General features: G+C 39.8%; 4 protein-coding genes and 4 long non-coding RNA genes across 11 annotated transcripts; 4 read left to right on the plus strand and 4 right to left on the minus strand.

Annotated features, from left to right (window-relative positions):
- Positions 1–4,775: 4,775 nt before the first annotated feature.
- LOC127535395 (uncharacterized) lies at positions 4,776–7,036 on the minus strand. Its single transcript, XR_007944242.1, has 3 exons — positions 5,661–7,036; positions 5,342–5,563; positions 4,776–4,886 (listed from the first exon to the last, which is right to left on the minus strand). It is a non-coding gene; the product is annotated as an uncharacterized LOC127535395 (long non-coding RNA).
- A 3,260-nt stretch (positions 7,037–10,296) lies between these two features.
- Positions 10,297–11,013, plus strand: ucn3l (urocortin 3, like). The gene is given in 6 exon segments (XM_051956929.1): positions 10,297–10,429; positions 10,432–10,496; positions 10,498–10,713; positions 10,715–10,780; positions 10,782–10,832; positions 10,834–11,013. Coding segments are annotated over 6 exon segments (507 nt in total). The 5' UTR covers positions 10,297–10,377; the 3' UTR covers positions 10,891–11,013.
- Positions 11,014–15,223: 4,210 nt separating this feature from the next.
- copg2 (COPI coat complex subunit gamma 2) lies at positions 15,224–23,987 on the plus strand. The gene is made up of 24 exons (XM_022221283.2): positions 15,224–15,380; positions 16,074–16,126; positions 16,218–16,298; positions 16,414–16,485; positions 17,006–17,085; positions 17,307–17,382; positions 17,551–17,643; positions 17,795–17,881; positions 18,038–18,195; positions 18,318–18,451; positions 18,608–18,675; positions 18,994–19,182; positions 19,618–19,713; positions 19,999–20,242; positions 20,373–20,448; positions 20,672–20,775; positions 20,872–20,997; positions 21,098–21,166; positions 21,273–21,454; positions 21,765–21,894; positions 22,002–22,099; positions 22,211–22,349; positions 22,614–22,712; positions 23,616–23,987. The coding sequence occupies exons 1-24, from the start codon at positions 15,344–15,346 to the stop codon at positions 23,744–23,746; spliced, it is 2,622 nt and encodes an 873-aa protein (XP_022076975.1). The 5' UTR covers positions 15,224–15,343; the 3' UTR covers positions 23,747–23,987.
- Positions 23,988–24,074: 87 nt separating this feature from the next.
- mest (mesoderm specific transcript) lies at positions 24,075–52,451 on the minus strand. The gene is made up of 12 exons (XM_051950171.1): positions 52,308–52,451; positions 51,914–52,103; positions 37,367–37,446; positions 37,172–37,249; positions 34,426–34,562; positions 33,881–33,939; positions 26,087–26,127; positions 25,869–25,939; positions 25,686–25,787; positions 25,530–25,606; positions 25,009–25,072; positions 24,075–24,596 (listed from the first exon to the last, which is right to left on the minus strand). The coding sequence occupies exons 2-12, from the start codon at positions 52,065–52,067 to the stop codon at positions 24,479–24,481; spliced, it is 981 nt and encodes a 326-aa protein (XP_051806131.1). The 5' UTR covers positions 52,068–52,103; positions 52,308–52,451; the 3' UTR covers positions 24,075–24,478.
- Positions 52,452–55,006: 2,555 nt separating this feature from the next.
- On the minus strand, positions 55,007–91,880 carry atp2b1a (ATPase plasma membrane Ca2+ transporting 1a). 3 transcript variants are annotated; one of them, XM_022216811.2, is made up of 22 exons: positions 91,749–91,880; positions 81,512–81,988; positions 74,095–74,292; positions 73,539–73,796; positions 73,244–73,369; positions 71,438–71,599; positions 70,930–70,968; positions 68,761–68,916; positions 68,295–68,509; positions 67,762–68,004; positions 67,405–67,646; positions 66,544–66,781; positions 65,357–65,536; positions 65,184–65,271; positions 64,952–65,058; positions 64,509–64,700; positions 63,772–63,985; positions 63,445–63,656; positions 63,207–63,314; positions 61,623–61,811; positions 60,909–60,998; positions 55,007–58,232 (listed from the first exon to the last, which is right to left on the minus strand). In XM_022216811.2, exons 2-22 carry the CDS (start codon positions 81,702–81,704, stop codon positions 57,840–57,842), a joined length of 3,843 nt encoding a protein of 1,280 aa, XP_022072503.1. In that variant the 5' UTR covers positions 81,705–81,988; positions 91,749–91,880; the 3' UTR covers positions 55,007–57,839. The 3 variants fall into 3 exon arrangements, with proteins under 3 accessions (XP_022072503.1, XP_022072504.1, XP_022072505.1); XM_022216813.2 differs by having other exon boundaries at positions 58,071–58,232; positions 60,820–60,998; XM_022216812.2 differs by lacking the exon at positions 60,909–60,998.
- LOC127537020 (uncharacterized) lies at positions 73,280–158,935 on the plus strand. 2 transcript variants are annotated; one of them, XR_007946309.1, is made up of 4 exons: positions 73,286–73,388; positions 106,096–106,386; positions 111,400–111,496; positions 151,207–158,935. It is a non-coding gene; the product is annotated as an uncharacterized LOC127537020 (long non-coding RNA). The 2 variants fall into 2 exon arrangements; XR_007946323.1 differs by lacking the exon at positions 106,096–106,386 and having other exon boundaries at positions 73,280–73,388.
- A 12,365-nt stretch (positions 158,936–171,300) lies between these two features.
- LOC127537052 (uncharacterized) lies at positions 171,301–186,432 on the plus strand. The gene is made up of 2 exons (XR_007946446.1): positions 171,301–171,349; positions 184,761–186,432. It is a non-coding gene; the product is annotated as an uncharacterized LOC127537052 (long non-coding RNA).
- A 49,646-nt stretch (positions 186,433–236,078) lies between these two features.
- Positions 236,079–237,599, minus strand: LOC110967872 (uncharacterized). The gene is made up of 2 exons (XR_002596839.2): positions 236,672–237,599; positions 236,079–236,552 (listed from the first exon to the last, which is right to left on the minus strand). It is a non-coding gene; the product is annotated as an uncharacterized LOC110967872 (long non-coding RNA).
- Between the last annotated feature and the right edge of the window lie 25,273 nt (positions 237,600–262,872).

Consider the following 262,872-nt stretch of genomic DNA (forward strand, 5'->3'; position numbering starts at 1 on the left):
TCAGCACAAATAGCTAAACTTTTCAGGCATGACCCCCGGACAGCAGTTGTTTTGTTTCAAATAATCACAAGTTTGCAAAGAAATGCATGGAGAAGAAAGTACCTGCAATATACTTGAACCAACTATCCTGTATTGTCTGCGTATTCCACCTATGGATATGTGGACCGACCTGGAGTGTCAAGAAGCACAAGGTGTCAAGTGCTCAGGGACGAGGATAAGGGTAAAGACGGTTGAAAGCCCAGGTGTCAAGATTTAGCTGAGAAATACCTGAAGACGGATTTTTCAAAGGTTTTATGGACAGATGAAATGCGAGTGACTCTCCATGGAACAGATGGACGGCCCCCGGCTGGATCAAGGATGGACACGGGGCAGCAGGTGGCAGCGAGGTGTAGGAGGGTTACTGGGCTGCTGTCAGGAAGAAAGAGCAGGTCGGACCTTTCAGGGTGAAGATGGACTGAAAATCAATTCCTAAACCTGCAGGTAGTTTCTGAGATATATTTTTCAAGCGGGGTACAGAGAGAAGTCTGCCAACACTTTAAAAGGCCGTGATCTTCATGCAGGACAACATCACATGCATCACTGCTTTAGTTCAGCAAGGCATCAAAGATGACTGAAAAATGACCTTCACCCTCCTCCTTACCTGCCTTAAATCTAATTGTGAACTTGTGTGCCTCATGGCTGTTAAATCATAGATTATTATATTGGTCACCAGAATACTTCTGAGGGTCCATTTTGTTGTTGTCATTTCGTGTCACTTATTGTTACACTTAGGTTAAAAATTGACATAAACTAATGAGGTGAGAAAATCCCTTTTCTAATTTAGCTGGTATAGTAAGTCGCACAATTTATGCGGTACTTGAGAAAGGACAAACCTCCCTTTGCATGGTTAACATCAGGTTTGAGGTTTAATAACATATCTTATTGACTGACGCACTGTGTCTGTCCAGCAATCGAAAGTAATCCAGAGGAGTACAATACTAGTAATTGTGCATGCAGTGTTAGAGTTGCTGTTGTTACCGGGGTCATCAGCATCGCCACATAAAAGCAGCCAGAACGTTAAAGAAGGGTCAGCTGTATCAAACAAATCACAGCATCATGAAGCTCATTAGAGAAACAGCTCCAGGCAGAAATCGCCTTCTGCATCCCAAATTATTGTCATTCTTGCTCCAGGTAAATAAAGCAGACGACTAATCAAAGCAGGCCGTCATTGCTGGTGTCAATGTCAGCTTGGTTATTTATAAGTTCCAATCATTAGATGTGTAACGGTGATATTTAGCTCTTTCTTTGTTCAAAAATAATGACTGCGTTCAGAACACAGTGGGCCACAGTCAATAATAATCACTTTAATTTGAAAACTTCAAAAGAGTTGATTGAAAACTGCCACTTGTTACCAGCCTCTGCAGTGTGTTTAACCGGCCTTGCTGTTACAAGAAAGTTATTGCACAACAGCACAAAAAGAAAGATGTGAAGTGTCAATTTAGCACATTCTTATATCAGCTAATCTCACTGGAGAATTATTTTCTTTCTTTCTTCTGCTTGCACTTCAGTCAGTCCAAACAAACACCGAACCCTGACACACTAGACTCACATGTGTGAGTGCGGAAGGTCAAAGGCTCAAAACTCTCCATAAAAAAAGAAATAACATTTAGTGAAATTGCTTTCTTTAACCCAGGGGTGTCAAACAAATTTTTGTTCAGGGGCCGTATATAGCCCAATTTGATCTAAAGTGGGCCGGACTAGTAAAATCACAGCATCATGACCTATAAATAACAACAACTTCCCTGTATTTTAGTGCAAAAAAAAGTTCTGAAAATGTTCATATTGATGGAATTATCTTTTACAGAACATTATGAACAAACTAAACTTTCTTAGGAAAAATAAGTTCAATTTCAGCAACATTATGCCTCAGTTTATCATTTACACATTACAACTTATAGATCAGTGTTCTTACAAATGCACTAAACATTTAGTCACCAGTACCTGAAACTGAATGATATAGTATTTTACTTCATGAACAAAATGATGAAAGTCAGACAAAAAACAAGACAAAAAGAGATGCAAAATGCCAAAAAATGAGATACAAAACGACCAAAAATGAGACAACCGCCATTAAATAAAACAAAATACAGACAAAAAATGGACAAATGACAAAAACGGGACAAAAAATTACACAAGACACAAGCGAGACCAAGAATGATAAAAGCGAGAAACAAAACGACAAACAAGTAGACGAAAAACACAAAAAACACAAAGCAACACAAATGATACACAAAACGCAAAATGACAAAAAATAAGACAAATAACGTGACCAAAAGGAAACGCAAAATAGCAAAAAATAAGAAGCAAAACAACAAAAAACATCAGACAAGCAAAAGTATGCTAGATGACTCATCATGAACAAAACAAGCAGTCAAAGCCACGGCTGAGCTTTGCAGATTTGTAGAGACTAAAAATAGGAATAGTAAAAAATATCTAGTATTTGGCGGTATTATTTTTCAGTGTATTAGTAACATCTAAATATGTCCAGTCCGGGATTTTTTTTAATTCATGGGGGAAATAAATACCAAAACATTTATTTTTTCCTTTTTTTTAAACAATCAATAGCATTATGACAGTGCCATGCTACACAAAAGACATTTCTGAGTTTTCTCGACTTCTAGACACGGTTTCCATAGAGGGGCAGGATTTTATGTAACAGAGACAAGTGAGTCCACAGTGAGTAAAAATAAGACAGGAGCAAAAAAAAAAAAAACAGCCAGAGACTGCTTGGAGTTCAAAGGTTTAGGATAAGAAGTGATTATTTTTGTTCAAAAATAATTATATAACTTTTGATATACAGATATGTGATTTTTTTTTCAGGGTTTTTGCAAGCAGTTATTTACACACTTCCAGAAGTTATTAAAAAACATTATCATTCATTTTGAGCCGTGTTTCTGGTAAATGTCACCAATCTTCACTCTGTTTTTGCTCTTTTGAAGTCATGCTTGCATTAGCCGGTTCATGCTCGGCTGTCAAATCATGTGAATGCAGGTTTACTGTATAGACTTTACAGCCCCTAACCTGCTCTGTAAGTTGTTTTGGTGTTGCTGATGATGCATGTTTATGAATGGGGGAATACCCCGCAGAATCACCCGTCTGAAAAATCAAATCAACCATTTGCTATAAAGGGTAAATTCCTTGATGTAAGTGTGTCTGTCTGAACTGGATGTTTGATGTTGTTTGATCAGACCAGATGAAAAGAAATCAGAACAGCCAACTTTGTAGAATAAAGATGGGGGGGGAGTGCTCTTTTAATATTTTTTTCTTTCATCCCTAACTTCAATGTTAGCAGGGATTCTGTGTTTGTAGTTTCTAGTTTGTGTAAAGAGCTTAAAAAGTCTATGAATGGAGGCTCCAGGATGAGTCTCTGGGACTCATTAAGTGCTGTGAAAGTGGGTCTTTCTTGGTCATTGATGGTTGAATTCACTGAAATGTAAAAGTTCTAATTGGTTTGTTTCTGGCTTCAGATTCTGATGAGGGAGGGACGGTGCAGTGGGGACGACGGAGGAAAAGGAGGATATTGGAACAAACTGCGCTCGGCTGGTGTCAGTGAGCGGCCAAGACAAGAGTTTCTTCTCATCTGGTTCCCTCTCCTCCTCTTTTCCTGCTCTGTATATCAGAACTCATGTTTTTGTGTTCAGTGTTTCTGTCTCTCTGTATGTTTCCACATCATCTATGAGTAATGAGTTTTGAAATTATTAGTGCGTGAAGTGGAAGAAAAAGAGAAGACAGATAAACCAGAGCTTATATAAACATGTTTGGCTAATTCTGTCCTAGATTTTTAGACTGTTATTTATCAATATAAATTATGTAGAACAACATAGAATCTGAAAAGAAATGAAGCTACTGAATACACTGTGTGTTTGTGGCAGAAAAGATAAATTGAAGTCATTCCTCAGCAAATTAAGGTTGTACTCCAGCATTTTGTTACAATCACTTCCTGGGAGTTAGATGTGATCAGGTTGTTGACAGGTGTTTAGAATGACAAAGTAAAATATTAGAAATACTAGGAAAATATTATATATTATTTTCCTTTATATAGTTTTAGTTTATCATATATGTTATAAAACAATAGTATAATATTAGAAAAAAATAGGTTATATCAAAAGTTTCCAGGAACTTATTTACCTGTTCTTCTTGTTAGTTACTGAACAGAACTTTGAAACTTGTGGTTACAAAATAAAACCACATTGGTGAAAGGACTGCTTCACAGTTTTTCAGGTTTACACAGGCTGTCTTCAAAAAAAGACAAATAAATACATAAACTAATGAATAATAATGAGTAATGAACTGAAATAATAATTATTGTTGTTGTTGTTGTTTGAGATAAATTTCGGGTTGATACAGAACCTCAGATTTCAATGTGTAGAAAATGATCCTGAAAGTGGATCACTGGGCATTTTTTAAAAAGAGTTTACCTCAGAAAGTATTTGATGTATCAAGCTAACATCTCTATAAATATTTATATTTTCTGCTTTAAAAGTTTCTTTCAAATTAGTGATTAGAACAGAAATTGTTCTGAAAATTTCATGATTTGAGATGTAGTGACCCATAGATATTTTTTTAGTGTCTAAAATATGATTAAAAACATGTTCTCTAATATCACAGAGAATCTAACACTCTAAGCTTTGGAAAATCCAGTGAATCTACAGCATAACCTGTTTCTCAAACACCTCACATGTCTTTTCAGTAACAGATCGCTGCCTGGAGCCGATGTCAGAAGGAACCTGTTCAGATTTCGTTCTCCTCTGGTATTTTCACATCCGAACGGGGGAATGCAGACCGTTTGTGTTCGGAGGCTGCGGAGGAAACCAAAACCGATTCTCCTCCAGACAGGAGTGTCTGAGCTGGTGTGGGATGGAGAGCAGAGGTGGGATGTCCCAGTCAGACCACAGAGGAAGTACACCATCTAACAGTTAGTCCAGGGACTGATACATGCTGCTCTGAACAGGATTTTACTTTAAAATGTGATTGTGAGGATCCTGTAGATGCAAAAGTGGCCACTAAGTAAAGATCTGTCCATTTTTTATAATGATAAACTTCCACAGCCTCAAACATGATTTTTGTACATAACTTTTGTATTACAATTATTTATATTTTGTTTATTGACTTGTTTTTTTGGGGGGAAAAAAGTGATAAAAATCTGAATGTGAATCATCAAAACATTTCAATATGTGATTGTTTTACATTTGTTTCGTTTTTTTACAGTTTTTGAATGTCAAGAGTGTGACACTACTGACAGATTAAATCCGTCTCTACATTTGTGATTTGTTCCCTCTCAGTCTCTTTATGTAACGCTCACCTTTCTTATGTTTTGTCAATCGCCCTACATCCTGTGTGCTGCAAAAATAAGGCGCTGATTGCATGCTGCCTCCTCCTCGGCTACATATGTTCCTCTGGGGGGGGTGTTGTGGGTCAGGCTGGGAGCCAGATGAGGTGCCAACAGGGGCCCAGTGTGAGAGATCACGCAGGGCCTGTTTTAGAGGACTCTCCATCAGACCGGCCCAGCAGTGGCGGGGGATTCCTGCGTGGGTGTAGATATGGGGACAACACACACTCAGTTTTTTTTCTGGCAGTGCAACTCTCAAAAATACACGACTCCACTGAGACTCTGAACTTACCGTGAGTTGATGTTTTGAAGAGGATATCACAGTGTTTGTTTTTGGTTGGAGCTGAATGCTCACGTCAGCGGTTCTCTCGTAATTTCACTGATCTTCCGGTTGATTCCTAAAATTAGTCACATTGACAGACAAGTTTTTCGCAAACAAGCCCTCGGAGGCTTCCCTCATATTAGTCACGATTCTGTACTGCACTGTTCTCCCACGAGGAGGATAGATTTAAAGATTTAAACAACACTTCCATTTGAGCTGTCAGATCCTTTGTAGAAACACTTTCTAATTCATCCTGAAGCCCCTGACAGCTTGGTTAAATATATCTCTAAAATACTAGATACTCATCACTAAATATGCACAAAGTTTTTCCTAAGAAATCAGCATATACAGCATGTCCTTGGTGGGTTTTTGTTCTACTTTTCTACCGGTTTCTGCCATGATAGTGTTCTCTACATTAATATTCTCTGAGTTGCATTCATTTTTCTCCAGTCCTATAGTTTGACTGGTGCACTGTGGTTGATTTACTACATTCTTCAGTACATTTACTTCTTACTTTTTGTTGATTTAGCTGAGGGACTGAGTGGATGCACTATTAAGTGCCTCAGAAATTCGACAGTGGTATAAAGCATATGAAATTCTCAAATAGAATAGAAGACTAGAAGAGAATAGATCTTTGTCACTGTTACAGAAAACAATAAAAATCAGTTTAGCACTCTCCATACAGCAGCATTAAAAAATAAACTATATAAGGCAATATTAACACACACTAAAAAATATATACAATGGAAATATAAGAGCAAAATATACAGTTCAAGGCAAGTACACCGTTAACACAGCTGTAGCTCATGATGCAAATAATAGTGATTATTAATGAATGAAGTCTCATGAACAGATTTTGTTAGTTGTTGCTTCCTCTTATGTGTAATTTTAGCACTTTCTATCAGTTTAATGTCATGGACAACAGACTAGTGGCATTACAGGCCTGAATTCAAATTTTGGTTTTACAAAAAATGCATGAAAGCCCAACAAATCTGAGGATTCCCTGGATCCTCTAACAAGCTTTACTGTCATGCACTGTAGCCCAACAAGCACACATAATGTTTGGTAAGCATTGTTAGCAGTTTAAGACACTTAAGGTCAACATTTTGGAGGGAACACTATTAAATGAAGTTGAATTTCAGTGAAACACTGAGGTTTTCAGTGATGTCAACAACCAAGCTTCATTTCAAGTAGACTTCAAAAGTTTGGCATGCAAAAGCTGAGTAAACTTGATTCACTAGCTCTGTTTAGATCCAGTTTGATCAGATTTGCTGGAAACAAACAAACAACCCCACAACTGTCATCACATTTTGATTCACGTTACTAAGTTCTGATGCAGAGAAATGCAGAAATGTGTCATTTGAAATAACTGACTTTCTAACTTTGCAGAGATAAAGGTGCTCACATCGAGTCACATTACTGAGAAGAAGCTGCTTGAGAAGGTCAGGACGTTATAATTTATAAACGGTGGAAGTATCTCTACATTTGGGTAGATGTTCTTTCACTTGTTGATAATGAAATGCAACAGACATTCTCTGTAAAATTTAGGCCTCAGTACAAATAAGAATGTACCATGTGGTCAAAGCAGAAGCTGAGTAAAAGTCCCACAGACAGAGGAGCTCCTAACTCAAGTAAATGACGGCAATATAATCCAGCAGGAGTTTAATAAACATGGGATTTTTCCATTGAAGTTGAACAGAGGCGTGTAATTCCATTTCAGAGATCAGCTGCAGAGGAAGCAGGAGTGGGAGGACATCTCACTGCAACAGTGTGTCACAGCATATGATTACTCCAGCTATGCAGACCTACATTCACATTAATGAAGTTGCTCATTAGAGCTTGACCCGACACCCACTGATCCTCTCTCTGCCTCCACGCTCTTTCTTCATTCTGACATTGTAATGTGCATCGCTGCAGGTGGTTTCTGTGGTGTGTGTCACATGTGCATGTGTTTTAATTAAAAACCCAATGTTTCTCCCCGTATCTCAGATGTCTTCCTTCTTTTGAAATATTAATACCATAGATCCAGCATAGGAATAATGCACAGTGGGTTGTCTTTATATGTTGTCTCATTCACTTGTTTGAGACCTTTTCCCTGAGCTTCTCTACATCAACAGGTTTACACATCTGTTGAGAGAACTCATTGAACTTTGGAGCAGAACAAAGTTCACACACACTTATAAAGACCATGTATATCATAGAAGTCCTGAGTTGTCAGTGACTCTTGTAACTCTGAATTTCTACAATAGAATCATTAAATGCATGCGTCTTTGTCACAAAGTTTTTTTTTATTTTTTTTTATAAAGGTTCTTTCATAGATTTATTATAGATCTTCTGGTTGTGTCAAAAATACCCATACAGCAACTTAAATTAACGGTTTTTGGTTATGTAGAAAGTTTCGTTAATCTTTTTTTTTTTAGTGACATGGCCTCCTAACTTCTCATTAAAGATTATGATTGACTACAGCTGGTGACTCATCTGCGCCACTTTAAATAGGGCCCATTTTATCCTGTCATTAGACAGAATCACAACACTACAGTGGGAAAGTCTGAGAGCTCAGCAAGATCTGATTTATTGACTGAACATAGAAGAAAAGCACCTGAAGCCATTTCAAAGCAGCTAAGATCCAAAATCATCTGGGCAACAATTGCTTTTAAGTATAAAGTGCATGATACAGTTGTGTCGCTGCCACAACCAGGAAGAAAACACAAACTATCACCTGCTGCTGAGAAATTATTGGTCATGATGGTCAAAAGTCAACAAAATACACAATTGCTTTTTTTTTTTTTAACAAATGTAGAAGGCTTACAGTTATTGGAAACTCAAGATTGCCTTGAAAAACTTCAACTTTAATTCTTGACCGTCTACAGTTTATCTCACATATTTTCCATGCCCTGTATTGAAATAATTCAGTAATATGTGTTAAAGAGACTATATGGAACCATTTCAGCAGTTTTAAATGGCCTTCACATTGGATTTGCTTCACAGAAAATCAAATTTTTAATGGTTTATTTTTTAAATACAGTGACACTGATTTATGCTTGCCACAGTAGCTGAAATACAAGAGAAGCATAATTAATTAAAACCAATACATTTCGCTTTATTTATACACTTTCTGCCTTGTATGAAGGGGCTTATGATTAGTAACTCATGACTTAAAATATGCTGTTCATTTTTTTGTCAGTGCTTTTTATAGATGCATTACTATCCTTGAGTGATAACTTGGTTTGGGTTTTACTATGAAGCTTGCTTTGTTTTAATTGCAAATGCTTCAGTTCATCAAGGTTCTTCCACAGACCTCATGACCTCCTTTGCTTGTTGATGAGGCCTGCAGAGCATCTCCACCAAAATCAAACTTCTACTTCCGACTCTGTATGTGTCCATCCCTTTTCTTTGCGGGTTGCCTTCAGGTTTAGTAGTCTGATGTTCTAAGAGCTTGAGCAGAAGGTGAGTGGACTTTTGATTCTTGTAGAAAGGTGGAAAATCTTCTACAAGAACCAGAAAAAGTCCAGTTAGGACCACTGTGGTCTGGATAACTGACAATCTACACTGACTGTTCTGATTTAATTTTAACCAAGACAGACTGAACTTATTTGGATTTGGATTTCTCTCTTTCTTTTGAATTCAAAGCACCTTAGATGAACTTCTATTGCATCCACCACTGACTTAAGGCTACAGATTCATTAATTTGGTTGCTCTTGGCTTAATTTCAAATATAATCCCAATTATTTAAATCATGGCTCACCCTTTTCTGTGGCTTTGACTGTGGAAATGCAGAATCCCCTGAGCTTTTACTGACCTATTAATGTGTATTATTGCAGAATTGAATGGCTCATTAAAAAGTGAAAATAGGATTATATTTGACTGTTCATCCAAAACGCCAATATATTCTTTAATTCACTAGAGAAAGAGAAAAGCAATAAATCTAAGCCGGTGAGAAGCAGCCATTGTGCGGATGGGAGCTGTCCGTGGTGCTGAACGAGTTCAGATTTGGATGGAAAAACACGTTTCATGTGCATGTGAACAGACGAAAAATTCTGCAGGTTCTCACAAAAACAATAGTTTTTCTTAGTCGTGATGCCTCCTATCCTACATCAGGAGGTCACAACTTGTTAAAGTCCTTTCTTACCTCTACATCACTACATCTCAGCCAATGGGAAGGCTCACAGCAGAACCCAAACGCCACCCAGGATGACGTGTTTGCTGGCGTAGATGTTGCAGTTTGATGGTTGCTACTAAATGAATGCAGTGGGATGGAGAGCTGGACACACTGCTGGTCAGACGGAGCGCACTGCTGACTCCAGACGAGTCTCAGTTTACCCGGATTTCTTATCAGGGAGGATTTTCTGCTAGTTGGCTTTTCTTTACCTTCTCTCATTGTATTCTCTCCTCGAGTGGTAAGTTGCATGAAAAATTGCCATGCATTGTGCTTGATGTATTTTCATTAAAGTTGTGCAAACACTTTTGGAGACACAAGCAGAACTTGCTCTGAGGTCAATAGAGTTTAAAATCAAATTTACACTCTTAAACTCATCTTTTAACCCTGATTTCAGTTCATTATATACTTGATTAAAAGAAAGAGGCCTAAATCTTAAAGTTCTCTTCATTCCAGCCACTAATTTTGACGTTAATAGTAATATTTGTAATGAAATGTAGTTGATATTTGTGTTGGTCCCAGAGGAACAGCATGCTGTCGTCCCTGAAGACCCTGCTGCTGCTCTCGGTCCTGTGCGCACCGACTCCAGCTTGTGCCTGCGCCTCTACAGAGCACGCTCCGACCTCCTCTGCGACGACCAGCTGGCTGTCCGGGCTCCGGAGTGAGGAGACGGATCCCGGTTACTCCCCAGTGGACGGATGGGGCTCCCTGCTGCAGTCCCGAGGAGTATCTCTCCCTTCATCCTCCTCCTCCTCCTCCTCCTCCTCCTCTTCCGCTGAGTCAGTCGGGAAAAAAAGGACTTCAAACCCCGCAAACTACCGCTTCATGAGCCGGAGCCAAGCTCAGGGGCAGATGCTCCGCAACAGCAGCCAAAGGGGACCGTCGGAGCAGACTGACGCTGTCCGTGGACGTCCCGACCAACATCATGAACGTCCCTGTTCGACGTGGCAAAAGGCCAGAACCTGCGCGCAAGGCGGCGAGAGAACAGCGCGTCTCTGCGCGCAGATTGGACGCGAAAATGAACCCTGGACAACTTTACTTTGACAGACAGCCATGAGCAGTGCTGGTATCGCTCTAAAATGTAATGAATCACTTTTTCTTTTAAGAGTAAACATTTATTTAATTTCCACAGAAGAGCGGTGTTCTGTTCAGAATGTCCAAAAATTCGGCTATGCAGTGATTCATTGCTGTCATGTAAGACGTCAATGTTCCCTTAATTTCTCAAACTAATTGGAAGTAAACAAACATAAGATAATGATTTTTGTTTAAAACTCAGCTTCAAACTCCTAGAAAATGCAAAATTTGGCTGATAAATGATATAAACTGAGACAAAACATTGGCTTGGTCATGATGTTAACAGCAGACTGACCATCTTAAAATAGATATCTATTCTTTATTCCACTTTCATTGAAGCTTATTTAATTTGCTAGTTGCCATTTTGCCTCTGTGGTGAGTTAATCCACTAATTCCATAGTAATAGTATCTTAAATCAAGACAGAATAAGGTCAAAAGCAAAACAAGCATAAAATTAATTCAATTTATATTATCAAAAATGCTAGTAAAAATAAGATTTGGGATGGATTTATTTCACCCCTTGGCAGCTTCTTAATAATCTGGAAAAAAAAATGTAATCTAAATAATTTACTGTTTTAATTTTATTTTATATATTTCCATTTTTAGTTATTATTATAGTGGAGGTGGTTTACTTTTAAAGCAGGAATAATTAAAATCTAGCCCTTAGATTTTCTGTTCAGTTTAATTTTAATGAGATTTGTTCGTCCCAGCTCATCATATTGAAATTAGTGGACCAAACTGGAAGAACAAAGCAGTCATGATTCTTAGGTGGTTTTGCATCATCCAGATATCCTCTGAAATGTTTTTGCTGCCCTGTTTCACATTCATAGCACAGGATTTCACACCATGACTCATTTCAGGATTTGGTTTTCTCTTTGCTGCTTCCCTTTTTCATTTATTAAAGTTTTTTTTTCTTCTCACCAGTTCACGTGGGAGCCTATAATGATTCCAGATTCAACACTGAGAGTGGAAGAAAAAATCAACAACTCGACACTGACAATGAAATACTGTACAAATCATCTGCAAGATCACAGTAAAATGCAAAATGCAATGGGAATGTATGTGTTCATCAGATGTCTCTTATTTTATACTCAAATAAAGGATTATTTTTCCCTCAATAAAGGCACATGTAACTACAGACACTGGCTTCTTTATATGCAACATTTAAACAATGACATCTATGAAATATTTGTGGAAATGATCCTTACTTCCAGGATTTTAACACCCACAAAACTAGACTGACTGATTCTTATCATACATCTATCTGTGTCACTGTTTCACATAAAGCCAAAATACACTTGAGGCATCCACTGCGAGGTGTCAATTTAGAATGTTATTACATATTTCAACACCAGGGGGCACTAAAACGATATTTTTCATTCACAAAATGTCCCATTTTGGACAATCCTAATCACCAATAATTAATAACCAAATATAATTGAAACAGAATTCTCTGGGGTTTAAACAAAGCAATTATTCACCGACACTGTGTTTCATACCAGCATTATTTTTACAATTAAATTTATACACAGATTTTAATTGCATCTATTTATTTATCGTTGCCCAGCTGAGGTCAGGAAATGTCACTGATCAGTATTTTTAGTCACTTGATATATTTATTCCAATAATATACAAAAGCCTGAAGAAAGTAGAGTTCACCTGCCTCATGTAAGACTCAAGAGAACAAAACAATGGCGACACATTGTGGTCATTTGGGATAACTACACTCAGGTTGTGAATCTGAAAATGCACAGGTCACTCTGCTTGTATATCAACGTGAAAATAAAAGTTCTATTTTATATGTATTTTTACTATTGTTGTGATTCAGGCCAATACAGTTCTGTTATAAATGTGTACATTGCAATGTGTGTCAAACTAATTTCATCATGGTTAATGAGTAAGTATGTCAGAGTGTTCTAAAAGAAGAAGGGATACACATGCATTAGAGAGGGAATTAATAATATGGCAATAATATAATGATAATGTTAGTAATTAATCAGTAGTGCAGAGATAGCATAATTATTAGTTATCAATAGTGGAGGAACAATATAGTGATTAGTAGCAAATCACAAATAAATGGTTTCATTCAGTTTCGTCGTTCAGATTACAAATCCCAACACAATGCTAAAGCATGACATAAACTGAATTAAATTTAAAAAACAATAATCTGAAAGATTAATGGGGAGCATTGCAGTAGTGATTAGTTTTATGAACTTCCAAAACATATTGTAGCACTGAGCGGCGACTTAAGGCAGGAATAATGAGAGATCTTGTAGTTCAACACACCAGGCTTATTGTCGTCAGCACAATAAGCACTCCAGAACTCGCATGTACCAGCTCGCAGGCTGAGGTCACTTCTCCCACTAACCCCATTTATAAATGAGGCTCCATGGGCCTTATTTATAAAACATTGCAACTTCACAAACAAGAATACAGAATGTGTCTGACCAAAAACCTCTAAAGACTCACTACAGCCAAGATAAAGACACAACTCAGCTGCACCACATCCACTAATCACTGCACACATTAGCACCGTGAGCCAACTGTGGCTAAAGAACCACATTTACCAAGACAACTATCCAGTACAAAGCCCTAAACACCAAGAAACACATTAAAGAGGATTTTACTGCTGGAAGCTGCAAGCCAACACCTAAAGAACAAACTAAAGCAATGGAGCCAAACCCGGTTCAATGAAGAGAAGCAGAGGAAATGTTTGACTGCAGCCGAATAAAGCAGAAGACACTGAGCTGCTCAGGTGTTCCTGATAACACCAAGCAGCCACCTGGACAGCCAATAGGAACACAGCTTACTGGAAGTCCAGGGGACTGGCTTAGTGAAGGAAATTTAGTTTAAAGTTGAAGCAGAAAGTTAACAAAGAAAGTTGAAAATATTCTTCTGATACCTGAAATCTGAGTTTTCACACAAAGAACTCCTGAACATGTCAAACTGGTTCCATCCATAGTAGAACCATCACTATAAAAATGTCATAGTATGGTGTGTTGCTCAATAAACATTACCACCGCTGTCTCGGGTCGCCGAGGAGTGACACAAAACAGAACAAACGCTGGTTTCCAGGGGGTTAGGCGGCTATTTATTTGAAAGAGTAAGTTTACAACAACACAACATGTGAGCAGAAAAATCACAAAGTCTGTCTTTAGTTCAGCTGAAAATATTAGTTTTTGTCTTTTTTATTGACCAAACTTTTCAGGAAGTAGATGAAGAATAATTAAAGCTCTCATGTAGAAGTCCAACTTATTTTGGATCCTTGTGGAGAGTTTAGTATTAGTTTGTAAAGCTGTTGAGTTTTTAGAGTCACATGGATTGTTTTGACATTTAATAGAGTTTAGTGTCTGATTGTAATTCTGTTCAGTGAATGGATAATTTCAGTTAAGAAGATATGTTTTATTTTTGCTTAAGCACTTTTTGTTGTTTAGTTGGCTGATGTGGTCAACTTGAAGCTGCTGAGTGTGTGCATTAAAATCCTCCAAGACAAATGTTACAAAGTGGTTGCTGGAGTTATTTCAATTATGCATATATTTATGGAAAATACTGAAATGTGTTATGCACATCTAGCCACAGAACTTTCATCCATATTTTACATGAAGAACTATTTTCAATATTGCCTGCCCTTGCTCTGGTTTTTTTTTTCAGATTTGTTTTTAGCTCAGTGTTTTTTATTATTATTATTATCCCTTAATGTTATCTCTATAATAACATTTTAACAGGCAAAATGCTCTTAAATTACAACAGCATGCAGGAAATAGGATCAATAATTTTCCAAATTAGACCCCGTCAGCATCCCATACAAACCAAATCTCACTCTAACTGCTCACAAGTTGGCAGCCCTGGTGCTGCTTTCTTTTTCATCTGCCTTCGTAGGACAAAAAGGCTTTGGAGCGCCTCCGTCCTCGCTTCCACTGTGATCAGTCGCTCATCAGTTTCGTTCCAACTCAGGTTCCCATGACTTAGTTGAAACTGAATAAGCCTCTTGCATGAGAGGGTAAACATCTTACAAACTGTTTGTTTGTTTGTTTGTTTGTTTTTAACTGAAGCTCTTTGACGGAATGATTTTACTTGAGTAAAAGCACTGCTGAGCCTTACTTTCCTGCACCAGCCATTTCAGCTGGCTTTAAATAATAATCATAGAAAATAAAAATAAATTGTTGTTGGTCCTAATAATGGTTTTGCAGTCATCAGTCACAGTGAATGAGATTTGTAATAAATGATCACAGACTATGTTGTACAGTGGCCATGCCAGTGGCGCCCTCTCCTGCTCACTGCGCAGAATCGGTTTGACGTCAGTTCCGTCGACGTGGACGCTGCAACAGGCAGTCAGTTTTCGTTTTGGCTACGTGGAAGTAGCATTTTCGGTCCGAGGCTGAGAGCATCTTAAGCCCTCATCCTTCTGCTGCACTCCTTCAAAATGATTAAAAAATTTGACAAGAAAGACGAGGAGTCTGGTAAGAGCAGAGACTTACTATTTTCAGTAATGACAGCGTTTGAAAAACTACGCTTTTTGACTGGACTGAAATTTTTGGACGCTCCCGACGCTATCGCTAGCTAGTGCTATCCTGTTAGCTGACTAGCTAAAGTTAATGCTCTCCTGTCTGAACATGACCATCAATTTTGCACGAACATTTGGGAACATGTAGTTGTTTATTTCTCTAGTAACTAAATGCGTTGCAGTTGCATTCCAATTGTTAGTTAATATATATTGTTGACACAGGAACACCACTTCGGTTTCCCCAGTTTAGCGTTAGCTCCTTGTTAGCGTTGCTAGCTAAGCAGTGTCAGCTGCATATTGTCATGTCTGATGTTAGTTTTGCTCAAAACAGCTGTGTTCTTGTAGAAGATGATATCGCTGGTATATAATATGTGTATATGTGTGTATATATAGATGGATAAAGCTGACAGGAGTAGTTCATTTAATGGAGAATTTATAAGTAGTGAATAATTAGTAATTGACAGCTAACCGCAATGAATCGTTGCAGCTCTAATGTGTGCTTGTTTGGTTTTGTTTACTTATTGATATATTAGGATGCGACGTTGTGAACTCTTCCTGCTATGTTTGTTTTTCAGTTTTTTGGCTGTGAATGAGTTTCAAAGAATAATAAGACAAAGTTTAACAAGTTAATTTTTATTTTGATGTTTAGGAAGTGGGTCAAACCCTTTCCAGCACCTGGAGAAAAGTGCTGTGTTGCAAGAGGTAATGTTTGTTCTTGATATTGTTGAAATCATTTGCACGAGCCAAAACATTATATTTACTATGTACTGAAATGCATTCTTCTTGTTGACAGGCACGTATCTTCAATGAGACCCCCATCAACCCCAGAAGATGCCTTCACATTCTCACCAAGATTATCTACCTCCTCAACCAGGTGAACATTGTTTAACACAGAATATTGTCTTTTTTTTTTCTTAGTGTGTTGAGTTGGTTCCCATCCACCTATCCTAACGTCTTAACTTTCTGTCTCTCTCTCATGTCTTATTTAGGGGGAGCATTTTGGGACCACAGAGGCCACGGAGGCTTTCTTTGCAATGACCAGGCTCTTTCAGTCCAATGATGTAAGATATCACCCTTTGAATTAACTGGAGCCGTCCATTTGCATCTGTGTGTGCAGACTGATGCTGACATTAAAAGTGGACAGCAGATGCACATGCTGTTTTGTTCATACTACAAAGAATATACATCATCCTGCTGTACAGATGGTTGCATTGTTTCTCATTTTAAACACAGCAATACACACAGAGACCTTGTAGATGTTTCAGATTGGCTGCCTGTGTCTTTTTACAAAATATGCCAGCTCGTTACAGATTGGGCTACATCACTGTGTCAATGGTTATTCCCGAGGCACAAAGCACAGGTTTTCTTGGGAGTTTGAAACTACCTACTGTGTTTAAGCACCATCAATGGAAAACATGTACAAACCAAAGCACCCCTGGCAGCAGCTACTTCAAATACAACTCTTTTAAATTAATGAGGAAATAAAAAGGTGTTTGTACTGGAGAATTTAATTTTAGGTAGTACATGTAGTGTTATTGTAGAATATAAGTTTACACTGTTTCCTTTTTTTTTTTTTTTTAGCAAACCCTGAGGAGGATGTGCTACCTGACTATCAAAGAGATGGCTAACATCTCTGAGGATGTCATCATTGTCACTAGCAGGTTTGTTTTAAGCCAATAAAAATGCAGGTCTCTTTACTGAGTTGAATGACTTCTAAAACTGCTTGCATCTGTTGTTTTTAAGCAAATGTTTTCATCCAGTAACATGCATTAAGCAACCGATCTGGATGTTTAAAAAAGAAAGCAAAAACTGTCCCACTATTTTATGAAGTCTGTTAAAAACAAGGTCTGTTAACTCTCAATTCTTTCATGGTGTTTTATAGCTTGACCAAAGACATGACTGGGAAGGAGGATGTTTACAGAGGACCTGCCATCAGAGCCCTGTGCAGGATTACAGATGTAAGCGCTCCTCTTTATTGTGTTCTTTTGTCATATTATCCCATCTCTTCTTTCATCTTGTCATCCTCTGCAGGAAAGGAAATGACACACTATGCATTCTTATTGCAACTATTTTTTTTCTAGCTAAGAAACTGAAACAGCTTTATTAATTGTCTGTCTTCTCCGCAGACCACCATGCTGCAGGCCATTGAGAGATACATGAAGCAGGCGATTGTTGACAAGGTGCCCAGTGTGTCCAGTTCAGCTCTGGTCTCCTCACTGGTATGAAATGGCGCTCTTTGTTATTTCAGTATTAAATAAAGCTTTGGATTTTTGGTTTGGATTACATGTTTTCTTTCTCTGGTGTATTGTTTTCCCACTTGTTTCATGTCAAATTGGTTCATTTTAAGACCCAATGTTATTGCTGTTTCAGCACATGGTGAAGATGAGCTACGATGTGGTGAAGCGTTGGGTGAATGAAGCTCAGGAGGCTGCGTCCAGTGACAACATCATGGTCCAGGTAGGGGGAAAAAAACCACTCAAAGATTTGGCTAATTTGTGTTGTTTTGTACCATTTACTGTGTGCCTAGTTTTGGCCACATCACTAAAGTATAACAGAGCATTTAAGAGGCATTCATGAATTATATTTGGTTGTCTGGTGTGTCTCGTCCTCTAGTACCACGCCCTCGGCCTGTTGTATCACCTCAGGAAAAATGACCGGCTTGCCGTAACTAAGATGCTCAACAAGTTCACCAAGTCTGGTCTCAAGTCTCCCTTCGCCTACTGCATGCTGATCCGGATCGCCAGCAAACTGCTGGATGAGACTGAGGGAGGGTGAGTAGATATTATGGGTACCTGCACATTCCAGCTGATTCCCTCCTAATAAGTCAGTTGTTGTCTTGGGGAAATATCGAACACACTGCACAGACATGTTGTAATGCATTTTATCTTTCCAGTCATGACAGCCCCTTGTTTGACTTCATCGAGAGCTGCCTGAGGAACAAGAATGAGATGGTGGTGTACGAGGCTGCTTCTGCTATTGTCCATATGCCCAACTGTACTGCCAGGGAGCTGGCCCCCGCTGTGTCAGGTGACTAGTTTCATTCTCAGCTTTAAATCTTTAACTCTTTAATTACTTTCAGCATCAGTTGATGAGCTGTACTAACAGAAGTCGTTGATATTTAACTGCTCTTTGTCTCTTATCACTTACCTGAGAATCTAATTGTAAATGTTTGTCTTCTTGCAGTGCTGCAGCTGTTCTGCAGCTCTCCTAAAGCAGCCTTGAGATACGCTGCAGTCAGGACCCTCAATAAGGTACAGCACTTCTGCCATACTCAACATGGCTTTGTTTATAATTGATGAGCACAAAACATGTTAGATGAGCTAAAAAGGCATCGTGCTGAATTATTTGGAAGTATTAATGCAATATCATACAAGAGTAGTCTGAGATCCTTGTATTATTTCTGATATAGATACTTTATTATTTTCATGTTAAATACATAAGGTGTAACAAAGAGTGCTTAGCGGTCATTTATTTATTTTACTTCTAATGATAAGACACTGTTATTTCGTTCAAATGAAGTAAAAGATATGCCATGATACTACACTGTTAAACTCCCTTGTGTCCACCAGGTGGCCATGAAGCATCCTTCAGCCGTGACTGCCTGCAACTTGGACCTGGAGAACCTGATCACCGATTCCAACCGCAGCATCGCTACACTGGCCATCACCACTCTGCTGAAGACCGGCAGTGAGAGCAGCGTGGATCGACTCATGAAACAGATCTCCTCTTTTGTCTCTGAGATCTCGGACGAGTTCAAGGTCAGACACTTTAATTCTAGCTTAGTTTTATCCTGAATTAGATCCTAAAATTCTAAAAGAGAAAATAAAAACCCTGAGTTATCTGTAGTTGAGTCTATCATCTGATGTTCATGGAGAGTAATGGGTCCAAATAGATGTATTTTTTTTAATAGGGCTGAAAATGTGTCTTGTTTTAAATCTGAAAAAAAAAACAGCAAAACACACAGAACTTGCAAACACATCTAAACCATCTGGGAATGTCGTATTATCACTGCAGTATGTTTATTTAATGGTAATGACTGAGATGTTTCTGTCCCCAAGGATTTCAGCTTCGTCTGGCCAAAAAAGATTAATTTCTCAGATGACTTTCGCTGCTTTGGCCCCCTTTTTAAATCCTGTTGTGTTTGTTCTACTTTCTGTCGTCCTGAATCTGTCTGTGATGCGTGTTTATTTCAGGTGGTGGTGGTGCAGGCCATCAGCGCTCTGTGTCAGAAGTATCCCAGGAAGCACAGCGTCATGATGAACTTCCTGTCCAACATGCTCAGAGATGATGTAAGTTGATTATTAGCAGACCACTGACTGTACGTCACACCTCACAGAATACATATTATAACCTCAGCTGACAGTTTGAGACAAGTGGTAGTTTCCAGAATGCTTTAATCTGGTTTGTACACGCTGACATATGACATAGAAACACTTTGTTACAGTAGATTGAAGTGTGTTCAGCTAAAGATAAAAGAAAAACTGTAACAGATAGTGGTTGATTCATTAATTGTAGTTGTTTCACATTAAATCTGATCATAAATCTCACAGCATCCGTCTCTTCTGTCACTGCAGGGTGGTTTTGAGTACAAGCGGGCCATCGTGGACTGCATTATCAGCATCATTGAGGAGAACCCCGAGAGCAAAGAGACCGGCTTGGCTCACCTGTGCGAGTTCATCGAGGACTGCGAACACACGGTTCTCGCCACTAAGATCCTGCACCTGCTGGGCAAAGAGGGTCCACGCACCCCACAGCCCTCCAAGTACATCCGCTTCATTTTCAACCGAGTGGTGCTGGAAAGCGAGGCTGTTCGTGCAGGTGAGACATTTTTTTATCTGGTTTGTTATTTATTAGGTAGCTACATACCACATAGTTTACTTAGGAGTAGTCTTGTTTTTTCAGGAGATCTTTTAACCACTTAAGCATCTGTTTCTTCCTCCACCTTCAGCTGCTGTCAGTGCTTTGGCTAAATTCGGAGCTCAGAATGATGATCTGCTGCCGAGTGTCCTGGTTCTAATGCAGAGGTATTTATTTACTGTCTGCTTAGTTTTTTGTGTAACTAAATGTTCTTGCATTTTTATCTGGAGAGAACACACTTGATAAACTTTTTTGTGTCGCATCAGTCGCCTGTTAAACTCTGAAGCCATGCATTTTTCCAAAATAAGAACATTTGAACACATCGAGAGGCATGACTGCAATGAGAATATTGTTGATGAAAATGTGCATCAAATGTGTGTGTTGTTGCAGGTGTATGATGGACAGCGATGATGAGGTACGTGACAGAGCGACTTTCTACATGAACGTGCTGCAGCAGAAGCAGAAGGCTCTGAATGCTGCCTACATCTTCAACGGTAAAGTTAAACTCAGGATGCCTGCAGTGGTGGAAGGGTTTTGATCTGATGTCAAAAAATGTCACCTGTTCAACGCATTTTCTGTGTTGCTTTCAGGACTGTCCGTTTCCATTCCCGGTCTGGAAAAGTCCCTCCACCAGTACACGTTGGAGCCCTCAGAGAAACCTTTTGACATGAAGAGCGTACCTCTGGCAACCACTCCCATCACAGAGCCCAAAACCGGTACAGCTGCTCACTAACCTGCTCAGGGTTCCTTAGCTGAGAAAATATCCTGTTTATGTATCAGAGACCTAATCAGAAATGTTTTTTTTTCCCCTTTCAGAAATCGCCCCCGTTGCTACCAGCAAACTGCCAGAGAAGTTGGCCCGATCACGCCAGGACATTTATCAGGGTGAGAATGTGGATGATTGGCCTCGACCCTGTTGTTCACCTACGCTGTGTGTTTAGATGTAATTAATAGAAGGCTTTGTTTTCCTCTTCCTCCGATCATGCAACAGAACAACTAGCGGCCATCCCAGAGTTCCAGAGTCTCGGCCCGCTCTTCAAGTCTTCTGAACCGGTGCAGCTGACGGAGGCCGAGACGGAATATGTCGTTCGCTGCGTCAAACACACCTTCGCCAGACACATGGTGTTCCAGTTCGACTGCACGAACACGCTGAACGACCAGCTGCTGCAGAAGGTGCCGAGATTTTTACGAATTTGTTACATGTTCATTTGTGGTGTTTTGTGATGATTTGATACATGCACTACCATTTAAAAGTTTGGGGTCACTTAGAAATGTCCTTATTGTTGAAAGAAAATCTTTTTTTTTCAATGAAGATAACATTAAATTAATCAGAAATACAGTCTAGACATTGTTAATGTGGTAAATGACTATTGTAGCTGGAAACGGCAGATTTATTTATTTTTTTGTAGGTGTTTTAGGATTTCAAGCAGCAGTGTTTAAACTAAACCACAGATGTAAATGTATATGTGGCTATGTGCTTTAGGTGGTGGTACAGATGGAGCCATCAGAGGCATACGAGGTGATACACTACATCCCCGCCCCCAGCCTCCCCTACAGTCAGCCTGGTTCCTGCTACAGCTTGGTCCGCCTGCCTGACGACGACCCCACCGCTGGTAGGAATAGCAGTGAGAGCACATGCTGGATTTAGATGGATGAATTCATGCAGGTTCAATATACTGTATGCAAGAAAATGTTGTTGACGTGCATCATCTGTTTGCAGTGTCTTGTACATTCAGCTGCACAATGAAGTATCTCGTGAGAGACTGTGACCCCAACACAGGAGAGCCTGACGATGACGGCTATGACGATGAATATGTGGTACGTAATCACGTTGGGAAAGTGTGAACAGCAGAAGTGAGTGCACTTCATTTTTTATCTAACTAATTCTCTTTCTTCTCCACCTTCTTCTCCCTCCCTGCTGTGCTCTAGTTGGAGGATCTGGAGGTGACAGTAGCAGACCACATCCAGAAGATTTTGAAACCAAACTTTGGAGCAGCGTGGGATGAAGTAGGAGATGAGTTTGAAAAGGAAGAGACCTTTGCCCTGGCATCTGTCCGAACTCTAGACGGTACGCACAATGAGAACTTCAGACTAGAATAACAGTCACGTACTTGAAAATTTGAAGATTGAGGTCAAAGTCTAAACGTTTTAGTCTTTCTGTTTCTTTAATATTAAAATACTTGCAGGTTTTCTTACAAAACAGTGTTAAATTTTCAGCTTTCAAAAGTAGTTTGCATACTGAACTCAAGGGTGATGTTTGTGTGTGTGTGCTAGCTAAGCAGTGTTATTTTTGGTTTATGCATTAACTGACTTCTCTGCTTTTCATGTACAGAGGCGGTGGGTAACATCATCAGCTTCCTGGGAATGCAGCCATGTGAACGCTCCGATAAAGTTCCCGAAAACAAGAACTCGCACGTCCTCTTCCTTGCTGGTAGGTGTCAGATTTCTTGAAATGTAACAGACTGGTCTTTGAAATCTTAAATACAAATTCTGTATTTGTATTTTCCTTTTTGGTTGCAGTATGAAGTCCTATATCTTAATAGAAACTATGGCTAGAAGTAGAATTCTGGAATGTGTTTTCTGCAGTATTACACGGTTATAATGTCTGAAGTCATTCAAAAAGGGACAAAAAGTCGAATTTCTTTGATTACTTATAGCTCAGAGGTGTTACCACTTTTGGAAAAAAAACGGTGCATCTACATACTATAGATGTTTACCCACTACACCAGCATTTTTAATTTGTTTCCTTTCTATGAACTTTTCTCATGACACTGTTGGTCCCACCTGAGCCACTAATCACTTCCTGGTTGTGCTGAGTAGCACAGAATTTTTAGTTTTTGCAGAATCTTGTTACAACAAATGCTTTATTTTTTGTGAGATTTAAACTAAGACATAGGTGTTTCAATGAAATATTACCATTTTAAGCTTTGAATTGTTTTGTTTTTCACGATAGAATGTCACATACAAATTGGTTTTTCATGCACTGTTGGAAATGTTGAAAATTCAACAGTTTTTACAGCTTCTTGCTTTGATAAATGGTGTAATTTTGACCTTTTTTAATTAGAGTTTCTACATTCCTTTCAAACCTGCTGCCATTTTTAGGGATTACAGGACTACTGCTTTGAAATTCAGTCTGATATCAAGATAAATTTGCTTCAGTTTTAACAAAATGTAAAAGGCTTTGACACCAAATGCCAAAATTACAATACAGCAGATCTATATTAGGTTGCTTATGGTCTGAAATAAGAAGTTATTCTGTCAGTGGCTTTCTCTGAAACACTATAAATTTTAACTCTGTAGTCTTTTAACTTAGTTTTTCTGACCTTCCCCTCAGGTGTGTTTCGTGGAGGTCACGACGTTCTGGTTCGTGCTCGCCTGGCGCTGGCTGACGGCGTCACCATGCAGGTGACGGTTCGCAGCAGTGAAGAGACGGTTGTTGACGTCATCCTCGCCTCCGTGGGCTAAACTTTTCATCCTACAGCTTTGTGCCAACCACAGCTTTCATTTCTGCACAACAAACTGAAGCTTCGAAGATTAAACATATACTGCTACTGCGGTTATTACGTTGACGACAACAAATGTTTCATTACTTCTAGACTGTAAACTAAAAATGATTTCTTCTCTGTCTTTATATTGTCCGCAGACCTCATGTTTCTTTGAAAAATTCTGTCAAATCTACAATAAATTCTGACTGTCAAAGAACTTATCTCATTTGTTGTAATCAGGTTAAGACAGTGTTTTTTTGTTTTTTTTTTTACAAAACTAATTTTATTTGAAGAAAAATTGACAATTAGTTTTAAGTCACTGACATCAAGAGAAATGTAGAAAATTATATCAAAAGTCATTAAGAATGCAGCTGATTGATTAAACAAAACAGAAAATGCAGGGAATTAAAACGATGTCCCACAGATTGTTGAACGATCACAACTTAGCATTAGTTAACTTCAAGGTTTGCATAAATTATCTTGATTCTAGCTGACATTTTACTTCTTCCATGTCAATAAATGACATTTCAGGAATTGGTGCTGGTCAATTAGCTGATTAAATCTCAAACTCATGCAGCATTTCTCCTGGTCACAATCCTCGGGACACGACTTCACACCAACATGTGACCATTTCTCACTTTGGTACTTTTGGAATACTTTGAAAACGTCTGACTTTCACTCTTGAACATGAAACCTGCGTTTAGAAATCCCTTCAGAAAGAGTGAATAAAATTAAAGTATGCGTTCAGGAAGCCGGTGGGATCTTCCAGCTGAGGGTAGTGACTGATGTGTTCGTCCAAAATGGTGATGGTGGACCGCTGAACCAGCTGCCTGCAGGAACAACACACGGTTTTTAAAAATAAGCAAGAATATGAGGCACAAAGGACACTAAACGCTGCTGAGAATTTGAACAAGAAGAAAAGATTAGGGATGTCATGTTGATGCTGGCTTAAAACTAGTTTATAGCTGGATTTTTTGTACTTTTTTCCTCCTAATGTCAACGTGAGAAGAGCAAACTGAAATCAGATTAGAATTTAACAGCTGCTTAAGCTTCAAACAGCTTAAATCAAGTAGACAACAACAAAAAAGTTCAGGCGATGGATAAAGTCTAATTCTGTTTTTTTGCTGACAAATTTGCCTTCATTAGCATTCAAGAACTGCACCGAAGCTAGATTTACATGGATGATGTGTGTTGTCCTGATTATCCGAACGGGGCTTAGGAATTAGAGGAAGGGGCACTCACTGGTAAAGACGGATGAACTGGGGATGAGGGTTGACGGGGTCCAGAGGTCCGTAGATGATGTGCACTGAAATATAAGGAAGGGGGAAGAGGGTTAGTGAGGGAAAGACAGATGGAGGAGCACTGAGAAATGGAGGAGAGAGACAGAAGGAGGATAACAAGAGTAAAGCTCCCTTTAACACTTGCAAAGAACACTGTGTAATAAGAAAACAAACAACAGGCGAAGATATTTCAGTTTGTACCAAAGTGGTGGAGCCACCTGGGTTTGGCGCAGATATAATAGGATGCCACTTTATTTTCAAATCATCCAGTTCCTCGATCTGATTCAGGAGCTAAGAAACTTTGACTGAAGCCTTCTTTTTCCATTCCATTCCCCATCCTGAGCTCTGGATCGCTGGTAAACTTCATGCTCGTTCCTCACAGGCTAAGCAGCTTAGCATCAGACCGAGGCTGCTTCGTTAATGCACTTTAAGGACACACAAAAGCCCCCCTCCTCTATCACCAGGATGTCTGATGCAACTCACGTGGGACGAATGTGGAAGTGAGCGCTCCAACCCATCGCTCTCTGTGTTTTGATCTCTGGTTGATGAACTGGAGGATACTGAGAAAGAGGCAAAAAACTAAATCAGATATCAGCGAACAGAGAGGAGTAATGGAGGAGAGCGAGAGATAGCACTTACCTGTCCAAAACTAAGTTGCCATCATTGTAGCGTAAACCCGTCCACATGTCCCAGAACTCTGCATCAGTGGGCTGTGTGTACGGACCGAACACTTCTCCGATCCTACCAGTCAGAAAGCAAAATCAATACATCACGGAAATGCACACAGTAGCACAAACGGGCATAAATCTCAGGCTCTCTTACCCCTTTTGGAAGATCACATAGTTGGAGAGACGTGTGAGAATGGGAGCCAGAAAACTCGAGTCCTTGAGAAGCTTTAGGGAAGAAAACAAAAAAAAAAAACATGTCTGGGAAATTTTTTTAGCAGAAAACAACAAGACAAACTTCAGTCTTAGCCTCTTAAAATGTTAGATCTTTCCACATGAGCTGAAGAGTAGGAAGCAAAAACTACAATGGCTCACCGTCTGCAGCAACCGTGGGTAGTGTGTTTCTGGGAATATTCCTGTTGGAAATAAAACAGTCCAATGTGATGTACTAAGATACTTTAGCTAAGTAAAATCACAAATACACACGGTGAAAATATTCGATTACAGTTAAAAATCCTGCATGTGAAATCTTTATGAAGTAAATGTTAGTTTAAGCAGCACAAAGTATTAAAAGTAAAGGTGGTCAGTGTGCTGTAAAAAATTTCCGACAAAATATAAATGATGATTTTGGATTAATATGACTGCAGCATGTTACATTTAAGATAATTTTACCTCCTTTATACAGTGTTAGGCAGTTGAATTGGCAGAAATGCATATTTTCTATAAGACGATCATACGGTTGTAGCCATGTTATCTTGTGAGAACCACATATCTCTAAAAGGATCCCACTGCTTGCTTTTGTGACAACCAATATCAAGACTTTTAAAAAACAAGAGAAGAGGAACGGAGAGCAGGAAAAGCCTGCAGGAAAGGGTCATGAGCTGGAATCAAATCTGGATCTCTGACACACTCCTGTTTATGAGTCGTCCTCTCAACCACTTGATCGACCTGGGCACCTTTTTTCCCTTGTTGGACGACATATTAACTATGACATTTTTTTTGTCATATTTTGGACAACATACTAAACTATGATATTTTTTGTCATATTGAGGACGATATACTAAACTGACATTTTTTCCACGTTTTGGACGACATACTAAACTATGACGTTTTTTCCACTTTTTGGATGACGTACTATGACATTTTTTGTCATATTTTAGATGACATACTAAACTATGACGTTTTTTTACCATATTTTGGATGACATACGAAACTACGACGTTTATTCCACTTTTTGGACGACATACTAAACTATGACTTTTTTACCATATTTTGGACGACATACTAAACTATGACGTTTTTTTTTTACCATATTTTGGATGACGTACTAAACTATGACATTTTTTGTCATATTTTAGATGACATACTAAACTGTGAGGTTTTTATTTTACCATATTTTGGACGACATACTAAACTATGACGTTTTTTACCATATTTTGGACGACATACTAAACTATGACGTTTTTTACCATATTTTGGACAACATACTAAACTATGATGTTTTTTCCACTTTTTGGACGACATACTAAACTATGACTTTTTTTATCATATTTTGGACGACATACTAAACTATGACTTTGTAACCATATTTTGGACGACATACTAAACTATGACTTTGTAACCATATTTTGGACGACATACTAAACTATGATGTTTTTTCCACTTTTTGGACGACATACTAAACTATGACTTTTTTTATCATATTTTGGACGACATACTAAACTACTACGTTTTTTCCACTTTTAGGACGACATACTAAACTATGACGTTTTTTCCACTTTTAGGACGACATACTAAACTATGACGTTTTTTCCACTTTTTGGACGGCATACTAAACTATGATGTTTTTTTCCACTTTTTGGACGACATACTAAACTATGACGTTTTTTCCACTTTTTGGACGGCATACTAAACTATGATGTTTTTTACCATATTTTGGACGACATACTAAACTATGACGTTTTTTACCATATTTTGGACGGCATACTAAACTATGACGTTTTTTACCATATTTTGGACGGCATACTAAACTATGACGTTTTTTACCATATTTTGGACGGCATACTAAACTATGACCTTTTTTTGTCATATTTGGGACAACATACTAAATTATGACATTTTTGTCACATTTTTGACACACTGAACTATTACGTTTCTGTCACATTTTGGACCACATACTAAACTATGACGTTCTTTTGTCTAATTTTAGACGACATACTAAATGTTGAGCTGAATCACATGTCAGGGGACTGAAAACTACCTTCCCACCAGTAGCAGAAAAGAGGTGCTGATCAGTGATCACTGATCTTGAACACCTGGGAAAAACTGGGGGAAGCTGTCATCACTGATATAAAGCACCTAGGAAGGACTGAAGAGAACTCAGTCATTCAAACAGCTTTCAGAGGAGAGAGAAGTAAGGAAAAGAACAAAGGAGATCCAAGTCCACTCATGGATTCAGCCCAAAGATGCTAATGGTTAGTTGAATGTTTGTTTGCTTTCATGGTGTTTAAAATCTTTCTTGATATGGTCAAGTTTATGTAAACTGCTGTTGTATTGGTGAATCATAGCATTTGCTTATTTGATTTTATGTTAAGAGTTTGAATTAAGATGTTTCATTTTCAGTTTAAAGTAAAAAATAGAATATATATATATATATGTGTGTGTGTGTTCTGATAAATGTTAAATTTCTAAACTTATTAAAATGTTGATTTATTTATTTTATTATTATTTTTTTTCCTGTCTTTAAAGGTTTACAACCTATTGCTATTGAAATATTGTAACCAACCAACTAAAAGGAAAATAAAAAGTTTAAGTTGGAATACTGAATTCAGTTGTCCTCGCATCCTTTCAAATGAATAAGAGGTGGACTTGACACTAAACTATGTTTTTGTCAAATTTTAGATGACATACTAAACTATGATGCTTTATTCCACATTTTGGACAACATACTAAACTGACTTTTTTTTTTTTTTTTTTTTGTCAAGTTTTAGGCGATATATTAAACTATGACTTTTTTAACCACAGTTCGGATCACATACTAAATTGATGTTTCTTTCAAAAAAACATTTTAGGCCGGTTTATGACTTATCGGTCATAAGCTGGAATCGAACCCACGTCTCTGAGACAGTCCTGTTAACAGATCACCTTCTCAACCAGTTGAGCTATCTGGACACATTTGTTCTGTTTGTTAGACGACATATTAAACTCTGACATTTTTTTTTTCCACATTTTGGATGACATACTAAACTATGACGTTATTTTTCGACTTTTTGGACCACATACTAAATTGACGTTTTTTTCAAAAAAACACTTTGGGCCAGTTGGTGGGTTTTAACAGTCATAAGCTGGAATCACACCTGCGTCTCTGGGACAGTCCTGTTAACAGATCACCTTCTCAATCAGTTGAGCTATCTGGACACATTTGTTCTGTTTGGACGACATACTATGACAATTTTTTCACATTTTGGACGACATACTAAACTATGACGTTTTGGACGACATACTATGACATTTTATACCATATTTTGGACGACATACTAAACTACGACGTTTTTTGTCACATTTTGGACGACATACTATACTATGACATTTTATACTATATTTTGGACGACATACTAAACTACGACGTTTTTTGTCACATTTTGGACGACATACTATACTATGACATTTTATACCATATTTTGGACGACATACTAAACTAGGACGTTTTTTCCACGTTTTGGACGACATACTAAACTATGACGTTTTTTCCACGTTTTGGACGACATACTAAACTATGACGTTTTTTCCACATTTTGGATGACATACTAAACTACGACGTTTTTTGTCACATTTTGGACGACATACTAAACTATGACATTTTATACCATATTTTGGACGACATACTAAACTATGACGTTTTTTCCACGTTTTGGACGACATACTAAACTATGACGTTTTTTCCACGTTTTGGACGACATACTAAACTATGACGTTTTTTCCATATTTTGGATGACATACTAAACTACGACGTTTTTTGTCACATTTTGGACGACATACTAAACTATGACGTTTTTTGTCACATTTTGGACGACATACTAAACTATGACGTTTTTTGTCACATTTTGGACGACATACTAAACTATGACGTTTTTTCCCACATTTTGGACGACATACTAAACTATGACGTTTTTTGTCACATTTTGGACGACATACTAAACTATGACATTTTTTACCACATTTTGGACGACATACTAAACTATGACGTTTTTTCCATATTTTGGATGACATACTAAACTATGACTTTTTTTCCACGTTTTGGATGACATACTAAAGTATGATTTTTGTTTTTTTTACCGTATTTTGGACAACATACTAAGCTATGACGTTTTTTCCACGTTTTGGATGACATACTAAACTATGACGTTTTTTCCATATTTTGGACGACATACTAAACTATGACATTTTTTACCACATTTTGGACGACATACTAAACTATGATGTTTTTTCCATATTTTGGATGACATACTAAACTATGACTTTTTTTCCCACGTTTTGGATGACATACTAAAGTATGATTTTTTTTTTTTTTTTTTACCGTATTTTGGACAACATACTAAGCTATGATGTTTTTTCCACGTTTTGGACGACATACTAAACTATGACGTTTTTTCCACTTTTGGACGGCATACTAAACTATGATGTTTTTTACCATATTTTGGACGACATACTAAACTATGACGTTTTTTACCATATTTTGGACGACATACTAAACTATGACATTTTTTTTTTAACCACATTTTGGACGACATACTAAACTATGACATTTTTACCACATTTTGGACGACATACTAAACTATGACGTTATTTTTCGACTTTTTGGACCACATACTAAATTGACGTTTTTTTAAAAAAAAACACTTTGGGCCAGTTGGTGGGTTTTAACAGTCATAAGCTGGAATCACACCTGCGTCTCTGGGACAGTCCTGTTAACAGATCACCTTCTCAATCAGTTGAGCTATCTGGACACATTTGTTCTGTTTGTTGGACGACATACTATGACAATTTTTTCACATTTTGGATGACATACTAAACTATGACGTTTTGGACGACATACTAAACTATGACGTTTTTTCCATATTTTGGATGACATACTAAACTACGACGTTTTTTGTCACATTTTGGACGACATACTATACTATGACATTTTATACCATATTTTGGACGACATACTAAACTATGACGTTTTTTCCACGTTTTGGACGACATACTAAACTATGACGTTTTATCCACGTTTTGGACGACATACTAAACTATGACGTTTTTTACCACATTTTGGACGACATACTAAACTATGACGTTTTTTCCATATTTTGGATGACATACTAAACTACGACGTTTTTTGTCACATTTTGGACGACATACTAAACTATGACATTTTATACCATATTTTGGACGACATACTAAACTATGACGTTTTTTCCACGTTTTGGACGACATACTAAACTATGACGTTTTTTCCATATTTTGGACGACATACTAAACTATGACGTTTTTTGTCACATTTTGGACGACATACTAAACTATGACGTTTTTTACCACATTTTGGACGACATACTAAACTATGATGTTTTTTCCATATTTTGGATGACATACTAAACTATGACTTTTTTCCCACGTTTTGGATGACATACTAAAGTATGATTTTTTTTTTTTTTTTTTACCGTATTTTGGACAACATACTAAGCTATGATGTTTTTTCCACGTTTTGGACGACATACTAAACTATGACGTTTTTTCCATATTTTGGACGACATACTAAACTATGACATTTTTTTCCATATTTTGGACGACATACTAAACTATGACTTTTTTTTAACCATATTTTGGACGACATACTAAACTATGACATTTTTTTTTAACCACATTTTGGACGACATACTAAACTATGACATTTTTACCACATTTTGGATGACATACTAAACTATGACGTTATTTTTCGACTTTTTGGACCACATACTAAATTGACGTTTTTTTAAAAAAAAACACTTTGGGCCAGTTGGTGGGTTTTAACAGTCATAAGCTGGAATCACACCTGCGTCTCTGGGACAGTCCTGTTAACAGATCACCTTCTCAATCAGTTGAGCTATCTGGACACATTTGTTCTGTTTGTTGGACGACATACTATGACAATTTTTTCACATTTTGGATGACATACTAAACTATGACGTTTTGGACGACATACTAAACTATGACGTTTTTTCCATATTTTGGATGACATACTAAACTACGACGTTTTTTGTCACATTTTGGACGACATACTATACTATGACATTTTATACCATATTTTGGACGACATACTAAACTATGACGTTTTTTCCACGTTTTGGACGACATACTAAACTATGACGTTTTATCCACGTTTTGGACGACATACTAAACTATGACGTTTTTTACCACATTTTGGACGACATACTAAACTATGACGTTTTTTCCATATTTTGGATGACATACTAAACTACGACGTTTTTTGTCACATTTTGGACGACATACTAAACTATGACATTTTATACCATATTTTGGACGACATACTAAACTATGACGTTTTTTCCACGTTTTGGACGACATACTAAACTATGACGTTTTTTCCATATTTTGGACGACATACTAAACTATGACGTTTTTTGTCACATTTTGGACGACATACTAAACTATGACGTTTTTTACCACATTTTGGACGACATACTAAACTATGATGTTTTTTCCATATTTTGGATGACATACTAAACTATGACTTTTTTTCCCACGTTTTGGATGACATACTAAAGTATGATTTTTTTTTTTTTTTTTTTTTTTTTTACCGTATTTTGGACAACATACTAAGCTATGACGTTTTTTCCACGTTTTGGACGACATACTAAACTATGACGTTTTTTCCATATTTTGGACGACATACTAAACTATGACATTTTTTTCCATATTTTGGACGACATACTAAACTGACATTTTTTACCATATTTTGGACGACATACTAAACTATGACATTTTTTTTTATCCATATTTTGGACGACATACTAAACTATGACATTTTTACCACATTTTGGACGACATACTAAACTATGATGTTTTTTCCATATTTTGGATGACATACTAAACTATGACTTTTTTTTCCACGTTTTGGACAACATACTAAACTATGATGTTTTTTTTTTACCATATTTTGGACGACATACTAAACTATGACATTTTTTTCCACGTTTTGGACGACATACTAAACTATGACTTTTTTTTTTACCATATTTTGGAAGGCATACTAAACTATGACATTTTTTTTCCATTTTTTGGACGACATACGAAACTATGACATTTTTTTCCCACATTTTGGACGACATACTAAACTTTGACGTTTCAGTGATATTTTGGACGACATACTAAACTATGACATTTTTTTCCATATTTTGGACGACATACTGACCTATGACGTTTCAGTGATATTTTGGATGACATACTAAACTGACAATTTTGTCACATTTTGGATGACATTCTATGACATTTTTTAAAAGTTATTTTTTAGGCCCATTTTTTGGTTTTATTTAGTTGGTAAGTAGAGAGGAAGACAGGCAAGACCTGCGGTAAAGGGCTATGAGCTGAAATCAAACCTGTGCCTGACACAGTCCTGTTTGAGTCACCCTCTGAACCAGTTGAGCTACCTGGGCACCTTTTTTCACTTGTTGTACAACATACTAAACTATGACATTTTTGTCATATTTTGGACCACATACTAAATTCTGACTTTTTTTTCCACATTTTGGACGACATACTAAACTATGATGCTTTAATGAAAACCTTAAAAAAAAGCCATGAATCCAGACTATAAGCTGTGTCACTGAGAAAATTTAATGAGGTGGTCCTTGCATCAATTCTGACTTCCCCTAAAAATTTCATCCAAATCCGTTAGTCCATTTTTGTGTAATGTTGCACATACACGGACAGACAGACGGACAGACAGACGCCGACCATCACATAACTTCGCCTTGGCGGTGTAATAACAACATGTAACAGACACACTGCTTCTGGGAAAGAGTAAGCATCAAGTTTTGGAATAAAACATTCTTGATTCTTTTTCGACTTCTGACAATCACAAAACACTCTGAGTTACAACATGCTGAAAGAAAACAGAGTGTACTGTACCTCCATTAGAAAGACAAAGACTGTTAAAAGTCAGGTGACCTGTGCGATTTTGATCACTCCTAGATCAATATCAGGACAGAGAAAAAAAACAAAGAGGGAGAGATAGTTAGCTGTTTATATTTTAATCCTGTTTTGACAACTTGCACAGAGCTACAGACTAACATTTCTACTGGTAGCACTGGTGCTACCAAATTTTTTGGTTGGTTGCACCAGCAAATGATTTGGTCGTACTAACTTCTATCTGTTTATTTTGGTTCAGCATTGCAAAGGAAAAAATTCCATGAAAATGTCATGAAACTTTCAGGATAATTCCCAGTAAATATTTTATAACATTTTATAACATTTACCGTGGACGGAGCCACAGAAGTAATAAAAGTAATACTTGACTACCACTATGGTTAATGCAGTAGCTGCCTGTGCTGGCTGAAGCAACATCAAAACAGCCTGATGACCATCATTTGCTCGCACAAATGCGACCACTTGAAATTTTAACTTCAATTTTAAAATGGATGCAAATGCATGAAAAACATCAGCACACAAATCACCTGTAGAGCAGCTCCAGAGCTACAGTGTCTCCATAGTCATGAGACACCACATTGACTCGCTGGTTGCTCAGACCCAGATGGGCCACCAGAGCCTCCACCACACTGGCCTGCTCAAAGATGGAGTATCTGTGGGGCCGCTGGGATGTTAATGACAGAGGAGATCATGAATTATTGAACAGAAGCAAAGAATTATGCAGGAATTATAACAAAAAATCATGTTTTCATGATATAATCTATTGATTTCAATCCACAATGTCAAATTAATTTTTCTACAAGACATTTATACACAGATTTTCTGATATTCTGTGTAAAATGTACTTACACACGTGGACAAAATTGTTGGTACTCCTCAGTTAAAGAAGGAAAAACCCACAATTCTCACTGAAATCACTTGAAACTCACAAAAGTAACAATAAATAAAAATTTATTGAAAATTAAATAATCAAAAACAGCCATTACTTTTGAATTGTTGATTAACATAATTATTTAAAAAAACAAACTAATGAAACAGGCCTGGACAAAAATGATGGTACCTCTATAAAAGATTGAAAACTATTTGACCAGAGTGACATGATTAACTCAGGTGTGTCATTTAATTGACATCACAGGTGTTTCCAAACTCATAATCAGTCAGTCTGCCTATTTAAAGGGAGACAAGTAGTCACCCTGCTATTTGGTGAAAAGGTGTGTACCACACTGAACATGGACAACAGAAAGCGAAGGAGAGAATTGTCCCAGCACATCCGAAAAAAAATTATAGACAAACATCTTAAAGGTAAAGGCTATAAGACCATCTCTAAACAGCTTGAAGTTCCTGTGACAACAGTGGCTCATATTATTCAGAAGTTCAAGACCCACGGGACAGTAGCCAACCTCCCTGGACGTGGCCGCAAGAGGAAAATTGATGACAAATTGAAGAGACGGATCGTTCGAATTGTATCCAAAGAGCCCAGAGCAACCTCCAAAGAAATTAAAGGTGAACTCCAAGGCCAAGGTACATCAGTGTCAGATTGCACCATTCGTCGTTGTTTGAGCCAAAGTGGACTTCATGGGAGACGACCAAGGAGGACACCACTGCTGAAAAAACTCATAAAAAAGCCAGACTGGAATTTGCAAAAATGCATGTTGACAAGCCACAAAGCTTCTGGGAGAATGTCCTTTGGACAGATGAGACCAAACTGGAGCTTTTTGGTAAGGCACATCAACTCTATGTTCATAGACTCAAAAAGCAAGCATACGAAGAAAAGAACACTGTCCCTACGGTGAAACATGGAGGAGGCTCAGTAATGTTTTGGGGCTGCTTTGCTGCATCTGGCACAGGGTGTCTTGAAAGTGTGCAAAGTACGATGAAATCTGAAGACTATCAAGGCATTCTGGAGAGAAATGTGCTGCCTAGTGTCAGAAAGCTTGGTCTCAGTCGCAGGTCATGGGTCTTCCAACAGGACAACGATCCAAAACACACAGCCAAAAACACCCAAGAATGGCTGAGAGAAAAGCGTTGGACTATTCTAAAGTGGCCTTCTATGAGCCCAGATCTGAATCCCATTGAACATATGTGGAAGGAGCTGAAACATGCCATTTGGAGAAGACACCCATCAAACCTGAGACAACTGGAGCTGTTTGCTCATGAGGAGTGGGCCAAAATACCTGTTGACAGCTGCAGAATGCTCATTGACAAATACAGAAATCGTTTAATTGCAGCGATTGCCTCAAAAGGTTGTGCAACAAAATATTAAGTTATGGGTACCATCATTTTTGTCCAGCCCTATTTCATTAGTTTGTTTTTTTTAAATAATTATGTTAATCAACAATTCAAAAGTGATGGCTGATTTTGATTATTTAATTTTCAATAAATTTTTATTTATTGTTACTTTTGTGAGTTTCAAGTGATTTCAGTGAGAATTGTGGGTTTTTCCTTCTTTAACTGAGGAGTACCAACAATTTTGTCCACGTGTGTACATTGCATTTAAAAGCTTGGGGTAACAAGACAATTTCATGTTTCCCATGAAAACTCACACTTTTATTCATGTGCTAACATAATTGCACAAGGGTTTTCTAATCATCAATTAGCCTTTCAACACCATTAGCTAACACAATGTAGCATCAGAACACAGGAGTGACGGTAGCTAGAAATGTTCCTCTGTACTCCTATGGAGATATTCTATTAAAAATTAGCTGTTTCCAGCTAGAATAGTCATTTACCACATTAACAATGTGACTGGATTTTTCTTCATTGGAAAAACAATGCTTTTCTTTCAAAAATAATGATATTTCTAAGTGACTCCAAAGTTTTGAATGGAAGTGTATGTATGTGATAACAACATACCAGTGTACATATAAACAGAAAGCATAATTTGTGAAAACTCTCACAATATATTGTGCAGCCTGACTTAGAGGAACACTGCATAAGGGACAGACAGTGTAAACACTAACATGGTTCTCTCTATTCTTTATCATCTATCAAAAGGAAGAATTCTGCAGTTAGAGCAAAGGACATGCAATTGTTTGCCAACAGCCTCTTTGTCCTTCTGAGCACAGACTGCTCATATAAAGATTAAAAAGGACTTTTGTTCTTTCTGCCCTATGGCTTCAATGGTGATCTAATCAGGCACAGAGGTTAGACATGGTTTGGTAACTGTTCAGATCACTCATATGGTGATCTAAATACGATGGGCAAAAAGGTTACCATACTGTGCTCTACTTGTAGAATGATCCATACATTTTTGGTTCAAAGTCTTTTACTCACCGGCTTGTCACTGAAGCCAAAACCGAGGAAGTCCAGTGCGATGACTCGATGGAAGCGCTGTGTGAGAGGATCCCAGATCTGTATGAGGAGGAAATAAACACCCATTTAGACTATACTTAGAACAGAAATGCCACAAAGAGTCTACTTTCCCTGTTTTGTTTCATTGTTAAGTCATTAAAGGTGTGCAATGTGTACCTTGCTCCAGTCGTAGCTGGAAGTGGGGAAGCCGTGGAGCAGAATGACGACATCTGAGCTCCCTAAAGCACCATAAGAGTCTGGTTTGAGGGAAAAAAGAGGGACATGATGAACACTGAAACAGATCCATTTAAAAAAAAATTTGTGGCACAAATCCAAGATATTTGTACTTCTGCTTTGAAGTACAAATGAGTCTGCTGGAACTGAAGACAGTGTTGAACACAGGAAACGGTGGAGACATCACAGCTCTGACTGTCTGTCACTGGCACGGTGCTTTGACAACAGCAGTGGTGGTAGAAGAAGTATTGAGATCCTTTACTTCAGTAGAAGTACCTACATCAATGTAAAAGTACTCCATTACTAGAAAAAGTCCTGAAATCGAAAGCTAACTGAAGTAAACGTACATAAATAGTATCAGTAAAACAAACTTAAAGAATCAATCAAAAAAGCATATACTCTGCAATAAAACGGTCCCTGTCAGTGTTTCAATGCCGCATGTTGCATTTTACTGCAAGAAATTATAGTTTGAGCTCATTTTTAACTACTTTATATACTGTTGGCTACTTAAAACTGCTACTTGGGTAAGAGTATGTAAGTATTAGCATCAAAATTTAGTTAAAGTAGTGCTGAAGTATCAGTGTGTCAGCAGCACGGCTGTAGTGTTTGAGTGTGGGAGATAGTGAGGGCTCCAGATGGTATTAAAAGGAGGAATGGGACACATTATTATAACAGCACACATTGCTTGGAAGCAACACATCAGCATTAAAAAAAAGTGAATTTTAACTTGTGCTTCATTTGTAGTTTGACTAGCTGTTCAGCTGATCACAAGTTTGAGACTTTACTTTCATGTTTATGCATTTTAACTGCCAAAAGTCAGGAAAGCCTAGCCTAGCCATGCTAGACCCATGCTCTGAAGACGCAAGGGTCTAGGCACGCTCGACAGGGAGGGAGGGGGGCTAAAAGGTTGTCTATCAAATCACTCTGCAGCAATTGGGTAGGTATACAACCAATCAGCGCAACAAATAGGCTCCTAGAGCGCCAGAAATCAGAGGATGAGGTAGTTCGGTGAAGCCTTATTTATACAGTCAATGGGTGAAGCTCAAGTATATTACAGACATGTTAACAGAAAGATTATTCAGAGTTGGTGCTAATGGAGCTCAACGACTGTTGTCGTTTTTGTTATCGACCCTGGCAGAGAATTAAATTCGTTGCCGTGGGTTGTCTAGCGCGGCTAGGCTAGTTGTTTCCGGTTGTTTCTGTCAGAATTGTCGCGCCTCTGTCGTCACTTAGTTACGCCCACCTTCTGACTCCACACTTCATGGTGATTCGTTCGGCCAGTTTTAGGAGCATCCAACCTCGAGGCTTACCGAGGGTAACTAGACCCACCCTGGCAGATAATTAAATTAGTTGCCGTGGGTTGTCTAGCGCGACTAGGCTAAGTAAAGCCATGAGCATGAACAACTCGACAAAAGTACAATAACTAATCACAACAATGAGCAGCTAGATGCTTACGGATTTCTCCCTTGCACCATCCATGTTTGGTTTGTGTGGAATTTGAGGGGGCAGGACAACCCTGTTTATATAACACCGAATTTCTTATGAACTACCGTAAAGTCTCCCTGGAAAGTCTGCAGATATGCAGGGTAGCATGAGAGCACATCATAGCAGAGAAAATTTCACATCAGGACCTTCATGCACTTGATTCACTCCAGTGTGGCGTTTGGCTTTAGACCACACTGCATTTTGTAAGACACAAAAGGCCGAAAAATCCTTAAAACTATTGGTTTAATCTTTTAACTATGTGGTGTTTTTTAAAAGCTTGTTATATTATTCATTGTGTAAAAACTTAATTTTAAAAGGAACTACTTGAGCAAAAACATAAACGCAGCATGCAGCATTTTATTAAATTCTATCCCTTCTTTTTGACATGAGGAATAAGTATTTGCTGTCCACACACACCACAAACCAAGTTTTAGTTTTAATTAGATTTGGTGCTTTATTCTGTGTTATGCTCTTTTATTTTTACATATTCTCTCTTGTTGTATTTTAAATTTTAGCTGCCTAGTTCTTTGGTGTGAGGTCTTTTTTCATTTTTAAGTTTTTGGGATATTTATTTTCTAACTTTTAACCTTCAGCCTTATTCTTTATTTTTTAAACTGCCTAGTTCACTTCTTTGATACACATGCTAATCTAGCTAATTATTAATTTTCAATTGGCATTTTTACTATATATTTTATCTGACTACTCTACCTTGACCCCTTATGTCTTGCTCGATTGTCTGTGTTTGCTTGTTTTGACACTACCCGAATCACTGTCCTTTAAAGAAAAACCTGACTAGAGTGTAGATTAACTAAATGGTTAAAAATGTCTGACTAGTTGAACAGCTCATAAATGTTTGTGCACAAGTGGATAAATTGAACCTCTTCCAAACCAGAACAATAGAAATTTGAGTTTTAACTTTTGCTCTAAGTCAGAATCGAGGATTATTTGCATGCTGGGTTTATATTTTCGTTGACTGTAAGTCTGTCAAACAAAAATCTGACAGAGGAGCAGAAAACACAATAGTTCCCTCTGACATGCAGAGTGGAAGCACAAAAGTAGCATAAAATTGAAATATTCAAGCGAAGTAGCTCAACGCTGAGTTAACACACATTCCTCGTGCTGGAAGTCAATCCATCCATCCATTCTCTATACACCGCTTTATCCTTACTAGGGTTGCGGAGGGTGCTGGAGCCTATCCCAGCTGACTCGGGTGAAGGCAGGGGACACCCTGGACAGGTCGCCAGTCTGTCGCAGGGCTACATATACAGACACACAATCACACTCACATTCATACCAACAGGCAATTTAGAATAATCAATTAACCTCAGCATATTTTTGGACTGTGGGAGGAAGCTGGAGTACCCGGAGAAAGCCCACGCATGCACAGGGAGAACATGTAAACTCCATGCAGAAAGATCCCAGGCCCAGGCTGGGAGTTGAAATGGGGATCTTCTTGCTGTAAGGCAAAAGTGCTAACCACTACAGCACTGTGCAGCCCGAAGTCAATCAAGCGTTACAGTTTTGCCTGTGTATTTGTTTAGGAGTATTTTTGATAAGTTCAAGTTGTTTTACCTCATTTGGAATTAAAAACGTGTATCTGGCACTCGCATATATTTAAATGTATGACTTTAACATTTCTTTAATTTGAGCTGATTTATTATAGGCTCTTTTTGTATTTTATTGGTTGTGCAGATTTACACTCACTGGCCATTTCAATAGTTACACCTTGCTAGTAAAAGGTTTGACTCCCTTTTGCCTTCAGACTGCTTTAATTCTTCATTACATACTTTCAACAAGGTGCTGGAAACATTCCATGTTGGTCCATAGTGACATGATAGCATCACATAGTTGCTTTGTCGGCTGCACATCCATGATGCCAATCTCCCGTTCTACCACATTCTAAAGGTGCTCTATCAGATTGAGATCTGTTGATTGTGGAGGCCTCTGGAGTACAGTCAACTCACTGTCATGGTCAAAAAACAGTTTCAGATGATACGAGCTTTATGACATGGTGCATTTTCCTGCTGAATGTAGCCGTCAGAAAATGGTCCACTGCTGTCATAAAGAGATGGACATGGAGAGCAACAATACTCACAGGCTGTGGCCTTGATGCTCAATTGGCACTAAGGGGCCCAAAGTGTGTCAATAAAATATCCCCCACACCATTACACCACCACCACTAGCGTGAACTTTTGATACAAGGCAGAATGGATCCATGCTTTCATGATGTTTACACCAAATTCTGACCATCTGAATGTCTCAGCTGAAATGGAGACTCATCACACCAGGCAACATTTTTCCAATCTTCTATTGTCCAATTTTTCTGAACCTATGAGAACTGTAGCCGCGGTTTCCTGTTCTTAGCTGACAGGAGTGGCACCTGGTGTGGTCTTCTGCTGCTGTTTACTCATCTTCTTCAAGGTTCGATGTGTTGTGCGTTCAGAAATAATATTCTGCATTCCTTGGGTGTACCCAGTTGTTATTTGAGTTACTGTTGCCTTTCTATCATCTCCAACCAGTCTGTGCATTCTCCTCTGACCTCTCACATCAACAACATCAAGATATTTTGATCCACACAACTGCCGCTCGCTGGATATTTTCTCTTTTTCAGACCATTCTTTGTAAACCCTAGAGATGGTTGTGCATGAAAATCCCAGTTTCTAAAATACTTAGACCAGCCCTCAAAACCACGCCACACTCAGAATCACTTAAATCCCATTTCTTCACCATTCTGATGCTTGGTTTGAACTTCAGCAAGCTGTCTTGACCACGTCTACATGCCTAAATGCACAGAGTTGTGGCTATGTGACTGGCTGATTAGCTATTCGTGATAACAAACAACTGAACAGGTGACCTGATAAACTGGCCGGTGAGTGTAGACCCCAAGTGGGATGTTTGCCATCTTATGTTGTACTTGTCTTTTATGTTGTACAACTCTAAAATACTGTTCAATACAGAGCGTTTGTATAATGCAGGGCTGCCAACTTGGGAGCAGATCTTAGAGTGAGATTTGGTTTGTGTGGGATGCTGACAGGGGGTCTAATTTTGAAAATTATTGATCCTATTTCCTGCATTCTGGTGTAATTTAAGAGCATTTTTGCCTGTTAAAATCTTATTATAGAGATAACATTAATAATAAAAAAAACATTGAGCTTAAAAAAATCTGGAAAAAAACAGAGCAAGGGCAGGCAGTATTGAAAATGGTTCTTCATGTAAAATATGGATGAAAGTTCTGTGGCTGGATGTGCATAACACATTTCAGTATTTTCCATAAATATATAACTCCAGCAACCATTTTGTAACATTTGTCTTGGGGGATTTTAATGCACACACTCAGCAGCTTCAAGTTGACCACATCACCCAACTAAACAATAAAAAGTGCTTAAGCAAAAATAAAACATATCTTCTTAACTGAAATTATCCATTCACTGAACAGAATTACAATCAGACACTAAACTCTCTATTAAATGTCAAAACAATCCATGTGACTCTAAAAACTCAACAGCTTTACAAACTCTAAGATTAAACTCTCCACAAGGATCCAAAATAAGTTGGGCTTCTACATGAGAGCTTTAATTATTCTTCATCTACTTCCTGAAAAGTTTGGTCAATAAAAAAGACAAAAACTAATATTTTAAGCTGAACTAAAGACAGACTTTGTGACTTTCCTGCTCACAGGTTGTGTTGTTGTAAACTTACTCTTTCAAATAAATAGCCGCCTAACCCCCTGGAAACCAGTGTTGGTCTTGTTTTTGTGTCACTCCTCGGCAACCCGAGACAGCCGGTGGTAATGTTTATTGAGCAACACACCATACTATGACGTTTTTACAGTGCTGGTTCTACTCTGAAACCAGTTTGACATGTTCAGGTGTTCTATGTGTGAAAACTCAGAGATTTCAGGTATAGAAGGTGGTTTTCAACTTTCTTTGTTAACTTTCTGCTTCAACTTTAAACTAAATTTCCTTCACTAAGCCATCCCCCTGGACTTCCAGTAAGCTGTGTTCCTATTGGCTGTCCAGGTGGCTGCTTGATGTTATCAGGAACACCTGAGCAGCTCAGTGTCTTCCTGCTTTATGTCTGCAGTCAAACATTTCCTTTGCTTCTCTTCATTGAACCAGGTTTGGCTCCATTGCTTTAGTTTGTTCTTTAGGCATTGGCTTGCAGCTTCCAGCAGTAAAATCCTCTTTAATGTGTTTCTTGGTGTTTTAGGGCTTTGTACTGGATAGTTGTCTTGGTAAATGTGGTTCTTTTGCCACAGTTGGCTTACGGTGCTAATGTGTGCAGTGATTAGTGGATGTGGTGCAGCTGAGTTGTGTCTTTATCTTGGCTGTAGTGAGTCTTTAGAGGTTTTTGGTCAGACACATTCTGTATTCTTGTTTGTGAACCAGTGTTGGTTGTCCAGAAGGTAAGAGTTCCTGTCCTGATTCTCTGTTTAAAGAGGTTCTCTGGTAGGTTGCAAGAGACTTTTGTGTTTGGGTTGTGCTAGTTTGGTTTTTGTATGGTTTCATTTGGATGACTATCTTGTGGTCCCTCCATGTGGTTTAGTGAGTTTTTCTGTAACAGTTCTACAAAGCAACCTGCAGCAGAAGAGACTTTGAGAGTTTTTAGGAAGTTCTGGAGACCAGACTTTGGAGCAGCAGAAACATCTGTTAGCAGTTTGAACAGGAGAAGGTGAGCTTCAGAGTAGAAATGAGAAGGAAACCTTTTTGACCAGTGTGGTGAGGGCCTGTACAAAGAGTTTGAGCAGGTTGTGAACAGTCTGTAGTTCTTTGGTCTGAAAGCACCAGAAGAGTCGACTCACTAAAGGAGAAAACAGGAGACCTTGTTGGTTCTTCTGTCGCTCTGCAGTCTGTAGTTTCCTTAAACTGAATATCAAGTTTCTATTTTAAGTGATTTACAGTGTGAGCACAAGAAGACTCCCTCCATCCCCTGGACACATTTTATTATCATGTTAAATATTTTTTTGAAAAATGTTTGATTTTTAATCATAGTTTTAGCATAGCTTTTCTCTTTGCTTTAGTTTTGTGATCTGTGTGAAAGGTTCTAAACAAATAAAGTTGAATTGATAAACTGAATAACTGACTAAATCATAATTGTGACAACAGAAGTATTTTTATTGTGATTTAAGGGTTTGTTTCATTTTTAAGGTGAGGGTTAAAGGGGAACTTTGTTTTTTTTTTTTTTTTTTTCAACCTGGGGTCTGTTTTCATGTCATTTCATACATGTGAGTGATGGAGAAATTCATTTTCGACGTAGCTCCAGTGTTTAGGCAGGCAGCTTGGCAGCTTCGCAGCTCAGCTAGCGAAAAGTATGGGGCAATTTGGGACGCAAGAAAGCAAATCTCGTTCCGAAATCGCGCGATAGCTCGCGCCAAAATACCGGTGGGGGAAAACAGCTGTTCCAAAATCTCGCGAACGAGTTCCCCTTTAAAGTCTTGACAGAAAAAGTTTAAAGAAATAAACTACATTCAAAAAGCAAAGGAAAAAACATTTATTACAATAAAACTTTTAAAAAGAAAATTAAACATTAAATACAATTAAATTATTTTAAACAGACAAAACATAAAATTTGATAAGATACAAAACAGGTAATTTTAAATTAACATTTTTAAACAAAAATATTAAACATTAAAGATGAAATATTTTACATAATTAAACATTAAAAAATACAATTAAGAAGAATATTAAACATTTTTAAAAAATACAAAACATTTAATTAGATTATTAAACCTTTAAAAAGACCAAACATTTAATTAAAAAAATTAAATGTTTAATGAGAAAATTAAATCTTAAAGACAAAACTTTAAAAAGGAATTAAGCAGAAAATACAATGAAGCATTTAAAAAGAAAAATGAACATTAAAAGGTTGTAAAACATTTAAAAAGAAAAACCTTAAAGATTTAATCGGAAAATTAAACATTGGGAAAGAAAAGGAAATTTTTCAAACAACCTGATAAAACATTTGAAAAAATAAACATTAAAAAGACAAAACATTTCAAAATCAAATCAGACATTAGAAAAGAATAAAAGGTGAGAAAAGAGCAAAACTAAACATTTAAGAAGAATCAAACTAAAGACAAAACATTTGAAAAGACACCAGTTAGACTTTAGAAGACCAAATTAAACAGAGGAGACAATAAAATGATCAAAAAGAGCAAAAACAGATAAAGGTCTAAAAGTGTTTTCTATCCTGAAATGAAAACATTAAGTTGTTTCTTCAAACAGTTCCTCTTTCTATGTTCATGGTTTGACTGTGGACAGATTTATGAAGAACTCATTTCAGAAAACTGCTTTCCAGATAAAGTCTATTAGTAGTTGAAGGCATTTATCAAACTAATGTTACCTTCTGATCTCCACAAACGTTACTGTTCAGTGATGATAATCAAAATTTGTTAAGGATTTCTAAAGAACCCAAAGGTGAAGGTCTGAGAAGAACTCAGATGGATGGTCTAAATGTGAAATTAAGACTCATGGTCACAAGTTTTAAGGCTTCTGCTAACCAGAAAGTTCAAACTAACAGAGAGGTACTGAGAAACTTTTAAAACTTCAGTCCTCAGACTGTCTGAAGATTCAAACTAACAGAGTACTACTCAAGAACTTCCAAGATATCAGTCCTTGGACTGTCTGAAAGGTAAACCTAACATAGATGTACTGTGGGACTTAGGAAATTTCAGTCCTCAGACTGTGTGAAAGCTCAAACTAACAGGGAACTACTCAGGAACTTCAAAGAAATCAGTCCTTGGACTGTGTGAAAGTTAAATCTAACAGAGATCTACTGTGGGACTTAGAAAATTTCAGCCCTCAGACTGTGTGAAAGCTCAGGTCCTGAGGACTTGGGAGGTCTCAAGGCTTTAGAAAGTGTTGGATCTGAGGGTTCAACCCTCCAGCACAAAGGCTGAAGTCCAACCTCCTGAGAAAAACGCTCGAGACGAGACTCGAGTTAAAAAAAAACTCGAAAATTGCAAAAAATAGATGATAAATGCGCAAAAAAAAGAAGAATTAGTATCTGAGCAAGTAGCTCAGGGGGTAAGAAGAGAGACTACCAAGCAGAAGGTAGTAGGTTCAAGACTCACCACTGGTATTTTTCTTTCTTTGTCTAAGTTTTTCAAAAAAATTAAGAAGGGTCTGGTCTTGAACCGGTGACTTGCAGCTCCATAGGCAAATCCTTAACTCACTGAGCTACAGATCACATAAAAAAAACATAATTTCGTCGTCCCTTTGACATCGTAGTTTCCAAGTGACCACATGGGTGGAGCCAAGGCGGAGTCTGGGTGGAGTCTGGGTGGAGTCAGGGCGGAGAGTAGGAAGGGAGGTGGGTGGCGGCCTCCCCTCTCAACCCCCTCACCTCCCCCCACTGTCCCCCTCTACTCCCCCACCGCCCACCACACCTTCCCCCGCCCGACGAGTTTTTCGAAAGTCCGAGTCTTGACGGGTTTCCCGAGTTTCCACCAGGTCGGAGGCAGAAGAACTTGTCATGAAGAGGTGTTGAAGTCGGCGAGGATGGAGTGACTTTTAACAGCGACTAGAAAAGCAGGTTTTTAACCACCATCCCTAAAATCCATGGAGCCGGCTCCAGAGAAATGAAGGAAGGTCAACTTTTATCAACCTCCATCCAGATGTTCAACTTGATATCTTTACTTTGAGATTTTTAGTACCACAAACCTTTAGTGTCACACTTTATTACCATTTATTAGGACTTTAATGGAATCCACCAGCAAATTTAGTTTGTGTTGAGAAACTTTATTCTTCTCATCGTGGGACTGCAGGATTTAAAACTTTTCCTTCTATCTGACCTCATGTTTATTAGTTTTAGTGGAGAAAGTTATTTTAGTTGTTAATTAGTCTCTTGAAAACCAAATAATAAATTGGATTAGTCAAGAGGTTTAAATTTCTTACTTTTTCATATCTTAAATATGACAAAAAATATAAAAATAAAGCGTCTTGAGACAATTTGACGTTATATAAATAAAATTTAATTAAAATTGTATGTATCTTGTAATGTTGTAGAAATTCAGCCATATATGTTGGAAAACACATTTTCTTTGTCCATTAATCTGTTGATTGTTTTCTCCAGTAATTCATTTCTTGTTTTGGTTTATAAAATGTCAAACCAAAATATATTCACTTTACTGTCATTAAAACCAAAAAGATTTACATTCATGATGCAGGAATCAGGCAGTTTTTCACCTTTGATCTTAGTTTAGTCAGAAAGATACACTATATTGCCAGAAGTATTCGCTCTCCTGCCTTGACTCACATATGAACGTAAGTGACATTAGTGATTCCTAATCCATAGGGTTCAATATGATGTCGGTCCACCCTTTGCACCTAAAACAGCTTCAACTCTTCTGGGAAGGCTGTCCACAAGGTTTAGGAGTGTGTTTTCAGGAATCTTTGACCATTCTTCCAGAAGCGCATTTGTGAGGTCACACACTGATGTTGGATGAGAAGGCCGAGCACTCAGTCTCCGCTCTAATTCATCCCAAAGGTGTTCTGTCAGATTGAGGTCAGGGCTCTGTGCAGGCCAGTCAAGTTCATCCAGACCAGACTCTGTCATCCATGTCTTTATGGACCTTGCTTTGTGCACTGGTGCACAGTCATGTTGGAAGAGGAAGGGGCCAGCTCCATACTGTTCCCACAAAGTTGGGAGCACGGAATTGTCCAAAATGTCTTGGTATACTGAAGCATTCAGAGTTCCTTACACTGGAACTAAGGGGCCAAGCCCAGCTCCTGAAAAACAACCCCACACCATAATCCCCCCTCCACCAAACTTTACACTTGGCACAATGCAGTCCGACAAGTATGGTTCTCCTGGCAACCGTCAAACCCAGACTTCTCCATCGGATTGCCAGATGGAGAAGCGCGATTGGTCACTCCAGAGAACGCGTCTCCTCTGCTCTAGAGTCCAGTGGCGGCATGCTTTACACCACTGCATCCCACGCTTTGCATTGCACTTGATGTATGGCTTGGATGCAGCTGCTCGGCCATGGAAACCCATTCCATGAAACTCTCTGTGCACTGTTCTTGATCTAATCTGAAGGCCATATGAAGTTTGAAGGTCTGTAGCGACTGACTCTGCAGAAAGTTGGCCACCTCTTGGCACTATGCGCCTCAGCATCCGCTGACCCTGCTCCATCAGTTTACGTGGCCGACCACTTGGTGGCTGAGTAGCTGTCGTTCCCACACACTTCCACTTTCTTATAACACAGCTGACAGTTGATTGTGGAATATTTAGGAGCGAGGAAATGTCACGACTGGATTTGTTGCACAGGTTGCATCCTATCACAGTTCCACGCTGTAATTCACTGAGCTCCTGAGAGTGACTCATTCTTTCACTGTTTGTAAAAGCAGTCCGCATGCTTAGGTGCTTGATTTTATACACCTGTGACCATGGAAGTGATTGGAACACCTGATTCTGATTATTTGGATGGGGGGCAAATACTTTTGGCAATATAGTGCAGTTGATAATGTGTGAATTGTTGCAGCTTGTGAGCCATAGAAGGTTTTAATCTTTGGGGCAGTGTCAAAAAACATTTAGAAACTAACAACTAAACACTCAAGGTTTTGAACATCATTAAATGGAAATCCAACTTTTGCATTGACAATGTCTAATTAAAGGAAATTTATTTCCAACGTAAGTGTGTGATATTCATCCTCTGGAGCTTCTCTTCACATCGTCTTCCACCTGGACTGGTTTGGGGCAACAAACATTTGAAAAAAATGCACTTTAACATCAATGAATGACACTGAAGTTTAATCTCTACATAAATGAGACTGAGTCTGGATGTGCTGATCTATCATTAACTCCTAAGCTTAGGGAAAGTTCAAACAAAAGAAGACAGTTCAGATAAGACTTGAGAATAAGCTTATTTTGAACAAACATCTCAGACGTTGAGCTTCAGCACTTCTAGCAAGATATTTTAACAACAAGCATCTCAACAGATCCAGAAGTTGGAGAGAGTTAGCTTCAGCTGAGCCAAAGAACATGTGGGACGCTAACCTAGCAAACATTTCAGACATTTCTCTGTCAATTCTGAGAAATAATTTCCTATTTAATGACAAAGCTACACATCTTAACTCAGTCTCATTAAAACAGACTCTAATTCAGTGTCATACGTTCATATTAAAGTGCAGTTACCCAAAATGTTTGTTGCATGAGCTCCAACAAAATCTGTCCAGGTAGAAGGCCACTTTGACAAACAGGAAGTGGAAGATTCCAAGCAGATTTATAGAAGGGGGAACCGAACTGTACCAAGTGTGGTCAAGTATATATAGGGATGTTTTGTGGGGTTTTAAGGCTGATAGTGATTATTAGGGAGACATTTGGAGGAGATATTCATTTGCAGTAAATGAAAGTATTTAAAATCTTGGAGTTGATGGCTTTTTTTCATACCAAAGGCTACAATATGATGTTTTCTAAGAGACACACTATGCTACTCTGTTTTTATTTTATTTAGTCTTTATTTATACAGGTAATCTCATTGAGACAGTGAGTGTCATTCTCAAGAGAGACCTGTCCTTAAATAACATTACAAAACAACATTGAGGCACTGACAAACAACACTAAGGGACATATACTAGACAATATAACTATACAATATAACACTGAGTTCCAAACAAACGGGGTCATGACAAAACACAACATAGACATTAAAATGGATGTGCAAAGCGCCGAGCAATGAAGTTGAAATTTAAAAACACTAAGAACAAGAACAAGTCCTAAAAGATAATTTTTCCATAGTGTTTAAAATACATTTGAAGTTCTCCAAGAGAATCAAGTGGGAAGGCTTCAGACTCTGCTGAAGTGAGTTCCCTGGGCTGCTGCACTCCTCTGTTGTTTTTTTTCTGGATTGTACTCAGCTGCATGCCTTCGTCCACCCGGCCTCCATTGACTTGTCCTGCCTGCCGTCTCTGGAGCTGAAGCTGGATTGGATCAGACCAAAGTACCGTCCAATCATGATGCCGGCTGCCTCTCAAAAGGCTCCTTCATCTGGCAGCACGTCTTCTGAGGGGAAGCTGAGCTTCAGCAGAACTTTGGAGATGTGTTCCAGTGGTTGGTGGATGTGTGGGGAGATAGAGAGGAACCTTTGAATTGTTCAGAAAGGAAAACAGGGAACCCATTGCTAGTTTTAGTTTAGGGTGCTACTGCAGTGTGTTATGGGGTTTTAAGAGGTGAACAGGAAGAGGTTTTTTTCATTTTGATGATCCTTTACTTTGTTCCTGGTTGGAATGCCCATAAATGTCAACATGAAGTTCACATTTAGTTCTGTTTATTTTTATTTTACTAACACCTATTTGGTTTTAACCCCCTCACATGCTGTGTTGTTGTAAACTTACTCTTTCAAATAAACACTCGTCTAATCCTCTGGAAACCAGCGTTTGGACTATTTTTGTGTTGCTCCTCACCTACTTCAGACAGCCGAGACAAAACAACATTTTGTGGACCAAAGGCTATACTATGACGTTTTTAGAGTGACATGCTATATTATAGGCTTTTTTCATTGACATATTACTGACATTTTTTTGTTTTTTTGGCAACATATAAGAATTTGAACAGCTTTAAAAATTACTATACTTTTACTTGTGCAATGAACTATCATTCTATGGCATTTTGTAGACCACATATTATACTCTGATGTTTTCTTGAACGACATACTACTTTGACAATATAATGCACTTTGACATTTTTTGAACCACATATCATACATGACAATTTTAGGCAACATCCTACCATTTTGTGCATTTTGAACCACATAATAATCTATGGTTTATGGTCTATCATTGGTGTCTATGGAGTGCACGGGGACTGTCTGCAAACTGCAAAACTGCTGCAACAGCGAAGGGAGACACAAATATTCAGTAACTTTACTCTGATACACTGTAGTGTCACCAAAATCCTATGCCATCTACTGATTCATATCTACGGTCCCATCTACTGATTCATATCTACGGTCCTATCTACTGATTCATATCTGTGCACACAAGTCTGGTCCGATGTAGTCTCCATGATGATGTTTCACGAGTACGTGAGAACACAAGTACAGACAGTTCTTGTACTGAGTACTGAGAAATGGGCATAGTCTTCTTACCTCAAAGTTACAAAGCTGCTCGTCTTCTCCTCCGGCATCAGAAAACATCTTCAAAGCTTCTTCAAATCCAAATTAAATACAATCAAAAGTTCAAACCTACGTCATTGGTGCATTCAGTTGCAGTCGGACAACGAAGTTGCATTCAGGAGCGCCGGAAATCGGAGTATCAGTAACGTAAATTTCCAACGCAAATTTCGGAAATGAATAATATAAAATTTTTCAGATCACAGGGGAGCAGTGGCCCCACGGAAAGCTGCCACTGCCCGGGCAGCGCTACACACAGGCTTTTAAACACAGGTGGTCAATCAGAGACAGCCAGCCAGACAGCTGCACAATGAACTGGGGAGCGTGTAGGACGGAAAATGCAGACCTGATTTTCACAAACCTGACGTTCTCTGGAGTAAAAACGTGAACTGGATTTCCCCAAAGGTTACATATTCCCATAACAGCAAAGTGGAATTGAAGAGTTTATTTGCAAAAACAGATTTAGAAATTTTCAGAAAATTAATTTTTTATTGTTTAATTGAGACAATAATAATAATAATAGTAACAATAATAATTTATTTTTTCTCTATTTTGTCATGTATTTTTCTAGAGTCAAATCCACTCAACTTCAGTTTGATTGATATTATCTCAGGTAAACAATCAAAATAAAAGTTTTCTGAAAATTTATTTTAAAAAATGGAGTTATCTGTTTTTGCAAATAAACTCTTCAATTTTTTTTTTAAATGTTTTTTTTTACCCGTGTGATATTTGGAGTGTGTCGTGAGAGCGTGTGAAGGGACTGAGTTGCGTGTGTCTCACTGTCAAAGCCTGAGAGTTGACAGCCCTGATCAAAGAACTCATCCTTTTTCGGCAGTCACATATTGAGTCTGTCTACGAACGTGTTTTGGTTAGGATTTAAAATATCGTGTCACCTCTGTAGAAGATGTTATTGCCTCTGAAGTGGAAGACCTCCCCGGCGTTGTGCCACTTCTGCAGGGCAGGTGAGAGCTGAGGCGGGGGGATGTGCAGGTAAACGGCCACCAGCGGGATGCAGATCAGACCCACATGGATCCACCACTCTCTCATGTTGAGCTCAGCGGCGGGGGAGTCGCATTCCTGCCTCTGTGAGACAACACAAGTCAAGAAGCACAATGCACAGACCTCTATTTAACAACACCGAAGTAAAGGCTAAGTTAACTGTTAAACAGTAAGATAGCTAAAAATGCTACAGATCTCATTACTAGCTGTAGCCGTCCATCGTATTGGTTCCGCGTTGTGTTTTCTTCATGAAACTCACACTGCAGTTGCTGTAGTTTGTGTACTTACAGAAAAATGCTGCGAGCTGTCACTAGCAGACCTTCGCCCTGTGTTTGGGATCCATTACTGCGGAGGAAATTCCCCTAGAGCGGAAAACAGCGACTGCTTGCGAAGAGGACGTGAATACGAAGACGTCGCACTCCGCTGCTACTTCCGCGCTCGTATAATGTATACCGCCACTGATTGGTTGTGGTGTTTGTTAAAGAAGAGCAAGTAACTCATTGTTTTATTACACGATCTTCGACGAGCTGACAGAAGACGGTAGGACCAGGGGTGTCCTGCCACCTGCCGGTCTGGAAGTGCAAATGGATTTTAACTAAAATAATTCAACATCGCATTATGCCCGTTTTTATTTATATGATCATTTTTGTTTTATTTCGCATGTTGTTTAATTTATCTTGCATTTATTTGTGAATAAATTTTTGATTACCTTTCCATTTTAATGAATTTCCTTTTTCGTCTGTGTTGTTCCAGAGTGATTTTAAATAGTCACATACTGTAATTGTGTGTGTGTGTGTGTGTGTGTGTGTGTGTGTGTGTGTGTGTGTGTGTGTGTGTGTGTGTGTGTGTGTGTGTGTGTGTGTGTGTGTGTGTGTGTAACCTGGAATGTAAACTAAAGATTATTAAGATGTAAAGGCGCTGACTCCTCTTGTGTTCTAGCCAAACCTGCTGGCTTGGGCTTTGGGAAAATGAGATTTGCTGTTACAATTTTCTGACATTTTATAGTGATTTAATGAATAATTTAGAAAATTACCTCCAGATTCAGGGTGAAAATAAATGTTAGCTGAAGCCCTTATTTCATCTAGTACAAAGCATCTGATACAGAGTGGGTTTATTGTTGGTAAAAGCCAAGGTATTTTACTCCTTAGCAGATTTAGGTTTTTGCAGTGGATTTACAGTACTGTGAAAAGACGAGTACATCCTGCCAATTCATCTGAAAATTTAATAGCTTTTGAAGCTGTGCCTTTTAAAAAACACAAGATATTTTTTAAAAAGTGACTAATAAAATTGCCATTTTGTTGCTATTTCCATGATATAAATAAATAAAAAACAGAGCAGCCTCATGGGGAAAGTAATTACAGCCCTACTCTGATCACACATTCAGATCTATAACATCAGAATTAGGAGTTTCAGATTAGGTGGAAATTACATCTTCAGGAAGGTCTGAAGATCTCACTAAAAAGTTGTGTGGAGGTTGGGATGCCTGTGACTCCGGCGACAGATTTAAACAGATCTTAAAGAGATTAAATGCTTGTTTGTTCAAATATAACAAAAAGACAGGTTCCTATCACTTTCCTCCACACACTGTCACTTTATTCGTTAAAACTGAAAAGTACGCTGTTGGATAAATATGTCAAGTAAAGAGTTTCAATGAGTTGTTAGTCTAGTAACACACTTCAAAGTTAAATGTTTTACAGAAAAACCAGAGTCTGCACACTGTTCATTGCTTCTGTTCACTTTATCAACAGTTCTATTAAAGACATCAGCACTTTCTCTTTGTATGTATATAAATTCAATGTCCCGTCAATATCCTTTTAGCTATTTTTAACTGTATGCTGAAATTGTTAGCCACTGTACCAAGAAGATAAAAGGAATTAATTTCTTAACTTTTCCTTTGTGTTGAATGTACAATAAAACATACACCCAAACATTATGCCATACACATTGCTGAACTGCTGCCCTAAAGCTGCATATTGTAAATAAGCTTTCCAAGCACATTTACCTGCTTCACGTCTGCACAGAGAAAGTTAGAGCTGGCCTGGCTGGAGGAGAGACAGCTGTGCCAAACATCCCCTACAAAGCATCCATTGTGCAATGTTCACTGGCAACCTGTGTGGAGGTAAAGTCCGACTCTGTATCTGCCTGATCGACAGCCAAACTGTCAAACTGGACGCCACTGAATACTGCATCTGTTGTGGAAAATATGTGACCAAGGATGGAAAAAACTTCCTCCAAGGACAACATCCTGGTGCACTTCAGACCCAGCAAAAACTATAAGACAAAAACTGGTTCACCCTGAGGATAAAACACCAAAACACAAGCAGGGCAATCCAATGCACAGGTGGGTGCACAGACCTCTATATAGAAGAGACTAAACACGGTTGTCTATGTTAAACTGACCATTTATCACGCACTTACAATGCCATAATGACATCCCTCTCTGGGCGGTTTCACCAACATCCACACCTTAATTTGGAGGTGAATATAAGCACCTGAAAGTTCACACCAGTCAGACAGAATGAGGAAGCAGCTTGGATGAGAGCTGAACCAAATATTTTCCACTGAAGCATGCTTTCAGGAAATTTTTTTAAATATTGAATGGTCAGAAAATCTCTAAAGAAAAACACAAAGCAGAGCAGTGACTCCTACTAAAGTAGAAGAAATTACTGTGTTGTGGCCGCAAAACCTGAATGTTAAAAGCTTCCCAGTTAAGTTAGTTTAGATAGCTGGAGAAAAATCTATCAAAAAAACAAAAACAAAGAAACGGGGATGGGATTTATTCAATACCAATTTAGCAGCCGTTCTTCAGCTACAATCTAATGGTAACATTTGGCAGTTATTCAGGTCTACAGAAAGCTGCTCTCTAGTGAGGAAATCCTCCTTTCTGCAAGATGTCTGCTTGTACACTCTGCACTCTCCACGTTTTAAAGTGCACAAGCTATCGGAAAACAAATACCGCACGACAAATGAAAACCATGGCCCTGCAGTTAGGCTAAATACATTTTTTATTTTTAAAAACCATACACATTACTCGACAAGTTTCAAATGTAAATCCAATCACGATATCCATTTAAAATGCTCAAGATAAACAGACATGAAGTACTTTTATTTCCAAATGTTAAAAGATAAAAAAATAATAATCCATAAAACAGATGGAAAAACATTCATTCCCATTACAGGAAGAAGCTACAGAACAAACTCCTCACATGGATTCCTCTTGCCTTTTTTTTTGTTTTTTTTTCAAATTTCTCACTTTGTATGCAATCCTAGCTGCTGTTTTGTCGTCTGTAAAACAAGGAAAACAAACCATTCCCTCAGTGGACGCTGCGATTTAACATCTCCGCCTCCCTCCCTGTCCACGGCCCGACAGGTGAAGTCGGCCAGGTGGTCTGCAGGAAGAATCTGCAGTTTATCCCGTGTGGTTGGCAAGCACCATCCCAAACGTTTAATTAAGTGTGTTAATATGCAAACTAAAAGAGGCCTGTTCTCTTTCACATCATTTGCACCCTGAGATGAAGATTCCAGAACAAAAACACATTTTTAGTGGCCAAAACCCTCCCCGTGTAGCGCGATTGGTGTCAAATCATCCAAAATTGGTTTAGTGCGATGAAAGGTATCATCAGTGTTGTCATAAAAATACAAAGGTACATTTTTTTTAAATTACGATTTGTATCAAAATTCTTTTCCCCCAAGGAACGCTATGAAATAAAGTACCCTGTGCAGATAGATACCAGTGTATGCCTAGTCTTTATTCTTGAAAAATGCACATGTCCAATTCTTTAGCGTTTCCAGTACATCAGGTGTCAAAAATATTTTACAAACAAACCAAATGCAGCAACATTTATTTAGAGTGAAAGGAGTCTTATGGACAGGGTTAAAGGGGGAAAAATGATTTCTCTTCCCCCTTGGTTTTTGATTTCTAAAATGCCAACAAACCTGAAATCGGAGGAGTAAAATGAAATTTTAGTGTGAGCTTAAAAGAGAATGAAATATGAAAATAATTCACTTGCTTTTTGACCAAGACAATGTTTTGCTATCTAAATACACAAAGTCTGAAGTTAAAAGGTTCTCTTCTTTATAGATTCCTTTTAAATTAAATACTCTTTCTATGCCTGAGTAAACAAATATCAGTATTGTACATTGGCAGGGGGCTAACGTTTTATGGAGAAAAACAAAAATAGAAATAAAATGCACCATTTTTCAACCAAAAAAAAAAAAGAAAAGATGACCAAGGTCCATATTTATCAAGCATCCAGAGAGAGGAAATCAGTCCTAACCAGCCCAAAATGTTAAGAATGAGGCTTATTTGGTCCTGTTTTTAGCTGGAGAAGTAATTTATCAGTAAGAAGTTTCCTGAAGGCGGTAAAATGATGGGACCAAGAACATCTAAATTATTATAGTAGCCAAGGCACATTCATGTTTCGTCTATATGAACGTCTTAGTGAAAAATAAATAGACGCACTGGTGTAGCAGCTCACAATACAGCGCTAGTTGGAACTAAAGTTGTAAAAATAAAAAAACAGAAAGACATTTTTAGCCTTAACATGCATAAATTAGCTCGTCATACACCCACAAGTGAAGCTGCGTCCTCTTTCCTGCATGAAATTATCTCCATCAACTACCACGAGAAGACATTTTATGGTTCCACAAATCTAAAAGGAGAACTTCTACTTCTTGCTGAGACTGTAGGAGGCTTCATAAGGACCTCATGCCTGACTCCTCGGAGGCAAAACTTTGTTTCCTCGTCCAACTTCCAGCACGACTCCTGGCGAGATGCTTGTTAAATACGGGCCTGGATAATTTCTAAACTCCCTTTAATGACTGAACCTTTCAACATGTGGAAATTCTTGAACACAACATAAGAGAATCCAGAACTCCAGAAGGTTTTGTGCACATGAAAACTATCGAAGAAATGGAAGAAGTAAATATTTATAGCAATGTTAGTGGACAGAGGCCCTAATTGTCTTTCCCGCCCCGTCGCCTGTGAAAACACCTCTTTCTGACGGACCTCTTTTCTATACAAGCCTTAGTGTTTATCGGTTTGGCTAGAAGGTTCTATATTTATCTACAAATATATAACAAATAAAACTTGCAGGCAAAAATAGTTAAGTTTCAATAGAAACACCCTTTTTTCCTGAAAATACAGCAGTATCTGAAATAATCCTCTCATTCATTCCTTAATTCTGTCCCAGTTTTCTGCATCATACATCAGGAAGCTCTTTCGCCTACAAACAGAAAAAAAAGTATCTACAAACTTTGTAAACAGACCTGCTTTTTTCCAAAAACATAAATAACTCAAAATATTAACAGCCGATGGAGCAGAAATAAGTTTTGAATGAGCAAGGGCCAAAGAGATAAATATACAACACCATTCAGATAAAAGAGAAGCTAAAGGTTCTTTCAAAATTCTTACAGACGATCTTCAAGCCAGGAGGAGGACCTCCCCTTCTCATTTAAAATAATAGTAATAATAATAATAGAATAAAAACAGGTCACTTTCAATTTGAGTTTATAATCACCCCTTGTTACCGAGAAAAACAAATGGAGGGAGGGGTGAAGACAGAGTCCTTGTGTTGCAGCGGGGTATTAATATGAACCAAAAAAAAATAAAAATAAAAGAAGACCAAAGAATCCACACCAAGCCATACATTCCTCTGAATGTTTCCTGTTCTTTTAGTCCAGCCCAAGCCGAGCTCACACAAGACTCCGCTCTCCGTCTAGCCCTTCGTCTCTCCTCTCCAAGTGTTCCTTCGTTTTGTCTGAGTTGAGCTCCTTGGTGGCGGGTAGAAAAGAGGTGGTGACGTGTGGAGCGGGATCAGATCAAAGGGAGGTCTCCAGGCTGTGTAGTGGGCTCCCCGGGGCCGAGGGGTTTCCTGATTTGGGGCCCTCTGGGAGGAGGTGGTTACTGCTCTCCACAGCGTTATTGTTCTGGTTTGGGGAGGGAGAGACCGGTGTGGTGGGGGCGGCGGTGGTGGCAGGCGAGGGCGAGGGTGAGGGCGGCGTGGGTGTAGCGTTGCGGGGGCTGGCGGAGTTGCGCTTGGTGGGAGCATCGTCCTCCGCGTCAGTGTCGTCTATGAGGGGGATATGGGGCTCAGAGTCCTCTATCCGAAACTCAGGGTGGGTCATGAAGTTGTGGATTGATGTTCGCGACTCGGGCTTCTCCAGCCCCTCATAGAGGGAGATGGAGCTGCGGAATGCATTCACCACCCGGATCTGGAGGGAGGGAGAAGGGACAGGGAGCGGGAAAGGCACATATTTAGTCACATTCGGTAATGATACTTGTGCATTTCTTCTGTTTCAACACCCGGATAACACCGCAGATAGAAACCGAGGGCGCAGGTTTTACTGGGTCAATAATAGGTGAGTTTAAGGGGCTTCAAAACCAAAAATGTGAGGACGAAACTCTCAGCGACACGTGCAGGTATGCAGTTATTTCTAGTAGTAACTTTACAACTAGTAACACTAACCACCTGATGCTTTGTTGTCCTCACCCATCACCGAAATTATGTTAGCAACAAAACCAGCTTCATTTATAAACAGGTGAAGCCAAAATTATTCAGAGGAATCCTTGTCTCTCTGTCTTACTAACTGCATGTTTCTCAAACTACATACTGACTGAAAATCTAATGACTGTTTCAATACCGGGGGAAAAGTAAAACATGCTAATGCACAAATGCTCAAACTAGAACCGAAGCGTAAGAGAGGTTTCAGGTTACAGAGATGTGAAAGTGTCTACGGAACCAGTTTAAATCGAGGGTTGGTTAAAACCAAAGTGTTTCTGAGAGACAGAATAAGTTGCACCTGGTGGAGACACATTTGACTGTGTGCTTGGAGAAAAACTAGTCTTGAAGTAAAGTAGTGGCTTCAGGAATGAGTCAGTGTCTCAGGGAGGGTACAAACCAGAGTCAAACCTGATGCAGTGTAGTTTTTTTTTGGTAAGTATAGTAGTAGTACTTCACAAAACACTTGGTAGAGGCCTGTCTCTGATTAATCAAAATGCAAGAAAAGGGGGACCAAAAAAACGAGAGGAATGTTGTTCTTTCTACAAGAACAGATCCAAAGAGAAAAAGGGGACAGAGGCTGGACACAAGAGTTCACTGTTTGTTGGACATGCTTAGGAAAGAGTGAGAAGAGAAGGAGAGAAAGAGACAGAGAGAGAGAGAGAGAGAGAGAGAGAGACAGAGAGAGAAACAGAGCAGAGAAAGACAGAACAACAAGAGACAGAAAGACAGGAAAGAAAGAGAGGGGTGGTCAGTTACAGCTTATGTTTGTGGAGTAAAAACAAAAAAGCTGCGGCAGCCAAGCATGTCTACAAGCTGGTATACATGTCAAAAACAGCACAAAGAGAGAAAACTCACAAACGAGACCAGAGACTTTGAACCCATGCAGAGCGCGGCGCTACCTTGTGTTTCAATGGTAGTAAACCTTTGAGTATAGCCCATGACACATTTCACAGAATCTAAAGAAGAATACGTGGGGAGTCAGTGGGATTCATTGTTTTCCGAGGCATTCTGGAAACACATTGCCATGTGGACACATTCTGCCAACCAACAAGTATTCACACAAACACAAAGAAACACTCTTTAAAGAGCACCTGGAAGGAAAAAGTTTAGAGGTTAGCAGGGAAGCACCCATCAGCCCATAAATGCCAGGTCCAGGAGACTTCACCTAAAACAGAGACCTAAAAATTACTGTAGCATCGCAATATTTTTCAATACGGTAGGGAAAAACAACATTGGAACTGCCATTAATGTGTCTGGGAAAGTCCCACATGTTTACATTCAAGAGCACAGTCATTTATTCCATTAAGCTCTGTCTGTGTGACATCTGTAAGACATTTAAAATCCACTGCTGGTCAGATGGTGTGTCTGGTGAGATCTAAAAGAGAGAAAGAGTCTTCATCAGCAGGCACAAAGTCCTTGTAAGGGCACAGCAAAGAGGAAGGCCTTTGGAAATACCACCATCAAATGATCCGCGTCCGACATAGCGATCTTCGGTAAAGGGACGAATGGCACGGCGTAAACGGCTGCCAGTCCTTAAAAAGCATGTACAGCTTTGCATCCGAACACACCAACAGACTGCACCGTATTAACTGCAGCATATTGTTACCATTGGAGCCTCTTCTGAGCTCTTAAAACACCCTGTTTTTCTTTGAGAACCGCCACAAAAAGCCACAGCTGGAAAAGAAAAGGTCATTATTGCACCACGGACTGACAAAGACATCCACTGACACGAGATTTTCTCACAGAGGTCCATGTCATGGCTTGTCTCTATCGTTTTTAGACCGTGATCATGGGCATATACTCAAAACATTTACCCGGCTAGGGACTAGAGAGCTGCTACAACGACCCATGAGTGCTACAGAGGCACACGGCAGACTGACGCAGCTGCAGACACACCTGGTGATTGTCAATCCAGAATATAGCGTTTTCTTAATCAAGTAGTCAATACACATCACCCCTCCCCCGCTGAGATAACAGTTAAACGTTCACATTTGTGAGACCAAAGCAGAAGCAGAACAGAAAACATGATGACACAGAGAAAACACCTTGACGCTAGAAGCGACCTGGTTACAGGGTACATATATATACAGCAGTGTTATCAAAGCAATATGGAAGATGTGGTTTTGGTGTCTTTTTTTTTTTTGAAGAATACAGTGGGGAACATTAGGAGAAGCATGAGAGAGTCAAAGTGTCAACGTTAGGTGAGAAGAAGAGTGGAGGAGGAAGATGTTAGAAGAGAAGAAGAAATTAAAAAAAAAGAAAAGTCTCATGCACTAGAGGAGAACACGCACTCACACCCCACAGTGGCAGAAGCGGTGTTGGCGGCAGTGGCAGTAGTGGTAGTAGTAGAAAAGGCTACATGTGTAGGGCTAGAAACATTGGTTACATCGTGCTGTTGTTGGCTGGAGTTGGAGGCCTGCCGCCTTAGAGCCCCCTGAAAGGAAGTTCCACTCTGGAACGCACTCACTACATCCATCTGCAAAGAATCAGACAGCGTGACAGGAGAAAGCCCAGAGGAAATAAAACACAACACAGCCAGAGGAGAGAGAAAAGAGAGAAAAAAAATAAAGAAAAGGCACCAGTAACCATAGAAAATGTCACTTTGAAATTGGCTTTAGGCATTGTAGTTAAAAGAAAGAGGAAAAGGGGGGTGGCTGGGTTTAAAGGCACTGATTGGAGGGAGCTGACTCCAAGGTCTGACCTCACTTTCACTCTTTTCTCTGCAGAATCCTTCCATACTTCCAGCTATCGCCATGCCAATAGTCTTTGAACAATCAGCTGCTCTATCGTGCTTTGTGTCCAATCCAATTCACTTGTTTCTCATCAGTACCTTCAAACTAGTCGGGTTTTAGCAGACAGATTCAGACTGAGTCAGAAATAGGCATAGGAATCTGCTTTAGCTCAGAAGCAGAACAGAAAAAGATGAGAGAAAGGGCTTTTTGTTTTTAGGGCACAAGCCATTCTTTAGGAGTGCCGAGAGAGAGGACAAAACAGATTTTAAGCTGGAGGAGCAATAGAGAGTTAAAGGGTTTATGGCTTTTGATTCCCTTCGTGTTGGTGCAGTGTGGCGTGACAAACGTGAAACTATGTTGGTTTTTACCTGAGTCTGGATGCGATTGAGGCCTCGGAACCAGAGGATCTGGCCTCGGCGCAGCTCCCGTTCAGCGTGGTCAATCTCATCCATGTCCTCCAGCTCCTCCAGCTCCTCATCCGGAATCTCCTCTTTCTGGGTGCCGTGGCCAGCTGTTTTCAAGAATTTTAAGCGGCTGGTGGGTATTGAGGAGATTACCTGGAGGACAAAAGAATGTATAAGAGCAACACCAATTTATGACAAAGTTCCCATCTTCAGTGTAGGTAGGTAGCTTTTCTTAATGACACAATTAACCATATTTGGGCACAGCACAGACATTAAGCATACAGTGATCCTAAAATAAGCTGTCCTGTCAAGTAGTAAATGTGAGGCATTCAGTGTGATGACATTTTGTTTGTTTTGAGGCCCCAAAATGAATGTTTTGCTCTTTAGTGAGTATAGTGACACCTTACAATTATCAGCAGTTCTGCGCATTATCACCACATCCGCAGAGCATTTTCTAATTGATCACAATGAAGTTAATGCTGAATGCACAATAAAACAGCTATAGAATAATGGCACCATCATTGAACAGATTGGTTCCTCTGAGCTCCACTGTCACTATACCATTCTGTCTGCTAGTGGGTCTGAAATTTCCAGGAAAAACGAGGCTAAATTTACAGTTAAAATAACAACTGGAGTAACCCTGGCAATTCTACTTGGCAAAAGAAGAGAGACTGTTTGCGGAGGAGGCAGAGAATCTGAAGAGAGATGGATGGAAACCAAAGTAAAACAAGAGTGAACCTCAGACAGAGATTCGCTTGATGGAGAGATCTCTGGGACTTCAGAGCAACAAAATCTGTCAACTTATTAAAGACCTCCTCTAGTGAAAATCAAAACATTATTTACCTTGTTAACATCTCCATATAGTGTTAATCATACGGGCCAAATACGCAGTCAATGCACCGGGTAAATCGGATTGGTTGTTTTACAAATATGAAAACATTGCAGTTTATCAAAAAAAGGCCTTTTAACCATGCCAATAACAGATCACGCATCAAATCAAATGACCTCCAGAAATGCTTTCCAAGTCGTGGACCAAATACATAACAAATACTCATTAAGAACAATCAGCAACAGCATCATTTCAAATTCCATTTTCTAACAAAAAGCATAACAAGGCAATTATTTTTCACATATAATACAACCAGAATAAATAAATTAATATGGTCAACATAAGTCAATTCTGAAATAAAAACTGAAACATGACACACAAATCATTACTTTAAAATTCCACATTTAAAGAATCATTCAAATAAAATTCAAAAATCATTGAAACTAAATAAGCAAGGGTAGAAATGCAGCTACTAGTGTCATTTACAGGAAAACAAAACATCAGTGTGAAATATATTTAAAACAGTGACCAAATATTCAGTTGTTGTCCAGATAGAAAATGTATATCCATCTCTTCACAGAAGTAGAACATACTGTTCTGTCAGAATTCTTTGCTACTGTGAGGCAAACACTACACTAACTCCAACACAGGGGGGCAGTGTCTTACTATATTTTTGCATGCAACCAAGTAGAAGGTGATGCTCGGCTGTATTGCCCTACCTGTCCCCATAGAAGGGAGCCAAAGCCTAAGAAAGTGCACCACAACCACTGGTCAATGGTCAGAGCCACGCAGCTGAATGGTTTCCCTCCGAACTGCACAATGACAATCTAGAAGAGCAGGGAGAGAGGCAGAGTTGGATTGCAGGTTGACGTCTTGGATCAAGGTTCGATGGTTAAAATGAGTTACCACCATATCAATAAAAAAAACTTGTGTTAGCCAGTAACTCGGTGTATTTACCTGGATAATGAAGGTACCAAAGACAATACTACAGAAGATAAGGTTGTTGAAGATGCCATCGAAGACGTTCCTTTCACCGTGGATCTTTCGGGCGTTGATCTCGTTGAAAAGTTGCATCATTACAAAGGTGTTGAAGACAATGGTGTAGTGTTCTGAGGGGGGTGCGTGGAGCGGTGCATTCCTGCCGCTGTCAATGTCAAACATTTTCTCTCCTACAGAGAAATCACAAATAAAGAGATGGACTCCCTCAGGACAAACACACAAATAAAGTCATAGCACACCACTGCAGTGTACACAGAGATCGTCAGATATAGAGGAGCTTCTTACCAGCAAAGAGCAGCGTAAAGATGATGATTAGCTGGTACACTCCCTGACCCAGGATGTTCTTCATCATAGTGCGAGAGATAAGAGGCTTGTTGCGGCCATATGGCTTCCGTAGCAGCAGGGCTTCTGTGGGGGGCTCTGTGGCCAGAGCTAGTGAGGCGAAGGTGTCCATGATCAGGTTGACCCATAACATCTGTACTGCCTTCAGTGGAGAGTCCTGGGGGCAGAGAGTGAGGCACCGAAGATTAGGTTATGCTTCCTCAACATGTCAAATATCATCAAGATTTCAGCACCCAGTAAAGAAATTTTAATCGGCACGAATTGGTATGTGGAAATCAAATTATTTTGCTGCTTGCTCTACAACCTAGTGCATTTTTATAAGCTTAGGCAGTGTGACAGCACTAAGGACTGTGTATTTTGATATGCACGTTAAGACTAATAGCAAGTGGAAAAATCGCTCAGAGCGGAATGACAGCCATTTGGTTTCAGTACACCTACAAATGCAGCCAAAAGATGAGGAGTTACGGTTACAGGACAGGATCTCTATGTAAATCAAGACAATCTGAGCTGAGAAATAAACAGAATATTAAAAACTCATATGCAACATTTTGGTAATCAAATGAGAGGAGTCTATTTAAAAGGTGCAGAACACATTTCAAGATTTTACAAATGATTATTTCTTCTATGTAGAAATCTGTGTTTCTTTTAAACAAAGACGCGCAGAATACGTTGGTGCTAACCTGTGTGATGCAGGCTCCTGTAAATGCTACAATGACAGCCACCACATTGACAGTTAGCTGAAACTGGAGGAACTTGGAGATGCTGTCGTACACGTTTCGTCCCCACATGACAGCTTTGACAATGCTGGAAAAGTTGTCGTCAGTCAGAATGATGTCGGACGCCTCCTTGGCGACATCTGTCCCAGCAATACCCTGGAGGCAAAAAGATGATTATCAAGGATCTGTCTGCATTCGGTCACGTGATATTTAACATTCACATGTTTCTGTGTGGCATCATTTCCCAGAAGTAACTGTTAGCAGACACTGTTTTGGCTTCTTTCTAGAGGACTGCCAGGTTGTCATGGAATATCGACCAGAGTGGGATGTTGAAGGTAAAAAATGAGCTGGATTATATTTATGACTGGACCTCTACTCTCGTTAAAGAACATAAACAGAAAACTCACCATGGCAAAGCCAACATCAGCTTTCTTCAAAGCAGGACCATCATTTGTACCATCTCCTGTCACTGCTACTACTTGTCTCTGCTCTATGACTGTACTGTCAATAATACCTAGAATGGAAAAACAGGAATATTTAAAGTGAAACCTCTAGAGCATGAAACAACAAACAATCTAGTGTCCCTAGATTGTTCACAGTACACATTCATTTTTATCCACAGCAGAAAAACAGAACTACCTTTTACTAAGGTGTGTTTGTCTGTGGGGGAAGAGCGAGCCAGTACTCGTAGTTTGGGCCAGATCTTGTCAATGCGCTCTTGTTCAATCTAGAAACATGAGACAAAACCCTAATAGAATCCCAACAGAACATTTTTAACAGTCTCTGAAGTATAGTATTTTGCTGTGGCCCACCTCTCCTTTTTCATTGCGTATCCTGCGATTGAACTCTTTTCCCTCCAAGCAGAGGAAGTCATCTCCGGGCTGTAGGATGCCACACTTGGTAGCGATGGCTCGGGCTGTGTTAATGTTGTCCCCAGTCACCATCCGTACTGTGATGCCAGCACGCTGGCATTTCCTGATAGCATCTGGGACCTAAAGGAAAAGCGGAAACACAAAGAAGGAGGAAATGATTGTTATTTTTGCATGTCACTAGGGACTTCAAAATGAGAGCCAGGCTCAAATAAAATCTTGTTTTTCAACATTTAATCAAATGATTCACTATTTGTGAAGTCATCGTGAGGAATATCAAACTCCACAGTTCTCACTTCTTTTACAAAGTGTCTCCCAAACCTCACGCATAGCTTCCAGCAAACAAGCTTGATGTCTAATTCACCTGTCCAGCACAAAATGGCAAGAAGCCAAAGTAAAGAGACAGCTGACCATTTTGCAAGCTAATGATCTGCTTCTCTTTCACACATTAATCTTCTTGTCTCGCTGTGGAACCACTTCCTCTAAATTATCAATATTATTACTCCAGTATTGGCATGCAGTGATGGCAAGCATCATTTAAAAATGGCTGACAATGCATCACTCAGTCTATTTCCTTCACTTAGAAACAGTGGAGGGAGCCCCATTAAGCTGTCAGCATAGTTCTGCAGAAGTGCTTGTCAAATGGTTAAAGAAGTTAGGAAATGGAAGCAGATATCGTGTCTCTCTCTTCTCTATGATGACTGCGTTTTCACTCCAGTGGTTAGACAGTATTATATAAACTGCTTCTTTTTGTGGGTAACCTATCTCAGGGTCATGGATGTTGTATGATGCATGAAAGTGATTAAGACAACTGTGCAGACCTATAAATCAAAAGGAGAACCCAGGGCTGCTTGATCTTGCAAACTGTGCAGCTAAAAAAACTGTCAAATGTCTCAGTTGTCCTGCTATGCGTTTATCCCTAGCACTGGATTTCCGGTTAACGTGTACCTTGAAGACAGTTTTGTAATGACCACTCACAGTGGCAAAATCGTGACTGATGTTCGTATTTACAGCATTTTTACAAGCAAATCCAGGAAGATGTATCCAACTGTGACACATGCAGCACAATTTTAGGGTCAATCTCGCTCCCTGGTTCAGTTGAGACAACAATTAGTGATGTAACCACTAACCTCTGGTCTCACAGGGTCTTCAATGCCCACGACGCAGATGCAAGTCAGTCCAGTGAGGATGTCATTTTCATTGTCCCAGTCAGGCTCACCGTCAGCGGCAGAGAAATCTCTGTATGCAAGGCAGATGGTCCTCAGGCCCTCCGAGGCCATGGGCTCGATCACTTTCTTAACCATGTCGTCTCTATCCCGTGGGCGGAACACCTTTGACTCACCATTTGCTGTCAGGATTTTATAGCACCTGGGAGGTGAAAAGAGGAGATATTAGAATATAAATGTAGAGAAAAGTGTAAAAAGAACAAAAGGAACAAGTGTAGGAGGGAGAAATACCAAAGGAAGAAAGTCATTAAGGGTGATGGAAGTTGAGAAACATGGATGAAGCAGGAGATAAGTATTGACTCGAAAATGTAAAAAGTCATTTAGATTAGATAAAGGAAGAGGAGAAGACAAAGCATTTGAATGGTGAGCTGCAGTAGTAAGAAGTCAGACTAAGTCCTCTGTGGGTTAAAAAGAAGCCTGCTTGGTTAAGAGGCTTACAGAGCTGTTACTGGCTCATTTTCTCAGCGTTTTTAAGTCGCAACGTAAGGGGCTTGGGTGGGATGCACTTGAACTTCTTAGCTGCTTAAGCCAGTACACATATCATTTACTGCAAAGTCAGGCCAGCTGGAACAAGTAAAAAACTACGGAATAACCTTTCATTGAGTAGAATAATCATGAGGACAAATTTAGTCATGCACACAAGTGCTTGTCTCTTCAGCATAAAATCTTAAGAGTAGCATTGTTATAATGATAAACCATGCTATCCAAAATATCCAACACAGGGCATGCAAAATGAGTTTTGAGTTTTAAAGACTGTTTTCTTACTTTTTTAAGAGAATTTCTGAGGCTCCTTTGCTGAACATACGGTAGCTGCCATCGGCCATCTTCAAGACAGTGCTCATAGATTTGCGGACTGAGTTGAAGGTGTAGACCTTGTAGAGTTTTTCCTCGGGGATCTCATTGCGGATAATCTGGTAGTCACGTTTTAAGTCAGTAGAAAAGCCAAGCAAGGCACATTCGGTCTTGTTACCCACCTGTCGTGGCAGACCCCCTTCTTTCTCTGGAGGCTGAAGGGGGGAAAAAAAGAAGGCATTTAGTCACTAATGTTAGCTCCTAAAGCCAAACACGGCAGTATTCATGCTCAACGTATTTTTAGTGCCGCATTGCTTTTCACAAACCTACCATGATCTTGGTAGTGTAGGCGCAGTTGACTGCAATGCCCAGAATCAGGATGTCTAAAGTGGAGGAGGGGATGTTCTCAGGTTCAGGGACTTTCTTGTAGTGCTTTTCAGCTAAGTAGGCTTGCACCACAGTCATGCGATTCATGGTGAGTGTACCAGTCTTGTCAGAACAGATGGCAGTCGCGTTGCCCATAGTCTCACAGGCGTCCAAGTGACGCACCAGGTTGTTATCTTTCATCATTTTCTGTAGAAAGATTTTAAAAAAATAACAGATTGACTATGCTGGAATTATCTGTGCTCAATGCATTTTTATCTTGGATGACAAAAGCATGTGTGCAGAGGCTGTATAGCAGAAATGAATAGCTCCTTGACTGAGTAAAGCCCTCTGTTGGGTAACAACATCAGCAAAGGGGATCACAGCTTGGCTTTAGGGTATCACTTAGCCAAATCTTAACGGCCTGGCATGCTAGTTTTAATAGGCTGAAGTGTAAGCTGGTCATTCCTGGCACGGGTAAGTTGGATAAGAGACTTTACCTTAACAGAGTAGGCCAAGGAGATTGTTACAGCGAGCGGCAGGCCTTCAGGAACAGCCACCACAAGAACAGTGACACCAATGATGAAGAACTTCACAAAGAACTGAATGTAAATGGGCGTGCAGTCCTTGACCCAGGGCAGATTCTGGATCCAGAAAGTGTCTACTACGAACAGCACCACCAGGATAATAACAGTGATGGCTGACATCACCAGTCCTGGAGGAATCAGCAAATGGGGGGAAAAGAAAGAAAGATGATGTTTAATTAACCAGAAGGAGACAATTTTCCAGTATATTACATACAATGAAAGTATTTGTGAGTATAGGGAACATCATAAAAATATGGAGATAAAGACTGTAAAATCCCACTGAAAAAAGGGATACAAGAATAGAAGCTCAGAAAGTGAGTATGTTTTATAATCTACAGCATTCAGCAGTGCCAGAATCAAGCGATTTTATCTGACTCACCTGCTTTTCCAATCTGTACCGCTAGTTTGGTCAGTTTTCCCTGCAGAACAGACTTTTCTTTCTTTGGCAGGTTGGCTTTCTTCTTCTCCTCTGCATCAGCTCCCTCATCACTGTTCAGAGGCTGCATTTCCATAGCAGCACCATCCTGTGCTTTAGCTGCAGCAAAGACAACAAATAAAGCTGGTAAATAAAACGGTCTGACAATTACAACAACGTCCCGGCCAGTACATTTATTTGTGTCAAGTAATGTGCACAAATATGACGTACATAACTCGATGTGGATACAAAGTAACACTGTGCAGATTTTAGGATGTATGAAAAGAGCATTTGGCTGAAATGAAACCAGGTGAGCAAATCTAAAAATAAGCTGCACAATGCAAAGAACATACAGGAGGTGTCATTTACAGTCAGATGCCACATAAAGCTCACCTAATTTGCCTATTTGTACACATTTGCAAGACCTGAAATAAAAACTCTATTCTCAACCTTACACCCGCGAAAAAATAAATTATTTTATTTTGCATCTCACTCTTGAACAAGAAACATTTTCAAGACTGAGAAGAACAAGCAAATCAATAACGAGTTAGGACTAGATTTTGCCCCATCTAACTCTGACCTGATTAAGCAGGTAACAAGTCACAGCACGTTGTTGCGGAGCAGAATGGCAAACCTGCCGTATGATAGGTATGCTAAAAGGATAAGACCATTGAAGACTGCATTTAAACATGACTGATTAAATGGAAAGTGATTTCCAAGAAGAAATGAGATGTCAAATGAGTCAAAACTTCAGCTTTGTTTCTTCCCTTTTATCCACGGAACTTGGGAAATGTCACTCTAATTATGTTTGCAGTGATTCTACTGCACGGTAATTAGTTGAAAGATTTGAAAATGTAATTACCGTACTCACACCTAGAGGTTTAAAGAACAGGTTAACGAAATGGATATCTTTCTTCCTCCCGTGACAGCAACCACAGCAGTCGTTGCCAGTTAAATTCCCATAAATCTCTTTCATCTTTCCCTCAACATCCCACAGGACCACCCTCCCTCCCCGGAAGACCTAACGGGAATCCCAAACCCACATCTAACCAGGTAACCTTGGAGACGCAAAGCCTCTAATGGCAAGAGGAGGAGGAAAGGCGGCAGACAGGCCAGCAGGGGCTGGTCTCTGTTGTGTCACTCACCATGATAAAATCATTAGCTGTGCTGAAGCTACAAGATAACTCACACTGTTTTATTTTATTATCTTGGAATATTTTAGTTTTGTGCAATGTATGTAGTATTTTTTTTACGCAGAGACAGCCCTTGTCTAATTAGGATAGGCTAAAGGTTAGATTGTGGTGCTATGCTCTGTACAGAAGCATGATATTGTGAGTGAATGTATATAGCAGGAACACTGGGCTATTGCAGCTGCTGTGGACTGCGGCTTGCTCTGCACTTACATGCTCGGTGTAATCTCAGTCTAAAGGATTACTGTTGATTCCTGGCAGGCAGAGGGAATCTGTGCACCAGGGACCAGTGCCAGGGTTGTGGTCACAAACCCAAACACTACTGATCATAGTGTCCCAGCAGGACTACAAGCTAGGCTAGCTGGCTGAGTTACCACTCAACTGCCTTTATCATCATTGTCGTCAGCCTGAAACTGCAACGGGGCAAGTCTTCCAGTTGGACACTGAATATTTCAGTTTGGGCCATCAATAGAAATAATAATTGTGGGGGCCGGAGGGAGAGTCAGAGAGAGAGATGGGTGGGAAAGCAGATGTTCTGGCCCCAGAATTGTTGCATGGCTTTAATCTCCTCATCACTAATCGCTATAACTGGATTCAGTAGCACCTGCTGCTCAAAGCGCAATGTGCCAGGGAAGGACGAGAAAAGAGGAGAGAGAGACAGAAGGGAGGGCCAGACAGTACAATGGATAGCCAAGAACAGCCCGTACCAAGTATACACCGACATGGGGTCATGTAAAAATATGCAACTCCTCATTACGTGCATAAAACCAATGTAGCCAATTATTAACAGACTGAGGCTTGAACATAGACGCAGCTCTGTTAAACGGGCAGGGAGACACTGACAAATCTAAAGGCTAATACCTGCAGGTAGGTGCTAAGCTGCGAGACAATTATACATGGTTGTGTGTGTGTCAGCGTGTGCGTGTGTGGGCAGGTAACGCACCTTTTTTACGATTTTCCACAGATCCGTCTTGCTTTTTGTCTGTGAAAAAATGGAGCATGGAGTCAGCAGTAGTAAGTGTAAAACTGTTAGGCAGAGTACAAATCCTGAATTACACATGAAGCAATAATTTATATATGGTACAAAAATGTTCTCTTCATATTAATCCAATCATTCTCACCGTTATAATTTTCAGATTTAAACAAGCAGAACTTAAAAATATTCGCAGCAACATTAAGTCGAAAAATTTAATCAGCCACTGAACGACAAATTATTCAAGATAAAACGCAGTAAAAACAGTGTTCTTAGTGTGCATACAACTCTAAACTACACCTTTCTGCTTTCAAAAGTCTCTAGGAGATGATGAAATCTGTCTGTGCAGCACAAAAATGGTAGGAAATAAAAAATGTCTGTGCAAACATGTCCACCTGTGTGTGTGTGTTTGTATGCTGGGCTCGGTGCTCAGTACTAATAAAAATAGCTTGGTCAACACGTAGCGGAGCGCACTAACTTTTTCTCTGTTTCTTCTTCTCCTCCTTTTCCTTTTTCTTCTCCTCTTCGTCGTCGTCGTCATCTTCGCCACCCCCGAGTAAAGTGAAGATAATTCCAGTTTGAGAGTTGACACCCACTGCAGTGACCACCATTTTCCCTGAGCCTTCCATTACATGGGTGCCTTTGAGCGGAGAAGGGAAACAAAATCTCAGTAAACGAAGCGGGGGAAAAAAAAAAGGTAAAAATGCTCAAACTAAACGACATTTGCAACGCTTCGCTATATTTAGAGCTTCTACAATGTTTCTCTTTAGACACTGGCAGTAGCTTTATCCTTAACCAAATATATTTTTCTATCCTTATTTGTTGCTCTGACTTTCCTGTGTTGGTTCAGATGACAATGCTCGGCTAGATTCCTCTGCTGAGAAGGTGGTTTAGCCAAGCTTTCAAGTGGTATATTCAGCTTTACACAAGAAAGGAGAAAATAGCGGCAGGTTTTCAAACACAGGCAACAAATACAAAAGAGTGATGCACTGGAAAGCGAAGAAAATGAAACGCAGTCACTAATGCACATACTCTCCCAACCCTTAATCAACAGCCTTTAATCAAACAGTAAGTCAGTCTGGGCGAATTAATGGAATCATGAGAGGCTACAACAGGGTCGCATCTCTGGCTCCGCATTCCTCTCAAGACACAGAAAGATACAGAAAAAAGCAAATAACCAAACAGAACACAGGCTAAAATAAGAGAGAGCCACAAAACCAGAGGCTGAGACGAGAGCGGAAAGCATTTTAAAATTCTCTCGTGCTTTTGTTAATTAGAAGATGCTTTTATTTCATCGTCAGAGTGATGGCAGAAGGGACATAGACTGTGCTCAGGGAAATCAAAAAGCAGTGGTGTAGCAGTGTATACAAAAACACACACACACAACACTCCTCTGTCTTGGAGGCGTGCCAGTGGAGAGCCAGATGAACTAAACAAAAAGCGTTTCTCTGCTCACTTTTTTCTGGGGAACTGAGTACAACAGTAAAGAGAACGCTGTCTGACAGCACAAACACAATGTTGAAAGGTCTTTGTGAACGCAGAATGGACTCTTTACACAGAAAACAGGAACTATTTACATCTGAGGAATGTTGGATGACTGATAACCGATTACTCTGTGCAGCGGGAAAGGGACATCGATTTACTTTCGATTACATAGTGACTATTCCTTAGAAGTAAATGTGTGCTATCACTAGAACCAGAGCTGCATACTAAACTGAAGACTCCATAAAATCAAATTGATTTAATTTGCAGTTTAACAGGCTAATTTCTGAATAATTAAAACATACTTAGGCAATTGCAGTCAGTGGTTTAATTAGTTCTTTATAGATTTAAGTAAAATCTTTGGCATTTCATACTATTATTAAATTAAATATTATAAGAGTTTTGCTTATATGGTAGAATGATCGACATGATTATATACCAAATAAAATCCATTTTAACCACTGTCACTTTCCACATTCACCTTAGTGTGCATGTGATCAAATTGTATAAAAGTGTGTAACATTTTATTTCATTTTGATGTGATCAAACTGCACAAGGGTTATCTGTCATTTGATTTTCATACAGTTTGAACACAGATAAAACTAGTCTTTGAGGATAAAGTGTATTATATATTTCAATACTTCAGTGTCAGAAGTATTACTGATCATCTCTTAAATGGCATGTTAATTTGTCTGACAAAATCAGTCATGTTATCAATCACATCATCTTTCAAAAGAGGCACCAAATAATGAAGAGAAAACCATTCAAAAATAAAACAAAAACAAATGAGGTTTTATGTTACCTGATAACAGCATTGGATCTTTTTCTTGTGTTTTCTTGACATGGTCCGACTCCCCCGTGAGCGAGCTCTCATCGATCTTCAGATCATTGCCCTGGATGAGGACTCCGTCAGCAGGCAAGAGGTCACCTGAAAAGCACACAAACAGGTCTTGAATTTGTTGTGGAACAACACTGTAATAGCAATTTCAGTTTTAATTAATCTTGAATAGCACAACATCTAAACATTCTTAACTGACATATCTATGTTTATCCACCACAGACACAGCTATGTTTAATTAAATCAGAAACATTCTTACCATATTTTATTTGTGCAATGTCGCCGACCACAATCTCAGCCACAGGAATTTGGATAACTTGTCCTCCACGGACAACAGTAAATTTCTGTTCCTGCTCAATGCGACTCTGGAGGCCCCTAAACTGCTTCTCTTTACTCCAGTCATTGAACGCTGTCACCAGCACCACACAGATAACTGATAGAAGGATGGCGGCACCCTCGATCCAACCCGCCTCTGCCTCATTTTCATCCTCCGCGCCACCAGCAGCTTTTCCACAGTCTGGAGAGGAATGAGGGCAAATGTTGTTATTAAAAAAAAGCTCATTAACAAATAGATTTCCCTAACTTATTCCATCACCTCTTCTCTCAGGCACATTGAAATGCACAGAGGAAAAACATTATGACAGGAGAGCATGACATCAGATTCATCATTAAATAAAATGACTTAATAAATGAGGCAGAGACAAGCAACTGATGAACATTTGTTAAGACTCCAAACAGAACTATGATAATATTCATTACTCAGAACACGAGTTGTAAAATGAAGATGAATAGGATTATAATGAAATGTTGCTTACGATCTCTTTCGGCATCTGGAGGTTTATAAAAAGAAAGGCCTAGTGAAACTATGGCTGCCACTTCTAGGATAATCAGCGTGACATCCTGTAGCGCCTCCCACACTAACTGTAAGAAAGTTTTGGGCTTTTTGGGCGGTATAAAATTTTGCCCAAACACTGTTTTCCGCTTCTCAATGTCTGCAGGCTGTCCACTTAGACCTGTGTGGGGAGAGACAGAAAAAAAAAAAACAGCATTTAATTCATTAAATCAATCTTAAAAATTAAACTTAAACTAGAAATACCAAATATTCCCATCACAAAATGAAGTCTTAATTGTGCACAATGTGAGCACAGATGGACGAGCCGCCGCGGGCATTTAGTTCACAGGAGGAGAGCTTGTCTCACTGAAGTAAGACTCAGTGAGCTGCACTCTCTTCACCAGGCCTCCATCAGCATCACTTCCAAAAGGAATCAGCATTTCTGACAGGACACTGTGGAGGACACAATGCTGGACAACAATGACACACATTCTGTGGGCATGTCAAATATTTTCACCTCTTTCAGGCATGCCAGAGAATGTGAGAGCAGAGGTCAAATCTAATCCCACAACGGGCCTTTTTTCAACACAATGACCAACTGACTGGAGGTTGAATCAGCTTTAGACTCACAGGTGCCTATTGCATGCACACTACTGTCCTGCTATAGAGTCATCTCTCTGACACACCGCATGTCTGGATGGCCTGAGACCCATTCATCCATGTCCACCGAGAGCAGTTTGCAGCATTCAAATGCCTCCACATTCAAGGCACGGTCATATATTCAAAAGGGCCTTCGCACATTTGATGATGCATGACAGTTTTTCAGTCTTATTCATGCTGACTGCGTGTGGGTGACTGTGCAGACTGGGTGGAGGTCTGCGTGTGTGTGTATGCATGCTGCCCAGATGAGGTGGAGTGGTATTGGGGGGCCAGAGAGGAGTGACTGTGTGAAACTGCTACTAACGGGCAGACGGGAGTGGGGGGTGAGGGGGCAAAAGGCTATGAAAGAGTGGAGATACCGACGACTAAGCGGAAGCTGCACCGTGAATAGCAGTGTCTTAATAGGGAAAAAAGATCAGTAGGGTCAGCGTATGGACAAAAAGACAGGATGAATGGACAGACGGACACACACGTGCACAGAAACTAGAGGAACATGACACCACATTTGGAGTCGGTGCAGTCACAACAGCACAAAGAGTGAGATGCATTGTCGAAACAGTGGAGCCTGTGCTCATATTTGAGTTAAATCTGAGAAATGGAACCAAATTCCGTTATGTCAAAGCAAAGTGAGACAGATGAGACTGCAACAGCTTCATAAAGTACTGCCTGCTGGAAAAATCTAATAATTAGTAGAATATGTCTATTTATCAGGAGAGTAATGCCTTCTTCTTTTTCATTAGAATGCTGTGCAATCTGAAAGCACCGACATTACAATTCAATCGATCCCACCCGACTGCTCAACTGTGTAACTGAAGACGGCAAAAACAAATACTAAAAATAAAGCTTTCCTATAAGTAAACGTGCTCACAAATGACTGTATATTGTTTCATTTCTGTCCATGAATATGGTTTTTTAGGTAACCATTAACCATGATCTCCAATAAATCAGCAATAGCATAAAACCGTAATAGCAGGGCTGTAACTAATGAGATTTTCACTGTTAATAAATCTCATTAGTAGATTTAGACTATTTGGTTAGAATAAAGATTTAGCCCAAAGTTATTGCATTATGTGTACCCAACACATTGAAGGTTGTTTTTTCAAATTTTCTGCCAACTGGCTCCCTGCTTTGAGCTCTAAATAATGAGATATTTCAGTTAAATAAAATGATCAGCCCAGTCAAGATAAACTGCAATGTCCTTGCGGATTCTTATTTTAATAACATTAACACTGCATGTGCCTGTAATTAAATTACATCAGTGACAAAAGCTTTCCTCTGAAACAAATTGGTCAAATATATTCCTAAAATAAGAAGTGATCATGTAAGCAGACTGCCACTATCACAGGCTTACGTCCAATTTGATTAAAACATGGCTTTTCTGTTCCATGCTCCTAATTTATGCTCATGTCTCACTCAAATCAAGATGATAAGACTTGTGTAAAGAAGAAAACAATCCCGTATCGCTATTTACACGGCTAATTGAGATTACAGTGCAACACTACCACATACTTTTCTAAAAGCGAGGTGAGAAGAATGATGACTCACTGGCAGATCATATTTTAAAAAAAAAAGCCATGGGGTTTATCCAGCACGGCTGCCTGTTGCTGCTCCCTGGCTGTCTCTCACCATCTCCTTTAATTCTCTACGCCTCTAATTAAAACATGCTGACAGCTAATACTCCACTCAATTTTACACCACATTTTCCCTTTGTATTAGAGCAATAAATACAAGTGACAGAGGACGATCAAGGTGTTGTCCCTCTATTGAATACACAAACGGATAATAGGTTGGCCTTGGCCCCTCGCATCATTTTAGCATCCAGAGTGGATCTCAAGTCAAGCAGCTAATCATTAACCATTTAATTTGGATGCTTGTCCCCAGCTGACCCATCATGAGTACTGTCATTTTAGTCTCCAGTGAAGGGGTCAAGGCAAACCTTCACTCTGAGTCTGTCACAATTAAATGAAATAGGGGCACAGATTTCCTTTTACTGCCTTTTCCTAACTATGTGCAGACAGAGAAAGGCGAGCACACTGCATGGTGCAAGGAGACGCCTTTCACTGGCAAAACTTCACATAAAGTCTCACTTCCGTACATGTTCATGCACACAATAACCTAGTATGTAACACAATACAGAAAAGCAAAGGAATCCTGCACTTCAACAGGACCCTGGAACCAGGCTCTAAGAGGAGTGTTACTGCAATGACAGCGTTATATGGAAATCCAGTCTGCTTACATTTCTGCTCCATACACGACATGGCTAAATGACAAAAGTGTGTCAAAACATTTACAGTCGATAAAGAAAGAAGATACACAAACAGAATGCAGAGAATTTATATTGCGCTTTTCGTTTTGTCAGCTGCATCTGACAAACGGTTTACTTAACACTTTTGTGTATTACTAGTATTTTGGGTAAATGTCCTCAGTGTCAAAACAAACTGGAGTAAAAAGATGCAGAGATGCCGACATGTCCGAAAAGGTTAAGCATCAGTCTAGGTAGGCATGTTAATATGACATTATGCCCATCTGAGTCTCACTACGATAACTGGATTATAGGATTTCCATCACCTCTGCTCAAGTTATAGCACTGCTTTTATCATGTGAAGAGCACATTATTAAGTTTTAGATGAATGCAGCCAGCGGGTAGCAACTGATACATGGGGAGAACAGTTTTGGAAAATCTTTCCATAAGCAACTGTAAAAACAAAAAAAATGCGATGTCAAGAGAGTCAATCCAATAAATTGCATGTTGGGTCACTTCACAGGACCAAAAACATGTCACTTTTCCTGCAATTTAGGAAAATTGGTTCCTATGAAATACCAAAATGCAGATGCTTGCGAGAGCTCCCATTAGCAGTAATTTCCTCCATTTACAAGTGATCAAAGCGTTTTATGTGCTGTTGCACATAAACACGTTCTGTGCTAATGAGCAGGGCTTTGCTTAACAATCTGAACAATGGTGCTGGTCTTCCAAAAATAGTGTTTAAAAGGGTATTACCATTCAAAGTTCAATATAAAATACACACAATGAGCAGTAAAGTGTGTCAGAAATTCTGAGCGGACTACCCAAATAACACTTCACCTGCCCGTAGTGAGGAAACAGCACATCATACAGTTTACAAACAGGCACAGTGTCTACATAGACACTAAATAACTGCATTGTACTAGAGAATCTGATCAATTAGTAATTACTAGTGGTATAACTAACACAAATAAGGCTTTAACTGTTATCTAATTCACAGATTAGGGTTCTAAACATCAAACAATAAGAATTACAACAACCAACCACTCCCCTTCCTACCTTAATAACTAAGCACAAGGAATCACAAGAAACCAATTGTGCCCGCAAAGCAGTTTTCGAGCCAGAGATTACTATAAGTAGATCAGCATGCCTCCCCATTTCCCTCTACACAGCTCCGCCAATCTGACCATATGTGCCTATCTCCACACAAAACCCAGAGTCAGCATGTCATTGTGAATTCAGAGATGCAGACGAGATCTGTCAGCCCACTCGATCGCAAACAGTACACTATCATTTAACAGACTTTGAATGAGAGGGGTGTTGCGTCTGGAATGACAGATACAAAGAATCTGTCAGCTTTTATGAATTTAAGTCCAATTACGGAAGCCTCTCAGCCCACAGCCAATTGGATCGATAGGCTGGAACACAAATATTTGACTCCACTAAAACAGCAATGAACAGCGACTAACTGTGAAAGGGAGAAATAGGGGAATGCTGCCAATAATATTGATTTGAGGTGGCAGTTTGATAAGTCTCATTATGCAAAGGAAATAAAGGATTCCATTTGGAGAACAGAAATACTGCTGTGTGAGTAAGTCCAGCGGATAATATCGATACAAGGGTGTGATTTTGCCACCACAACCAATTACTTCCACTGGAAATTACTTACACTTCTATGTTCTCTTGAAAAGGAATTCCACATATCATGTTCCACATACAAAACACAGGCTTCTCGTTACAAATGTGTCATCTCAAGTCTAACCTAGCCCTGGTGACGTCCCTAATGTTACTTCTTCAGGCTTGACAAAGCTCCCACAAATACCACAGAGAACCGTATACAACTGTTCTCACTCGCCGAGTGGCACTCCCCATGACAAGTACATTGATTCTGATGTGTAAACATGGTGGAGTTCCCCTTTAAATGTTATTGATATTTAGAGATCTGACTATGCAGCTAAGGGGGAAAAAAAGAAAGGTGCTGAGAGGCTGACAGGAAACTTAACTGGAACTCACTTCATCAAAACAAAAAAAAAAAAAAAAACACCAGAAATAACAGCATGCCTGTACAGAGGAAGTAAACACCGATACAAGTAACACCGGGTCAATGGACAGAGCTACATGCACATCCCGTTGAATTTTTCTCTTCTATCTGTGATTATTGCCCTTCATCTTTTCATTCAGCAAATTACAGCACTTAGTTAACTGTCTTCAATTGTCAAATAGATAAATGTTTGAATAAGCTTCTGGCAGTGCTCACTGTCACAATTCAGCAGAATTGACTCTTTTTAAACTCATAGTATTGGCATGTATCAATATGACTGATAGTGAATTGAAATCTAACTGAATAGGGAGCTCTCTGGTGATATCTAACCTTACTGGTTAGTGACAAACAGCAATAGTACTGACACGATGAATGGCCATGCTTTTCAGCCTTTAGACTTAACATAGTCCCAACAGGAAAGTTCAGTCAAACTTCTCTGAATGAAAAAGAAAGAGCCTGGAAATATGGAGGATTAGCAAAGGATTGGCTTAAGAGGTTTCGAGAAATGGCCAACCAACTAATTAGAAATCCCTTTTCAATTGTCAGGCTCCTGTAATCTTAAATGATGGCTTAATTTCCCCAAGTTAATGACAAATGAGCTGACTGAAGCTCTAAGTATCAAAAACTCAGTGGCTGCATAGCAAGTGGAACGGCACCTGGTGCGAGAGGAAACAAAATGTGGACCGAGTCTAGCTTATCAATGCGATGTAGTTGAAAATAACGCAATTAAAAAGTAACACTTCTACAAATTGGGTTAAGGCTACCTTTACTTTGCTGGTTAGGCAGATAATTACCTCCGCCGGGAGGTTATGTAATCATCGGAGTTTGTCTGTTTGTCTGTTAACAGCATAACTCAAAAAAGTATGGGCGGATTTTCACCAAATTTTTACAGAATGTCCGGAAGAGCAAAAGCAACAATCGATTAGATTTTGGAGGTGATCCGGATCACCGTCTGGATCCAGGATTTTTTTGAAGGACTCTGTACAATTGAGCCTGGCGGAGGTCTGCGCTCTCCGAGTGCTTTTCTAGTTTAATTTGTCCCCATCTGAAATCTAGAAATAATTGCATTTCAGTCTTATCCCTCAGTCTGAAAATCTAAAGATGTTTAAAAGGACACTGCTGGCATGCTGAATTCTGCATGTCTGACACTGAATTTCCCTTCAGGGATGAATAAAGTGATTCTGATTCTGATTTCAAACAAGTTTAAAGTATTCTGTTAACTTATCTAATCCAATACTGTGTGAAATTTATTTGTGCTTTACAACAAAAAGTGTTGCAGAGCTAATGGGCCTTGCCTAACCGCATTCTTTAAGTAGTATAAAGTAGGCGGACTGAGCATTGGAGGTATAAAAATAAACTACAACACAACCAATGTTATTCATGCTACAAATATGACAGGACTCTACATTCACCAACTTGACACGACCGCGTGCATGTTTAGACATCTCACGCTCTCTCGGCAGCAAAATTCCTATTCAGCTCAGACGATGGCCTTTAAGCTTTCATAAAACTGAAGGCAGCAAACCTAACTGCATGGTGTACCACTCACCATCCTGTCAATAAATGAAAGGTCGAGAATTAAACAGTGAGCTAATGATTCTCGCTAAAATGAGAGATGCTTTCCACCGTCGTAAAGCTCGGTACTTGTCACGTTTCTTTCGATTTGATAAAGCCCCAAAAAAATATTTCCTTGCTTTCAGACACTGCACACAGAGGAGCGTTGCTGTTACAGTGAATATGTGGTGCCGTTTTAATCTGGGATCAAACTGAAAATCCCCTCCCATAAGAGTTCAGTCAAGGTCATACTGGCGATTATGCAGACTGTCTATAGAGCGACAAACCGAGAAAGAGTAGTAGAAAATTTGAAAAAAAGAGAGAGGTGCTGTCCCAAAACATCCAAGTGGGGCTCTACTGGAATTTCTTTCAAAATTCTTAGCCCTGCCCTACTGTGACGTTAAGAATTCAGTAACGAAAGAGTAGCAAAGAGGACCTACAAAAAGAGGAACTGACTTTCTTGCTGACATGTTCAAGTCACTACTTTCAAGCCTCACAGCCTCCTGTTTCGTCCGCCACACGTGGGACACTGACCTGCCTGCAGACTGGTACAGTGCCCAGACAAACAGCTGGTCTGTCTGAGGCCTACACACAGAGACACACACAGAGGGAGACAGAGGTGAAAAGGGAGAGAGGGAGGGACATATCCACAGGCCTTGAAATAGAGGAGGATTGGCCCAGGTCAGAGCCAGCCTGCCTGGCCACCTGTCTGGCATATGAGTTTTTCCAAGGAAGTGATGTCAAGGTATCCATAATGTGGATGACTTGGCCAATGACACGCTTCCTAAACTATGTGTGCACCACATTATCATTCCAACAGCACTCACTACTAGCACTGTTGTGAAAACATCTTGTAAATCAGCCGATTAAACACCAGTAGGCATAGTAAAAACTTTACTGTACCTTCTATAGGTGACGTTTTTAACCGGTTGCAGAGTCCTTGAATATCCCCATAAGTTTCCCCAATTTTGCTTATCGCCTCGGCGCCTCTCAGTTCCATTAAGGAGCGCAGTTCTTTGAGCGAGCAGCCAAACTCTCCATCGTGGTTGGCCTCCACCATGGAGTTCTTCACCCCACTGTACGAGTTGTTCGCCATTGTTGCTGCCTCCCCAGTCTATTGCAAAGCGCCGCTGCTTTGACTCGACAGCGGGGGTCAAGAAAAAGGTGTTGTCCTGGAAAAGCTTAAATCCTCAATAGTGCGAACGCAGTGATAGTTCCCATAAACAGCTGACAGGCCCTTCACAGGCAGCTGGAGTCATACGCCAGGTAGCAGGGTAGGGGTATCACAAAACAAGCCATTTCCCTTGGAGAGCTGAGTTCCTAGTCTTTCATGGTGACTGAGGATCACCCACAGAGCCGGAGATCACCATGCATGCAGATCTGAAAGAGAGAAGCAAACAGGGGGGGGGGGAAATGTCAGTAGTGACACCACCAAGTGCCATTTCATGTACAGCAGGGTTCTCATACATTTATTGATGTCCACCTCATGCTGAATGCCTCACATTTGGGAAAAACTATCAAGGAAAACTTTGCCTTAGGTTTATTGTGCATACTACTGCAACTCATTTTTGTGACAAATACAAAAGACATACATTCACTATGTGTGGATAAAGTTGCAGCTAAGAGGCAAAAAAGTAATGAGAAATGTTCAGTTTTCTGTTCTGTACTACCAAAACATTTTTAAATCTAGATTTTTCCATTTCCTTTGGTCTATATAGCACTGATACAGATTTCATCTTTTAATTTCTTTGAAATACCATCATCTGCTCATTGGTCAGCACAGATCATTTTTCTCATCAAGCTACCTTTGCTATGTACAATATAGAAATTATGATGTTAGAAACAAACTCTTCTGGCTTTGGACATCTAGCTTTTAATGTACCATGTTACACAATATGTGACCATACAAGTTCTCTTCCCTTTCTCCCATCACATAGCTATAATACACCAGCACAGACAGTTTTAGTTTATTTTTTTAAAATCTCATCTGCATAAAAGAAAAACTGGAAGCCCTTAGACAAAACCACTTAGCTGCTGAGACAAGTAGCAAAGTAATTAGCAGAACTGCCTACAGTCACTGCCAAGAGATTTTGATTAGCTGTACTTGAGTTGTAATAAAATAATAATTTTGTCATTTGGATAAAAGTCTTGTCAAGCAATGTGCGCTCTGCTTCCCGCACACAGTATGTGAACAGAGTGGAGCTTTGGCATTTAGTAATCACAGAGAATTTAAAGCTAGTCCTGTCTCCTCTGCTGTGTTCATCCATCGGCCGTCAATATAAACTCGACACGTTCTGCAGCTGCTTCACAGCGCAGCGTTAGAAGCATCTTCTCGTATTTTACACATGTTGGATTTAAATCAACTGACTGCTTTGGACTGCATCAAAATACATTTTAGTTGGTACCCTACTTATGGACAAGCCCTCTAAACCAGTGGTTCTCAACCCTGTTCCTCAGGACCCCATGTCCTGCATGTTTTAGATGCTTCCCTGCTCCAACACACCTGACTCAAATGATCAGCTCGTCATCAGCCTGATGACGAGCTGATCATTTGAGTCAGGTGTGTTGGAGCAGGGAAGCATCTAAAACATGCAGGACATGGGGTCCTGAGGAACAGGGTTGAGAACCATTGCTCTAAACAACAAGACTAATTTCTACCTTCTCAATAAAACCAAGTATCTTTTTAAAATTTAGCACTTAAAAGCACCTGTCTAAATATTTGGAGACTGACAACACTGATATTTAGTTGCTATAATTAATTATGCAGTGGATAGGGGAAATTACACAAACTCTAAACGGAACAGAAGCCCCTGAATAGTGGATTCAATTTAAAAATCCCTTCAGCTTCTGTAAAGAATTAGCTGTCCTAATAATTTTCAGTTTTCATGTGTTTTTTATTACTAACCACCATCTTGATCATGCATTGTTATCATTCATATGTTACGGATTTATATATATTTTTACAAATGTATTAATAATAATACCTCTACTGCAAATTGTGACTCCTAGGGGGAAAATGGTGACGATCTTGCTTTTTCAATTCCAAGTACAAAACATAAATCACTGCACGTCACAAGGTCAGCCTGTATGATAAAGCCCAGCTGTTTCCTCTTCTAATATGACCAGGTGTTAAGCATCACAGTGCCACCTTTTCATCTACAAAAATATACCACGGTTGCAGACTACATCAGTATCCAGCCATGTCAAACAACACGCAGTAATTTCTGACACTGAATAAGAAAATCAGAAATCAGAAAAGCAGCCACCAGCTTCCCTGCAGCGTAACTGGTGGGGTAGCGTAGTGAGCAAGGACCAACTGACTGATTACCTCAGGAAAAGCCTTCTGTTTAATCTAATTAAGACTATCTGTGGCATGAGGGAGCTCCATGGTGCTCTACATGGGAGAGTCCATTCTAATGAGAGGCTGCTGTCCATTCAGCTTTAATCAGCCTAACACAATGAGGCTGATTCATTCATGTCGGCCAGGTTGATAAGAATTTGTCTTGGAGCAGCTCAGACAAGCATGCAACATCACAAAATAAAGAGGCTTAAGCAAAGCAGGTGTCAACCTGTTTAAAGGAGGACATGATTTTGTGAATTTCTTAGAACCGCAAGGGATGGGACTGGATTTATTGCACATATTTAACAAGTCGGGCTTGATTTGTAGTCTGGAACAATTTTGTGAAACACTAAACTCATTTTGTACTTCTAGGTGGAAAGCCATGTCAGACTATAATCCGCACTGGGAACCTGCAGTCAGCCATCTGATCCATAAAGAAAGGCACCAGTGCACGCAGACAGGGACATTCAGCCTGAAAATAATGCTGCCGTTATCGCTCGGCTGGGGACGTTTTACTCACTTTCTTAACCTTTCATGTGAATTTAAACCACACTGAGGATTTAGAACTCCAAGCTAACATGTCAAAAGTCAAAATTATATCGGAATTTTAAACTGGAACGCAGATACAGGAAGAGAGAAGATGTAGCCTTTATTATTGCTCAGTGCGCAAATGAATGCTTGCAGCTTATTCCATTGAGATTCTTGGAAACTATTCTGTCACATGTTGAGATTCTATTTGGAGCCATCTGCCATGGAAAACGGGACAGAATTCATTATTTATGACACAGCATAGTTGAAGGGTCGGGCGTGCTGCTGAGGTGGGAGCGTTAGTGGAAATCCCTATTTTGGTAAAGAAATACACCTTTGTGTGTCTTGTCCTTTTCAAAGATTTCGGGTCTTTAACACATGTTGGCATTACCACTAGAAAACCAACAATGCTGAGATTTAATGACCACATACGTGATATTAACATGTGACACTGATATTGTCCATGTTGCTGTTTGAAGAAGCATAAAAACGCATATCTTTAGGTGGAAGTGCCAGGGAATAACAAGCCAATTTTCCAAAAATGCCAAGTGAAGAGGCATCTCTGCATCACGAGGTAAATCAATAGACTTCAAGGCAATGAACTGTAAGGTACATTTCTAATGCAACATACAAGTAGCAGATAATAAATATGAGAGAAATATAGTATGTATAGGGTAGTGGCTCTTCAGTCAGGATAAAAAAAGATGTTTAACTATTGCTGAATCCTACACCAAGCCTTTTAAATCATCTTTGTAACACACAATCAGTAGGAAGAAACAAGTCTGTTACCTTGTTGAATAAGGATGAGTAATATGTTATTCAAATATTATTCACATCAATCGACCAAGGTTTGAAATGAAGCTATCTCAAACATTCAAAGCTTTCAAATCAGCTGATGAGTTTATTAGCGTCTCGTAGTGAAATGAAATGCAATTTTCTTGGACATTCAAAAACTAACGAACAGATTCATCCATCAGTAATGCTATAAAAAGCTATTGCAGTTTACAAGTTTTGACACAGTTTGCACACACAGTCAGATGGATAGTCAAGGTTTTTGAGTTCTTCCTAGCACAGTTTGTCCTAAGAATTACAACAAAACGAGACAATTTCTGCAGTCTTGAATAAACTACTTACCATCTTGCACCTTACAGTAGCACGTAGCTTTTTAAATGTGTTAATGACCTCTAAGGGACTTATCTCAAATGGCAGGAATATTTCACTTGCTTTGGATGCTAAATGGGCAAAGAACACAAGCAGCAGCTTATAGTAATAGATAGAATTCTTTGCCTTCTCCGGTTCCAGATCTTCAGGTCTTACTCTAAGAACCCTCTCCGACATTCACACCCCCCAACCCCACGAGCAGCAACAACGCCACGATGAAGGAAGTGCCAACATTTGCTGCGCTGCGTCAGTTTCGGGTTGCGGAGCAGGTCACATGTCACAACAGTGGAAAATCATTGTGATTGGATCTCCAAGCCAACAGCTGGCATGGTATGGTTGAAGGACAGAGGCGGAGGTTAACCCTTTCCACACAACAGCCGCAAAGCCACAGCTCAGCACGGATGTGTACCGGCTTCACTCTCCCTCTACCCGAGCTATTTAAGGCTATTATCACACATTAGATGCACACTGAATCCTCCACCCAGAAGGCTGCGCCAAGTGGAAAGACAGGACAACAGTGGTGGGCATCTCATGACCATACTCATGTCTTTGTTTCCACGCTAAGGAAACCCTCTGGCAGTTTGAACACCTCTACGTGCCAACAACTTGATGCAAGTCAAGGATAGCAATTCTAGGGATCCCTCTGCAATGGAGCTGCCTAATGCGAGAGTTGGTATTTTTAGCTTCCCCCAGACTGCCCCCTCCCCCCACTGCTAGCCGTTGCTGAACTGGGTCAGGCCATGAAAATGTGGAGGGTACAAAGCAGAGACACCCAGCCATCCTTGTGTTGCATGGCGTGCAGCTGAGAGTGCTACTTCACTCCACAGACTAGAACCTCTACGCGGCTCGGAGACGCTGTCAGGCTGCCAGTTCCTGAGAACGCACAGTCAGAGGCGTCACCAGCAACTTACTTTTCCTGTCCAGCTCCTCTTACTTCATGTATGGAGAACATATCGTGGTCTCTAAAATGAAAGCAAAGTATAACCTTTTTCATCTAGATTTCAGGCTGTCAGTCAAGCAGGAATGAGACAGCTAATGTTGCGGTTGCTAAGTATCATAATTTATCAAAATCTGGCTTTTATAGGATATTTTTAAGACAGCTGCTTTATTGGACTAGGTTAGGAATTAATCTTAGCGTGCTTTCTGTCAGGTATTGCTGCAGAATTTTCATGGTACTGAAGAAAAAGGTTAATATTTTGTTGTTGCACCCTCAAAATCTTTTCTGATTCACTAACAAAAATGTGAAGCTGCATCACAATGCAGCTGAAGCAAATTTCAATCTGGAAATGGGGCATAATTAGGGCTCTTTGCATCCTACTAGAGTACACATAAATTCTAGGTTTTGATCCACAAAAAATATGTAAAAGTTGCACTGTGGCAGCATTTATACACCTTAAGAATGACCAGCAGGTTCCTACATACTGCTTTAAAATAATATTTTAAATATATGCAGATGAAAAACACCTGTCAAAAAACTAATTTTGATCTTGCATTCACAAGTGAAGGTGACTGACCTATTCTTTTAAAACGTGTTCTTGTTAAACTTGCTTAAATTCTCTGGGAATCAAGCTGGGCTTCAGGTGAAACAATACAGCAGGAGAGGGCGTCATCCGTTAATTACTTTCTGTTTTGAAAACCTTGAAGCATAAGAAAAGATGTCACATCGTGTTAATAGTGTTCCAGTGTTTCTTCAGATCATTGTAACTAATAATAAGCAATCACACAGTCACAAATGGTGAGTGGTCATATACTTTATCTCTGATTTGTTAAACAATTTCCAAGTAGTCCTGATTGCTGAAAGACTAATCTGTTTTTAAGGTGTAATTATGATTGATTTGTTTTTTCCTCACATCATTTAAAATTATGCTTTCTTTGGGAACCAAATGTACAATTAAGCATTTATCTACAAAATATCAATATTAAAAGTAAACGTTCCCCTTTTCATCTTAGTATTGGCAATAGAATTAACAGTACAGTTATTTTTTTAACTATGAAAAGATTTTTTCACCCTCAGACTCCAATCAAACACAATCATCAACACCCCCCTCTGCTGCATTCATATTTTTGGCATCAGTAATGTAACTGCGGGTCTAAGAACCGACTGTGGAAAAATGATTACATTTTCCCCTTCATAGATTAGAAGAACAGGAGGGATGGTTTTATTGAGCTGTTATACAAAGTCTCTCATGTCCGTAGCATAGAAAATATTCCAAAAAGACGCATCTTTCATGGAGCCACTTTGAAGATGAGAAGCTCTCCGTGTTCTTTGTTATGTGTGATTCTACGTAGCAGCTCAGCGGCCTGAGGTCCTGCCGCCCTGCCATTTTCTGCCACAGTCTGACCTTGCTGTCCCTGTCTTTTCACTTTTTGCATGCGGTATTCTTGACCTGAGCTTTAGACACCTTTCCCCTGTGAGAGAGAATGCAAGTTCCCATTTTTCTTCCAAATACTGTATCATAGCAAATTTCAGACTAGTGTTTCATGAATTAAAAATAAATGTACATTCACATAAGCTAGCTTGACTCCTCAGAAAGAGTTCAATATAACTACCTGTGCTTTCACCATCAGTGAAACAGCGTGACTGAGCCACTGCTGTAATGGCAGCGTCACCAGATCGCCCAAGACGACAACGTGTTCTAAAGAGAAAAGCTAGGAGGAGCAGATAATAATGTACATTTTCTTATTTAGTGTCATCGTTGAGATTGTAACATTATAAATATTAGAAAACTTCCCCTCATTTCGGACAGTCACTGTTTCACGGAAATAATTTTTAGGAGGCTTGCATGTGCAGTGATTGTGATTTCATGAGATAAACCAGTGTGACATTACTGTTCTCTCTGCACCGAGCTGATAAGTCTCAAATTTTTCACTAAAATGCTCCAATGACAGTTTGGATGCAAGGAGAAGATTGTAGCATTTGCTACAAGTGATACTGTCCAGCACAACAAGCAAGGCTCAACAATGAGACAACGCTGCAGGCTCGAAGTATGGTAGTATTTTAAATACATGGGGCATTTTTCAATAAAAGAACCATATACACAGACTGATAAGAAAGCTAAAGCTTCTGCTTGATAATAAAAAACAAAACAAAACGCAGTGTTCATCATGGCTTCTCAAGCCAGAAAGTCCACTAGATTTGAAGAGATGCCAAAGCTAATACAAATACCTGGCAGACTGACCTGTAGCATATTTAGACCTTCTGTCCAACTTGAGAATTGATCATGATACTTTGCAGTGTGTGCCTTGGAGGTGTTTAGTAGGTTGGATCAGAGTGTACAATTAGTTTTGCCAGTTTCGACAATTATAGCCCCTTTGATCCCCCACAACTATTAGGTTAAAGCTTATTAACTGTAGTCACACCTGTGTGGTTCATTTCAACTGCTTAGTTAAGTCATGAATGACTCAAAAAAACATGCAAACTAAAACCCTTGCCTGGAATAACCTTGGCCTTAGAATCCACACAGAACACAAAAGATAAGCAAACTTCCGTTATAAGTAAATAGTATCATAAATACATTGTACGTACTGGGACAAAACCAGACTAGCTTTCTATGTTGCTTTACATATGGCTCAATGTCACCTTAGATCATTGACCTACAGCGGCATGATCCCGAAAATAATGCAGCGTATTTGGCAATTGCAAACATTGGACTTACACACAGAGCTGAGGACAAACATTGCCAATTGTTAATTACTTTTTTTCTCAATGCTGCACTTGTAATTGCCCCCCAGTGCAGAGCATGACAATGTATTAAGCGAACTTGTCAAGCAGCTGTAAGGGGAACTCATCCGTGTTGAGTTAAGCAGAGACTTGACAAGAAATAACGGCCTGGAGGAAAGTATAGCATTACTTCACAGCGACTATCGCTCTGAGATTTCACAAACTCCTGTGTCATGAGAATCAAACTGCACTTATTTCAACAGCAAGCAACACGTTGGATTAATTGAAATCGCATACTCTCCGGCATGGCTAATGAACCTAATATGCACTGCACAAAGGGATAAAAAAAGCTCGAGCTGCAGTCTGGTAAGGTTGTCGGTCTACAAATGCAAGCAGAGAAAGCACAACCCAGCCGAGCCACACAGCCAAGGAGATCAAGTGATTTTGCCTCTGCGATATAACAATTTCCCACAACAATTTGGGAAACAAGAGCAACAACTATTTACTTTTATTATTTTGCCAGCAGCACAGTCAATAGTCAACCTTTATTTTTTTTTTTAAAAAAAAGGACAGCACATGAAGGAATAATAAAGGATATTTTTGTCATTCTTGAGTGACAGCAACAGTCCGAGTTCAAAGGGCTCAGACACAGTGAACAGATTATGTTACTGATGATTTAAGTGAATCATTAAACAAAATGAATTTCTATATGCTGAGCTGGGCAGCTAAAACGAAACCTCATTCGTGACTGAGCCTGGAAAACATTTTTCTAATGCAGTAAAAATTATAACATAGCTGAAACAGAAACCCAGCAACTACCATTACATGTAGCATTTACTCTGCAGCAAAGCATTCTGTCAATAATACTGGTCCATGAAATTGCTTAGCTTTCATTATATTATGCAATAAGTCTACAGATAAGTGCTCCATACCGAGGTGACTGCTGCAGCTTGAATCTCAGTCTATACACTTGAAGCTATCTGAACATAAATGTGCAAATATCTTTTTTTTTTTTAAATGACTACAATCCTCCTTGCGATCCACTGTGGGATCACAAGTCATTATACAAACACAGGAAGACACCGCTGGCGCTGCAGCAAGCCGGGTGCTATTTAATTGGATAAGGAGTGATCCCTTCAACTAGACACCAAAAGGTGCTCGGTGGCTGCACTCCACATCAACCTGGATACTTGCAGGTGATGTCCGCAAAACTATATCACACTGCCCATAGAGATTACACGTGTAATATTAATCGTCTTGCAAAGATTAAGAAACCGAAGGGAAAATTAAAGCGACGCGCAGCGTTCAAGGTCCTTGTGAATCGTCATAAAATTAGCGTTATTGCTTTAGCAGTGTTATAGATTTACTAATCATCCCTTTGTTTATTGTCTTAACACTGTCGTGACATTTAGGGTAGATATAACAGGTAGGTAACAACTGTGCTATCGTTGGGTTAAGTGCTTTAGGAGTCAGGATAGGCATCGATAAAAGGATAAACACAAATCGAAGTGGGAGCAGATTTCGACATAACACTGGCTAGTGATATTCGCCCTAATGGGTGTTTTAAGTTTGACAGCATGGGAGGAGGTTGTCGGTCGATAAAAACGCTTGCTAGTACGTGCATTAAAAACACATTTACTGAGTGTACAGTGCAGTGACAGGCAGCCCGGAGGACTTTCTGGGTGTCTCCGTGGGGCTCCCTGAGTTGAGTCGGACACTCGTAGAAGACGGGTCCGGAACGCCGTGCACTATCGCCTCGTTAGCTTACTGACATCTCACATAAATATCGTCACATAAAATGGGACGTTACAACGGACTAAAAGACAAGTCAGCGTGTAACTCTGGCATTCGCGTGTTAGAATGAAATATGGATAACTTTCTGGTAACGACGGGGAGCTCCATATCTTTAAGACAATGGCATTTTTATAAACAGGGAAGAGCCTCTAAACGTCTATCTGCTGCCCAGCGTTCAAAAACAACGTTCCCGGCTGGCTAGCGTGCAACTGTTAGCCAACTAGCTCCCATGCGTTAGCTCGAGCTGATTGTAAAGAGAGGGGAAAATTACACAAAACCTACTTCTAACACACTGTCAAGTCGAAAAACTTAGCCGGGAGCAACGCAGAAGCTTGAGTAAACTTAAAGAAAACCAAAGTGAATCTGGTAGCATCCCGTCTGATTAGCTACCTGGATTGGAAAGCGAGACGCCCAATGTCAGTATCTATGCAAGATATAGCTAACGATGTTAGCTTGGTATACAGCTAACTACCAAGGCAGCTACCCCACCAGTGGCTGGCCCTCGTTGATCACTGCACGCAAAAATGAAGACTTATACCGGTCGAGGTCGTTTTTTAAAAACATATGCAACGTCCAAAAAGACTTAGAAACAGCCCTCATCTTGTGGCATTTTGTCGCCCAAGCAGAGGAGGATAAAGAAGCATAAAAATACTTACTCCGTTCTCTGAAGAGCACCCCAGGTCCCTTTCTCTCTTTAACTCCCCCTCAGTCTCACCAAAGACTAGACTCTCTCCCCTGATCTGAGGTAAAATCCCGCCCACTGCGCTGTCACAACCACAAACAAAGTCTCCGGTCGAGCTGTCAAGATAGTTCCCATCCCACCGGAACGCAAGGCGTTCACTGGACCAGAGAGAGAATGGACATACCCTCATGTCTGTGCATTACTTTACCTGCTCTGTGCCTTAGATCATCACCAACCCTGCTGTTTTTACTGTCTAACATGGCTTTAAAGTCCCAACTGAACTCATATAACGCATTTTACTACTTCCACCCTCTATACTGTGACTGAAACAACTGAATTCATTCATATTTAATTACAAAAAGACACAATTTCTTTATATTTTATCCACATTCCAACAAGAAATCATGCCAGTTACAGTCTAGTTTTCAAATAAAAGAAACTATATTAAACATACCAAATAAAAACAGCCTAAACATCAGAAGTAGTACCATGTTGTTGCATTTAAATGTCACGCCTGATTACACATATTCTATTATAAGCTTCACAAAGACATACTTTGCCATGATTACAATCAGAAATACCTTATTGATACCCAAGGAGAAATTACTTATGCTACTGTTGCTCCTATTCAAAGTCAGGTATATAAACAGCAAAAAATATATAAACATACACTACACATTACTGAGTGTTAATTAGGAATGTAAATTATTTTAATTGCATGTTTTGACAGTTTGACCCAGATCAAAGCAAGTGGAAACATGGGTGACAATCTGTTTTTGGCACATCTGGAAATCAAGTGACACATGCCTTTAAAATGTCTAGAATAAAGGTTAAACAGCATTATGTTGCCACAAATAATGTGCCACATGTCTAAGAGGTGAATACAGTAGACTCATGTGACGGATCACAGCTGCTTTTTGTGCAACACAATACAAATTTATGCGTCATTGTCACTTCTCCGAGGTTCTGGGCATTACAGTGTAGCTGACAGTGTATTGGACACAACGTCAAACACAATCAGCCGCACAATAGTGTTTCCCCGTCGCTCTCAAGTCGAATCCGGCGAAGGCGGAAGTCGGTTGGGGTGAATCATCTCGCCTCGCCTCGCTCCCTTCTGTCACAACACCGCCGGGGCCATGTGATGCGCGTCAAAAGGAGGATGGGTATGGACCGCTGGTGTGGATTCCCATTGGCTTAGCCAGCATATCAGTCGCCTATGGAAACGGTTACGTCATGATCCCCTCGTATTCCCTCTTTGCTTCTGTGTCGCTTTATAATAACAGGATTATTCAACAGTTTCTCCCATCATCATATGATGCAGCCTGCAGGAAAAAAAAAAGTAACGCACCGAAACCTCCCTGCATCGTTTCTGCTATCTGGCTGCCTGAGCTCCACCTCGACACAACCAGGCTCTTCCCTCGGCGACTAATCAAACCTGACGTCATTCTTTCCATGACGTTTTTCTTCTTCTTCTTCTCTCTCCTCCGGATTCAATGCCTGTATTATTTGGATTCTTCAGTCCTGGCTGAGGAGTCACACAGTCGATAATCAGCCTCCTTACTGCCGAGGCCAACTGTCAGTGAAATGCAAAGTTGCAGCCCTGCATTAAAATGCATCTCAGCATTTACTAATCCATTACACTTATGCAAGGAAGTGAGCAGCACTTGCATCCAGGACTGAGCTCCACAATTGTGCAGCAAGAGTTGTAATGTTTTTTAAAAAAGTGGGTGCAAAGAAGTATGAAGTGCATGTGGGAAAAAAAAAAAAGCAGGTTAAAGCACTTTTTGCAGTTACATATCAATCATCTCAGCTCTGCACAAACCAGCTCAGGACGATAAACAGGCATTTGACATACGACTAATCTTTTATGACCCTAAGTTTTAAAAATGCACCAGTTTCTTGTAGATGATAAACAGAAAACAGCTTTGGTTAAGCTCAAACCTCAGTGTAATATCCTTGCTATCTTCACATAATGGGATTTATCATTAACACAACGGGCCAAAAGTGCACAGGAGCATCTACTGCTTCTGGTATGTAAACTAGGGGGAAAGTTGAACGTGTTTAGGCTTGTGAGCTGGAAAATGTGTCAAAATTTCTGAGTCAGGAAAAGAGATTTGGAAAGAAAGGGGAAGATAAGACGCAGGGAAAAAAACATGATTTATGTAAGTTGACTTGTGCAATCATTTGACCTTATGTCTGTGTGATTTGACTTTGTTGATTCAGTCGAAAGAAGAATGAGGAACAATCAGTCAAGATGTACAGTTAGATGACAGATAGATAGATAGATAGATAGATAGATAGATAGATAGATAGATAGATAGATAGATAGATAGATAGATAGATAGATAGATAGATAGATAGATAGATAGATAGATAGATAGATAGATAGATAGATCGATCACCCTCCATAATTATTGACACCTCTGGTTAAGATGTGTTCTTTAGCTTCTAATAAATTCAGTAATTTTCCTAAATAATATAGGACCACAATGAAAAAAAAGAGGAAAATCCAACCTTGAATTCAAGTGCATTATTCAATGGGGAAAAAAATCACACATTAAGAAATAATTCTTTTACATCAAATCATATGTGCCAACATTATTAGCACGACTAATACTTTGTACAACCCCCTTTTGCCAACAAAACAGCACCTAATCTTCTCCTATAATACATTTTTCAACTATTTTCAGTGTGAGAGTATGCTTCTGCAAAAAAAAAAAAATTAATTCATTTTAATCTTAACCAGGGGTGCCAATAATTATGGAGGGTGCTGTAGATAAATATGTCATCCGCCACACCTTTCACACTTCTTGAGCTGTCAATTTCCTGCTGTAGAACTTCAGTCACAGTGTCATTTAGATTCTAATGTTTTTTTCCTGTGCAACCAACAGCAACGGAGGCCTGAGCTGAGCAAATGTCGAGTAGCAAGCTTTCCTCCACAGGCCTTCAAACTTCACGGTGCCGAAGCAGAAACAAGGCCTATTTTTACATCCGCCATTTTTGCAGTTCACTGTCAGTGGTTTTGGTGGTTTCCTGAGTGGCAGCCTGCAGTGCGTTGTGTTGGGAAACCCGGAGCAGATGTCCCTCCAACATGACACTGATGCCGTCCATTTCTTACTCCCGCTCCCTCTCTCTATCTTTGTCTGTCAGTCCGTCAGTCTAGTGCATCCCTCCCTCTTTATCTTACTTTTCCAGATACTGCAGAAACCAGAGGACGCACTTCAGAAACTAATGGCAGGAATACAAACGTAGACGCGCAATGGTCATGGCTTTTGAGGCTCTGAATTGGTGATATCCAATGATGAGAGTAGATTATTTGTCTGCCACTGACATGCTGTTTGTTTAATTTGTGCAAAAACAGCAATTTAACAATATTAAACAAGTCAAGGGATCTTTAGAGGTGATTTTGTAGCGACTAGACTGAGCCAGGAGAGCTGTTTGCTCTTGTTGGCATTATCTGTGATACTTAAGCTAATCAGCTGCAGACAAATATGAGCCTGGTCCTCTCATCTCCCTCTTGACCTCAGTGTGAATAAGAACAAATCAGCACTAAAGCACTATGTGTAAGAATGTGAAGCGATTTACATGCATTAATTGCTTTTTTGTTGCCAATGTGTGAGTGGATTGTGATATAACCAAACAAAATGAGACCTTTCCTGACTGTCTGGGTCGTCTATAAGAGCTTGCGGACTGATTTCTAAGTAAAGGACTTGAATGTTCCAGGGAAATCCAAAGGATGTGACATTTGTGCCCACTCCTGAGCGCCTTGTCTGAATGCCTCTGTTCTGTGTGCAATACTGGATAGCATTAGTTCAGAAATGCCGTCACAAATGATGGGTTCTCAGCACAACAGAGACTATAAAACAAACTCTTTGTCAGCACAAAAACCAAAAAAAGGTTTTATCGAGTGAAGCCCTTCTGGTCAAATGGGAATGTTACCAGCGTTGGTGGAAGACAAGAGCCAACATTGAAAGGGCATTCAATTTATAGAGAGACGAAACTGGGAAAATACACAACACTAGTCAAACTACAATGTTGAATAGCCAGAACTTTCTTTAGCACTAGGGAATCCAATAAAATATGGTACACAGTCCTATACATCCACTACCATTCAAAAATTTGGGTCACTTAGAAATGTCCTTTTTTGAAAGAAAAGCATTTTTTTTCAATGAAGATAACATTACATTATTTAGAAAGACAGTCTAGGCATTGTTAATGTGGTAAATGACTATTCTAGCTGGAAATGGGCAATTTTTAATAAAATATCTACATAGGAGTACAGAGGAACATTTCCAGCAACCATCACTCCTGTGTTCTAATGCTACATTGTGTTAGCTAACGGTGTTGAAAGACTGATTGATGACTGGAGAACACTTGTGCAATTATGTTAGCACATGAATAAAAGTGTGAGTTTTCATGGAAAACATGACATTGTCTGAGTGATACTACACTTTTAAATGGTAGTGTATGTAGAGAGAGAGAGAGAAATAAATGAAAAAAACAACAAAGTGTTTTAGTAAGGTTTGGGGCCATAGTCAGAACAGCTTCAATGCACCTTGGCATTGATTCTCCAAGAAATCTACTGGAAAGATTCCCCAAAAGATCTCATTTGTTTATTGATGATGGTGGTGGACAGGACTATCTAATGTTGGTACAAAATCACCCATAGGTGTTGAACTGGGTTGAGATCCGGTGTCTGGTGAAGCGACAATACATGATTTGCATCATTTTCATCAAACTGTTGAGTGATCCCTCACTCTGAATGGATGGAAGCATCATCATCCTATATGACACCACCCCCACCACAACATAAATGTTCCATTGTAGAATAAAAGTTATCACTCTGAATAACTTTGTATCGGTTTGCAGATATCCTTCCTTCTAAAGGGACAATTGGACGCAAATTATGTCAACAAACCATAGGGGCAAGCGTTCAGGTTTTTCCTGTAGTTTGTAGTTAAAAGTCAAACTATAATACTGTGCAACTTTAGTCAACATGACGCCCTTCAATCACTTTAAGTCTCACAATTGTCACATCACTGCAGGACGCTGATTGCTTTTCATTTAAGAGCTGCCAGTGTCATTATTAACCATATCATACCTTAGAGAAGTATGTAAAATTAAATAACAACATAAGCATGAGATTCAAATGTACGCTTTAGGCATAAACCATTAGAAGACTTCATAAAAGTGTAAGTAAAAACTGAATTTTTCATGCCAAACTCATTCTGTGACATTATCCTCGCAGTCTGATGTTTGTAGTGTCTGTTCTAAAACTGACAGAAAATAAATTGGAATTCTGCTTTGTGTCATCGCTGCCTGTTTGTTCAGTTAACACTTAGGGATGGCAAAAGTGAGCAAGACAGTGAAGCTCAAAACGAAGGACCTTTAGTATAATATACACAGCAATCTGGGAGATGTTTGGTCTTTTGATTGGACAGTGAATTATTTACTCGTGTGAACTAAAAGAAAACAGAAAATGTGTATCTGCATGGGGAGCCAGAAAGCAAACCACTGCAGAAAAAGCTTTCTTCAAATGATCCTGTTTCTTAATTCATGAGGAAATTACATCTCAGCAAATACTCAGAGAGTCATGTTGAGTTTTTAAATTGGATAGACCAATCATTTTCCCCACAGCTGTTGTCTGAGTCTTGCTGTTGACTCAGTTTCTCGGTGGAAATTTGCCATATGCTCTGGAGCATCTTGTGAACTACAGTAAATGTCAAGTGTCATTAGCCTTTGTGCATGCTAATGTGTTGTTCATGCCGTCTGAGTAAGCATTAATGATGAGGTACGCCAAAACTCTCTCAAAAGGGGATGTTGCCTTCAGGGTAACTTTTGCATTTATTACAAACACTCAAAACGAAATCACGTTATTCACTTAGGTTGAAAAAAACAACAACACACAGTCCTGCAGAGGCAGATATAAAGTTAGGCAAAAGTGTCATCACATTTGAAATAAACAAGATGCTTGTGGTTGTGAGTGTGTTTGTTCATCCTAACATAGAACTTTAATTACTGTGGTAAGAGCTCTACACACCATGAGACAAGATAGCTTGACAAATAATTGCAGGTTGAGCTGAGAAGCGTCTAGCAACTGGCACTGCATGAATGTGTCTGCCGTTGTAACTGAGAGGAACTTAGTTACCGGCTCGGCATCTTATCACAGTTTTCTCGATAGCACGCCGCTGTGAACTGATTAAGACATTTGCACAATGCACAATGGAAAACCCAAAGGGACTGGAAAATATTAAGCCGCGGAGAGACTATCTGTTATTTCCTAAACATTCTTTAAAATAAACACACGAGTGTATTGGAAATGCCTGATGGTGCACTTGGAGATCATGTGCCTCCCAAACGGAAAAACATGAAGATGTCTTATTAGGAGACTTGCACAACCAGGTCGCTATCAGTCGGAAAGTGCAGTATGAATATTGCTTCCTCTGGTCAACCGATCTGTCTACGCCGCTTTGTTTCTTGAACGGACATCGGATTTTCCACTGGCTCAGCACATTGGCAAAGAGCTAGATGTGGAGGAGGGAGGGAGGGGAGGGGAGGGGATGGAAGGGAGGGGAGGGAAGGGAGGGGAGGGGGGCTTCCTCCTTTTGAAGAGGAAGAGGAAAAATTGTGTTGCATGCTTCAGAGAAAGACTGCTGATCGGGCCTTGATGATGTGTGAGAATTTTCCAATTGCACATTAATCAGAAGCTCAAAAGTTGACCAATGCTTTTGCTTGTGTTGCTCAGTGTTATGATTATATGTCATCTTGCTGGGCTTAGAAGGCTGCATTACAAGTGGACTGTTTAGACCCATTATTCAAACAGGCCAGTAGCTATATCAATCAGACTAAGTTTATATTAAAGATAGGTCTTGCACATTGTAATAACAAACCTTCCTCATCCAACACGTCATTAGTTTGCTACAATTACTGTAATCACATTTATCCAAACATTAGTTTATGTCTGTCGAAGAGGACTCCCAGTTATATGATTATCATTCACACTTTGCTGACTGGCAAAACAACAAGTGACACAAGTACTATGATACAGAGAAGATCTGACTTTGACTTGTGAAACAGTCTTGTCACACAAAGACCCCTTGTGTGAAGGCGAGCTGAGCGAGAGGTAGAGGTAGGTGAGCGCGGCGGTAAGGAGGGGTCGATCATGATTGAGCTGCCTGCCCCAGGTTTGTGCATGTTTGTGTTTCCAGCTACCCCTGGAATTTACTGCACGGCACAGACGAGGGGCAGCCGCAGAGAGGTGAATGGCCTGCAGGATAAAGGCCAGAGTTGTTGGGAAAAAGAGTAGCAGAGGGAAATAGAGGGAGGGAGGGACGAGAGAGAAGTTGTAGAAAAGGAAGATGGAGTAAAAAAAAAGAAAGAAAACGGGCACAAGGACTCATTGTATAAGGCAAAGAGTCAGCAAATAAGTGTGAACTGGAAATAGAGATGGTAAAACAAAAGTCGTGTGTGCGCGCAGTGTGTGTTCGGGGAAGGAGACAGTGGTCTTACTCAGCCCTGAGCCAGCAGCACGGAGATTATCTGGCCAAGTTTCCACTCACAAACAATAATTCACCTCAAGTACCCATTGAGGCCAGACTTTGTAGGGACAGCGACCCACCCAGCGCAATATGAGGTTGTGTGGTGTGTGTATGGCTACAGTGTGCCATCATAATATAAACTTGTGTGTGTGAAGATGAGCCATGGAAGGGTGTTGGTCAAGTTGCGCCACTGCCCATCAAGACGTGTTTTCCACGGACGTGTTTTCCGTCCATATCTTCTGTATTTACATCAGGCATGGCTCATGGTGATACTGGAAAGTGTATTTCATTCAGGCCAGTGTACACTGTACATGTCATAAAATGTAGGGCATATAAATAGTCTTGATTCAATTACCGCCAAGGCACAGAAACCACCTGAGATTTCACATTTAGACTCAGTTCAATGCTCATGGAAAACCCTGCCATCAGAAGCCAGCAGGAACGAAAGTAGAAAACAAAACATACAAGACAAACATATTGCAGAATGAAGCACAAGTTGTGTGTGTTTCAAGTAAGAAAAGTTGAACGTCCTGATGCACAGTGTATTAATAGAAGAAACAGAGTACGCTTGAGTGTTTAAGTGCAGCTCGACGGTGAGGGCTAGTTAGCGTGCTGGCAGAGGTGACTTTGGGTAAATTAGTGGCAACAGGCAGTAATTAAGAATCGTTTTCGCTGTGCTTAGTTGTTCAGTTAGGCGTGGAGCCCATCAGCCCTATAAATCTGCTTTTTCTCTTCCCCCAAAGTCTGAGCTGTGCCACCAGGGACCAGGCAAAACAATTAATGGCAACTTAATTACAGTGCCACATCAGATTTTTGCTTAACCCACAGAATGTGGAGAGAGCAAGAGAGGGGCACGTTAAAAATGCTTGTGTCTCTAAGTCGAGGCAGAGCGCTTACAATGTCCAAAGCAGAGTGGCATAGTCTGGGCACAGATGGGGCATAGAGGAGGAGATCCAATGGGAACTCAGTGCCCTTTACACCCCATTTCTTCCCTTTGGCATGGGGGCTTTTCCCCTGGGAATGGACGAAGGCGGGGTTATGGACTAGGACCTAAGCTGCTTGCTGCAAAGGAACCCTGGAGCATGTATGTGTACACAATCAAGATGCAGATGTACACACAAATACACAGATTAGCAGTGAGTAACAGCCTTGATCTTCACAGCTAAGAAAAGAAGTGGACAAAATCAATGGTTTCAAAGAAGAGCAGTACATGATGTAAGACAGGCTTAAATGATTAGCTTTATCTTCAATCAAACAAATGACATCTGTTCAATCAGCAAAACTGTTAACTACAAAATATTCAATATGCTTTTTGTTGTCTTAAAGCATAATTAAAATTTTAAAGCAATAGTTTGACCTTTTTGATAAACAAGATTATTTTATTCCCTGCTTAGAACATAACATAAATACTGCTCTCATTTTTATAAATGTGTTTTTTTTCAACATTTATGTGGTTGTTCACCAGGAATTGGTCCCTCAGGGTTGGACTGTCAAGACAGAGATTTACTGTTACATATTGAGGTGCCAGAGGGAGAACATTTGTCACATATGACCTGAATATAATGGCCTTCCAGGGTATGTTACAAGTGTTTCAGAGGCACTTGCAATGCTATAATACTCAACAAGGGGACTGCTTTAAATGCATGATGGCCAGATTTAACTCATTTACTGTTTATGATTGTTATAGGCACAGTTTTGTAACTTTTTGATCAACCATCTTTTAGCAGCAAGCCAATTAACTAAGCGGGTGAAACAGATAACCTGCTCCAAGTGTGAAAATGCCCACTGCAACAACATTTCTCAAGATCCCCATTATTATTTTGTATGTGGTCAATTTATTTAATTAAAAAATAGCCAGGCTAGCAGTTATCCTGTGTTTCCAGTGACTGTGCTAAGCTAAGCTAACCCCCGCTGGCTGCATCCAGCAGCTCAGCAAGAAAAAAATCCTAAAATGTCGCCCTACGCCTTTCAGTTTCCATTCATAATTAAGGCTTGATTTAAAGAACTGAAGACATGTCACATCCACGTCAGCCTCTGTACTAGCATCTGTACTTTCAACCCGGTGCAATCTTTCATCAAGCACTTCTTTCACTGTTCCTGGGGTTTAATGTTCCACTTTCTACAGCTCTTGCTCGATGAATTGTTAACATGTGATTTTAACAAAGTTAGATGACAGTTACTTTGAGCACAGATGTTCTTTCTAAAAACACATGTGTTCAGTCCTTTCAGTTCTGCTATTTTTACTGACATGTCTGACCTCGCTGTGACCTACTTAGTTGCACACAGACTGACTTTCTGTCAAATCATTAGCCTGCAAACATCATGTGGGGAAAAGGTGTTGAAATGACTGTTGAGAATGGCTCAGTTTTAGTGTAGCTGTAAATGTTTTGAATGAGATTTTCTTATTTTTGGAACAGATTTTGGAAGTTCTTGTTTCACTTTGGCTTTCTAAATAGTTTTGATACCATCTGAAATGTGTCTGTAGTACCAAGTGCTGAAAACTGGCATCCACTGGCCTCACAGTTGTTGAGGTAAGTATAATTTTTTTCCAATTTTAAACTGGAAAAAAATCAAACATGCCTACCAGAGCAATGTGGAAAAAAGCATTCCGATGCTTCCTTTAAGCACAGATTTGAAATGATGCACACAAAAACAGAGAGGGAGGGGAAAAAAATCTGGAATATGTACACAACAGCAAACACAATCCATGAATAAATAACCAGTCATCCTTATGGGATTAAAGGATTTTAAGAATTTTAACTGTCTTTTTCATTTTGTTGAACAAAAACCAGGCCAATATGACATGTTGCTGCAGGGGAGATGTAGATGTGGGTAAAATCATAGCCCTGCTTAGTTACCAAGCTGCGACCAACCCCATGATTACATGTCATGTCCCCATCATCATTACCACCGGCACACCCCTTCCCCGATTTAGAGAGAGAGAGGCCAATCCAGCATGATCCCACCGTAGCAGATGGATATGTCAGATATGCCTGCTTGGGCTTATGGAGATGCTTAGTGGTAAATGTAATGACCTGTGTGGGTTCGTGCGTGTGTGTGTTTGCCTACCCCTCAATCCACTGTTCCAATTACCCTGGATCTGTCTGGGGAAAACTCAGTCACTTTGCTAAGACAGAAGGGCAGAGCCAGTTATAACTTAGAATCCTGACTGAGAGACCAGAGAGAGAGAGAGAGAGAGGACATTAAGAGACAGAAATAAATAAATATAACTTTGTTTACTTGGTTGGTTAAAGTGACAAATTACCAACTACTGTGGCTGCCAAGATGACAGAATGGAGAATTGTTTTCAACTCTCCCCCAAAGAAAAAGAAGTTTAAGGTTACAACCAACTGTGCCCATCTCCAGGAGCATTATCAGCTGCATGACTAACAACATGTGTGATATTTGATGGCTTCAGCTTTGTGGTTTTGGGCAAGGATTACTCCCCTTCAAAAAACCAACACAAAGGGAGCAAACAAATCTCAGCGCTTGATGGTGGTGACCTGCTTCAGTGCAATTCAGGAAGTCAGTTTGGTCTATTTAAGTTTAAAAAAGAACACAATGTGCTCTGCAATTAAATCACTGAACCTACTGACAGGTTCAACAAGGCTGTGGTTTAATGCCTGAGTCGTAACACACAGGATGCTGAGCTTTAACATTTTCCATTCAATAATGACACGGTTTTTTTTTTTGATTTATTTAGGCTCAGATGACTTTTTGATGGACTGTGGTGTGATCTGGTTGACATATTGAGTGTTTTTGGTTACTTTTAGATTCACTTTACACATATTCACTCAGAAATATTGCCTCAATTCTCCTCTTTCTTGTTCTTTAGGCTTCTTTTTTCACTAAAGTCACAACCTTAAGCTGCTGCCCAATGGTTGCTGGAAACTTTTCTCTGTGCTAGTGTGTCATGTGAAGGGCACGGCAGGAGTTTTCCAGTGCTGTTTCTGCAGAAAAACACACCCATCCCTGGTGTGATGTATGACAAGCTCGGAGAAAGGAGGGTATGTTTGTCAAAGCTCTTTGGTGGGCTTCCTGTTTTGATTTTCCGAGACGGCGAGGCTTTGTGTGTGAGGACGGACACTCTGTTTGGGAAGGAGGCGTCTCAGCATCAGAGGGTGTTCTCAGAAGCCTTTTTTGCTTTCATGTGACCGCTGATGTAATGACTACACCTCATTTCACTAATGAGCCCTGCAATGACACAACTAAAAATGTTATCTGTGAGAATAGCTTCCATTCAGTCACAGAGCATTGAACATGAACTCTCCATCATCGTACCTTTCCTTGGTATTTGTTAAATGTCGCTGGGTGCAGTCCGTCCATTAGCCTTGTCTATGTAAAATTCCACTCAGATCTCCAGTATGTGCGAAACCATAGAAACAGACTGGCCTTTGTTTCTTGTACTCGGGAAAGTGTCCTGTGAGCTGAACTGAGTAATACTGCTGTGGCAGATGACTGGCCCACTCACACACATTCAGTGTTGGAGAAAAAAATGGGTGAAAAATTACATTAATAAAAGGTGTGACATTTTGAAGGGCTGAAGATGATTTTCTATCAACTCTTCTTTTGATAAACTCCCTCGTCAGGCAGAGACTCTTTGTACCAGTCAGAATCAGGCTCGAATCATGAAGCTGTGATGTTTGGGCAGACATGCAAGTTTGTGAAAAACCACTTTGTAGCGGTACGATGTCCGTCCTGCTCTCCATTATCATCTCTCAACAAAATGTGCAATCAGTTCTGAAGATTAGAGAGACGGTTTGACATTTTTGGAAAATGGCTTATTTGCTTTTATGCCGAGTTAGACAAGAAGGATGATTTAATGCATGTCATATAATGGAGTAAACATATAGTTGGAGACAGCAGCCAGTCAGTTAAACTGGAATCAAGGGGAAATAACTAGGTTTGTCCTGTCAAAACGCAACAAAATGTACCTACAAACCATCTAAAACTAACTAGTGAACATTCTATGCCTCGTTTTATCCGCACAAAAAAAATCTATTTCTTGGCCGGGACCAGTTGCCAAGCAACCAGCGGAGACCTATTTAGTTACTGGTCCCAACCAAGAAACATTTCTGCACATAATCACTGTTACACTTGGTAAGCAGATTTTATAACCTCTGGACAGAACCAATCAGCTATTACCCTGTTTCCAGTCGTTATGCTAAGCTAAGTGCCTGCTGGCTCCAGCTACGTATATGTTTACTGCATAGACATGAGGCTGGGTTTAAGTTGTTTAGAGGGCTACTTGACCCAAAATGAATAACACATCAAAGAGCGACAAATGCATCAACACCAAAGTGGTTACATCATGCTGACATCAATATATGTCAAATTTGTGATCGGACTTAACATATAATACCTACTAATTAGCCACATCACACTGTTTTAACAACATTTTAACAAACTAGCATGGGATTACAAGAATCTTAATCCTTGTTAAAATAATAGGAAGTATTAAGAAAATGCACTAAAAAGTCTAAATTGCTCTCAAGCTGATATTTCAATGCGAGAAAGCATTCAAACTATTCCTTTAAGTGCCTTTATATTGGACAAGTTGACAGTTAAAATTCACTTTTTGGGAAACAGACTTTAGCCTCATTAGAGTGACCAGACAACATGAAGCCTAGTTGGAGTATTCTGCTACTATAACCCAGTTAAGGCCTACCCTACTTTCAGCTCCAATAGCCCAGTTACAGAAACACCCAGAAGAGTCAGATTCTCCATGAGAACAGAGTCCAAATAAGTAATGGCAACTCTGAGCTAACGCTGGAGCTATACCCTCGCCCTAAAATAAAGAGGGAAGATTGGACAGAGTTGTCACACGGAGCCAGAACTGGGATGAGATATAATGCATTAATATTTCAGACATCTATGTGACAAGCTTGTCCTCGGTGACTTACAGGATCGAGAACACCTTGGCAGGACACATGGCTGTTAATGAGCACTGACTGCACTTGTAGGGATAAAACCTGTGAATGAGAAGTTATGGGATGTTGCTGCATAATAACTTTTAGTGTCAGCCTGGCCTCATATATTCCGCTACAAACTGTATCGCAGCTCGGCAAACCTCAACCTTAATTAACCACTCGAGCAGCCTTTAGGAATAAGTTTGCAAAGGCTTTCTGTGCCACTGGCAAAAGTAAACTATACTTAACATTATTTATCCTCGATGCTGACTAAAACATCAGATTTTCACTATGGCACGTGAGAAATATTCTGCCAAATGTATTATAGGATTTTATGCTTTCCTTTAATGGCAGCACATCCAGTTGTTTTCAAGGTTGAGTTGGCAAATATTAGCAAAGACCATTGATGTGCTCCAGGCTGAAACAAAACATGGGTTCTTTCCAGTTTACTTCCCAATGTCAAACAAGTGCCTCTTCACTGTCAAATGCAGGGGAGCAGTGACTAAATACATTCCCCAGAGTAGTAGCATCGAGGAACTCCTTTGCTATAAAAGGGAAAGAAAAAGGACAGAGGAGTTGTGGTGGTGGAGACTCCAGTTGGAGGCTGCAACTCGTCATTAGTGTTATTATCTGGAAGTCAGTGCTGGATGTTCTGCAAGCAGGCACAGTGCCAGTTTTAGTAGATGCTAATTGCTATCATTATGGAAAGACTGTTTGCTTAAGGTATAAACTGTGGTCCACTGATGCGAAATGGAAAGGATCATCTGACAGGAACACCAAGCAAGATAAAATACACACAACGTCTTGTTTTGGGAGTTTTAAATCATCATCGTCTTCATTACCACATACTTTCCCTCTTTTTCTGTCTTATCAGCCTCCTGTTGAATCACTTCCTTCCTCCGGTTTTCAGCCTTACCATCCCATCTTTTCCTCAATCTCCCCGAGACGTTGCCCCCGCTTCTCGTTTATGTAGGTCACAGCCCAGAGAGACGACAGAAAAGCTCCAAGGCGGTTTTTCTGGCAGGGCGGCAGGGCGGCAGCGGCGGCGGTGGCAGTGGTGTTAGTGGTGGAAGGGGAGAGCATTGGGAGCATCGGTTCCGGAGCCATGTGGCATTGTACCTGCTCATCCATAATGGATGAGGGCCAGCAATAATGGATGAGGCTGGTGAGTAACCTGAGGATGCAGTGGGACATGGAGACTTGCTTCGGCCTTAGCCTCCTTTTCCTCCTCCTCCTCCTTCTTCTGTTGTCAGCCAACGAGCCTTTCTCAGAAAACATGGAACATGATGCTTACCCGGACACGGCCGCATTGAAAACAAACATGGGAGCACTCAAATAAATCCATATTAGCACTCCAGGGATACATTTATGAGGGGAATTCTGCTATAAAGTAAGGTGAGGCCCAAATTCAAGCTGCTTTTTAGCAAGTTGCAAGTGTCTGATTAAATCATGCCTTAAAATTTTGCATGTATTTAACACTTGCGCACTAAAATAAGAACTAAACATTTATTTTCTCTCATGTATTATGAAACTCTTCAAATACTCAGTCCTTGAGGGGAAAAAAAACAGCAAAAAACTTCAATGATTTCAAGTTCAGTTTCAAGAGCCACTCCACCAACTTTACACCACATTCAGTTTAGCCATCACGAATAGCACTGCACAGCCTGTGTTAAGAGTTGTATAATGTTGAGATTTTACATTTTTAACAGAAAGCCTGTACTGTAGGAGGTGTGGGCTTTGAAAGAAGTGGGCATTTCAGCATTTTGAAAATTGTGATATTGAGTATTTCAAGAGCTAGAGAGCAAAAGTCAGAATATCTTAACCTCCACTGCTTCAAGTCTTTTTTCTTTTTAAAAAAAAAAAAACAACATCTCCTCGTGATTCCTCAGACTTGGAAGTGCAACACAATAATCAATGAAGGATCCCTTTAAAGGAGGCGTTCGATTTAGCCGGATTAGTCGTCGCAACTTGAAATGGGTGGGATGAATCAGCCAGCTCACTATTTACTGTCCATGATGAGATCCTTTAGACAGCTGGACCTCTACAAAGGGAGCTCTTGTACCCAAACAGCTGCCACTGCCCACACCAGCCTCATAGTTTACTGCAGTCATTGGAAATTCAACACCACAGGGCCCATCCCACCTTACAGTAGCAATCAATGACCAGCACTTTTGACAGGCGACACTGCTGTCTGCTGAGTAGAGGGTGACAGATGGGAAGCAGGGATGGCTCTGTGTGTGTGTGTGTGTGTGTGTGTGTGTGTGTGTGTGTGTGTGTGTGTGTGTGTGTGTGTGTGTGTGTGTGGGAAACACTCGTACAACTATGTTTAAAGGGACCGGTTTAAGATTTAGACCATCAGTGAGGACATTTTGGCCAATCTCCACTTTCTCACAACCCTTTAAAGGGCTGTTTAAGGTTAGAAATGTGATGGTTAAGAAAATTGTAAGAGGCAGAAGAATGTCTTATGTCCTCACAAAGACAGCAATGTGTGCCTGTGCATGTAGCGAGGGGGGGGGGGACTAGTAAACTAGCGAAGCTCATCCTCAGTCACACTGACAATGGCATGCTTAGTCACACACCTGATGGGCTGTGAGAAACAGCGTGTGCATTGTGTGTGTGTGTGTGTGTGTGTGTGTGTCCGCGTGCAGGCAGGAGCCGGGGTGTTTCAGAGGGTGACTGACTCATGGCTTCGCTGAGGGTGGGCAGCCAAAACGACAGATTGCACCGCCTTCCGCGCTCTTCCCCTTTTCACCGCTCTCCTCTTGTCAACCTCCCCTTCCCCAACTCCATCAGCGATGTGCTCCATTTATTTAATTAAAGCCCCCCTCCTCACTTCTAAGTGGCTGCCGATTGATTTCTGCAGGAACACAAAAGCGGAGGTAATGTCACTGGCGAGTGGGCCAAGAGCTGATGAACCTTTAGGTGTGAAAGTAAAAAAGGATTTCCAGCATACTTTGTGTGATTACATAGCAAAGCTTTTGGCTGTGGGTGTGTGGGCACAAATCTGCCAGAAAATTGATCATGCACTGGCAGCGTAATGCCATGTGAGCATATGAATGATGAGTCAGTCCGGGAGAAATAGGTGTTGGTACAGAGTGAGTGTGACTACGAGGGAAAAATGAGAGCAAGATGGGGAGAACAGGCAGATGCATTCATGGCTCGGTAGATAAAAAAGCAAAATAACAATGGTACAGTCATTCACAAAAGCCTGTGATGTTCAGCAGAGGAAGCTGTGGGGGAGGACTGTGACATCTCAGACATGAAACTGACACTTATATAAACCAAAAAGATTCGCAACCTTCATGTGTTGTTCACCAAACAAAACAATAAACAAGTAAATGTTTGACGTCGACCTATATATACTTGTATGAGAGAAAACTCCATCCATCCATTATCTATACCCCACTTAATCCTCATTAGGGTGGCAGGAGGCTGGAGTCTATCCCAACCGACTTAGGGCGAAGTGAGGGGACACCGTGAACGTCACCAGTCTATCAAAGGGCCATATGTACAGACAAACAGTCCGCTCGCATTCACACCTAAGGACAATTTAGAGTCACCAATGAACCTTATCATGTTTTTGGACTGTGGGAGGAAACCAGAGTACCATGAGAAAACCCACACATGCACACGGAGAACATGTAAACTCCACGCAGAGGGATCCCAGGAAGCCCGGGACACAAACCGGGGCTCTTCTAGCCGCAAGGCGAAAGTGCAAACCACTATGCCACTGTAGAGCCCAAAAAGAAAACTGTTCAACTTAAATAAATTGCTCCAATTTGTAACCCACAATTAAATAAATTTTATGCAAATTAAGATGACAAGTAAAATCTATACCATTGGTTTAAGTTAGAGCTACATAAATCATTGGATTCCTCGCAAATGAAGAGTTTGCATTGCTGCTATTTATTCTTAAGAAAAGTCAGCTTTAAGTTTCCAGTTTTCAAAGTCAAATATTTAATTCACTCAAATGTAACATAAAAAATAGGATTTTGTCATTATACTTACTGTCGTCTGTGATACAATTTAAAGAAAACAGCAGTAGAAAAAATTAAAGACACATTATCACATTAGACGCTGCTAAAGGAACATTAAACATAATTTCTGCACTTTTACCAGAATAGACATTAGTAAACTGTTATCGACACATCAACAAGATAGATGAGACTCATTGAAGACAGTACTCTACTTTAAATATGTCTTAAATACACCTGTTACTGTGTATACATCCCTTCCACCAAAGCAAACAAGTTGCTATAGTGCTGGTTGGTTCAACTTGCAACCCTTGTAAACAGGTTTTCTGTTCCACCGACTAGACAGTCACCATGGATAAACATTATTAAGTCATTGCATACGTGTGTGTATATGAACACCAGTTTCATTAATGAATCTGTCTAGTTTATTCTGAGTTGCTCTCGAGGACCACAGTGCAAGAAGATAGTTTGTCTCACTCAAGGACCTGCTGGAAAGCTAATGAGATTACGGTCTTATTTTCCCTGCAGTTTTTTTGTTTTAATGCCGCCAATTTGTGTTTATAAATGCTGTTGCAAACAGCAGTCTGTGTGTGTGAATGTCGCTCTACGCTTTGGCATTTTAAAACACTGAACAGCAGGAAAAATGAGCCGCATAATGACATCACTGGTGTTCCTCACACTGCTGCGTCGATTTGATGTCTATACAGAAGCTCTGGTGTTTCCTTATCTTCTTTAAATTAGTTAGACTAGATGCTTAACTTCAACTAGTTAGAAAATTCATCACTAAGTTTCTGTTGGTCTTTGTGCTCCCAATAATCCTGCCCCCCGCCCCAAGTACTCTTGGTTCTAATGTTGGTGCTACCAGTTTTCTTGGACCAGTTCTGTGGCTGTCAAAATGCAAAGAACTGGTTTGACGTTAGACACTGGCTTCTGGGATTTGCGTGTCCTTAGAGCTGAACATGTTGCCCCGCTCAAGTCAGATACATTTGGTACATTTACCCAAACTTAACAATAGATTCCTGATTAATGCATTGGCAATTTTATCAGCCATGGAGGCTCCTTAAACCTGCACTTGCCTACAGCTGCTGATTCTGATTCATGGGATTTGAAATTTTATAAAAGCACAAGTTAGCTTTTCTACTCTTCAATAAAATTGCAATAAAAACAGAGGTCATCTTGAGCACATATTTTACAGCAGCCCTGAGACTGCAGTTGTTACTACAACCTCATACACATAAACACTACAGAAGGACTATTAGAAAATGCTCCTTGTTTTCCATTTGCTCCATAAGTGCTGAGGTCATACAATCTAAAATTCTATTTTATTTGATTTAAAAGTAAATTCAAGTTGCGGTAAATTGGCATGATAATTAAATTCTTTTTAAACTTGAGATCAGGATTTTAAGTCCCCTCACCTACTTACTTAACACCAGAGCAACTTAACATTTTAATTTGCCCACTTAAAAACTTGTGTTCATCATCGTGGTAACACTAACATATTCGTATTGAATGACATGTTACTACTACTTTTTTTAATGAAAAATCAACTTTGCAATACTATAGATTGTGTATTAAAACCTTATTTCCCTGACTCAATGCAGTTTTTTGGCTGGACATAATTTCATTAGAGGTGATCGTAACTTTAAAAGATGGATGCAAACTGTTTTGTACATTTTTTTTCTTGAGGTTGTATATGCTTCTTGTCCACATGGGAGGCTCAGAAAGTCAAGGGAAGGTCAACAAACAGAATAATATAAGCATACAGCAGCACTCTAGCAGCAACGCCACACTTAAATTCTAACAGTGTGTGCAGTCGACTACTTGGTGGTGTTGTGTGTACCATATATCGGTGATTCCATCTTCTCTGGCAAAAACTTGTTCAATTTCTGCTGTGCCACTGATAAAGCAAAGCCATGAAATCTCACTTCAATTTGACACCCTCAGATTGCACATTCAGCGTCATGTCAGGGAAATGATTTCTGTAAATCCATTTTCCAAGTCTGCAATGGCATATTGTATAACTGCGCCCCAATGGAGATCTCCTGTGAAGCACTTCATTAGTGCCCTTCAACTGAATGGCAAGTCACAATTACGACTTTAAAGCTGTTCCTCGGTTGTTGATTAAACTCGTTCTTTTTCTGCAAAATAATCGGTTCCTGGTTTAATATGGCTTAGATATAACTCTGCACCTTTGTTTCCTTTAGGATGTGCAGATCTATGAAGCTATCGATGCAGCGTGTGCACATCAGCTCAACTACAACTCTGCACAGACGGTGTTATACTACTCTATGCTACACAATGGTAAGCTGAAATAAAGCCATACATGTTTGAACCAGGGCTGCACACAGGTTTGGTGGTTAGCACTGTCGCCTTTCAGCTAAAAGTTCCCTGGCTCATGTCTTGGCTTGTGTCTGGCATCTTTCTAAACTGTCCATAGGTGTGAATGTGAGTGCGATTGCTTGTCTCTATGTGTAGCCTGTAATAGACTGGTGACCTGCCCCTGTCTTTGCCTTAAGTCAGCTGGGATAGACTCCAGCCCCTCTGCAACCCTAATGAGGATTAGGTGTCATATAGAAAATGTATAAATGGATGGATGTTTCTAAAAATCAGTTCTTAAGATGAATAATGACACAGAAAGATCCACTCTGCAAGTTGACATGGTTAGTTTCTTACATTTCTCACACGTGAAACTCCAGAAATCTGAAACTGTGTTTTTGAGGCTGTCATCAGTACTCTGCAGTTTCAAGGTGGAAATCCTGAATAATAGCTTTAAAAGCAGATCTCACTGTGGCATACAAGAAACACCATATGGACTTTTACTTGAAGAAGTGTTTAAACTTTGCATCATACACCATTTACTGAGACTCTCGGTCATTTTAAAACCCTATTTTTTGAATCCTTTTGTTATTGGGACTCCCACGTTTGAATCATTTTTTCACTTGACTTGACTCATATCTTAAGTTTATAGTTACCTTCAGTGGATTAGTCATGTCTTAATTCCATTAGTCATTCTCTAAAGTGCACATTATGTCCCAGATTAATATACGTATGCTCAGTATGGCAAGTTTAAGTGTGTAGGCAATTGCAGATATGCACAGATTGTATTTGTGGTCAGCTGATACACAAAGAACTCTTTGAAAACAGTGGGACAAGTAGGTGATACCAAATGTAGTAAGCAGATGCTGGGTATTGGGTATATTTACCTCCTACGATGTCATATGGAGTCCATTCTAGAGCTGCAACTAATGGTTAGTTTCATTTTGGATTATTATGCCCATTATTTTATCCATGAGCAACTTTATTATTTTGTCCTCATATAATAAAAACAGTGCACACACACTCCACAACATCTCATAGAATTCAGTTTGCTAGTTTTGTCTAACAGCCAGTCTAAACCCCCCACATATTCAATTTATTGTGATATATATATATATATATATATATATATATATATATATATATAAACAAAGAAAAGCACCAAATTCTCACATTTGAGAAACTGAGACCACTGTTTTTTGTAATTTTTCCTTGAAAAGTTAACAAATCTTTGCCACCGCCACTACTTCTAGTTTTTCTGCAGTGCGAGAATCCTTGATAATAAGCTTGTCTGAAAATGTCCTTCCAATAGTTCATATGAAATCTTTACTCAGCCCTGAAAAAAATGAAATACTTTGGTACAAGAGATATTTGACATCTCCACTCTGATTACACGGCAAGATGAAAAATCCTGCCATCAATTGGGCTGAACGTGACACAGACAAGGTCCCTCTGATTGGATGTTTAACTACTGACAGTGATTGATGAGTCATCATAGGCAAAAGTCGCCCACCGGCTGAATCAAACCCCAGCTGAACTGTGGGTAGACACGGATGGGACATTACGGCTGGGAATAAATTGGAATGGACCTATTTAGTGTAATTTTTTTATGTAAATGTATTCATTGAGAAAGACAGCAGATCCCGTGCTATAAATGAGCGCAGCCCCAGTCGGCCGAACACATGTGCACTGAAATACACAGACAGGCGGATACAGACTGGCTGCTGCTTTACCCCTACAGGTCATTTCATTTCAGTAGTAACGGACAGCTTAACATCCCTGAGCTTAACTGCTCCCTGCACAGCCACCTCAATACAGCCAGTTGCAAGACTCACCCTCCCCCATATACATGGATTTGGCACAGTGGCAGTGGAGTACACTAGAAATATATCAAATCAGAAAAAAAGTACGTGACTGTATGGTTTATATTTGCTGAAATATTCAGCTGGAGTAAATATTTAAGTGTGAAAAACTACCATTTAAAGAATATATGAGGTTTTAAGTGACTGCCTGAGTGTGTTTCCGAGCTGGGGGTGAGTGACAGTTTGCAGGACAAAAATTAATTCATTTTTTCTGTGTGAAATATCTGATCTGGTTTGTGCAATCTTTCACATTCACCACGAGCCTGAAAGTTTTGACAAATGAGTGAGACAGATTGCCTGTGAATTCTAGCTCTCAAAAGTCACACATTTTCAGGGAGACCAAAAACCAACGGAAGCGGTTCGGTGCCGAACACAACAAAGCCAAGGAGGCACTGCAGTATTTGATGTGGTCACAGTAGTACACCAGGAGAAATGGTTTTATTGTTAGCAAATCCTCCGGTTAATTTTCAATATCTAATGTCCTGATGGGCTCTGGCTGCATCTGGTAATCCACAGTGATGTGATTGGTGAATATCTCAATATAGTGACCTATTTTCTAGTAAGTTAACTGGCATGCCAGCATGGCTTAACTGATCATATAAACCCGTAACTGGATGGTCTCTTATGTTGTAATAATGTAATTTGCGCCGCTGTCTCGGTGCACAGGAGCATTTAAACCTGAGCAGAGGCAGAGCGAATGTGTGTGTGGTATTTACTCTTTACTAAGTGCGTGTGGACGTGTGTGTGTGTGTGTGTGTGTGTGTGTGTGTGTGCGTGTGTGCGTGTGCGTGTGTGCGTGTGTGCGTGTGTGTGCGTGTGTGCGTGTGTGTGTGTGCGTGTGTGTGTGTGTGTGTGTGCATGTGTGTGTGTGTGTGTTTGTGCCTATGACTCTGTGTGTTTGTTTCCATGTGGTGTGGTGGTGGAAGACAAACACAGCTTATGGCTTCAAGGAGGAGAGTAGCTTGTCATTTATTGTATGCAGTGTTGCCACGGTAACACAACAGGAAGCAGTGCGCCTGTAGAGAGGATGTAACCCCTGTGATAGAATCAAAGGTGGCATCGCTCACTCGCAGTCGAACAAGTCTGTTTCAGTCGGCCTAAACACACGCACACGACGACTCCATTAACTCTTAATTTTCTGCGATTGAATGATTTAATCGCATGCATCTTTGTTTCAGAAACAATCATGCATTTTGGTTATTTCATACATCTATTATTGGTCTTCTGGAAATATGCTAATATCAGCAGAATTAAAAATATACATACAGCAATACTAATATTTGTTTAAATGTCTCAGCCATTTTCCCCTCAACTAGGTGCTTTTGGTAGCCTTCCACAAGCTTCTGACAAATTTCTGGATGTGTCTTTGACAAAATTGACGCAGGCCCTCTGACATGGACTTCTGTCTTCAGAAGTTCTTGAGGAGTTTAAGTCAGGACTTTAGGGACACCAGTCCAAAACCTTAATTCTAGTCTGATTTACCCAATTCTTTACCACTTTTGATGTGTGTTTGGGATCATTGTTTTGTTGAAACACCTAACTGCATTCAAGACCCAACCTTCTTGCTGATGATTTTAGGTTTTTCTGGGGAAAGTGCAGGAAATCCTCCTTTATTATTCAATTTAGTTTGTGTAAAGGTCCTCTGTTACCAAAACAGGCCCAGAGCATAATACTGCCACCACCATGCTTGGTGGTAGGTGTGGTCTTCTTGGAGTTAAAGGCCTCACCTTCTCTCCTCCAAATGTATTTCTGGTTATTATGGCTACATAGCTTACTTTCTGTTTCATTTGGCCATTGAACTTTCCTTCAGAAGTCCTGTTCTCTGTCAACATGATCAGCAGCAAACTTTACCTTAAGGTGCCATTTGTAACGGAAGGGCTTCCTTCTGCTTTGTAGCCTCTCAGCACATGGCAATCTAAAACATGCTTGACGGTGGACACTTACATCTGTGTTAAAGCACCTTCTGTTTCATTGCAGTCCTGATTGTAGGTGATGCTTGGTTGACTTTTAACCATCATGACCAAATGCCTCTCAGCAACAGGTGACAGTTTGTGTTTTCTTCCCGATTGTGGCAGTGACACAACTGCACCATGTACGTTTTACTTTCAATTGATTGCACAGATGATTTGGAGATCTGTAGCTCCTTTGAAATGATTCCATGCAATTTTTCTGAGTTGTCTAAGGCAATGATTTGCTTTGTAAGATCTGTGCTGAGTCTAATGAATGTATCACATGCACTGTATTTAAATGAACTCAGAGGAGTCACCAGCTGTAGTCAATCACTCACATGAAGTTAAGACACCATGCCACAAATGTTTACATCATCGAAACTGACAATTCAAGTTGCTGTATTTATATTTTTGACCTGCAGAAGAAGACCTATCATAAATTTGTGAGAGAACCAAAATACGTTCACATAGGTTTCAATGCTTCGATCATAGAAAATTCAGAATTATAGGAGGTTTTGACAAGTGTGTGTAAACTTTTGTTCACGACTGTACATATCTGAATACAGCTGACAGTCCTGACAGTCGCAGGACAACCCTGGAAAGCAACAGGAGTGTTTGTCGTGTCCTCATTGGGACATGAACGTAATAGGATAGGGAGGGAGCTGTGCGTACCCTTGAGCACAAAACACTTTATAAATAACTAAGAGACACATGCTCACGGCTCATTAACATTATCATTCCAACACACAAGTATGCGCACACACATACACACACACACACACACACACACACACTCACACACACACTCACACACACACACACATACACACACACACACACACACACCGAGGACATTCAAGATATTAATAACTGTCAACATGTGTAATAAGAAGGAGCAGTTACTGCAAGCAAAACTTGGTGGAGTTCACACACAAACACATTTGTTAATGTGTGTTTGTAAAAGTGACCCCGGCACAAACAATCCACTCTACACAGATAGTAATACTGATAATACTGCAGGACCACCTAAGGCAGTGTAAGAAGCTTTTCAGTGGAAAATGGAATCTAGGTCTATTTTAAAGTTAATGTGCAATTTTCAGCTTTACAACTTTAGACCTGGAGTTGAATGGCTGATATTCAATACTAAGTGACTTGGATTAGGATCATAAAGCCTAATAAAGGCTCACCTACTTTCTATAATTCACTTTCAGTCACAAGTGCAAAATAGAGAGTGTTTTACTGCTATTATGAAGGTAAATGCAGCACCTGTATACTTTCATTCATGAGCAGTACTCTTTATTTCAGCAAGGAAAGTGAGTGAGCGTGTGATGCATTCGCCAAAGGTGGAGCCTTTAACAAGAATAAAAATTCAGAATGGTTCAGCTTGGATTAAAGATTTGTGCTTATCCTGGGCTTTGTGATACTTTTACAAAAACAAGAAAGGAATAGAGAGAGAGAGACCAGAGCGAGTTCAGAGATCGGTCGTAGAATGAGTCAGACACAAACACAAATGGACACACAAAATGTCAGTGTGTCCATGGCTAACTAATGTGAATATTTTTTGTGCTTTCTGATCGAAAGCAGCGCCATGAGGCTCTCCTTGGAAGCTAACATACAAATATGCTCACAGTGACAGTGATGCATTATACGTTGTACAGCTGAGCAGTCCGAGGAAAAAAACTAGTAAAATTGCGATTTTTCAGACAGATATTTGTGATTTGATGCGCATTATATTTTTTCAGAATGTTAAACTTCAGTGTGATTTAAAACATGTGATGGAGCATTGCCACATGAGCAGAGGTGGGTAGAGTAGCCAAAATTTGTACTCAACTAAGAGTAATGTTACTTTAGACAAATATGACTCAAGTAGAAGTAAAAAGTACTCATCAAAAAAATATTTGAGTAAGAGTAAAAAAGTACTTGGTGAAAAAAACTACTCAAGTAGCGAGTAACAGAAACATCCGATTTATTTGTCTTCTGTGCATGAATTCAATCAGACATACAATATAAATGTAAATTAAATAAAGTGTATATTCAGGTAAACCTCTAACTAAAACGATAATAAATTAAATCTTTATATGAAAAAAATATATTCCAAGAAACACACTCTTGCCAGCGTTGAGGGTTTCAAGAACTTTCTTTAAGACTGTCCCTGAGGTTTAACATCAAAATATTAGACATACTGAATGACTGTAACCAGACATGTAACTTAAGGTTTAACAATTTCTAAACCTTCTTCAATAGCAGTTTTTCCACAACATAAAACCAAAACAAAGGTAACAACCCTGCAAACTAGCAGTGAAAAGATACATTAACCTTTAACCTGCCCTCCAAATGGCACATCAGAGCTAACCAGGTAGCTTATATTTAGAACAAGGCAGTCTTTACATATAACAGGTGTCTGAGTCCAAATAAGAGAGACAGTAGACAGACTGACTGAGAGACAGAGCTGACAGACACAGAGAGAGAGAGACAGACAGACAAAGCAGACACACAGACAGAGAGAAAGCAGACAGACAGAGAGAGACAGAAAGACAGACAGACAGACAGAGAAAGCAGACAGACGGAGAGAGAGAGAGAGAGTTGGTTTGCTTCGGCAGACACAGAAGACACCACATAGTGTAGCTGCTCTTCTGCGACGCGTGGAGGCTAAACATGCTCCGTATGTGAGGCCACGGGTGTTTCCCCCCCCCCTCCTCCGCAGCGCACACCGTTGTTGCCTCTGCCATTTTCATGTGCTCCTTCCCTGTCCATCAGCTAGGTCTGTGCGCGCCACAGATACGAGCCCGGCAGCTACGCAGTCATGTGACTGAATGGCGACCTCTGATTGGTGAAATACAGTCATGTGGTAGAACTTTTTGCGGAAGTGTGTATCTAGCAAAATAAAAAAGTATATGCGTTATCACTTGGATAACAAGAGAAGTAACGAGCCGTGAAGTGCAATGTAGCGGAGAAAGAGTTGCGTTTCATATCCACAAACATACTAAAGTTAAAAGTATTGTGCTTTAAATTTACTCATAAAAGTACAATTTATCAAAAAAACTACTCAAGTAAATGTAACGGAGTAAATGTAACTCGTTACTACCCACCTCTGCACATGAGATACCATCACAAGCATTACAGACACACAAGAAGGACAGCGTGAATTCATATAACCAATGCAAAAACAGTTTAACCGCTGCTACTGCATAATATACAACCTAAATGGCAGCCTTTACATACTCAATATTTCACATTGTGACTGTGATTTGAAATCGATTAACTGCACTGCTCTAGTATATCGTTACCTACATTATTATTAATTTTAGCATGTTAGCATGCTTACATTTTCCATTAGTATCCCAAGAACACGAAGTACAACCGATGCTAGTTTTGCATCAACCTAAGTAATGGACAAATACATATTTTGGTCGTGTGATGGTGCTACATGAAACATCACAGGAACACAAGAGCTTTTATGATTCATCCTGAGGGTGACAAACTTGTGTACCAAATTTGACAGCATGCCATCATCTTAACTTCTCACTTACACCACGAATATTGCCACGATCTAACGTCTACGCATCAAATATGTGCAAAATCTTACAACAATCCACGAAGTAATGCAAGGTGTACACCATTTTCTATCTTCTGCTCATCAATGAGGCCAAGGCCACTACTACTATGGGGGGAGGAAGAGGTAGAGAAAGGAGGAGAAGAAATGTGAGTAAGAAAGGGGAGTCAGAGCAATACTGGCTGAAGCAGAGCTTGATTAGTGTAACTCAACCACTGTGTCTGAAAGAAAGGGAATGTGCAATAGAAGGGGATGAAGGTTGGAATTTGGGTGGGGGGTGGGGTACTTTTGCTGCAGCGCAATCCAAAGTGAATGCCCCTGCGAGTAGCAAATAAACACCAGTTTCGGTTTACACTGTGAATTGAGTGAATCGAATGCGAATTGACCACAACCACAACAAGCGCCAATGCGTGCCTCCCCTGCGGTGAAATGAGATATGTGAAGTGGCAGGAGCAGGGGTGCAGCTGTGGGATGTTGGGGTGGGTGCGGTGGTGGTGGGTGCGGTGGTGGTGGTGGTGGGCGAGGGCAAGACCAGCGGCACACAGAAGGGACATAATGCGGCTGACAGAAAATAAATAAGTTTCTTCCATTTCAACTTACACAGGCAGTCGGAATGAGAAAAGAAGAAAAACAGATACCGATTTCTTTACCTAAGCTGTGAAACATGACGACCTGTGTGGGTGTGTTTTTTACTCATTGACTGAACACCTTTCAAAGACATTGTTGTTCAGCAGGAATCTGATATATAACAGATAGTATAAACATCACAGGCCTCTGAAGACTTGATATTATTCCAAACTGGAGTGCAACAAGTGCAAAAATGTTCCTTAAACACAACATTTTATTGAGAATGACGACTCAGTCTCTTACCCGAACTTCACAATCCCTTTTAGAGGCAAGTCTGTCACAAAATGGTCAGGGATCAATAACCACTCAGCATGATAATGGAAAAACTGAGATTTTAATATCATGTTTTTCTGCTATATATTTTGGACTCTGAAAAAAATACAGGCATTTTCACCGAATGACTTGAATAATCCTACTTGGAAGGACTTGTTCATTCTATTCAACTGATAATCCCTGCACAAATTTGCCAAAATGACAAGCACTTTCCATATTTAAACAGAACACAGCTCTCACGTTCAGGTTCTGCTAATGTACAAGAATGCATTAAAATAAGACTTGAAATAAGCTTCTTCTTCTACATCTGAATTCGTTGCATCTTCTGGAAGCAAAATTCACATAAAATTGCACCCAAAACACTTCACTTTCTGCCATTTGCTAATGTTCCCTAAATGCCTCACATGCAGGCTACAATGGAGGCTGGTCAGCTGTGCACAGAGAAGCCTCTAGTCTCTGCTCACTTACTGCAGTGTGTGACACAAGGTGTTCTAATGTCAGATTTAATTAAGTTTTTTCTATGAGCTGAGGTCACATTTTAGACATTAGTATTGCAGTCGTTGGTGTTTACACAATTGTGAGAAGCCAAAATCATCACAGATTATTTTTGTGCTGCTCTACAACTGAGATTATTCTTATTTTCTGTCATTTTGTGCAACCAAATCTTTCTTTTTAGAGGGTGCATGTCAGCAAACTCTGTGTTTCATATAATAGGAAGAAAAACAAACAAAAAACCTGTAAAAATAAAATCCCCCAAAAAACCCTTGAACTGTCATAAATGTTCCATCAGAGTTCCCTTGCAGAATAGTCATTGAAAAATTAAAACAGAGTTTGGTTATGGTACCAAACAGTAAAAAAGTGCCTTTTGACTTACTTCACTTTGTACTTCCTTTGATATGACAACCATTTATGATGAAAACTGGTAGATATTTTAAGGAAATACGATGTCACTGTTTAGGACGAAATATTTTATGTTCCAAAAGTAATGTTTGTTCCTGTATTTTTGTCATTTTTTATTCATGATCTGAGTCTTGCATCCTTTAATGCTCAGAAGTAAACCTACAGATATCAGTTCTGTTTAATGTTGAAAACTCAGCTTTACAGTGTGGTTCTTTTCGACCTTTTATGCCAGTACTTGCCTGTAGGAATAATTTACATTTGTTTTCTGTGTATATGCACTGAAAGTATTGATGAGGGAAACTGTTATTGCAATTGGTAATATGAAAAAGCACTTTAAACATGCCCTTAGATAGGGGTATCAGATTAGTGAACGTCCCTGACCTGATTTATCTGCCCCCCGTCAGTTGACAACATGCTGCTTCTACCGCAGGATGAATTCAGGCCTCTGTTACTCATTCTTTAGGGGGAGATTTAGCATTTCTGACTTACATCTGTTTATCATCCAAAGGAAAATGCAGAGGACAGGCCCGTGGGATTATGTGTCTTTCAGCGTGTATGTACAGTAGGTCTGTGGGGGTCTGTCCTCAGCTGAACCCGATCTAATGATAACATCATTACTTTGCGGAGCCGCTACCTCCACCGGCCAGCCTGCCGTTTCCAAGGCAATGAACAGGGCCACTCACATTCCACCTGAAATGCATTACAAGATGTGTGTGTTTGTGTGTGTGTGTTGCCATTGCACATATACATACATGTCGAGCGTCTGCAGCCTGTGTCTGTGTGTGAAGAAGTCAGTTTTTTTTAAACCCTGTATTTTCCCCCATAATGCACAACGTAAATACGCTTAATGGAGGCCTGAAAAGAAATCTGTATCAACAGAAGCCACAGATTCATACAGCTTCGGGGCAGAAACGCACACACAAACGCACAGACATTGTGGCTGCAGAAATGCACAACACAGATAGGATGGAATACATTTCTGTGACTGGCCCTCATCCTCCCTCTGTGCATGCCTGCAAGCTGCTGATACAGGAATTCGGACGACATTTTACAAGCTGCTGTGCTGACATCGAGCGTTTTCCACTCAAAAACATTTTAACCAGGTCTCAAATTAGCGAGAAGCCAGCCATAAGTATATTTGTGTGTGTGTGTGTGTGTGTGTGTGTGTGTGTGTGTGTGTGTGTGTGTGTGTGTGTGTGTGTGTGTGTGTGTGTGTGTGTGTTTGCAGAGCCGGTAGCTCGCGCGAGGTCTCCGTATAATGAGAACCAGGCCACCTCTGCTTGGGTAATGACTGCCAAGATATTGTGCTCCTATTATACACTTGCCTTAAAATCTTTATGATGGATTTAATTGGGCAGAACAAGCAGGAGGAATGTGTGTTTATGTGTGTGATGAGGGGGGGTTGCAGGCTTCTTTTATATCTGTTTTGGAGGTTATTGATAAGTGATTAACTGAGTGAAAAAGATTTGTTTAGAAAAAATAATGACCTGGCGGAGCCCTGCAAAGTATGCTTAAGCTCAGTTGAGGGAAAAAAAAGCTAATAAAATGCTTGTAAATATATCAAACACCCAATAAATAAGAAATAAGTTAATATGGCTTTGTTGCTGCTGCATCACGGAACTGAAATGAAAATAAATTCAGAGCAGAAATAAATGTGTGCAAGGTGAGAGATGGTATTTAATGCAGTGTATTGTGTGTGTGATGACTGATTTGTGTGCATTTTTTAAGCAGAAGAGACAAAAATTTGCTGGTTCCATGTTCTTAATCACGCTTTTCTTCATTATACATGACAGTAAACAGAATATCTTCAGATTTTAGACCGTCGGGCAAACAAAAGATGACATTTTAAGATGTCCCCTTGAGCTGTGACCAAATTAACAGATGCCATTAACAAAATAATCATGCCGAGCTTTTGCATGTTCCAAATCTTTAATCGTGAACTTTTGTCACACATTCCTTTTCAATCATCTAATCAGACTCCAAAATGCCTCGTCAGAATGAAAAGACAGTGGAGACTGTGAGGAGGAGGAGAAGAGATGGAAATAACAAAGGGTGAGACATTGTCTTCCAGTGACAAATAAACCCACTTGCTACACTTGATACAGGTCGTCTTTCATTGAGCAAATGGAAACATGATGTAAGGGGTGAAGGCCATGCAGTGAGTGTGTGTGTGCACTGTGGAGGGAAATGTGGACAAGGTACACAAATGAAGCAGGAGAGAATGTAGAGAAAAGCAGAAGTGGGTGAGGGAGCATAATGTGTGATTAAATGGCCAAAAAAGTGTCAATTCAGGTCTGAGTTTAACAGCGCATTCACATACAGTGCTGCAATCAAACACCAGCAACTCTGCGTGTCTAATAGCATCAATTCCTCGGGGAGGGACGGTACACTTGCAATGTTTTCGGCACAGGAAAGTGCACATGAAGCCGCCTGAGTTCAAGAAAAACAAGGCAGAGCGGCTGCAAAGTGACAAGGCAGATATGGACAACAGGTGCAGGCCGATTGTATGTTTGCTATGTAGGCTCAAGTGGAACAACCGGACAGGTGCAGTTGGTTCTTCAGACCACACGTCACTGCCATATTAATAACATCCCTCTTTTCTGGATACTTTTGTACAACATTCACAGAGAATACTGGTCAAAATAAGGATAAAAAGGTTATTGTTGACTGTCAAAAGCTAAAAAGATTTAAGAATAGTCACCTCAAGGGCTTTTATTTCTTCATCTATCCACTGTGAATGCAAGCAAGTAAGCCGACAGCAGCTACTTTAGCCTCTTGTGACGGCAAACATTACTCAGTCGTTCGTCCTTGTAGATAAAGCTCCTCTCTTTTGTGTACATGTACACACACTCAGACACGCAGTGGCCTATGCAAAACTGTCACAATAAACTCTTCATGTTGAACGTTCATTATTATTGGTTTGTATTCAGATGTCAGTGTGTGTCGTTCTCAAGAAGCTTTTTTCTTTTGTTTTTTTTCAGACACAAACAACATACTGAATGTGTGTTTAAATGCGGGTCTGTGTCATCACGCTGGAAATGCATGTTTATCTCGGTATCCACTCTGCGAGCATCCTCTCTCCACAAAGGCTGCAGAAATGAGAAAGTGATGACTGGTCTGCAAACAAGTAGACAGCAGCAGGCTGGAAAAAGACACATACCCAAGGTTGGGCAACAGTCAGGCATCCTGGAATTGACGACTCCCTGGGCAAACAGATGTCCTTCCAGAACAACTGTGGCGATGAATATACTGCTCAGTGAGGGAAAAAAATGTGTGAAAGAAAGTGAGAAAAGGAGGGAGGAAGTGATAAAAAATACACACGGGAGTTTGCGATGACAGAGTGTTTAACATTGAAAGTATAAGTATATTTCTGTTGAGGGCAGCGTGTTGATGCAGCACAGCAGAAAGGTTCTGGGTTTAAACCTGCCGCTTGGTTGAGGCCTTTCTGTGTGGAGTCTGCATGTGCTCCCCGTGCCCATGTGCTGTTTTGTTCCGGGGGCGTTAGCTTCCAACTACAGTTCAAAGATGTGCATGGGAGGTTGGTTAGTAATATTGAATTGGACGTCGGTGTGAGTAACTGTGCACGGTCATATGTCTCTCTGTTTGGCCTATGATGGACTCTGAACTTGTTCTGTGTTTTTTAAATAAACCGATACTTCATTTTGTCGAAGACGCTTCTCCACTTTCTTGCTGAGAGTTAGAGCAGTCAGTAAGCTACTGTTTGTATCTCATTTTGCTCGAAATAGAACTGCACTTAACCGCCCTCCCCAAAGACTGATGTGTCATTTTTACGCTTTATGGGGATTAAATATATAAGACATAAAGCCCTAATTAATGAGCTTTCAGGTAGCAATTAGTGGTGCTGGCAGAGTCCTTCTATGGGTTTTTTCAGTCTATTTCAAGTGTTTGTGTTTAGCTGCTGTGAGTCAGGATGTCATGTGACCTGTGCTACACATGTTTTTAGGACCAGTGGTGTGTAGGTGGATATTTGTGACTCCTCCGTGCACCGCAAACTGGAGCAGAGCAGAAAACACCAGATTCATCAGTCAGCCCCTGGCACAAGCCAAGCTTCACGTCAAGGATCACCACGTGAATAGAAGTGGGTCTGCAGCTACCATAAAGAGAAGAAACAACAATTTTCACAGTGGAACAGCTGCAGCTTTTCAAATTAAACAATAGCTGTCCAGTCTGGAGTACACCAGAAGCATGCTTGTTGTTTTCTTCTACAATTATGGTGTTGTGCACCAGGAATTAACCTTGCAGGGTTGGACTGGCAAGGCAGAGTTTCTACTGTAATGTCCTGAGGTGGAAACCATTCAGACCTGACTTGCAGCACAATGACATGTGAGTGCATTGTGTGGCTATTCTGCAAAGGTTTCGTGACCACAAAAACACAATTGTCACTCCCCACACGCCCCTCTCACCAGATTTGACTTCCTGTGGCTTCTTCCTCATCCCCCCAAGATGAAAATCTAGTTCAAGGGTTGGCCTTTTGACACAGTTTAGGAGATTCTGCACCCATTGCAGCAGATGGTGCTTGACATGTTTATGTAATGGGACTTTCATTGAGCACTACAAGTGCCGCAGAAGTGCTGGGAGTGCTTTATCACTGCACGAAGCGACTGCTTTGATGGGGACGGTGGCCAAATTTAAATCATGTACAGTTTTGATTTATAAAGGTACAGTCTAGCAACTTACTGATCAGCCCTTGTAAGCCACTTTCAGACATGCACTTCATTCAGATAATCTGACAGTCCTTGAATGTGTCAGCTTCATGTTTAAGTGATCATGCTGGTCACTTTTCTGTAAACTTGACATCTTACAAGGGGCCAACCAAGTAAAATTTCTGTATCGATTTCAACACAGCACAAGTCTGAACTGCATGCAGTGACATTAAGGTCCATTTCATGCTTTCATGACAATTTTTGGTAATAGCTACTTACAGATTAGGCTGTAGCAACTCGTGTTAGTGAGTATTCCTAAGGTCTGTCAATCAAAAGGTGGATATCGCACAGGATGACTGGAGAATTAAGAAGCTCCCACTGGATTTGGGTTCCATCAACGACAGCATGTTCAAATCAAACCATTTACGCACATGGAGCAACAGAAGTAATTACAATATTTACTTATAATTATCAGTTATCCCCAACATGGAGACAGGATCAGTATGGGCCAGATCCCAGACAGATGAGCAGTCACACAGAGTCACAGTTTATTAGTTACAGTTAAATCACTCCAATCCTCTCATCGAACATCAATGTCTAACTGTACTTTCAAAAATAGATCTGCAGCTAATAATCACTTTCACACTCTGGTTTGTTTTGTTAGAATCACTGATAAATAGTTTGGCCTAGAAATGTGACAAAATAGTGAGAAATCACATAACAGCGTCTTCCAGTAACTTGCTTGGACCAACTGGCAATGCAAAACCAACATGAGATTCGATTAGAAGCATTACAATCAACAATAAATCAGTCATCAGAGCTATCTTCTGTCAAATCTAATTAAGTAATCCAACAGATTGCTTCAACATTGCACCACTAACATTTTTGTCTTTTGTAAAGAAATTCTTTCCTGTGTTGATTCTAACAAAAGCCCCCAGTGTTAGTTTGGGTATGTGGTTTTTGTTCTTTGCTGTCTGGGGAACTTTTCACAGATTTAGTTTGCAAACTTTAAGCATAGCAATTTCAGCAGGGATATAGTTTCTATAAATAGAGAGGAAAGTTGATAAGGAAGAACTGCAGAGGAATTTAGATTTTAGATTCAATTTGGGTGGCAGATCTGTGAAGATGCAGCCCATGGCAATGTCCTGTGGGCCTCCCACACAGCCAGAAGCCAACTAGCTGTGTAGGAGTGAGACAGACTGATTGAAATTCGCCTCAAAGCTTCACTCTGCCCTCGCTGACATGCAGAGGGTAGACTATGTCCGGTTACTTTATTAGGTGAAAAGAACAGGCTGCGCTCACTTTCATTGCACTGTTGCTGTTATTTTACTGACTGGCTCATGCATCTGCCTTCACCTGTGGGATGCAGCGTGTTGTCTGTGTGCAAGGTAGGAAAGTGAGAGATGTGCACAGGAGCATAGACGAAAAGACAAAAGACAAGAATGATGATACAGCTATTGGTAATAGTTGTGTTTTTTTCGTACCGTTTGTAATTTCAGAGGGGAAGTTTTGCAACCAGGAGTGATTTCGCATGCCGTTCTCTACTACAACTGAAAAAAACTTTCTTTTGGCAGCCTGATTAACAAGCCAGTGACTCATTCGTACTCATAGAAAAGCCGTTGGCAATTGTAATATGACAGTTTTGCAATGGAAGATTGTAGGAGCTGCAGAAGCAACATGACTTCAGAAAAGAGCAGAAAACCTTTTCCTGGCCACAAATGCTTGGAATACAGCACCTCTTGGGACTCTCTCTCCCAACACAATTAGAAAGTGTGAAATAGAATTGACCCGGCGAACCTCATTAACTGTGTTTATTATCATGCTGTGGTCGTTTACTTGATCTCAAAGTGACTGCACATTTTTCTATGCCATGTTCCTCCATCTCACCATTTGGGAATAAGGCACTTTCATCCATCCAATTTATTTATTCTCTCTCAAATACAGAACATAAACACCTTTTATTGGGTCTAGGGAGTTCATGGTGGGTTCCTAATAAAAGCATGGTTTATAGTAGAGCGCTGTGTGTGAATGTGAGAGCAATGGTGCAGACAGGGGCGGCACAGCTGATTCCATCACAGGGTCTACTTCCTCTCCACAGGCTTTCTGCTTCCTGTTGTGTTGCCATGGTGCTGCATACAAAAGAGGACAAGCTACTCTTCTCCAGGAAGCCATAAATAATTGATTGGCAAGTGGCTTAATCAGCCCTGAGGCTGCCTGGCAATTCCACAGCTAATTCCACAGCTGGCTATAAATAACTCATTACGCTAATTATGGTATGTGAGCACACAGCTAGCCTGCGAGCACAAACACAGTCAAGCGTGACTACTGTGGGTTCAAACATGGTGTCCGTATGGCAAGTTAGAAACCTCCGTCGGCAGACACTGCTACTCTGACATGAAGGAGTGAACAGGGTTGCTTTCACTTGACCCTGGAAATTTCCCGAACCTAAATGTGTTGTCTTCCTCGTGGTCCTGGACAAGGGAATCCTGGCAGATTATGTTGACTAAAGATAAACTGCTCAGATCCCTTTATGCTTGACAAGGACAGTGAATGTGATTCTCCGTGACATCGGCCTAGCAGAACTCTCTAACCATGACAGGCATCTCCTGCTGCGACTTTGACACATCTCAATCCCACTCTCACTTTGATGGAGCCTGTCTTCAAGACGGCCAGCAGTGACAAGAAGATTCTGATGATGGTAAAGTAGAGGGAGAAGCACTTAAGAGACCTGGGAGAGGTATCTCTCCTCTGGGCAAAGCAATAATGACCTTACTGTCTGTCTATGTCAGTAGCACTCCAGTGTCCATCTATTTCAATCACGTCCAGACTCCCTGCTAATGACAGGAACTGTTTATAATGCACATGAAAGACCCAGATACTGCACTGCGAAGGCTACATTTTAGAAAATACTCCCGACTCCAGACATTTTTTTGCATGCTGAATACCTGAGGAGACATGATGACATCACTGAATATGTTTGACAGATGGTTAAAGCTGGTAAGTGATCAAATCAAAAGGCAGCATGCATACAAATAAACATGCAAAAACCTTTTAGTACTGTTAGTTCCTGAGGGCAAAGTATTTGAGGGCCCTCTATTATAATCTGCTGCCACTAATGCAGTGTTCTCCCACAGAATAATGAATTCGCCTACTCTCCACTATTCATTCTTCTCTCATTCTGTTCACTTACAGACACACAAAGTTCCAAAAATGGTACAATTTCAGGATCTCGAGGCAGAATCTTTTTGCTCTCCGAGAGAAGGCAGGAACACAGTGTGCTGTGTTGTTTGACGGTCTCGTGGGACAAATTGTGACTTTACATTCGGCCATTAAAACGCCAATGGATTCACTGAAGATGTAGAATAGATCATATCAAAGTGGAGACCAAGCCACTGGCTAATTTTAACAGTGCATGTATTATTTAGTCAGTGCCCTGGTGCTGTCGCTTTAGGGACGACATTGTCAGTCCACTGGGCCACCACCACTGGTCCAAACTGAAATTTCAATGGAAAATGGCCCCAGCTGATAGATGCTGACAAATGTATGCTTATTTTTTTAGTAAAAATATTAAAAGTTGCCAGAGGAGGAAATGACCAGCAGATCAAAGTTCTGACTTATTCACGAGAAACATGCTAATGTAAGACAGTGAACATGGCTAATATTATACTTGCAAAACAGCTGCATGTTGGTATGTTAATGTTAGTATGTAGCTCAGAACAGACTGGAGATTTAAGTATTCTGTAGAATTAGTCATTAGACAGATAAACAGTTTTATTTTAGTCAATATGATCATTTTTAAATGATCTGTTTTCGTAAGGGAGAAAAAGATCTATTTTTAACTCACCTCCTTTAGCTTATTTATCAAGGTAAACATATGATACCAATTTTGAAAACTGTAAAAACTGACACATAAAAAGAATTATGTATGGAATGATTTCACCTTTATACATATTATATTAACCCTCGTGTTGTCCTTACCAAAAAATGTTGCTACCTTGTCTGAAAAAAGTCCAAAAATTCAGAAAAAATTTCCCCAAATGTATAAAAATTTGCAAAATCTTCAGAAAGAAAATTCCTGAAAACTTTCCCTCAGAATTGTTATTTTTGACAGCGAAATTTACTGGATTTTGGTTGATTTTTTTCTGAATGTTCTTAAACATTTTTTAAATTTGTTTTTTTTTCCCACCAAAAATGTTCAAAAATTTCCTAAAAAATTTTGAAAATGTGGAAGTTTTCACTGTGAAAATATTTTTTTTTCCACATCAGGTCAATTTGATCCGCAGGACAACAGGAGGGTTTAAAAAAAGCAAGTAAAATCTGGAGGCATAAGAAGGCTGGGACATTGTGTTGAAGTTGAGGTTCTGACTGACTGACCTGGAACTCATCAACCCTCAGAAAAGTGCTGCTGGGACTGTTTCACTTAGGTGGTAGTCGAAGTGGACACAGGATCATGGATATCTTTAGATTGCAAAATCCTTCTTGCAAGGGCAATTTACAGTCTCACTGGCTGCAATCTACACCATGGGAAGTTTTGCAGGCCCAAACAGCAGCAGACTAGTCTACCTCAGGAGATCTGCACAGTATTCATTCTGAGGAGGGCGAAGGAGCTCCATATCCAAGAGATATGACAAGCCGTCATAAGCCAGGAATGGAGCTCACTTGGGGGTCTTTCATGGAAGTAAAATTTAGGGCTTTGTTACAATTTTTCATGGTTGGTTGCATCAGAAGCATTCAAGTGAAACTATGAAATATTCTATGGAAACAGTGTCTATTGCTGTCATTTTATCACCCATTCTTAGAATTCTGCACCTCTTTCTAGAAACTCTTCCCTCACTTGTTTGCCGATGTCAGCTGTTTCAGTCTGCAGTCCCCAAGCAAAACAAAACCCAACAGGAATATGAAAAATTGCATGTAAGGCATGTACGAGAAACAAGGAAGAAAAGGAAGGAGAGTTGCTTGAAATAAAATGACAAGTAGCTCTAAGGCTTTTCTCTTTGTGTTTCTAACCCTTCTGCTGAAAACTGTGCATACAGTGGGAAAATCCAACTATTTCAGAAGCGCTCTCCACTGAATCATATCACCTTCCAACTAACTTTAAGTGCTTTTCTATTCCCACTTGCTTCGCTTCTCTTCTCTTTTCACTATATTCTGCCTGTCCTTTCCGTTATCACACAAACCCATCAAAGGCACTGAAACCTCGCATTTTCCTTACCCCTATATGATCTGAGGCTGAGTATGGCGTCACCGTGGAGTCAGTCAGGTGTGAAGAGAAGACGGCACCGAGCCCCTTTATCTCCAACACCGACCTACGCATCTGGCCTTTCCCAGCAGCGTGCCCACTCTTGGGGAGGAGGTGGCAGCGCAAATAAAAAAACAGGCAGGATGCAATACCAGTGAAGCAGTGACATGAGGCCGGCACGACGCCAAGCACTCAGCGCCCACTTAGGTCCAGTGAAGTGGGTTGTAACTGTTTAAGTGAGTGGTCAGCAGTTAACACGCACAAACATCCAATACAGGAAGAACTAAGGTTGACTTTAACTGTTTGCTGGGTCTTAGGCTAATAAGTTCACTTATTCGACATTGGCTCACTCCCACACAGATCATTACAGATATCAGACAGTCAGGTTTTAAGCCTTGTGTCGTCCTGCCGGTCAAAATTGACCCGTTTTAAAGTTTGAAAATGTGGGGGAAAAAAGCATATTTTCACAGTGAAACTTCTGATGTTTCTGATGTCCACATTTTCAACATTTTTGGGAAATCTTTGAACATTTTTTGGTGGTAAAAAAGAAATGTTAAAAATGTTTCTTAAGAACATTCACAGAAAAATCAACCAAAATCCAGCGAAATTCGGTGGATTTTGGTTGATTTTTTTCTGTGAATGTTCTTAAAGAAAATATTAGAAGTTTTACTGATATATATGTAATCACTTTAGATGTTTTAGGATTCTTTTGGAAGATTTTTGTGAATTTTTTGAAAATATTTACAAACATTTTCTTGCCAAATTTGGGCGATTTTTTAAAAATAAAATTATTAAGGGAAACTTTTAAGGAATTATTAGAATATTCTTCCTGAAGGTTTTGCCAATTTTCCTAAATTTGGGGAATATTTTGCTGAATTTCTGGATTTTTTCAAACAAGGAAGCAATATCTTTTGGTGCTCGTAAACGAGGACAACAGGAGGGTTAATATGTTGGAGCAATCAGGAAGCTGAATTTTTACTTTTTTTTGGTAGCAGTAATTTGAATACATGACAATATAGCAAATTTCACAATGTGGAATGTCTTAATGTCAGATGAGGAACATTTATTTGAAAAACAAGATCATTGCTGTGTACACACATTAAGGCGTAGCATGAGCAGCACATTAGCAGAGCAGCTCCATCTGTGTCTGCACAGGAGACGCCGAGCACCGAGCTGGAGGTCACTTGCGTTCTGGAGCGCACCATCGGTGTAGTAAAATGCACGAAAATAGACTTGAAGTGTAAAAATATGCTTTGGACAGCCATTACACCACCTGTGCAGACAAGTGGATTGATTAAAACGGGAGTGTATCTGTTCCATCAGGAGTGTGAGAGACCCACAACTGAAAAAAATGTGGCTGCGGAGACTAAGCTTAAAAGTCTATAATCACATCAACAGGCTACAGAAGCTGTAACGGTGATTACCAACCCATTGCATCACAGAATGAATCGATGGTGCTTCACCGTCACACTTCACTACAATTCTGTTTCCAAAACATCGTCTCAAGTACTTGTGTTACTATGTAGTGTGCAATGTGTGCACTGCTAATGCAATACCTGGAGCACCTGTATCAAGCATAGACTGTATATATAGTGGACGTAGCATCTGGCTCCAGAATTGAAGCCCACCCGGAAGTGTCAAAAACTTGCAATATCACGCCGTCCGCTAGGGTTGGCTCCAAAAAGCTTTTTCTTCATAGACCCCAATTCATTTTTGGAAAAAATACAATTTGATAGACTGATTTTCTACGGCTCAGGATTTTTTCCCCGTTACTTTTCATGGTCAAAATGAGAGATCAGGTGGCCGATCTTAAAATAAATCAATACCGAATTTTAAATAAATCGTTAAAGTTGGCGGAGCCAGGGGGCGTGGCTATACTTGATTGACAGCAACAGAAGCCTCTGCTGTAAAATGTGGGCGGGATAAGAGAGTCCTCAGCCAATCCTGCCCCTAGTTGCTCTCCGGTCCAGACTGTTTGATGACGCTTTTTACGTCACTGGCTCCAAAAAATCCAAAACCGGCGACCAGGAAGTAGCAAAATCCGGGCTTCATTTTTTCGGCGTTGAAACCAACGGGTGACGTCACGGTTAGTTTACGCCTGGTATCAAGACATTTAAGGGGAAATTCTTGCACACCATGAAAACACAACGCTGTAAGAATGCCATTTTTCTGTATAACTTGCTACCTAGAAAGATTTATAAAAATAAGTGGAAGCATGAGATCAACAAAGCTGCACAAGTTGTGAGTCCACTTTCAGAAAAAAAAAAAAATCAATCATTCATGTTCCAGTATAAAAAATGTAAACTTTTCTTACAGCGTGTGGACACAGAAGGCGTTTCATCCGTCTGATGTCTGATAGAGCAGACCTCATGTTTTAATCAATCCAGCTGTCTACTCAGACAGTGTAAAAAAAATGACTTTTACTCACACTACTTGGTCACAAAAGCAGATTTTTGGGCTTCAAGTGCATTTTCTTGCAACTGATATACAAAACTACAGCAACAGTGTTTTTGTCTTTATTTGCTTCCTAATTGCACGACATCTATCCAGATCTGTAGATTTGGCAATTTAGATTCATCTTGTGGGATTCACCTCTACAATAAGACACTGGAAATGCTGAAACTCTACCTGCTTTGTCGGTGGTGCAGGACAAAAAGTCAAAGTTCTGAAGGTTCATTCTCTGTGGACCCAACAGATATGCATCAAATGCAGCTACAGACTATCCAGTAGCTGATGAATGGTGACCAAAACAGACAAAAAATACTCCTTTTTTAATCATAAACTATAGAGATGTGAAATGGTATCTTCGAAATTTTAAACTGATGTATCAATTACTTTCCAAGACAAATTCTTATAAGCATACTCGTCAGCCCATTTTCAGTGCATTTTTTGGCATGTTGAAATCTTAGACGGTGTTTGAACGACAGTATCTCAGGACCCATGAAACACAAAGCCACCACCACTATTTCTAATTGTGCCATTGATTCAGTTCATATTTGCATATAATTGGGCAATATAATTCCATATTTTAATAAATCTTAGTTGTATTTGAAGAAACACTTTCAAACTCTTAAACTCTGTTCTACATTAGGCTATCCAGCAAAAAAAGAGAAGTTTTTTGACTATTTATCTCATATTGAAATGTATTCTGTGTGTTTCATTTTGTATTACTGTGACATGCAACTACTTACAGTTCAGAAAACATCATTAGTAGGCTTCTGCATGCTCAATTCTTTGTTAATGTGTGCTCAAAGACCCAAATTTTCATCATGGCTTCAAAGTTTTCATTTTGCAACTCACCCATAATCAGAGACTTTTTGATCTACTTGTCAGTTATTACAGATACTGAATTAAGAGCATGATGAGAAATAACACTAGAAATTTCAGGCTTTTATCTTTTACAGTTCCTGAGACATTGTCGTTCAGACAGAGCCTCAGATCTCAATGTGTGAAAAAAAAATTGCTGAAAATGGGTCGACAGGCAATTATGAAAAGAAACATCTTGGAAAGTACTTGAGACAGCAAACTAAAATTTCAAAAACATCTTTGTAAATACCCATCCATCTTTGTAAATATCTATCTTTTTATGCTAGAAAGATTTCTAGCAAATCAGAGATGGTCAAGCAGAAATTGTCTTTAAAATCTGATGGTTTGACGTAATGACCCTGAAACATGTTGTGATCTGACACAAACAATAGATTCTGGACATCATTGCGTTTACAAAGGAAAAGAAAACGAGAAGGAGCCTGTTGGTGGCCTCAATGTTCCTGGAAACATCCATCACGATGCATGTTTTCAAATGATCGAGCTCTTCTCCCAGCTTTTTGTCAGCTCTTATAAATGACCCTCAGGTGTATTGGGATAGGATGAATAAATCAGGATGACACATGAAGCAACACAGAACACATACATATGTTCTACTTATCGATATGAATATGTGGCGTGTACACATAATTATGCAACCATGCTTGATGACCTTATTTCATGACGAAACCCAAGGCTAAACATGCCCCTGATGCAAGTTGTTAATAAACATTAACCGCCGTGGCCTCCACTGACTGAATGGGTTAACCACTTTATGTACATGACTGCATCTTCATCTCAGATGCTGGCATGCCTTAGACTCCTCGGACCATAAAAGTCATTTTATTAAGAGTTTTAAAAAAAGAAGCCATTTGATGTTTATCAAAAGAAGTACAAAAGAGCTTGGGGTTAAGGGAGCGGTGGGGGGAGGGTCAGAAATAACCAGAACAGAAGAAGAAGAAGAAGAAGAAGAAGAAGAAGGGAGGGTGACATGGGTAGAATTATTTCCTTTTCCTGAGGTCACTGCCAAATATGGTTACGGAGCTAGAAATAGGTATTTTCCAGCTCTTTAGTGGAGAGATTGTGCCACCGGTCGTTTGGTATATGCCGTATTTCAAGTCCAGCAGAGGAGTTATTTTAGCCCAAGACAAATTACTGGCAGAGAGTGGGGTCCAAATTGTCCATCGTGCACTGTGGCTCCCAACATGAGGCTGACCACGTCTCCATCTGGCATCGCTGTCTTTCCCAGGGCAGCAGAAGAAGAGGAGGGCTCGTGTTAGTGTGGTGGGAGATGTCGGGTAGACACAACTCGTCAGCATTAACTCGTGAGGGATCAAGACACGCACACACAACATCTACATACACACACGTGCGTTAACCCTGCTGACCTTTCTCCCCCAGTAACAGTTGTGTTCCTTCAGGACTCACGGCAGGCTATGTGCGCATTTATGTGCTTTTGTGCATGTGTGCGTGACGTAACATAAGCCCCTGCTATGCCCAGATTCTGCACAGCTGGGCTTCTCAGTATTCCAGATTACAATACGTCACTGCTTCGCTCTCAGCCCTCCCCGGCGCTCCAGTACACTCACATCTACTTTCAACACATGCATGCTGACACAAACCGACTCCAATGATGTCACTGGATGTGCTCCTCTCGCTTTGCCTCCCTCTCCATCTGCCTCCCCATCTCTCAGCCTCTCCATCGTGCACACACATTTGTTTGCCCTTACTCCCGTCAGTTAGGCTCTGCATATTTACCCCGTCTCCCCCTCATCTCTTTTTATTTCATCTTTGTTTTGTGTATATGTGAGTGTGTGTGTGATGTTCCTCCCTCACTGTCCCTCTTTCTGCTTCTTTTCCCACTAACCCACACAGCCTGCGTCAAGGTTTGCCAGGACGCAGCGAAAAACCACTGGCCAGATGTGTGTTTGTATCAAAACACGTCCTGGGAAGGAAGAAAGGACTTAAAATCCAATGAAATTCTTTATTTTAGGAAAAATGTAGAGGCTAAAAAAAGATTTCAGCTTAAGTTTTTCCTCATTTAGTCATCCTGCAGAACACATCTTCTCTCAGAAATTTTCCAAAATAAACTACAGGGAGAGCTTGATTTTTCCACCAACACTGAGGTTTGTGTTCGCTGTTGAATTTAAAAAAAGCAAGAACTGTGATCATCTAAATGTACATAAACTGCAAGATTGTTTCTGTATAACTGTAGAGTGTGGTTAATTATATAGTCGAACATTATCATATATATTCCTGTTTGCCAGTTCCATTTTCAGTTCTGTGCTGTTGTCTTGGCATTTGTAGTTCCTGGTTTTTCTAGAATTAATGTATACAAATGGTCTTATTGTATATTGTTCTTTACAGTAGGTGGAAACTGACAAGTTAAGAACCATCTCTAAGGTACATGCAAAGTAGTCAAAGGAGCTTTTTAGATTTTTGTTAGTTATTTTCCCTCTTTTTGCTTTTCTTTTTCAAATCAGAGAAAATAAGCTAAGTTCATTTTCATTTGGCTCCGCTCCGACAAGCTATTCTTTCATGCTTCGGACACGATATATATTCGGGTTTTGCGTCCGTCCATCCCATCCGCTTGAACAAGCAGTGTCAGGAACGCTGAGAGGTAATCTCTTCAAAATTAGTTTGAAGATTAACTGTTTAGATTTTGTCTGCCACTGTGACCTCAGAAAACTTGGCCTATGACACAAAAATTCATACGTTAATTAAGATAAGATTTCCCGCAAATGTCGAATATGATAAAATGATGAAGTGATGACGTTTTCTACTCAACAAGTCAAAGGTCAAGTCTGGAAACTTGGCTAGTTGGCAGAAGCATGTAGCTAGAAGTTGGTAATTTTAGTTTTATAATATGGAATAGTGAGCTACAGTGACATATTTTTTGCAATAGTTTTCTGTTTTTAAAAAAAATCCACTTTGACATTTACACCAAGTAACTTGACATTTATGTTTGTCTCTTCTCAGGTTTCACACCGACTTTCAATGTTGCTTTAAATAATTGAATATGTCTCATTGGAACATTACCTGTTAGCCATCTGAACACCAGAATATACCAAAATCACACTATTTATCAGAGTAAGAAGCTACAACAGGAAAAAATGTCAGATCTTGACCTTTTCTATGGTCCTTGAAGTAGTCATGTGGGCTGTGCAGCTCCCCTGGGAATGTCAGCCAAATCTGAGTTTAAGATTGTGATATATGATCAATATTCCTTTATTCTACAAATATCATTTGAAAAAAACCCCGCAAAACTTGAAGGATTTGCAGCCTTTTTGTCTTCCAAAAATAAAATAAAATAAAACATGACAAAAATCCTGGGATCTTTTGGGTGAACTGGGCTAAACTGCAGGTTGTGTTAGTACAAAAACTAATTAAAAATGTAATTTGTAAAGCATCTCTACCAGGGGTGTCAAACTCATTCTAGTTCAGTGGCCACATTTAGCCTAATTTGATCTCAAGTGGGCCGGACCAGTAAAATATGAGCATAATAACCAATGAATAACGACAAATCCAAATTTTCTCCTTTGTCTTAGTACAAAAAAAAGTGCATTCTGAACATGATCACATGTAATGAACCATCTTTTTACAAAACAGTATGAACAAGCTGATATTTCTTGAGAAAAATAAGTGAAATTTTAACAATATCGTGCCTCAGTTTATCATTTGTGTATTGCAACTTACAGCTGTAGCTACAAAAGCGCAAAACGTTCAGCTGCAGGTATCTGGAACTGAACAACATAGAAATTGTTTTAAATTTACACTCATTTCTGCTTCCTTGTGATAATGCAGACCACCTGAACTGACACAATATACAAACTCTAGCGGGAACTATTAAGGAAAAGGTTAAGTTGTCCCCCTGCCTTGTAAGTGTATAAAATGTATACATAAAAAATGCATATAAGCTGAGACAGTGGATCAGCAATGGGGTTCCACCAAACCAAACTCTGTCTTGCTGAAGATGCATTATATTGCACAGTGTTTCACAGTAAGTGTTTATTTTCACCTGTGTAACTTTTACACTTTACAAAGTCATCACATGGGCCGGATTGGACACTCTGACAGGCCGGTTTTGGCCCACGGACCTTCTGTTTGACACACCTGATCTATACATTGCTGTCATTTTTTCCACTTGTTGGCCCTTGAACAGGTGATGTACATGCTGATTCCAGATGTTCTTTGCAAAATATATAATCAAAGAAATTCAACTTTAATTTGTACTTCTTAGGATTTATGTCAATATGCGTCTTCGAGAAATGGTTGCGCCGTTTCCATAGAAGTGCAGGTATTATTGCAGTGAAAAATGAGCCCACAGTGAGTAAAATCTGACAACAAAAAACCCCAGAAACTACTTGGGGATTGTTAAGAATCTTCTAGTCATTTTCCCTTTTACTTTCCTCTTTTTTGAGTTCAAAACATAATTTATAACATCATGAACTTACGTACATGATAAAGTAATCTTATTTTGCATATTTTACGAGCAGTAAAATTTAAACAAAAAAATATTCTTAATTCATAATTTCCAGAAAAAATCATGTTAACATTTTGATCTTTTTTTGACACAATCATATACAAATGACAGATTTAAGATCCTAGCCTTACTGCTAACATGAAAACATACTTTTTCTGCTGCTAGATCACTAAACAAAATATATGTATATTAATACATTTCCAATGGCTGCCAGAATTGCAGATATTTCGACACACTCTCCAGAAATGTGCATTTGTAAGACTTTCAGTGACTCACCTCATCACCCACTGACATGCCCACAATCATCCACTCAACCACGGTAGTTTTAGAACTGAAAATGTGGCTGCTGCCTTTCATATGCTACTTCTTCCTTACAGCCTAGCATATTTTCCTTTCAAAATTGGACTTCTATATGGATCCTCACCTAACAACACGAATTACATTGCCAAATACAACACCAGCAGCATTCTGAATCTGCAGAAGGAATGCATGCACTGCTCTTTAAATGACGAAAGTGCATACATTTTATTCAGCGAATCCCAGCAATAGCTCCATTCAATTACAAAAGACTTTGCTTTGTTTTCAAATTGTTATCTCCCTTTCTTTATCTTTCCTAGCTCCCACTGATGTCCACGCATCTGCGAGAGAGCATCCTGCTGGACACGTCTATTTTCTTACGAGATTAGGCCAATTTTTAAGGAGGACTGAGTCTATTCAGCCCAGCTATCATGCTGCCTCTCTTGCTCTTAGCTTGACAAGCCTTCAGTTTTCAGCCAAGGTCACTGTCTACTCCCTGTTGTTAAAGAAAATGCACACACTGGAGGAGGAGGAGGAGGAGGGAGAGAAGATGCAGGGAGGCGAGAAAATTGGAGCAACAGAAAGAGAGAAGGGGAGAGGAGGTGATGAATGAGAGGAAAGATAGTTGGAGAAACATGTGAGAAACGCACAGAAAGACACGGACAGAAACACACCCACAAACACACACAAGTAGACTTGCTGGCTAAGCTGAGCGCCATGCCAGGGAATGGGATGATAGTGGACTGCAGGGGGTTTGATAGAGGCATTTGGCTGGTCTGATCCCTGTGTGGCTGTGTGTTGGTTTGTGTGTTGGCGTTTGTGTGGGACAGAGGACATGCGTCTGTGTGCATCAATCATGGTATGGAATACTACAGCGCACACGTACAAGACAGGCAGACACACACACACACAGACACACACACAGACACACACACACACACACACACACACACACACACACACACACACACACACACACACACACACACACACACACACACACACACACACACACACACACAGATAAGTCCTGCACCATCAGACACACCACACCAGGATTAGACTCCCTCTCTCTCTGGTTCACAAACACACACAGACACAGAGCAGAGATTACCATGGCACCACAGCTCCACTAGCTTCTAATGGTTTTCGAGGCATCATGAGAATGATGAGCATCAAACCATGATGTCATCTCTTTAGAGCAACACTACATACAACACACACACACACACACACACACTGATACACACAGACATTCTTGCAGCTGCAAAACTGACCAAAATCTTTCCGTATGAGCACATACTGTTGAAAACTTTGGACTGAAAATATTCTCTCCACAATTGTTGTAGTTTAAATACTGTGTGCAAATGCATTAGCGCAATATATTTTTGACTTTCAGTTCAGTTCCTATTCAGAAATCAAATGGTAATTAGAACTACATAATAATATGTTTTCTGTTGTTTTTCAGTGTGTTATTCGAACTACATTTTGCAGTTTAGCGAACACAAAACGTTCTTTACTCATTTTAAACAACTCAGGCAATTTGTTGCACCAAATATTTTCAAGCAGAATGAACAAAATCTGTATTTTCTGACTGAAATTGAATTTTAAGTAAAAACAAACCATTTTAGCAGATCTCCCAATCCCTTATTGGAAGCTGTTATTTCAAGACATTAGTTGACTAATCGATAAACATTTATGATACGAAATAAAAAATTCACATGTATATGTCAGGGTAGAGACTGCGATTTGGTAGAATTGGAGTTTCTACCAGTAGAGATTGCGATTGGAGTCTCTACCAGTAGAGACTGCGATCGCAATCTCTACCAGTAGAAACTCCAATCCTACCAGTAGAGATTTGTCAGGACTAAGGTTAGACTTTTAAGGTTAGGGTCAGGGGTCAGGGCAGGGGTAGGATTAAAAGGTCAGGGTCAGTTAAGGTTAGGGTCAGGGGTCAGGGCAGGGGTTAGATTTAAAGGTCAGGGTCAGTTAAGGTTAGGGTCAGGGGTCAGATTTAAAGTTCCATCTCTACTGGTAGAAACTCCAATTCTACCAAATCAGTCTCTATCCTGACATATACATATATATACAGAAAAGGGTGGTCTAATATTTTTTCCATGACTATATATATATATATATATATATATATATATATATATATATATATATATATGTGTGTGTGTGTGTGTGTGTGTGTGTGTGTGTGTGTGTGTGTGTGTGTGTGTGTGTGTGAGTGTGTGTGTGTTTGTGTCCCTCAGGAACCTGCCACATAAAGGGTATTGTCTGGGTTTTCACTTGTTGTGGAGTTTAGGGTTCTTTTTCACTAACCAACTAATCAACCAACCATCCAGTCAACCAACCAGCCAGCCGGTCAACCAACCAACCATTATGTGACATCCCCAGGTGAAATTAAAAATCTTACAGCTACTTTGCTCAAAGTTTCACACATACAGCTTGTTGGTACAAGTAATTATTATGACCAGTTCAGTAGGTGGTTCAGGTGCTTACGGTACCTCTTGGGCACCTTTTTTCAGAGGCACACTCAGCTAGAAGGAGACCTCAGGGTGGACCCAGAACTCGCTTTGGAGATTCTATCCCAAACGGCCTGGGAATGGTTTAGGATCCCCCCAGGACAAGCTGGAAAATGTCGGAAAGAGGGACAACTGGAATAGCCTGCGTAGCCTACCAATCACTATGACCTGACCCCAGATGAGCATAAAAAATTAATGGATGGATCAACGCTTACCAAAGCTTAGCAAACATTTGGTTGATTTTAGCTTGAAAAAATTAATGCAAATCCAACATTATAAAAGCATGAAGATATACTGAGGAACCATTCCAAATACTCAAAAGTTGAAGAAACCCTGTTCTGCCCTACTATAGGGAATGATGGTGGACAACAAGACACACAAGACACACCGTCTCCACTTAGAAGAAAAACAGAGCCACCAGCACAACCGATTAAACTCCACAACATGACACAACCTAATTTATTTCACTAATGTCTTTATATGTATTTCTGTGTTTCATTAGCTTCTGCAAAGGCCTAATAAACATCAGCAAGATCGAGAATCACATTACTGATGATCAAAATATGTTTCTGCACTTCAACATAGGTCACCTAAACGACAGGATGTCATTAACAGTGAGCTTCTGTTCCCATCTGACCCCACTTGTAAGCTGTGCACTCATATTCTTATCTGAAGAGGAGCCTTATGTTTGGCGTACATGCTACTTAAACAGCGGCGTGTACGCAGAGGCCCACGTCAAGTAGCTCAAGTCAACAGAGGCAGCCACTCAAACAAACACTGTGGTGGTGCCACTGAAAGAAATATTTGATTGATTCAGGGAGAAACCTTTGCACAAACCCGAGTGCTCTGTTTTTAGTCGATCCAAGCTTCATATTCATGCAGCTCAATGTGTTCAATTACTGCAAAGGGTTGGTTGCTGAGCAGCTCAACAAACAAGTCAACGAGTCAAATCATCAAACCACCACTAATTTTAATTCAAATTAGAAATAAAGGTTGTGAGACAAGGGCTGCACAGTGGCTCGGTGGTTCACGTCCTTGCCTTCCCACCTTCCTTCTGCATGGACTTTGAATGTTCTCCCTGTGTTTGTGTGGGTTTTCTCCAGGTACGCCGGCTTCCTCCCACACTCCTAAATCATGCTCAGGTTGATTGGCAACTCTGTAGGTGTGAATGTGAGTGTGACTGTTTGTCCTTCTATGTAACCCTGTGATAGACTGGTGACCTGTCCGGGGTGTCCCCTGTCTTCACCCTAAGTTAGCTGGGATAGGCTCCAGCCCCACCACGACCCTTAATAAGGATTAAGTGGTGTACAGATGATGGATGGATGGGTTACAAGATGAGCAGTTCAATCATGTGAAGCTCAGCTGCTGTTGCTGTAAAACAGTTTTTATATAAAATATAGGCTACAATCACAAATAAAGAGGTCTTACTGCTTTGAAAATTAATTGAAACTCGGTGACCCAAATGAATAATGACCAACCACACAACCTACAAGTGGTAATGTTATACTTTAGGGCTTGCACAATACATTGTATATTGCTCATTTTCTATGACTAATCTACAAGAGGAGTCTGTCTGGTAGAACACAATATACTCTGATTTAAGCGTTCACGAACAGAAAACAGCCAATATAGATGAAATTATTTGGTTTTCTGACTTTGGAATGCCTTGTTTCGTTCTTTTCGAAGTTGTTTTTAGTCACACACCTGTCTGAGTTGAGCATTGCATTAACTGAGTGGGGACTAGAGTCTTCTCTGTGCACAGCCATCTAACTAGCTTCTACCTTAGATAGCATGTGAGGAATTTAGGTGGCATCCATTAATTGTAGTGTATCAATAATCAAATAGTAAAAACAAAAAGTGATTTTGGATACAGTTTGACTCACAATTTGCCTTTGGAATGATCTTTTTTTCAGGTGAAGACGAGTTTTTAAGTCTTACTCTCAGTATTTTTTGAAAATAGTCATGATTGCCATTTTGCCTATAATTCCATGGCCTTAGACTGTTGTATTGAAGTATTTTAGCTACACAAAGGATGATGTTGACCAAAAAAAGTTCATTGTCAGCAGTCTCTTGCAACTGTTGCCACCACATGAAACAACATGACTTATTTGTTTAAATTAGTAACACAAGGATCTGTATGACAAGTAGCCTAGCCGCGTTAGACCCAGCTCTGAAGATGCCAGGGTCTAGTTACCCTCGGTAAGCCTCGAGGCTGGATGCTCCTAAAACTGGCCGACGAATCACCATGAAGTGGAGAGTCAGAAGGCGGGCGTAACTAAGTGACGACAGAGGCACGACGATTCTGACAGAAACAACCGGAAACAACTAGCCTAGCCGCGCTAGACAACCCACGGCAATGAATTTAATTCTCTGCCAGGGTCGACAACAAAAACGACAACAGTCGTTGAGCTCCATTAGCACCGACTCTGAATAATCTTTCTGTTAACATGTCTGTAATATACTTGAGCTTCACCCATTGACTGTATAAATAAGGCTTCACCGAACTACCGCATCCTCTGATTTCCGGTGCGCTAGGAACTACGTCAGCCTATTCGTTGCGCTGATTGGTTGTATACCTACCCAATTGCTGCAGAGTGATTTGAAAGACAACCTTTTAGCCCGCCTCCTTCCCTGTCGAGAGTTCCTAGACCCTTGCGTCTTCAGAGCTGGGTCTAGCGCGGCTAGGCTATATGACAATGCAAAGTAAGATCTGACTACCATTATACCTGAATACTATAAGCAGAAAATTATTTTGGCTTCAGCGGTTGCAAAGATTCAAAACAGTTTGTATTACAGAAAAAGAATCTTCATAGCAAAATGTATTTTTTACTCTTAGCTTTGTAATAAAAAACAAACTATGCTGTATTTTTTCCATTCCTGTACAAAATCTCCCTAATTATACCATGATTACTTCTTTACAAATAGCGTTAATCAGCCCTATTCCATATAGCATGTATATATCCACGTATATGTGCACAGATATGTACAGCTACACACTAAATTAGGCATTATGCAGTCAAGTGCACTCACTTGTCTGCATTGGAACTGCATTGTTCAGGGTCAAGAGCTAAATATGTGAATAGGCCCCTGCACCATTACTAAAACATAACAAGGAATAAAAAGCACTTCAGTAGAGCTACCATACTTGAGTACAATATAAATTCAGTAACCTATAGCTATAGTGATACTTCTACATACATTCACAGTATTCCAACAAACAGGAAATTATGTTGGATCATCCGTTCTCATTTTGCTCCAATCATCCCTGGGGTCTGATTGCAAACATCGCCTCAGACAAACTCAACACCTATCCATAAATACTGAGAGGGAAAATGATATCAAAACAAGGAGCTGTGTCTGGAGGGATTGCAGGGAAGCTTACATCATTACCTGTCTCGGTGCCATGGCTCATCATGCTGTGCTTGTAGGGGCGGCACAAGTGTTAACGTGTTGCCATGAAGCCGTATCGCTGTCTGGACATACGGGGTGGCGAGCCTGTCATGCCCTGACACAAGCGAGCAGCTAAAGTCTAAGTGCTGAGTGAGTGGAATGCCAAGGTCCAGTAAGCCCTCGGGGCAATCAGGGAGGGAAGTGGAGATTCTACCAGGGATGGAGTGTGTGTTTTGTGTGTTTGTGTGAGTAAGAGAGTTGGGAGACTCAGTTGGAGGTTAAGAGCTCATTTCCAGCCAGAGAGGTGACCAGTGAGCAAAGTGAGTTCATGTGCAGTCAAGAGAATGAGAAGAGTAAGACAGTAAAGCTCAATTTGCCCACCTCCTACACTAATACAGTACTTCTGCTGCACATGTACGAACTTGATCACTTCGACACACATCCACTTATTATACTCCCCCACCAACACTCGTCCAAAACCCATCTCCTTGACAAAGTTGGGTATACCAATACATGAATCATCCTGACAGAGAGCAGCTTTTCAGGCCTTTTTATCCGCTCAACTCATCTGTTGGACAGTTAAACTTGCTTCAGACTGAAATCAGACTGTGGAATGTACTGTCACAAAATTTCATGCAGACATTTAGAGTTTCCTGAGGATATATCCAAATGATTTCAGTGAACCCTTTGGTTTTTATTCAGATGCCACCATGACCTATTTTAGTCCAGTCTTTGTCTTCCACCCACCCAGGGTTAGGTAACGACATAGTTTTTCAGTTCCTCCTGGGGGATGCCAAGGTGTTCCTGGGCTAGATGAAATATACAGTCCTTTCAGCGAGTTCTGGGACTACTTTAGGGTCTCCTCCCAGTTAGACACGCCCAGTAAACCTCCAAAAAAAGACACCCAAATCAGATGCACAAACTATCTTAACTGGCTCTTTTCAACATGGAGAATCAGCGGCTCCAATCTCCTTTTGGAGGTTCGAATCCAGTCTTTAAAGAAACCCAATTTGTCCGCCTATGTTCACGATCTCATTCTTTTAGTCAATACCCAGAGGCAATGTCCATAGGGCCATAGAGTGAGGGGTGAAACATAGACTGACTGGTAAATCAAGAGCTTTGCCTTCCATCTTGGCTCCCTCTTCACCACGACCGTCGAGCACAACACCCACAGTACTGTTGAGGTTGCACCAATCTGTTTGTCCATGTTCCCTACTTTCTCCCAAAATGCTTAAACTCCTTTGCTTGGGACAGTAACTCACCCTAACCCAGTGCTGGCAATCCACCAGTTTCTCGCAGAGAAAAATGGCCTCAGACTTGTAGGTGCTGACTCTCATTATGGTTAATTTTGGTGCTGACCTAAAAATAACCTAAAATGTGTGAGCTGCTATTAAAATGGATTTCCAAAGAACATTTACGGTTCCAAGAGAATCACTTCCAAAGACTTTGGTGATCATCTGACTTCCAGTGCCGACACAGGTCAGAGTTTTGACTTATCCAGTAAGGCATCTTAAGAGGGTGCTTTGTTTTTTGGGGAACTACTTTGGACATTAATGAGAATCCCATCAACCTAAACTGTATTTCATGGTTAGTCCTACTTTGCAAATGTTAGCATCAAGCTAAAAATGGTTAACATGGCAAAAATTCTACCTGTCTGGCATCAACATGTTGGTATGCTAACATCTGCATTTAGCTCTGAGGACTGCAAGGGCTCAGCCTAGGCATGTTCCCTCTTCAATGCCATTCTGAAGACATACTTCTTCAACAATGCCCCATCTTAATAACGACAAGAATATCTATTTAACAAGACGCAGGCCTATATAATACAAGCTAGATAGATGCTACATTACACTAGCTCAAGCTAAACTGTTGAGCTACATAACATGGTCTTTGCATGCATATTATTTCATTCAAAAATATTCTCGTCTACTCAGTGATAGTCTAACACCACCATTCCTGTATCTGACACTGGTAAAAAGGTAATCACATTTACAGAAACGTTTTATTGTCATCAGTTTGCCATTTAGCAGACTGCCACATTTAGAGAAAAGGCCTGTATATTCGGTTAGCTATAGTTTATAACCAGTCTATAAAATTATATCATCACAGATTTACACTTGAATGTCTGTAAACTACTTTTGATTGTGCCCTGTCCTTTGTACTTAGAGACCTTTAGCCTACAACTGTTGCTGATGCACAAACATCCAAATTTGGTGGCTGAGCAGAACATCTTGCATGTACTATGTGTGAAATTACAATGTTGCATTACATGTACATGCTACGTTATGGTATCATATTACTGTTTACTAAGTGATGCATGTTGCAAAAAAAAAAGGGACATGTTTTAAACTTACACAGCATAAGCAGCACTGCATTGATAATCGAAAGCAGGTTAACACAGATTGTTAATATTTAACTTCTGAGTTTTAACATAGGTTCCAAATGAAAGCACACTTTCTCTTATTGACCACCGAATCCAAGAGGGCACTTGATGATGAAACTGCTACTGATCTAAAATGGATCTCCTGCAAAGTGAAATGAGGTTTTGGAAAGTTAAATGAGTTCATGGTGTTCAGTCACATACTAAGACTCAGCTTCTCCCTTGCCTCACATACAGGAGACATCGTCATCCTGCTGTGAGTCAACAGCAATTGGAGCAGAGGGATATTATGCACATGGTTAACTAGGTCAGCTGAGGACATACTGTCGCTGTCTAGTCAATTTACCATAGAATTATTCCCATACTGATTGGGGTTAACCTTTTGCACACTCAAACACACCTAATCGCAAATTAAACTTAACCAACACTAACTTGCTGGGGCAGACACATCTTTTGATTATTGTAGATTTTTTAATGCTTTGTGAGTTATGAAGATTAGAGCTTGAGCTTTTAAAAGCTTATCGACATACTGTATTAGCACAACTAGGTTATTTAGCTCTTCGGCTCAGGCTGGACTTGCATCCCACCCCCCACCCCCCTCTCCACCAATGTTCAAAGTTCAGAGGACTCATAACGGGTCTCTTCAATAAACCAACTCCAGATAGATGTCTCACCCACGACTAGAGATTTGAGAGGGAGTGGACAAGGTCAAGTGTCTGCAGTCAATTTTGTGAGCACACACGCTCTGCCAAACTCCTCGGCTTCTTTGGAGACATTTTTTTTCCACGAAATACTGAGAAAATATTTGCCTTTCACACACTACACTATTAAATGTGATTGCAAGGAAAGCAGCATTTTAAAACAGGTGAAAATGATGATTGCTGTAACATATTTTGCAGAAAAAGGCAGAAAAAAAGTCAGTGAATATGTGCAAAACAAAATGAACTCTGAGCCGTGTCTGAAAGAGAACACACTTTGCCCTGAGCCACATTCACTGCAGTGCCACCTTTGGTCTTTCTGGCTTTATGAGCACAAGATGGGCCAAACAAGCTGGAACCGTATCATGCTTAGTTGACAATTTACCAGTCCCTTGATGAAGGCTTGATGGTGCAATTTGGAAAGGTAATGCCTGTTTATTGCAAAGGAAGGAAACAATTGAATAGTGGGAAATATGATGAGTCAAAGGGATCAGGGATAGTGGAGACCTACTCCTCGCTTTGGCCAAAGTCCAAGAAGTAATGACTTTCTCCAAGTAAAGCAATGGAAAAAAGAGGCAGTATTGATCTGGAAATGAACTGAGAAGGAAGAAAATTCTGTTGCTGCTTTTACAACTCAGTACATTTATGGCTCCTGTGTTTTTAGGGCTTGAGGAAGCGAAAGAGGATGTGCCCCTTGCTGAGTTGTAGTTCACTTCCTGCTAACAGATTAGCCTGATGTGTGACATAAGCATCATATAGATCATGACCTACTGCAAATCAGTCAACACAGAGCAGTAAGCAGCAGCAGACAGTAAGTATTTCAAAACAAATGTGTACTGTTGGTATATGCCATCCAGAAGAACGCATATCAGTGTTTTTGACCTGATGACACTATTGACAGAAGGCTGCCTGGAGTTATGGAAAGACTATGCCTCAAATTGAAATAAATACTTTTCTGAAACCAACAATTTAACATTTACACTCACTTTGCAGAGATGAGAAAGTAAGCGTTGTTCAAACTTCTGTCGGGTCTTTTTTCATTCATGACAAAAGGCTTTCAGGGGCGCGAAAGAGTGGAACACACTGAATGCATTCTCGGGGAGAATGTCTGGAGAGGTACACATTTCTCGGCATATTTAAACAAAATCATGTATTGCAGTGGGTTTTTCACAAAACCTACCAGTGTGGACGTTCAGAACAGCTGTATGTCAGATTTCCAACATGTAGGAACAATGTAAACTAGTGCTTACTGAGCATATTCTCACCATTTAAATTATTATGGGTAGTGAAACTATTGTAATCATGTTTTAAAGAGACAAACCTCCTCCCCCTTTCATGCATCCCCACCTATCTGTCTATGCTACTTTCTCAATTCTGTATTTTCATGCTGGATTGCATCTGTTTGTGGTGTAATATGTCATACAACATAATGCAAATAACACATCTTTGCCATTTATTTTAATGCTGCTCCTTTTCAGCCAACCAGCTATATATCTGAAGGAGCGGGACTTACCACCATGGATGAAAAGCTTTAAGCACGCAGTGAAAGAGTTGTTTCATAACCCAAACTGTGATATTTTCCTAAATCTTACCAGGTAATTTTGGTGCCTAGACTTAGCCAAAGCGCAAGTTGACAAACGATAATAAATGACAGGTGAAAATGAACCGAAGTCCAACAATAATGGTCGAATATGGGACACAAACCCTGGTCTCCTGGGTGACAGCTTTGTGCTCACTTAAGCCTCCATCCTCTATTCATTCCTTGTTATGTGGACTTTGCGGCTCTTTCATATTGGAAACCTTTCTCACGACATCATAAGTGTGAAAATACACTTTGATTCAATACAAAATTGCACTTCTGTCGTTGTATAGAGACATAATTTTGTGGCGGCAGGGTTGATTTTCTGACAATACCATAATAATATTACTTCCTTGTCTGCTCCCAGCGGGCAAGTGTTACAATTCCTGTTACTGAAATGACTGACAGTCCCTAGCAGACAATACAAACTGATGGCCAACCATTGTTTGCTAATGAGCCTAACATTAAGATTTAAGCTGCATCTCTCAGCTGAATTATTTCACGAAGCACTTGTGATCCTCGCGATACCCCTCCAGTTTCCATTTTAGGGTCAAGCTTGAAATATCAAACAGGCTGCGTCCTTTTTTCTGATTAACCACGGCATCCATACAGCTACAGCTACGTGCGGCACAACATCAGCGCCCTGCAGCTCCAAGGCTGTAGACGTAACAAGGACACAGCAGGTAATCAATTATGCCCTCTATGGTATCCTTTCTGTCAGACTGACGGAGCACAAATTATGAAAAGGCTATTGAGAAGAGATTCTTTTGCCAACTACAGTTTGGACAGGTTTGCAGCCAGACCTTGAAATCAATCACCACGGTTGAGCTAGAAGGGGAAGTTAATTCCAGTCGAGGCGCGAGCAGTTAAAGCCTGCTGAAGGATTCACAGTGAGCTGCAAATTTTTCGCTCGGGTTTGTGGCCTCGGACCTTGGATTCTGCTGCTATAAGGACCATTTTTCAGATTCAGTTCCAAATGCTTGCCAGCTTTTCTTTTTGTATGTGTGTGTGTGTGTGTGACAAAGCTCCACTTGCCTGTTAGTGTGGCTGTTGGCTGAGGGAAATAAAGAAACAACTGGAAATAGCTCTTTATTCAGATGGACATCTGCGCTGAGAGGCTTTATTACCAGCCTGCAAGGTCCCTCTAGATTTATTTTCCTTATTCTCCGCCTGCTGTGGCTCCATTCTCTCTGCCTGCCCTCCTATATCAGAGCCGCTGCTTCTTGTTGTACCCCTGAGCACAGTCACAAATTGACATGGTGCATTCTCAACTGGGACATTATAGCCTGGGGATCAGGCATACAGAGAGAGCTCTTTGTAAATTGTTTATGTTCATCACAAGGTGCACCAGGTGGATTTCCACACTGTGTCCATTTTCTTTATTTTGTGAGAAGACTTGAGGGAAAACAAACTTTTCTGTCTCCTTTCACGTCATAACTGCAGATGAAATGTCGAGTGGAAAGCACTACTTCAAATCTTGTATTCTTTGCTTATATTACAGCAATAAATATACAAGAATCTAAAACAAGCAGCCTCACAAACTATGGAGAGTTTACCAATTAGAAACGGTACTCCACTTTATTACTTTCCTCACACTCCTCCTCCTCACATCTTCGCCTGTCTACACCTTTATTACTGCTGCCTCTGATACATTATTTATATGTTTTTGAGGGCGATGATTTATCCAAGTGGAGTGAAGGGCAGCTGGAGGAAAACAGTGTCTTCTCGAGTGTAAAAAATTGTGTCACTTTGATGCCTCAATTTGATGATCGATGTAGGATGGCTGCTAGAATGATGGAGCTTCATCTGAAAAATAAGGACGTACGATTGAATCTACAGTGTGAAATCTTTGTTTTAGATACTTCCACATTGACTTGGATGAGAAAAGGTATGACTAGGACGCATTAACACTATATGTACAGTCTCACAAACCTACACACACTCACACACACTTCTTGTCTTTTCAGGTCAGCTCAGTAGAGAGCACTCTGTGATAATGAGCTGCTCCACTTTCATGACAGATGGAAAATGTGCAGCATGCCACGCTCCGCTCCTCCCTTCCCTTCTCCACTCCACTTCGTCCAGTTTGCCTGACCATCCGGCCGCTTGCCCGCCCGCCGGCCCCGAAAACGCCGCCACCACCGCCGGCACAGCTTCGATATCAAATGATGGGGATGCGGCAAAACGAGAGGAGGAGCTGCCGTGGAGTTGAGGCAGTGGAAAAAGCGTCTCACCCACTTCATCAATATTGCAGCCTCACCTGGTGAAAGCTAACACCGGCTAACATATTCCATCATGTCACTGGAAGAGAGGATCAGATGCCTTGGCTTGACATGCCAACATTGTTACCTGTACAAATGATGACGCAAAGCTCGATCCATTATTCATGGTCCCTTTAAAGGAGCAGGAGAAGTTTGGAGGCATTGGAAAACGGAGTGTGTTCAAGAGTGCGATTATCTACAAGGAGGTCACGGTTATTCTTTGAGGCTGAAAAAGGTGAGAACCGGCGGGAAGGTGAAGAACGAGAGCTCCTCCTGGCGCAACAAGGCTGGCAAGATTAAACCGATCTTAAGATGTATGCATGATGTTCTTCACAGGTAATAAAGTTGCAAATATAAAGAACACACATGCAGCAATTGAGTAAAAGAACTCAAACATATGCACATCTTTACACTATTGATTCATGTATTGGGGCCTTTAAATCTCTCTGCCTACAATGCACAGAATGAGCTGTAATAACAAACATGATGCAGGTTACTTTATCTGCATGAATTTTACATGAAGTTATAATTTTTGCAAGATCTTGCACTACTTGTTTTCATTCTTTTCCTCAATCCTCAGTGCTTTCCTTTGGCAAACAAGAACCAGTGGGCTGTAATGTTTATCAAGTGTAGCTGAATTATGTTGGTCCTACATAAAAATTGAACTGTACTGATTTGTCATAGATTATGTCAACACGTGGACGAAGGAACAAACTTGGTGCTAGCACCTGTTGGAGGTTAGAAACTCAAAACTTTACAGATTTTAAGTGAACAAATAACCTTCACAGTAGCTGGCAAAGAGACGACCCAGCACGTCTAACTGTTTTTAATCAACCTTCCTATTATTAGTCACTCAGACCAATACTGCAGCTCTGTGGAACAATGAAGGAAACCTGAGCGCCGCTTTAAACAGACTCACGTTCGTGATATTCTGTTGTTGAAGCTGCTCCTCTCAGCTCTGCTATCTGCAGCTTATCTCATTGGTCAGTGGGCGAGTGCTGTCATCGCAGACTGTATGCATGGGATCGCGTGTGTGTATATGTGTGTGTTCGTGTGTGGGGTGTGTAACACAGTCTGGCTGAGGTCAGGGTTGGTGCACATTTAATCTGCTCTCTGTTTCCAGGCCACTCCAAGGACTTTGACACATCACTTCTGTATCTATTATTCACAAGTGGATAGAGACTTTCAAATAGTGTGTGCATGCGCACATGTGTGTCTGTGCAACAAATTGTCCTTCAGTAGCACAATGCGGCTCAAAATTAGAATTTTTTTGTAGCTATAATATCAACCCTATTGCATAATCACAGAATTTCTACCACATACAAACTTGCACTCGCACACGGGCACACTGTGCTCCCACTCCAGTTGCACAACCCCTGAATTTTAGGGATAGAATGGCCTGGTTTCATAAGCAGTCTGCTGCCTACTGGCAGCTGTGCTGTCAGATGAGGTCATTACTTGGGGCGGGCCACAAGCACAGACAGGGCAGAACGCTGGACACAATGGTAAAAAACCACAGAGTGTGAATGAGAATGACAGCCAGGGGCGACCCCGGAGCTGCGGTGATCCTGTCTGGGGAGGTTGTAGGGCATTTGTATTGTTTCTGTTTTGAGTCGTGTTACCTCGCTGGTGGTGCAGCCATGCATTGAAGTAAACAGGGAACAGAGGAGATGAATGATGCTTGTGTGTTGGTGTGTGAGCGCAGGCTGGTATTACTATCAGCTCAGTGCCAGGGTCGAGTGAATGGCCTCAGTGTTATCTCTGGAGCACAGCTTGTTTACCCTAATGAACACAACTCCAACTCCACTACAGCCAATTGTAAAGAGGGGCATTTACCTATTGGCATTGCCCCAAAGAGAAAAACATGAAATAAAAAAAAAAATCACTGTGGATATGAATATACATGAGAACAATGTCATATCTGCTCACTGAAGTACAGTTCTGTGGATACTTACATGCCTCCTTAAACAAACACTAATAACTGGCAGACACTGATGGCTCTTTTCAACTCCCCATTGTTTAACAGAGGTAATTTTCTGCCTTTCTGATAACTTGCTCATCAGGACATGCAGAGCTGCAAAGTGCTGCACTGTCAGCTGAGCCACTTAATTTGACATCCGTACCGGGAAACGCTTTCAGCTCTTTCCATGAAAGTAAAGACTTAATTTAATGTCAATATTCAACATGTCCCTGAAGAAGACTTGCTCTAATACTGCAGGGGAGTAGAGCACTCAAATCGTTTCATCCAGTAGCTAAAGCTTCTTTAAATCCCTCCAAACATGAATTTTTGACCAATAGGAAAATAGTTAATATGATGGGAGTAAAACGCTACTCCATCCAATGGTCGAGCACCTCAGTTGTTTACCCAAATCTCTGAAATCCCTCCGTGAATGTTTATTCAGCCAATGCGAGGGCAGTAGCCCTGGTGCACAAGGACGAATGGCTGCCTGCGGGTCTATGGTGATGCTGTGCTGCATAAGGCTGTGCCATGGCGTGCGTGTGACCATTACATCATGGCTAGTTCTTGACCAGTCTGCACCACACACAATCACGTGACCTCCTGCTGACATCTCAGGAGCACCGCTGTGCTGATCTGATCATGACTTTTGCGGTGAGACGATTTCCTACCGGCATCCTGCTGTGAGTGTGTCTTAATCCCTCTGTGCAGTAGGTTGTTTTGAAGAAGCGACTACAGAGCGTGACGGATGTGTACAAGTGTGCACACGCCTCATTGCCTGCGTGTAAATGTGACTGTTTAGCTGCGACTGTTGTCCGTATTCCTTCTTTTTGTGGATTGTTTTCTATGTCACCTCTTTAACCTCTAGCTTCCCCACCCCTCCTCCACTCTGCACCCCACTAAAGCCGCTTTGAGCTCTTTGCTCTGACATCACCATAGTCATCATCAGTAGGCATGGGCCAGACCATTATGTGAGTAACCAGGGGGAGATTACACACGAATCAAAGCTTTTTAGTCCAGCCTTGGCACAAGACAGACTCTGGAAACCCACCAAAGGATCAAACAATGGTAATTCTCTGCTTTTTTTCCGCAGCATCTTTGTTTCAAACTCCTTGTGCAGACGGTCGATGCTTTAGCAGACAAAAAGTGTGCCGACGTCCCTCGGGCGGAGAAGGAATGCTCCAAAAATCTCTACATCAGCAGAATGAAACTGCCACTCTCCCTCCAGCTCGCTCTCCATCTTTTTGTTCTGAGTCGTAAGTGCGAGGTCATGCCCCGCAGATCTGTGCTGGACAAGAGATAAAATGAAAGAGACAGAAAGCGTCAAGAACAAAAACAGACAATGTACAGAAGCCAAACTGTATGTCCGATAGTGTTCTTATGTCTCGCCCTGACAGCTCTCAGGTAGTCCTGGTCTGAACTCTGTGACACTTTAGCAAAGGGGCCAGAGGTGGTCAGAGAAGTTTCCACAGGCTTATTAAGCCGACCGTGATACTTCAAGAACAAACTGTAAAATATACTGAGGTGCAAGTTGCATGTGTTTTCACTGAAACTTAGCAACACTGTGACTACAAAGGTGAGTGTACAGGAGGTGAAAGCAACATGTGAGGCAGCCTCCATGTGTCTATACAGACTTCCTCAGGCTCAGGATGGAGTGTTGATCATCCTTTGAAATGAAGGAATAATAAGACAAAAAAAAAATCTGAATAACTTGTAAAAACATGAATTAAAAAGTATAAAACTAAGTGGCACATGCACAAGCAGGCAAGGAGCTTCCTTTGGCACCGTGCTGCTACACTCTGTCACTCTGACATGACACGGATCTTTGATGCATGTCATTCCTCTTTCTTGGTTAACTATTTTCCTGTTTGCATGTTGATTGTGAGCAATTGAACAGAGGCAAAAAAGCCCCCCAAGTCTTTAAAAATGGAAAAGAAGATGCCAAACACAAGTTCTCGCAGCAGAACATATAAAACAGCTTAGAACAGCAGTGGCTCTGTAGATATGATTTAAGGGACTAATCAATTGATGTTGAACTAATAACTGTTTAAATTTAAAAAAATAAATAAATCAGTGGACAATAAGTTTAGGATAAATGATGAATGGACTGTGATAATTTTTGTACTCCACAATACATTTTCATGTTAAAAAGGAAACTGGAAGATTGAACTGGATATTGAAATGCCAAACTGACACGGGGAAATGGCAAAATGAAAATGAAAAGTGTAATACGAAATCCAGAACATAGAGAAGCTTGATCAAAACACTTGAAATAAAAACTAAACACACAAGGTTGAATTGAAATGTTTCATGGAAAACGGGAAATAAGACGATATGTAAGAAGAGATGAAAGTGAAAATGAATTACTCGGACATAGTTATCTATTTTTTAATCCATTTTCTGTGTGTAAATGATTTAAAAAAAATTTAAAACAGTATGATGGATTATGTGAAATTTTCTTTGTATCATTTTCCTTAAAAAAAAATTCAATCTAGGTGCACTTGTCCTCCATATAAAACAGTCATGACTTGTGCTTGTGAGTCACTGCATGGAAAACAAACTTGGTTGACACACTATCAGGACACAACAACCTGTAAGAAAATATTTGGAAATACTGCTTGACCATGTAGTAGTATCAGAGTGCAAACATGATGTTAAGCAAATGTCACTAATGCAGGTGTTCACAAATGCTCATGTATACAACAGCTGCTGAGGCCACAAACACACCACTGAAGAGATAGCGATGCTTCACTCCCTCTTTCACTCCCAACCACAAGAGACAGAAACCCATAAACAAGGGGCTCGGAGTTTCCACCGGACGACCACATTCTCACACCAAGCATCTCAAAAATAACGTTCAGTAACATACTGGAGAACATTATCTGGCCTATTTGGGGTTTAAAGTGAGCCACTGAGTCATTCTGCACCATTTTTAAAAAAAAAGAAAAAAAAAAGTGGTAGTTGACCACATGTAAAGTCTGGGGTTAGTTTTTGAGTTAAAATTTCTAAAAGAGGTGTGGCTTCATGTTGATTTTTTGCACCGTTTCCTTCGTACCAGTCTGCGGAGCAATGTTTGATGTGCCACAACTTGAGAAATTATGTAGCTGAGGTAATGATTTTTTAATTACTTGAAGCACTATGAGAAGGCTGCACAGTGGCTCAGTGGCTAGCACTGACACTAGAAGATCTCCGGTTTGCATACCAGCCTGGGCCTGGGATCTTTCTGCATGGAGTTTGGATGTTTTCTCTGTGCATGCGTGGGTTTTCTCCAGGTAGTCTGACTTCTTCCCACAGTCCAAAACATGCTGTTTCTACATTGTCCGTAGGCGTGAATGTGAGTGAGCTTGTTTGTCTCTATGTGTGGCCCTGTGATAGACTGGGTGTCCAATGCCCTCACCCAAAGTCAGGTGGGATAGGCTCCAGCTGTGACCCTAATGAGGATTAAGCAGTATGTAGGTAATGGATGGATGGAAGCACTATGAGTTGGAAAACCATGATTTTTCTTTCAGCCCAGTAACAATATTAGACAGCTCTTCCATATGAGACAACTATAGGAATGGTTCCACCATCATACCTTCTCAATGCATGCTCAGATATGGGCCCGAAATGCAAAAAAAACGTAATTTTAATATTTATTTTTTTTCCTCAGAGTACAGTATGATCTGACTGGAATCATACTCTGCATTTTTATAGCTCCTATTGGTGCCAATTACACGAAATAAGTGAGCCTCTTCGATTGGAGATTTATTTATTGTCGTGCACAGAAACTAGGCGGGTACACTGTACAATGAATGAAATTCTTATTTTGGTGATCCTCCTTAACCAAATGACACAATGTATAAAAATGTACAAAAACTAAAGCAATTACTAAGCAAAAAATAAGCAGACTTAAACTGACAGCAGCGGTGGTTGGTCATAAAGTGCACTGTGCATTTGTAAACCGGGCTTGCACATAGTGACTATTGCAGTAATAATGTGAACTGGAGTAGTATAAAGTGCGTACTGCAACGGTAAGCAGTGTGGCTTAGGATGAAAAATTAATGTTTTATGGTTGGTGGAATATTGGAGTCGAAAAATACGTGGACATTTTTTGATCATATAACTGGTTTGTAATATTCTATCAAAGCAGGGTTTTGACATTAAAGACCATATGTGCATGTCAATGTAGCGACAAAATCTCAGGACTCAAGCTGCTATTTCTCAAGTTTTGACACTTCAGACATTGACACTGGTGTGAAGAAAGCGCTGCAAAAATCAAAATGACCCCACCCCTCTTTAAGAATTTTGAACTCATGTTACCTATGAGCCCAGATTTTCTACGTGTTGTACTTAACATATGTATGCACCGTCTATACACACACTCTTCAGCACACATTCATTTTTACCCTTGCAGTCCTGTAACAGAACCTTTCAAACTAAACATTAACACCTGCTATATCCGAGGAAATGGAAGCACATCCACGAGCTAAACCGACCGACAGCGCTTTTAGCTGGCTAAAATCCCCCCCCATCTCCACTTGCTAAAGGACTTTCCAGGTTCCACTGTGTGTCCAGCGCTAGCTGACATAATGTTGTATTAACAGATCATGTGGATGGATGATTCACATTCCTGCTCGGACACCCTTGGCATGGCATTACTACAGCTGGGAAGCCCCACTCTGGAAGCCCCTAAATGTCCCCAGAACTTCCCCCAGCAGCAGCTCCACTTCAGCCCCTCATTCCAGGCCGCTAAGCTGGCAGTGGGCGAAGTTAAAAATAAACTGGCCGAGACACCACGTTGGTCCTGATGACATATGTCTCCATGGCAACCCGAGACGACAAGTCGTTGGAGGTCAAAGGTGGGATCTTGAGAGAATCATGTGACCTTGGGGACTCGGAGCTGCAGAGAGCCGCGTTGGTCAGGAAAGCAGCTGCAGCAACAGCGAGGAAAATCCCCTCTGTGGGAGAAAGAGAGCGAGGCTTCTCTCTTTCCGTCTCTGCCCTCCGCGATCACTCACTCCAAAATATAAACATGCCCTCTGCAACTGAGCTGAAGTCATTGTGTCATTTTGCCAACAGCGGTTTTCAGCTGGACATTTTCAATTATGTATAATCCAAAATGGAGGTCAGTCTCTCCTTCCCTCTTTTTTTTTTTCTTCCTCGCTGCTGAAAATGTATGAAATTTCCCCGAGAGGAAATGAAGCCCGCAATCGTTTCTTCATATCAACATTGCAATAAAGAGCTGAAGGCCTGGGTTCTCTTCACAGCTGGTGTCTGTTTTACATGAATGGTACATTCATTTGTCTGGTCATTCTTAAATAAAATATGCATGTTGGGTTTAGTAATGTCTGATTTTGTTTGAAAAATCCTAGCCTGAAGAGTCAATTTAAAAGCACTTAGTGCACATAGTTGAGTACTATGTTTTTGTGTGCTGTAATTCAGAATAAACTTTCTATTTTGAGTATTTTTAAGTTGAAATAAAGATGAATTCATATCTTCTGCAGCACACGGTCTGCAAGAGTGAGACTAATTTCTGATGACTTGATACTTGAGTGATTCTGAGTCTTGTGGTTAAAGATCATGCTGCTCCTTTTGCATTTTTACTGACTGTGGCCTCATTTTTCACGGCAATATAAAGTACTGTGCCTCTATAGAAACAACACAACCATGGCTAAAGTAGAGGGAACTCAAAAATGTCTCTTTGTTCGGTATGACAAACTTACAATTGCATAAATCATAAATGATGAAAGAGTGATTTATTTTAGAATTATTATTTATTTTACAAAAATGGAAAAAGAAAATAGAATCAACATATACAACATCTTTCCAAGTATCAACAGGCGCTACCAAGACTGGAAAAGAAAACGTTGGTTCTACATGCTGTAAATGTTTTACTATATATCTTTTTTTTTTTTAAATTTCATATTTATCTCCTGCTCTGTGTAAACACAGCCTGCAGTTCAAATGAAAAATTCTTGAATTTTTGTCGCATCACTCTTAGTCACAGTTGAGTCACTAATTGTTTTAAAGCTACAACAAAAAAAAAATGCACATTTTGTTTTTTACAGAATTGGACTAATTATCAGATTGTCATATCTTATTAAAATGCTTTTCAACATTTTTTATAAATTTGTACATGATGCATGCACAGTAAAGGGATTTTGGTTGAGTTTTTCAACAGAGCTGCAGATTACAGATGAGGTGAGTAGTTCATGGACATCGGAAATTCAGTTTTGACAGTTTCGAGCTCTGATCTTTTTTTTTTTAAAGATAACATTCATTTTAGGTTCAGAGGCCTAAATAACATTAATTGAACAATTTACATCAATTCTTGCTATATCAAGTTTCAAATGAACTCCACTGTCCATGAGGGCTCCGTTTTCTAAAAACTAATTATTGCAAATGTCAGTGCAATTTAGATTTTTCCACGTCTGGAACACGGCCTGGAAATCCCAGGTTTAACTTTGGCTCTTTATTAGTTGGGGGGAAAACCTGCTGTAAAGGAGGTGAATCCCTCCTTAGGAACATGTGATGGAACAACCTAAAGGAGGAGGTGAAGGAAGAGGGGAGGATTCACAGGGCTTGTTGGAAGGGTGAGCTGAGGGGAAACTCCAGGCTACAAATGTCAGCCTTTTAGCTGCCGTCCTTTACACACTCCCACCCCCGGCCTCCTGCGCCATCGTCCCCCAGCCGATGGGTATTTTGAACTTGTGAGGGTGACCCCAGCACATGTCGGAGTTGTGTAACGCTTTCACTGTGTAGCCAAAAGCCCAGAATACTTATTTAGGCAGATCCACATACAGATGTATTCCATTCTTCACTAAGAGGATGTTGATAAATACATCTGGCAGCCCAGTAAACAACCAAACTGACAAACTATCTATTATAGTGCTTAGTTGGCTCTGCAGTGCACCACTTCCATCTTTCTTTACAGTTTTTCTCAAAACTAACAATGAGAAATCCATTTCTATTGATTTCTGGAAGCATGCGGATGTTTGTGATGGTACTTCTTTTTAAATTGTGCACTGAGAGTCAGAAAAGAAAGGGAAAGTTGGGAAATAAGTGACAGAAAAACAGCCCGAACAGCAACCACATAACATCCATTTTTAATGTACATGTACGTACACAAATAATGCAACAAGCAGGCAGACATTGGGTGGAAGCTGGGCCATTCTGGTGGCATATTCACAGAATAACAAGAAGAAATGTCATTGTGGCTGCTGCTAAAATTAAGAAATCCGTGTAAAATTTATGTTCATGCAATGCAAAATTGTGTTTTCACCACTGGACGCCTATTATCGCGAATTCACATCATACCACTTTCATTCAGACTGCAGCCGAGATAGCGTATCCATTCCCCCAATGCTGGTTTATGCATATTCAATACGTACCTCAGAACCTTTTGCAAGCACTGATTTCTCGTAGGACCCGTCGGAGTGGGACCTAATTATTATATATCTGTTATTACTGTTATATATTAATGTACCTATATGTTCTATGCGTAACAGATAAGTTAACAAACTCCATTTATTTTAGCATCAGCAGCACACAAAAAACTTTTTTTTTAATTTAATTGTAAATAAATTCAGGTGTCAAGGGGTTAACTCAGAAGGAGATCCAGCAAATTGTGAATTTATCCAAGCTAGTGTGGTGACGCTTTCTGGTGTTGTTTAAGTGAAAGAGCAATTCTCGTCCTACTCTGTAGTCGAGCTAAAATGAAGTGAAACTGGACTGTTAGCATAATTCTAACTTTGTCCTTCAAGGTGCAGTTCTAAATAAACAAGAAGACATGGTCATCAATATCCCCCGCCACATGTGATGTCTATGAGTCTATATCCAAGATAGTGATAAAGGGCCATAACTCTGTTAAATATTATCGCACAGGTCTCATTTTCGAACTTGATCAAGGTGTCCATGGTGTGAAGCTACACACTAAATTTCGTAATCCTAGCTGTAATAGTTTCCGAGAAAAGCTGTCCCCTTCATCTCGGACGGACGCACGGACGCACGGACGGACGCACGGACGGAGGCCAAACCTATATCCCCCTTTTCCACTTCGTGGAGGCGGGGGATAAAAATGACCCCTTTCACACTGTGTACACTCGCATTACAACGAAAAGCGAGTTATTTCATCCTGTATTAGCTATCATAGCAAACATCAAACCTATAAGCTACTTTAATAAATGTATACACACCACCATTTAAAAGCCTGGGTCACCCAGACAATTGCATGTTTCATTAGTCAAGGGTTTTCTAATCATTAGCGGATTAGCTAACACAATGTCGCATTAGAACACAGAAGTGATGGTTGCTGGATGTTTTCCTCTGTACCTCTATGTAGATATTCCATTAAAATGAGCCGTTTCCAGCTAGAATAGTCATTTAAATGGTTGTATTTATATAGCGCTTTTATCCAAAGCACTTTACATGATACATCACATTCACCCATTCACACACTGATGTCAGAGGCTGCCATGCAAGGCACTAACCCCGACCCAGCAGGAGCAATTAGGGGTTCGGTGTCTTGCTCAGGGACACCTCGACGGGCCGAGGATCGAACCGGCAACCTTCCAGTTACAAGACGGCCACTCTATCCACTGAGAGTTTACCACATTAACCACATTACCAATGTCTAGACTGTAATTCTGATTCATTTAATGTTATCTTCATTGAAAAAAAATGCTTTTCTTTCATGAATAATGACATTTCTGAGTGAGCCCAAACTTTTAGTGTATGTGTGAATTCCAGTTAACACACTTCCTAAAGCTGTTCTCCCCTTGCTGCATTGAAGTAGGTGAATCCCAGTTCCATATGCGCCAATTCTTGACAGACCGTGCAGCTTGTTCACTCTTCAAAAAGAATGTATACTTAAAAAACACCAGTAAATGTGCCATAAATATACTAGTCTTCCTAAGTGCAATGTGAAAAGGCAATGGAAGGACTGACTGCAGCTGTGAAAACTTCAAATAAACTGCAGGTGATGGTGAGATAGCCACAGAAAGATGCCAGAAAGAATTCAAACTGAAATAAAGAAAGGCTATTAAGTTTAACTGGCAGTGGCATTTTAAAGCTGTGGTTTGGCCGACATCGGAGAGCCGCATCGTGAATCATTTCCTGCTAGTTTATAAAGATAAAGTGTATAATAAATACTGCGGCGGACATCACATGTGCTTCTCCTAAAACTCTCACTTTGACGTAACAGAGCATGTTCGACACGCTATTATGAAAGCACTTGTTTATTCAGCCCTAAGTAGACCCAAAGAAAAAACAGGCCAGAGACAAAGTACAAGTTAAAATGAGCCCCTCTGGCTAAAACTGACTGTCCTAAGACATGTTATTTGGGTTAAAATATACTCCTTTTCATCCGCTTCATCTCTCAAATCCATCACCCACTACCCAATCCTCCTAAACTCCTAATAACCACCATCCTGTATTTTTTTTTAAAGCATGCAGGAGGTGGAGAGACGCTCAAACTGGGTCAAACTGGGTGCAAAATTACTCCTTGGTGAAAAAAAAAAAAAGCGGTGAACATTTAGGTGGCACAAGTTCAGGAGTTCTCATATTAATACTTCAAAGAAAGTGGCTGTAAATAGAGGGAGGAGATGCTGGGGGTGCGAGCGGACGGAGGTGTGAATGACTGTAGAGGCCAGAGGTCATTTAACACAGCTCTGTTACTACACACACCCACAAAGAGACGCGCTTTTGCATTTCTAATAACATGTGCATATAGGACAAGGAACTTAACAAATGCAGTCTCCACACACATGCGGATGTGACTCTATAAATAAGTACTGTCTGAAAATGCAAAACAGAATTAATATGCAGAATGCACACAAATGTAAGCACACCTTATATTTATTCATGTGATCACGAGGAACCGACACTGGATGTTATTCGCATATTATCCAAACAGAAGGCAGAAGGGCTTAGCCTGGGTAGATAGTATAGGAGACTCACCCACAAGGCAATTTCACCATCCAATTTACAGCCCACAATAGCTCAAGTGAAAGCTGGCTAGGTAATGTCTTGCTGTTGTTAGAGCCCCAAGCAATTATCCCCGATGCTATAACGAAAGATTGCATCGGCCTGCAGAATAAGAGACGTGCACGGGACGCTGGGAACAGGATCCGCGTCAGGTTATCAACTACATTTCTGAATCAATTCATCAATGCCAAAACTCAATTTCTGTCATGGTTAATAACAGTATATTGACAGACACCGTGCAGCAGCCACATTCTAGAGTTATCCTCGTGTGGAAAAACAGTGTTTGCTTGGAATTAATGGCCTAATTAGCTTTGCAAGACATCCGTTAAGTATTTTGTGAATAATCTATAGCCCATCGCTGACACAGTAACAAATAAAAGAGCAGAAAACCGAATTTCAGCAATAACAAACGAGACCAACTCACATTCAGACAACAACTAGAGAGTTTTGTTCATTTCAAAAGGCTTGCATACATATAGCATTTTGGATAACAATGACTTTCCCTGGTCTTTGCTTTAAGGATAAGACTAGCAAACAGTAATGAGAGTAAGTAACTACAAACTTACCAAAAATACAAGATTACAAACATTAAGATGCTTTGTACGTAGTAAATAACAAAAATTAGTTTTTTTCCCTTGCTTTAAAACTTACGAGTTTGGCTTTCTTGAGGGGTTTCTCTCTCAAAATCTTTTACATTACCAGCAAACAACAATATCATGAATTTTTAGGAAAAAAACCCCCACACAAATTCAACAGAGCAACAAATGTTCTAAGACAAACTAATGCAATTAACATTTCCATGAAGAATTTTAAAAATTAACTTAAATAAAACTACATATACACACACACACACGTATATGCATGCATATACTCAGCAGACAGGAATTCCAGGATCTCACACAGGAGATAAACCTGCTCCTCACCTTCGACCCTCAACCTCCTTTTGCTCTCCTCTGACCTACATTACGATTCTCCCTTATCTCTCTGAACTAGCTGCCGCCACAGTGAGTCTCGAGTTTGTGTGAGGTCTCATGCATCACTGTTTAGGAAATGATAAAAAAGGACAGCAGACATAAATCAAAAGCACGATAGTCCTGTTTATGATTTTCTTACATCTACAGAACAATCCAAGTTTGGTCAGCCGACTGTATTCCAAGTCAGGGGCCAGATTTTTCTATTACGCACAATCCGAGACCCAGATCCCACCTGCAGATTAGACATGTTTTCAAAGGACACTTGCAATAAAAACAAGTAGCATGAGAATAAAAAACCAAATCTCAGTTACTGTCTGCTCACATGGACTCAGTAAATCACTGTTTCCAGGAATCAGCACTGTGGCCTTTTGGGATAGTGCAAAGCAACGTCCACAAGCTCTGTATGAAAAGGCTAACTTCCATCTATTAAAGGAAGTACCACATTGTTTGGGAGTGGATGAATGATGATGATTGATTTTTATGTTTGGTTTCTTCGTTAGGTGTCCCTATCGCCACACAAATGGGGATACAGAACCTTGCATTTCAGCCATAATCACTTCCAAGATACAGTCAATAATCGGTGCACCTTTTTATATGTTTACCACTTTGGTGATGTATAATTGGGTCAAACACCTGCAAAACTAAGGATATTCTGTGTGTTTACTACTAATTAGTATCTGTTAGCATGCTTACATACCACAATAGTGATCCAATGTAAACATTAACCCTGATAAAAATCAGCAAAGCCTCATTCAGACATGCACTCCTTCTGTAAGTTTAATAGTGCTGAAGATGCTGACTTCATGCCTGAATGAGCATTTAGGTCACTTTTACGTAAAAGTTACAACAGCAATCTTATTAGCTCTGACCTTGTAAGATTCCCGTACCAAGGCACAAGTTTAACCTGCAGCTTCACATTAATTAGCCATGCACAAGCAATGCCATTCAAGTAGTGTGAAGTATTTTACAGAAGCCTTTTTCCACATTTCAGCATTAATATCGGTTCAAAAACATCAAAGAGAATGCAAAAGAAAGTTTGCTTGTCAAAAAAATCACAAAACACCTTTCCTATTCACCTTGCCCTACAATTTGACATCTATTAGACACTGAAATATCCATAGATTTAATTCACTTCAGCCCAGTTCTGTTGTATTTCCATAGCACCAATTCACAACATATGTCATCTCTTATCTCTTTACACAGTAAGGTAAAGAATTTAGACATTTTGAACTGAACAATCCACAGTCCCCTTTGGATTCCATTTGAACAAGAAGTCAGAAACATTGGAAAGGAAACAAAACCCCTCTCATATAACCAGACGTAAAATGAAATAACCCTTCAACAGAACGAGGCTACAAGAGGGCAGCCATCTGCCTCGACCAGGTGGGAAGACAGTGGGAGTGGTGGAGGAGTGGTTGGGGTGGGGATAGCAGGGTAAGCTAAGCATTATTGCAATAACAGCATTGTCTGTGGCTGGTTAGAGTAATAAGATCAATGTGATCTGGGTTTGGACCAGGCGTGAACTAACCGTGACGTCACCCGTTGGTTTCAACGCCGAGAAAATGAAGCCCGGATTTTGCTACTTCCTGGTCGCCATTTTGGATTTTTTGGAGCCAGTGACGTAAAAAGCGTCATCAAACAGGCTGGACCGGAGAGCAACTCAGGGCAGGGCCAGTCGATGGGACTGTCTATCAAGTATAGCCACGCCCCCTGGCTCCGCCAACTTTAACGATTTATTTAAAATTCAGTATTGATTTATTTTAAGATCGGCCACCTGATCTCTCATTTTGACCATGAAAACTAACAGGAAAAAAAATCCTGAGCTGTAGAAAATCAGTCTATCAAATTTTATTTTTTCCGGTGATGAATTGGGGTCTATGGAGCAAAGGGAGCCAACCCTAGCGGACGGCGTGATATTGCAAGTTTTTGACACTTCCGGGTTGGCTTCAATTTTGGAGCCAGCTGCTACGTCCACTTTATATACAGTCTATAGTTTGGACGTAACATTAATAGAAAGTTTGGTTTGTTGCTATCACGTTTGTAGGTGTTGAAGGAGGATCCATATGAGCAAAGCAAAAGAGTTGGGCTCATCTACGCATGTTGAACAACAGCAGTAACTTTCATTAACAAGAAAAGCATTCAGAGAGTGCAGCACTCCGCCAAGGCTGCTCAGTCATTGTATCATTTCTGACTGATAAAATCTAAACAATTCGTGGTCCGCAGCAGTCGATATGAAGTTGGATTGTAATCATGTGATTGTCTGCAGGCAGCTGACGTAGTGTTCACTTGTTGTCATAGTTACAGTAACGCCGTGTCGCTATCTTTTACAATCTGTGGATCCAGAGTATAAACACCATCACTGTCAAAATCTAATCACTCAGTCCTTGTTTCATTTCTGACCTTCCCTGAAAATTTCATTCAAATCTGTTTGTCTGTTTTTGAGTAATGTTGTGAACGGACAGACAAACAGACAGACAAGCCAACGCTGATCATCACAAACACGACACAGGCCGGGAATATAGTGAGAATGTAAAGCATCACCAGTTTAACACTGTAAAACCTTCTTCTCCCATGACCATCAGACACTGATGATCAAACAGGAGCTGTCCAAAGACCTCAACCTGCAGATGCAGTGCTGGGAACACTTCCTGCCCAACTTCCGCCACCAAGAGTGTGAAGAAGAAGCACACATCGTTCCCTCGTGCACAGCCAGAGAGCAAGGTCCAGAGACGGTTGTTTAAACGCATATTCCTGTTTAACTGTCTAAACCTTCTGAACTCCAAGAACTTCTTTCTGCATTTTTTGAGTAATGTTGCTAACAGACAAACAGACTAACAGACGGACAAACCAACGCGATCGTCATAACTCCGCCACTTTCCTTGGCGGAGTAATAACTCATGATTGGAAATTACGACCGATGTGGAGACACAACTGTTCCTCACCTCAGACAGGTGAGCTGTCACAGAGTCAACGCTCAGCTCAGATAAGACACAGTGAAATAATTTGTTACATAATGATAGTCCACAGCTGCTGGGATATTTTTATTTTACTGCTGGTAAAGGAGTGGTTAGATTACATCACACATTCACTGTAAATCAATTAGGCTATCTGGAGAGCTTGCTATCAGTTTAGCTTGAGTCTTTTGTTTATTAGTGCTCTATTATGCATTATGTCACCTGATGTACTGTCTAATCTCACATGTATGACACATATCTCACGGGACTATGGCTCCTTCGGTCTCTCTGTTTTGTCTGAATGAAGCTGTGAGGGATATTAACATTACAGTGAACTCTGTCTGATTACAGTCACTTTGACAGATTGATAAAGCAGCAATGTTTTGCATGTCATGCCTGAAAAAGACTCATGTTAGCATTGCTACTGCAAGCATACAAGCATGCAGACATTAGCATTTAGCTCAAAACAACAAAACACTGAATAAATGCTGTGTTATCACTACTCTGCTGATGCTTCATTTGAATCTCTGGATCCAGAAGTTCATCTGTGTTTAAAGCCTTAAATTGCTCTAAAACTTTTTAAAATTATTTATTTATTTATTTATTTTTACATAATTTCATCCACTGCAGAAACACTGCATCTGAATATATTTGAATTAGGTTTGAATGATTTATCAAACTCCAATTTGAAACTAACTTTGTTTGGTTCTGCAGCAGAAAAGACGTTCATATTTCACGGAGCAAAAATGAAAATCAAACTCTATTCATTTAAGACAGAAAAAAACACACCTAGAGAAATTGCTTTTACTTCATCAATCCAACTCTGATAAAATTAATACAATATTCTGAAAATTGGCTTTTTTTTTCAATTTAACTCATGAATGAAGCCAGTATGACAGACACATTAAGTCTGTTCATCAGCAGAGAAAACAATATTTAATTTCATCTGCGCTACTGGAACAAGGTAACTGGCTTTGTCAAGTCATTACTTTAGTAGAACATGTTCTGTTTTAATATTCCAAATAATCCCTCGTATGAAGGAGGTCTATTTTCAATCATTACATACTTAATAGAGAAAAGTCAGCAGAAAATTACCAAAGCTGCTTTTGAACTATTTTGGTACCAAGCAAAAAAAAAAGAAACAACAACACATTATTACCTCAAGAGAGAAACAGCATCATGAACAAGAATCCATGAATAAATAATTGAAATCGATTGACATGCTGCAAATGGAAATTCTATACAGCGAAAGTTTTTGACGGAGTTGCACATCTTTTCCCGATCAATGACACAAATACACAACCAGTACATCCCATTTACCAACACTGCAATCACAGTATCATGTTCTACTGTAGTAATTGACTTAAATTTCTCTGTTGTATTTGTTGTAAAGTGCAGATAAATGTAGACATTTACGAGATAAAGCAGCATCAAATCTGGCTGAGGGCTGTCCCAGAAAGCTCGAAGCTGCATGCATTGGTTTAAATGTAATGATGTGGGGACAACAGTATGATCCTATGAAGCATATATAATAAAAAAAAATTTAATTCTTATTTTAAATATTTGTGTATTCGATAAGAATATCTACATTGGTCAGTGTGGAGTTTGGATGTGAAGTCATGACAACAAAATAAACCTGCTGTATCTCAAATTCTATACATAAGAATTTCGTGCTCTTAGATGTATATTTGTGCATGCATGTGTGTGTGTGTGTGTGTGTGGCAAGGTAGGGTAAATAGCTAATCATCTGGGTTTAATGGAGATTAAACTGCATTAGAAGACAATGGGATATAAAAGGACTCATGCACAGGTTCAGTCATCCTCACAGAGACCGTCCGAGCCCTCTCTCTCTTCACACTCACACACTATTAAATTCACATATACTGCACGCACATAAACATGTCCGTTTCCGCGACTGGAACCATTTCTCGGCTGGCGACAGCACAGCACCGGCCGTCTTGGTCACAGTGGCATCTCTCTCTGATTGGTCGGCCCCACTCCGGCCTCTGGGGACCCGCGGGGTTGTGAAGATGAGGTGGCTGCTAAGAGACTGAGTCACAACATGCAATCCTCTGTGCTCCCAACATCTCCCATGCACACCAGTGACAGTTACGTAAAGACAGGAAGACAGGCTCAAGACAAACACTTTGCACTTTGGATTTATTCCCTTCTGTGTCTTTTTGGTTTGCTGCGTTAAACATGCTTTTTATAAATGCGCTTCACACCAGCTACAACAGTGCCGTGGCTAATGTTTAACTGCATTCACACAACGTAACTGCTAAAAAGATAAGCCTGAGGAGTGAAATGACAAGCAGCAAATCACTTCTTGGAATAGGCTGGAAGTTCAGATTAAAATTCTTGTCAGCAGTTTAAGTATTTCTTATTAGAGATCAACCGATACTGGTGATAATTACTGGTAATCAAGACAGACTGATAACAGATATTTGGAATCGATATACATGCAATGTAATGTTGTAACAGCATGTGATTGCAGAGAACCTCTCATTCATACCTAGGCTTCTTCATTAATAAGGATGATTATAACCAAATATGTAAAACAGAAATAAGAGTGATTAATTTAGGACGCTCCCAATTGTTTGTGTGAGATCGACTGAGAATTGATCAATTTGTCTCCTGCAGTTACATCTACTGTTCTTACTCTTTCAAGGTCAAGATCGTAAAGCATTATTAAATATTGTTTTTCAGATTCTATTTCAGGTTAAATTGTGGCTGCCTTGTAATTTAGTTGCTATCCATTATCAGAGCCATAGCCACCGTGAGAGACGCTAATTTCCTGGGTTTTTTTTTGCAGTTTTTGCTTTAAAGACACTACTGAGACCACAGAGTGACTACAGACAGAGAGAGAAGGCTGCATCAAATCTGTAGTAGCGTATTTAATTTATCAATAATCAGGCCGATAATCAGTCTCTCTACTTACTTAAAATCTACCTACATTTAGATGAATATTCAGACCAAAATGGGTTATACTCCAATCAGCCACAACATTAAAAACACTCGTCTACTGTTGCACAGTCAAAATAGTTCTGATCTGTCGATGTCAGGACTGCACAGACCTCTCAAGGTGTCACCAAGATATTAACAGCAGATCCTTTCAGTTCTGGACATTGCAAGGTAGGGTCTCTATGGATTGCACATCCCACAAATCCTCATTTGGATGGAGATCTCAGGAATGTAGAAGCCAAATCGAGACCTTTAGCTCTTTGTCATGCTCCTCACACCAGTCTTGAGTGTTATGGTGTTTAGGCACATCACCATGCTGCAGGAAAAGCAGACGGCATTTCCCTAAAGAGTCCAACAATTTCTTCGAGTTAGATGTGGAAGTCTACATGTTGACATCTCCTTTAAAGTATACCAACCACAGGGCTAAAACATCAGCTTATAATATATTAAATTTGTATTTGCAAAAGGGGCATGTATATGACCTCAGAGAATGCAAAAATGCTGCTAGTATACTCTGTCTTTTTATATAAGGTCATTTTGGAGTCTGTTTGTCCTAAATGAGATTATCTCAAAGAGTTCTGCAATCTCTACCGATCTCCTTGATTGGACTGTAATGAGAAAGAATCAAATGAGCGGATAAACATGCACACAGACACACACAAAACCACACATACACACAGACAAAAACACACACAGAGCGGTGAGGCACAGATAGAGAGAAGAAGGTGCTCTCGTTCTTTCTCTCTGGCATTTCCTATGCCTCCCTCCATCCAAACAAGCTTGTTAGAGCTGCAATTATGGGAAGGAAACCATGTATTTATAGCCGGCCGAGGATCAACGGCAGAACAACTAGTTGTGTGGCACGGGAGGCGGTTATATTTAACATGCTGTGATGTCAACACGTGGCTGGTACGTTTCCATGGTTTCTCCTCCGAGACAGGGCGGGCTCTTTTCTTATCAGTCCGCCACAGAGACAAACGAGGCAGTCAGAGACGCGACAGACAGACAGACGGATCGACGGCTGGACTGAAAGGGCAAGAGTAAGAGAAAATAAAGATAGTGGTGTGAGGGTTTAAAACGGGAAACACAAATAACATTTCAACATAATGGACAGGCTGTAAAGGACACTGTTTGGCTCTCGCTGCACACTACAGGCCATTCATTGACTTTGTACCGACTACCTACACAACCTCTCTATTTGCCTCGTCTTTTATCTTCTCCTGTGAGGCACTTTGTGACGTCTGATCCAGAAAGGTGTTATATAAATAAACTTTACTTACTTTACTCCTTTCTAAACCCCCGAGGGGGAAACACTTTGCAACAAACTCCATACTACTTTCTTTTTATTCTTTTGTCACTCCTCTTAAGTCCTCTTTTCATCCATCCCACTCACTCCTACTCCTTCCCTCCCTCTGTCTTTTAAGGTTATCTGCGATTCTATCTGCAGTCTGATAAAGGTTAAAGAGACTAGCTGGCAGCACCTTCAGTCTCCGGCTTGCTCGGAAATTCAGCCTCCACGGTGGTGATCCATTGCCTCGTTGTGGCACCATGAATAGTGGATTTCTGAGATATAGAGAAGATTATAAAGTCCAAACTTGATGTCTGTTGGCTTATTATAAAAGTTTTTAGAATATATGTTTCCATGTAGGGAATTGATAAGCTTCAACTGACTGTGCCAGTGGGTCATAATTAAGCTGAAAAAAGTCTTTCCAAGGGCGACAAGGCATTAAAATGCTGAAAATTTATATTGCCTGTTCTCAAAATGCCTAAATGCATCTCTGCAGAGTAAACAGTGATGATGAGAGCAGACAGCGTTGATACACATACGCAGCCTTCCACAACCACAAAGCTACGTACAGTAATGAACCCCAGCCATTTGCTCCCTTTAGCCAAATTCGGCTAACAGACCGTTTAATATTTGCCCGTGTGAAATTACTGCATGTAACTCACACTCCACATTAAACAGACCTTACAGTAGGTGTCAAGGCTCGTGTCATGGCTGCACATTATGCATTCTGTAATGCCGTAGTGACAGATCCCCAAGACTCCGAGCCAAGGCAGCGTTATCTACAATAGCACAGAGGGCTGTGTGGATTTAGCTGGAATGTGCAATAAACTGAGCGAGGGAATAGCAGAGAAAGTGAGGGGGAGAGATTCGGGAAGACTGAGAGAGAGGAATAAAACCTAGAAAAATGCAGCGATTTGCTAAAGCTCCTTAAACTAACCGCTTTCATTAGCACGATGCTACAGAGGACGTGAGGTGTCATGGCTGAGGATGCTCGGGCTAAACGTGGCGCTACAGTAGCCACGAGGCAACAGTTTAGGAATCAGGAGAAGCTGTGACTGGAAAAATCAAGGAGAAGGCAGGCACATATGAAGCATGACAATGTCAGTTAAGATTTTCTGCCATAAAGCTTCCTGCATCGCTACATTTTTAGAATGTTTTATGTAAGTTTTTCTTGAGATGTAGGATTTAAGGAAGTGTTAATTCTGAGATCTAAACTGTAATAAACTGCAAGTTAGTAAAATTATTTGCCATAAGTTACCTAGATGTAAGTATGAGCTTGAATTGATAACCCACTAACACAGTTTAGGTTCACGATATCAACCGTTCTGCTCTCGACTACAATTCTTTTTGCTTTCACAGATTAAAAATGGCTTCGTGTAAAGAAGAAAGACTTGAACTGGTACTTCTCAGTAGATATGAAGGATGGACATATCAAAAGATTTTAATGCACATCATCCAAGGAGGATTCCACTTGGCTTTTCTACGATGGTGAAGGTGTTTAGAAACCACCAAATGCATCAGTCGAAATTAAAGAATTGCTCATGGCTGAAATTCATGCTAGCCCCCCAAAAAATCACTTCCCTAACTTATGTTTCAATATGTCCATCCTTCATGTCCACTGAGAATTACCAGTTTAACTATTTCTTCTTTCGACAAAGACATATTTAATCTGTGGAGGCAAAAATAAATTATACTTAATATGATTTCCTATGTTTCCAGACTTTAGGGACACTCTGTATTATACAGAAGACTTTTTTGATCACTCTGTAAGTGCATATTTTATTCATTCTATTTCAAGTCTTTGCCTTGGACAAGTTAAGAAAGTGATTTGAAGCCATTTGAAAGCAGCTACAGATTCAAAAATCCACTGTGCAGCTGTACATTGCAATGAACTTAGGGGTTGCTGTGCAAGAAGGAAGGTCTTCCTCCAGAAAAGACCCCCTAACGTATGACTGAAGATTCTGCTGATGACAAGGATACAGAAAATGACTTCTTGAGGAAATTTCTGTGGTCAAATGAAACACAAATTTGATAATTGGCCATAATGACCAGAATTTCATTGTACTTCTGCACAATGACTGTAAAGTCTCTTTATCTTTCAATATGTTCGGAGGAGAGAAGGTACAGTCTTAAACTCCAAGAACGCCAAACCTTACATCAAGCATGGTGGTGGCAGTATTATGCCCTTGGGCTGTTTTGTTGCCAGTGGAGCTGGTGCTTTACACAAAGTAAAGGAAATAATGCAGAAGGAGGATTAACGGTACATTCTTCAGGAAAACCTAAAATAATCAGCCAGAAGGTTGGGTCTCGGACACAGTTCGGTGTTCCAGCAAGACAATGAGTCCATAGACACATGAAAAATGGTGAAGAAATGGCTAAATGAGGCAAGAATTAAGATTTTAGATTGGCCTTCTGATGTAAACCTCATAAAGAACCTGTGGACAGTGAAGAAGCAACAAGTCTGTGTCAAAAAGCCAACAAATTTTGTTAAATTGCACCAATTTTGTCGAGAAATGCAACCATACACTGAGGTATCAACTGAGGCGAAGATGGCCAAGAGACAGTTAATCAAATCATGGAATTACTCCATGTTTATTTTTTGACCCAGTAGATTTTGTCAGAGTTCCTGAAGACCTTTTTTTTTAATTTTTAAAGAACCAAATGAAAATGTTTTATGCATTATTTAATAATAGAAAATTGAAGGTTGTATGAATCATTGGAGACTAAAGACTGCCATGATATACATGGTCTTTACAAGTGTCCTGAAACTTTTGTTCACAACTATAAGTACACTTTCCAAAATGCCAAACTATTTCTTTAACCCTCGTGTTGTCCTTACCAAAAAATGTTGTTGCCTTGTCTGAAAAAAAGTCCAAAAATTCAGAAAAAATTTACCCAAATTTATAAAAATTTGCAAAATCTTCAGGAAGAAAATTCCTGAAAAGTTTTCCTCAAAAGTAAAATTTTTTAAATTAAAAAATCCCCAAATTTGACAGCGAAATTCACTGGATTTTGGTTGATTTTCTTTTCTGAATGTTCTGAAACATTTTTTTATTTGTTTTTTTTCCCACCAAAAAATGTTTAAAAATTTCCTAAAATTTTTTTTGAAAATGTGGAAGTTTTCACTGTGAAAATATATATATTTTTTCCACATTTTTAAAACTTTGAAACGGGTCAATTTGACCCGCAGCACGACAGGAGGGTTAAGAGTATTGTCATAATGGTTTGTTCGGGATCAAACATTATAGAGGCGTTTCTTCTAACAGAACAGCAATGACCAAAAAAACTCTAAAGCCCAACAGATTGATTGGAAAAGGTTGTAGTAAGAGGATGACATGGAGTTCTAAAAATATTACAGGCAGCGGTGAGAACCGTTTTCCTAGCCCGCACTTTTCTGTCGGCACTCCACTCCATTTCTGTCTCTAATCTCCTGCTCAGCCCCAGTGACATGACTCTCATAGACAATTACATCACAGAGGCCATTCAGGGTGCCCTCAGAGAGGAGAAAAGGGTGAGGGCAGGAGGGAGGCAGGTGAATTGTGGAGTTAAATGACATCCAGAATCTACACTGGCACAAATATATTTGTGTTTTTGATGCTGGAGTAGTGAGAAGAACATTTGAAAGAAATCAAAAGGGTAAAATAAGGAGATGAAAACTGGGAGCAAAGGAGGGGAGGCAGAGTGACTTAACGGCAGAGTGACAGTAAATCAGGACAGAAGAATGGAGAGCGTAGAGAGTGAATGGATGTTGGAGAGCAGCCACGGTGAGTGATTCACATCTATTTTCCACCAGCAGGCAAATGAATCGCATAGTCAAAAGAAAGAAAAAAAGTAATCTCAAAATAGTTACCCCCCCCCAACCTCCTATTATGTATGCATGTGCGGCTTTTTCTCCCTCTATGAGACAAAGGGCACACATCAAGGGCATTTTATTACCAGGCACGTGAGTCCCATGTGCTATTGTACAAAAATAGATCATAAGTCTTCTCCAGTGGAGCATTGCCTCATCAAAGTGAATCTATTCTCCATAAATGCTGATCCATAAATGCTGATCCATAAATACGACGCTATGCTCGGCAGAGAAATGGAAATAAAACGAGTCGGGGAAATATGAATGAAAACGGTTGAGTGACAGAATCCTATTTATGGACGCTCATGAATAAGCCAATTATGTATTCACGGGAATGATTTAGTTATTCAATGACCTTTGGACTGATGATGCATACAGACAAGGAAGCAAAAGAAATGTAAAGTAAACAGGTTTTTATTTAAGTACATCCTCCACAGGTTTATGACGCACAACGTCTGAGTGCAGGTAAACGAGCACATGAGTAAAATGTATGTAATTAATATGACACAGTGTAATTAAAATGGCCGTTTCTTGCAGGTGAGAAAACACAGAAGCAATAATTTGGACGGTGGGAGACGCTGGAAGTTTGTCACCTCCGAGCTCTCAGACAGCAGAGACCTAAATGGGTTATGTAAGGATGTTGTTTAAGTCAGTGGATAATTGAGCTGATGAGGCTGACATTTGGAGCCTAGAGACGAGGGTGTGGTGTGTGTGAGGGACGGGTGTGTAGTGGAAAGAGATGTAATTACTTTGTATGTTACAGAGGAGGAGAAGCAGCCAGGGCGAGGGAGTTAGATCCTGGTGTTAACACTGGTGTCATCTTACACCGACTTGTACCGCAGTATGAATAGAAAACAGTGCGGCACACAGACAAAAATACACACTATTTTACAGTAGCTCAGAATACTCCTGTACATACCGTGAATGTGTGGGAACTTTCTCTGACTACCAAATGGATATTCACAAGTAGAGCGGCAACTATAAAAGCAAGAAAATGCGAACCACATGTTCCTGTCAGGGACTTTTAGCAGCGTTTCAGTGTCAGTTTTGTTCTAAAGTTGCCACAATTGCTCTGCAAAACCCTGAAGCTGAAAATAAGTCGACATCGGTATTTATAACCACCGTATGCAGCTGACAAATGCTGTTCTTCTGTGACTGTGTCATCACATTAGTTGCTTTTTGGCTCCTGCTATTGTAGCAGTCAGTGCTGTAATTTTAGACAATGATGACTGATTCGGTTAAATGTGAAGGTTTCCAAAGAGCCAAGAATTTGGAAGCATGGAGGTATTTCAAATTTGATGGCTTGTACAATATGTAGAGTTGGGATGGCAGAAGGAAAACTTTACATCCATTTCCTTCTCTCTTGCTCTCTGTGCTTAGCCTAGCCGCACTAGACCCAAGTTCTGAAGGCACAAGGGTCTAAGGCCGCTCGACAAGGAGGGAGGCGGGTTAAAAGGTTGTCTTTCAAATCACTCTGCAGCAATTGGGTAGGTATACAACCAATCAGTGCAACAAATAGGCTGACGGAGTTCCGAGAGCGCCGGCGGATTGTGGCTAAGTCCCATTAGCTTCCCAACCAGCGGAGCCAACTGGTATATTAAGGATTTGCCATATCCCGTCGGCATAAGTCCAAATACGTCTTTCTTCTCAATGAAACACTTCAGTGCCGTCCTTTGTTTATCTTTCAAGTTGAATTTTAGCTTCAAATCTTTAAGGGCTCTGGCCAAAGCTGAGTCGAAAGATAACTGTTTATTGTGCGCAGGTTGTTTCTGTCAGAATCGTCGCGCCTCTGTCGTCACTTAGTTACGCCCACCTTCTGACTCTACACTTCATGGTGATTTGTCTGGCCAGTTTTAGGAGAATCCAGCCTCGAGCCTTATGGAGGGTAACTAGACCCACCCTGGCAGAGAATTAAATTCGTTGCCGTGGGTTGTCTAGCGCGGCTAGGCTACTCTGTGCTCACATTTGCAGCTGAATTCCCAAAAAAGCTGTTTTCACTTATTTTTCTGTTTTATCAGAAACGAGTATGAAATAGGAACTGAGATGTAGCTAATTAAGATTACATGTCACTTCCAAGCTGCTGCTCTGCAACACTAAAATCCTGATTTTACAGCTGCAAAAAAATCCCCACAAAGATGTTAAGAACGACCGCTCTGCTATGACTTCAGCTGTATTTCCATAGTAGTAGGGAGGTTAATCAACTTTTGACTTCAAATCATGATACAAAGGTCCCCTTTGGTATGGAAGTACCTTAGGGTCATACAAGTAAATTTATCCTAAGACACAAGTGAGATCACGCTTTGGCGGCCATTTTTATAATGGCCGCCGACCATCCTTGAGAGGCCCATATCTTTGCTTCTGTTATAGCTATAATGGCAAACTTGGTGTCAAATTGTAAATTTTTGGGGTCAAGGAATCCAATAAAATCGGTTTCAAGACTTAAAAAAGAATGATATTCTTCTCACCATGACAACTGAAGGTAAAATATAGGATATAAAATATCAACCCGGTCTCACGGGGATTCGTGAAACTGTCACGTAAGTTTTAGTTTCGATTTCGTGCGCACCAACATGATTTCGTCATGTTTTTCGTGCCGCTCACCACGAAATGTTTTTCGCTGTGGTAATCACATCTGAAAGTGGTTTATACCGGCGGATTCATGACGATCTAAGCTGTCCATCGGCGTATACTGCTTGTGTGATTGCGTTTGCGGCCGCCGGCCGCCGGACATTCTTGAAATTCCTATGCAAATTGGTAAGTGTACCACCGGCTTATGGTTAGGTTATGGTTAGGTTATGGTTAGGATTATGGTTAGGGTTATGTTTAGGGACGATGTCATGCAAAATATAGCGTTGGATTCGCCGCGGTTTTACATTAAAAATATAATATACACATTCTTTTGAAATATGTTCTGAGTGGCACGAAAAGTCCGCCGTTTAAAATACATTGGTGTGCATTTCGTGGTGAGCGGCACGAAAAACATGACGAAATCGTGTTGGTGCGCACGAAGCCGAAACAAAAATTTACGTGACAGTTTCACGAATCCTCGTGAGATCGGGCTGAAAATATAGGATTCAAGGCCACTATGAACAGAGAGAACAGCCTCACAATATGACAAAGAGAGAAATTGAAGTAACCTTAGTAGGTCCGTGCTCGTAAGATTTCCACCGTGTTCATGTTGCAATCATTTTTTTATTTGAATATACAGACTGAATTTTTTCACCATTATGGGGTTTGATAGACACTTAATTTCTTTCGGTGCTGCATCATTGACTTAAATAATCAGCCCTCAATTTATTTTTATCATGTTGGACTTTCCAGGTAAACTCTACAGTTTTGGACTGCAATATGTGAGCTTTTTTTATTGTGCTTAAAAGAAATGGTCATTTTGCTTCAATGGAAGGAATTTTATGTTTTAGATGAACTGACTGCTCTGTAATATTCTCAGTGAATGAATTGACAGTGAAATCGTTGTGACTTGAAGTATTGCTTTGTTCAATAGTTTGGTTGAGAGCGTCACATCTTAAATACCTCTAATCGACTGATGCAAAAAATTGGTACATTCAAGGTCTGGAGAGATTGGATTCAAATTACTTATGTGATTTTACCTAAACACCACCTGAGGCTGAAGAAATTTCTGTGCTCCCTTTATGATAAAAATATGATGATGAGAGCTATGCCTTTATATCTAATCAAGCCCCATCAACTGTAAGGCCACTTGTTGAATTGAAAGTTTATATAAGGTCGATACTGTTTTGCTATTGAATTTATATTCCAAGTAGTCTGGTGTTTTGTTATATCCATTTCTAATGTAAAGCAACAGATTTTGCAGCAATTATTAAGTCTAAGTGTTTAAAACGTTTTCATCAGCAAGACCTTCAACTGTATTTCACTCAGTGTAACAACTAATCTATTATTGATCACTAGTACGGCCAGCTATCAAGGAAATAATTCAGAATTTGCATCTCTAATGCTAACATCCTAAACTAAAACGGTGAACACAGGAAACCTTATACTGTCAGACATCAGCCTGTTAGAAATATCACTGTGATCTTGCCATCATGATAGCATTAGCATTTAGCTCAAAGCACCACTCTGACTAGCTCACTCTCACACAGGCGGTTATAGACTTTCTGTTTATCTCATCAATAAATCAACTCGTTATTTCAGCCCTACTTACATTTACAAGAACAAACATTGCTTGGTAACACTTTACAGTACATTAGCGCTAAAATATGGATTAGAATAAATTAAGAGTATAAACATTTTATGAATTTATGACCTAGTTACCAATCAAAGATTATGAAGCATATTTTAAAATCATCATGGTAAGTAGTTTAAAATCATATTGGTAGTATTGCAAGGTTATGTAAATTGAAAGATGACATTATTTTCAAGAGGTAAAGGGAACTAATTACTCCAAAAATATCTCTGTACTTACACTCCGTACTATAACTGTGTGAAAGTGGATTATCAAGTGTCAGTAGCAGGCAATAATTGCTCTGACAATCAGAGCCCAACACACAAAGCTGGGAAAAACACATGAACTCCTGACCTCAAGTCAGATGTCGGCTCCAGTTGTGCAGCTTGAACAGCTGAGTTTCAGCTTAACTCACTGTGATGTTCACTCTTACCACTGTGGAAGATTCTTGTTCCTGTGTACGTGGGGTGATACCACAGATTAAATAAAATTACAGCTGAGCAGACTGTCAATTTGTGCATCGAGGAGGAAACCGGCATGCACACGTTCAACGTAATGACAGCTCTGCAGGAGAGACACTTTGACAGGTGTCTTTTATGGCTGCAAGGATGACCCATTAGGGGCTGCTCTCTCTCGCCAGACCCTGCGCGTGACGGATGCTGCACGTCCGATATGCATGCAGCTGTGTGAATACGCAAATAAATCTGTATGTGCACACACACACACACACAAAAAAAATCACATTTGCAAACATGTTACGCAGTGGTGTGTGCAGCAGTGTGGCATGTGCAAAGCAACATGCACATTATAGTGCACAGGAACTGGGGCATGCGAATACGCTTGTGCAGCTTTGCTTGCGTAACTCCACACATACGCTCAAAAACATACATTTACTTATTCCCGCAAGCCTCCGAACTGATTTATCCATTCGATGATCTGTGAAGTGTGAACTCCAACCGGCCCTGCAGACACATTCTCACACACAGACACACGTACAACTGAGTGTGAAGTAAGCCCATCTCTGTGAAATTTCAGGACTATTGTGTTGCTTTTTGCTCCAACTGGCCTCATTCGTGAAGAAAACATCCTCTGCCAAGGCCCAATATACTGCAGAGAAACAGAAACCGGCAACAGAATATACACAACGTACACACATCAATGCTGATATTTTTTATTATTGCCAATGTCTCTGCTTTGAGCCCACTAAGACCGGAGGTGTCCAAGAAGCACACATGCAGGTCTTAATGGCTGAAGAAAAGCACTTAGTTGACACAATTAATTTAGCATTTACATGTGCGAGTGGGAGCAGCTCAGATGTAAAACCATCTGGAGATGAACATTTAGTTGCCTGTACACTATGAGCACAACCACAGATAAATGTTTTATCCTTCATCTGTGACTGTCCTCACTATTATCATATTATTCTGTTTACTCATTTATTTTTATCCTGAAAATGTATTTGCTCAATTTTTATTATTCACATTTATGTGTTTAGTGGCATCTCACCCACATAGACACAAAAATTAAGTTATTTTTTAAATTCATATTTGCTACTTTGGTAGCTATTACATGCACCTAAAAAAAATTCTGCTTTATTTTCATAATATTGTATACTGTGCTGTAGCAACAATATACTGTAGCTTTGAAATAGGTGACCACTGTCCAAAAGAAATCTTAAATCTTCAGCTTCCCTCCATTATCAAATACAAAGAAGGTGAAGTTAAAAGGTCAGGAAAGACTTAAAACAGTTACCAGATTCACACCTTTTATTTCAGTGATTCACTCAAGTTTTCCCATGTCCCATCATAGTTTAGCTTACTGCATATCTTCACTTCTCGTGAGCTTATAGTACATGTGTGCATTGTGTGTTTGCGTGTGACAGAGGAAGAGGGCGATGCGGAGCGAGCATTATCCTTGAAGGGGCTCTGTGATGTGACCGTAATCAAATGTGAAAACCACATTAAGTCACAAACCGCCCACAATCTTTGTAAACTTGCATTAGCATCACGAGAGTAAACCAACACAAACACACAGGGATACGTGTATGAACAAAGTTACAAATGCATTCAGACATGCAGCCCACTCTGCCTTCCCCCTGCTTCAGCTCAGATGATCAACTGTATATGTGTTCATTAATTCCACTGCATGCAGAACGTACAATCATTTTTCCTCATGGTTATTGATGCCCTGATTTCAGCCTGAGGTTAAATTCAAACAGGGAGGCATTGCTTTATCATTTGTCACTGCAGATAAAAATGATCCGTGCTGAGCTTCGTGGTGACACTGAAGCATTGCAGCTCTGTCCATAAAGCACTGCTGGTCTCCATTATATTCATCCATCCATTTTCTTCCACTTAACCTGGGTCAGTTTGCACTACCAGCAGGTTATTCCAGTCGTCCCTCTAACCAGTAACTCTCTCCAGTTCATCCTGGTGGGGTCCTGCAGTGTTCACAGGCCAGATGAGATAAATAATCCCTGCAGTGAATTCTGGGTCGACACTGGAGCTTCCAACCAGTTGAAGATGCTTGGGAAACCTCTAAAGGAATTGGCCCAGGGGGCATCTTAACCAGATCTCAGCTAGCTTCTTAAAAGGTGAAGGAGCAGTGACTCTACTCTGAGCTCCCTCCAGGTGTCCAATCTTCTCGCTCTATCTCTAAGTTCGAGTCCAGTCACCCTATGGGGGAAACTTAAATCCTGCTGCTTGTATCCACAATCTTGTTCTTTCAGTCACTACCCAGACCTCATGACCATAGCTGAGGGTTGGAACGAAGATTTACTGGTAAAATTAAGAGCTTTACCTTCCAGCTCAGCTCCGTCTTCACCATGGAAGGTTTGGTACAACGTCTGCCTTATTGTTGATGCTGTACCAATCTGTCTTCATATTTTTCGCTCCATTTTCCCATCATTTGTGAACAACATCCCGAGATGCTTAAACTCGTTTACTCGGGACAGCAGCTCACCCACAACCCAAAGGGAACAATCCGCCGGTTTCCCGCAGAGAACCGTGGCCTTGGACTAGGAGGTGCTGACTCTCATCTGAGACACTTCACACTCAGCTGCAAACCGCCCCAATGTGTGCTGAAGGTCTTGCCCCGATGAAACCCCCAGAACAACATCATCTGCGACAAGCGGAGGCACGACTCTGAGGTTCCCAAAGTGGACACCCTCGTCCTCACCACAGCTGCACTTTGGGATCCCGTCCATGAATATCACAAACAGTACCTTGGTTCAGTCCGACACCCAGCAGAAACATACTTGATCTTGTGCAAGAATACAAACACAGCTCTCAGTTTGGTCACACAAGGAATGGATGGCTTGCAACTACAGCCTCATGACTCCATAACTACCCCCACAGGGTTCGTTATACTGATCTAAATTGGACTGTGCAGTGATAAATTAAATGCCAGGTTGTTCTTTCAGTTGTATAAAAGACAGCAGATGTGGATGACACATATTCAGATACTTTTTCTGTCAAAGCATTGATTGCATTGCACTTCATTGCCAAAAATTTCATCCTGCTTACTTGTGCTAGTTGGATTCAGAAAGTTACAAAAAAATCATGTCAGAAAAAGTGTTCAGCATTCAGAGAGACCTTTTGTCTGAAATATACAAATCCCTTTAGTGCTCAGCCTAAAAATATCTCACAGCTTCAAGTGATCCACAAGGAAAAGTGTGAAATTCCTAAATTAAGAACATAAAGCCATTTAGGGAGCACATCACAAAGGTCCCTCATTTGAATCCCAGTTGGCCTAGACTTTAACTGCATGCCAATCCTTTCCACTATGTCCTAGTATTTCCTGTCTCTCTTCACTGTCACAATATAATAAAGGAAATAAATGCCAAAAAAAAGACTCTTAGCTCGCTACAAACAATATCCACTCATAGAGGGTCTTATAATGTCAGTGTCTGTTTGAGCTCAACATGACACAGTAATGACTTCTTGCACTGTGTGAACCCTTTACTGTGTCATGTTGAGCTCAAAACAATTAACCAATGAATCAATAAGCAAAAAGTTCATCTCCAGTATGTACAAAAAATAATAGATAATATATAACCCAATACAGCAAAATAATTTGAATTCATTGCAGTCGACTCTGGAAACTTGTGATGCTACTTCCTGACATTACATAGCCAAATAATTAGCAATTAAAATAATAGATTTTCCCTGACATAATTGAAATGAGAGGATTCATTGTTTCTGAGGGCTGCTCAACCACACAAAAGGATCGTTACTTTTTCTAAAACGCACCAAGATGTTACTTAACAAATGCAGAGGTAGCCTCAGTTACGAGGAAACCCAGCAGGAGTATTTGTCTGCGTGCTGCATGCATCTTCCTCCATCAGTTCTGACTCATGGTTTCTCTGTTCGCTTCCTCACCCATAGCTCTCTTCCTGCTCTCGCTGCGTCCTACCTGCACACTCATAATGGCCAAGTAGATGCAGACGCTGGGCGGGAGGCTGGATGTGAGAACAGAGCACAGTCACAAGCAATTTCTATCATCTCCTCCTGCAGCCCCACCGATAGGGCGCTCATCTCCAAACCGTTTCCAATCTCCGCCACACGTCCATCCACGCGCGCTACAGGCTCCTTTTAAAAATGTAATCTGTTACGGATTACCAAGCACCCGCTTGAGATTTGACCCAGCAATATAATCCTTTGTGTTGATCTAACATAATCTGATTTCTCTCAATTACTTTGTCTCCAAAATACATTGAATATGACGCTAAATGAACAATGTACTCCGGTTCTGGACTCATTTGAATGGCATCATCTGCAAACTACACGCATTGAGGCGCAATGGTAAGATAAAACATGAATATAATCTCCCAATAGAATGTGTCTCTTTGATCCAACATTTTCCCATTTTTACACAAACGTATTAAAGTGACCAATTTAATATACTCAGATTACTGTAATCCTAGTACATGTTCTGTGTTATTCATCTTACCTTCACACACACACTCTCACACCACAGCTACCCACTGTCTCTCCCCTGCGGTGATGCTTTTATCATCCCTCCTGCACACCGGGAGTTGTCTTGAATTTGTTCTCCACTATGGCTCCTATCTGACAGCCCGATGATCTGAAACGCTGCTCTTTATCTCCTCAGGTTGGAGCTGAATCACAGGAAGACAGTGCACTTCTAATCTTATCGCGATCACTTTGGGAGACCTGCACAAAAAAGAAAAAAAAAACAACTCAAGGACATCTTCCAGAAAGATTCAAGGGAGTAAATGTCATTCGCGTTATCTGAGACGATCGTGGCACGAATGAGATCTGATATAACGCATCGCATGTGCAGCAGGCTATTAAAATATAAATCTTTGAAGCCCCACAACGCAACAAGTTTGCATCAAGTCATTCCACATCAGCAGACTCGTGAAACATCAAGCCCATTTTACATTATCACGAGCCCGAGGGGAACGCAGCCTGAGTTTTTGCTGATTGTGTCGCTATATTTTGCTCAAAGGAAAATGAATGATGACAGCTGGACAACCGCTGCACAAACCAGCTCCTCACCATGGAGTGGAATTATTTGACAAACCATGATCTTATTGTTCAGATAATGGCAACAATACGCAACGAGAGGCTATTTGTTGGAGTTGATGTGGTACAGATGCTGCTGGGAAACAGACCTACACTGATGGTGACCTAAATAAAGGGTCAGAGCACACAGACACTTTCAGATTGACAGAAGATGATGCTGACAGAGACAGACAGACGCCTAATAGTCTCTTGTTTTGAAGCCTAAAGAAGATGTGTACCGCTCTGAAGAGGAAGTGTATATTTCCACACCGTGGTGTTTGTTTTTGGCTGCAGCATGATATAGCTCATGAACAAGAAAATGACAAAAATCTGCTTCAAACTATACATGTGTAGTATTTTCACAGTATTATTACTGAGATTTATGAGCTATTTGTGACTATTATTTTTTTTTTTTTAAAAGAGGTTGATAAGAAAATTAACCTTAAAAAAATAACATTTAGGAAAGTACTGAAACATAGTTTACTTTATCTGAGTACATCTCTGCTACCTAATACCTTAATTACAGTGCAGGAGCTAATTACTCCACCAAGGAACACAGCGGAGTTATTTGACGATCAACGTTGGTTTGTCTGTCTGTCTGTCTATTAGCAGAATTACTCGAAAACGGACTAACAGATTTCAATGAAATCTTCAGGGAAGGTCAGAAATGACACAAGGACGAAGTGATTAGACTTGGCAGTGATGCGACTTATAGTCTGGATCCATGGATTTGTTAACGATTTCTGTATCATTGCAAGATAGCAGCATGGCATCGCTGTAACTATGACAAGTGAATGCTATGTCAGCGGCCTGCTGACAATCACATGATTGCAATCCTACTATAAATTCACACTGCAGCTTATCTGGACTTATTTGCCGGAATAAGTAGGGGTGTTTCCGAGTCCCATCAATTCCAGCCGCTTGCTACATATTTAGGTCACGTGATTCGGTATCCATACATAACACACGCCTGTGCTCAGCTCAAGGTCATTTTGTTTGTGGGTAGATCTATACTAAATGGCCCCATTCTATGTTGCCGTGATTTCTGACGTCCTTAAATGTCTTGTTTTATCCACAGCACAAAGATATTCAGTTTAGGATCATAGAAGAGTAAAGAAACCAGAAAACATTCTGATTTAAATGTGAATTTTTTTAGGATTTTTACTAGCTAAGCTATGTGGCAAAATGCAAAATGAAAACAAATATGTTAATAATGGTATATATTAAATGTTATTGGTTTATGTGATGATTATTTTCATTGTGGATTATTCTCCTAATTTGTCAATTAGTTCTTTGGTCTATAAAACATCATAAAAAGGTTAAAAATTGCATGATTTTTCAAATCCCTAAATGGCAAATGTCTTGTTTCGTCGACAACACAAAGATATTCAGTTTAGGATCATAGAGGAGTAAAGAAACCAGAAAATATTCAAATTTAAATGGCTCAAAACCAGGGAGTGATCATCCGAATCATTGACGATTAAATCAATGAATTGATACAGCTATATAAAATAATATACAATTAAAATTTGCTTCAACACTAAAATGCTAATTAGACATTAATGCATCAGTAATGTTTACTCAGTAATGTAATTCACGATATGATGACACTGACAGGATATTCAGCTGATGAGATTATTACTTATACTATTTTCAGGTTCCGTTATCAGATCTGACCATTTCCTCCACCTCTATTATATTATTTATATGCAACAAATACACGATGTTGACATGTCAATATATATTTGTATCATCTTGCACATTATCTCGTTAAAACAAAGCTGCCAGAACACTAAGACTGGCTGCATCTGCATTCATTCACCCATCTGAGGGAGCAGAGGAATATTTGCTGAATATTTATAGCCTCCAGAACACTACAAATAATGACACACTCGCATTAACACACAAACGAACGCGTATTGTGACTGCAACGTGTGCCTTGTTGCCTGAGGCAGATCATTAGCTGTGACCATGAATAAGCCGACCTAAATATGACATCAAAGCGTCGTTAAACATAGTTTTAAAAGCATTTCTGTACTCCTTTCATGTTCCGTAGGTGTGGTGCCTTTCGCATGCTTCAAAACTGAATTACAGTGGCCCACAAGAAGAAGAAGAGAAATTGCATCAGCAGTCATGAGACAGATTATTCCTATTGGACTACAGCTACACATCCAAGAATGAATAATGCAGCAGAAGCTTTATGGCATCATCATTGTTTGACTGCAAGGATATCGACGACCTTCCCGCGTCTACAATCTATTGATCTGATCTTAAAACCAATTTGAGGCCAGATAGGAGTCTATAACAGTGCCCTCATAATGCAATATGGGATGCATGTCCCTCATTTGTCATGGTAACCAGACTTAGATGAGTTAAATATAGAGGCTTCCGGTTTAGCAGAGGAGGGTTTTAAGGTCTATATTTAGAATTCAGAGCTGGTTTATGCACAGCAGCATGCAAGCTGCCCTCTGCATCAAAGCAGATGATGACATTTCAAGAAATATATGTATTTATTTTTCCCCCTTTTATACAGAATACACAGAAGTGCACTATCGCGCTGCATCGATCTGCAAAGACAGTTTCGGTATCGACGTTCTAATTATTGATAAGTGTATGAAATTAGCATGTCAGTCACGCGTAGGAAGGAGCTAGAATTACTATCATCCCATCAAATGTGATGCGAAAAGAGTCTGTGTGAGGAGGAATGGCATTTAATATTGCCACTAGGAAAAAGATTTCACCTTCAAAATGCGCTACATTTTCCTCCACAGATTCACGTACAATACAGATATATAATGACAGCTTTTTTGTTTATTGCAGTCAGTTTACTTCCTGGACTTTGCTCGCATTTCATCACAGTTGTTGGGAATTTGCTTTTGCTTTGCTAAATATGGAAATTTAGAAAGATATTTGTGAAATTTTACAGTGGTATGTCAAATACTTTGTGAGATAACATTCTCTTAAAAATTGACCACTTTTTAGCACATTTTTCGCACAAAGAAATCTGAGACTCTCTTTGAACGACAGCTTCTCAGGAATTATTAAAGAAAAAAGCTTGAAATTTTCACTGTTCTTTTTCATCATGCCATTGATTTGACTTTGCAATACAGTAAAGATCAAATGATCTTTATCAGGGGTAAACTGAAATATTTAAAACAGAAAAAAAGATGATTGAAGTCTACTAGCCATATGTGAACTGTATGTAGTTGTATATCACAAAATACAGAATATAACATGTAGAGCACTTCCTAATATGAAATAGTTGGTCACAAAAATGATTCATTAAGCATTCATAACTGACTGAGCAAGTCAATGACAAAAATATTTGTAGACAGCCCAATCCAAGTAAAATGGAGTTCTGGAGTTTGAAAATGGTTCTAAAATACAGCTATTATAAAAAATACATTCATGTGCGTATTGCAGAATTTGAATCAATGTCAAAGCATTTAATAAATCAAGCTCAAATTTAACAGATAACATTTTAAATATCCATCGTTTTTGACCCAGAAAAGTTTCAAGAAATTCAGAGATGGTCAGCAGAAATCTCTGATAGATTTTAGATGGAATGACGCTTTAGTGAGTTAAAAAGAGAAGCTCAGCAAATCACAGACACATAAAACAAGCCCTAACCAACAGTAAAACGTTTGTGCATACAAGAACAGTAAAATAATAAAAAACATGCATTTGCATGTGGATGCCATTAGCACAGCTAACAAGATGCAGCTATTGTAATTAAAGATTGATGATTATGATGACGGGTGGAAGCTTTTGTACAACCTATGGAGAATGATTCTAAAAATGTAAAAGATGGCTACCCATTTGAGGCGTCCAGAAGAGTTATTTGTCTCTTTTTCAATTGCCAAAGGTTGTACATGTATGAGCAGAGGATAGCTCCATCCATTCTTTCTTTTCCTACTTATTTTTTTAAAACTTATTTTATTGTGTTTTTATTCAGATCTTTCTTTCAGTCATTGTGTTCATGTGTTATGAGATGATTTTTAGAATTACATAGCACTTTGGTTCAACTCCTGCTGCTGTAAATGTGCTTTATAAAATAAAATTAACTTGACTTGAACAGACTAATTGAGCAATCAAGAACACCACAGTTAGATAATATAGTTGATAGAGGCTAAACCAGTGCTTTACGACCGCTGAGAGTATCCAACCGGGCAACACAAAAACTTCATTGACGTGCTTAATAACTGTACCGATGAATGAAAGTCCAACTCAGATAACCTTGTGACGCACAGTGTCTCTATTGCTTGCCCAGAAATCTCCAAAGTGCATATATTCATACATCCACAAGTTGCCGTTTAGCATTCGGCATAAACGGTCAAAAACTGGTTTGTGCCCTTCTGGCTGGAAACTCTAAATGGACACCAAGGTTCCTACCTTATATACGTAATTTGACAATTAACCAATAAAGGAGTGAAACCCACTGACACCAGAATAATTACTGGCATTTCCTAATCTGCTCCTACAATCGTGATGAAAATAGCTGCAGAATGCCGGGCCATTGCCTACCAAAACAACCATACTACTCACAGCTCTCCCACAGTACTAGATCAGTTGGTGAGCCAAAGAAAAGACACAAGGACTCACAAAAACACTCCTTGTTGAAATGCAGAATTAACCCACGTGAGTGGGATCAACAAGCAGGAGACAGACAGGTCTGGAGAAGCACAATTCAGAAAGCATTCAACTTGCTGAGGAAACTGTGTGTTGTGAACGGAGCAAGACGCACAGAGACCCCGAAGTCAGGACATGTCTGAATCTCTGCTCTGTCAATCCATTTAGCCACCATACTCACCTGCGAGTGGCTACGAAAATAGCTGGTAGTTGCCAAAAATATACTAAAATATACTGTTAATTATGAACTTACCACACAATGATTGGATTACCACACAGTTCACCTTCACTAAAGGAATACAATGCTTTGAAAAATAGATTTGATAACCTTGCAGCTGATTGGATGCTCCACCAGCGTCTGACAAAGTGCAAAGCTGAAGCATGAAGAAACAAAAGTGCTGCAAAAACCTGCAAAAACCTGCAAACAAGCAGACTTCTACAGAAGATTTTCCAACACAGCGAAGTGAGGCCCACTAATGACCAATTAGAGTGGCGCTGGTAAGAATAGCAGGACGGACCATCAGCACTCAGTGACAGGTGCTGCAGTGAGGAGCTCACCGTTCAGCATGGGAACCCACCTACTCACACGCATCACATGCACGCAAACACTGGGGCTCAGGTGTTTCTGGGACTTGCTTACACACTTGCCATGTACCATGTGTCTGGCTGTCTCCCCTGCCAACAGCATGCAACACACACACACACACTCACACACAATGGAGAGCACAAAAGCACACACTCATGCAGCCTGGAGGCAGGTTCAGAGCGCACACCAAGCCCAGTGCACGCACACAAACCATACACACAGTGACACTATTATCCTCTGGCCTTGGATGCCAAAATGAGTACAGGGAAGTGGCTATGTGTGTGTGTGTGTGTGTGTGTGTGTGTGTGTGTGTGTGTGTGTGTGTGTGTGTGTGTGTGTGTGTGTGTGTGTGTGTGTGTGTGTGTGTGTGTGTGTGTGTGTGTGCATGTTGACAGATGATATGCTTAAAACTGACACCACCCACACTCTGCCAGTGACAGCAGGTTTCATCACAAGGCCCAGACCTCGGTGAACTTCGACGGCACACAGTAGATTGGGAACAAAACAATTTGTCATGCTCACCTCTTCACACATAAAGCCACAGCATCTGTAAAAGAAAATTATTTTTTTCCATGTCGTACATTATTCATCAACGGTGCAATTAGGACTGCAATATGTTATGCAGACCATTCAGGTAGGTAATTTTTTAATTTGAAATTTAGTAAATTTATAGTTGTGTCTATTCGGCGTATAGTCTATATTTAGGCTTGATTCTTGACAGTTCAGAAGATATTTCACCAATGTATACAGAAGCTCATATATAATTATGTCAGCGATGCTCCTTATGTGGCTCTGGGAGTCGGTAAATGTCAGTCAGTTAGCTAATTACTGTCGTAAATCTGCCTTCTTATGGTGAATCTTTGAATTCGTTGCATAATTTTCTAGGGTTAGATATTTAAATTAGCCACATGAATCCCAGAATCATTAATACTATAGGGTCTTAACCTTACTAGACAAAGACTAATTAACGGAGGTAATATTTGACATTTTCTGACTATTTATTGTTATTTTTAAGAACAGATTATTGATAAATTAAATGCACTGCTTATGGTCTGATGCAGCTGACTCTGTAGAAGGTCACTCAGATACGTCTCTCAAGCAGAGACACAACCTGCAAAAACTTGACAAGAAACACAAACTGTAGCCACAAATCTTGAAATTAGCTGCTGTCACGGCAGTGGCTACATTAGAAGGCAGCTACAGATTATCAAGAAACTGAGTCTGGAAAACAATAAATAATAATGCTTTAAGAACTGGGCCTAAGTGGGCAATAAAGGTAATAGAAAAGAGAAAGAACGGCAAAAGAAATTGTTATTGATCTGACAGTAAACAGGAGAGCATTCAAACATCCTGTGATTCTAGTCATCCAGTTCATATTTTAGTAATCCCTATAAATGAAGAAGCCTAGCTATGAATGACAGGTTCCCTGCTATTACACGTTATCAATTCTCTTGATTAAGAATAATCAGCATTTAGAAATCCCATAATGGTTGATCCTTAAACCTTACTATTTAATTTGGTTGGTAAGTTTATATTTTGTACAATTTTGTAGGCTTTTGACAACAACATTTGTTATACTTAGGTAAATTCACATTAGAAATAACACAACAGGGGGATAACCTTAATATTAACATGTTAGCTGAATTCAGAATCTGATTGTTCTGATGGAAAGCCCTTTGGCTCAACATCTGTTTTATATGTGCTACAGAACAGATCTGGTTTGGATGGGTTGTCATGCAGTTTAATAGAATTATGCATAGTGCCTATAGGATATATCCCAATTGTGTGACTTTTCTTCTTGCACCATTATGAAATTCCACTTTGGTCAGTATTTTGGTTTATGATCACATTCGTGCAAAACTAGAGACACTCCTAATTGCCATAATCTGCATTTGTGTTTTCATGCTAAATAGCAAATCACACTAAAATCATGAAATATTACTTGATGATAAACTGTCATGTAAATAATTATCATTATTGATCTGTTTTATTCTGTTTGCATTTTTTTGCAGTATTTATCTTAGATTAGATTGACCGTCACAAAAAAAAAAAGAAAAATATATTGCCTCCTCCAAGTTATTGGACCCTTATTACTCCGGCAAGGAATGCGGTGGAGTTTTGTGACGATCGCTGTATGTTCGTCTGTCTGTTTGTCTGTCTGTTTGCAGCATTATTCAAAAATGGAATAACAGATTTGGATAAAATTTTCAGGGAAGGTCAGAAATGACACAAGGACCAACTGATTAGATTTTGGCAGTGATGTAGTTTCTAGTCTGGATCCACAGATTTGTTAAAGATTTCTGTGTCATTGCGAGATAGCGGCAGTGACTGAGCAGCCTTGGCGGAGTACTGCGCTCTCTGAGTGCTTTTCTTCTTTATATTTGGTCTCAAACCAAAATGCATCCTCAGCAGTGCTCTGGTGCAACTAAATCCATGATGTCAATAGATGCTAAGAAGGAAACAAATCAGTTGAATACTAGAAGTTCAGTGCTTCAAGATCAACAATTGGTGCCATTACGCCAAGGCAGAAGAATGGGAAGCAAACAATGTGGTCACAGAGATTGAAATATGATGTTTCTGTTTGTTTCATAGTTATCTGTGTTTATACAGGCGAATGGAAATGATTCCAACAACTGCACAACATAATTGTTAGCAGACGACTATGGAATAAGAAGGAGCAACTAAACATGACACCTGTGGATCTTCATCATGTTCAGACTGCCATAGGGCCTCAGAGCTGCTGGTGTGACTATAAACTCTTTTTATAATTGCATTTATTTATATGAAGCACTGCGTGTTGGCTGGCATCACATATAAGGTTGTTTTACTGGTGGTTGCTGTACATTAAAGACCAAAATGCTTCTAATTTGACTGTGTGATCACAAAAAGCGACACCAATGAAAACCGGTAAAATGATAAAATAACTGATAAATGGAAATTTCACCAACTTATCTTGCAAGATTCACTCGTTATGCAAGAAACTGCAAAAGGATGCAAGAAGGCACTTAGGTGAAGGTAAACCAGCTCATGTCTATTTGTGGGTTTTTTTGGTCTGATATTATTAAAGCAGCAGATATTTTCAATGTGCGTGTGTGAGAGTATGTACGCAATGGTCTTTGCAGTGGATTAAATAATTTAGTGAATCAAAGCAGCTTTATGAATGCCCCCTGTTTTATTTGATGAAATTGCATTTCATAATCATGCGTGGTGAGATAGTAAATTTAACCTCAAAGCGGCAACGTGAGTCAGCCACCCTTTTTACCTTGGCATTCTATCTCAGAGACGGAGAGAGACTGTGACTTGCTTCACACGCATCTATTTCAGTATTACATAATGAAGACTCTTCACTCTCTGCTTTCAGGATGTCAGTCAGGAATTGTGGCGAACAAAACAGGGTGAAAGCACAAGTTTTGACTCAATTAAATGCCACGAAGCCGAATTCCTCTCCAAGCTGTGTCTGAATGAGCGCGACAGGCAACGCTTCCCTTTCTCGAGTGTATTCGACCAGGATGTGACATGTCTCCCGCATTGTTCTGCGATGAAGGCCTGGTGTCACGTTAGCTGAGCCGGTAGCTGCAGCTAGCTGGAGATCTGACGTGCTGGTAATTACTTTTTCCTGGACATAGTGGAGGCAGGAGGGGGGGGGGGTGTCTCCGAGTCGACAATACCAACTGTCAGAGTGCCAAACACTTCAACTTCCACTCCGTCCTCATCCTCTCTGTCTTTATGCCTCTCCATTGAGACGCTTTCCCTCCACCGTCCTCCTTTCACTCCCCGCTTCCTTCAGACGGATCATAAAGTGATAAACAAATTTCACAACTCTGGATGGGTTAAATATAGATATGTCCTGGTGGACCAGCGGCCTAAGATGCCGACTGTGTAGCTGGGATATTTGTGAGGACAATTTCCTGCAGTCAGAAGGTATTATCCTTTTTTCTTATTCAACTAATCGCTGCAGCTCTAGTAAGCGCTTAGAAGCAGATATAGGAGAGAAGTATCTGTGGTTCCACACATGTAACAGGACAGTCTCAATAAATTTACATTGCAGTTTCTTTTATCCCCCTCATTGTTGTTCCTACAGACTTTCAATACCGCATTTAATCCTTAGAAGACATAAGACGGTTGTGACCTTTGATACAAATCTGTAATTCCTCACAATCTCATCCAACATCGGTGTTATCCATCTTATTTGTTAACAAAAACACCGTTTGACGGTAGGACAGTGAGAAAGATGCAGTTGATAAATGAAGGGGTAACTGGGGAGAGAAAGACAAAAAGGTTGATCTATTTCAGGATGGGTAATCTGTCTAGAACACACAAACGTCAGCGACGCCACATGTGTCTTTACATGTCACCATGACACTGTAAAGGAAATAGCGGTGCACTCAGTGGTGGGGATGAGCTAGAAAGAGAAATAGATCGGAGAAATCAATGGATGCAGGAGCTTTTCTTAGCATGGACTCACTTCACAGGCCTGCAGCACATCATGGGGTGAATCGAGTGGTGCGAGTGCATGTGTTTGAATAGGAAAGGCAGAGTAGAGGCCGCTGTGGGTGTAATTCAGCCACACACCCTATAGCTTCTGTGCATGCGCTGCTGTACTGTGCACATTGAATTTGCGTGTATCGCTGTGCCACTGGGAATTTGGAGGCGACTGAAATTAACCAAGAGGGAGGGGGACGGATGGTGGGTGGTCGATGCGTGAGAGAGATGAACCGTGAAACCTTTGGTATTCTCACATCAAAAACATCATTGGTGGGGTCTGGAGAGAATATATGCTAAGAATAAAATGTGGAGCATCTCCCCTGGTGGATGGTCTGTGTAGAAAATAGAGCAAACGAACACAGACAGTGACATTCAACAGAGTGTGACTTTGACAGGGTTACGATCGCCAGTCCTTTAAAGCTCCTCTTTCACTGATACTCAGTATTATTTGAAGACAGAAAAACATCGACACACTAGTAAATCTGTTTAAACTCATTGATACTGAAATATATCAAAATTCCTCAGGATTTCTTCCTGCTCTGCCAAGTTGCTGCCAAGCAGGGCAGAAAACTAAGGTTACAGGTTAATCTCTCTTAATTCATAAGTCACTGGAGACTTGGAGGATGAGAAGCAGCACTGGAGAGACATTTTATGTGGCTCACACTTCACTGGCTTGAATAGACTCGTCTGTACTGCCTGAGCACAGACATGCAAATCTTAGCGTGCGGGATTCACACATTGAGAGACTACGCCTTTATAGCTTTTAAGCAGCTTTTAAGATATCTGGCAGAAACGCGAGGTACATCAACAATAGATGTTTTGAAAGGTGCTGAGTTTTTATTTAAGGATTTTACATCAGACTCGGTCGCTCGGTCCTAACATCGCCGTTCTGAACTGTAGAACAATAATGGTCTATGTCATTAATCAAGCTAAAAAAAAAACATCAAAAACTATAGCCCTCTTAAATTTGATTGATTGATGATGAGGACTGTAAATCAGAGGGTTCTGTGATTAACAAATGCACGTGATTTAATCAAGGTAAACATGTCGAGGCACGACGGCACTGTGCTCCGCAATCAGAGGCTGCAGCTTTGTCAACATATGTGTCCTGTTGTCTTCAGATGGCTGCAGGAATTTAATGAACAGCAGAGGGAGATTTTCATACAGTAGCTGGGGATAACAGACACTCCAAGAATCGCTCGTGTTAATTTGCATATAAATGCAGACCTATTTGCTGAAGTTCTGCACATTTAAAGACATTTATTGGGAGGAGAACGATTAAATAAAATAGTTTACTTGCATATTGTGCGTTTTTCTGTTACGGTCATGCATGTATTGTTTTTGCTCTTTCTGATTAAAAACCTACAATTAAGTTATTTTTGCCAGGGGGCTGAAACAGAATGATTGCAGTAGTGAGATTTTGCTGGCATTGCATATAACATTTAAGGCACAATTGTCTTATTTATTAATGTTTATCCTATATATATTTTGAAAGTTCATTATTAGCCACATATGTAAGACAGTATTAAAAATGTCAGCTTGCTTATATTATCCTGTTTCCACCCCAGACCTAATGTAATTTGCTAATGCCCCTTAAAAGATAAACAACAAGATAACAGAATTAAGTTTTTTAGATTATTTATTTATCATAGGTCTAACTTACATTTTACTGCAAAATGCTCTACACTGCGGGACCTGGGTGCAAATTTTGTTCCTGTCTGAATGACAATAAATTGAACTGAATACCACAAATGCGCAGCGACTAGTCTACCAGTGTGTTGAATTACCGTATATGCAGTAAACTAGGAAATCTGTGGTTGGAGCAGCCTGAGTTGCACCACAAACCGATATGAATCTTGACATATACATCAAATAAAACTTTGCAGATTTTTCAGAATAAATGGTAATTTTTCTGACCTGACTTTTGTTGGTGCATGTTGGGCATCATAAATGTTTGAAAAAAACTTCAACATGACCGTTATTCAGATATTTCACTCTAGATCAGCGGACTGATCTTGTCATCCCTGGAGCCAAATGCTACAAAGCAGCTGTTCCTTTTGCTAAAAACACACTGAATAAGCAAGTGCTGACATAAAAAAAAAAAAAAGTAGCAAAACGCAGTCAACATTCTTCTTCTATATCAGAACCCTCCATCATAAATCTCAGTAAGGCCTCTATAAAAAGAAAGACACACTGCATAACATCGAGAGACCTAGTCCTGATACCCAAATCTGTTTAAGCTGATCCAATCCTGAGTGGCTTTCATTGAGGAAGAGTACAAATGATGATATCATTCACTGCTACCCAATTCACTGGTGGATCTCACAGAGTAGTGCAAGAAAATGATCCCACTTATCCAAAAACTGTAATCCATCTTTCCTGACAAACGCTCCTCCTGGACTCCACTGACTGAGACCCCTGAGCAACACGAAACCCTGAACTCAATCCAAGCCAATCTTTCTAAACAGGCCGGTCGTTAGCCAGCCCAGATGTTAATACATGCTGCTCATTTGCATATCGTAATGAGGAAGATGATTAAAAAGTGAAGCGAGGGGTAAGTGCTTGCTGTTGTCTGAATGTTTGTGAGATTTTGTCAGATCCCTCGGAGACGAAACTATTGTGTGTCCTTTGGGAGAAGAGCCTCCAGACTACAAATGCAATCTCTCAAGATGAATGCAGCCGTGCAAATGTGTGTGTGTTTAGTTTTTTATGTATCGTATTTGTTTCCTCAGAGACGCATTTTGTCTCGTGCAGATAGCATGAAATATTCAATGAAGCCAACATGGTATACAGCATTGAATTGATTCCGGAGCTGCCTCATGAATAGAACGCTGCTTTTGTTTTGGCCACAGTGAGTTTTACGCCATCAAGCACAACGTCCATTGATTGTGGCCCTTACATGTTGCAGTTACGTCATAGCAACACACAGAAAGAAAGTCTGAAAGTTTTTGTTAAAAAGCCTTCAGCAGGGCTGGATGAGTTTAAAACTACATTCCTACGGGAGGCGAATGATTTCTTGCAAGGAAAAAAAATGAGGCCAAAATGGGCTCATGAGCATAAGGCATTTTATACCCTTTGAAACTACCATATGCCTGAATTTGGGACAGTAAATCAGGCTCGTTGAATTTATTCAAACCACGCTTTATCATGACCCTGGCATTCAGAGAGTGAATGAAAGCCATTTTCCTAATAAACACTGAGCAGTACATTATTCCCCACTCTCGAGGGCATACTGCTTCTCTTCCTTGATGAAAAGATGCTACCTTGGCAAATAATAAAGTGAGCTTCTTTTTTAGACTCTGCTGCCGTCACTCGATTATGCACTGCTTTTCAATAGAGGTCTTTGTACAGCTTCAGTCCTAATGCAACACATTCAGTCTCCTTTGAAGGGAATGCAGTCATTTTTGTGTGTTTGTGGCCTTTTTTTTCTTAATAATCCATCTGGATGAACCCAGGTGACTATCCCCTATGTGAAAAAAAACCACTGTTGACTTATTTCTTTTTCAAGGGCGTTTAGTCACCTGTGAAGCAAACATGTCTCCCTTGGAGAGGATTTTTAGTGTCTGTTGTCAGCATTGGAAATTCATAAGTGGATATGCTGAAGGATGTGTCATGTTCTACAAACACGATGGTATAGAAAAAAAACAGCTTTGAATCAACATTTATTGAAAGAGTCAGCTGCGGTGTTGCGTGATCCATTTTAATTGGTGTTTTATATTGATAGACTGCTGTGTTTACTTGCAGATGAAGACAAAGTAAACTGTTACTGCTGACAAACCACACCGCCACAGTTCTACATGTATATTTAATTAATGTAATGTTAGCTTTAACTGCTTCTGTTGATTTTTCTCCTTTGACATTGACGAAATATGTATAATATTCTTGGGTACATGTGTAACTAAATGCTCTGTCTGGCCTGCAATGACAATAAACATGCTAAAAATGGTATCACAAGCCAAAAATTCAGCATAATGTTGGAAACAGAGTGCAAAGGGCTAAAAATGACCCAACTAACCTGTGGTTGAGGGGAAAAAATGCCCCAAAGATAAAAACAAACCATAAATTTACTTTATATATTTACTATTAAAGATAAATGTCCTAGTCCCATATTTAAAATCATTTTATTTTCATTCAACTCATTTAATTTTCATTTCTGTCTCTAATACACACATGCAGTGAAGCTGGCAGCTGCAATGGGCTGAGACATGAATAAAAAGTTCTGTTTCAGCACAAAGTGACCCAGAACCTTGGCTGTCAACAGCGCTACCTCCAGTAAATAAGATGCCAACAACAGTTTCCACTTCTACAGTTGGAAAACAGACTGGCTTAGTGTTAAAGAACTGAATAAGACACCTCTCCTCTTCTGTAAAGCACACAGGACTCATCCACTCAAAGAAAACCTCGGACAGCTAAAAGCGAATCACAACTTTGTTAAGGGAAGCGAACAAGAACAAAAGCATTCAGCTCATCGCCACCAAACGATTTAATTATGGTAAGACTTGTAATTGTCCAAAAGTGTTGACTCAGCGTTTAAGGGTTTGAGCCCCTGATTGAGGGGTTCAGGTCCCACCGTCGCCAAGCTGCCACTGAGCAAGGTGTCTAACCCTATCTGTTTCACGGACTCACCCAACCATCTGAACAAGCTGAGATATGTGAAGATTGCATTTTGTTGTAGTCTGTGCAATGACAATAAATGCTGAGACATAATCTAAATCTGATCCAGTCTTAAATTGGGCGCTTTAGTGTTTGGCAGAAAATGTTAGCTCGCTAACATTTAGTCTCTCACAGTCAGATCTATGTCTATACATAGTTTCAATGCTGTTCCAGTGCCGTAGAAATGGTAATGTTACAGAATAAATCTGGGGCTGGGTAGTGGACGCTTTCGTCCATGTTCAAAATAGCAGCAGGGCTAAATATGGGAATGAAATAAAGCATGCTAACGTTTTCAACTGCAGTTATTTTCAGAACTGCATCAATAAAGAAAGTCTGTCACATTCATATGGGCTGTTTTGGCAGTATTGGTAGCTACTAGTCTATAATTTTGTGAAATACTTGATGCTGTGCAATGCATCCGACCCACAATGAAGAAATCTTGGTTTGACAAGAAACTGAAGATCTGACATTGTGACATCATGTCCCAATCCAGACCTTTTGGTAAATCTCATTAGAACACATCAACCAAAAATTGTCATGAGGTTTTCATAGGATACTGCTTTGGGTTAATAGACCAGGTCTTCTGCACAGAGTCCCAGTTCAGAAATTCGATCAGAAAACCTGTTATTCTCTATACACACATGTGGTTGCACAATCTTCTCCCAATTTTCGTTATCTTTTTTGACAGCGGTGCCAAAAGTTGCCTCTTCACTGTTTTTTTCCGCTTTCCTACAGTGATGAAGCATATGATGAAATGTCAGACTGGATGATTCATTTGAAGCCTTAACTGCTGATTAGTTTGTGGCAGAGAAGAAGGTCACTCACAAGGACTTTAATCTCTTCAAAACATATTTCTTTCTCGTCGTCATCAAAGTCGGCTAAAAGTTGCTTTTTAAATTGTTGAACTGTCTGCGATTACTGCAGAAGAACTGTCTGGAAGTCAATTTGGTGACATCAAAACTCTGACGCCACTGAAAATACCAAGCAACAAAATAAAAATAGAAATATATTGCACTGCAAGAAATTGCTGGAATGGGCCATTCAAATAAGTGCACTGTTCCTATGGCAACAGCACCACTCTTCGCTACATGGCACTGACTGACAGCTGCAACACACTCGCGGTGAAGTTTCATTGAAGAAGCTGAATTTTCTGCCTCTCTCCTATTGTAGTAAACACAAATTAATCAGCAACTATATGCTGGCATTGTTTTCTGTTTTCTAGCACACAGAGGATCAGAGCAGAATGCATTTAGGTGCATTGTGGTTCCATCAATAGCAAAGCGCACCATGCTTCCACCTTGAAACACTCATTTAGACAATCAGTCCACAGCTACGGGAGACTTTGCCCCACACTGAGCTCTCAGATGGACTATCGGCCCCCTACTGATGGCCACATAGTGACTTCAGACTGTGAGGAAGACTCAAAACCACAACATCAGCCTTTCTGTTGTCCCAATAAATACTGCTTTTAACTAAATATTCCACTAAAGGCAGGAGAGAACACTTTCTTCCACAAAACACTGCAGCCAAGCCAATTATTTGAGTTTATTTTTTGGATTTTGTTATCACAAGAAAACAATTTCTCATGCAATTTTGCGATTCCATAAAATAGGCTGCAAAATATGCTAATTTACAGTTCCTCTCTTTTTGTTTTGTGTTGAGGTGGTTTAAATGAAAGCCGCTTGGAATCGTGAGCAGCAGCCAGCAGCTCGTTATTGAAAATGTTTTTTTTTTTTTTTTAAATGCTTGTTATGCAGCAGCTGGAGATGAAGGTAATGAATACATGGAGGAAGCCAAAATGAACATTTGTCATCCACAACACAGCACAGCGCAGTAAATAAAAATTTCAGTGTTTGTTAGTGTGCATCGACTGTGACTGTGTTTGTTAATATCACACATGGCTATGCATATTAATAGAAATGTGCTCTAAACATAATGATTAAAATTGCTTTTTGAGGATTCTCATGGTGCTGGGTTGTATCATTAATGAACTAAAGGCACATTTCTAATCACTATCAGGTAGCTTCATGTCTGTTTAGCGGGGTGATGCTCTGCTCTACAAAAGGGAACAAAAAGGTGCATAAAACGGTTGCAACGTAATCGTGACGCAGTGGTATATTCTTAGTCTCAGCTCAGCACAGTGAACCACTTTACGAGACACAAAAATAGTAACCAATGTCCATAGAAAAAGGCAGCCCTATTTAAAATTAATTATGTTTATATGCTATTAATTTGTTTGCCAATAACATTTTACAGGAAATTCAGCTGTAGCCTTCATTATGTTGACTGTTATTTTTACACTGTTGTAGGCAATGGGAGGCAAAAGATCATATCAGGATCTCTGAGGGTAGAATCACAATCAGTTCTCCCCCATTCATTCCCCATGGATTAGGCTGTGATCACATTTTTAGTTAACTGCCTGGGTACAAGTCTGGCACTTCAGCTCAGGGCTAAAAGGCTCATTTCACAAATCTTTGCAACTTGTACTCGCTTAGATTGTATTGTGATGGTTCAATTTCACTCTGGTCCATTTTTGCTGCTATTCTTTGTCTTCTTCTGTAAACAGAATAAGCTGAAAGGTTGCTGTTGTGGCATTCCTTGATGTCATTTAGCTGCTTCTCCAATGAAACCCTAGTGCCGTGGATGTACTCCAACTCTAGCGTCTTGGGTTGGAGCTATGAAGATGGTAGTTGTCCATCTCATCATGAGTGGAGTAAAGCAGAACAAACCAGTTCTCTATTTGTAGATACTGGTTGAAGACCCTAGAAAACCCAACAAGGACTATCATTATCAGTTAAAGTCCAAGATGGTGTATTTGGAGACACTTTGTGAGATGAGAGATTTGCTGGAGAATCTTCTGAAAGACATCATGAACCACAATAGCAATCAGGCCAGCCTGAGTAGCAGGTAGGGACACCTGATCAGTTAGATTTCTCTGGAAAGCAGATCATAGGCCAGAAATAAGATCATCTACGAGATAGGATAATCATATTGCCTCCAAGAAGGGAAGCTGATTAAATTGTGGACGTAGAAGCGCAAAAACTTGGCAGCCGAGACCAGAATTGATCCAGAGTCCTGTATGTGGTTCATTTAGGGCAAAACTTTGGTTGAGATAGGGAAAGATTTTTGGATGAAGGTCAAATTTCTGTGAATATTTAACCAGAACATTGATCAATCTCTAACCATAACCAATTACTGAGTGGGAAAATGTAGCTATATAAAAACATCACGGCTCAGTTTCTACAACTGCATGCCATATTCCAAGGGCAGTTAATATAGGAAAACAAATACATTATTAGGGAATATTTAGCAAGCACATTCAATTTATTTGTAATGATTTTATCATATGTTTACATAAACCATACATTTCATATGTTTAGCAATGTGCAATATCCAGAAGAACAATATCAGCTACACTACTGTTTTTATACTTCCTAATATACCAAATAAGCTATCTTTAAAAGATTTCCCACTGTTTTTATAGATGCACTTGCACATAATTGTTTTAGCTAGATGTGATATTATATATTTATGCAAGTCTTATTGTACTTTTAAAAATGTCTGGATGAGTGCTCAGCTTTGCATCAAGAAAAAAGCTAACCACATGTATTACATTATGTGATGAGTCAGTCCTAGTAGAAATTAAATTGTAGAAGGCTCCTCTTAGATTGCCCCTATATACTTATGTTGTGCTTAAAACATCTGTTATTGCACATCACATAAAATACCAACAAATCTTCAGTGTATACAGCTTTTCTCTATGGTGATGAATCATTCTGCGAGCACACATCACAAATAACACACTCATTACAACTAAGCCGGTATCATGAGCTTAAGCCCTGTGAAGTAAATTATTTCTAATTGTATTTTTCACCTCGAGGCTTAATTACAGAATGCCTGCTATTTATTATGCATCTATTTTTGTCAATTAGCAATGAACAAACACTATGAGGTGAGATTATGTGGAGCCAACAGAGCGTAGTGGTGTTTATCTCACTACCGAGATAAGGGAGAAGTACTTCTGAGGGAAAAATGAAACGTCAAAGAAGAATCGGTGATGGGAAAGAATCATGGCTGGAAAAACACTCGTGGGGAAAGTTTAGTCAGCTTTGTTGGATGCAGACAGAGAGCTGATCCAGTGTGCCACATTCTGCAGTAACAGAGTTCTCATGTTTATTCATTTTGGCATTGTGGCCAGCAGGTCAACAGAGGTCTGTTTACAGAAATTCCCCAATCCCCATAATGGTATGCAGGCGAAAGATACCATCATAATACAAGGAGGCAGCCAAGTATGAGCCCCTTTGAGGTCTCTTAATCTAACGGCTAATTTGTTAGAATTAGCATAAAATAATATATGGTTTTGTTTTGTTTTTTTTGCAGTGCCATTGAATCATTTTGTTTCCATCGCTGAAATGCTCGGTTGAAATGCATTGTTTAAACACTCGTCTGACCTTTGGCTGACCTCAAACATTTCAAGTTTTAACAACTGCTGATGTGACCTTTGAGCTTTGAGCCGACAAGGGCAGATCTGAAGCGGCATCACCTGGCTGCACCCTCACAGCTACAGGATAAAGCACAATGGCCAATGGTTATTTTGGACAAATGTCACCCTCTCTGCAGCCAGTCGCATCACCCTTCCCCTGGACAGAAACTGTCAGGTGCTCCCATCCCCCTCCGATTCCCTTCCTGAACCCTCCAGCATCAAACACCTCACACTTAGCATGTTTGGCTTCACACCAATTAAATACAGTCAACTTTCAATTAGCACAAACACACGGAGAGCGCACTCGGCCCTTTCTAGGTTCAGCGGCATATAAATATGTGCTGATGAGATCTACACTGACGTCACCCGCCCTCTTGTAGCACCATCTTCAAATGTCATATGTGAAGAGCTCGCGTCCGGGGGACAATGAGCGGTATAGGGTTTCCTGGCAAGACTTAGCAGCACCCAAACTTAGCACTGACTCCCTAAGGATGCTGGTATGTGTGTGTTGGTCTGTTGACAGGAGGGAGATGTACACCAAACAGTAAAATTAGTTTCTTGCCAACAGCCTTTGACAGTATGTTACAGTTATATCCTTCATGTGTTGTGGAGGTTGGAATGCCAGACCACAGCACACACCCAGATGCTGCATCGAATGCTAAGAAAATTCTTACAGCACACCATCTTCTCATCATCACCACTATCAAGTCTTATTTTTTGCTTGCTTGAAAGATGAATTAACTGTCTCTGAAAAGAGTTCAGCATTCATTTTCCATCAGCCAACTAACTGATTAATTATCACACCATTGCAGCTCTGGTGAATTGACAATTTTTTTTAACCGATGTATCATTCAAGTCATTCTTTGTGCACACATACTTACAAAGAATTCTTAAAATATAACTTTATTTTAAAAATCCTTCAGTTTTGGTCTGTGGGGGAACAAAACATCCATCCATCCATCCTCTATATACCGCTTTGTCCTCACTAGGGTCGCGGGGGGTGCTGGAGCCTATCCCAGCTGACTCGGGCGAAGGCAGGGGACACCCTGGACAGGTCGCCAGTCCGTCGCAGGGCCACATGCATAGACGAACAATCACACTCGCATTCACACCTACGGGCAATTTAGGGTAATCAATTAACCTCAGCATGTTTTTGGACTGTGGGAGGAAGCCGGAGTACCCGGAGGAAACCCACGCATGCTCAGGGAGAACATGCAAACTCCATGCAGAAAGATCCCAGGCCCACCCCAGGATTCGAACCAGGGATCTTCTTGCTGCAAGGTGAAAGTGCTAACCACTACGCCGCTGAGCAGCCCGGGAACAAAACAATTAAATGAATATATGATCCTGCTGTCCATTATGCTATCCCCCAACCCCCTCATCCTCACTCTCACCCCAGTTGGTTGAGGCAGATGGCCACCTCCCCTGAGCCTGGTTCTGTCAACGTTTAAGGGTTTGGTTTTTTTTGGCGTTTTTTTTTTTTGTTCCTTCTCACCGTCACTGACTGCTTGCTCATAGAGAATCCAAAGGCAAAGATGGATTGTCAAGTTTTCTGTTCTTTGTTGAATATTCGTAAGGTCTTCACCTGACAGTGTGAAATGCTATGAGATGGCATATGTTGTGAATTGACTCTATGAATAACAATATGAATAAAATCTAATTGAACTGAATCATCGACATTTCATTTAATTTGTTTTTAATATCATTTGATGGCCGAAAGCATAATTTGAGGTAATTCAATAAGGCTTTTTTGTAAAATTCAATTTAACCCAAAAAATTTGTTGCAAGTCTAGTTTCAGCATCAGTCTGATGCATCCTGGAGAATTTTTTGTTGGAATGAACGCAACAAGACCTGAGGATTTTGTCCCCCCCATTCCTCACACTGTGGCTAACTTTAGAGGCCTTTCTTCAAAGTCATGATGAAAACTGCCTTATTTTCACTTTTTCATATAAGCATAGATACCTTGCAAGGCAGCTAGATTCTCACTGGATTTGCAACTATCTATCTGGCCAAGTTTCAAGCTATGAGGCACTATTCAGTTGGCCAGAACTAGAGTAACACCTCATAGCTTCCAGTGAGGCTCCACTAGCAGCTACAGACATGTTTTAGGTGTCAACCCCTGATAGACAGTGATAGATGGATCATGTCAAGTATTTTTTGAAAGTCCATCCATGCATTGAACCATTTTCTTCCACTTATCCAGTCGGTGGCAGCCCACTAAGCAGTCCATCCCAGACGTCCTTCACCCCAGCAATGTTTTCCACTTCCTCCTGGGAGATCCCGAGGTGTTCCCTGGCCAGATGAGCTGTGTAATCCCCCCCAGCAAGTTATGGGTTTACCCCAGGGTTTCCTCCCAGTTGGACTCACCCGGAAAATCTCCAAAGGAAGATACCCAGGAGTCATCCTAATCATCACACACTGGTGTTTTGAAAGTGCCTGCCCTTTAAAAGGCATTTTCCAAGGACGACTTCTCAAATGGTTCGATGTTACAAACTATCCAGCACAGCAGGATACCAACAAACCTCACTTAACTATCTAATGTGAGCAGGTGCAGCACAGAAGACAGCAGGACCAAAGGATTGGCTTCATACTCCTGCATGGTGGGATCACTTAAATCATTACCCTTTTCTCTCTTCCTCCACTGTCCCAATCAATACAATGTACACTTAAAAAAAAAGAAGAAAGATTTACGTGACTATCATGAAGTCATTACTCGCAGCATCATTTCTAGAGTTTTTGAACACTAAATGATCAAGTATTTCAAGGACATCGTCGCTCCTCTTAAATACACTAATCTGATTCATCTTTACATCATACAGCTTCATCAGTGCTGCTCCCAAGATAGTTAAACACCTTCATCAAGCTCTTGCGCCTCAAAACAACTCCAGAAGGCTTCAGTTTATGTGTTAACATCAAAAAAACAATGCCAGAGGGGATTTCATCTCATCTCACTGAAACCCCTGGAGTCTTCGATAGCACTAATGATGGATGGGAGGAAATGAAAAGATCCACTCATCTTCATGCACAGCTATCAATCACATCAACAGCACTTTTCCTGGCCCTGAAAGAGCCTTCTGGGGGTGACTATGCATGAGCATAAACAGTACAGGCAAAGAGTCTGTATTACCTTATTGGTCAGACAAACATGAGTCTACTGTTATGTCTGACCATTTGATCAAAAAATGAGGTTTATATTCCATAACATGTTGGGACGACGAGTTAATATAGCTCTTTTTTCAGACATCCAGTCTAGTTTGATCTATATCTCATATAAAATAGTCTAATTACTTAAAAATGACTGAATATGCACAAAATTGTATGCTTATTTACAATTCAATAGGCTAATAATGCAAGCAGGTGGACACATATCATTTGGAGAGTGGGTATGAGTTCAGTCAACTGAGATTATCTTTGGGTTGATTTCAGCAGTGTTTTAAAATACACATGCTTGACAAACTTTGGAATCTAGTTTCTTACAGAAAGATGATGGTGATTTTTCTCTCTGATCACTTACATCAGAAGCACATCAAAAAAGGGATCTTTTAATGGCCCGTATGAGCAGGAGTATTGATTACAGCAAGCAAAACCTGTTTGTGTCATACACATACCCGATTGCAAATCTGGAATGAACCAGAGTTAGTGACATATGTACTTTGTGTTCACTTTTGCAACTCTGGCACATCAAACCACGTACTTCCTATTCATACTCTAGTTCCACAATCTTAAATGTCAGAGAGCGTAGAGAGCATTTTGTTCTGAAAAAAAGAATAAATAATCACAATTTCATTACAGGGAAAAAGAAATATTATTTTAGCCATAATAGAAGGCCTGGGGTCAGGGATCGCATTTTCTTGTGTATAATAATGTTCTCTTGGATGACGACTGAAATGTACAACAAATAATGACTGCAGGAGGCAGAGTGGTGGAGTGTGCTTTTGTATGCATTCTACTTGAGTGGAGATGCTTAGAATTGCAGTACAATACCACAAGAAAAGGTCAGGGGTTCAACATGAGGTAAATTGGGTATTTCTACAACATGACGCATATGTGCACAGAGCTTTGGGACACAGGGTGCATTTCACCAGCTGTCAATAAGCTTCACATGAGCCAGACTGCAGCACAACTTTATTGACAGTATGAGTGTGCGGTTTAATAAGTTGACACTTACCTGAAGCCCACAGCAGCAGTGTGCATGGCCTCATGAAAAAGAGCCACACCCACGATGGGGAAAAACAAACTATTACCACTAACTTTAAAGCACAAACAATTGCAGAAGCTCTGCTCAAAACTAATGCCAAAGTCAGTTTTGCCAATTTTCAAAGCTTGCCAAGCAAATAGGCATGTCAATATATTCCCTACAGCAAAATACACATAGTTAAATTCAGCAGGAAAATGAATGCGTAATTAAAGATTTTTTCCCCTTTAAGCTGCAGAGAAAATGATCATTCTCAAACATTATACCCTGCAACACACACATTTCACAGCATCCCTGCAGGTAAAGTGGCACTCATGTGTAAAAGCTACTTTTCTAAGCAATGTGGTATTCCATAAGAAGATGTTAAAAGCACATAAATATAGCACCGGTATAATCACTATAATTGTCACCTAGTTGCACTTTCCTGAGATTTTGTTGCTCACTCTCATCTGCCTCTGTCTTATTGTCTGTCCTGTTGTTTTGCACAGTAAAAATAAATATAATAATGTGTGATAAACCCAAAACTGCATGGAGCATTTTATAATGGGCAAGGTTATAAGGAAATAGCAGCAATTGTACTCCAGGAAAATGATTTTTAGAACAACACAATTTATAAATTATTAAGGATTTACTGTTATATGGGTGGACATCATTGAAAACATCCGCAACTCTGCTTCTGTTTTTTCTAGGACCCTGCTAAAGTTAAAGCTAGAAATAAAGCAGGCTAATGTTAACTTGTTGCTGACAAAGCTGAATTGTTGTCATTTAGCATTTTACTCTTTAGACTTCATCCTTTGTAAATTAAGATGCTTTTATTGTGGGTTTGTAACTTATCTTAAGTTGTAGCAATGGTAAATTAAACACCAACTTGTAAAGGTCTACAAATGTGCTAGCTAAGCTAAGCTAAGCTTTCAGTTATGCTAATTAAAAGCTCATTTACAGCATAACTTAAACATGGTCAAGGAATGTTGTATGCTAGGTAAGTTAAGCTAGGCATTCAGTTATGCTATGTAAATGTAGAGGTAGGGCCACATTAACTCAAGTTAAAGTTACTTTTTAAAATCATAATGCCCTCTATGATGTCAACAACTGAAGCGTCAACAGTGAGGTAAATAATGAAGTGATTGTGGCAGTAACATTTTACAATTAACCCATTGTCCAGCTGACAAAATACAAATTAGGGACTCTCTACATGTAAAAACATTGGTAAGGACAGATTAGCAATCTAAATGTGCATCATTATAGGCTTGATTTGGCCAATGTTTAAACTAATATTTCATATTCTGGAGTTAAGTGGTGAAAAATAACTGGTAACTGCATGGACATAGGTTTAGTTTGCATATTTCACAGTGAAATGCTGCATTTCCTGCATTCTGGTGAGCTTTATTTACCAGTTTGTTCCTTTTTGCATTGTGAAATTGTATTTTTGTAAAAGGAAACACAAAGGTCCCAGAGGACTGTATTTTGAAGTAAGTTCAACATAGCCAGGCTTTGGTTGTGTTAGCTGGTTTGACTAAACCTAAAACCCCAATCAGAGATAATTGGTGTCACAACGGTGGTTTTTAAATTTCTTTAACGCAGTTTTGTTTTGTTTTTTTACCAAACTTTCTTTGTGCGTCCACAAAAACGTATTTATAGATTTTCTTCATCACAAACTGAAAGCAGATTCCTGTGGCAGTTTGCCTGCTGTAACTCCTCAGCTTACTTCAGTGGGCTAATTGCACTAACATACAGCTCAACAGGTTTCAGGTTCTCAGTTTCATGTCTTACCTGAGTACATCACCATGGTAACTTATGCTGACAACCACCTAACCTGCTCCTTTAAACACTGACGACTGACTAATCCACTCTTAGAAAACAGCATCACCATTCGTAGAAGGTCAAGTTGAGCTCAGTGCACAGACAGTGAGAGTGAGTAAGAGCATTTCAAGTGATTTCAAACACATTTCATTCTTTTGTATTATAAATTAAAGTTATAAAGCCTGACAAAATTTGCAGTGAGTCTACTTATCGGTTTGAATGATGTTTTCATATTTGTTTTGTGCTTCCAAGAATGCTTAAACACCACCAGGGTTGCAGCTGAACTAATAAAGCTAAAATTAATTGAGACTGAATTTGAGATTACTGAATTCATCCTCTACATAACCATGAAAATAGATTTATTTGTATGACTCAATCATTCACTCCCTAAATATTTTTTGTGTGTGTGTGAATAGCATAAAGCAACTACATCTGTAATTTCACTGTACAAACTTGTAATACAATTAAACTGAATCTTGAATAAGAAACGCAGATCTAAGTAACTTTAGTCTTCTGTGACAAACATGTGGCTATACACTGATCCATGTCTACAGCTGGTCATCTGTTGCCAACACCAACCTTTTCATGTGTTCTAGGTTGACTTGCCGAGTTGATAGCTAGTTTTGTGTTAGTTGTAAGTTTTTTAGTGCAGCCGGATATTAAAAGGATGCCCTGGATAAGTTGAAGTTGCTTCGTAGTGCAGGCCTCAGGAGAACAGAAAGCAGAGAAAGTGAGCTTCTTTAACTAGCTGATACAAAAATAACTAAAGCATGCAATGTAAATGGAAAACAAAAGAAGAGAGTGGCCTTCAGATCTGAACTTTGAACCACGGATAAACTTAAAGAAAAAGTCACTGTCTTACCTTCAAGCAGCAGCTTCTTCCAGGTTTTAGGAGATGACATTTTCTCCCTGTTCATTTCACGACTCATCTGAAGATTTTAGTGGTCATTTTTAAAGCTTGTCTGGGTCTGGCCCTAAGCCGCATAGTTTAAATGTTGACTTATTATGAACCAGTTTGCAGCCTTCAATCCTCTGGTGGGATCCTGTGGCTGTTTCAAAGTTAAGGCCTAAATCTTTAGGTGACCACGATTTTGCCATCAGGACCCCTCAGCTTTGGAACAACCTGCCTGAGGAGTAACTAAACACTTCTTAAAACCTATTTCTATAGACTAGTTTTTTGTGTGATGTCAACTTTTTATTCCTTATGAGCTCTTTTATTGCTCTTATGAATTTATTTTTATGTATAAATATATATATATATATATATATATATATATATATATTTTTTTTTTTTTTTTTTTTTTTTTTTTTGCAGCTTGCATTTGTAATTTTTATATTTTTCCAGTGATTTTAATACACCACCACTGGGCCAACCAGCATTCTTAATGGACATTTTGTACTTATGTAGTCCTAAAGTTAAAATACCCTAATGTAAAAAAATAATAATAATAATTTTTGAGCTGTGAGAAATTACAAATAAACTAAATGCACATAGGTATTGGCAGCAAAATGTATTTCATTAATCATAGTAAGTATGTAAGATGACTCCTCTTGCAGTGCAAAAGTATATATATATATTCAGATAATATTATTCCTATTTCTGTATTAACATATATAGAATGATGGGAACAAATTTCAGCTACTTTAAAATGCTGACGTATTAAACTTGTCTTGCGTGTCAATTTTCAGTCTTCAAAGAAAGATGTCACATAAATACAGTAGTTTAAATAGAAGCTAATGGAGTGGAATAGACATGTAAAGCAGCATTAATGGAACACAATTTGCACAAACAGACACAAAAACATATGAAAATAATCCTGCTGTCAAAGTTAGAATAGACAACCTCTGCACAATAACTTCCTACTGATGATCTTTAGCTGTTAACAGGATTTAATCAGACAGAGGAGACAACAGCTTCTTTGTGAACCACACTGTGCATATTTGCTTCTGCTTGACCATATGACAGATGAGCTGAGTTCTCGATAAACCTGCGGCACCAGTTAATTTTAGTAATACTGAAGCTCAAATCAATCGCAGCACAAGAACATATTGATCGGAGGGACATGTCTGGATTACAATTTCTCATCAACTGTCCACATCATGTTACACGGGAAAAGTGAGCGCATTGCCTAAAATAGAAAATTGCCTCATTTACTGCACAGACAGGATCACTCACTGGGGGGTTTCTTCAAGTAAGTTTGCTTCACAAACTGCTCGATCCCAACTGTACAAGGTAGAAACAGGCCGATATTGCGTGGGGACGGACAGAACAGCTGAGCTCCAAAATCTGTTCAACTGTGATGTGATTGATTGTATTAATGATCACTGTCTGATAGCCGTGCTTTAGATGGCACACACATATCAATACCCTCGCTGTGTGAAGTAAATGAGACCAGAGGAAGCATGGGCAGATGCCAAAAAAGAGGGAGGACTGACTTTCACTGATCTGTATGAACTCTTTCTAACACAAACTGGAGAGTTCTTTGAGGCTTTGAGCCAAATGCTAATACTAGCATGCACAAAATGGCAAAGCTCAGTGGTGAAAGAAGTATTGTGCGAGTACAAATTATGCATGAAAATAATCAAGTGCACACAAATAACTAACAAGCTAACTAAGTAATAAATAAATAACAGTAATATACAGCTGGGACACCAAAAAACATATAATTTACTGAATTTTCAACTAAATTACTTAGAATATATATTGATGACCGATGGAACTGTCTTTTACTCTATTACAAGTGAAAATCCTGCATGAAAAAGATCCATCCATCCATTATCTATACACCGCTTAATTCTCATTAGGGTCGTGGAGGGGCTGGAGTCTATCCCAGATGATTTAGTGTGAAGGCAGGGGACACCCTGGACATGTCGCCAATCTATCACAGGGTTACATATACAGACAAACAATCACACTCACATTCACACCTATGGACAATTTAGAGTAATCAGTTAACCTCAGTATGGTTTTGGACTGCGAACCAGGGATCTTCAAGCTGCTAACCATCAAATCACTGTGCAGCCACTGTAAAAAAAAAAAAAAAAAAAATCCACTGTAAAAAAACACAGTAATCAAAAAGTAATGTACAAAAACACATTTTGGAATTTTTGATAGACAGACAGACAGACAGACAGACAGACAGACAGACAGACAGACAGACAGACAGACAGACAGACAGACAGACAGACAGACAGATAGACAGATAGATAGATAGATAGATAGATAGATAGATAGATAGATAGATAGATAGATAGATAGATAGATAGTGGGAGAAGCAGAAAAGCTGTCAGAAAGGGGGAAAAAAATAAAGATATTTGTCCATAAAAATAACAACTGATGCACTGTCCTCCTCCTTTCTGCTGTGGAGGGGGGGTCTTTGTGTGAGAGCACAGGGGTTGGCGAAGAGTGGCTATAAATAACCCCAGTGTGTGTCAGCTACGTGTGCTTTATACGCGTTTTAATCGAGCTATTCTACTCCGAACTGCTCGCTCACAACCAAACACACGTGGATAGCCTTATTAAAGCCCCACTCCACTCCCTGACGCAGGCATGTGAGCTGTGATTGGTCTGACTTTTCCTTTGCTTGCTGCATCTCCTCCACAGGGCATTTCACTGAGCTCTCTGGAACTAGAAGAGACAAGCCCCCATGTTCTGACTGGGGGGCTGAGGCTTCCAGCTCAGACAGAATTAACCAACTCTCGCTATCTCTCTCCACCCCCATTGCACTTCCCTCCACCGAAAATGAGAAAATTTCACCCCACTTCTGCTCACGTGCTTATACAAGTGCTTTTCATACGTATGCATGCTGAGGACCAAGAAGTGAGACCACAATCCAAAAACATTTCGTCTCATTGACTCCAAACACAGCCAGATGGTGTGACATTCAGCCTCTGTGGACAGAAAACAGACAGAAGCTCAAGAGGACATGAGAGCTGCTGATAGAGGAAGTGGGAGAGAAGAGGGAATCAGGTGAGAACAGGCAGCGAGTGCAGATACAAGTGGAGAAATTGAGTCAGAGCGCCACCATGTGGGCTTACACAGCTGCCTCTGGGGCGCTGCAGAGAAAGAGACATGTCATTGATTTTCCACACAGTCAACAGAATGATTTTGCCATGCAGGGTAAATACACAACCTCCTGTAGTAATTTCTCCAAAATACACACATACATGCAGAGTCACACAAACCAAAATCCCCGTGGAGCTCTACCTGGCAACAGCATGCAAACAGGATTTTTTCCCTCTGTCTCACACAAAACAACATGCACTGTCTGACTCGACGCCCTCACTGCTGGCTCGTTTGTTGAGTCGAAATGCACAGTATGGAAAATTAAGGAAACAAATAAGCTGAAAATGTAACATGATATGTGTAATTAACAAGAATTCTCCTGTTGTTTGACGAGTCACTGAGCACTGGGAGGAATGTGTTTATGAGCGCTGCCGATTAATCAGAATAAATTAAGTCAGCCACCGTCCCCAGCCACGTCGAACCAACATTTTTTAGTGTCTCCACATCTAATTTTTCTTTTTTTGCAACAATAATCCCTGTGTGGGTGGCTGGGCTGGCTAAAGGCGCCTATCATGTGGCTGTGACGTCCTCTGTTTGAATCCAGAGTAGGACCTTTGTCACATGTAATTTGCCTCCCTCCCTCGCTCTGTCTCTGAGCTAAAGATAACAAAAACTACTTCATAAAATGAAATTAAAATTCAAAAACCACCTCACTCTCCAGCCAAGTTATGGTTTTTATTATTCTGGATGAATTTCTCTTGGTGTATGTGTTTTTGTGAAGAAGTAAAGATGAATAGCTAGATGGAGAAAAAGAGCTATCCATCAACCGCTACAGAGCAGGTGTCTCAGAGATGCTACTGCATTTCCCAGGAGTTATTTAAATTGATCCAAAGGATGGGTCACCGTCCTATAAAACATCAGCAGTTTTCCACAATTAAAATGTATTTCTTAGCCAAGATCTAGATGAAATTAGGTGCATGTTTTTGGATTTCTAATCTTTAATAAGTATATTTACATCTTGAAAAACTAAAAAAAATGATCTAGAATGGTAATAAGAATAATAAGAATAGGAAATGGAATGATGATTTCTGTTAATTGTCACTAATTGAATCTAATTTTAGCAAAAATGCTGAATTAAAATGCAATTTTTTTGTTTATTTATTGATTTATTCATTTATTTGAGCAGGGACCAAGCAATTAACACACAACACATCTGATGTTTTACATATAGAGATTATAGCATTACGCTAATTTTCAACTCCCATCCCTGGTTGGGCGTTTCAGTAAAAGCAGTCAGAGGACCAACAACATCACTAAAAACAGCAGAGACAACATTATAAACCCATAACCCCCACCCACCCACACAATGACACAATCCACAGTCAGTCAGACCTTATAGATGCCATAGATGGGTACATTCTTGTTTGTCTTTCAGCCAGTACTTAACTTTTGCTGTAAAAGCTTTTAAATCTACTGTCCTGTTCATTTTCTTTGACAATGTGTTCCAGATGCACCAGCCTTTGATTGAAAAGGCTGTCTGTCCAGATGTAGTTCTGCGGTAAGCTATTTTTCTGTTGTTGTTGTTGGAGCTTGTGGTGACACTACAGCCGTGCTGTTTTTGGATGAATCCACAGAGTGGCTGTGCCGCTGACTTATTGAGGTATTGAAAGATTAATTTGATAAAGCCAAGATCTATGAAGCGTTCAAAACTCAAAAAATTGTAGTTTTTTTTAAATAAAAGTGATGCCACCGAATTGTTTTTTTATCCCTAATTTTGAAATTACAAAACATTTTAAAGTATTTTTTGTCAATTTTTACTAAAATGGAAATTTTGCAGTTATTCACAGAAACAGGCTGTTGTTGTTTCACTTTAGATATGTGCATTTTTTGTGTATTCCTAAAAATTATGTATATAAAGAAAAATGTGTAAAATCAAATTTTTTCCTCATTTTTTTAACTATATAATGAAGAAAAGTACAGAAATATTTTCAGCTAAATGTAGTTAAAATATCAAAGTTAAACTAACGGTTTGGTTCCTCTAAGTGATAAATTATTATGTCATTATTTTACTAACAGTGAAGCATCAGTGTGTCAGCAGCATGTCACTACTGGAGAAGCTGCTCTCAGATGATTAATGGAGGAGGAAAAGAAAGAAGACAAGACAAATCTGTTTTCTGTTTTTGGGCTTTTTCTGTAATCTTTGACTTTGGTGAGATATTGGATTGGCTGAACAGTTATTTAAAAAAAATGTGAGAAGGTTAGAGCAAAGAAAACCAAATCACAAAATGGAGGACTAACAGGTTGGAAACCACTGGATTGATCTTTAAAAATGTGTTGTTGTATTATTATCAAAGCTTTTTGTATCATCGATTGCATACAGCTTTTATCTGAGAAGTAGATAAAGCTGTCAACTTGGTAGAAAGTACGATGTTACCCTTCAAAACACAGTGGAGTGGAGAATAAAGTAACATAAAATGGAATGATTCTATTTTAAAAGTAAAAGCACATCAAAACTGGACAGTACTTAGTTACTTTCCACCCCTTGAAAAAATAATATACGTTTAACTGAAGGTAATGACAATTAGTTTTGCAGGAATTTAATCCTAAACCAAAGTAGAACATATTAAAACTTTGACATGATGGCAGTGCTTGATGAGGTTTTCTAATGAATATGTCTACAAATCTCATTGCTATCCATCCAGTAGTTGTTTTAGACAAACCCACAAATGATCACTGAAGTCTTTAGTATACATCATCTCGGAAAATTTGAATATTTGTTCAAAGCATTGTTCCAGTAGTCGCAGAAGTATGGGACAGCTTGATGGACATCGCCTCACTTCTCAGTCCTCTGACCTCTTGAACAGCCAAAACAAAACCTCTTGATTAGACTTTAATTGCTCTAATATTTTGTCTCTGATTAAAACAGCCTGAAGTGAAGTCTCTCCATCGATTGCAGTCAGTCTCAGCTCAGGGCTTGCTTTGCCCCCCTGAGGGGTGACGACGAGAGGTGTGTTTCTGCGTTTGTGCGTGTTTCGTAATTGCAGTACACAGGCCTCATTAGCATTTTAGCAGCAGGCCTGGCAGGGAGGCCGACTCACGAGATTGGCTAATGACAGAGATGAGATAATTTACAGGGATGGCGATGACTTCTCGCAATGTGTGAGTGTTACTACTGCTGCCCTCCAACCACACATAGCCTACTCTACACAGAAAGTTAAAAGGGACAAAGACAAATTAAATGTCACCTCAAGGCAATTAGTACAAATAAAAGACACTGGCTTTGAGTGGAGCCACACGGGGTTACATTATCCATCCAACAGTTTTACATCACTTAGTGTTAAGGAAGATTTTTTTTGCAGTTGTGTAGCCTCCAGTGCAGCAGGGTGGCATCAAGACTCAGCGACAGAACTGAATAAATGAACAAAACAGAGAATTTTGATGGAAATGTGTGACTATCAGGAACCATAATGTATGTTTAAGCATGGATCGGATGCTTTAGGAACCACACAAGACATCTAAATCTACTGGAAAACACGGGATGAGTGACCGACAAGGTGGAGATCAGTGGAAGGAAAAGACGTGTGAGAGAGGACAAGAGGATGACAACTGTGGACAAAGCGAGCCGAGAGAACAGCGGCACTGAAAACACTTTCAAGGTTGCTTCAGAGCTAGGTGTCCTTGCTGTGGCTTAAAAATGCTTTTAGATGATAAATTAAATCGAGTGAGTTTCAGGACCGAAGCCGGATGAAAAGAAGCAACTGCTGGACGTAATTAGAGTGAGTCACAGCTGTCTGCACGGCACGGAGGACGAAACAACCGCTAATTCCCCCACCTGACCGAGATGTTTAAGTTTACTGTACCACACAGGACTGAGTGGGATTTGCACAGTTGTTTAGTAGGTTATTTTAACCAACTTGTGCTGCCAAATAGGTGGATAAACCAGTCTTTGTTGATCTATTTAATGCATTGCAGTTATTTTTAATCTATTGAGGTTGCTTTAAACCAAGCTAACAACTCATTAATGCAGAAAAATCCAGTATTTCCCTTTGACGTGAATGATTCAGCTACTTGTGGCGACTTCAAGGACAGAAAAATAACTTGAGCGGACAATTTCACGAATGGCCTCCTGAAGGACATTATAACCACCGGGCTCTTTGACAGACTGTGGCAGCTCCTTTCTATTCCTGGAAAGAGGGCAATTACACTGTTGGATGAATGAGGGAAAAATGGAAGGAAAGAAAGAACTGTTAGTTCTACGTGGACATGGAAGTCGGAGTGGAAAAAAAAGAAAGAAAAAAGAAACTGTTTGGGTTGGTTGATATTCAGTATTTGGACCAGAAATGACTTAACTTGCAGGAGATGCGACAGAAATAGACCCTGCAGAGGGAGATTCTTCCAGAGAGCGGGAATGAAAACAGTAGATGGGAAGGAAATGTCAGTCTATTTGCAGTCCTTGATGAGGAGGAGGCTTAGATTTGAAAAAGGAATTACACACCCACGTGTCCTTGTGTACAATCATGTTCATTTAAAACGTGACCTTTTGCAAATATGGGAAAAGAAATGAGTTGTGACATTCAATTAAACTCACGCCTCCACCTCCAACGGTAATCATAGCCACTTTAGATAGACAAACACAGGGATAGTTGAAGGGGTTGGATGTTTATGTGCATCTATTTGGCCCAGAGATCCGTATCATTTGCATAATTATGAACAGTAGATAATGGTTGTCAAGGGAAACAGACTGGTGGGATGTTGGCGAGACGGAGATTGCTGCAGTGCTGGTTAATATCAGCTATGAACAATGTAGTCAGGGGTGGGAAAACCCTCAGTAATCTCCTCTAAATGATCCAAATAGATTGTAAATTGAATCTAAACACCACGTTGAAAATATGTTAACCATCATCACGTTTCTTAATAGGGTTTGATTTCAATAAACATCTGTCAAGCAGTTGATCAAAGCGCAGTGTTGAGTGAGAGAGGGTTTATGAGTGAATGAATCAGCGATCTTTCACTCGCATGACATTTCAGTGCTCGCAACGTGGGCTAAACAATGAACAGTGTAAACTGTCTGGACCTAATCTAGCAAAAATGGCAGAGGAAACAGAATGTAAACAGCTGAAATCCACCCGACATAACTCAACCGACCCTCACGCCAGAAAATCTGGCCTTGATTAAAACGGGGATGGTGCCCAGTCATAAAGAACTAAACCGAGTGTTAAAGTTTGCCACTAAACTTGATGATTTTATTGTACAAGCTGTGGATTATCATGAGGTCGTGTAATGTTTAATCACCCCATATTATGTGATAAGTGCTGAAAAACATTAAAACAGCAGTAGAGGAAGTATTCGCATCTTTTGCTCAAAGGTCCCATGTGGTGAAAATCCATTTTCTTGTTGTTTTGCAAGTTTTAAAACCTTGACGAACCAGTAGTTGTCAAGCTGTATGACTCTGCCACCTCACTGCCCAGTACTTCCAGGTGAGTCAGGTTTATTTACTGTCTAGAGCTATCATGCTAACTCTAAAGTGTCTCAACCATGAGGAGAACACATTAACATGAATACAAGAGTCTTTTGTGCGAGAACACACTGTGGTTTATTTAAATTTTTGATTGCAATATCCCAAAAACATTAGAAAGTCCCTTATTGTTAGCATGCTGTGTGGCTAATGTGGTTAACAGTACCATTAGCTTTGATGGTATGCCCACTGGTCAGGTGCTGAGGGACATATTCAGAGATGGTGCAAAGTTTAAGAGAGATTTGAAACCAATAAACATGGACTGTGTGGGTCACTGAGTTTCTTTGTCAGCTGTTGGGAAATCTAAACTTAGAGTTTACATCTCCTTGCTTCTCTCCCGCTCTCTGTGCTCACATTTGCTCAATATTAAAATAGCCAAATCCCCAATAAAGCTGTTCTCATTCACATATTTTTCTGTTTCTGTTATCAGACCATGAGACAAGAATAAAATAGTGACTTAAATGCAGCCCTTTAAAACTGTATGTTAACCAACTGATTTTATAAGTGACAGTTCTGTTTAAAATGATCGTTCAGACAGAAAGTTACAAATGATAGAAAATCTTGGTCTTACTTACTCATTCACGTCTGCTTCGGCTGCCATGTGCTCACCTGTTACTTTCCTCTGCTGTCAATCACAAATGTAGAGAGAGTCTTCTTCCTGAAGGGGGCGTGGGCAGCAGCAGCTTAGCTGTATTTAAAGTTACACACGCTTTATTTCTTGCTTGTTTATGTCTATTTCTGAAATCCGTAAAGCCCACAAATCAAAACGTCACTGAAAGGTTTGGTGTTTATCAGAGTAAGGCCTCGCTCCTGGTGCAGATTTGGTTCATTGTTCACCCTTATCAAGAACTTTGGGATCTCAGAAAATATAGTTGCAAATCTGACCGTCCTTCTGCTAGATAACTGTTCCTTAGACACTTGCTCCCACTCAGAAAATTCTTAAAAGGTTTTGGCGTTAGCTCTGAAAGCTTTGTCCTTAAACCGAAGTCCTGGCCCAAGTATACATAGGTAAGTAAAAGTCTGGCAAGTAAAGGTAAATAATCAGAAAATGTAGCTAAAATATTCCAAATAAAAGCAGAAAATGTTTCCTGTGAATGTTATATTCTTCAAAATATTATATCATTAGATTATCATTACTTTTAAATTAATGTAAAGCAGGATTTTAAGGTGGAGCTCATTTTAAAGTCTTCTGACCAAGACTGCAACTGGGGATTGTTTCCATTATAAACTAATCTGCTGATTCTCCATTAATTACCCATTGTTCAGTGTTTTTCATTACTGTCCACTTATTGTTTGCTTTATAAAAATTCTGGAAATAGTGACAGACAAATACCCAGACTCCAAAGAGACACATTCACAATGATGTAGAAACCCAAAAATGAAGAAAACACGTTTAAAGTTATTATAATAATTACAATTAAACCATCAAATGTTCACATTTATAAAGATGACATGCTTTTATATGAAAAACAACTTCATAAAAAAGTTGCCAAAACATCTTTCATGATCTGTGTAACTGATTATTTGACTAACTCCTCATTAGTTTCGGGTGTGAAAGTCTGAATTTGTAAAGTAACTAAATCTGTCACACAAATGTAGTGGAATAGAAGTAATGAAAAAAAAAACAAATAAAAACCTGCCCCTGATGTGTACTTAGTTATGTTCCACCACTCCCCATTACTTGGTTTTATGAACCTGTCTAATGGTGATTCATATTTCCAGTAATTAAAATGTTGCTGAATGATTTGTGTTTAACTGTGGTTTTCCTCAAAGTGATTCAAGCTTTCCTCAAGTGACTCTTCCACAGCAAATGACTGTTGTAAAACTAATTACTGGCCAAATCGAAGCAATCACACATGTGAGCAAGAAGGCAGCAAAGCCAAGGGGACTTAAAAAGCTTCTCAGATGCAGCTCTTATGTCATTAACTGGAGGAAACTGCACAGAAACATTTGGCTCCTGAGTGTCCTTATAATACCATCCTGCATTGTGTTCAATAATATTCAATTACCAAGCAATAAAACAGATTTCCACTGATCTGATGTTGTATTTTTAGTCTCTTATCTTTCTGTAAAGACATACTTTAATTGCAACAGCTTGTTCTTGCAGCTGTGTGTCTGAGAATCACTCTTCTGTGCCACTGAAATGCTACCTGAAGACACAAGTGTACTTACAAATGATAGAAAACAGCACATGACCCAGAAACAGCATGACAGGAAGTGCAGTCCACCGCTACACTCTGCTGTATGTGCCGTCATGTTGTCCCCAAGCTATTTTCTGTGCTTTTTTTTTCTGCTGACAATCCTTCAGTATCATGCCTCCTGCATGAGCACAATTTGTTGGACACATAATGTAACGTTGCAGATGATCCCGGCTGCAGAGGCATTTATGAATGACTCTGAGGCAGATCCAGAATGACAGGCTGACACATTTCTTCTGGGAGAGCTCAGAGAAGCACAGAAGTCTCAGGATGGAAATGGAACAAATTTAGATTTGGAGAAAGAGAAAGTGGACGGTGTGTGACAGGAAAAGCTCCGAGGGCGAAAGCACCCCTGAGGGCTGAGATGTATGCCGCCTCATGAACAGCTACAGACCCACTGATAGACACAGCACGCTTAAATGGAGCTTTTTTCCCCCTCATTTAATGGCGTAAAATCTTTGGCCGATGAAGGTCCGTCTTCTAAGTGCAGGAGGATTGTTTGTGTGCTGCTGCTGCCGTTCTGTCACTTTCCCATTTTCCCTCGCACATCATCTTGAGGCGGCAAGACACTGTGAGTCATCCTTCACCGCGGAGAATTGAACAAAAATCAATTTTCTTCCTCTATTTTTTTTCTTCTTCTTCTCCTCTCCCTGCCACAGAATAAAGCATGATCGATTCCACGGCTTTTTGTCCTCGAGGTTTCTTCTTCTTCTTCCTATGCGAGTTTCTATTTGTTTGGACAGTGTGGCTGTTGATTGTTTCACTTATGAATCCGTGAGAACATATCGATCAAACATGAGCGGCATAATTTGTCGGACACGCACTGTATTGATGCACACGCCCCCACGCTTTACTGTATGTGCTTTTAAAACAGAACTGGGCTGTGTGTGGAGGGTTTAACAGTGACAGAGTGATGTGTGTGTGTGACACTGTGTCTCTGCGATCACACCTCCGTGAGTGTGTGTGTGCATTGGGTGACAAATAGCTGACAGGCAGCGTGCCCTGCAGCAGGTGATGGGTGGGTTGACGGGTGGGTGGAAGGGTGGCAGGGCTCACACCGTCCCTGGCTCTGTCCTCGTATCGATCTCCCTCCATCTTGTTTAGCTCCTGCCAAAACTCACAGCTCCGTATTGACTCAAGCTTATTACACCTCATTTTAAGCCAGCCGCACGACAAAAGTCAGAACAAAGCAGCTGAGAATCTGCTCAAACGTCTCCCGAAACAAGTGTTTTCATTTAAAAAAAAAAGTCATTCACTGACCTCAGGAGAATACTTCTTCTTCAAGGCGCCAGGAGCTTTGAGACCAAAACGTTCACGATTTACTCACAGCAGGAGAGCTCATTATCATTGCTTTTGGTTAAGTTTTGGTTTCAGCCATTATGAAACATGATCCAAATGAGTGCAAAAACTAAATTGGATATATTAGCTCTGAGGCTAACTGTGAAGCAGGGCTGAAACCCACTCCTCATTATCAGCTGCCGCCCTCTTGAGAGTTTGCTGTTGCTGATTATTAAGTCACATTTGGATTAGCTATTCAAGACCCCTCCATGTGTCCTCAAGATAAATCTGACATGTGACTGGGAAAAATCTCCTTCTTTAAATTTGGTTCTCCGAAGCAAAAATTGCACGTTTTAGTCCAGACTTACAAAACAAAACACACATAGATAGGGTCACAACCTGGAACTTACCAAACTGCAAAAACAATGCTGTGTGCTGGGCTAATAGTTGGATTTGTGGATATATGGTGGCGGTTTTTTATTAGATGAGAACTCACAATGAGCTTAATGTACAAAGGAGTCAAAGCAAGTTAAGAACAAATATAAAGAAAGATTGCTTAAAAAATGAAATAGCGTGGAACAGTAAATGTGTTCCTGGGGTTACTACAGAGGTTTAAAAGTAAAGGGTTTGATGCAAACAGGAAACAGTAAGATATGAGATGTATAGACGTGGGTAGAGGCTGAAGTAACAAATGCATCCATTCACATCATTCATTCATATTTCTGGATTACATTTAATCTTCATTGCCAAGCCCTGTTCTTCTTTAGAGGGATAAATTATGATTATACACGATTCAATCCAATGCACTTCCAGCAGGTGTTTTAACAGGTCATTTGGCTTCATTTGAAGTCATCATATGGCTCAGTGGACACTTGTTGCCTCACAGCACTATGAAGGTGTCATGTTTCACAAATATTCAGCTCCATTTGGATTCAAATCTCACTGTGATGCTAATACTCTGCAGCTTCTGAGCTCCGGGCACAAAGGGTGTCTGTTCTTATTGAAGAAAGCGTTTCTACCTTATCGAATGACGTGATGGTTGGAAGGTCTCAGAGGTCCATAAACTTCTAGTGAGAAGCTGAGGTGCACAGACAGTTACTGTGTCTCCAGGCTGAGCTGAGCGTTGGAAGTTTGAAGCCGTCCTGCTGCTCGGGTACAAACTCAACCATCTGTTTGCATTCTGCCGCCCTCAACAGTATCTGACAACGGCACAGCTGTCGACAGAGTTTCACTGTCACTGATCTCCTCTGAGCTTCTTCTCAGCTGCACTGGTCCAGCAAAGATGGTTGACGGTTCACTGACTGCTCTGTTCCAGCCAGTGCACAAAATAATGATGCTATTTCTATCAAAGACTGATCTGCTCTCCCTGCATGGAGGGAGGATGAGGAAAAAAACAAATGAGCACAGCTGCAAGACACTATAAACCCAAACAGGCAAATAAAACCACAGCGTTTCCATTAAATCAGTGATTTGCATTCTAATATCAGAACTTTGCTCAATGTTTTTACTTAGTTTCTGCAGTATTTGACTAATTTACTTGTCCGTCTTGTAAAAAATTTGGTTGTCTACACCTGTTGTGGTTGTTGTATTTTATAGTGTGCTGACAAAGATTAACAGCACTGATAGTTAACCTCATCTTACATTTATATTCCTTTTCAAGAGATCAAAAGAAATGAAGTATCACATATATAGACTCAGCTGATATAAATGCGACGTACAGGTTCAAATATGGAAATTCCTCGGGATAAGTAAAAGTTTTTTCGTCACATCAGAAAAGATCTTCTGACTAGGAATGTCTATTTAAGTATTTTTCTCGTGGCTAGACATGTGCAGTAACACATTACTTTACTCAGGCTGACAGCGTTTCATTAAACCCAATTTCATCCTCAAATAGACACTATCGACTAATCCTAGAATCGGGCTGATTTTCTGCCACATCGGTGGTCGTTTGACATGCAATTTGAGGAGGGTCACGATACCTGATTAAGCAGCGGCAGAACAGAAATTCTAAGTTTTCCGGCCCGCAGTTTAAACTGATCTGAGGTCCGATTTGTCTCAAAGAGCCTGTCAAAGAGTGAATCTCAGAAGGAGCTTTAATAGTGAACTTTGACATTGCTGAAGTGGTTTTTAAATGTTGTGGCTAAAGATTTTGACCAAGACTGGTGTGATACACTACCAGTCAAAAGTTTGGAAACACCTCATTCAATGCTTTTTTTATTTATTTGTATTATTTTCTACATTATAGATTAATACTGAAGATTAACACATTTTTGACAGCATAGTTCCATATGCATTCTTTTATAGTTTTGATGTGTTCAGTATTAATCTACAATGCAGAAAATAACGAAATTTTTAAAAGTGTCAGGAGAAAAATCTTGGTTCCTAAAAAGTAACGTAAAAAGTCACCCTTTTTACGTTACTTCATAAAAAATAGTACAGAGTATACACAACCTACAGTACTGAGAAATAACTGCACAGTGTTTGTCTGCATTATGTAAAAATGAATAAAATACGAATAAAATCAATTAATAAAAACTGGAAATACTGGAAAAACTAATGGTAAAAAAAGAGATTTCATTTTAATTTATTTTAAATTTTCTATAATTCAACTACAGCCTTAAATTCACCTGAGATCTGCTGTACTTTTATTTTGAATGTTTAATTAAAAATATTAACATGTGTAAAAACAATAAAATTACCTATATTATGTAATGCAAGTTTATTTTTTCATTAAAATATTTTTGTAATATTATATAGATAGTTGGACTGCACACATATTGTATGTAAAATTGCTGACCAAATGTCTATTTTTATGTTAATTTTGGAAATTTTTATTTACAGTATTAAACTTGGATTTAGCAGTTAGTTTCATCTGTTTTTATTTTTAAAGTTATTTAAAGGTTTTCATTGTTGTCTTATATTAGACATGAAAAATCACAGTCTGTTTTTGTACTCTCATTGATATTTTTGTGTATTTCAAAAATAAAGAAAAAAAATGTAAAAACTCTGCAAAATTACTTCTATTTATTTATTTAATAATGCATTCACGTTTTCAAAAATGGAACAATGAGTAGTGAAAGGAATTGCAGCTAAAAATTCTGTGATTACATTATGTTTACTCATCCAAGTACAGCTTTGTTTGACAGTTTGGTGACTGAATCGTTTGTCTTTTATTGTAGATTTGCTGATTCTTATTGTATTAATGACAGAAGATATTCTGCAGAGTAACAAAAGCAAGGTAATGAATGATAAGTTATAACTTCTTGATCTTTGGGGTAATTATTCTTTAGACATTTGGCACAAAGCAGAATCAGTAAATCCTGATATGTAGTCTGGTGCATGCAACATATCTCAGGGAAGGACAGTGTAAATTCCTGCCAGAGTGTGCAACTCGGCCAGGCAGAAAATGACAGCTGACAAGGACAACAGCTCAGCTGAACTATATCCAGATATAATATGTGGCCCCTCCTCCACACCTGCATCCACCAATCACAGGCCAGCACAAGCCGTGACTGACAGTCCACACCTTTGACCTCACAGGCAGTTATGAAATGAGGTCTGACAGAATCCACAAACCAGGATACAGAGCAGTTGTAGAAGTATTGAACAAGACTGTCAGTCCTCCATGAGTCAGGATTGGTCAATTGGAAAGATGGCAGCTTTGGGTGCTTTCTGTCCAATCACAAGGACCCAAAAGAAGTGCGTTGTGTGAATCCTGCTTCCTGTTCACAAAGCAGCTCAGTATTTACCAAAATATCCATGCAGAAGCACTGAGAGATGAGAAAATTATGAAAGATCATACAGCAAGAGATGATTTAGTTTTCACTCTGAAGTGTGCGCTTTGATTGTCTCCTCTCTGGCTCCAGCAGGTTTGTCTGCTCACGTCCTTGACACAGTTAGACCGACGTCACTGCATGCGACAGATTCCAGCTCTGGATACAATGTCAGTGTCACACGGACACTTTCTACCTGCCCGTTTCCCCCCAAACTGCTGGGTCAACGGCTGATAACGTCCTCTGCTCGGTCTCTGCAGAGAAGTGAGGCAAAAAAAAAGAGCAGAGGATAGAAATAGATCTGGCACAACATCCCTCAGTTCCTCGCCTCAGACCGTTTTGACTAATGAGCCAGTATTGCAGAGGGGTTAATCCCCAAAGGATGCGCAGGGTAATGTCAGTGCCCCTTCTCCTTGCCCTATTTCTTGTTTCCGTGCGAGTTTGTGCTCGTCTGACTGTATTTTAATGGCTGACATGAAATGTTCACCCTGCGCTGGCTGGTCTCTTTTCCGGGTCATAATTCAAAGCCCTAACTGACGGCAGAAAGTGGACCAGCTCGCTGTCGTATATTAATAACCCTGAAAATCACAGCGAGACGGAAAGCAGAAACTGGAAACATCAGCACAAAGTCAAACTGCTGGCTTAAAAGCTTCAAGGAAAATGACCACATTTGATCTCCAGACAGAGAGAATAAATCTGGGAGGCTCTTAAGTAGCACTTTTTCCCCTCCTGGTTACCAACGCTGAGGTGCCTTTGAGCTGATCTTTAACCCCAAACTATTGTTGTGTGACCGCGATGTCGAAGGTTCCTGGAATAGAACGTTCATGCCAGGCAAACACTTATCTTTGACGAATAAGGGTCAAAAAACAAAATGTCCAGTTGCAAGGACACTGTTGCACTTGGCACACATAAGATACATTAGCTAGCTGCCAGTTTGTTTTGGTTCACTGTTGAAATTAAGTTTCACTAAGGTTTATTTCTCTTTATAAAGAAAAAGCAGTACTTTAAAAAAAAAAACAACTATATTGCCATTCGTTGCTGCATTCCTTCAAATACATTATCATCACATTTTTTTAAGAACAGCTAGCAACCACTGTGACATAAACTAGACTCAAATAAATAATCTAGATTCTTACGTTTTCATTCTGTCAACTTTGGTGTTTTTTTACATACAGGAAGATCCATCATGAGCAAAATCAGTAGTCAGTACCAAAGCTGACATTACATCTGTTCCTCGTGTATTATAAATGCATTTCTAATTCTTACATTTTGCTATTTAATTTACTCATTTACAGTTGGTCCTTTATAGGCAAACAGTTACATATCAGACAGAGTAGGATTTGTCACTGTGGTAACCCAGAAAATGGAGGTATATAGTGAAAGAGTCGTCTTTTAACAAACCATGAGATATTTCCAAATTCAACCATGTTATTTTAGTGCCTAAGCTTAGTTAAGCTTTGATCAATGCATGATATTTTCCTAAACCTAACAGAAAAGTGAGTAAAAAACAACAATAAGCAATTAGTGAATGCAAATTTCATATATACCTATATTCATCATGCCACATCTGTACACAAAAGGTGAACAAACGTCTGATTATATCTATGTTTTTACCCTTATTGTACTTTTATGTTTCTTTTCTTGCCTCACTTGGTTCTAGCTGCTGTAAATAATTAAACTTCCGCGGTGACAGATCACTAAAGTTTATCTTAAGTATGTGTTTTCAGTATGACTTTTTTTAGGTTTAACGAAGGACCAGAGGGCAAGTGTTCAGTTTAGCTAACATTAAACATATTTTACTCCATTTTCTTCTTGTGTCGAGTACAAAAGAGGTGACACAGTACTTTTTCTTGCATGTAATCACAATTTGATGCACTCTAACACTGTACTCTTTATAACTTCAAACTAAATTGTGTCTGTTGTCCCTTGGAAGGTCAGAACAAATCACAGATCGTACAGAGTTGTAGAAAAAGAAGAACACACAACAGTGCAATCCTAAAGTGAAAGTAAGAATCTCCGCAAAGTGTAAATTCAAGTCTGAAAACAGCTCTTCTGGACGAATAAAGGAAAAGAAACTGTAATGATAAACAAGCTACAGTTTCCTCAGGGCTTTTATAAAGGAAGGACGACAAAATTACAGCTGTCTGCTATGCCACACCACTTATAAGAAATGATTGTGTGTCTGTGTGAGTCTCTACGTGCTCCCACAGTGCAGGTCACAGCCGGCTTTACCTTGGGGGTGTTTCAACAGGAGTGTTTGTGTGCGATTGTGTGGTCACCCTGAATGTCTGCGGGTTAACACGACCACCTGAACGTCCCCTGGCGCTCTTCCCTCTGTCATTTCACCGTGAAGGTCACAGCAAACAAGACACCACCACCTCCTCCTCACCCTCACTCCCCTCTTTTCTCTCCCACCTATAGTTCCAGTGAGATTCCTGAGTGCGCTCTTGAATCTGAGATCGCTCATGTTTGTTCAGAGCTTTAAAATGCAACAGATACCTTTGTGGCATGTGGTATGAATTCATTTGGTTTCCAAACAGAAAATCAATATATTAATGATTGGAATTGTGATACTTGTGTGTCATAATTGCATTTATCGAACGCACAAAAACACAATATGTTTACAGTCCCGACAAAACAGTAAAAAATATCAGCATCAACGTAATTAACCCCAAAATATCTTAAAGGAATGCAAAAAGAAAGAAAGAAAGAAAAATAAAACGACTCTTTGCAGAACAGACTGAATTTTGCAATATAAAAGTGACTGTCGTTAGATTTTCTTTATAGTGGGTGCAGGAGCAAAGTTTTCTAAGTTTAGTGATTTTAAAACAGATTTTTTTTTAGGCACAGATGACATGAATGGAAAAGCAACAAAGATAAGTAAGCTAAGTTAAATTAAGCTAAACAAAGTTAAGTTTAACTAAGCTCAGGTAAGACGAGATAAGCTAAGCTGAGCGAAGCTAAGTTTAGCTAAACAAAGTAAAAATAAGATAAGCTATGTTAAGTAAAGCTAAGCTAAGCTAAGATAAAACTTTATTAATCCTGAAGAAAAGTTTTGTGCCAGATATGGCAATTCATTAAAGTAGAAAGCAATAATCATTACAGAAATAAAATAAGTAAAGCTAAAATAAGACTAGAATAGAGAAGTAAAAATGTAAGTGAAGCTAAGTTAAGTTAAGCTAAGATAACATAAGATAAAATAAAACTTTATTAATCACACAGGAAGTTCTTGTGCCAGTTACTGCAATGACTAAAAGTAGAAAACAATAAATATGAGTACAATATTTTGCAGAAATATAATAAGCAAAGCTGAAATAAGACGAGAATATAAAAGTAAAAAGTTAAATTAAGCTAAGTTAAGATAAAACAAAACTTCATTAATCCTGAAGGAAATTCTTGTACCAGATACTGCAGTTCCTCAAAGTACAAAACAATAAATATGAGTACATTACAGAAATAAAATAAGTAAAGCTAAAATGAGACTGGAACAGAAAAGTAAAAAGGAATGTTGTCAGTTGTACAGAGGTAATATCACACATGACAATGAAATAATGGAATGTTATACCTGAAAAATTTGGTGAAAATGAAATATTGCACTTTACATCAACAATGTTGTGCATGAAAATTTAAATATTGCACATGTAGTGAAAATCTTGCAAATGAAAATAAAATATTGTACATTAAGCTGAAATATTACACCCCACAAATGGGAATATGAAATACTGCACAACATAAAATGTTACAATACCTATTGAAAAGCAATATGCAAATAATGTTGACATTGTTGTTTAGATCTGAGGGTCTGATGTTCAAAAATCAAAACTCAACACATATCAGACTATAAAATGATCTTGTTTGTCTTTAAACCACAAAATGGCTGCCATGCGTCAGTCTTTCTGCTGCCACCTACTGCTCAATGTCAGGGAGCTTTCATATTTAAAGTGGTTTCCTAATAGGTTAAGTCAGATTTAAATGGCAGGTTAATGGTATCCAGATCCAGCTTTGTTTTATATGTCCCTGGATATCGTGGGTAGCGTGTTTTCCAAGCCAAAAGATTTTCAAATCAGTGTGCTAGGCCTACTGAAGCCCATTTTCACCAGTGTTTACAAGCCCCGGATATGCTCTTAATGCAGATCATTCATCGTCCTGATTACTCACCTACATCCACCCCCCACCACTTCCCAGATTCCAGTTAGAAATCACTTTGAAGTTCTGCCCCTGAGTGGAAAAAAGCCCCCCACTGAAATATTTACACTTTAGTTAGTCACTTCTCTCAACAAAGGATCTAAGCCAGAATTCCTTCTTCTCGTGGGAGCTTAAATTACAGTCGCTTCCTTTGTTTTGATTCATGTGAAGAACTTTTCTAATCTGATTTCTCCGGGGTGAGTTCTGAAGTTCACACCGAAAAAGCACAGACAGATAGTCATCAGCGGTCGTCGGCTCAATAATTTTAGTCCAGAGAAGGACTTGAAGGATGGAGATTACCTCTTAATTCTCTCCACACGTACTGTAGCCTGACATTTATCCATGATGCATTTTCACATTTTAAGGAGAGCTCAAACTCACAGACACACACCACATTCTTTTAACACCTTCAACTAAGAGGAGGCCGTGTCCAAAGACCTGTCAGGGCCAAATCCCAACTCTTGGCCGGTTGCCCTTTTAATTCATGTGAAGCCAAGTGGCGACACTTCCTCCCTGGAGGGCCGCGGTGGGGATGGATGATGACTGAAAGTGGCTCTTACTGGAAAGAAAATAATAAGAGAGAACTAGCTTTGGAGAAAGGTCAGAGGTCACTCATCAATGCAGCATATGACTTTTGGTTTTGCTGAATAAGAGACGGCTAGCAGCTGAAATTACATACTGTAGGGTAACAGTTTTGGGACAGTGCAGCTTCTAAATTGCCTAAGAAGTTTGCAGAAAGCGAAAAAAAATAATTTGGTGCATATATAATTGAGACAATGCTCTGAAACTACTATTCTGGATTTGATAGCTGAAGAATTTCCTCTTGAGAGGAAATCACGTCTTCCACCTTGTTAACATATTCTATAAATTGGAGGACAAAACAAGAAAGATGAGTCTCAGGAATGCAGATTCAGACTTGTGGTTTCACATGTAACAAACCAAAGGAATCAATCTTATCAACTTGGGTGCGACTTTCTGTAATCAGAAAGATTTTCTGCATAAACTCTCACCATTGTTTCATGTGGAGTTGTTGGTGAGCTGGTGTGCAGCGAGTGGAGAGAAGTGTGTCTTCACAAAAAATAAAGAACCCAGACTGGAGGAGAGATTTCTGTAAACTCTTGGACATCTAATTTCTAATTTCAGCGGGACAGGATAGTAATATTAAGGGAGACGTCAGAGGTACCAGGCTTTAGCGGAAATTGATGTTATATCTACACGTTAGGCCCCAGTAGTGGCATGTATGATGTAAAAACAACAGTCTTTCAACAGCTTTAAACTGCATCTCTTTTTTAACAATTCACTGCCACTTTACAGATTTTCCTGTTTTCTTAAATAACAGACAATAACTTGTAAAATCTCCAAAAATAGTATGAAAGTAATAAATTACAAATTTAAATGTTAATTCCAAATTTAGAAAAAGGCTAAAACTGTACATAATATTTTACAAATGTTGTTCTTTTACAGCATTTAGGCATAATTTTTCATACTTTTAAAAAAAACTGTATTGAGATAAGCAGAAACATGGATATTATACAGATATTTGCTATTATTTTATAGAAAATTATGTATATTAAGAATGGAAGTTTTTCACTGTTTTGTTAACAGATAGTAACTAGTAAAATGGCATGAATAATTTATTTAAATGTTGATTGCAAACAAAAACTGTACATAATGTCTGCATCAAAAACCTGTATAAATATGACTATATACAAATACACACATACAGTTTTATTCCTTTTATTTCAGCTAAAAATATCATTATTGTGCAAATAATTGCCATTATTTTCACTGTTTGTGAACTTTTACAATATTCCACCATTACCTCATTTTTTTTCTCTCATCCTTGCTGTCAGATTTTTATTTTTCTCACAGATTTTTTTGTTTTTAATATATAGCGTGAAGAAGATGGGACCCAAAGTAGAACCCTGGGGGCTCCACTGAAGACAGGAAGCTTGAAGCATTATGAAAAACACTTATTTGACATATACTACTGTTCAAATGTTTGGGGTCACTTAGAAATGTCCTTATTTTTGAAAGAAAAGTAGCGTTTTCAGTGAAGATAACATTAAATCAATCACAGATACAGTCTAGACATTGTTAATGTGGTAAATGACTATTCTAGCTGTAAATGGCTGATTTTTAATGGAATATCTCCATAGGGGTACAGAGGAACATTTACCGCAACCATCACTCCTGTGTTCTAATGCTACATTGTGTTAGCTGATGGTGTTGAAAGGCTAACTGATGATTAGAAAACCCTTGTGCAATTATGTTCACACATGAATCAAAGTGTTAGTTTTCATGGAAACCATGATATTGTCTGAGTGACCCCAAACTTTTGAGCGCTAGTGCATAAACCACATCACTGATGTCAACAACCTTCTCCAAACGGCTGATCAAGATGTGATCTGTCGCATCGCAGGCTGCACTGAGGTCGGGGAGGATAATAGCAAACAGCGAGGCCTGTTAATAAAGCAGTGCTAGTGAAATATACAGTCGCTGTAGAAGGCACAGTGAAGCTGAAGAATAATAGACTATTGTGTCAAATGTCCAGATGGACACAGGAGTGAGACGAACCAACAGCTGGAGCATACTAAGGCCTGCACCAATCACAGGTGGATCGATGCTGTGACTGCCCACAGAGGCCTCCATTAATCAGCCAGCAGCAGTCCTGTCCAAGTCTCTGCCCGCACAAACACTGTGAAACACACCCACACACCCACACAGAGCACCCACAGGTGTAATTGCTGACCATCACACTTGGCAGTCGGACCACAGAGTGAGCCTCTCAGCCTGACAGCTTCTGAACTCCGGACCTCGGCCCAGCAGCAATAAGAGGCTGCAGCCGATGCGTCACTGCACAGCAACAACTGTGGCATTTTCTCACAGCTATGCGTCTCTGCATGAGACAGTATCAAGATAACTGCACACAAACCCTATTCCACATGAGTTTTCTCCCTTAAAAAGACATGGAACTTTGAGTGTGCTGCTCTTTAAAGACCCCACTCGTATCAGACTTAGATTAACTTGACATGCAGTAAATTACAGCGAAGAAAAAGGAGGTGGAAGATTTCAATCTGAGTCAGTTGCAGCACAAGTAACCCGAGTCATTTGTCCCTGCCGGCGTGCCGCCATAAGACTCCATCTGAAGCATGTGTCGCAGTGTTCCCCTCTGAAACAAATGCCATGCGACATGATCTAAATGTGGACCACCCAATAATCAACACCTCTTCCTCTGGCAGCAAGTCAGAGTGACCTGCAAAAGTTCTCCCCTCTGTTGTCTCTGAATCTGTTGTCCACCAGCGCCACCATGTGGTAGCCGCAGACATGAACGTTCTGGTTTACCCAAACACCACATGAGAGCAGAGCGTCACTGTGGGTGGAGTGCAGTGACGGTATTTCTGGTCAGCATAGTTGTGTGCGGCAGGAATTTCATGGGTTTAATTGCAACACTCTGGGGACTCACAATGACTTGTTCAAAGTGTGTCAGAGCAATTCTGCTACTGATGAATAAGAGACTTTAGTGTGGAAGAAATGACTATCAGCTGTATTTTGGTTGCACAGACATTTTGTATAGAGGTTTTCAAATTGATCATACATTTACAGTTTGCTAAATAAAACCTCCTACAAAGATCAGCCACAGATCTTTTCACATAACACATTAGAAAAGGCCTCCGCTTAGGCTTATAATCATCTGCACTGTGAGTTATGAAATTAATGACACCACAAATGTAAAGTGTGAGAGATGAAAACAAAATGACTGTTTAGCCACATTACTAAATGAGGGAAATCAAAAGTTCAATACACACCCCTGAAACAACTTTGGGGTTCATATAAATGGGGAATAAATTGGACTAAACAGTGAAATAGCAACATAATATTACAGCATTTCTATTACTGCATGTGCACCATCACTGCAATACTTCTGAATTTGCTACCTATTTTACACTACTAAAAATTCTTCATAATCCATTGTAGACACCTGAATTTTGCAGGTAGCAGCATGAGCAGGAAGATGAGGGTGAAAAACCATTTGGTCAGTTAAAGCAGTGGATACCTGGAATTCTATCCCCACAAACATTAGACATTTTGTAGTGTTTACAACCAGCTTTAAATATGTCATCACCAACAAATAATTTGTATTAATCAGATTCTATTTATCTCATTTGGATAAATTTGTATGCATCGTGTTGTTCCATATTGTGTAATTGTTGTTCGGTAGATGTTTATCTAAATGTAAATTAGCTACAAGGCAACTCTGGTGCAATTACTAATTTTGCGACATCCCTGTTAAAAGTAAACAAAATAAATGGCACATGTGGTAAGGTTTCAGTTGCAAACTGTGAGAGATATTTAACTCAATCCACCCATGTCTCCTACATGCAGGGTGACATTGAAGGCTTCAGGTGTGTGTGTGTGTGTGTATATATATATATATATATATACATATATATACATACATACACACACATTTCTCTTTAAGTCAAGTCTGCCGGAGATCTCAAAGGGACTTCTCTCCGCTGTCACCAATATGCTTTCTCATAAGGAAAGTCTTAATTCTGGGGATTTTTCATTCATCTTTAACTTTGTGGGGCTATTAATTGTAATTTTAAATTTAGAAAGGCAATTTGTAATATTCATACCTTTAACTTTTGAGCTGGTAAGGCCAATTTCCACCATATTTTTCCAGGCTTTAAACTTAACAATTTTGGCCCAAATGTTCTGCATATTTTGTATTTTCTAATGTTTACTGCCCTTTTATTGTTGTATTGTCTTTATTAATGTTTAGCAATTTATTACGATGGGTTGCTTTTAAATGCTGTATACATTCATTTTGCTTTACCTTTGAAATTCCAGCATTAAAGGTGGGTTGAATTATATGGAAAGCATTTGTATAAGTTTGTATTGTACATAAAGTCTCAACCTTGCAATAAATTAGTAATGTCCATTCAGATTTCATAGCTTAAAGTTACCAAGTTACTCAGACAAATTTGCACAATACTGCAGTGTCTTAAGACTTCCTGAAAATTCCCCATCTTATTTCTATTTTAGTTTGGCTCGGAGGCAAACACCTTTAAATGCAACACTTCAAAAGTCACACACAAAACGCGCAAATTTCCGATATAACAAGGTGCATTTATTGAACAAAGACATTCTTTAAATTCAAATCTGCATCAATCATCTTCTCAATCAAATACAATTTCACTCAGTTTAACATTAAATTACAAAAACACTTTACCAGGAACAAACAAAAATACTTATTTAACCTCATGAACAGTCAGAATCACTAATGTGGCATTCATGTCACCTTGTATCAGCCAGGTGAAGACCAACCGCCTTTGCTCTGCTGCTCCCCCAGCCGAGCTGTGTGTCCTGGCAGGGTCACCTGGAAAACGCTGAGACAACAGTGACTGCGGAAAGCACTTTGATTCATCACAATCGACTAGTGCCATCAATGACAACTCAGAGCAACAAGATACCTGCCCGGGCTTTACCTGGATTTCACAATCCGTGTGCAGGCCGGAGCTGAGGCGGTTCCTCCGGACTCAGGAGCGCCCCCTACCGGGCGGGCAGCGCATCGAGGCACCGCTGTGGGATAAATAAAGCCCAACCATGAATCATGCGACACATCAGATTACATGACATGTTCAGGGCTACACAACCAAAATGTCAGATACATAACACGACACTCATGCAACCCTTCACACCTTTTTCCTTCGCCCTTATCGAACAGTCACAGCTGGGGAAGGAGAAGCACCAGTTTGTCACGTAGGCCACGTAGACCAGTTTATGCCAGTCAGCAAGTCAGTGCGAACACTTCCTCAAAGTCCCTCAGCTGGAAATCCATGCAGCTCTCACAGTCTGCGTCCAGAGCTGCACAAACACTGCTGGGTGAAAGAGACTCGTCATATAAATGTGCGGATGTTTCATGTGAAGGTGATTCAACATCTGCCTTCATGTCTTCGTACACGTTACTCATCAGGTACTGCGTTGTGTTCCGCGGCGCCATTGACCCCGCTGGATGACGGTGCACATAGGCCTCGCCGTGGTTTTCCTCCTCCACTGCCTCAATTTCTTCCTTTCTGCCCACGTCTGCCAGCATTTTAGCCAGGTTAGCTAGCTGTAGCCGCCTCTGTTCCAGGCGGAGGCATCTTCTGGCGGTGGCTCGACTCTGCTTCAGAGCCTCGTCCTCCTCAGCGGACACGCGAACGAGTCTCCATCTCAACTCACAGCCGGGTTTCATCGCGGTTCTCCTCAGATAGTGGCTGTTAATGTGTTTCGACCTGGCAGCCATCGTTCCTCTGCACATTTCTGACCAAAAACTGGGAAAAAATGTTGACTCTACTGAGTTAGTTGACTGTTTTCGTCTACGTTAAAAAAAATCTTCCAAACACTAAGAAGTTTATACAAAACAAAGTCAGGAGTAACCTCTTCTAACAAACTAAACTTATACCAATTAATATAATTGCAAAAAAACAACTAATAGTCCGTAAAATATCGGCGCTCTAACCACACGTCCAACACCAACTTATCTTCCTGCAAAAGTCCGTTAAACGTAATGCTCACGTTGCTTTGTATGAAAACCCCCTTCCCACAATCCTTTGCGCTCTGACAATAACAGTGCGGCTGAGCGACGGTGCTGAAACCTACTGGTGTGGAATGGCACATACATACTCTAACTGTTCCAAGTAAAATAAAATTACAGTAAATACAGACAAAAATAGTGAAAATTATTGGAATTTAAAACGTATATAAACTTAATCAATCAAATATATTATCATTTATACCAGCATTAAACCCTGAAATAATGCACTGCCCTCAGAATTTGTAATCAAAAATGGCCTTCCTGAATAGGCTAGTCACCAGGAAAAAAATACATTTTTTTTAAATAAAAGTGATGTTTTAAGTAAATACATAAATAAACTCACAAACAGCCTTCTCAAAACTGGTATTCTTGAAAGAAGCAAAAATAATAGTCATAATAATGTCAGTAATGAGCAGAGATGGGGGGAAAATTAATTGTTTCCTAGTTGAATGGATGTATAGTACAATGTTTGCATTTTTATTGCACACTTTTTTAATACTTTGGTTTTCTATGAATCTAGAGGGTGTTTTCACTGCTGTGTACTCTCATTGTGTCAAATATCAAATAAATAGGACATCATGGCATAAATACCTGCATGAGGAAATGTAGAAACTAGCCGGTGAATTCATCAATAAGTAATCAACTTAATAGCAAAGTGCAGCCAGATTGTGTTATTCATGGACAAAGCAAATTGATCGATATTTGGTTTGTCCATGAATAAAACGAGCCAGCTGCACTTTATTTTTAAATTCACCGGCTAGTTTCTACATATGACATAAGTACCTGCATGAGTAAATTATCAACTTAATAATAGCGTGCAGCTGGATTGTTTTTTTCATGGGCAAAACAAATTGATCAATATTTCTTGAAATCTAAAATATTTTAATATTATTATCATTGTGATTATTATTATTGTTTTTATTTTTATAGCTGCAGTCCTTTTAAAAGATGTCGTGAGAACCATTGCATTATTAACTTAAGCCATAAAATGTGATTCTGTCATTTTCACAATTTAGAAGAGTTGCTATAGTTTATAGTTAATATGGGAGGTCCATTATTATATTTTCCTTTTTCTAAAAATGTTTAATCTGGCAGCTATTAGTCTTCAGCACCTATTCAACCCTTTGTCACATATTCCCAATTCCAGTACTTGTAAAAATTAAACTTATTTTTGTTTATTTAATCAGTTTTTAGCACTGTCCTTTATTTCATTATCGGCTGTTTTTACTGCATCCGATTTGTTTTTGCAGTAGCACCAAGTGAGCAGTTTGAAAGCTGTTGTGCTGTTTCACATTTTAATAAAATCTTGAGCTCTAATGTAAAGAGTCAGTGTCATTCTAAGCTCACAATCCTTCTGCACCAATCACATCGCAGAATCATAATAGGCAATTATAATACTGCAATGAAATTCCAAATAATGGTATCAGGAAACAAATCAGTGAGCACAACAACAAAATCTTTGCATCTTTTAGGAATATTAGATCAGTACAGTTGAGGAAGCACCCATTTGATCAGCCCTTAGATTGCAATCTGATGCAAAAGACACAAAACAACTAAACAGAAACGTTAAAGTGACAGTCTTCAACAGTTGACAGACCATTTGGAGGAATTTCACGCTTGTGCACCACTAGATGGCAGGCTGCAACATGAAATGCATCTTGAGTCACACCAGAGGGCAGCATATGGATGATAGAGGTCTTGTGTTATAATTACATACACTCTTCTGAGGATACCTGTTTGTCTTGTGATCCTTTATGGATCTTTATGAGTGTCTGGAACGAGTGATATCCTCAATCATCTACTGTGTGTGCTTTGTAAAAGGAGACATGCATTGATTTTTACATTACTGTCCCCTTTGAAACAGCTTCATTTCATGACTGTTCTATTTGGAACATCAGTACTTGCAGAAGGTCTGAATTCTGTAGTTCATGGATGTATTATAGCAACTAGATGCTGGACTCAAAGATGGCAAATGGTAATTTCTCTCCTGGTGGAAGAGCCAAATACATTCCCGAGCTTCTGGGTTTGCTTCTGTGCTGTGCAGGTCACTGCACATAGAGTACACATTAGTGTTTTCCCCTGCCGGCCCCTGCCTGTGCGTTTCCGCTTGGCCCGTAGACCTTACAATGGGATGAAATCATTCAAATAAATCCCACTTTGCTTGGCTTTGGGAGACTTTCACAGCTGTGAAACATCTTTCTTATTTTTTTTATTTAGAGTTGGAGGAGTCCAGTTTTACAGATGTCTCTTTTATAAGGCAGTTTATTGGAGAAAATTCTTCTGGGCTGCAGCAGTTTTTCACATTTACAGGAGGGCTGCATCCAGCTCTCTTAACCCTAGAACACTAACGTCGGGTGATTTTCACCCACACAATTCTTGTCATGTGATTTTCATTGTGTTGCCATTGTCTGAGTTTCATGGGTCCTTGGGTAGCTTCAGGCTGCTCACTGATGTTATTAATTGTATGTTTGTTTCCCTCCTCCCATCTATGTTTTTTTCAAGAGGCATGCGTTCGGGTGATTTTCACCCGACTTTAGTGATAGAGAGTAACATATTTTACGGGTGGAATTTACCCGACGTTAGTGTTTGTGTGTTTAAATCAGGCGCTCTTTGCACTTTTCAAGGGAAACCACATTCAGGCCGGCCACATTCTCTGCCCCATTTCATCCACAGCTGTCATCCTGTCACAGGCTTGGTTACTCTGGCATGCTAACAAGTGAGTGACATGTAGCTAATGTTAATTTATATCTATTTATTTATTTACATTTATATCTCGGGAAGCAGGTGACACAACCACAGTGTACTCAAAGTCTTGGCCATTATTTCACCAAGCAGCTGACCAAGCAATATCACCAGACAAACAGGAATGTGACCACTGATAATTGGTTCACATGTGCCACTGGCGATCGACCTGCTGGAGAACTGTGGCATGACCCTTGTGGGGACGATGAAAGCAAACAAAAGAGAGATCCCACATGTGATGAAAGATAAAGAAAATCGCATACCAGACTCCAGTACTTTTCTTTTCACCAAAGACCTAACTTTGGTGTCCTTCTTCCGTGACGACGCTTCAAAAAAGAAGCTTGTCCTACTCTTGTCATCCATGCACACACAACCAAGTATTGGACCCACTCACAAGCCTGAAGTGATGGAATTTTACAACCAAACGAAGGGAGGTGTTGATACTCTCGACCAGATGTGTGCTCAATACGGCTGTGGAAGAAAAACCAAGAGGTGGCCACTGTGTGTGCTATATGGCATGATGAATGCTGGTGTGATAAACTCATGGATCATTCACAAGGAGAATGCCATGAAGAGAGGTGACACACAAATGAAGAGGAGGCAGTATATGCAGGCTTTGGCAATGGCACTCATCAAGCCATGGGCAGAGCAGAGGCTCCCCACTTCAAGTCTGTCACGTCAGCTCAAAATCCTCATCTGCAGCGTGTGCGACATCCCTACACCTGGCACTCCTGCGGGTGAGGTTGGACCAGTGGCAGCAGAAAGCGGAGGTCCCTTAGTGAGGTGTGCTGACTGTCCCACAGGCTCGGACAGCAAGACACGACACAGGTGTCATGTCTGCCGTCGACCAGTGTGTCCTCGCCATTACTACCCTGCCTGTACCAACTGCATGTAAGGCATAAGGTAAGTTAAGAGTTATCCCAGAATTTGCATGTAATCCTTAATTAGTATAATGGCTATGAATAAACATCACTTAATGGTAATTTCCAAGGAAATTCATATAGTCAAAAAAATTTGGTCATTTTTTCCCTCTCAAAAAATGCCATTTTTTGTCTCTCTCTCCCACAGTTGTCAATGATGCAAGAAGACTGTGCCTTCACCAGACAAGGCTCACATGTCCTCGAAATGGGTGGACCGAAGAGCAAGTTTCCAGCTCCATTTTTTTTTGTTCTGAAATTTATCATTCAGGATTACCTGTTTTTTCAATAATTTTGCTGTCTTTTTAAAGGGTCCGCCATGGTACCTTTTTTTTTTTTAAATTTATGTGATATTGCATGTTTTGAAATTAAAGAAGAGTACTACAATTTGGCATACAGTGTTGTACTTTTACATAAATTGATGAAAGCTGTATTTTATCCAGGATATTATATCGGGTAAAATATACCCAACGTTAGTGATGGTGTTACTTATTTTAACGTTAGTGTTCTAGGGTTAATATAGCCATGCCTCATGTTTAACATTTTCATGAAGCCATGACTATTTTCTTTTCACAGGAGCTTCAAGCAATGGGTCTCCTGTTAAACTAAAAGAAAAATTTCATTTCTGACCCTGACTGTGGATTTTTAGAGCTAAAATCACCACGATTGCTCGCAGATCTTACAAGCTGTTGCTTCCCAATATGAGCCATTATTGACACTATTAGAGTTAGGCATCTTTCTCTAGATGACTGGGAGTCATTCCAGATGATTTGTTTTAAAATGAGAAGGATCTTAAATATGCACGAGAGTTACACAGCGTGACTTGATATGACCAATACCAGATGCGAGTTGCACAAGCATGAATGGTAAAACAATTTAAAATGCCACATGCATGACTCACATCAAAGAGGACTCTTGAATGTACTGCCAAAAAAATTACACTACATTACTTATATTCTCCACTATATTCTTCTCCGTTTTGTGATGTATGTAAACTGCTGCTGCAATATAGATTTATTATATTCTGAATAAAACAGAGGCTCTTAGTTTTGGTTTATCCAGTGTTCCTCCAGTTCTTTTTCACTGAGATCAGCAGTGAGTTTGCATTCAACCCCGTGGGAAAGTGGTCCAATGCTTTTAATTAATCCACTACAGATGGTGGACATGCTGTAAATTGTTTTGCTTGTGCGTGCCCAACTCACATCAGGTAGCGGCAGACAGATCCCACATTCTAAATCATATGCCGCCGCAATTCGATCTTCAACTAGCAAAAGATGGAAGCTATAGCTAGGCAGTAGGTAGCATTAGCTGCCAATCACCTTGTCATTAATTAAATGTTATTCACTTATCAGAGGTTTGAGAGCTCACTAAAAAAACAACAACAACACACATTTATGCTTGACTTTTTTCAAATTTGTCAACATTATGCTCCAGCTTGGAGGATAAGTAACAACCAGAGAGCCTGACAAATGTAACACTGTCTATTCTAAGTCTGACTGAAGTTGCTGGAGTGCACATGGGATCTGTGGTAAGTAGGTATTTTTGAAACCTAACCCATATTGATACAGATGAAGGAGTTTTTAAAAGAAGGAAAAGAACTAAATGAAGAATCACTAGACAAAGGGCCACAAGCTGAAGGGAAAGAAAAAGGAGAGCTACAAGTAGAAGAAGTAAAAGAAGAAGAAAAAAATAGAAGAACTACTACACGACAAAGGAATAGTAAGAAGAGTCATAAGTAGAACAACTACAACAAGAACTTCAAGTAAAAGAACAAGAAGAAAGAATGAGGAGTTTAAAAATAAAAAGAAAAACAAGAATAGGAAAAACTAGAAGAAGAACTACAAAAAGAAGAAAAATAACTATAAGAACAAGAGGAACTACAATGACAAAACAAATAAGAACTCTAAATAGGACTACATGAATGAAAACAACTACAATAACAACCACAATAACAAGTAAAAAGTAGACAAAGAAGAAAAATAACTACAGCAAGAAAAAGAATGAGAACTACAAGATCAACTACAAGCAGAAGAAAAACTACAAAATAGGAATGATATCTAAAAGAAGAAGTACAGAAGAAGAGAAACTACGAAGATAAATAAATGAATAGGAATAGCAATTAAGAAGAACTACAAATGGAAGAATTACTACTATAAGACCAACAAGAAGAAGTACCAAAAGAAGAAGAATTTAATAGACAGCTGACTAGTACTGGCAGAACAACAACAACAACAACTAGTACTACTACTAGAGGAGGAAGAAATGGTCTGCATGCCTTTCAAAATAATTGCTTTTGCGAAGTAAGTATGCTACTATTAACAGCTTATGACAAATATACTAATTGATTCTATACACTTTTCTTTTCTGTGTTTGTTCATGAAAAAGTCCCCACCCCCAACTCTTTGCACTATGAATCACCGTTTCCACATGTTTACGCAATATGCAAAGCTGAACGAAAATGAGGACAATTGCAGTTTTGGGAAACATTTTACTGAATTGACACATCTGATGGAGTTTTGAGTACGATGATGAAACATTAATGAAGCATTTTTGTGGGGTTTGGCCCTGCACTCAGTGGAGGGCAAATAGCCAAAAGATGAATATTTCCCTTCGGGAGCTACATAATGCATTTCTCTGACAATTCCCAACAAAACACATACTCACTCCTACATGTTCACTTTCGTTTCCCATTTCTAGTTTGGGCTTGGGTTACTTGATGTTTGCATGGCATCGCACTTCAACATTCTCTCTGGAGAGCAGAAAGGGAGCCTCAAAATGCACTTCAGCTGCTTTTGCTAAATGCACTCTGAGAAGTTTATTACCCTGCCAAGGAAAGAAGTGGAGTTATGTTACAATCAGCGTCGGTTTGTCTGTCTGTCTGTTTGCAACATTACTCCAAACCGGATTCACGGATTTGGATGAAATTTTCAGGGAAGGTCAGAAAGGACCAACTGATTAGATTTTAGCAGTGATGTCACATACAGTCTGAATCCATGGATTTTTTTTTAAAGATTTCTATATCATTGTGAGATAGCAGCACAGTGTCACTGTAACTATGACAAGTGAACACTACATCAGCTGCCTGCCGACAATCACATGGTTGCGATCCTACTTCCAATCGACTGCTGAAGATGTATCAGGACTTATCTGTTGGAAATGATGCAATTGAGTAAATAGTGGGGGTGTTTTCGAGTCCCATCAATTCCCACCGCCCGCTATATATTTAGGTTACGCAGTTTGGTATCCGTACATAACGTACAAATGCGTAATACGCCTGTGCTCAATGCAAGGTAATTTTGTTTGTGGGTAAATCTACAGGGTTTTTCAAAAAGAATGAACCATTTTCCTTATGCAATATTTTAATAAGGAAAAGCAATAGAATACTCCAGCCAAGTCACATGTATTCTACTCATGATCAACTTTTCTTTCCTGTCTTACAAGTGTTCAGCGTGGCCACCACCTGCAGCACGGACCACATCAATGCAATGAGAGAATTCCTCACAGACACGTATCAGCATATAATGATCCACTGAGTTGATCGCTGTTGTTATTCGATGTCATTGAGTGACCTTACACATCAAATAAAAGTTGATTGTGAGCAGAATACTTGTGACTGGGCTGGAGTTTTCTATTGCTTTTCTTTATTAAAATATTGGGTAATGAAATCGGTTCATTCTTTTTGAACAACCCTGTATATTAAATGGACACATTCTATGTTGCCGTGATTTCTGATCAACAACAAATAATAAATAAATGCTGCATTTATGTTAAAAAACAAAACAAAAAACAGATGCTGCATTTCTGACAATGCCATAATGGGGAATGAACAGCCTTGGAGGAGTACTGTGCTCTCTGAGTGCTTTTCTTGTGGAAAAACTTGTGTGCTTGCAATCTTCTTGGGGATTTTTTCAACCCTGGACTTTTTAATCTGTCTTTGAGGCTGCAGATTTCACAGTAAAGCAAACAGAGTTGCATGAGATTATGACCACACTCATCACTTAACACTTTTAGAGACGTTTGCCCTCAGCAAAATTTTGCACCCTTCCAATGAGAAGATTTTTATTACTATCACTTTTAGTCTCAATGAAACTTTTTAAATTGTGTTCACAGCTGGAATAAAAGCACAGCCTTTGAAAAAAAAATAACCTCTATTATTCACTTCTGCAGATGAATGGGCAGATCAGGATATGGCACAACACAAAGATTATGATAGAGAACGGCGGCAAAGAATTAATCCTCAGAATTTCCCAAGATACCTTTTTTGAAGCTCCAATGACAGCAAGCTGAGAAAACACAGCTGCTTTAGATGTATAAACCAGAATGTAAAAATGCTTGTAAAAAGAACTTGTGATGACATGTATTGAGGGGATTTTTTTCATCTTTCCAGGAACTATTTCTGAACAATAGTTGCAAGAAAGAACAAGCAGGAAAAAAAAACCTTAGATGGACATAGTGCTGTTTTTCTTCACTGTGTTTATAGGTTGCATGTAGCTGTGTGTGTGTGTGTGTGTGTGTGTGTGTGTGTGTGTGTGTGTGTGTGTGTGTGTGTGTGTGTGTGTGTGTGTGTGTGTGTGTGTGTGTGTGTGTGTGTGTGTGTGTGTGTGTGTGTGTGTGTGTGTTCTTGTACTTGCTACATTGTGAGAACCATTTTCTGCATTTAACTATCAAAGTGAGGACATTTTTACAAAGTGAGGACATTTTGGCCGGTCCTCACTTTGAAACAGCCATGTTTGAGGGTGAAGACTTGTTTTTAGAGAACAGGTATGAATTGAGGTTTGGTTAGGGTTAGGGTAAGGATTAGGGTTAGGCGATCAGTTGTGATGGTTAAGGTTAGGGTAAGGCTCTAGGAAATGCATTACGCCTATGGATGTCCTCACTAAGATAGAAGTACAAACATGTGTGTGTGTGTGTGTGTGTGTGTGTGTGTGTGTGTGTGTGTGTGTGTGTGTGTGTGTGTGTGTGTGTGTGTGTGTGTGTGTGTGTGTGTGTGTGTGTGTGTGTATTAGGTCTGTGCAGAGCTGTGTGTGCGTGATATTTACGGGAGCTGGGCACAGTTCAAGTTTCCTCCGCAGTGCAGCAGCTCTCTGGAGAGAGGCGAGGGGAGAGAGAAAGGGAGGACAGACGAACCGAGAAAGAACCGCCTGACTGCACGCCCCAAAAACACATCACTCACCGTATGCTCGCGCAAAGCCACCAGCAGCTTTATCAAGCACACATTTGTATCATCTGATGTGACTCTGCATGTGTGTGCACGAGATATGCCCGCTGACTGTTGACACCCTGCATTTGACTCGACGCTTTGCAACTTGGTGACCTTCAGTGAGCAACTTCCGTACGAGCAACGTCCCACGAAATACACGCTCAGTTTTCATTCCATTTGCATGCAAGCTCATTTCGCTGATCGTCAAATCTCACTTTCTCATTTAGAAGACAGATGTCCGTCCACGCTGGTCTCAAGTAGCCACACAGCTGCCCTGTTTATATAAAGGCAACAAAGGTCATCTGAAAATCAAAATGAATGATTTATAGCTTTGCCTGGAAGTCTGGACCGGCATTTTTCATCTCTAGTCATGGCAACTGGCTGAATGATTGGTGGGTGGTTTTTCAGACCAGCATACACAGCTATGATGGAATTACACATCAACAGACAGTAATGGCGTGGGTTGATGTACTGTATTATACACTCCCTGGCCAAAAAGAAATGTCGCCACCTGGATTTAACTAAGCAAATAGGTAAGAGTCTTCCATTGGATAATTACTCCAGTAATGAATATGTTTTAGCTGCAGCAACTTATTTAACCCGAGCTGATGCAGTGAGGAGCTTCTCATTTATAAAACAACCATGTCAGAAGACATATCCTGTGGTCATGGTAAGGATGTTAATCCATCTCACAAGGGTCAAATTGTTGACCTGCATCAAGCAAAGAAAAGATTTCTGAAACTACTAAAATCAGGTTAAGAACCATCCAACGCATTATTAAAACATGAAGGATAGTGGTGAACCATCATCTTCTTGGGACAAACATGGCTGGTCATGTGGTCTGATGAGTCCAGATTTACCCTGTTCCAAACTGATGGGTGCATCAGGGTAAGAAGAGATGGACTCATAATGGCTACTGCCTACAAGGCATGCGAGGGTTAGGCTTAGGATCTGGGGTTGGTCAGGTTCAGCAACGTTATGTTATCAAAGAATAAGGTCAGCTGACTACCTGAATATACTGAATGACCAGGGGCCTCATTTATAAAGCTTGCGTACGCACAAAACAGGGCTAGAAAGTAGCGTACGCCACTTTCTATGCAAAGGTTGTGATTTCTAAAAACAAACTTGGCGTGAGAATGTGCACACCGGTGCGCCAACCTTGATGCTTGCTTAAGCACATTTTGGAGACAGAGGAATGGCAGTGTCGGAGGGTGAAGTGCTGAATTGAAACCAGATTGATCTCAAACCTTTATTGTCATCACGTATTAGACTTGTAGAGCCGGATAATCATAAACCCTCATTGTTGTACATGTTCCTATAGTGCGCCATTCGGCCTATGACTGTATTTGCAGAACTGTGTTCATATATCAAACTTCCATCTTCAAATGATATAGAGCAGTGGATGGCACTGATTGATTACTAATTTGGAAAAGGCATGTGACAATCAGTCCAATCGCTGATCAAGCGGATAAATAGCGGGTGACAGCCGTGTGTAATGTGGCACAATGGATGTGCTGGCATTGCTGGAAGATCACGTTAAGAATGGAGAGAGATTTTAGGGACCACGGAGATTTTCTGGCCCATGACTGGCTAATAAGCCGATTCAAAATGTGGGTGTGCTGAGGGCGGAATGTGAGGTGGATCCACCTGTGCAATCTTCCAGCTGGTGTGCAATTTATCAAGAAATTGCGTGCAGCTGTGTTTACGCACAGTTTTATAAATCAGGGGCGAAGGGCGTACACCCATTTCAGATTTTCGGCGTACGCAAACTTTTAGTATGGATCCTACGCAATGTTTTATAAATGAGGCCCCATGGCCATGTTCCAACATGACGATGCCAGGATTCATGGGACTCACATTGTGAGTGGATCAGGGAGCATAAGACATCATTTTCTCACATGGATTGGCCTCCACAGAGTCCAGACCTCAGCCCTACTGAGAATCTTGGAATGTTCTGGAAAAGATTCTGTGCAGCGGTCCGACTCTCCCATCATCAGTATAAGATGTTGGTTGAAAACGAATGCATCTCTGGACAGAAATAAATGCTGTGACACTGCAGAAGCTTATCAAAACAAAGCTAGAGTGAATGTGTACTCAAAACTAAAGGCAGTCCAACAAAATATTAGAGTGTGCGCCTTTTATTTTTCTGGTTAGGCAGGGCACTATGCACTGAAGTGTGTGTTTGTGCATTAGGGAGGAATTAAATGAGCTTTTTGTCTTCCTGACTCTTGTGGTTAAGATTTCAGATCCTGTTGATCAGGGCGTGTCAACAGTCATAAAAGAATGGGCTTCCCAGCAGAACTGTCAAAACATGAATGATTGGCCCCATCCCAATTCCCACTGCACAAACTCTGAGGCGTGTTTTCCTGCTAAGTGTATGTCCCATTGTCTAACTGAGGGCCCTGATGCAGATTTGCCTGCAAACCCACACAGTTGCAAACTTTCCTGAGAGACTTTTCCATAGTTCAAAGTGAGACTGATGACGCACAGTCATCCTGCCCCCTCACAGACTGAACACAAACAAGCATGAACGCCGTTCAGGGAAGGAATCCACCAGGACGTTTATCTCAAAGTGACAGCATCTGTCTGCTCACTGTTGTGGTTATTTATTGTGGAGCTCTTTGTATTCTCAGCCCAGCGTCTGCATACGATTTGCAGATGTTTGTGGCCTTTCTCACTTTTTGATAGTTTACTAAAATTCCACTGGAACTGGATGAACTGAGCAGTAAGTGTCAGAAAGCGGATTCTTTGGTACTGTTAATGAGGAAAAAACACTCGGAGACAAGGATGACTCAGAGTCAAAATATTCATTTAAGAATATTTAGTAAAAACGCATTGGATAGTACAGAAAATACATGCATGCAGACTCCATGTTGATCTAGCTGACATCAGATCTGACTTAAACTAAGACAGTATTCCTCTGCATGCAGCTGTTCACAACAAAGAGCGAATTCTAAACTATTACATGAGTTTTTAACTAAGAAGCTGTTGTCTTCTGATTGGTTCACACTGCCGGATGTCTTCAGTCTTCGTCCAACCACAGCCGTCTTCACCCTGTATTGAGAGTACTTTGCATGTGTGTGTATGTGCCTGCCTGAGGTGTGACTTCCTGTGAGTTTTACACAGACTACAACTCAGCTTTCTGCAGACAACAGGTCTGAGCTTCTTGCTCAATTATGCTGAGCTTTGAGTTTTATTAATTCAGCTTATTAAATTTATATTTAATAATAGTACAACAATATCAATAATTTAATTATTTGTATAAGGCAGATTAATCTGATCTTATCCCTATTTTACTCTAGGATCCTCATAGGTTAATATAGGATTTCTATGCCTGTCCCCAATTTACTGTTAATTTAAGACATTGTTGATTACATTTTCTTTTAAGTATTTTTCTTATGAACATTATATTTTAATCTTAATTCCCCAATATTGTTTTATGGTTTAATACTTTAACTTTTATTCTTGTTTAAACATCTAGCTGTTGTTTGAACCTTTTGCCCTGTCTCTGTCCTCTGTGAGTACGTGACAAGTTGCACATCTCTGTAACCGCAGACCCCCCTCTTTCTTCCAGGTATTGCATAGTTTTAACGGATGTTCTTTATTTTTAATTTAAAACTGTCACCTGTCCTCGCTAAACTGCCATCCTAGATGCTATTCTTATTTCAGTTTGTTAGTTTGAAGCGAGGGGGAGAGTTTTCCCCTCAGCTCTTTGAAAGGTCAGTTGTAACCACAAGCCTTTAGTCAAGTGGAGCATCAAGCATTTACCTTAAACACACTTTCCTTTAAGTTAGATGTTGAAACCTGCACAACCTGCTTAGATCAACACTTTTCCAGGTTATGAGCTAGAACTCAAACATGCATTCATAAGCACTTTATTACATTTGATTATAGGGTTAATACAAGTTGCAAACACACATAATATGATCAACGAAGGTTAATGATGAATATAAGTAATAAGTAAAAGAGTAATTAAATGATGATTGTAAGTAATGAATAAAAGTAATAACATGATGATCATGAGTAATAAGCAAAAGTGATTAATATGATGATTGTAAGTAAAAGTGATAAAATGATGATCATAAGCAATAAGTAAAAAGTAATAAAATGATGATTATAAGTGATAAGTAAAAAGTAATAAAATGATGACTGTAACTGATAAGCAAAAGAGTAATTAAAATGATTATAAGTAATAAGCAGAAAGCAATAAAAACATGATAGTTTAATAGATATGTAAAATGAATATTCCCCACATAAGTCAACCAGTGAATGCATCAAAAGTCAAAATTCATTATTTTTTAAAGCAATATGTTGCTTCCAAGCAACATATCTTGTGTCTCATTGCTCCTCATGACACCATTTCAAGTCTTCACTAACACACACTTGAGCAACAACACCTGTAAAATCAGTTAAGTCTGCGAGGTTGTAGTTTTTATGTCTCAGGGTTAGGCAAAGAAGCCAAAAAATCAGATACTTCCTGTAAATATTTCCTGGTCAATTACATTACTAATGGCAAAGAAATAATTAAACAACATTTTTTTAAATCAATTTCTTGTTCCTTTTAATGCCTGGTACCACTGAAGGTATATTACCTGAAGAATGAACATAAAAAAAATGCAGTCCTATTTGACACGCTTAAGCTTCACTGTATTCTCAGGGTATACAAGAGGCAATTTCATGTCATAAGCAGAACTGCACATGCAAAGGCTTAGAGCGGGTTCCTTCATACATTCTAGCTGTAGCACAACTCAGAAGTTCTTAGCTCTCAGTTCTAAGTTTTCACATAATGCCAAAAAATAAAAGAAATATGTGAAGCCACAAAGAAAGTCATCTTGGCACTGCTGGAGATGGGCACAGGTGAGAGAGAGGTAGTGAAAAAACTGAAATCTCCAGGACAGGCGTTCATTACACCAAGAGAAAAACAAGCCCAACATGGTTCTACCAAAATGCAAGCTGGTCGCGGAACGAAACATCTTTCTACCCCACCCATCACTCATCCGTTCCTGTCAGAAATTGTCGTCAGACCTCCAGGAACCTTAAAAATGAGCGGGCACTGTTGAGAAATGTGACTTGTTCAGCAACGACAGTTGGAAAGTGACTTCTTGAAGCTGGTCTGAAGTCACATTGGGCACAGAAGAAGCCCTTAATTAATCAACAAAAGACAGAGGAAAGTCTGGTTAGTCTTTGCTGGGGATCATAAGGATTGGACAGTTGATGATTGGGCTAAAGTTCTCTTCAGTGATGAATCCAATTTTCAGTTGATGTCCACTTCAGCCAACTTACTGGTTAGGAGGAAGCCTGGAGAAGTCTACAAACCATACTGTCTTGCCCCTACAGTAAAACATTGGGGTGCATCAGTGACTATCTGGGATTGTTTCCCTATGGGTGGAACAAAAATGCAACTCTGTGAAGGGCGAATGAACCAGGTCATGAACAGGGCCATTCTAGAAAACAGTCTTCTTCCATCAGCTGGAAAACTCTTTCCTGCCTCCAATGACTGGATTTTCCAATAAGACAATGCCCCTTGACACACAGCAAGGTCAGTTAAAGCCTGGACAGAGAACCAGAACAGTGGAACCATGCCTTGGTTTGTTTGCTCAAATAATAGATCTAAATCCAATTGAAAACCTGTGGAAAATCATTAAATGCAAAATGGAGAACCACAAACCCAAAAACAAAGCAAATTAGCTTGAATTAGTGCAACAGGAATGGGCTGGTGTGACAGCAGAGCAATGTCAGAAGCTGGTGGAAAGCATGCCAAGACACATGGCTGCAGTCATCAAAAACAATGATTTTGAATCAGCACCAACTCCTGTGTGTATCATGTGACTAAAACAGACAAAAGAAAACATGAAATGCCTGAAAGCTGTTTTTGGCAGTACAATGCCATAGCTATTGATAAAGAAACTTAAATGATTTTGGTTATCAAGAAAAACATGGAAAATGGCTATATAACAGCTCTTAAATTAACCCTCGTGTTGTCCTTACCAAAAAATGTTGCTGCCTTGTCTGAAAAAAGTCCAAAAATTCAGAAGAAATTTCCCCAAATTTATAACAAAAAAAAAAAGCAAGATCTTCAGGAAGGAAATTCCTGAAAAGTTTCCCTCAAAAGTTTTATTTTTTTTAAATTAAAAAAAAATCCACAAATTTGACAGCAAAATTCACTGGATTCTGGTTGATTTTTTCTGATTGTTCTTAAACTTTTGTTTTTTTTTTCCCCCACCTAAAAATGTTCAAAAATTTCCTTAAAAAAATTGAAAATGTGGAAGTTTTCACTGTGAAAATTATATATATATTTTTTTCCCACATTTTTAAAACGGGTCAATTTGACCAGCAGGACAAAAGGAAGGTTAAACTCTTATGACACATTTTTGGTATTATCATTATATTTGTCTAAAAATGTACCTTTAGATGTACCAAGCATTTAAATGAACAAGAAATTGAAGAAAACAAGGGTGGTCCAGTAATCTTTCCATAACTGTATGACTTCCAATTGTTGTATTAAGATGCACAATAACTTTACAACAAACTATTCAGACTGGAGTTACTTTTCTTCAAGTTGGTAAAAAACAAATACAAATCCCCCGCCATTTGCTCCTCCAACCCAAAGCGCACGTGGTACAGTCCACATTTCCAACACCTGGTGGAGCAAGAGGCATTCAAGTGCTCGTGTACATGGGAGTATCCTCCTCATCACAGAGATCCTGAGGCCCATTGTTGTGCCATACATCCAAGAACATCACCTCATGTTGCAGCAGGATAATGCACGGCCCCATGTTGCAAGAATCTGTACACAATTCTTGGAAGCTGAAAACGTCCCAGTTCTTGCATGGCCAGCATACTCAACGGACATGTCACCATTGAGCATGTTTGGGATGCTCTGGATCGGCGTATACAACAGCGTGTATCAGTTCCCGCCAATATCCAGCAATGTCGCACAGCCATTGAAGAGGAGTGGACCCCCCCCCCCATAAAACAAAATTGCACCTTTCAGAGTGGCCTTTTATTGTGGGCAGTCTAAGGCACACCTGTGCACTAATCATGGTGTCTAATCAGCATCTTGATATGGCACACCTGTGAGGTGGGATGGACTATCTCAGCAAAGGAGAAGTGCTCACTATCACAGATTTGTGAACAATATTTGAGAGAAATGGTGATATTGTGTATGTGGAAAAAGATTTAGATCTTTAAGTTCATGTCATAAAAAATGGGAGCAAAATCAAAAGGGTTGCGTTTATATTTTTGTTGAGTGTATATAGCAAGTGGGACCAATATCAAACAGTTACATAAGCAGGGATAATACCTGCATTCACGTTATTAACTACATTCTAAACTAATGAACTGAACAGCTTTAACATGGAAAAAAATCAACACCACAAGCTGAGATTACTAATTGAAAGGGCAGAGGGCACTTCTTTTTACCTATGGAGCATCCAAGCTACAAGCTCTAATTACCTCCGCCAGGAGGTTATGTAATCACCGGAGTTTGTTTGTCTGTTAACAGCATAACTCAAAAAGTCATGGACGGATTTTCACCAGATTTTTACAGGATGTCCGGAAGAGCACAAGTAACAATTGATTAGACAATTGTCCTTCGACCTTCAAAAAAATCCTGGATCCAGACGGTGATTCGGATCACCTCCAAAATCTAATCGATTGTTACTTTTGCTCTTCCGGACATCCTGTAAAATTTGGTGAAAATCCGTCCATGACTTTTTGAGTTATGCTGTTAACAGACAAACAAACAGACAGACAGACAGACAGACAGACAGACAGACAGACAGACAGACAGACAGACAGACAGACAGACGGCATGGCGGAGGTCTGCGCTCTCCGAGTGCTTCTCTAGTTACTTATGTATACAAGTGCTCCCATCACAATGGTGTGGAAGCTTCTTGCTTGCAGCACACAGGCTATAAACATCCACATTTTTAATATTTTATATGAAACACTGAATGCATTGAAATGCCTTCTTTGTTTTGACCAAATTGTGCCAGTCAGTGTAATAATATGACAATAATTGAATCAATTTGCAACATTTCGGCATTCAAACTGCATTTTAAAGAGGTTTTCAGAGCTAAACAAAAAAAAAGAAATACAACCTGAAAATGATCTGACTTATAAGAGAGTCAGCTGAGCTTCCTCAGTGGATAAACATTTGGAGCAACCAAGGAAATGGTGATGCAACATACACTGACCAGTAACAATGAACATTATTTGTGGGTTTTGCTTCTCGTTTGGCTGCTATATTGGCCAGATCCACATTTTTGAGTGAAATTTCTTAATTTGTTTCAAACGGATTCCTGTAACATTTTTAAGATTAAACCCAAACAGACTTCAGTGCTCCTTTGCTTCCACTGCTAAAGCCATCAGCACATGATCTCGTGTTTTTTTTTTTTTGCACTTTATTATGCCAGAACCAACATGTACTCAGTGAAAAGGACTAGCTCCGTCAGATCTGATACTTGTTGCCATGCCAACAGACCGAGCAGCACAGGAGAACATGTCCATCCATCAATCTGGAAGCAGAGAGGATATCATCAGCAGCCTTTGTGAGAGTTTACTAAGATGCCTTTTGTGTGTGTGTGTGTGTGATTCAATTTTGTTCCATTCATTTCTGGCCATAGTAAACTCCCCCAGCCCCTGTACACCCACTGACCACCTGCTGCAGCAATGCATGCTGGGACCTCTCAGCCAGACAGATTGAGCAGATGATCGGCCCAGACAGCACATTCATGTGTGCATCTGCCGACACGCCGAATGGGCTTAAAATGTCGATTTGGGAGAAGCAAATTTCTGTGAATAAGATTTCCGGGCAAAGATTTTCTGTTGTCTGAAGTGGACGGCTCCAGCTTGTTTTTGCACATTGTGTTCCTGCGTCAGGTGCCACTGTGTGTGTGCAGTGTATCACAGTGTGTGTGTGCGCTCTGCTGGTGTGAGACAAATGCAGTCTCTCTCAGCATTAACCTCACTGTGCTGTGACCCAGGCTCTAGCAAGATGTGGCTAATGAGAGCTATAAATATCCTGGAACAGACCTGGCTGGCACTCAGAAGACCATAACCTCTACACACACACAGAAAGCCGTGCATGCTCTTATTCCTCCAGCTCCGCCCACGGAAGATGACAAGAGAAGAGCCAAGGAAGAGGGAGGAGGGAGTGAAGAAAGACAATAAATTATGAACAAAGCTCCCCGGCACTCGGATGCGGACCCACTGCCTGCTCTCCCACCTACTCGTCTTTCCACCCACTTGCCATTTATTCTCCAAAAAACTCTGCCTGCAAGCCTTCCAGCTCCAGCAACATGAGTCACAGTAGCTTGTGTGGGAGTCAGACGCTCTCTATCAATAACTGTGATTGTGTTATCAACAGCGGTATTTTAAAGAGGGGGAGGACGGCCGGGTGGGTGGAGGGGAAGGAAAAATTGTACCGCTCAGGAATTGTCATTTATAGCATGTGCACATGCAAGTGGAATTGCAAAGAGAGTCACTGTAATTAGAATTAAGCGGTTTTGCTGTTCGCTTTTACACTTCTGGGGTAGCTAACGAGCAGCAGGGAAGCGAGCTGTGACATTTTAGAAGCTTCTGTTCTCACTGAGCCTCATTTTCACCAGACTAAAGCTCAATCTTTGTCTCTCACCATGCTGTAAAAAACACATTTCTCTCAATTTGTCTGTAGGGGTGAATATGAAAGTGCTTGTTTGTCTCTTTGTGTAGTCCTGTGATGATCTGTCCAGAGTGTCTTCCTTCACCTTAAGTCAGCTGGGATACACTCCAACCCCCGATGACCCTAATGAGGATTAAGCAGTGTATAGATAATGGATGGATTTTAAAGTAAGGTGAATTATTAGTTCTTGAGTGCCGTTTTAGCCCTGTACTGCTAACCAGCTTCTGCATCACAGTGGTGTCTGCTCATTTAACTCTCAGTGAGAAAACAAAAAGTGGCAACTTCTGCAGTAATCATTGGGCATGAGGAACGATTGGTGATTGGCTCAACTCATGTGAAACAGCTTTGTCCAAGAAATGAGTTAGCCTGAGCAAGCTTGAGCAGAAAAATAAACAGCTAACTAAGCAATAAAAATAAATAAATGCATAAATAAATACATTTGATAGTGGTTAATAAATGGCTGAAATGGATACCTAAAAGTATGAATAACAGCTATGGGTGTTGACCCTTGTGTTTGCTCCTGGAGATGCAGAAACTGATGCTTGTGCTTTGGAAAATGCATGAAATATGTTTAGATAATATTTCAGTATGTACACTACCATTCAAACGTTTTATGTTTTCCACAAAAACTCACACTTTTATTCATAATTGCACTTCACATACCTGCACAAAAAGCGAGTAGGTCTCGTTGTTGACTGTGTGTGAGTGGTAAAACTCGCCATCGTACCACAGGACCTTCCCTATCGGCGAGTTCTCTTTGGTCACTGCAAACATCCGCTTCGGATCACAGCATTCCATTAGCAATTTCCTGCAAAGAGGATAATAAAATGAGTCTTATCTCTGGACAGTGTAAATCAGATTCAACAGGACAGCTGGGATTTTGGCAAGTGATGGGCCCCAATTATTGTTGAAAGTAACTGGCCTGAGTAAGATGTACATCACCTTTCAAATGTTTGGGGTCACCTAGACAATTTCAGAAAAACATTCCCCAACTTGAAAGTTTATTTCAGTTGTCTTCACTTTCACATTTTTTTCCGCAAGTGTTTCGCCTCAACAGAACGATGTGCAGTGAACAAAATGATCGACAAAATGGAAGCGAACGTTTTCTAAAATAGATGTTAATCATATTTGTGTGTATCTGCATCAGTTTATTTCGTTTAAATCCAGTCAGTGCATTTCAAACCGTTATGACAGTTATGAAATAACATCCTAAAGATGTTATGAAATAACCGTCATAACGATTTTTGTTTCCCCCAGTGCAAACAGATTCATTTTGCTCGCGACTGAAATGTAGATCAACTGGTAAGTTTGCCTTCTGGCTCTGCTCCACCTTCATCAGGACAGATAAGTTATGCTCCATCTGCTCATAAACAAAGATCTAAAGACATGTCAACCCTTTTCACTTGAGGTAGCAACTTGCCACCAGCCCAGACAGAGCGATCCAATGGATTCTGGCAGAAAAGAATGACCTCAGATTAACAGGTTACATGCACGACTGTTCAAAAGTTTGGGGTCATCCAGGCGATTTCAAATTTTCCGTGAAAACTCACACTTTTATTCATATGCTAACATAACTGCACAAGGGTTTTCTAGTCATCAGTTAACCTTTCAACACCATTAGCTAACACAGTGTAGCATTAGAACACAGGAGTGATGGTTGCTGGAAATGTTCCTCTGTACCCCTATGGAGACATTCCATTAAAAATCAGCTATTTCCAGCTATAATAGTCATTTACCACATTAACAATGTCTAGAATGCATTTCTGATTAATTTAATGTTATCTTCATTGAAAAAAAGCTATTCTTTCAAAAATAAGGACATTTCTACGTGATCCCAAGCTTTTGAACGGTAGTGCATGTGGATTGTTTTTGCATTTCTGATATCTGCAGGTATATCCTCCCTCTGAAAAAGATTCATGAAATTAATAACTGTCCTACATAGCCACCCCAGGACTACATATAACCAGCATCATCAAAAGTTTTTTCAATCATAATTACTCTGAAAAATCTCAAAATCATACGGTTCACATAAGCTTTAAAAGAGCTTGTTTTGATTATTCATATTCAGATATGTTATCTGACTGTTTGATCAAACAAATGATCAACATTAAAATCTGAATTAGAAATTGCTTGTGGATGAACATTCAGCCACACTCTGAACATCTGCTGGAAATGTAACCATTTGTCTCGTTAGGCAAGATGTTGAATATCAAGGAGATAGTTTTGATTTCAAGGGGTCTTTAGATTGACTCTGGTCGGCTCATGGGATAGATCGAGATTGTCACAGATTTGCTTTACAAGGAAAATCATTTGTCCAGCAATTTAGGTGTGTCCCCTAAAACCTGAGCAAGTAGAATAAAAGGAAAGTACAATGAAAGTAGCTGCATGTAATCCATGTAAATAGGGAGTTCACTGGCTAAGACATCAGTTTGCATGAATACAAAGGGCCATGACGAGAAAGTCAAAAATAATTTAAATGTCACTACATGGAAACTTGTGCATAAAAATGATGCAGAAATGTCACACTTCCAAGTCATAACTTTGCGTAAAGTATAAATACAATTTGAGTTCGTATTGTACTCTTACAGACTGCAGCTCCAGTGTTTCATTTAACATTGCAGTAAAGGGTGCAGTTTTGCAGAGATTGCAGTTACATGATAATTTCGCGGTTCACGTCTTCCGCAGCTGAGAGGACCGCCCCTGTGACCCAGTTACGATGCCAACACAGGAAGTGAATTATTTGAATAGAGCATTTCCTCTGCATGTCACATACACACGTGGACAAAATTGTTGGTACCCCTCAGTTAAAGAAGGAAAAACCCACAATTCTCACTGAAATCACTTGAAACTCACAAAAGTAACAAGAAATAAAAATTTATTGAAAATTAAATAATCAAAATCAGCCATCACTTTTGAATTGTTGATTAACATAATTATTTAAAAAAACAAACTAATGAAATAGGGCTGGACAAAAATGATGGTACCCATAACTTAATATTTTGTTGCACAACCTTTTGAGGCAATCACTGCAATTAAACGATTTCTGTATTTGTCAATGAGCGTTCTGCAGCTGTCAACAGGTATTTTGGCCCACTCCTCATGAGCAAACAGCTCCAGTTGTCTCAGGTTTGATGGGTGTCTTCTCCAAATGGCATGTTTCAGCTCCTTCCACATATGTTCAATAGGATTCAGATCTGGGCTCATAGAAGGCCACTTTAGAATAGTCCAACGCTTTTCTCTCAGCCATTCTTGGGTGTTTTTGGCTGTGTGTTTTGGATCGTTGTCCTGTTGGAAGACCCATGACCTGCGACTGAGACCAAGCTTTCTGACACTCGGCAGCACATTTCTCTCCAGAATGCCTTGATAGTCTTCAGATTTCATCGTACCTTGCACACAAGACACCCTGTGCCAGATGCAGCAAAGCAGCCTCAAAACATTACTGAGCCTCCTCCATGTTTCACCGTAGGGACAGTGTTCTTTTCTTCGTATGCTTGGTTTTTGAGTCTATGAACATAGAGTTGATGTGCCTTACCAAAAAGCTCCAGTTTGGTCTCATCTGTCCAAAGGACATTCTCCCAGAAGCTTTGTGGCTTGTCAACATGCATTTTTGTAAATTCCAGTCTGGCTTTTTTATGAGTTTTTTTCAGCAGTGGTGTCCTCCTTGGTCGTCTCCCATGAAGTCCACTTTGGCTCAAACAACGACGAATGGTGCGATCTGACACTGATGTACCTTGGCCTTGGAGTTCACCTTTAATTTCTTTGGAGGTTGCTCTGGGCTCTTTGGATACAATTCCAACGATCCGTCTCTTCAATTTGTCATCAATTTTCCTCTTGCGGCCACGTCCAGGGAGGTTGGCTACTGTCCCGTGGGTCTTGAACTTCTGAATAATATGAGCCACTGTTGTCACAGGAACTTCAAGCTGTTTAGAGATGGTCTTATAGCCTTTACCTTTAAGATGTTTGTCTATAATTTTTTTTTCGGATGTCCTGGGACAATTCTCTCCTTCGCTTTCTGTTGTCCATGTTCAGTGTGGTACACACCTTTTCACCAAACAGCAGGGTGACTACTTGTCTCCCTTTAAATAGGCAGACTGACTGATTATGAGTTTGGAAACACCTGTGATGTCAATTAAATGACACACCTGAGTTAATCATGTCACTCTGGTCAAATAGTTTTCAATCTTTTATAGAGGTACCATCATTTTTGTCCAGGCCTGTTTCATTAGTTTGTTTTTTTAAATAATTACGTTAATCAACAATTCAAAAGTAATGGCTGTTTTTGATTATTTAATTTTCAATAAATTTTTATTTATTGTTACTTTTGTGAGTTTCAAGTGATTTCAGTGAGAATTGTGGGTTTTTCCTTCTTTAACTGAGGGGTACCAACAATTTTGTCCACGTGTGTATGTTGGAGAAGAGGATTTGGTTTCAGCAGAGTGAAACTTTTTGAACTTCTCTTCAAACACAAAACAGGCAGAGAAGACTTCCAATTTAAACAAAGACTTGATGATACTTTAGCTTGGACTAATTTCATGATATTATCAAAAATGTTTCCAGGTTGTTTTTACCCCAGAAACAACAACACCAAATGACCATCTGACCAAGATTGCCATGTGTTATTGTATAGTCACCAACAAAAACTCCCTGTTTGTTTTTTCTATGCTTTTGAAGCCCATTTTAAATTCACTATAATTTCCCTGAAGTAGACCCTGTCTTTGCCACAAACTCTAAATTCCACCCACGAACTACTGATTGTCCAATCATAGCTTAACAAACAACTCGGCACAGCAGAATTTTTCTGTATGAGATGTGCTTTGGGCTCTAATAAGACTAATACTTGGGGGAGGGGGATTACAGAAAGGGATTTCTTTTTTAAATTACCTTCCAAAACTTAAAGTACATGAGCAAAGGGTTTGAGACGGGATTAAACTTGCACTTCAACTCTTAGGTGTAAAAGATAGCGCCGCACTTTTTTAGCATTCTCTAGCAAACACATACTAGATAGCCAGGCATGCTAACATTAGCAGTAACCTGACATTAAAGGCAATTAGGGGTATGATAACAGCTAAGTACTACTTCTACTAAGTACTATTATTATGTGGGGTTTTATGTTGTTCTAATATGTGTTTGCTGTATTGGACAGAGAATTATAGGCGTGCTCTACATTAAAAGTTTCTGCAGACCAAATAAGATTTCATTAAAAAGTGTATCTCTTTTTAGCTTTCCAGTATTGTATTTAACAAACTAGATAGTGGCTTATTGTGGGGACACCTCTTGACTTCGCACCACCATCTGCTCTGCTACATGAGCTGCAGATAATGCTGAGAGTACTATAAGCACTGGAGTCAGAGCTAGACAAATGAGACAATGTGACGAAGCACGACAGGACCAGGCAGACTATATAGACAATCACCACACAATATTATTCCATTTTTCTTTTACAGCATTGTGTTGTGTTAAAAAATACATAAACACGAAGCGAAAAGCATAGCTGGGATATCGATCAGCCAGTTCTACTGAGCAATGATACTGGCTAGAGAATACCATCAGTACTGGGTGACCACGTGTAGAAACTAATGCCTTCTTTAAATAGGCTGAAGAAGGCAGGTTCATTTATACATGTTTAAATCATCAATCAGACAAGCACACAGCTGTCTATTATCAGTCAAACAAGAGCTGCACAAGGAACGCTACTCGTTCCTACAACGATCCAATATTATGCCTCTTTTCAGCAAATTAATGAAAATCTCACCCATCCCTAGAATAAGTCGTTCAGTTTTCAGCTCAAAATACTACAGAAATGATTCATTGCAGCGCGACTGCATAACTCCTGGATTTAGCCCTTTTCTAAACAGGATGCTTCAGTATCTGTAGCTTCAGGAAGAAGACTCTGTGTCTGTGATTGTCTGTGCAAAGCAAAACAGTTGACTTTGTTTACTCTCTGAGCAATCATTTTATGTGGAAATATCGATGCATTCTTTTGCTTTATGGTTGTTCCCTATATGGACGCTGACTTGTTGCTTTAAATTTGTAGCTTCAGCATCTTTTATTGAGCATTGTATCAGAGCCATCAGCAACAAAGCAGCTGAATGCACTTTCTCAAAGTATTTTTATGTGGAAATATTGACAAATTCAGTTCCTTTATTCCTATGTTAATGCTGACTTTAGCATGATATCATATCCATAAGCCGTTGTTAAAATGAAACCCATTTACAGGGTTTTGGTCAAAAAGCTGCAACATTAACTCTTGCTGGACTGATAAAACTGACAGCCAGATGGTCATCACGCCAGCTGACAAAGTCCACAGTCATCAGCTAGTGATAAATTTATTGTTCTTTATGATGCTGCAAGAATGGTTCATTTCACCATGACTGTAAAACTTCTGGTTTTAGCCCTTTTCTAAACTACATGTTTCGTATCTGAGCTGCTGCTGTCCACGCCCCTTCAGGAAGAAGACTCTCTCTGTTTCTGTTGTTGACAGCACAGAGCAAAACAGCTGACTGCACTCTCTCTTCGAGGAATCATTTTATGTGGAGATATTGATGAACTCTATTCCTTGATTCCTATATGGATGCTGACTTGTCTTATACACTCAACAAAAATATAAACGCAACACTTTTGTTTTTGCTCCCATTTTTTATGAGATGAACTCAAAGACCTAACACTTTTTCCACATACACAATATCACCATTTCTCTCAAATATTGTTCACAAATCTGCCTAAATCTGTGATAGTGAGCACTTCTCCTTTGCTGAGATAATCCATCCACCTCACAGGTGTGCCATATCAAGATGCTGATT

The sequence above is a fragment of the Acanthochromis polyacanthus genome, chromosome 1 (genome assembly GCF_021347895.1).
Source record: "Acanthochromis polyacanthus isolate Apoly-LR-REF ecotype Palm Island chromosome 1, KAUST_Apoly_ChrSc, whole genome shotgun sequence".
Taxonomy (NCBI): domain Eukaryota; kingdom Metazoa; phylum Chordata; class Actinopteri; family Pomacentridae; genus Acanthochromis; species Acanthochromis polyacanthus.

Coding starts and splice junctions, on each gene's coding strand:
- copg2 (XM_022221283.2), top strand. CDS start 15,344: ATGATTAAAAAATTTGACAAGAAAGACGAGGAGTCTG. Junction 17,644..17,794: donor CAGCTCTGGTCTCCTCACTG/GTATGAAATGGC, acceptor TTGCTGTTTCAG/CACATGGTGAAGATGAGCTA. Junction 20,449..20,671: donor GTCCTGGTTCTAATGCAGAG/GTATTTATTTAC, acceptor GTGTTGTTGCAG/GTGTATGATGGACAGCGATG.
- mest (XM_051950171.1), bottom strand. CDS start 52,067: ATGAGAGAGTGGTGGATCCATGTGGGTCTGATCTGCATCCCGCTGGTG. Junction 37,250..37,366: donor CCAGCTACGACTGGAGCAAG/GTACACATTGCA, acceptor CTCCTCATACAG/ATCTGGGATCCTCTCACACA. Junction 33,940..34,425: donor GCTCTGGAGCTGCTCTACAG/GTGATTTGTGTG, acceptor ATATTGATCTAG/GAGTGATCAAAATCGCACAG.
- atp2b1a (XM_022216811.2), bottom strand. CDS start 81,704: ATGGCGAACAACTCGTACAGTGGGGTGAAGAACTCCATGGTGGAGGCC. Junction 74,293..81,511: donor AAAAACGTCACCTATAGAAG/GTACAGTAAAGT, acceptor CTCCCCACACAG/GTCTAAGTGGACAGCCTGCA. Junction 63,315..63,444: donor TTGGTACCTTCATTATCCAG/GTAAATACACCG, acceptor CTGCTCTTCTAG/ATTGTCATTGTGCAGTTCGG.